Source organism: Lemur catta, chromosome 3 (genome assembly GCF_020740605.2).
Source record: "Lemur catta isolate mLemCat1 chromosome 3, mLemCat1.pri, whole genome shotgun sequence".
Lineage (NCBI taxonomy): Eukaryota > Metazoa > Chordata > Mammalia > Primates > Lemuridae > Lemur > Lemur catta.
This window is the reverse complement of record NC_059130.1, coordinates 16,592,096-16,857,410: the sequence shown is the minus strand read 5'-3', so window position 1 is coordinate 16,857,410 and position 265,315 is coordinate 16,592,096. Positions and strand designations below refer to the sequence as shown.

The 265,315-nt window shown below is 42.3% G+C and overlaps 7 protein-coding genes, 1 long non-coding RNA gene and 2 other non-coding genes across 26 annotated transcripts; 4 read left to right on the top strand and 6 right to left on the bottom strand.

The window, feature by feature from the left end:
• Positions 1-7,628: 7,628 nt before the first annotated feature.
• LOC123635050 lies at positions 7,629-44,741 on the bottom strand. Of its 2 annotated transcripts, none has more exons than XR_006734037.1 (3): positions 44,697-44,741; positions 21,922-21,987; positions 7,629-7,961 (listed from the first exon to the last, which is right to left on the bottom strand). It is a non-coding gene; the product is annotated as an uncharacterized LOC123635050 (long non-coding RNA). The 2 variants fall into 2 exon arrangements; XR_006734036.1 differs by lacking the exon at positions 44,697-44,741 and adding an exon at positions 24,798-24,884.
• Positions 44,742-49,930: 5,189 nt separating this feature from the next.
• Positions 49,931-65,401, bottom strand: TAFA3 (TAFA chemokine like family member 3). Of its 4 annotated transcripts, none has more exons than XM_045546829.1 (6): positions 65,077-65,401; positions 63,855-63,911; positions 62,405-62,520; positions 61,629-61,778; positions 60,639-60,763; positions 49,931-50,006 (listed from the first exon to the last, which is right to left on the bottom strand). In XM_045546829.1, the coding sequence occupies exons 3-6, from the start codon at positions 62,517-62,519 to the stop codon at positions 50,004-50,006; spliced, it is 393 nt and encodes a 130-aa protein (XP_045402785.1). In that variant the 5' UTR covers position 62,520; positions 63,855-63,911; positions 65,077-65,401; the 3' UTR covers positions 49,931-50,003. The 4 variants fall into 4 exon arrangements, with proteins under 4 accessions (XP_045402785.1, XP_045402784.1, XP_045402782.1 ...); XM_045546828.1 differs by lacking the exon at positions 49,931-50,006 and adding an exon at positions 58,878-59,430; XM_045546826.1 differs by lacking the exon at positions 49,931-50,006 and having other exon boundaries at positions 60,071-60,763.
• A 4,407-nt stretch (positions 65,402-69,808) lies between these two features.
• PPM1J (protein phosphatase, Mg2+/Mn2+ dependent 1J) lies at positions 69,809-75,134 on the top strand. Of its 3 annotated transcripts, XM_045546823.1 has the most exons (11): positions 69,827-70,159; positions 71,492-71,606; positions 72,117-72,227; positions 72,345-72,404; positions 72,701-72,813; positions 73,092-73,176; positions 73,735-73,853; positions 74,061-74,124; positions 74,280-74,387; positions 74,513-74,664; positions 74,814-75,134. In XM_045546823.1, exons 1-11 carry the CDS (start codon positions 69,840-69,842, stop codon positions 74,959-74,961), a joined length of 1,395 nt encoding a protein of 464 aa, XP_045402779.1. In that variant the 5' UTR covers positions 69,827-69,839; the 3' UTR covers positions 74,962-75,134. The 3 variants fall into 3 exon arrangements, with proteins under 3 accessions (XP_045402778.1, XP_045402779.1, XP_045402781.1); XM_045546822.1 differs by having other exon boundaries at positions 69,809-70,159; positions 72,117-72,404; XM_045546825.1 differs by lacking the exon at positions 72,117-72,227 and having other exon boundaries at positions 69,837-70,159.
• A 2,273-nt stretch (positions 75,135-77,407) lies between these two features.
• On the top strand, positions 77,408-83,350 carry RHOC (ras homolog family member C). Of its 2 annotated transcripts, none has more exons than XM_045546820.1 (5): positions 77,408-77,515; positions 80,670-80,833; positions 81,353-81,473; positions 81,748-81,878; positions 82,787-83,350. In XM_045546820.1, the coding sequence occupies exons 2-5, from the start codon at positions 80,678-80,680 to the stop codon at positions 82,958-82,960; spliced, it is 582 nt and encodes a 193-aa protein (XP_045402776.1). In that variant the 5' UTR covers positions 77,408-77,515; positions 80,670-80,677; the 3' UTR covers positions 82,961-83,350. The 2 variants fall into 2 exon arrangements, with proteins under 2 accessions (XP_045402776.1, XP_045402777.1); XM_045546821.1 differs by lacking the exon at positions 77,408-77,515 and adding an exon at positions 79,322-79,438.
• A 396-nt stretch (positions 83,351-83,746) lies between these two features.
• On the bottom strand, positions 83,747-106,928 carry MOV10 (Mov10 RISC complex RNA helicase). Of its 3 annotated transcripts, none has more exons than XM_045546817.1 (21): positions 106,509-106,928; positions 106,195-106,412; positions 94,156-94,359; positions 93,651-93,886; positions 93,208-93,466; positions 91,715-91,849; positions 90,896-91,064; positions 89,747-89,901; positions 89,270-89,446; positions 89,003-89,150; positions 88,431-88,589; positions 88,095-88,198; positions 87,832-87,929; positions 87,519-87,735; positions 86,463-86,580; positions 86,053-86,244; positions 85,745-85,819; positions 84,689-84,814; positions 84,524-84,612; positions 84,176-84,297; positions 83,747-84,091 (listed from the first exon to the last, which is right to left on the bottom strand). In XM_045546817.1, exons 2-21 carry the CDS (start codon positions 106,329-106,331, stop codon positions 83,997-83,999), a joined length of 3,015 nt encoding a protein of 1,004 aa, XP_045402773.1. In that variant the 5' UTR covers positions 106,332-106,412; positions 106,509-106,928; the 3' UTR covers positions 83,747-83,996. The 3 variants fall into 3 exon arrangements, with proteins under 3 accessions (XP_045402773.1, XP_045402775.1, XP_045402774.1); XM_045546819.1 differs by having other exon boundaries at positions 84,206-84,297; positions 106,509-106,802; XM_045546818.1 differs by having other exon boundaries at positions 106,608-106,694.
• A 3,156-nt stretch (positions 106,929-110,084) lies between these two features.
• On the bottom strand, positions 110,085-157,648 carry CAPZA1 (capping actin protein of muscle Z-line subunit alpha 1). The gene is made up of 10 exons (XM_045546816.1): positions 157,235-157,648; positions 132,584-132,647; positions 130,372-130,423; positions 124,854-124,917; positions 123,864-124,070; positions 119,723-119,802; positions 118,991-119,069; positions 113,948-114,019; positions 112,097-112,159; positions 110,085-111,728 (listed from the first exon to the last, which is right to left on the bottom strand). Exons 1-10 carry the CDS (start codon positions 157,382-157,384, stop codon positions 111,588-111,590), a joined length of 972 nt encoding a protein of 323 aa, XP_045402772.1. The 5' UTR covers positions 157,385-157,648; the 3' UTR covers positions 110,085-111,587.
• A 54-nt stretch (positions 157,649-157,702) lies between these two features.
• Positions 157,703-232,087, top strand: ST7L (suppression of tumorigenicity 7 like). Of its 5 annotated transcripts, XM_045546807.1 has the most exons (15): positions 157,703-158,177; positions 159,913-159,995; positions 164,070-164,232; positions 170,727-170,781; positions 173,649-173,764; positions 180,959-181,037; positions 188,236-188,390; positions 190,193-190,290; positions 190,559-190,673; positions 192,984-193,056; positions 194,329-194,431; positions 211,104-211,254; positions 214,650-214,742; positions 220,563-220,702; positions 231,822-232,087. In XM_045546807.1, the coding sequence occupies exons 1-15, from the start codon at positions 157,973-157,975 to the stop codon at positions 231,843-231,845; spliced, it is 1,653 nt and encodes a 550-aa protein (XP_045402763.1). In that variant the 5' UTR covers positions 157,703-157,972; the 3' UTR covers positions 231,846-232,087. The 5 variants fall into 5 exon arrangements, with proteins under 5 accessions (XP_045402763.1, XP_045402762.1, XP_045402764.1 ...); XM_045546806.1 differs by lacking the exon at positions 231,822-232,087 and having other exon boundaries at positions 220,563-221,469; XM_045546810.1 differs by lacking the exons at positions 157,703-158,177; positions 159,913-159,995; positions 231,822-232,087 and adding an exon at positions 171,228-171,288 and having other exon boundaries at positions 164,201-164,232; positions 220,563-221,469.
• On the top strand, positions 178,106-178,212 carry LOC123636149. The gene has a single exon (XR_006734359.1). It is a non-coding gene; the product is annotated as a U6 spliceosomal RNA (small nuclear RNA).
• On the bottom strand, positions 185,315-185,421 carry LOC123636141. The gene has a single exon (XR_006734351.1). It is a non-coding gene; the product is annotated as a U6 spliceosomal RNA (small nuclear RNA).
• A 5,551-nt stretch (positions 232,088-237,638) lies between the features above and the next one.
• WNT2B (Wnt family member 2B) lies at positions 237,639-252,068 on the bottom strand. Of its 4 annotated transcripts, none has more exons than XM_045546812.1 (5): positions 251,210-252,068; positions 244,884-245,104; positions 243,582-243,859; positions 242,268-242,532; positions 237,639-239,268 (listed from the first exon to the last, which is right to left on the bottom strand). In XM_045546812.1, the coding sequence occupies exons 1-5, from the start codon at positions 251,395-251,397 to the stop codon at positions 239,039-239,041; spliced, it is 1,182 nt and encodes a 393-aa protein (XP_045402768.1). In that variant the 5' UTR covers positions 251,398-252,068; the 3' UTR covers positions 237,639-239,038. The 4 variants fall into 4 exon arrangements, with proteins under 4 accessions (XP_045402768.1, XP_045402771.1, XP_045402770.1 ...); XM_045546815.1 differs by lacking the exon at positions 251,210-252,068 and adding an exon at positions 248,694-249,217; XM_045546814.1 differs by lacking the exon at positions 251,210-252,068 and adding an exon at positions 246,119-246,503.
• Positions 252,069-265,315: the final 13,247 nt, after the last annotated feature.

The following is a 265,315-nucleotide window of genomic DNA, read 5'->3' as shown; positions in this document are numbered from 1 at the left end:
CTTTACCTGCAGTTTGTACAAATGCTGTTGATCCCAACCCCCTCCCTGAGGCATGTGTGGGGAGGAGGGAGGCTGAGTTGTGTGGGGGCTGGGCAGCGGGAGGGCCCACGGGCCCAGCATCCCAGCACAGCTCAGCCAGAGGCGCTTTTGTGCCCTGGGGAAGTATTTGGCTGGCCCCTTCTCACTTAGGAGAGGACACTTCTGCACCCAGCTGCTTCTGTTGGTCAGGGAAAACCACTTATGCCCTCCCCAAGGGAAGGGTTTCATGTCGGAAGGCCCTCGCCAGCGCCCTAGCACAGATCCTGCTGCACCCACACCTGCCCACCGCGGCATCTTTCCGGTCCTTCCCTCCCCTGCCCCACTGAAGCCGGTGCTTCTGGAAAATGGAAGTAAACGAAAGAAACGAACTCCCAAGCAACTCACAGTGCTCTGATCTCCAGCGTCAGGAACAAAGCATTAATTAATTGCTTACCCGCAGAAAGGAAAAGTTAATTACCTACCATGGAAATTTTAAAAGAAAAAAGGAAACATTTACATGTTAATTAGGGCCTCTGCATGGTGGGAATAGGAATGAGCTGGTTTTTCTAGGCTCTAATCGTGGGCAATTAAAGTGAGGGCCTCTGGTCCCTGGGCACCTCCTGCTCCCACCACCCCCTCCTCAGACTTCCAGCCTGCGCCCCCTCTCAGAGGAGGCAGAGCACCCCCTCTCCGGACACTGGCCATCGTCCCTTAGAGCTACTCAAGTGCCTCAGAAACACAGGACAGGGTCCACTGCCCCAAACAACCTCCCTCTTCACTGCTGCCTACAGTGTCACCACCAGAAGAGTGACGGATGCTGCGATGAGCAGACCTGCTCCAGGAATTCGGGACACATTCCGCAGCCAGGGGGAGTACTGCCAGCCCCTTCCAGGACTGCCCTAGGTCACGCCGCCTTCCCAGGCCAGCTGGCACCCCGTGACAGATCAGTACGGAGCATGAAGGCCCAGCCTGCTCACCCCACTTTGGGACAACTCTGAAGGTCATTTGAGCCGCTGAGCTCCCTGCAGGGTCAGCGTGGCTGTTCAGACTGCAGTGCAAGTGGCTTCTCCCTCTGCCCAATCTTGCTGCCATGGTCCCTTCTCTTCCACAGGTGTCACCCCAAGAGGAGTCCCTAACAAATGTCTTGAATGCTTATCTCCACCTCAGAGTTTGCCTCCTGAGGATTCCAGGTTGTTTTGCAGAGTTAAAGAGACCAGTGTCAGAATGCTGCAGGATGACACCCATTCAGCAGCTTAGTCCAGCCTCCCTCCCAATACAGCAACCCCAGCTCAGCGTCTGACCTGGCTAACGGGGCCTCACCTCACAGGGCAGCCCTTTTGGTGCCTGGACAGCTCCCACTGCCAGAAGGCTCTTCTCACACTGGTCAGCTTCTGCCAGACAGGGCCACAGAGCAAGGGTCTGTGTGGGTGCCAGTGCTGTGCCAGGCTGAGGAATACAGGATGGTGCAGAGCCTGTCCCTGCCCTCTGGACGGACCAGGTTCAGAGTGGGGATGAGAGCAGGGTCCTGGCTCCCGGCACCCTCAGCAGTCCTGGGGACATGCACTTGTCCCACATGCAAAGTTCTGCACCACCCCCTGGATGGTGGAGCCGTCATGTGCACAGTAGGACAGTCACCCAGTGGCCTGGTCACAGGCAGGCTTATTTCTAGGTGTTTTTGATAAGTGCAGTACCCACCTGGGGCTTGTCCGAGGGCATTGCCAGCTGACCCGGGGTCCCTGAGCTGGGGACCAATGAAGCTGAGGTTGTGTCCCTCCCTGTATGGCAGAAAAGGCTGCTGGTTTGCTAAGGAGTTAGCCAGTGGCCAGGGACTCTCTGGATGACATCCCTTTGACCTAGCTGGCTCTGGACACCTGTTGTTGCTCTGGCCCCAGCTGCAGCTAGATGGCACTGTCCCCTCGTGCCAGGCACCTGCCTTGCAGCCAGCCTGGCTCACCAGCCCCCAACCTTGTGACTGCATGAATGCAGAGGGGTCCACACCAAGGTTCCTGGACCCCAGCCCTAGACTTTGGCTGAGGCCATGGTCACAGTCCTTTGAAGACACTGCCCACCCTTCCTCTGGGGCTCAGAGGAATATTTGTTCATTCAACAAATATTTACTGAGTTCCTCCACTTGCTACTCCTACTAGACTCCATGCCAGGTGCAGGAGATACAACTGTGAACACTGAAGATCCTACCCTGCCCTGCCTGGAGTTGACAGACTAACAGGGGACACAGAAATAAACGTAAATTCCCGCACCTGGGGAGTGCCCCAAAGGACTAGAATAGGATGCAGGGTGGGGAGAGGGGGTGTTGGACAGGCCGTCCTGCTCTACTCTGAGAGGCCAGGGGAGGCTCAGAGAAAGTGGCCTTTGCACGGAGGTTTGAATGAAGGTCAGAGGTCACCAGGCACAGGAGCTGCCATGGGAAGGGCTCCTGCGAAGGCTGGGAAGTGGGAAGGAGCCGTCCCATCCCTTACCTCCCGGGCTGCAGGTCCCACTTCCTCCACAGCTGGCAGAGTCTGGGGAGGTGAGTGAGGACTGAGCCCTGGGTGAGAAATCAAGTCCTGGGGTCCAGTCCCAGCTGGATCATAACCTGTGTGTCTCGGCTTTCTAATGGGCCAGGTGGAGTTTCAGACTCAAGGATGCCAACTTCTGTGGCCCCGAGAGATGATGCCACCCTGTCAACTTGCAGGTCACACATGGAGGCCGGCGGGGAACCCCCCAGGGAGAGCAGAGCCCAGGACCCTCTCCTCTGTCGGCGGCATCGGGCTCCTGGATCCCCAGAGGTCTAAGGGATTCCACAGGGTGCCAGGAGGACTGAGAGATAAATAAGGGACACAGCAGTCACGGGAAGCTGACCAGCCTTACCGCGGGGTGGGCGTTGTCTCCTCCTGCCATGCAGTGGTTGGGCCGTGCTGGGAGTGAGACGGTCTGGGTCCCAGTCACCAGTGTGACACAAGCCCTGTGAGCCTGAGCAAATCATTTATTTAATCTCTGAACCTCAGAGAAAGGAAGGAAGTTGCATTTCCATGTGGGAAACTCCAACTCCACTGTGGAGGAAATGAGAAGGGTGCGGATTTAAAGTGCGTCAGGAGAGATTTGAGTCAGATGCGTGGAGGGACAGCCAGGCTGAGAGTGGTGAGCCTGAAAGGGTTGGGGGGCGTCTACCAACTCCGCAGTCACCTCCAGCTCTGAGGATGGAAAGCAGGGAGGGCACAGGGTGGGCTCTGGTGACATCCCGAGTGACACTGACTGAGGTTGGCCGTGCCATTTAGGGAGAGAGCATGAGTGAGCTTTGGGCAGGAAACTGAGGCTGGGAGACACCCAGAAGAGCAAAATCAGGGGTGGTGGGGGAGGGGAGAGAGTGCTCCCCTCCAGGGGCTCCACAGAGCCGGATTGTGGTTTTCCACTGGCTGGGCCCAGAGGCCAGCCAGGGAGTGGAGAGGTGGCGGGACTGTGGCCTGTCCGGGCTGCAGCCCCACAAACCAGCACAGGGTGTGAGTGAGACGCAGAGCAGCAGGTGGACCCCCCCAGCCCCACACAGCAGAACACTTGATCCTCCGGGTCCCTGAGCACCCAAGGACTTTTCCTCCCCTGACACCCCCACCCCACAATGGTCCCTCCACTCTCCCTGGGCGGTTCCCCTGCGGCATCTGCAACAGCCAGCAGCCTCCAGACAGTTCACACCAAGTCTGCCCGGGTCTGCCTTGGGACTGGGCAAGCCCTCACCCCTACCACAGGGAGAGGCTGCCATCTGTCATCTCTGGAAGGGCTGGGTACCAGCCTGGGAGTAGGGGAAGGGACAGAATGACCTCCTGGGGAGCCTTCTAGTCCTGGCACTGCCATCAGCTAGCTGGGTAAAGGCTATCAAATATTCAGCAAGTGCTCAGCAGGGACAGATGGAAGACCCACAGCCAGGACCCGAGTCTAGGGATGGGCTGAGGAGAGGGCCTCTGCCTCACCCTGGCCGGGCCTGATCCCTAACTAGGACCCAGGCAGAGGCCATTACCACGAGGCACAGCCCAGGGGAGAATCAATCTGCGTGGAGATCGCCTTCTCCAAGACGTTCTGGCAGGGGTGGCAAGGAAATGTGGTTCTCAAGCCAAGGCCTGGCCTATTTAAAGTTTGAATGTTGTCGAAGTTCTGGGGATTGGGTGGCTAAATAATTCAGAAAGCAAATGGAGAAGCGGTTGCCCGAGGTTCATGCCTGGCTGCGCTCAGAGCAGCATCCCCAGTGTCCTGGACAAAGAGGCGAGTGGTGATGTTGGGAGACAGAGGTGGGAGTGAGCACAAAGCCGCCCTGTAGGACAGCTTCCTGGCTTTGTGTCTCCAGGCAGTGTCAGGAGCCTCCTCTCTCACCTCACCCCGCCTCCCCAGGGCCCTGTGAGGTCAGCAGGGCGGGTAAGGAGACCCGGGAGGCTGACCCACCTGGCCAAGCTCACATGCCTGACACATGAGGCCTGGAGCCCAGGACCTCAGGAACCGCCACAGCCCAGGCAGGAAGCCCTCACATTTGCATGGCGTCATTCACTTTCCTACCACTTTCTCTTCCTTCTTCCACCTCCTGCTCCCTGGGATAATCCTGGGAGATACATCAAGGATCACTGAGCGTGGAGTAACCAAGAAAGACCTGGGTTTTGAGTGTGGCTTTGGCACAGCTCAGCTGTGGGATCTTGGGCAAGTAATATCCCCTCCCTGAGTTTCCATAGCCTTTTTTCCTCTGCTTTAGGATAAAAATGTGAACGTTGATATCTGAGATCCCTTCTACCTCTGATATTCTCTGGTTCTAAGCCCCAATTAACAGATAAGAAAATCAAGGCTTGGCTTGCAGGTGGCATGAATGAGAAAAGGCTTCTTCCAGTTGAGGCACCTGCCTTCTGCCTCCCCCCTTCACCCAGCTCAGCCCAGGAGCATGAGAGTTACGTGCCTCCTTGCCCTTGCTGCATCCTGGAGGCCCATTTTGAGGAGAACCCTGTTTTCTGGCTCCTTCTCTTTTCTGGACCCAGAAACAGAAAGCTGATCAGTGTTTAATGAAGCTAGGACCAAACTAATTATCAGAGGCACTTGTGTTAATAGGCACCTTTCAATCCACACAGGGAGCTAACACACCCAGAATAAGAAGGGAAGAAAAGCCATTATCTTGAAATGTCTGGGCTCCTACCTGGGCTGAGGCCGTGAAGTCATTATGGGTAATTATGGGCCATCACCCCAGCACAGCACACAGTCCCAATCAGGTAATGACGAGGGAGCGTGTGGCACCTCCAAGGCGGAGATGTCATCAAAAAGGCAACTTTCTGTTTTCAGTTCTCTTCCATCCTGCTGCCTGTGAGTGCCCCTCAAGCCCCTCCACTTCTCAGTTCTGGCTCTGCCCCTACCAGATTTGTGACCCCCTTTTTTCCTTTCGGGAGAAGAGTCACTGAGCTCTGACATTCTGTAACTGAGTACTCTAGAAGCCTTACTTAAAGAGCTTTCCTAATTCTCCACCCGACTCACTCTGACCTGGTGGCTGCCTGACTAGGGTAGAGCAGTGAAGAAGGTGGAAAGTCAGCTTAGACTTGCTGACGGGCCGGATGGGGCTGGGGGGAGTTGTGAGGGCAAAAGAAGACTCTAGTATGATCCTGGGATTTGGGACTCGAGCAGCGGGTTGGATGGTGGTAGCATTTATTACGATAAAGAAAACAAAAGGAGAAGCCTGTTTGGAAGAGGAGAAGTTAAAAATTATGTTTGGGCCTGTTAAATTGGAGAGGTCAATGAGGGACCCAAATGTTTAACACTTCACATATGGAGTATAGGGAAGGATCAGAGCCAGAGATACAGAACTGAGAGTCATGGCAATATATGGCACATAGTTTATAAATTCATAAAGTAGCGAAATCATTTAGGGAGAATGCGTACATAGAGACGTGCTGAGCATGCTGTACTGGCCCTGGCCCTGGTGCACCCAACATTTAGAAGTTGAACAGAGAAGGAGTAATTGCAGATTGAAACCAGCTGCTGCTACTGGAATGCAGTGTCTCTGCCCTGCTGGAAGCAAGGCTGGACGATGTTGTTAGGAACAGGAGGCAAAGAGGGTCCTCCTCCACCTTTCAGCCTCCCTCTGGTGGTCCCTACTGGCAGAAGCTAACAGGGTGCCAAACAGCAAAGCAGAAATGTGATTTTTCAAAGTTCTTGGCCCAGCATCGCAAGGCCGAGTGTAGAAGGATGGGTTTGAAGCTGAGAGACAAGAGCTGAATAAGTGGCACCTATGTTAATGTATTTGCAGACTGCCAAAAGCTAGTCAGAGTAGCTTTCTCCCCCACCCACCTCCTGGCCTCTGAGAGCTGAGACGTGGCTGGCCCAGGGCAGCGAACAGTAGGGGGAGCGGGTGTCAGCAGAGATGGAGCTGCCATACTGGGGAAAGTAGATCGTTGCATTAACACTAGCTCTGAGATTAGAACAAAGCTTCTGGGAACCAGCAGTGAAAAAGCCCACGGTGAAAGCTCTTGAGTGATCAGAGCTGACAGAAGGACGGGAGGAGGGGCAAGAGTGAGGAGAGGTCAGCATTCCCTAAGAAGAGGGAAGAGAACATATTTAAGCTTTCAGCAGGATTCAGAGAGTAGAGCTCAGAGCGCCACTTCCATCTCTGAAGCCTTCTGTCCGCACACCCGTGTCTCGTCGGGAAGTGGAAGACAGGGAGGCCTTAGTGGTTGGTACTCAATCACCCAGCCCTTCCTTTCAAATCCCCCCGGGTTAGGTCCTAATGGATTCCATGTGGGCAGGACAGGGTGGGAGGCTTCAGAGGTCTGGGCAGGGCGTGTGGATTCAGGGGATGGGGAGGCTAGGCAAATCACTTGTCTCTCCGGAGAGCTCCCCACATCCACAGTTCTCTTCCTCTGACTTAATGTCCTAAAAATTAACAAAATGGAGGGAAAGGAGCTGGGAAGTACTCCTGACCAACTGGGCCCGGGTTTGCTCGTCCGCTCACCTTTCAGATGTTTCCCACACTCACCTTCTGCCAGTCAGGATCTCAGCTCCTCAGGCATGATTTATAGACATGTCAACCATCTCTCTATTGACAGGATAGCTGAGCTCAGCCTTCTCAGATCTCCAGCTGTCCAAAGCTTCCTGTGGAGGCCCTTCCTGCTTGGTAATTTGAGCCCTACTCCCAATCTATATGGTCACCTTCCCACGTTCTCTTACATGGCCCCCAAAGACTGGAAGCATTTTCAATGCTATGATCAAGGACTGGGGAAGACACGCTATAATGCCCTGATCTGGCTTCCCATGACCAAATGAGCCCTGAGTCCTTCAGTATAGCTAGTGCCAGGCTTGGGACAGGACCCAGGAATCCTAGACCCCAAGTGAGGGCTCTGGCCCCTACCCTGATCACATATTCCTGCCCCACATAGCTCCCTACCTTCTGTATAGGATCAGCTGTCTGGTGCCTCTTCCTGGAACTTTCAGCCTGCACTCCACATCTGATATGTGCAAAAAAAAGATAATAGAACCTAAGCTCACCACTGATTTGGGCAAAAGCCCTCGTGACTATTTAAACCGAAATGCATTAATAGCTCTGAATATTTCATGCCAGGTACATTAGAACAACCAGCATTATTTATTGAAGGCTGATCACCCATCGTGGGTATTAATACACTTTGCTGCACAGTGTCAGCCAAAGGGAAATTAGCTTTAAGGGACAAGGTGGGAGGCATTTGGTCTCCTAGGTATACTTTCATCCCAGGAAACAGATCTTGCATGCATGGATGTTGTGGCCCAGTGGTGTTATCCAACCTCACTCTGGCATCTGACAAAACTTTTGGAAGGCTCATCGGGAGGGCCTTTCACCCACCGTCCAGTTTGTGAGCAGGAGTCCCACTGTTGTATCCCAGCCACGGTCAGGCCAAGCAGAGGCACAGATTTCTCTAGCAGATATTAATTCCCCAATGTCTTGCTCTTCTGGTTTTCTGCAGAGGATGGTAAAGGAGTCGTTGGTTAGGGAAGGATTTGGTTGAAGTGAGAGAGAAACCCACAGCCACGAGCAGCTCTGGTCCCTCTTACTGGCATGGTGTGTTCATCTGTTCAGTCTCCGACACTGCTCCCATCGGCCTGTTCTCTAAAACTCATTTATCAGTCAGGGTCTGTGCAGGAAACAAACCACTCTAGATATTTTAAGCTTTGAAAAATGTAAAACAGAGAATTAGGTGCTTATAAAATTGTCAGAAGGGTTGGAAGAATGGGCTCTAGTCTAAGCCTCCATGGCTCACTTGTGGAGCTTCACAGAATTGACCCACCAGAACTCTCAGTCTAATCTTATTCTTTTTTTTATTTTTTTGGCCATGTTGATGTTAATTTACTGTTAAGAAAATTAAGAAACTATAAAGAAACTATATTTTGGTACTAAAACAATGTAAAACATTTCAGTGGTATTCTTAATTTTTGTCATGAATAAATGGCTCTTCAATCCTATGGGGAGAGGTTCAATTAGAAAAAATTTCCTGGAAGCATTTTATGGGCTGTTTTCCTCCCAGGACAATTTCTCACGGGCGCTGCATCTTGCCTTTGGTCACTTCCCCTGTGCTTCTCCCCTCAGCATCCATTCAGCCCCTCCACCAGGGGGCTGTTGACATCATCCGGATTACACCATTGGTCCTGTGCTGATTTTATTCTTCTCTGAAAAATGTCTAACATCTTGCCTCTGCTCCTAGAATGTGAAGTCCTGGAGGGCAGGCTATTTACATATCCTTTTATTTTATAGAACAAGTTATATTTAGCCACAGACAGGAAAAGGCACTAAGAAATAAGGACATTTTTTAGGTGGCATCAAATGGTGAAAGGGCAAAACACACAGAGACAAAGACCAAAGTGGTTCATGACTCTTGACACTTACTGCCATGTTGGTTTTCAAAAGGGTTGCCCCCGATTCGTGCTGCTACAGCCTTATTTGAGTGTGCCTGTTTTAGCCTAATTTCACCAGAATTGGGTGTTATCATTAACATTGCTTCCTAAGTAAGTTTTATCCTACCAGGCTTAAAATGCTATTTCCTTTGCATATTTAAACATTTTTCTCAAAGATTAACATTTTCTCTAATCTCTTCCATGAGTTTAATTTTTATTCTAATTTTTTCCTTCTGAGTTATCCCTTTTTATTCTTGGAGAGCCAGTTGTTTTTAAAAATAACTTTAAATTAGGTGTTTATGTAGTGTAGATTTTCACTCTTTGAGTCCTCTTCACTTTAGGAGTATTACTGCATATGTATTTTCCCCAAACAGATTGCAAGCTCCTTTCTTTGTATGTAGTTCCCTAATTCAGGGCTCTACACCTGTCAATTATGTAAGTATTATACAATTAAAATAATATTAGCAACTACTGTTTTTCACTTTGTACTCTGAGCCAGGCTCTTTGCATTTGTTATGGTTCCCCATTTAATCTCACAGAAGAGGAAACTCTGTCTCTGAAAAGTTAAGCAAGAGACAGACGCTATATTTTGCATGCAGTTCTTTCTCAGTCTAAATTTCATGTTTGGTTCACACATTCTAGGCTATCTCTCTAGTTAAACCCGTTTGTTTAACTTTTGAGCCTTGGGCAATGCTGTGCCCACAACTTTGCACCTTCCCACCCTGCCCTTTTGCTCTTGCTGTGTTTACCAGGGCTACAGCCCCAGAGCTGAGTGGCCCATCTAGGCAACCTCCCTGCACTGCCGCACCTGAGGAAGAGGGAGAGGGAAGGAGGAGGGGAGAAAGCAGGGAGAGGAGCTGAGGTCAAATGAGGAAAAGGAGAGGTGAAGGGGCAAGAGTGAGAGAAAAGACAAGAGGACCATGCTTTTACACCCGGGTTAGCTCCTAATTCAGTTGTTAACAAGTTCACTTAAAATTCACAAATCAGCCTGAGAAAGATTTGAAAGAGAATGCTAGAAGAGGAGAGGCCTGCTGGGTATTAAAGGGATGAGGCACATCTGTGGAGAGGAGGAGAGGAGGCAGATTACAGGGGCTCAGACACCATTTCAGGTTACTGACTGCTGACTCCAGCTCTGGTCCTGGGCTTGGCCTGGTCGGGTAGCAGCTCTGGGTTGGCTCTGGGCAGCAGAACTGGCCAGAGGCTCTGAGGACTTGGCTGTCTGACTTCCGCTGGGCACATCGCATCTGCCCTGGGGATTCCCACACAGCTGCTACTGCCCCTTCCCACACCAGGCCCTGCGACCCTGACCCACCCCAGCTCTGCTCTCCCATGTCCCAGTCCCCACTCTTGCTTGGCTGGGGAGAGGCTCACTTCCGGAGTCTACCCCTCCCAGCTCCTTGCCTTCCCCCCTATCCTGCCTCCATGTAGAGGCTCCCTGCCTGACATTGGTGTTGTCCTTCATTCTGTCCACAAATGTTTATTGAACGACTGCTCTGTTCCAGCGATGTTCTACCTGCTGAGGGCACAGCAGTGACCAGGACAGACAAGGTCCCTGCTCTGCTAAGAACATTCTAGTGTAGTTCATTCTCCCCTTTGTGTGAGCCTAACCCTCCCCATCCCACGAGGCCCAATCTCATCTCCTCTTTGAAGCCTTCTTTGCTTACTCCAGCCTTTAAATAAGTAAACAAATAATATATACAAAAAGCTTTGATATATTTTCAATTTCATCTTCACATTAGCCCTGTGAGGTGGATGCCATCATTTCTATCTTATAGAGAGGCAAGTGATTCAATTAAGAGTCCACAGCTAGAATATGGTAGCCGTGGGACTCAAACACAGTCATCTGGGCCAGGCGCGGTGGTTCACGCCTGTAATCCTAGCTCTCTGGGAAGCTGAGGCAGGCGGATCATTTGAGCTCAGGAATTCGGGACCAGCCTGAGCAAGAGTGAGACCCTGTCTCTACTAAAAAAATAGAAAGAAATTAGCTGGACAACTAAAAATATATATATAGAAAAAATTAGCCGGGCATGGTGGCATATGCCTGTAGTCCCAGCAACTTGGGAAGCTGAGGCAGGAGAATTGCTTGAGCCCAGGAGTTAGAGGTTGCTGTGAGCTAGGCTGATGCCATGGCACTCTAGCCTGGGCAACAGAGTGAGACTCTGGCTCAAAGAAACAAAACAAACAAAAAAAAAAACACAGTCATCTGACTTCAAGATTCGTGGCCTGTTCATCACTTCACTACCAAGCTCTCCTTTGGTGGGAATCTCTACAGTGTCTACAGTCTCTGACACACATCAACAGAGCTGGGCCCTCGATTTGTAGCAACCAGTCCAAAATGAAAATTTAGGGCCCGTTGTTCAAAAAGCAGGCAAAAAGTATCATTAAAGGTACTAAAAGATAGAACCCTTTCCTTTCTTCCACAGCTTCTCTCTTGACTTGTTGTGGTGTTTATTTGCTATTTAATGTCATTCTAAGTAAAAAAAATTAGTTTTGAATTATTAGCATGAATTTTACAGTTCATCTTTATATTGCACAATTTCAGTTTTATGTGTAAATACAGGAGCATTTACTTCATGTACAGAATCAACAAAGTTATGCAATTCATGTTGCATAGCTTGTACATCCAAGTGTGTTTTGCTCTTATCAGAATACTGAAAATGGTGCACAAAACTAACTGCTTTACCTCCTGGTATGTGCACATCCTACCAACAGTTACTGATGCCTAAAGAATGGCTGAAAGCAAAAGGAACTATGGGTTGTCCTGTCATTCCCTGTCCTTCTACATCATCCTGTTCAGTGTAAGTGGTTGGCTAATATAAGGAAACAACCAGAGTAAGAAAAGAAATAAGAGGGTTCCTTGGTCACTAGTGTTTCTTAGAACTCTATGCCTGCCTTCTGGTTTGACGCAAGTTCTGGTTTGAACAGAAAGTATGGCCTCCACAAGCTGTCAGTGCCTTGCCATCCCTTGTTCAGTCTTAGGCGTAACACATGCAAGGTGTGCAGGAAATGGTACTACAAAATATGGCACCTTGGCATTTGAGAAAATAGCAAAAGCAGGAAGGTTTCTCTGACCTTCTCCCGCTGTTTTCCCCTGAAGCAGGCCATAAAGCCTAGGAAGGTTACTCTCTGACCTTCTCCCTCCCTTCTCCCCTGAAGACCCTCACATGACAGGTGTCCTAGTCTATACCTGAGGGGGAAAATGTCACACAGAGACACCAAGAAGAATCTGAATGAGCAGGCCTTGCTATATTCCCCCAAGTTTATTACCATTAGATCACACCCTTTTGTCTTCCAATCATACTTCTACATGACCATCCATAAAAATACACAATTTTCCCTGGGTCTTCATTTCTGAAGGCTCCCGTGTCACGTACAGCTTATATTAAATAAATGTGTATGCTTTCCTCTTATTAATCTGCCTTTTGTTATAGGGGTCTTGAAGCTTGCAGTGGGTGAGGAAAAAATATTACTTTTCTCCCCTACAGTTGGGACTCATACTCCATAAAGTTAGATGTTAACTTTCAAACAATTGCTAAGTTGTAAATAATTTTTTGTCCAGGCCAGTCACGGTGGCTCACGCCTGTAATCCTAGCACTCTGGGAGGCCGAGGTGGGAGGATTGCTCCAGGTCAGGAGTTCGAAACCAGCCTAAGCAAGAGCAACACCCCGTCTCTACTAAAAAAATAGAAAGAAATTATCTGGACAACTAAAAATATATAGAAAAAATTAGCCGGGCATGGTGGTGCATGCCTGTAGTCCCAGCTACTTGGGAGGCTGAGGCAGAAGGATTGCTTAAACCCAGGAGTTTGATGTTGCTGTGAGCTAGGCTGACGCCACGGCACTCTAGCCTGGGCAACAGAGCTAGACTCTGTTTCCAAAAAAAAAGGAGGTGGGGGGAGTTTTCCTTTAGGCCAGATTACCCCAGTGTGAATCTCTCTGTACTCAACTCTCTCTCTCTCTCTCTCTCTCTCATACACACACACATACACACACACACACACACACACACACACACACACACAGAGTTAGCTCTACAGGTCCCTGCTCCACTATTCTCTCGTCCTTAACTTCCTCCAAATGCTCTTCCTCCTTTTTTCCTAAATGCACTAGGGGACTTACAGTTAGCATGAGAATGATATAAATGGCAAGGACCCAAAGCCAATTCATTTTAATGTGCTAATGGAGTACGTGCTGAAATGTGTTATTTTTGCATACATTACTTTGTAATGCAAATTACAAGAACTGTCAGTAACCATCTCTCTAATCTCATGGGGTTAAAAAACAAAGGGGAGAAAATTATTTGAAATGAAAACTTATTTGCCAACTATTTTGCAGCAGAGAAACCTCATCCGTTCCCCAGGGCTGTGTTCTGCTCCCACTAAACAGTGTGAAGGCCTAGAGTCCTCTTCACTCTGACATGAACGTGTTATTGTCACAGCCAGTGGGCCTTGCAAATTACTGAGGCATTTGCAGAATGAAAATAAAAATACAGTTGCCTTGTTTCAGTTTTACTTTCCTCTCTATAACACCAATTAGGATCCCAAAAGACAAGAGACCAAGGAGGGTCGTTGAAGAAAAAGTCTTGATGAAACTGTCCTCATCTACAAAGTTAATTAGAACTTGTAACTTCAGAGCACAGGCTAATTCATTCATGTCTCAGTGCTTCTGTCCCTAACCTTATATTCACTAGCCTGGTTTTGCCTTGTAGGAAACATTATTGGCCTGACATTCCAACATTCCTTTATCATGGACCTTCTGAGGAGTTAAAAACCTACATGTGATTTTTCACACTTGACCATAGGCATTTGCAGGACAGTTCTTGCTTGTAGTTTATAGAATGTGCTGGCAATGCAATCTCCTGAAATAAAGGGGAAGTTGGCCAGAACAGCCTGGGCTCTGTTCCAGTATCGCCTAGAACAAGATGTCCTTCAACACTTTAGTCCAGTGTGTTATGTGACTCCAAGGTATATGAAGGCTGTCCAGAAAGTATCCAGCCATTGTTAATAATATTAGTGTAACAAGAACGGTTTGCACAACATTGATGTAACTCGGTAGCCAAGGAGAGTGGACTGGAATGCGCATGCGTGAACAATGATGCCTTCACGGTGCTAGTCAGTGGGGCGCTGGACGCCATTGAGTGAGCATGTGCGCTGTGTGTGGCTGTCACATTCAAAATGACTGAGCAAGCAGAGCAACGAATCTGTATCAGATGTTGCGTTAAGCTTGAACATTCTTCCTCAGAAACTGTTCGGATGATTCAGAAGGCTTTCAGGGACGATGCAACGAGTGCAGCCCAAATAAAAGTGTGGCACAAATGCTTCAAAGCTGGTCGAGAATCTGTTGAAAGTGATCCTCATTCTGCAAGGCCTGCAACAAGCAGAACACCTGAGAATGCTGGACGTGTATGGGTTAGGTTAAGAGACACTAGAACTGTGTGAGGTCCCAAGGTGCCTGCTTTGAAGGGGACTGAGGCGTCATTGTCCTATGTGCAATGTTTCTTGTATCTTGTATTTTCTTCAATAAATGTCTGTATTGTTCATATTACATGGCTGGATAATTTCCGGACAGCCCTCATATAACCTGGGCTGGGCTGGGCTGGGCTGGGCTGGGCTGCCTTTCAGAGTCCCTCGTCTGCAGTGTAAGTGAGACCCGTGCGGTGGAGACTCCATCCACCCCAGGCATCTTTCTTAGCCTTGGGGGACTGGGTCACAAGGAATCCCAGGCTTCTGTTGTCCCTTGCTGCCTATCTGTAAGTAATAAACCTGCTTCACATAATTTGTATATGAGTGTGCACAGTGAACCTGCTTCACAGCACTAGCTATGCTCTGAGTCTGGTGTGGGGAGGGCCGCCTTGCCTTTGAGAATTGCTGGGTAAAGCCTTTGTAATTGCTCTGAAGCTCCTTGGTTTCCCACATAAGCAAACTGAAACCCAAGTTGATGTAAACTATGAAATGAAACTTAAACTTAACCAATCAGAAACCTCTAACTAACCTCTAATAGAGACTTCAACAATCAGAAACCACCAACGAACCACTAACTGGGGACTTTCCACTTTAGCCAATCAAATATTTTTTTTGTCTTGCTCCCCAAATGCCTAATAAAAGTTTTTCCCTCACACCCCCTGGGTGGAACCCAAACTGCTTGTGGTTTGGCACTGTTGGATTCATGAGTCACTGTCTATTCAAATAAATGCCTTACATTTTTAATGTGCCTAAGTTTTTCTTTTAACAACTTTATGTGCATTATCTTGACTAATAATCACAAAAATTGCCTTTATTACTGACAGTTATCTACCAGACACACTCCTGATTGGATCAGCATTATTGGACAACTAGATTTGGTAGAGTGGACAGTGACTACCCTGTCATCCTTAAGATATCCCTACTTGCCAATTATAAGCTACAGATAAAATCTTAAGCCCCCAACCAACTGAAAGAACTCCTTCTAGGCCAAGGGAACTCCAGAGAAACCTGAAAAACTGAGTTCCTGGCCATGACAGGCTGCGTGGTCAGACACACCTAGTTATACCCCGCTCCCTTTTAGACACACACACACAGCTGACCACCATTAATGTCGGAATAGAAATCTTAAGACTGACGGGACAGACTCTTTGTGGCAATAAGATACCAAATTATAAACAGGACCTAAGGCCATGCCAGGCAAGGGTCAAGTCACACACCCCTATGCTTAAAGAATAAACTGTGTTCCAACAACCACAAGGGTTTTCTTTTTCTCTAGTAGCTAAAGAAGCACTGGCCTTGAGATAAGCAATATTAAATCAATTTGCAGCTCCACCGACAGACACTGATCCCCACCTCCCCACACCCCCCCACCCCCGTTCCTCAAGCCATAACTACAGCCTTGATTGGACAAGAGACTGATTTCAGTAACTTTCACCTGATAAGAAGACCACCGACTGTGGACTGGTTCTGGCCAGGTATATAGAGGCTGTGCACTTGAGTGCCTTTGTGTTCTGGAAAGACCTTCTGAGGTATGGGGCCTAATTGTAATAAAGTCTCTACCCCAAGGTGAACATGGGTCATATGTAACATGCATGTTTATTCAATATGCATGTGTCAGGACTATCTTCATGAATATTCATAACTCCTACTGTAACCTGTTGAATATGTATGCTTGGCCAACCCATTCAGCTTACATTCCTGTCTTAACCCTCTATCCTTTGAAGTGCCTCTCTGGCCTTTGCTGGAGGCTACATGTCCCAGCCTGTCAGAATGGCCACCTTGCAGGCTGTAACCCTTCAAAAAAAAATAAAGGTTTCCTTCCCAAATTTATAGATCCTGTGATTTTTAAGTTAACACAAACCAGGCCACTCTTAGTCCCACCCATCAGTGGGACCCCCATCAGCTTTGAAGCCAGATCACGACGAAGGGGTGGAGTGAAGGCCTGAGAGTGGAGGTTCAGGAAAGACAGCGGGTTTGTGCAACTCCTGGGGCTCTGAAACCACTCCCCCGCACCAGCCCGCAGTGTCTCCTCCCCCATCCTCACATCAGGGCACAGGCATTTTAAAGATCGTATCCATCAAGATACATGAAGCCTTTGCAGACTATTGTGTAAGTTTACACAAATCTGATTATCCCCCCAGGGAACCGAATTATAGCAAATTCTTCCAACAAGATTAGTGCCAAGTAGATTTGCTGAATTTACTGCCAGCAGCCTTGGCTGGGAATGAGGAAAGGGCAGAATAAACAGAGATCTCTGTCCCTTTCTTAGCCCTTTCATTCTGCTTTCCTTTCCCTACTTTGAAACTTCTAGATCTTCAAGGGAGAGAGCTTATAAATCCGTTCAATGATCTGCACCCAATGGGGCAGACTTTCATCTGTTCCGACCACATTCCGCATTCCGCCCTGTCCTTCCCTCCCGCAGGACGGTAAACAACCCTCATTACCTTAGCAGCTTCTTCTCTTTTCTCTGGAAGTTCCTGCCCACGAGGGAATAATTGAACCAAAGGTTGGAGCTGACAAGAAAGTGATTTTTCCTCCCTGAGGTCTGGGCGTGGGTTGGGCGTGAATTGACCGGTAATTGGGTACAGCCTGGGGAGTCCCTGCCTCCACCATTACTCAACTCAGAAATTTCATCAAGATCTAAATCTAAAGCCGTTTCCCCTTAGAGTCAACCTGCCTGGCTCTCTCTTTGGCATTTGATTTTAAACCTCTTTCTTTAATGTGCCAGGAGAGGGGGAGTTGTCATTAGTCCTAATTGTCAGTCGTCATCATCCTCCTTCACCTTACCAAGTGGTGTCACACACCTTCATATCCTCTGGCCTCACCACAGCCCAGCTGGGAGGTGGACGGTTACCTCCCTCTTACAGAAGATGAGGATGAAGCTCAAATAAATGACCCTGAGCCAGCCTGGAACCCTGAGGAAACCTCAGTGGGCCCTGCCTGGGTCCTGCCCATGTGCCCTTGGCATTCACCTCTGCATATCCAAGGCTGCCGACTTAGAACATCTGCACGCCTGGCAAACCAGAAGTGTCAGAAAGTTGAAGGCCCCAGAAACAGCCCTCAGCAGTGGCAGCAGGCTAGGCTCACCTCATTGACTCCTTAGTCTGTCCCCCTCCTCAAGTTCCCAGCAGGGTGGGGTCCAGCAGCCCACAGTGGCAACTGGCTTGAGAACATCCCTTTAGTGGCTTTTCCTTCCCTTCCTTCTCTTACTTTCCTACCCCTGATGGGTGTTTCCTGGGATCACTTCCCAAAAAACTCTTTGCACTCACATCCTATCTCAGGATCTATTTCAGGGAACCCAAACCAACATAAGACATTTCAATTTTTGTATCCTAACTTCTGGCCCTGTGGTGGCAGCAGTAACCCCAGTACTTGATGGGCTTTTCTGGAGCTCCCACTGGGGCACAGCTGGGGTCTACACGGTGAGTGCAGGGCAGATGGCCCGCCCTCACCAGGAGGTGCAAATCCCAGTGCTGGGCAGTGTGCAAGGCCTTGGGCCACGAGCACCCTTTCCTTTGCCCTGCTAGAGGGATTTGAGAAGTTCAGGGACCATGCGGGCTACAGGCCAGTCTGAATGCACATTACTTGCAGTGTGGGGTGTGGGAACCCGAAATGCATTTCACATTCATTATCGTATCTAAGCTTATTCCAATTGTTGAAGAGAGCAGGTCAAGTGGGGAAGCCAAGGTCCAACATGGTGAAGTGACCTGCTCAGGGACACACCATGTGGAAAGCGGTGTGACCGTGGGGAATGAGCCTGGACCTGTTTACTTCAGCAAAGGGGCTAAGGGACACCACACAGTTTCCTGGGAGAGGTTGTCAAGCTCTGGTGCTTCCTTAGCAGGCTGTAAACAACAAGTCCAGGGGCTCACTCCCCTGCACCTGCGTTCTGCAAGCGGCACTCATGGGAGGGCAACGGGAAGCTTGTAGCACTAGAAGCCAGCACACCTGGCAGGAGATACCAAAAATCCTTACAGAAAACCTGAGTTCATAGTGCATTCACTCAACTTCTTCTAAAGGTTTGTCTTTCGGTTTATCATCCTACTTGAGTGACCTTAGGCAAACCACATAACCCTGTGTGCCTTGCTCATTCATCAGACACTGTCAAAGCTGCATCCCAGGTACAGTAAGTGCCTGCCCTCTGGAAGCTCCCTGGTCTCATGGGGCAGACACGGACTAGAACTGTGCTATCGTCAGAGCAGGAGTCAGTCAGGAATGAGCAGGGGAGGCGGGATGGAAAGATTAGTCAACTGGCTCACACAAAGAGCCCTTGAACGAACAGCCCTGAGGAGAAGAAAATTTCCCAGCGCTATATAGGTACAAAAAGTGACCTTTCCCCCATTATATCACAATTGTAATAAGTTAACATTGGGGTTTGGACCCGTCTTGGGGGAAAAACAGGGGAACTATGAGTAAGAACAGAATGAACACTGAACACCCAGCCTTCTTTGACTTCAACAAAAAATACACCAACCGCCCGGATTCAGGGCAGTTGCTCTTTTCGGGCCTGCCCACCCGCTTTGTTGGGGGTGCACTCTGGCTTCTGCACGAGCCGTCCCCAAGCCTGTCCTCTTTCACTCAGTAAACTTGCCACTATCGCTCCATTGTGTGCGTGCGTCCTGAAATTCCTTTCTGCGATGTCAGCAAGAAGCTCTACGCTGGAGACACTATGAGAGGTCAAATCGAGATTCAGTGGGACAGATGGGGACGTGGAGAGGCCTCCAGCCCAGGCTTAGAAAGCCAAGAAAGGGATCCTGGAGAGCGGCCACCCGGCATGAGTCTTGACGCAGTCCTCAGTACAGGGAACAGTGTCTGCAGCAGGGGGAACAGCGCATGAACAGAGAGGGAGGGCAGAGAAGCCAGAGGGAGAGGGGGACCCTGAAGCTGCTTCCACATGGTGTGTCCCTGAGCAGGTCACTTCAGCATGTCGGACCTTGGCTTCCCCACTTGACCTGCTCTCTTCAACAACTGGAATAAGCTTAAATACGATAATGAATGTGAAACATTAAGAAAGTAGAAAGTTCTTCAGAACAGGGAAGATTGAAGAGTGAGCATGAGAGAATTTACCCTACTCTTGTCCCTGGGAAGGGCGATGGTGGTGGGAGAGGGGACGCGTGGGGTCGTATTTCCTTGTTTTCCGTCTTGTCTGGAGTAGCCAGTGTGGTTGGAGGGGCCATAAATCAGACTGCGCAGCAATAAACATAATCCCGCACAAAGGCATTAGACGGCTGATAAGCACTTTTACAGTGATTTATTCAGCATGTTTTTATTCAACTCCAACTACATGCCAGGGACTCTCCCGGATTCTAAGAAGACAACGCTGAACAGGAAAGACAAGTCTGGGAGGGTCTGATGAGTAAACAGGCAATTTCCAGAACTATACTACACCCCCACAACAGCCACGTGAAGTGACCGGCCTGAGATCCCGCTTTCCAATTTATAAACTAGGAAACTGAGACCCAGAGAAGAGCGATGACTTGTCCAAAGTCATAGCTAGATCTTGGTGGTGCCTGGGCCCAAGCGAAGGTCCCATCTGACTCCCAGCCATTGTCTTCCCACAGAGACAACCATTATGCCGGTTCCCAGGCTGACCAGAGTTAGGATAAAGGAAGCCAACCGGGTCTCCGAAGGTGTTAGGTGAAAGGAAGAGGAGGGCCTCTGAGCGCCCCGGCAGGAGCCCCACAGAGCAGAGGGGGAAAGAACAGACCATTGAGTTTGGACATCTCTGGGCCTAAATCCAAGAAGGCCTTCATTGTCCATGTTAAGTCCCTTCCACTGCCTGCAGCCCCTCCAGTAAACCTTGACTCATGTTTCCTCAGACACAAATTAATTTGTTCTGAGAGTAAATAATGCGTCCTTGTGTTCCCACTGTCACCCTGGCTCCCTCCGGCTCCCATCTGCTTCCTCCACACCCAGAAATAAGGAGACTTGGGGGGACAAAACCGAGCCTGCAGAGAGGCTGCTGCTGACCTGACCAGTCCCCATGGAAATCTCCCCTCCAAATGTGGCTTTGGGGGCGGGGTAGAAAGCTTGCAAAGCCTCTGATGAAATTCCAGCAGCTGTGGGAGGTGGCTTTAACCGGTCATGCTGAATGGGAGTCGTTAATAATCCAGTATTTCATTAGGCAGAGTCAGATGTTAGGGCCTGAGGAGGGGATGTGTGGGGAGCAGGAATGAGGAGAGATGAGCAACCTCTTTCAGGAGTGGGAAGAGCAGGTTTCCAGCTACGGTGAGAAGAGTCCAGGCCAGAGTCTGGGATGTGACTGTGGGGACTCCCTGTCCAGACAGCCAAAGTCCTTAGCTAGAGAAGCTCAGTAACCCATTTGTTCATTCAACCCCTGGCCAAACGCTTACTGAGCACCGGCCAGGAACCAGGCACTGTACTCAGTGCTGGGAAACAAGGTCAATGAGACACAGTCTTTGTGATCAAGGGATTTACAGTCTCGGAGGGGAGACAAACAGGTTAATTAATGAGTGAACAGAATGTTGTAAATCTCTGCTGAAAGCCTGTGTAGTGCACAGTGGGGACACGCAGAAGCAAGGGCCAGTTCTACTTGGGGATGTCTAAAAAGATTTCATGGTAAGAGGGTGAGTCTTGGAAAATGACTAGGGTTCGCTAGGCAAGGAGGGAGGAAAGGCCTTCCAACATCAATGACAGTGATATCTGCCACATTTCCTGAATGTGTGAACACACCAGATGTGATGTTAAGAGCTATATATATATTTTCTTTCATTTAGTGCTCACAATGACCCTCTGTGATAGGTTTTGTTGTTTTTTTTTTTTTTTGAGACAGAGTATCGCTCTGTTTCCTGGGCTAGAGTGCCGTGGCGTCAGCCTAGCTCACAGCAACCTCAGACTCCTGGGCTCAAGCAATCCTCCTGCCTCAGCCTCCCGAGTAGCTGGGACTACAGGCATGTGCCACCATGCCTGGCTAATTTTTTCTATATATTTTTAGTTGTCCAGCTAATTTCTTTCTATTTTTAGTAGAGATGGGGTCTCGCTCCTGCTCAGGCTGGTCTTGAACTCCTGAGCTCAAACGATCCTCCTGCCTCGGCCTCCCAGAGTGCTAGGATTACAGGCGTGAGCCACCGCGGCGAGCCTAGTTTTATTGTTAGTGTCATTTTACAAATGAGGAACCTGGGGCCCAGAGTGGTTAAGACCTTACCCAAGGTCAGTTTGGGGAACTGAGGGGATGCAGTGGGACTTGAGTTCTGAGGTGAGGGCGTGCCTTGAATGGTGAGGCCAGAGAGGTGGGCAGGGGTCTGGCCATGAAAGGCCTCAGCAGCTTAGCCAAACAGTATAGACTTCACCCCACTGGGCAGGGAATGGCATGACCTGATTTCCGCTTTTCAAGATCACTTTGGCAGCAATATAGAAGTGGAATTGGAGGCAGCAAAGCAAGGAGGCCAATTAAGAGGAAATTTCAATGGTCCAGTGGAGAGATAAAGAGCTTATGACTAAATCAGTGACATTACCAATGAAGACAACGTCAACACCAGAAGATAAAAAGGGCAGGAATTTCTGGCCACCTAAATGAGAAAAAATATGCTTTGTAGAGTCACACAAACCTGAAGTTGAGTCCTAGTCATGCCACTTACGAGGTTTGGCAAATGGTCTTCTTATAACTTCTCCGTCTGTAAAATGAAGAAAATAAAATAAGAGGTGGTCCCACTGGACTGTGTAACTCTATCATAATTTTCCACTTGACAGCAAGCTCTTTGAGGACAGACACTGTGCCTGAATATTCGTTGTATTGCTAGCACCCGGCACCATGCCTGGAACACAGTGGGTGCTCAATGCTATTCTTTGAATGAGTGTGAAATGGTTCGGGTTGAGCAAAGGGAGGAGTCAGGATAACATCAGGTTTCTGCCTTGGCTGACTGATGGATGGTGGTGTCACTCAGAGAGAGAGAGGGAGAGGGAGAGGGAATGGGAGGAATATGGCACATGGGAGTGGGAAGATCATGGGCTGTGCTTTTAACAGAAATAGGTGGTAGCCTTCACTGTGATGAGAGTGCAGGGAATGGTTGAGAGTGAGTTGGAGGCTGAGGAGGAGTGGGAGCTTTGAAGTGCTGGAGAAGTTGTTCACAAGGATGTTGAATTTTCTTAAGTTAGACACTCATTATCTCGCACTTGGACATAAAATATTTCTTCCTAACGGCTCTCCTTGACTGCTGCTGCCTCTAATTCAGTCTCTCTGCTGCCTAATTGATCTCAGGAAGCAGAAACCAGGTCATGTCAGATTGATCTGGACTCTGCAAAGCACTGAGGAGTATGACTAATATGCTACGATTTTGTGTAAAAAGGTATATGTGGGGGGTGTTGTTGGCTAAATTGTGTCCCTCCAAAATATATGTTCAAGGCCTAACCTGCAGGACCTGTGAATAGGACCTTATCTGAAAATAGGGTCTTTGCAGATATAATCAAGTTAAGATGAGGTCATACTGGATTCGGGTGGGCCCTAATCCAATGACTCGTGACATTATAAGAAGAGGGAAATTTAGACACAAAGACACAGAAGGTGGCCATGTGATGATGGAGGCAGATTAGAGTGATGCAGCTGCAAGCTAAGGAGTGCCAAGGATTGCCAGCAACCACCAGAAGCTAGGAAGAGGCAAGGGAGGATTCTTCTCTAGAGCCTTCAGAGAGAGCACGGCCCTGCCAACACTTAGATTCTAACTTCTCACCTCCAGAATTAGGAAAGAATAAATTTCTGTTATTTTAAGCCACCCAGTTTGTGGCACTTTGTTACTACAGCAACCCTAGGAAAATGATAGAGAGGGGATATGCATACATATATATAATTGCTTATGTTTTCAATATGAGGTAATGGAAGACCAAACTAGCTATTGGCTGATCTAGGATAACCATGCTGGAATGGCTGGGGGCACTCAGCTCTGCTCCGTTTGCCTCCAAACAAGTTTATCCAGCATGTTCTCAGGGTCTTGGTAGAGGTGCAAGTGAGTAAGTAGAAATAGCCCAGGATGCTTAATGTCTGGGCTTGGGCCTGGCACACCATCACTTCTGCTTCATTCTATTGGCCAAAGCTTGGCACAGGCCAGCCCAGATTCAAGGGGGTAGGAAAACAGACTCAACCTCTTTGGTGAGAGACTGCAAAAGACACACAGCAAAGGGTATAAATGCAGAAGCGAGTGAAGAATTAGAGCCATTGACTCAGTCCACCACACTAATATATATGCACATATACACACATGTATATGTATATCTGTAGTGGGATAAAGCAAACAAGTCATTATATTTATTTTTTTAAGACCTAAAATTTACAGAATAAGAGACGAGATACAAAACAGTGAGATGCAAATATTTAATACTAAAACCAAAGAAGTACAAATTCTATCATAAAAATTTTGAGCTGCAAATAACATTATGAATGCAGAATATATATTTTTTTCTTGCTAAGAAATACGTATTTCTCAGCTCTGTTCACCAAAAAGGCCTAGAACCAGTGACAGGCTGGTAGCAATGAACACTGCTACTGTGCATGTCATGTTTTCAAATACCACTTCCCACTAACGGGAACCAGGGCTGTTTGGAGAAATGGTTAATTCCAGGCCAGAGCTAGAAATGTACAAGACAACTCTGGGTATTCTTCTAGTGTCTGAAATTCAGGAAACTCCTAATGACTTTGGTATGATGTCAAAAGGACATCAATGTGATTGGGTTCCACTAGCCAAAGCTGGGAAAATATGAACATCAAAAAGAATAATGACAGCAATGGAGTATAACACATTAAAAATATAAAATCTGGGAGTTCATAATTATGCTTTTTTAAAAACACTGTCATTTGTCACCTTTGGAAGTTGCTGGGATACCAATTCATTTTTCTAAAAATTGATAAATAAAGAAAAAAAAATCAATGAAGTATTTATCTTGTCTTTCTTGTAAAAACTGTGTTCAGATTAACTAAAGAGATATAAAGTTATTTTTAATAGAAGAATCACAGGTAATAATTTCAGGAGGAATTATTGAAATAGAAAACCACCATCATAATTCATGATGAAAATAATGAATCTAGGCAACATTAGCCTTATTGGAAAATTTATAATAAATGGATCAGGCTGACCTTACTTGAACCCTCTGTTCAATCGTGACTTCAATAACAGTGGGAAAAATGAACATAATGTTCCCCCTGATATGAGGCAATAGAAAGAGTACAACACAACTGTCAAAGCAGTCATTCAAAGAATGTTAACCAGAATCTAGTTGTCTTGGTTTATGTAAGCCTGACCCTGAGACTAGGGTTCACATTAAGTAGTTTGTTTGGAAGGTGATCCCAGAAAACTACAATGAAAAAGTAGGAAAGTAAGACAGGTACACCACGGGCAACTGGAGCTCAGCCTCGTGGGGGAACTTTGACAGATAATGCAAAACAATTTCAGAGCTATCCCAACTGAGAGACAAGGAAGCTGCAGTATTTACCCACCAAATCCCTGGCCATTGGTTGAGGGTGGCTTCCGAGGACATTAATTCTCCTGCATTTCTGACTTGCCCAGAGCCCAGGTTAGTATGCTTCACAGTGAGGAAAAAAGTCCTTAGGCAGCAAATATGCCAACATTTGGCATGTAGAACTCAATCCCCAAGGAGACGGAGAAGCATCAACAGTGTGTGTTACATTAATCAGTACTCTAGATCTAACTACTGATACTAGTTTACAGGAGAGTAAACGTTACACAACATCACACGAATACCAGCAGCCAAATCCAGAATGGGAGGAATACTGCAGGACTGATGATCGAGCTTCTTCCACAAATTCATTACTTTAGAAAAAAAGGGAGGCGTGTAATAGACTAAAACTTAATCTCTAACTTAAGATTTAAGAGATGTATCAAAATGCAACGTGTAACCTTTGGACCCTGATTTAAAGAAAAGAACTGTATTTTTGATATTATCAGAAAAAAAATTGAACGTGGACTTAGTATTAGGTAATATGAAGAAATTACTGCTAATTTAGTTGAGTGTGATCATAGTATTGTGGTAATGCTGTTTTTAAAAAATCCTTATCTATTAGAGCCTTTAAGAAATAGTTGAAGCTAATATGGCAAAATGTTAACAGTTGTTAAATTGAAGTGAAGGGTGTATGGGAATTCATTATACTACTCTGCCTACCATTCCGTCTGTTTAAAACTTTATAAAAGAGGAGGAGGGGAGAAGGAGTGAGGGAGGAGAGGGCACACCAGACAACCTGGGTTTGAATCCTGGCTCTGCCACTTTCTGGCTAAGTGAACTTGAGTTCTCTGTGCCTCGGTTTCTTCGTCTGCAACTTAGTCTAATAACAATATCTAATTCATAAGATTGGGGTAAGGATTAAATGAGTTAGTATCAGTTACATGCTTAGAATAGTGGCTCAATAAATATTTGCTGTTATAACTCCATTAGGAGTGAATTCCAACTTATAAAATCCCGGGAATGCTCACTTCTGGATGGATCAAATCTGGCTGGGGGGGTACAATTAGGTAAGAATGGGGCAGCTCTCCCTAAAAGCATGCAGCTGGGAATGGAGCAGTGCTCAAGGTAAGGGTGGTCCCAGGAGGAGGAAAATATAGTACTGGACAGATAAGACACTTGGAAAGAAGGTGTGACTTCCTAGGTGCATTACATGATCAGGAAAGAGGTGGCTTTTAAACTGCAAAGAGCAATTCAGACTCACAATGCAGCATCGGAGGAAGAGTTCAGCGAAGCCCAAAGGCGTACCTTGAGCGTCAGTCTGGGAGACCACTGGGGAGAGGAGTGGTATTTTATATGATGATATACGTTTTATAAGTTAAGATTTATAATACAACAGTCCCCCTTATCCACGATCTTTCTTTCTGTGGTTTCAGCTACCTGTGGTCAACTGTGATCCAAACATATGAAATGGAAAATTCCAGAAATAAACAATTCATAAGTTTTAAATCAAGTGCTGTTCTGAGTAGTGGGATGAAATCTTGCACCCTCCTGCTCCGTCCCGCCTGGGACATGAATCCCCGCTTTGTCCAGCATCTCCTCACTGTCTACACTGCCTGCCCATTAGTCACTTAACAGTCATCTTGGTTAATCTGATAAGATTGACTGTCATGGTACTGTAGTATTTGTGTCCAGGTAACCCTGATTTTACTCCGTAATAGCTCCAAAGTGAAACAGTAGCGATGCTGCAATTAAGATATGCCAAAGAGAAGCCATGAAGTGCTTCTTTTAAACGAAAAGGTGAAAGTTTTCAGCCTTAGGAAAGGAAAAAAAATGAAATGCTGAGGCTGCTAATATCTATGGTAAGAATGAATCTTCTATCCATGAAATTGCCAAGAAGCAAAAAGAAATTTGTGCTAGTTTTGCTATTGTAGTGCAAAATGCAAAAGTCACGGCCACATTGAGTAATAAGTGCTTAGTTAAGATGAATATATAGTGTTTGGTACTATCTGTAGTTTCGGGCACCCGCTGGGGTCCCCTCAGGATAAGGAGTGAGGGACTACTTACTGTATTAATGTATTAAAGTCAATGACCATAATAATCAAGAGGTTGCTCTGATGAATATAAAATTGTAAAACTGAGATGTTGGATGACATTTGCAATCTCACATATCCTGTTTATTTCTGAACTTTATTTTGGTTACTCCGAACAAAAATCCTGATTCCACAAATAAGTAGTTGTAAATCATAGCAGTGTTTAAAACCTTGCAATCTTAGGATCCTCTTTACTTAATTCCAAAAGCTTCAAAGAAGAATAGTGGAAATTTTCCCCTCAAACAGAATCAGTAACAATTTTCAACAGCAGCCCAAATTCTTTATTTTAATACAAGGTAAACCGCACAGCTAACAATTATGTCATGAGAAAAATGTGCTCCAACTAGATGTGCTCCAAACCTCATAGGGTTGTGGTGAGAATTTTCCAAACCACCTGTGTGGGGCACCTAATGTTGGACCTCAAAAATTATTGCTTACCTCTGAACACACTATACCTCAATAGAATACAAGTCCTTCAAAATATGTTAGCAGATGCCAGGAGTAGAGGGAGGAAGAACATGTGAAGAACTATGTAGGCAGACTAATGTCACCACTGAATAAATAGTAGGTACTCAGTCAACAGTAGCTATTATTATTTCACTTTCAGGAGTTGAAGGGGACCTGAGAATTCATGTAATCAGGCTCAGAATAGAAGAAACTTTGCTCAAGTGATCCACATAATTGGGAGAAATCATAAATGTTTGTTGTAAGTCACTAAGTTTGGGGGTGATTTGTTACATGGTAAAATGTAACACAAAGTGTCACAGACACTTTTCATTCTTGCCTCTCTAGCATCCATTTTCCTTTTATGCTTACAGCAGCCAATTTTCCTCCCCCATTTTCAGTCCATGTGATTGTGGGAAAGCAGAGTCCACTCCAGTTCCAGAGATGGGCTCGTGAACCAGGCCTGGCCAATCAGAGCATTCCATCTGTGACAGACACCATTGATGAGCTAACTCAATTCCCATTGCCAACGCCCTTCTCCCTAACCTACTTCAGTGAAAGACTCTGGAGGAGCAAAGCGTTTTCCCAGCCTATCTTAAAGGCAGGAGTAGCTTTGTGACCCAGTATGGCCAGTAGGTTGTAAACAAAAGTCTGCCAAGAACCTCTGGGAAAACTTTAACTTTTCTCGTAAAGGAACAGGTGGTGCTAGTGCCTTCCCTTCTCTTACTGCTTTGAACCTGGTTGTGATTTTTGGAGCTGTAGCAGCTATTTTGTTACCATGAGGCAAAGGCCAAGAGCATTTTCAAAATGTTGACCCATTCCTGAACCACTAAATCAGCAGCCGCAACTGCCTACCTTCAGGCTTCCTGTTATACAAGAAAAATAAATATTTTTGAAACACCTCTTATCTTTATGTTGGCAGTCAAGTTGTCTGTTTCTTACAGTTGAAAGCACTCCTAACAGAGCATCTCACTAGCTATAATAATTATCAAAGCCATAAAGAAAATGGAAATCACTACAAATTACAAATGATTTTTATATTCTTTGTAACTTTCAGTGTTTTTTAAATGCCCTTTAGTAAGCATGCATTTACTTGGTAATCAGGGGGGGAAAAATGAAGATTGAAATAATCTGAGAGCCACAAACCAAACTTTCAAGACCCAAAGGATAGAAGCAGGCCGATCCACTATCAGGAGACAGACCCAGGTGTGACCTTGTGACGTTCAATTTCCTTGTCTGTAAAGTGGAGATAGTATTTCCTAGGTATCTACTTCCTATGGCTAATGTTAGAATAATAAGATAGTATTTATAAATGTATCTATTGCTAAAGATTCATTTTTTTGTGCTTCCTATCAAAGTAGGAATTTAGGTATGAGTGGCAGGGGGTTAGTGGGTGCAGGGAAAAAAGATTGGGGTGGGAGCCTGGGCGGCTACCCTCAGGCCCGACCCCACATTCCCAGTGCCCACTGCACTCCATCTGTGTGGTCTCTGTCCTCCTTCTGCGGGGACAGCCCAGCCCAGACAACTTTATTTGCCTCTTTTAAAACAGAAATCCCCACGCCAGCTGCACCTCTCATCCTACTTACTGTCCTCTGGGATCCGATCCTTTTGCTGTTGATCCTTAGTCTTTTTCACCCTCATTAGGGATGTGTATCCTTGAGGTGTTTTACAGAATTGAAGCAGTAACTCCCTACCCCCCCCCCACCCCCGCCCCCTGTCCCTGCCGCTCTTTGCCTCTGCTCTGTTCTCGCCACTCTTTCTCTCTAGAGGCTAATTAGCATTCACAGACACGCTCTTCAGGGCCGTGTCTTCAATGTTAGAAACTGTGAATGGCAAGTGAGGTTTCTAATTCTGAAGTTTCCCCTTTGAAGTCTTTTAACAAGTCATCAGGGACTGATGGAGGCCTAGCGAGGGCCCGAGGACCGTCGCTGCTGCAAGGGAAGGGATGCAGCGCCCCCACGGTCCCCAGACAGCCCCGAGGAATGCTCGCCCAGACTTGTCTTGAGACCTCTGCAAGAAGGCGGGAGAATGCAGACTTCTTACCCCATGGAGGGACCCCGGCCCCACGGACTCTCAGCGCTGCATTTACACACAGCCATGCTGCCACGCTCACCTCCCACGCCGGGCACTGACCACCCCAGACACACGCACACGTATGTATTCTGCTCCACACACTCACAGACAGGTCTGTGCTCACAGTCAGCCCACACGCCAGAGACATGGCAACAATAGCTATCTACTTCATGCCTACTACCTATGAAGATGTACATACATTGTTCTCATATCACAGTACTAATTCTGCGTAGTAGGAGTTAGTAACTACATTTTTGTGGATGAAACTGGCTCAAAGATGTGAAATCACTTGTCTAAAGTCACAGAGCTGGTAAGTGGCAGAGCCAGATTCTAACCCCGAGTGAGTCTGCTCCTTCTGCTGCGCCGTGCCAACCCCTGGTGAAGCCGGTGGCAGGGCCCTGACATGGCCAGTCCGTGTGAAGGACACCCGACCCGATGGACCTCTAGGGAAGACGCTGCTTTCCTCTGTCAGGCAAGGTGATTTCTTGCAGGAAGGAAGCTTGGCACTCAAATGAACTTGATCCATGTTTTACACCCTCTCTTCCTTCCCTTTCCTACTTGCAGGAATTGAGTTTTGGTTGAAAAATAAGCTTTCACCATTCACTTCAGTAGTCACTGGAAATCATTTTCAGGCAAATGGCAGAGAGAACATCCAAGGAGAAGGTCAGAGCGGAGCCACTTCCTTCAGCTCCTCGCTCGGCCGGGGGACAGCTCGGGGACCAACCACGGAGCAAGAACCACCCACAGATGAGGCACGACTTGCCCCAGCTGGCAGCAGTGACATGACATTTGTCTCAGTAAAGGGAGTTTCACCCAACTCGAGACTCAGGGAAAGCCACGTTTCAGAGGAACAGGCATGTCCTTTGATTCACTTTCTAATAAAATGAAGTTTATTACAGGAAGATAGAGAAAAGAACAGCACATCCAACATGGTACCCCACCCAGCCTTCCACAGCTGCCTCCCCGGAAGTCCTAGGATGGAAGAAATGGAAGGCATCTATCCAAGTGGCTGGTATTAGTCTCCCGTGGCTTGGACATCTTTGTCACACGCAGACCTGGCTGCAGGTGCACACATTCACACACACACTCACACACATACACACACACACACACACACGTATAGTCTTCAAAAAAACACACAGAGCCCTGGGCATACTCCTCAAAATATGATAGTGATTCAACAAGCATTTTTGGGGTTAGACTCTGTCTATAAGGAAGAAAGCAGAGTGAAAGCAAGAATCCATTTTATTTGTTGACTAAACAAATAAATGATCAAATAAATACATGTTTCTGTAATAAATTTGTATTGAGCAACTACTGTATGTGCGGCTCAGTGTTCAGGGCTGGGGATACAACAGTGAGCGATAAATGGTAACTAAAGCATAGCCTCTTGCCTCGATGTGTTTACAACCTTTTGAGGAAGAAAAACAAGTAAACAGACAATTTCAAACCCCTATGAAGAATTCTGTAATATCAACTTCATTTAAGCTTTCATCCCTACGTTCCCTCCAGCTGTCCCCAAATTGATCTGCAGATCAGGCACAGTCCCAAACAAAATCCCTGTAGAATTTTTTGTAGAATTAACAAGCTGAATTCATATGAAAATGCAAAGGGCCTGGAATAGCTAGAACAACTTTGAAGAAGAACTCAGTTGGAGAACCAACTCTACCTGAATTCAATACTTATTAGAAAGCTAAGGCAATCCAGACAGTGTGCTACTGGCATGAAGTACACCTGGGGACAGAATATGAGTGGTCACAGAGAAAGAAGAGGTGTGACAGGCAAGCCAATGCCACTGTCTGGGACTGGGGCTTGTTTCTGTCTCCAACTAGCTGCGGTCTCTGGCTGCAGAGCAGGGTAAGCTAAATGGCGTCTAGGTGTTCCCAGGGCTCCGAGAGGCACTCTCTGAAGGGGGCCAGGCACACAGCCTATGCTTGAGCGGAGAACTCACGGCATCCACAGACAGAGCTGCTTCAGCACAACTCTGGGTGCACACAGCCAGGGGAAGGAGCCTAGGTCCCCACCTGGCAGACAGGTGAGAGAAGGGAAAAGGAAGCAGAATAGATTCAGTGTTTACTTCACATCACACATCTCTCTCCCTGTCTCTCTCACACGCACACACACTCACACACACACACGCAGACACACACACGCTCAGAGCCTGAGGACCAAGGAGGACATAGACCAGCGCTTGCTCAGCTCAACAAGGATTGGCCAACACCTTCTTCCTCGGCAGCCCGAACGTCCGGCTGACCTCCCAGGGGCCTCCCAGGGCCTCCCACTTGGGCTTTCCCTCCCCCATCCCTTCCTCGAAAGCCCCAACCCTCCGTCCCAGAAGCTCTGAGGGCTGCTGTGTGGGAGAGGTGGAGTCAGCCTGGTCCCAAACTTTCTCTTCATGTGACTTGGGTAAGTCCCTTAATTTCTCTGTGTCGCAATGTCCTGCCCTGGGCAGTGGGGATAATCATCGTTGAATTCCCAGCATTAGGGGTGCTGTGGGGATTAAATAGTTCCTCCAAGTAAAGGTCACTAAACAGCGCCTGGCACGCGGTAGGCACTCTGCAAGTGTTGCCATTATTGTCATTGTGTTTGTTTTATTCTCCAGACCGGGCGTGGTGGAGACCGCTGTTTCTGAGAGCCAAGGAGTCCACTGGGAGGGATCAACGCAAGAGACAGGAGGAGGTTGTGGGGCCACGGTGCTCAGCAACCCTCTCATCCCACCCCACCTGCCAAATCTGTCTTTCCTCTCCTCCGCCGCCTGGTCCTTCGCCTGCCACGGAGTTAGGGAACCGAGGTCTGAGGTCTGGGAAACGGAAGGGGATGGGGAGGAGGAGGTGGTGACAGATGGAGAAAGAAAGGAGGAGGAATGGAAATTTCTTTTTCTTTCCTTCTTTCTTTTTGGTCAGACTTTCAGAAACGGGCCTAGATCCATTCTAGGCCTGCATGATGGTGGGAAGAAGTGCCATTGTGTTGTAGTCATTCCATATGGGCAGGGTCCTTGTCCCCAGGGTCACACAGCCAGATGCTAGCTGAGGTCCTGGCCCATCCCCTCCCTCCCAGTGGGCTCCAGGGCCTGCCTCACTTTCCCCCACCCACTGCCCCGCCCCCGACAGCCTGGCAGACCCTCCTCTCCCCTAAAACAGCCTGCCTTGCTCCACGCCTCTCCCCAGCCCCCACTTCTGCCAACTTCTCTGTACCCAGTTTTTTGACCTTAAGATGAGGATTACATTTTTAACCAGCAAAACTACAACGTTCACTGAGTTCACATCTTTGGTAAATGTCACCCATGGAGTCCATACCTGCTCCCATCTCTCCCCCACACAAATGAGCCTGTGTCGGTGGGGAGACAAAGGTCTGGGGTGGGGTGGGGCTTCCCAGTAGCTTAAGAGATTGTGTCTGTTGAGTGCCCTCCAAGCACAGGGCAGGGCACGGCTGGGGTGCGCAGGGGCTCTGTGGGTTCTCACACACAGCTCTGCTTCCTGTAATTGCAGGCGCTGAGCCTCCAGACGCTGAGCCTGCCTGCCTGCCTGCGGCAGTACTAATGGCTCCTACTCCCTCTGACTGGGGCTCATTTTCTCCTCTGCTCTCTTTTTCCTGGGTCAGAATGCTGTGATCTCTCTCTCTCTCTCTCTCTCTCTCTCTCTCTCTCTCTCTCTCTCTCTCACACACACACACACACACACACACACACACACACACATGCACACTCCCCACCTCCAGGCAGGACTAGCACACAGAAGCCCAGGGCAGGGAGTGGAATGGGAGAGCTAGGAAATAATGGAGATGGTTCCTGCCCTCCCTGGAGCACGCCCTCCCATGCCCACACCTTGGGGAGGGAACAAAGGAGGCAGCTCTTTCTCCCAGGGTTCCCATGATCTGAGCAGGAGACAAATCCCCACCTCCAAGCCCAGGTCTGATGACCTGGAGGCCACACAGGAACAAGCAACAACTATCAGGCCAGTGTGTGCCAGAGGGCAGCATCAACCCAAGACAGCAGCCAGGGGGAGGGGTGCGTGGGGTAGGAGAGAGGGGTGGGGCTGCTTTGGAGCAGCAGCCACAGGAGGCAGGAGGAGGCTTAGGCAGGATCAGCCCTGCTGCATCTGCATCTCCCCTAATGAAATATTTGCCAGAGACTAATTTCTCCTCAAAGGAAACTCAATTCTCAGGCCCTCCATCTGTGCATTAATTTCAGAGCAATTTAGTTTTCTCCGTTCTAGGGACAGGAGGAAATACTGCAGAACAGCAACCCAAATGTGGTGTTTACTCTTTGGTGGGATAGCACGCTGCCTCCAGCTCACATCCCCAGCCCTACCTTCTCCCATCCCAGGAGATAAGAAGAGCAAATGCTTAGTTCATGCTGAGTGCCCTGCACAGACTCAAGTATTTCTGGGAACATCACTGCAAACATACTATAATTAGCCCGACTTTACCTGTTCTAGGGACAGGAGGAAATGCTACAGAACAGCAACCCAGATGCAGTGGAGGAAACTGAGACACAGGGAGGTTAAACAACTTGCCTAAAGACACTCAGCAAATAAGTGGTGGGACCTGGTTCTCTAGATAAACCTCAGGTCTACTTTCTCTACATAGAAAAGTCACAGCAAAGCTCTCTCTGGAAGCCCAGGGCATTGACCCTTCCAGGAGCACTTGGCAAGGGCTGGGGGAGGCCAGGACTCAGGTTTGAGGCACAGTGTGACAGGTACAAGAGTAGAGGGGCACCTGGAGCAAATGGACTCAGAACCACCAACTGCAGTGAGATACCAGCCACGGGGCATCAGCCTGGAGGAGCCACAGGAATGGTTCTCTCTGGCCATTCACTTCTCAGACAAAGACTTCCAGTCCAGAGCAGAAGTGACCTGCCCAAAGCTGCCACAGCATAGGCATAAGGCATGACTCCAGGCAACATGGCTCTCAAGAGAGTTTTCTAGGGTCCTCTCTGACCCTTAATCTCTTCACTGCTGCTCTCTGCTCCCTTCATGGTGCTTCCTCTGCCTAGAGAGTAGCTCTGCCAACATGGGACAGCTGTCCTTTCCACCCTCAAGTCTCCACTGAGGGCCACTTTGATTGCCCAGAGGGAGGAGCCAGCTCTGATCTGAGATACCAGCAGGCAACAATGTTGAAGGGGAGATAAGCTATTTCCCAGACCAGCCTGCTGAGAGATTTGGTAGGAGCTCAGCCCAGAAGACCCTGGACACTGGGGATCAGAAAGAGTCACACATTAAGTGGGATGCCTTGGGTTCCTTGGTCTGTGGAAATGCAAAGTCCAGGTCTGTGATTTTTACAGGGCTCAAGTCTGCAGCTACGCCCAAGGCCCTATTGGCTGAGCACCTGGGTCTGGATCAAACTACTTAATAGCTGTGTGATTTGTAAGCAAGCTCTGTGTCGTTATCTTAGGAATAGAATTGGGAGGAGGGAGGAGGGGATGGGTGAAATCATACCTAACGGGTACAGTGTACACTGTCTAGGTGACAGGCACACTGAAAACTTTGACTCAAGCAGTGCAAAATCAATCCGTGTAACCAAAACATTTGTACCCCTGTAACATTCTGAAATATTAAAAAAGTCACATGCAAAAAAAAAAAAAGAATAGGATCATGATAATACCTTCCCCAAAGAAAATTATATGCTGATACTCACGCTTTGGCAAGTCACAAGTTTTGCTAATCTTCTCCATCTCTTCTCCCATGTCAGACCCTCTCTCCCCTTCCTCATTTTTACTGGCCTTTCAACTCAGAGTCAGTCAGGTTGTAATTCATAAATTACTCCAGTCCGAAGCAGTTCCTCTGCTCTGCCCATTCTCCCTCTCACTTGTTGCAGAGACTAAAGGAGACAAAGTACTATATAGAAATGCCCTGGTGATGGGCAAATGTTTTGCAAATGTTAAACACATATCCAGACCTGTGCAAAGCCTTTTCTACAGAGAGTGTCAGGAAATTCATGAGTTCTCAACTCTTTGCCTCATCCACCAGAGGTGGATTGGAGACCTCCCCAGAGAGGGCCTGCATGACATGGGCTGCCGGTCTGTACAGGATTAACTCTAGGCTCTACAAGTCAAACATCCAAAAAATAAGATACTCCCCAGTTCGCCTGGCCTGGATGAGTACATCCCTGCAAACCTAGTTTTTAAGTGGAGCACAGAGACTTCTGTTTCTTCCACGAAGGATTAAATGCCATGGCAATTGCCCTTATGCCAAAAATAACTAAAAAAACAGACAACATATACGAAATGGCTATTTTCAGACACTGGGTAAAAGTCAGTACAGGACATTTGCAAAAAGAGTTTGACCCCATTTTTTGATGTTTGACTACTGACGACTTTCAAGTCTCATCTCTTCCCTCTTTTTTTTTTTAACAGATCTTGACAAGCCCATAAGAAAGCCACCTGCTTCCTCCCTTAGCCCCAGCAGGAAAAGTTCAACAGCTGGCCTGTGTGAAAACCCTCACTCTAGCTCCAACCACATTAAAAACATTAAAAGCCACTCACACCTCCCTTTGTTCAAGTCATTCCAGATAGCTTCGATAGCTGCTGTGCTCTCCCGAGAAAGTCCCATTATGTGAGCAGTAAATGTTTCCATACCCTTTTGGTGCATGTATGGTATCATCAGTTTCGATATCCAAACCAATTTTGGGTGGGGAATTGATCTATGGAGAGACCATAGAAAGACTACATTTTAGATGGGAGACTAAATAAGTCCTAGAATAAAAGCTACTCTGAAACCGTAATAAAATAAGCCTCCAAAGGAGAAAACTAACGGCAAGTAACTCAATTATCTGCCAGTAAAAGCCTAACAATTTTCAAAGAAGTACAACAAAATGCTAACACTCAATAACATAAAATTCACAATGTCCAGCATCTACTTAAAATTTACTAGGCATTCCAAGAAACAGGAAAATGTGATTCATGTTTGGAAGATAAAATCAGTCCATACAAGCAGACCCAAAAATGACAGAAATGATAAACGTAGCATATATGAATGTTAAAATAGTTATTATAAACATGTTCCTTATGCTCAATTAGGCCAGGAAGAACATGAAAAGGAGAGAAATGGAAAATATTTTAAAAAGAAAAATGAGGGCCGGACACGGTGGCTCATGCCTGTAATCCCAGCACTCTGGGAGGCTGAGGCGGGTGGATGGCTCGAGGTCAGGAGTTCGAGACCAGCCTGAGCAAGAGCAAGACCCCGTCTCTACTAAAAATAGAAAGAAATTATCTGTCCAACTAAAATATCTATAGAAAAAATTAGCTGGGCATGGTGGCACATGCCTGTAGTCCCAGCTACTCAGGAAGCTGAGGCAGTAGGATCGCTTAAGCCCAGGAGCTTGAGGTTGCTGTGAGCTAGGCTGACGCCACAGCACTCACTCTAGACAGGGCAACAAAGTGACACTCTGTCTCAAAAAAAAAAAGAAAAAAGAAAAATGAAACTTCTTGAGATGAAAAATATAACAACTGAGTTGAAAAATACATTGGATGGGATTAAGAGAATACTGGACATGAAAAAAGAAAAAACTATACTGAATGATGCAAAGACAGAAAAAAGATGGAAGAATGATATTGTCCCTCAATGACCTGTTGAACTATATCAAGTGGTCTTGTTTTACATGTTATCGAACATATACAACATGTACAGGATGTACATATAATTGGAGTTCCAGAAGTAAAGGAAAGAAAGGAGAAAGAAGAAAAAAATTATGGCTGATAATTTTCCAAATTTGACTAAAACTATACTCACAATGATCTAAGAAGCTCAACAAACCCTAAGCAGGATAAATATAACAACAAACAAATAAACAAACAAAATCCCCACACTAAGACAAATAATAATCAAATGTTGAAAACCAATGATAAAGAAAAAAATCTGAAAAGGAGCCAGAGACAAAAAGGCACTTTACTTTCAGAGAAACTAAGAAAATAAAGAATGACAGTAGATTTCTCATCAAAAACTATGCAGGGCCAGGCACAGTGGCTCATGCCTGTAATCTGAGCACCTTTGGAGGCCAAAGCAGGAGGATCACTTGAGGCCAGGAGTTTGAGACCAGCTTGGGCAACATAGTGAGAACTGTCTCTAAAAAAAATTTTAAAAATTAGCTGGGGATGGTGGTGCATGTCTGTATCCCAGCCACTTGGGAGGCTGAGGCAGGAGGATGGCTTGAACCCAGGAGTTCCAGGCTGCAGTGAGCTATGATTGCTCCACTGCACTCCAGCCTGGGTGACAGAGCAAGAGCCTGTCAAAACAAACAAACCAAAGAAAAAGAACCCCCAAACTATGCAAACCAGAAGGCAATATTACAACATCTTTAAAGTACTGAAAGAAATAAAACAAACAAAAAGCCTATCAAGAATTCTCTACTCAATGAAAATATGTTTCAAAAATGAAGGTAAAATAAAGACTTTTTCAGACAAACAAAAGTTGAGAGAATTTATTTTGAGTAGCACTATACTAAAAAAAAAATATCAAAGGAAACACTTCAGGCAGAAGAAAAATGATCCCAAAGCAAACCTGGATCTGCAAAAAGGACTACATGACACCAGACATGGTAAACATGTGGGAAACTATAAAAGAAATCTTTCTCATTTTTAATCTATTTAAAAGAACTATTTAAGGCAAAAATAATAACAACGTTTTGTGGAGTTTATAGTATAGGTACAAATAAAATATATCACAACAATAACACAAAGAACAAGAGGGAAGAAATTGACCTATACTACTGTAAAGATATTACACTATACATATAGTGGTACACTATTATGTAAAGGTAAACTATAAGTTAAAGATGTATATGGTAAATCTTAGATCAACTATTTAAAAATTAAATTTAAAGTTATACCTAATAAGCTACTTGTGGAGGCAAAAGTTATCCAAATATTTATTTCATCAGAAAGAAAGGCAGAAAAAAGGGGGAAGGAAAAATAAACAAATAAGGCAAATAGGAAAAAAAAGTAAGATGTTGAACTTAAACTTAACCATATTAATAATTGCCTTAAATGTACATGCCCCAAACAGTCCAATTAAAGACAGAAATTTTCATATTGAATTTTTTTAAAAAGCAAGATCTAACTATATGTTCTCTACAAGAAATCTGCTTCCAATATGAACACTGGATGAAGTTAAAAGTAAGACAAAAGATATACTGTGTAGTAGCTGTGTTAACATTAGACAAAGTAGATTTTACAACACAAACATGACAAGCGACAAAGAAGAACATTTTATATTGATAAAGGGTCAAGTCATCATGAAGATAAAATAGTCTTAAAACTATAATTAACTAATAACAGGGCTTCAAAATATAGGAAACATAACTCAATGGAATGAAAAGGAGAAATAGACAAGCCTAAAAGTGTAGTTGGAGATGTCAATACCCCTTTCTCAGTAACTATAAAAGTAGACCAAAAAACAAGCTAGCAAGACACAAAAGAGGCCAGGCATGGTGGCTCACGCCTGTAATCCTAGCACTCTCGGAGGCTGAGGGGGGTGGATTGCTTGAGGTCAGGAGTTCGAGACCAGCTTGAGCAAGAGCAAGACCCCGTCTCTACTAAAAAAATAGAAAGAAATTAGCTGGACAACTAAATATATATAGAAAAAATTAGCCGGACATGGTGGTGCATGCCTGTAGTCCCAGCTACTCGGGAGGCTGAGGCAGTAGGATCGCTTAAGCCCAGGAGTTTGAGGTTGCTGTGAGCTAGGCTGACGCCACGGCACTCACTCTAGCCAGGGCAACAAAGTGACACTCTGTCTCAAAAAAAAAAAAAAGAAAAATGAAACTTCTTGAGATGAAAAATATAACAACTGAGTTGAAAAATACATTGGATGGATTAACAGAATATTGGACACGAAAAAAGAAAAAATCAAAATAAAAACTATACTGGATGATGCAAAGACAGAAAAAAGATGGAAGAATGATATTGTCCCTCAATGACCTGTTGAACTATATCTAGTGGTCTTGTTTTACATGTTATCGAACATGTACAACATGTACAGGATGTACATATAATTGGAGTTTCAGAAGTAAAGGAAAGAAAGGAGAAAGAAGAAAAAAATTATGGCAGACAATTTTCCAAATTTGACTAAAACTATACTCACAATGATCTAAGAAGCTCAACAAACCCTAAGCAGGATAAATATAACAACAAACAAATAAACAAACAAAATCCCCACACTAAGACAAATAATAATCAAATGTTGAACACCAGTGATAAAGAAAAAAATCTGAAAAGGAGCCAGAGACAAAAAGGCACTTTACTTTCAGAGAAACTAAGATATAAAGAATGACAGTAGATTTCTCATCAAAAACTATGCAAGGCCAGGCACAGTGGCTCACGCCTGTAATCTGAGCACTTTTGGAGGCCAAAGCAGGAGGATCACTTGAGGCCAGGAGTTTGAGACCAGCTTGGGCAACATAGTGAGAACTGTCTCTAAAAAAAAATTTGAAAATTATCTGGGCATGGTGGTGCATGTCTGTATCCCAGCTACTTGGGAGGCTGAAGCAGGAGGAAGGCTTGAACCCAGGAGTTCCAGGCTGCAGTGAGCTATGATTGCTCCACTGCACTCCAGCCTGGGTGACAGAGCAAGAGCCTGTCAAAACAAACAAACCAAAGAAAAAGAACCCCCAAACTATGCAAACCAGAAGGCAATATTACAACATCTTTAAAGTACTGAAAGAAATAAAACAAACAAAAAGCCTATCAAGAATTCTCTACTCAATGAAAATATGTTTCAAAAATGAAGGTAAAATAAAGACTTTTTCAGACAAACAAAAGTTGAGAGAATTTATTTTGAGTAGCACTATACTAAAAAAAAAAATATTAAAGGAAACACTTCAGGCAGAAGAAAAATGATGCCAAAGCAAACCTGGATATGCAAAAAGGACTAAATGACACCAGACACGGTAAACATGTGGGAAACTATAAAAGAAATCTTTCTCATTTTTAATCTATTTAAAAGAACTATTTAAGGCAAAAATAATAACAACGTTTTGTGGAGTTTATAGTATAGGTACAAATAAAATATATCACAACAATAACACAAAGAACAAGAGGGAAGAAATTGACCTATACTACTGTAAAGATATTACACTATACATATAGTGGTACACTATTATGTAAAGGTAAACTATAAGTTAAAGATGTATATGGTAAATCTTAGATCAACTATTTAAAAATTAAATTTAAAGTTATACCTAATAAGCTACTTGTGGAGGCAAAAGTTATCCAAATATTTATTTCATCAGAAAGAAAGGCAGAAAAAAGGGGGAAGGAAAAATAAACAAATAAGGCAAATAGGAAAAAAAAGTAAGATGTTGAACTTAAACTTAACCATATTAATAATTGCCTTAAATGTACATGCCCCAAACAGTCCAATTAAAGACAGAAATTTTCATATTGAATTTTTTTAAAAAGCAAGATCTAACTATATGTTCTCTACAAGAAATCTGCTTCCAATATGAACACTGGATGAAGTTAAAAGTAAGACAAAAGATATACTGTGTAGTAGCTGTGTTAACATTAGACAAAGTAGATTTTACAACACAAACATGACAAGCGACAAAGAAGAACATTTTATATTGATAAAGGGTCAAGTCATCATGAAGATAAAATAGTCTTAAAACTATGATTAACTAATAACAGGGCTTCAAAATATAGGAAACATAACTCAATAGAATGAAAAGGAGAAATAGACAAGCCTAAAAGTGTAGTTGGAGATGTCAATACCCCTTTCTCAGTAACTATAAAAGTAGACCAAAAAACAAGCTATCAAGACACAAAAGAGGCCAGGCATGGTGGCTCACGCCTGTAATCCTAGCACTCTCGGAGGCTGAGGGGGGTGGATTGCTTGAGGTCAGGAGTTCGAGACCAGCTTGAGCAAGAGCAAGACCCCGTCTCTACTAAAAAAATAGAAAGAAATTAGCTGGACAACTAAATATATATAGAAAAAATTAGCCAGGCATGGTGGTGCATGCCTGTAGTCCCAGCTACTCGGGAGGCTGAGGCAGTAGGATCGCTTAAGCCCAGGAGTTTGAGGTTGCTGTGAGCTAGGCTGATGCCACGGCACTCACTCTAGCCTGGGCAACAAAGCGAGACTCTGTCTCAAAAAAAAAAAAAAAAAAAGACACAAAAGACCTGAACAATCCTATCCACCAACTTGGTCTAATTGAATTTATGAATAAACACTCTACCCCAAACAAGGGAATATGCATTTTTTCAAGTGAATACTAAGTATTTACTGATAGACCATATTCTGAGCCAAAAAAAAAGTAACAATACATTTAAAAGGATTAAATCCATACAGAGTATATTCTCTGGCTACAATGTAATTAAATCCAACAACAGAAAGATATGTGGAAAATCCCCAAGTACTTGCAAATTAAACAATACACTTCTAACGACCTATGGGTAAAAGAAGAAATCACAAGGGAAATTAGAAAATATTTTGAACTGGATGACAATAAAACGCATATCAGTTGGGTGCGGTGGCTCACACCTGTAATCCTAGCACTTCCTACCAAAAAATAGAAAAAATTAGCCGGGCATGGTGGCGTGCGCCTGTAGTCCCAGCTACTCGGGAGGCTGAGGCAGGAGGATCACTTGAGCCCAGGAGTTTGAGGCTGCACTGAACTATGATGATGCCCCTGCACTCTAGTCAGAGTGACAGAGCAAGACTCTGTCTCAAAAACAAAAAAGCACAGCACATCAAAATTTGTCAGAAGCAGTTAAGCTTTCAAGGATATTAAGAGCCTCGAATGCTTATAAGTAGAAAAGAATTAAGACTCAAATCAATGATCTCGGCTTCTACCTTAAGAAACTAGAAAAAGAACAGCAAATTAAACTTTGCTGGGTTTTTTTCCAGTTCTTTTCTTTATTTTCCTTTTTACCCAAAGTATGCAAAGGGAAGCAAAAATAAAGGTGAGCAAAATAAATTAATTAGAAAAGACAGAAAATAAAGAAAGCAATTACTCAAATCTGATACTTTGAGAAGATAATATTGAAAAATTTCCAGTTAGACCAAATAGAAAAAAAAGGGAAAAGGTACACTTACTAGGAATGATAAAGGAAACATCACTACAGATTGTACAGATAACAAAAAGATAATAAAGGAATATTCTAACAAATTTATGCCAATAAATTTAATAACTTAGATGAAATAGAAAAAATATTTTGAAAGACTGATGCTTACTTAAGAAGAAATAAACTGAATATTCATTATAATATTCTTATTAAAGAATTTGAGGTTACAAACCTTCCAACAAAGTAAACTCCAAGCCAGATGCCTTCACTAGTGAATTCTACCAATCACTGAAGAAAGAAATAGTACAAACTCTACATAAACTCTTCCAGAAAATAAAAGAGGAGTAAATACCTTCCTACTCATTATGTGAGCCAGAATCACTTGGTTCCAAAGTAAAGAAAAAGATATCATAAGAAAAGATAACTTCAGACCAATAACCCTGTCTTCAGACCAATATATCCTAATATATTAACAGAATATTAGCAAATCAAATCAGAAATATAATAAGAAAATAATAAAGAAAATACATCATGCTCAAATGAGGTTTATCCCAAGAATGATGCAAGATTTGTTTAACATTCAAAAATCAATATTATTAATTTATCATATTATTCAACTGAAAAAAGAAAACCACAGGATCATCTCGATAAATGTAGAAAAGCATTTGACAAAACTCAACACCCATTTATGATAAAATTTCTCAGCAAACTAGGAATAGAAGGGAACTTCCTCAATCTAATAAAGAATACTTACGAAAAACCTACAATTAATATAATATCTAATGGTAAAGACTGAATGTTTCCCCCTAAGATCAGGAACAAGAGCAACATTACTCTCACTGCTTCTATTTAATATTGTACTAGAGGTCTTAATTGATGAAATAAGCCAAGAAAAATAAATAAAATGTTTCTGAATTAAACAGAAGCAGCAAAATTATCATTACTCCAAGACAACATGATCCTCTATGTGAAAAATCCAAAGAAATCTTTTAAAAAGTTACTAGAATTGAGAAGATATTTAGAAAGCTCACAAGATAAAAGGCCAATATACATATATCAACTATATGTTCATATACTAGCAACAACCAGCTAGAAATAGAAATTTAAAACATAGTATCATTCATTGTATCATCAAAAATAAGAAATACTTAGGGGTAAGTTTTACAAAATATTTGCAGGATCTAAACTTGAATACTCAAAACTATAAAATAATGCTTAGAAATTTTTAAGAAAACCTACATACATGCAGAGATATTCCATATTCATAGATCATAAGACTTAATATTATTAAGGTATCAGTTTTCCCCAAATAAAACTATAGATTCAATGCAAGCCCAATCAAAACTTCAGCAAGATTTTCATAGAAATTTACAAGCTAATTCTAAAACTGATATAAAAAGACAAAGAACAATTTTCAAACGAAATAACATTAGAGGGCTTTAAGACTTGCTATAAAGCTACAGTAATCAAGACAGCATGTTATTGGTATAAGAATAGACATATAAATCTATGGAACAGAATTAAGAGTCCAGAAAAATAGTTTCTGTAGATCAAGAATTCAGAGGCAGTTTAAATGTGTGGTCTTAGTTCAGGCTTTCTCATGAGGTTGCAATGAAGACGTTGGCTGAGTCTAGTTATCTTAAAGTTTAACTGGGTCTGGAGGATCTATTCCCAAAATGGCTCACTTACCTGTTTGGCAGGTAGATACTGGCGGTTGGTAGGAGGCTGCAGTTCCTCACCACATAAAACTCTCCATAGGGTGGCTTGAGTATCCAGCTGACTTCCCCAAGTGAGTGATCCAAGAGAACAAGATGGAAGCCAGTGTTTTCATGACCTAGCTTTGTAAATTTTACTGCCTTATTTCTGTAAAATTGTATTGGTAACACAGGTCAACCAAGGCAAACACTGCCGTGGGAGGGACTACATGGGGGCCTGAATACAGAAGATATTCATTAAGTGCCATCTTAAATTCCAGTTACCACAGGTCCCAGTGTAATTTAAAAGAAAAAGAGTAGACTGTTCGATAAATGGTGCTGGAACAATGGGATATCCATATAGAGAAAAGTGAACCTCAACCTTTACTTCACACAGTATATAAAATTTAACTTTAAATAGATCATAGACCTAAACATATGAGCTAAAACTATAAAACTTGTAAGAAGAAAACAAGAGAAAATTTGGCCAGGTATGGTGGCTCACGTCTATAATCCCAGCACTCCAGGAGGCTGAGGTGGAAGGATGGCTCGAGGTCGGGAGTTCAAGATCACCTGAGCAAGAGAGAGACTCTGTCTCTACAAAAAAAAGAAAATTAGCCAGACATAATGGCGTGTACCTGTAGTCCCAGCTATTCAGTAGGCTGAGGCAGGAGGATCACTTGAGTCCAGGAGTTTGAGGTTATGGTGAGCTGTGATGACACCACTGCACTGTAGCCAGGTGACAGAGTGAGACTCTCTCTAAAAAGAAAAAAGAAAAACAGAAACTATGCAACCTGTGTAAGACAAAAGATTTCTTAGATAGGACCCCAAATTCATGAACCATAAAAGAAAATAATGATTGTTGGACTTTACCACAACAAAAACTTTAGTCTTTGAAACAAAGTTAAGAAAAAGAAAAGGCAAGCCAGAGACTGTGAGAAAATACATGCAAAACATGTATTAGGAAAGGGACTTATATCCTAAATATATAAAAAATTTTATAGCTCAGTAATATAAAACAAATAAAAATATACAAAATATTTGAATAGACAATGTACTAACGAAGGTAAATGAGTTTTTTAAATGCTCCCTGAAAAGATGCTCAACATAATTATTAAAGAAAAATGAAGTTTAAAAATACAAGATACCTCTGGGCACCTACTAGAATAACTACAATTAAAAAGATTAACAATACCAAATGTTGGTGAATATATATGGAGATGACTGGAGCTTTCATATATTACTGGGGGGGGGTGCAAAATGCTTTAAACACTTTAGAAAACAGTTTGGTTGTTTCTTATAAAATTAAAAATACATTTTCTGTTATGATCTAGCAATTCCATTTATAGGTATGTATCCAAGAGAAATGAAATTATATGTCCACACAGACTTGGACAAATATTCAAACAGCTTAATGCATCTTTGGGTGTTGAGTCAAATAAAAAAAAAAAAAAAAGCTAAATTCAAAATAGCCTAAACTGGGGAGAAGTCTAAATATCTATGGATAAGAGAAAGGATCAATGAATTGGGCACAACCAGACAATGCAATATCTCTCTGTAATACTAATAAAAAGGAGTAAACTACTGATCCAACCGTACGAATGATTCTCAAGAACATTATGCAAAGCGAAAGCCAGACACAGAGGTCAGAGTGCATGATTTTATTTATATGAAATTCCAGAAAGTACAAATATATAATCGATAGAAGCACAACGCAGTCCAGTGCTCACCTGGAGCAGACGGTGTGTGTTGGAGGGGACTGAGGGTAATCCGGGACGCGGCAATTTTGGAGCAGACGGAAATGTTCTGTGTCTTGATCATGGTAGTGATAGATCAATGTGTCAAAACTCACCTAAAAATCTACTGCAAATGGATGTCACACCCGCAGACCTTCACGGTCGCCCCTGGCGGGGTTTGGGGCTAGGGCTGCGAGGGATTGCCGAGCGCTCAGAGGCCGGAGGCCCAGACCGCTGAACCGAAACGCGTCCCCCACGCCTGCTGCGGCTTCGGCGGGCAGAGACGCGGTGGACACCGAGGACCCGAATCCCGCCCACTAGGCGGGGACCCGGCCCGTGGATCCCCGAGGCCTTGGCCTTGCACCCGCGCCTGCAGGGGGCGCAGGAACCGCCTCATCCCTGTCCCGGATTAACCTGACTCCGCGGGACGCGCGCGGTGACTCGGGCCACCGCGAGCCACCGGCACCGGGAGCCGGCGGGAGCCGGGGGGCGAGAGCAGCCTAAGGGGAGCCCTGGGAGCGCTCGCCCTGGCCCGGGGTTGGAAAGGAGAGGGGACTTATGCGGAGGAGCCCCCCACCCACCACACACACCGGGAGGCTGGTGACCTGCTCAGACCCGTGGAGTCGGCTCAGCCCTCGGCCGTCCGCGACGCAGTGGCCCAACGGAGCGGCGAGCAGGAGGCCCAGCCTCTCCCTCCAGGGCCCTTTCGGGACCCAACCCGCTGCTCGGAGTCGCCCATGAGCCTCCCCGGCGCCACCGGGCCCCACTGTCGCCCTCTGGGTAGCATTTTGTGGACACTGGCCGCGACTGGGAGCTCGCGCTCTCCGAGACGCTGCCCACCCGCAAATCTGCTGCGGGCGCCGCAGCTCCACGAGGGGCACCGCCAGGCCCTCCCCACCCTGCCGCCCAGTGCCCAAGGTCCTCGGCCGACGCCGTTCGGCTGATCAGAACGAAGAGCGAACGCTCGCAGCTGCCCACTTCTCTGAGCAAAGCAGGGAGAGGAGTCCCTGGGAGTAACTGTCTGGCTGAGTGACAGGGAGTGAGCGTGCAGGGCGGTCTCAGACAGAACCTGGCCCGGACAGCTGCCGCCTGCGCTGCTCACCCTAGAGACAAAACTCCCTCCTCAAATCTTGCACACACACCCTCTTCTCCCCCGACCCAAGGCGCGCACACAGCACACTTCTGCAACCCACCCCTACCTGGGCTCCACTCCACCTCCCTCTCTCATATCTTGTAATTGATGAATTCTATGATGTTTCTATGTTCTATGAATTGATGTTTCTATGTAAACTCAGCTAAAAGATTTTTCTGGAAGGATTATTGATGTTCAAGCGGCTTACTAACAGCTTAATCTTTAGCAATCAGCAACTAAATGCAAACAACGTTTGCACGTCTCATTGACTGGTCCCTAGCTACCGAGCTAGCGAACCCTGGGAGTGACAGAATGAACCTTCACACTCCAGCCCTGGACACTGTCCCAGGTATCACTGCCAAGGGGGAAAAAAATTCAATGTTCTGGCACTCTCCGCTATCTCTGCCTCTTGGGGCTCAATCCTCAGTGAGTTCAGTCCTTGCCAGAGTGTGGGATGGGGCTTGGAAGATGCTCACGCTGCTCCTGCTTTTTGGCCAAATTCCGGAGCTCTGAGGGTCCCAGAGTTGCCCCAAAGGGCCCCGCGAGTCTGAGCGAACCATCCTTTTGAGCATCCACCTCTCCGTCCTAGCTGAAAAACCCATCAGAGGAGATGCTCCATCCCTTGCTGTCTACAGGTCGGCCTGGGCTCTGGCTGGAGCACCAGGCCGGGTCTGGAAATCCATGTGCATACAGCGAAGTTAAAGAGAAACTTGATCCTGCACCGGAGTGAAAGAAAAGACCAAAGGCCCCAAAATTCCTGATAGCCAAAGGGTAGGAGTTATTTAGAACCGGGTACTCCCTGCCCACCCCAGCAGCCCATCCCCTCTAAGTAGTGTGGCCTCTTTTTCTCCAGAATTCCTAGACATCTGCTCCTCCAAAATTGCTTTAGTCCATCTCCGAACTCCGCTGCCAGCTTTTCCTTACAGTTGGCTAATATTTGAATGGTGGCCCCTAAAAACAGCATTAATGAAAGCATCCAGTAAGTGCTCAGTGTTTGCTTTTGTGTGAATATAGCCATAAAAGGGGCTCCAGTGGAGGGGTCACAGGCTCTGGAGAAGGCAGCATGTTGGGATGCTGTGCCTTCACTGTCCTTCAAACAACACATAAGCAGTCACCTGCCTAGGGCTTGGGGTCAGCGCTGCCACTCATGCCTCTTTGATTGTGGGAGAGGAAAAAGCAAGCATCAGTTAAGGAATGAAAGACAGAGCCCAGAGCTGGAAAGTATCCTCATCTTGCTCCCTCCCTTCTCTGCACTCCCAGGTAACCACTGCTTTTGGCTCAAGGGCTTATTAATTCTTACCCGGACTATTGTCAAAACTCCGGATTGCTGAGTCTGCAGTTTCACTCCCTCTTCTGGCCTTACAGTCCTGTCTCTAAAGTGGCAATGTACCTCTGCCCTTGCCTTTGAGCCCTTGCAAGGTTCTCCACTGTCTTCAAAATAAAACCCAAACTTCACAGCATCCCACTTCTTTCTGAGTTTACCCTTGACCAACTTTCAACCTCATCTCTCATCATCTCTCTTTACCCCTTATACTCCAGCCATAGCTAACTGCTTACTTGAACTTGCCTCAAGCCTTTGTTGCAAATGCTTTTCCTTCAGCCTTTGCTCTCTTTTCCCCCCAACACACATGCACGCGAGTGCATACACACACTCTTTGCCTGGCTGATTTCCACTCAACTTTATTTTTTTGATTTTTTTTAGTTCACACAATATTATTTTATTTTATTATTTTTTTCTTTTTTTTGAGACAGTCTCACTCTGTTGCCCAGGCTAGAGTGCCGTGGCGTCAAGCTCACAGCAACCTTAAACTCCTGGGCTCAAGCAATCCTTCTGCCTCAGCCTCCCGAATAGCTGGGACTACAGGCATGTGCCACCATGCCCGGCTAATTTTTTCTATATATATAATTTTAGCTGTCTAGATCATTTCTTTCTATTTTTTTAGTAGAGATGGGGTCTCGCTCTTGCTCAGGCTGGTCTCAAACTCCTGACCTCGAGCTATCCTCCTGCCTCGGCCTCCCAGAGTGCTAGGATTACAGGCGTGAGCCACCATGCCTGGCCACAATATTATTTTATTTTAAAAAATCCTTTAAGACAGAGTCTCGCTTTTGTCCAGGGTGGTCTCCTGAGCTCAAGTGACCCTCCTTTCTCAGCCTCCCCAGTGGCTGGGGCTACAGGCACGGCTGACTGCCTGGAAGGTTTTGTAGGGCAGCCAGCAGGGTAGAAACCAAGGAAACCCAGGTCAGAGCTGACGTGAGAGCAGCAGGTGGGGCCAGCAGGCTGTCTGGAGGAAGGACAGTCCATGAATCCTAAATGGAAACAAGTTGCTCTTAAGACACCTTCCTCAAACAGTGTCCACCCAACTTTAAGGACCTCCTCAGCATGACTTCCTCTTGCTGGGGTTACTTTCCCTTCCACCGTCCCCCCCCCACCCATAGCACAGAGGACATACCTCTATCATGGCACTTAGCACCCAGTCTAGCCCCTGGCCCCTCTCACCTCCCCTGAGCACTAACTGTGAAGTGCTTGGACTCTGGGCAGTTCAGAACACAGCCCACGTGTGATGAAACGATGTGAGCTTTAGAGCTGAACAGACCTGGGTTCAAACCCGGGTTCTTCTGCTTGTTGGCTGCGTGGTCTTCGGCCAATTACTTAATCTCAGAGTCATAGACTCCTTGCCTGTAAAATGAGAATAGTAATGTCTACCTTATGGAATTAATGTGAGGATTAAATGAGACCATGCACCAAGGAATGTCTGCCCCTCAATTCTCACCACCTGTTTTTTTCCCGGTCCTGGACTCCCAGCCAGAGAGAATGCTATTGAAGGCCCTCAGACTTTTCCTCTCTGAGCACCTGTAACTGCAAACTGGTGTTAATAACACTTAGCTCACAGGTTCTTGTGGGGATTAAATGATTTGAGATCTGTGTAACCAGTTTATTGAATTACAGTGACTTGGTAGGGCTCAAGCAATCACACCTTCACCTTTAACCCCAACATGTAGACTCATTTTGTGGTTCTGGCTGAAATCTCAGACAGCTTCTGTACATTTTTCTGGTTGCTTTCAGGTAATAGTCCTGGTCACTTTCATGAATGGGAAGAAGGAAGAAAATAATTTGTTAGTATTTACATTATAGTAGTTCCCCCTTATCCACGGGGGACATATTTCAACACCCCCAGTGGGTGCCTGAAACTGCAGACAGTATTGAACATTATGAATATATACTGTTTTTTCCTATACATGCATACTGATGATAAAGTTTAATTTATAAATTAGGCACAGTAAGCGATTAACAACAACAATAATAAAATAGAACAATTATAACAATATCCTGGAATAAAAGTTATGTAAATGTGTTCTTTCTCTCTGTGTCAAAATATCTTATTACACTATACTCACGTATTTTCATACCTTGGTTGACCCTGGGTAACTGAAGCCTCAGAAAGAAAAACCACAGATAAGGGGGGACAATTGTAATATATTTAGATTAATGTAAGGAAAAATACTTTTTAACTACTACAGTCTTCACTTCTACAACTGCTCATGTGGTCATAGCTGGTAATTTTAAATTCATTCTCTACTATTCAGTCCATATGCTCTTTGCTTTCAGCAAATACCTCACCTAATACAGTCACCAAAAGATATTTCTGTCACATATTTTATGTATAATTAACCTAGGCAGATAAATTCCCTTCTAAACCCGCAGAGCCCAAAGTTGTGGGGCTAGAAAACAAAAATTTCTGTAGTGGATCACTAGGAGTAACCACGAGAGGAGCCGTCCCCCTTCAGCCCCTTGATTTCCAGACTCAGGAATTCTGACTATGGGAACAACAGCACTATGTATTGGTTACTGATTCAGGCCGTATACAGCATTGTGGAGGACATGGCCCTGCCCAGTGTTAGCACTCAGCTGGCCTTGTAACTGAGTCTCCAAAAGGTCATTCCACCATGCTATTAGGTCATTTACTGCAAGGTAATCAGGTACATTGTAAGACCTGTGAATTCTACGATCATGAGCCCATTGCCATATTTGACTTGCTATAAAATGAGTTCCCTTGGGCTGGACGTGGTGGCTCACGCCTGTAATCCTAGCACTCTGGGAGGCCGAGACGGGAGGATTGCTCGAGGTCAGGAGTTCAAGACCAGCCTGAGCAAGAGCGAGACCCCGTCTCTACTAAAAAAAAATAGAAAGAAATGATCTGGAGAGCTAAAAATATACATAGAAAAAAAAAATTAGCCAAGCATGGTGGCACATGCCTGTAGTCCCAGCTACTCAGGAGGCTGAGGCAGAAGGATTGCTTAAGCCCAGGAGTTTGAGGTTGCTGTGAGCTTGATGCCACGGCACTCTAGCCTGGGCAACGGAGCGACATTCTGTCTCTAAAAAATTAATAAATAAATAAAATAAAATAAAATGCGTTCCTTGGTCAGGAGCTATACTTAGTAGAATACTGTAACAATGAATAAGATATTCTGCAAGTGGTCATTTTGGCAGCAGCCTGTGCACAGGGGAAAATCCATATCCAGAATAAGTGTCTACTAGTGAGAAGCAGCACTGTGCCTTCTGTGACAAAAGTGTTCCAGTGCAATCAACCTGCCACCAAATGGCTGGCTGTTCACTCTGGGGAATGGTGCCATATTGAGGGTCCAGTGTTGGTCTCTGCTGTTTGCAGGTGGGACGCTCAGCAGTGGCTGCAGCCAGATCAGACTTGATGAATGGAAGCCCAGGTTGTTGAGCCATGTGTACCTTCTATCCTTGCCACCATGCACACTTTGATCAAGAGCCACTGGACAAAGATGGGGATGGCTGCAGAAAATGACTGGGAAAACAATGTGGCATCTTGGTGTCCTGATTAAGGTCCTCCTCTAATGAAGTTGCACTTTGGTGAGTATTCAGGTAATACATGAATATTTCCACACTTTGTGTCAGTTCATAATGGTTCATTCACATACCTATTCCCCAGACTTCCTTATCACCAATTTTCCAAGTGCATTCCCTCTGATTCCCTAAATATCAAGTCAAACCTTTAGCCACAGCACACATTTTTTTTTTTGTTTTTTTTTTTTTGAGTCAGAGTCTCGCTGTGTTGTCTGGGCTAGAATGAGTGCCACGGCGTCAGCCTAGCTCACAGCAACCTCAAACTCCTGGGCTCAAGCGATCCTCCTGCCTCAGCCTCCCAGGTAGCTGGGACTACAGGCATGCACAACCATGCCCGGCTAATTTTTTTCTGTATATATATTTTAGTTGTCCATATAATTTCTTTCTCTTTTTAGTAGAGACAGGGTCTCGCTCTTACTCAGGCTGGTCTCAAACTCCTGACCTCAAGCAATCCACCCGCCTCGGCCTCCCAGAGTGCTAGGATTACAGGCGTGAGCCACCACGCCCAGCCTACACCTTTTTTTTTTTAAATGTATATCTGTACCTCTTGCTATCTCTCCTTCCAGGCAAAATGAGCAACCATGTGTACTGCTCAAAATTCTGTACATTGATGGAATTTTCCTTTACCACTAACCTTGAGGGTCCTCTCTGAAAGGGGCAGTAGTGCAGCAACTATCTCCCATGTGGTGGACAAAGCCCTGAGGAAGGAGACTAAAGGTGTAGTGCTGGCCCTGCCAGTTGAAAGCAAACTGCTCAGCTGATCTTTCCTAACAGGTATAAAGAATAAACATTTGCCAGGTTAATAGCTGCATACCAGGTACCAGAGGATGTCTTTGCTCCATAAAAAAAAATCACATCTGTAACAGAAGCTGAAATTGGAGTCATCCTGATTAAGTTTGTGATAATTCATTGTCATTGTCCAAGATCCATCTGTATTCTGCAAGTTGAAATAGGCAAGGTGAAAGAGGATATAGCAGGAATCACCACTACTACATCCTTCGAGTTCTTATGAGGGCACTAATCTCTGCAATCCCTCTAGGAACAAAATCTGTTTGGGCTTTCTGTTTTGGTAGGTACCGGCCATTCTAGAGGCCTCCACTTGGCATTTCCCACCATTATGGTCCTTATTGGTTGGGTCAGTGAACCAATATGAGGTAGAAATGGGAGTGCCTCTTCTCACTGTTATCCCTAGTAATTCACTAGCAAAATAGTACTTCCTGTTGCCAAAACTTGGGCCTTGCTGGTTTAGAGGTATTGGGTTCTAGGGGGAGAATGTCTCCACCATGGGACACAACAATGACTCTATTAAACTGACATAGAGACTGGCCACTTTGGGTTTGGTTTTCAGAAATCTTGTCCCTGAAGCTACAAGAAATAAGGGTTTCCTTTAAAGCAACTAGAAGCATCCTGCTCCTGTACTCAGACCTTGAGCTAGGAATTAAAGTCCAGAGCTCATCATTTTCTTTCTCCAAGTTCTTGAGTACACCTAGAAGCAACTAACTAATGCCCCATACTCTATTTCCATTTAAATGTTCAGTAGGAGCAACTACTTGGTCACCCAAAACCTTGCCTTTATAGGATTTCTTTTTTATTATAGGTGACTACTAGTGATTTAATATACCTGTCTTACCACTGCATGCCATGATTTACCAATGTCACCTTTACCATTGGCAACAGGGTCGTTAATGTCTTTAAATCTAATCAGATAAGTTCAAGATTACTATCACTAATGTTCCATTTCTTTGGAACCATTTCCATTACCTATTTGATGTTTGATATTCATACTAATGGCATTGGTTAGGGTTCCATCAGGGCAGGAGAGACACTAAGAGTATTGTATAATAAGAGACTTATTATAGGAATATGGCTCTGTAGAATTTTTTGAGAAACTGGGGGAATAAGTTTCTGAATGAAGAAGTTGCAGCATCAGAGAAAAGCCGCTAATTAAACTTTCAGAACTCAGGTATGCTAGTTACAGAGCAGGATCCTAGAGAGGAGAAGTTTATAGAAGTCTGTTGCCTCTGCATCTGGGTTTGACCTGGGGCTTCTGTTGGTCGAAAGGGCTGGGAGTTGCCCAGTAAAGCTGGATGCGGAGTCAGGGAGGTAAGTGCAGCCGGCAACCTGCTGACACTCTAACTATGACAACTTTCAGAAAGTAGTTGCTGCTGCTGCACTTCTCTGCCTTTCGAATCATTCACAAATTAATCTTTGGCCAGCTCTAAACCAAAACCATGCAGAAAGAGGATTCTGGAAAATGTAGTTCTGGTTTACCCAAAAAACCCCTACATGCCATTTATTAGCTACTTCATATAGCATGAATTTATTTAATGTCTGAGTCTAAGTCTCCTTCCATCTCAGCGTTTAGGCACTGTTTTGTGGGAGGACATTTCCTGGATTTCTCCTACTTATAGGTCCCTCAGTGTGAATGATGCTTCCTTCACTGGCCTCTTATGACTCCGTCTCAGACTCATGGCTTCTGGTAATCTTTCCCTAGCTTGGGTCACCTCTCTCTTGCAGGCAGGCCTCTTGGGCAGTCTACATCTGGCCCATGGAAAACATGCAAACATCCATGCTCTGCTAAGCTCTGAGGGGCAGCTCACTCTCAAGGTGGTCCTCTGGACTCAACCGTACCGGGCAAGCCAGCCACAGCCACTTGCCTTCAGATTATTTTTAGGCCTGAGTCCCTTGGTCCCTTGGTCCCTCACGCTCCAATCAATTCAAGTCAAACTCTTGGAGTTCTTCTCTGGAATCCTCCTCTTAAGTGGGTTACAGTAAGAAAGAATCAGCCCTTTGACTGGGGGTGGAAGAAAGTGACCACTCTTTCCAGAAAATCTTCATTACCGCCTGCTCTTTAACCTTAACTCTTAGCCCTCTCTGCCAGTCTGGAAATGGGTAATGAGCTACTGACCACCCCTTCTGCAAGTGTGTAGAAGTAGCCTAGCATCTTGATTTAGAACATGGGGGTAGTTTAGAATAGTTGATACCTATTTTTCTTTTCCTGACCTTTAGGGCCTCTGTCCAAATTTTGAGATGAGGAGAGTCCCATCTAACATTTTGTTACCTATATGAAGAGCCTAGCATGGTACTTGCCATGTGGTAGATACCCACTAATGGAAGCAATGGTGTGTTGCCAATCATCCAGCCTGTAGGTCAATCCAGCCTTCGAAAATGGTTGGAATTCTCTTCCTCTAAGCCAGACTCAAGGAGAGTTTGTACCCTCATGCATGGTTTGAAAGGCAGTTGCCTGGTGCTTCTTATGCCCAGTCCACATATCTTTTCCAAACACAACATTTACAGCCATCTGAGTCCAGTAGCTGCTGTGCCCATGCCCACCCAGACTCACACTCAGTGACAAATCACAAGCCCGAGGAAATCAAGAACCAGCTTAGCTGCTCACACTGGGGGAAGGGGGAAATGAACTCTCCCCTGTTCTGGAGACTCATCTCAGCCACAGCAGGCCGAGTGGGAATCTACAGTCGTGGGCTGAGCTGTGTGCAGCCAGTGTGTCCTGGCCTGGCACCTATCTCGATCAGTCAGTCTCTGTGCTGAACTGGTTTTTATGTATTTTGAATATCGTCCTTGCTTGTGGCCATGGAGATACTCAAATCCTCAGACACACAGAAACACCAGCAGCAAACATGCATGCACAATTACATTTTTACATATGGGCACACATGCAGTTATTTTCCTGAAGTTTTCAAGTAGAAGTTACATAAATTTGGAAAACATGAGCTGATCTGAGGTGTGTCAACATATTAGGGAAGCAGCCGTCTGCTCCAAGTCTTTCTCTTGGCCTCTGTTTTAGTCTTTATGTCTTCATTTCTTTGGTTGTTAGATATCACAAGTGGCATTAGAAGGGACTAAAGGGGACAGAGGCACAGCCACAAAAAATATATATATCCCCAAATGCAGGAATATAATGCAGAGTCATTATTTTCCAGATTGCAAGTGTGTATTGAGAAAGATTCAATTAAAACACTAGGCAGCAGTTGACAAAATTTTTCTATTAATATAAAGGGTCAGATAAATATTTTAGACTTTGTGGGCCATATTTTCTCTTCACAATGACTCAGCTCTGCCGTTGTAGCACAAAAGTAGCCGTAGACAATAATAAACAAATAAACACAGTCATATTCCGATAAAATTTTATTTACAAAAAAAAAGCAGCAGGCCAGATTTGGCCCATGGGCCTTAGTTTACGGACCCCTGCAGTAGGGTCTAAAGAACCCAGAAGCCATCAAAGCTAGCTTCACAGATTTTTCAAAGGTTGATATGGGCTCCATTATATCTCCCCCAGAAAGGATAAAACTCCATTGTTTGGATGTGGCATCAGTTTTGTTCTAATTATTTTGTGCGTGCTTTGGTGTTTTGATGTTCTCTTTCTGTGCATTTATCTCTAAATGCTTCCCATTCTTCATTCTGTCCCCTTGTACTCACAGGGTTGGGTGATTTTAGAATAAGCCTCTTTCACATTCATCCTTTCTAAAATCCCGCTCCTTTTCAGATTCCTCATCTGTACTGGGGTAAGATGTGATGTACAATAGTGAAAAGAACACTTGTATGGATCACTGGACAGGACACGACACCAGCTTGCTGTGCCATCTTGCTGTGTGTCTTTGGGAAAATCACCTAACATCTCTGAGCCTCCCTTCCCTCATCTGTCAAATGAGGGAGTTGGCTAACTGGTCTCTAAAATCCCTTCTAGCTATAAGCTTGTGATTTTAGGAAGTTGTAACCTCAATCCGGGCAACTGTCTGGGGCCATTAATTAGGATGTCACTCACAGACCATGAAATTACTAGGAGGCCAGCAGAAATTAGCCGCATGATCTCCTATAGTTGGCAACCTTCCTGAGGCTTTCACGGCTAAGGATGGTGGGGGTACCAGCTAACTTCAGAGAATCTGAGATTCTATCCCACTAAGCGGATAAAAGGAAGACAAATGACTTCAGAAACCCTATGCTCCAGGAAAATTAATTTACATTTCTAAACTGCCATTGTAAGAGCTACAAAATGCACACAAATATTGTTTGGAATATCAGTTGGAAACAGGACCCTAGGATGCTACTGTGGGAAGATGGGACACTTTCCCTTCTCCATCAGACCCTCCTATATAGGCTCTTCTGGCCATATAAAAGGTACTCCTCAAAGCCCACCCAATAAATATACGTATAGGTCAGGAGGAAATGGAGGCTTTAAGGAGTTGAAAAAAATGAATTAGCAATTCCCAGCATGTGTCAAAGAAAAGAAGTCTTCTCTGTAAGCAAGGATGAGGGAGGTCAGGGAAGGTCGGGGAACCCAGACTTTGGCTGAGGCAGGGGCTGGCGGTGGTTGGCGGCTCAGAGGAGAGTTCGTGTATCATCATTCCCACTCTTGGGCTTTCCCCAGCTCACAGCCCAGTGGCTTGTGGACACAGCAGATGAGCAGGGGCTGGAGCCCTCTCCCTCCAGCCTGGACACAGGCTCCAGGGCAGGGAGGGAGTGGAGAAGCCCACATTCTGGCCTCCAGGAGAACAGGCGCTTATTGTCTGACTCTGCTAAACCGGTCTCATTTGTAGCCTAAATAATTCACTCACTAGTCTCTCAAGGAGCATTAACAGAAAAACAAAACCCGACCCAGCCCTCGAGCTCAGGTTCCCCCTCCACGGAAGGCAGGCAGGAGGCTGGGAGGCAGTCCTGAGCTGCAGAGCTGGCCTGCCTTCAAAGGTTCGCTGGGCTTGGCAACTTGCCGAAAACGACCCAGAGTCGGTTTTTTCCCAGCCCTCTAGCTAAGGATGGTTTTTACATTCTTAAAAGGCTTTCAAAACAAAGTGAAACAAAACAAACAAACATCAACAACAAAAACAAAGAATATGTAACAGAGACTATACATGGTATGCAAAGCCTAAAATATTTCCTACCTAGCTCTTTCCAGAAAAAGTTTGCCAACCCCTTCATCTATCCTCCAGCCTCGAAGGAGGCAGTGACATCCTTTGACCACCTCTTGGCCACCCAACCCCATGACCCTACTATCTGCAGAGATTCAAAGTTGTCAGAATTCTGATATTTACAGTCTAGTGAGAAGCTGGCATCACTGTTCACTCAAATACCAAAAACAAAACAAAACAGAAACAAGAAAATAAACTGGACTGGACTGAGGAAGGGGGAATTTCAAATAGTCTTGATTCCATTACATGGCGAGGGAGGGAGAAACTGAAACCTGGCCCCAAACTGTCATCTGATTCACCTTCTCTGAGGGTCAGAATTCAGCATCGTCCAGCTTGGTCTCTACTGATACCCTTCTCCCTAAGCCCCTGTCACAGAGACTGCAAATTGTCTTACTGATAAGATAGCTAAGTAGCTCATGGCTCTGAGTCTCTGAAGCCTGTGTGTCATTCCCAAGTCATCTTGGGTGCCATCCTAACTGTGCTGACCCCTAAACATAGGCTCCAGCCTGCCGCCTCTCCTGCCTTGCAGGAGCCTTTGAAGGGAGGGGACTCTGACCAGCCCTAAACCCTACCAGACTCTCTCCTAGAGCCAGAGCTTCTGAGAGTTACAGCCTAAAGACCTCAAAAGAGAGGGGTCAGAGTGGGCAATGAAAATGCCAGCTCAGAGTGCTGCAGATGTAACTGGGCTGAATGACCTCTGGGCTGTCATGGGACCTGTTTGGGGTTTTGGGGGTTGAAGGCAGAGTGGAGACCAAATGGCCCCACATCCTAGTGTGTGGATATTCTGGATGATTTCAGACAAGGGAACAGTGACTTTGGTAAAAGTTACTGCTCTAGCATCTCCCAAGAAAAATGTTCCTGCTGTCCAGCCAGTATTTTGCAGTTTCTAATAACTTGAGACAAAATTAACATGGAAGGCCCAGGTTGGAATCCCAACATTCAGGCTGGCAGGTCAGCAGTCTTAAAGGTTTGCCCAGGCTGTGAGATCTTGGGCAAGTCACACCTCACCTCTCTGGGACTCAGTTTCCTCATCTGTTATTACAAAACAAGCAAACAAAAATCTGAGGTGCTTGGATGGGGGTGATTTTAAGGTAATGTTCAACCCATACCCAATGAATAGCCTAAACCAGGCCATGCCTCTGCAGAAGGTCAGCTGGGAAGTTGTTTGGCTTCATTTTTGCTTTCCTTCCCCAGGTCAATCCAATCCCATCCAAATGAGATACCACAGTTCCGGCATACGAAAAGAGTGCTTTCCTTCAACATGTGAGCAGCTTGCTGGGGATTCACGACTGATGTGAAAGAGGGAGGTGGTGGGTGGTGAAAGTGACCTCTTGTCTTTGTGCCCTGTGGCCCAGAAGCCAGAGTCTGGTACCATACACTTGAATCTAAATTTTCTAAATTGTCTGTCATCAACACCCCAACTCGATTGCACATTCCTTAAGGGCAGGAATTGTGTCTTGACCTTGCTCTGTGTCCTCAGAAGAGCCCACTTCAACACTAGGTATGTGGCTGGAGATCCATCCATATCTGCTGAACTGCTTAATTGAAAGGCTCCTGGAAAGACTGACAGTGCATTTGGCATGGGACATGTGTCCAGGTAAGTGAATCCCCAAATTTGCCGGCTAATGACAGGATACCATTCTTCAGTCCATGGCTCAATCAAGCCTGTTCTGTCCAGGCCATAACCCCCAAGAGCTATCGTGTGACCTAGAGAGCAAAGCATGGTGGAAAGGGGAGGGAAGGTTAGAGAAGGGAATGCCTATCCCCGCCCCAGCATGCCAGAGATGCCCCAGTATATGCAGTCACTGAGAGGTCATTGCTGTTGATCCCCTCCCCCAAAGCAGTCCAGACCGGGAAAGCATGGCCTGGTGGTCCATGCAAACATAAATCAGGCAACCCTCACCACGGGTTGCTCAGAGTAGCCACCCAAATTGCAAGCACAGTGATCAGCCTTACGGTCTACAAACCCAAACCTATAACATGATGACAAATGTCACAAGCTTTGTGGGAGGTCTCATTCTCTTCTAGTCTTAAATATACTCAGAATGACTGTCTCCCTTCCCTGCCTACACACAGGAAGCTCTATTTCACATCCAGCCAAACTTTTTCTTGCTGTAATTCCTTTTGTTCTGTGCTCTGTGAAAATGGTTGCTGTCTTTAGCACGCTGAAGGCTGCCTTTCCTTCTCTATTTTTTAGTTTGTTTGCTTGTTTGCTGTGTGTGGTGGCAGGGCAGAAAAGCAGAAGGCAGAGCTCTGGCCTGCCCCACAGTGTCATTCTTCTATACAAATAGTGGTGACAGAGTGATGCAACTGATTAACCGTGACACACATGGAATTGCTAATGAGTTTGATAAAGTTTTAATTAACGCTTGTTCTGTGGGGCAGGCAGCAAACCATGAAAATAATAATCCTCTTGGGTGCTGTCAAAGCTGACAGAGAAACTGGACTCCAGGAAGGTGGGTATGAACTCTAGGGAGTTAATAACAGTAGGAGTGGGATGGGGGTGGAGGGACGGTCCATGGTAGAGGTGGGTGGGCAGAGTGGCTTCCGTACCTGGAATTCAGGTGGAAGTAGAGACTCCTCCCTGAATTATCTAGATAATTTTCTCAATTCTCTACTTTGTTTTTTAGAGACCTGACATATTCTGGAGGCAAACTCACTCCAGGCAAAGAGGAGGAAACTAAGGCATATGGAACATCAAGAATTTGCCCAGAAGGACACAGTAGCTTTCAAATGCAGAGCCCGTACTCCTGTCTCCAGTCAGGACAGAGGCAGAACTGTCTGGGACGTATTCTCGTGGTTCACAATCTCACCTTGGGGCACTGACATCCCAGACTCCCAGGGCTTCGGTGCCCCTTTGCTACCCCAGGTGAAGGGGGAAGAGAGGGGTGGGATGAAGTGTCCACCCCGGATACCTTGGTGGTTTTGACTTTCTGTCCACTGCTGCAGCTCCATCCTGAGAGGTCTGGAAGCACCTTACAGTCCTCCCCCGGCAGGCAGGGCTCCATCTGACACCACCACCTCTGCAGGACGATGGAGGCTGTGGGAGCAGGAGGCAGGGGTGCAGCTCTAAACTCTCTGCGAGCACAGCAGGCAGTTAAAAAGGGGGTCTGCGAATGAAGTGGATGTTTCCACACACCCTCGGGTTTGAGCCCTGCGTTTCCTTCGTCTTTCCCCTACTCCAGGCTGCCCAGAGAGGCAGCACTCAGGCTGAGGCTTGGGGACATAACTCTATCAGCTTTAATCCCACCGATCCCTGCATCTCCCCAAAGACAGCAAGGAGTGAAGGCGGGCGAAGTTGTCTCTAAGGCAACCATGTCGCTGGCACAGAGGCACAATCGTCAACATACCCCCTTGCTGTGTGTGAGCAAGTGTGTGAGCAAGTGTGTGAGCAGTTTGGAGGGGCCCACAGCCGGTGTGTGTGAGAGCCAGTGGGCAGGTCTACGGGGAGCCAAATGGATGTGAGAGCACCAGCGTGGGGGGGGCAGTGGGGAAGCAGGTGGGTGTGGACATGTGTGGGACACACGTGAGGAGAGAGGAAGAGTGTGGCTGAGAAGGAGAGGAGCGCATGTGGAAGAGGCCCGGGAAGGAGCAATAGGTGATGAAGCCCGTGTCGGCCGAGTGACAGGCGAGAGGAGTCTGTGGCGCGGAGGCCGGCGGCTGTGTATGCACCCGGCAGTGGTGCGCGTGGCTGGGTGCATGCACAACAACAGCTTTCCTTATCTGACATGGGGATGGTCACATCTGCCCTCCTCCCCCCAGAGCGTGCCCTGTCACTGGAGACTCTGATCATGAAAACGCTGAGATGGGTATGAAATTTATCCCCAGCAGATGGCGAGGCCTGAACAGAGCTCCTTATTGCTCTGCTCAGGGCCTCCCTGCCCAGGTCCCGGCCTCTCACTCACCGTCTACACAGGAGGGCTTTGCCCGTGTGGTGCCGGCCACCTGGCCAGAAAAGCAGGAGCATTTGACAGTCTGAGAGCGTTCCTCGATGCGGTTCCGGTTGCAGCAGCGATGAGCGGCAATCACCTCGCAGGTGCCCTGCTGCACGAGCACTGAGGGGCCAGCAGCACGGGATCAGGCACCCAGCCCAGGCCCCCAACCCTGCTCCCCCCACCCACCCTGCTTGGGGCAGGGCTACGGAAGAGCTTTCCAATGGAGGGGAGGAGCAAGCCGGTGGAATCTCCCTGCTGCTTCCCAGAGCTCCTGTTCTTCCTTCCTCCCCTGTGAGGCCACACTCATCCCCCTTTGGCAGAGCCTGGCCCTTGTGCAGGAGAAAGATGGAGTCCCACACCAGCCCCCACCCCTCTAGCTTCCTCAGGGTGAGGGCGAGGGCCCAGAGCTTACAATGCGTGGGGAGGATCATCCGCTTACACAGGCTTTAGTCATCCCAGAAGGAAAACCACAGAATAGGCCAGGAGGCTAGACTCAAGCCCCCACCGAGGGCCTCTCCCTCTGCAGAACACCTTCCAGCCTGGAAGGGAAGGTGAGCAATGGGTCTGCCCAGGCCTCCTCTGGGCTGGGACAGAACAGGGGGACAGAGTTTCCTGGGTGAAGAACAAAGGAGGAGCCAGAACCCCTGTCTCGGAGATCTACCTGCTGTGGCCCGGGGTGGAGTGGTGTCCAGCTCCCCAGGTGTCCTGGGAAACCCCCTCCCCAGGCCCCGTCACCTCCCCCAAACCTGTGGCAGTTGGAGGCTGTGAGGTAGCCGTGGCCAGGCGGGTCCACAGCCAGGCCAGGCACAGTGCCAGCAGCCAGCTGCCCGTGCTCCAGTTCCGCGTGGCCCTCTCACTCATCCTGTGGAGAGAAGTGCACACCCTGCTCAGCTGCAGACAGGAGCTCCTCCGTGCCCAGCTTGAGCACCTTCTCTGGGCCATGAGCTTTAGGAAGCACGAGGGTGGGTGGGACGCACACCTTGTTCCCGGGCAGCTTTCAGTCCGGCACAGAGTCACTGTAGGCAGTGAAGAATGCAACAGGAGGAAAGGGGAGCAGGAAGGGTGAGTCTGGGAAGAGGTGGCACTTAAGAGGGGTCTTGGAGGACAAACTAGATATGGCCCCATGGAGGTCTATGACATGAGAGGAACCATAATGTTGACTCCCAATTTTTGAGCATTTTTTGACCTAGGCACTGGACATACATATTCTTGAATCCTTCATGACTGTCCTACATGGTAGGATTATTGTTACCTACTTTACAGATGAGCAAACCAAAGCTCAAAAAACTTGGACACAGCCTAAACACCCATCAGTAAAATGCTGGCTAACTGCATTGTAGAGGGTCTAGACAAATGCAGTCCCATCCAGACAGCTGTAAAAAAAAAACAATGGGAAAACGCTTTATGTACTGATGCATGCCTTGATATTCAATGATAATCCACTGTTAAGGAAAAAAGAAAAGTATAGAATGGTTTGTATAAAATGTATGAAAGGGAGGGATTATCTATGTTGCTCAAATATATATATAAACTAGCTCTATAAAATGTATAGAAAAACTAATATTATTTGCCACCAAGAAGAGAAACTGGTTGGCTGGGAGATGGAAGTAGAAGGGAGACTTATTTTTCTCCCGATTCCTTTATTACTTTTTGAGTTTCCAACTATGGGAATGTAATAGCAATTCAATTTAAACAAAATTTAAATTTAAAAAGGAAAAAATAAAACTGAGGCTAATAGAAGTCAAGTGATTTGCCCAAGTCCAGGCAGCATGTGGATGGAAGAGTCCGGAGCCCAGAAGCCTGCCCTACACCCACTGCACTGCTCCTGCTCTCTTCCCCTTTCCGTTTCCTCCTCCATCCTTGATAGTTTGGGCCTCCCAAATCTAACTCAGAGGGTAGGCTAGAAATGGAAGGAATCCCAGGGAAGAAGAAGCACAGAGTACCTGGGAGTTTCCCAGCCACAGAAGGGCGGGAGCAGCCCAAGGAGGCAGCAGGGCTGCAGGCTCGGGGCTAGGCCTGGACCACTGCCTCTGTGCTCAGCTAGCCCCTGGGGGCACTCCGGGTCTCTCACAAGTGCCAGCACAGTTCTGAAAATACCAGAGGCCAAACCAATGCCAGGACTCAGCTGTTCCCTCAAATAGGGTGCGTGATCTCTATCCACCCCTCTACCCCATCTTCAACTGTCTCCTCACTCACCTTTTGGGGGATCTTTCAGTTCTGTCTGCTCATCTACTGGCCTCAGACTCACGCCACCTGTACAAGTAGGAAAGATTCTTGGGGAGTTGCAAAGGACAGATGGAGTCCATGGCCTTGCAGGAGGTGAAGGAGGACCTGGGAGAGGGCAAGGGGCTGGTACCTGGGCAGGGGGCAGTCTCTCCTCTGCCCTGGGAATTTAGAATTTAGAGGTGCCCTTGCAGACTGTGGCAGCACGTAGGGTGGTGAGCCTGAGGAGAGTGGCCTGCGTGGGTGATGGTCGGGAGGTGCCTAAGAATCAGTGCTGTCCCGTCTCTGCTCTTGGGAGGGAGCTGAGGATCAGGGAAGGAGCAGAACCTGACAGATTCCTGTGGAAAGAGGCCCCTGGGAAAGATTCCGAGGCCCTGAATCCTCTTCACCTCCACCTCCTACCCCCATGGCACTTGCTTCCTGGACTTGTGTGGAGCTGGCTCAGCTCTGCCACCCTCGCTCCCAGTCCTGCCCCAGAGGGCTAGCAGGCGGGCGTTCCAGGTCTCTGTGCCTCAGAGGCCACATCCCCAAGTAGCTTTCCATTTCTCCCTGGGGACCTCTCCTCCCTCACACTCCAGAGAGAGGCAGAACTGAAACACAGGATGGTGGGGCCCAGGAAGGACAGAGAACCCTGAGTCCCAGCTCCCAGGAGTGGGAGAGACAAGAGGGGCCTGTGGGGGAGGGTGGAGGAAGCGGTGCCAATACCCCCAGGTGGGTGTGCTGCCATGGAGGACAGCTCCCCACTCTTCTAGATGTATCTCTTTTCTGAGTAGGTCCTCTCCCTGCCCCAATCAGGAACCCTCATTTGGACCATTATAAACGCAGCTTTGTCTTCTCTCCGGTGATCCTATTTCTCTCTGAGCTGCCACACCCTCCAATCCAACTCAGTCATCTCTCCTGTGAACCCCAAGAAGTTGACAGGGGAACTCATGTGGGCCTGGACCTCTGGCATTCTGTTCCCTCCCTCAGAAAGAGCTAGAGAAAGAAGCTTCTGGGATTTGTTCTTCGGCTTCCATACTCCCGCCTCAGTTTCCCAGCCTGTTTTCCCAAACTCCAATCTTGGCTATGGTGAGTCTGAGTTAGCAGCTCGCATACCAGCCAGGGTGTGGGGATGTGAACCACGAGAACCATCAACCTTTCTCCACCTTCTCCCGCGCCCACTCCTCCACATCCGGAGACCGCACTCGAGACCTACCTGCCCCACAGCGGTGCCAATGGTTCGACTTGCTGGCCGGAAGTCCTCCTTGCCTCTGAGCCGGGGACCAAGACTCCGACAGGCAGACTGCAGGAGGGAGCGGCCAGCTCGGGTGCTGTCTAGCCCGGAGCCCTGTCCCCCTCACCAAGTTGCTGCGCCCCCGGGACGGCGGGGCTCTGGCCAAGCTGGCATCACCGGCAAGGCGGGCCCGGCTCGGGGCACCGGGGATCTCCGAGCCCGGCCCCGCCAGCTCTGCAGAGCTCAGCCGGGGGCCCTCCGAGGATCCTGCCGGCAAGCCGGGGAGCGCGCAGCCGCCGCCGCCTGCTCCCGGCCCGGGGCCTCCCCCGCCCCTCCGGCCCCGCTCCTCCTTCGGGACGGCGCCGGGCGCTCGGCGGGGCGGGGCGGCACAGCCGGGACGCAGCGGCCCCTGGCGGCCACGGGCAAGAAGAGGCTCGAAAGGACATCGGTCCCGCAGGTTCCGTTCGCCTGGACATCTCACTGGGCCAGGCCCTGGCAACTCCGAGGAGGTCCCTCAAAACCCTCGAGGTCTTCTGGCCCCTGGGCCTGTGGCTCCGGCCAAGCAGGAGGTGTTGGGGGAAGGGCGCTGGGAGTGAGGAGTGATTGCGCAGACCCGCAGGGTTTTTGAGCTTTGAAGATTCTGGAACTGCACTGTCCAATGCAGTAGCCAAGCGCAGTATGTTGTTATTTAAATCTAAATTAAATAAAACTTAAAATTCAGTTCCTCATTAGCACTCACCGTATTTCAAGTGCTCAATAGGCACACGAAGCTAGGGACTACTGTATCGGACAGAGCAGATACAGAACATTCCCACCATTGCACTAATGTCTGTTTTGACAACACTCTTCTAGATATTTGGGAGGGAATAATAAATATCTCTACCCCTGGAGAGGTGCCCTGAGGGTGGGAGGACTAGGGCAGTTAGGAGGGTGCGGGCCCTGGGCAGGAGGGCTGCAATAGGCTGGTGAATGGTCCCTATGGATAATAGGTGTGAATCCCAACTAGGGAACAAAACTCTTGAGATGTAGTTTCTTCATCAGAAAAATTGTAATGTGATAAATTACAATTGTATAATTCTTTACAGGGCTCTATTTTGGATGTGAAAATATTAGACAAATGGGATGGAAGGTTGTTCTGTGAATTTGTCTCTTAACAGAAGGGACACTCCTCTTAGAGGTTGGGGTAACATGGAGGGGAGGGGCGAGGGCGAAGAAGCCCAGTTCTGGGCCCTGAGCCACTGGAGCTCCTCTGGCAGGGCCAGCCACTGAGCAGAGTCTCAGCTCTCAGCGGAGAAAAACATCCCACAAATCTCTCTTCTCACCCCACCCCCTTTCCCTCTCACTTTCTGCTGCCTCAGGGATGAGTAGAGGTGATGACTTTCTCACCAGGTTCTGGGGCAGTGTGAGGATGGAGGAGGTGTGATAGTGCCAGGAATCGGAGGTGAGAGGTTCAGGGAGAGGACAGCCTTAGGGTTTGGATATGGCTGGGAGGCTGTTCTGGAGCCCAAGGAAGCCATTGACTTCTCTGCTGACCTTCTGGTGCTAGAGCTGGGGGTGTCTCTGGGCCCTGGCTCTGCGGCCCGCTTGCAGCCACACTTGGTGGGTGCTGTGAAGAGCAGAGCATAGGGAGCTGGGTAACATGGAGAAGTGGTAAGTAAACTGTCCCAGAAACACTGAATAATAAAAATAATCAGGAGTTCTATTTTTTCCTTCAGTCTTTGGCTTGTCACTGTGGTTCTGCCATTTATCTGAGAGCTGGGTCCAGTTTTTCTCAAACAGGGGGGAAAACCCATAGCAGCAGCCTGTTCTTTGTTCCCATCTGCCTTTGCTGCTCTATGTGCCTTTGGGTCTGATTTTTTTTTTCTCTTTTGTGTCTTTTTCTCTGGAAGTCTCAGCCCAAAGTTCAGACATAACATAGCAGGCATAGCAAGTCTAAAAACCTGAATGACCATTGTGGGATTTTTATTTGGAAGCTACCAGGAAAGCCACCCCTTTTAGGGGAACAGGTTAGCCCCAGAAGCAGAAGGAGGAAGGTCAGGAAGCACCTGGCAGACAGAGCCTAGAGGTGGAGTCCCAATAATGAACTGGGTGCCAGTGGTCCCTGATGGTTACGCTCAACTTGCATTAGGCCCACAAGGGCCTTGTCCCCATTTGAACTGTGTGTGTGTGGTATCTCTGGAGACATAGTGATCAACTGCCTGATAGGAGGTTTAGGGACAGAGCTCTTCTGGCATCAGGTCAGTACCACCCTCCCCCAGAGGGGAGAAGACAGAAAGAATAGGCAGCCCACCAGGTACCAGGCTCAGTCCTCATCTTCCAGCAGGTGGGCTTTTCTACCTCTCAGGCAAGCGCTTAGCCTGGCCTCTGTTTCCCCCTGGTGGCAGCCACAGAACTTGCTCGGCATTTCTGGACTGCTCTCAGCCTGGCCCTAAGAGGAGAAGGATGGGAGGGAGGAACCCCCACCCATCCCTCAGCCATTCATCTTCTTCCTAACCCTTCCTCCCTGATCTGGAGAAATCAGCTTGGTTATTAAGACAGACCGGGTTCGGGCATCAGGGGGCTGACATGAATGCGAATCTCTCACTGGCTGTGTGACCTTTTGGGTCAAGTCACGTAAAATGACAAGAGCATCCAGTTCTGCCTCATCAGTAAAACTGATAGAATAAAACCCACCTGGAAAGGTTGGTGTGCAGTATGAGAGACCTAATGTATGAAATGTGCTTTGTAGAGGGCCTAGTATGCAGTGAGTCCGCAATAAGTGATAGTTACTTACGATGTTACTTAGGTCATTAAATATGAAATGTCTGATTTTGAATAAAAAATGTAGTTTATTATATCTCAAACAAGAAGCAGTACAATTAATCAAAGTATGTGCCTAAGCTATTGACACAGTTTTGCCATCTTAATGGTAGCTTGTTTATGCCAGAAGTGAAGAAGCCTGGAGAGTGAGTGGCAATGAAATCGTGAAAGGCGTTTTCCACAGCTTATTGAAAATTGAATATATTTCCTTGTAAGAAGTGGTAGCCAGTTGGTGCAAGCTCCGGTGAATATGGTGGATGACAGAGAGTTTGTAAGTCCAGCTTCTGTAGTTTGAGCAGTGGTGTTTGTGCGACATGTGGTCAAACATTGTCTTGCAAGATTGGCCTGTCTCTATGGACCAATCTCAGCTGTTTAATCACAAGCATCCTCATCACTTCATCCAACTGGTTACAGTAGACATCCCCTGTAATCGACTGACCAGGTTTCATGAAGCTGTAGTGGATAATGCCAGCGCTGGACTATCAGACACCATTAGATTTTTTTGATGAATATTCAGTTTTAGACTGTGTTTCCGAACTTCACCTTTATCCAACCATTGTGCCAAACGCTTGTGATTGCCAAAAAGAATCCATTTTTGTCACACGTACCCAAACAGTATAGAAATGGTTCACCTTTATGTCATGACAGCAAGGAAAGGCAAGCTTCCAGACGATTTCTTTGCTGGTGCTCATTTAATTCACGCAGAACCCATCTATCCCAGCTTCTTTACCTTGCCCATTTGTCTTAAATGGTCCAATATTATTGGAATAGTAATGTCAAACCTTGCTGCTAATTCACTCGTAAGTAGAGATGGATTCGCTTCCACTACAGCTTTCAGCTCATCATTATCCACCTTGGTCTCAGTAACCCACATGGCTCATTTTCAAGATTAAAATCATGGGAACAGAACTTCTTAAACCATCCATGTACTGTGCATTCATTAACCACATCCTTCCCAAACACTTTGTTGATATTTCGAGCTGTCTGCGCTGCATTGGTTCCACGACAGAACTCATATTCGCAAATAACACTTATTTTTGACTTACCCATGGTTTCACAAAAACTGCTCTAAAAATTTTTTGAAAGATAATCACAAGCCAAAACGTGGGTTTGCAAGACTGAGGATGTACCTTCACCATAAAAATCAGACAAGAAGTGTCAGAAATATCAACTGTCAAACTTTAGTGCTTAAGGTCATCGGACATTTCATACTTAATAACCTAATAGGTTATTATGGTTACTAACTAGTCCTGCCGTGGGCAGGGGACCTCTAAATGTGGGGCGAAACTGGGTTCTGAGAAAGAAAGTAAGGTGGGAGTGGCAACCCCTCTCCTGCACCTAGAAGTGGTTTCCGCGGGGGACCAGCGGCGTCAAGGGGCCTAGGAAGTCCCCAGCTCCCTGATTCAGGGAGGTCGGCTGCAGCCTGCGCCGTCGCCGCCCCACCGCGCCAGGCGCCAGCCCGGCTCCTCTCTCTCCAGCAGCCGAAGCCGGAGACGGAGTCACACCAGGTGCTTCACACCCAGCAGCTCTGAAGCGGCCGTTTTCACTCTGAGGTCATCGGCTCCGTGGCCCTCCGGGCAGGCTGGCCGCACTGAACCGCGAGCGCGGACACCGCCCCCCCCCCCCGCGGCTCCCCGTCACAATGAGGAAGTTCTGGCTGATGTCTACTCGAAACCTGAAATAAGGTTTTCTTCTCTCCGCCCGCTTCCGACAACAGACCCTTCCTAAGAAACTGAGGCGGGGCCGCGCCGGAGTGGGACCGGGCAGAGGCCGGGCGGTTCCAGCGGCGGCCCCCGGCAAGGGGACGTCCTTCCCGGACCGGCCCCGCGGGCCCGGAGCCAATGGCCTGGAGGGGCCTGCTGGAGCGAGCCCCGCCCACCCCGAGATCCGGGGGCGGGGCCTGATCGGGGGCGGGGCCACGGCCGAGGGCGGGGCAGGGAGGCAGCATGCTCAACCGGGTGCGCTCGGCGGTCGCGCACCTGGTGAGCTCCGGGGGTGCTCCGCCCCCACGCCCCAAATCCCCGGACCTGCCCAACGCGGCCTCGGCGCCGCCCGCCGCTGCTCCAGAAGAGCCCAGGAGCCCTCCGGCGAGGCCCGGGAGCGGGGCACCTGCGAAGGCTGTAGAGGCTCGAGCGAGCTTCTCCAGACCGACCTTTCTGCAGCTGAGCCCCGGGGGGCTGCGACGCGCCGACGACCACGCGGGACGGGCTGTGCAAAGCCCCCCGGACACGGGCCGCCGCCTGCCCTGGAGCACGGGCTACGCCGAGTGAGCGCCCTTTGGAGCACCCAAACCAGAATGGGACTCCCACCCCCCTCCCCAGCTTGGCATCCGGGGCGCTAGGATGCGTACCCCACGCCGCGCTCGGTGCCAGGAGCTCCCTTTTCCCAGGACCTTGGCTATCCTCTGGGCTTCGGGCCGCACCCCCTCCCAGCCCTCGCCAGTCGAGCGCAGCCCGAATCGCCTTCTTCAGGACCTTCCAGCTCATTGACTACCCTCACCGCGCCGCCCCAGGACCCCGTTCCTTCCTAGAGCCGGGAGGGCGCAGGGCCCCGCTAAGGATGAGTTGGCCAGTTCTCAGTCGCGGCCCGGCGCGTTAAAGGCTAAGGGAGGAGGGATCTCAAGAAGGAGCGGGGTTCCTTTTAAAAGGCGAGATAGAGGTTGGGAAGACGCGCTCACCGGCTTCCCAACCCCAGCGCCCCAGTTCCCTGTCCCTCTTACTGTAGTTCCCTTCCCCCTCCACACCCAGAAATAGCCCGTGACACCGGGAGGCCGCCAGCTTCCTCAGGGGTGGGGGAGGCGCCGCCTAGGGTAGAAGGAGGGTCCCTTTTAGACGCACCTAGTCCGGCCAACTCGCGCGGGCCGACAGCGAAGCGGACCCCCTGTCGGAGCGGCCGGCTTGCTACCCTAGGCTGTGTGTTCTTTTTCTTGCATCTGCCAGCAAAGTGGAGCACGGAGAGTGGTAGGGGCGCTGAGAGCGCTGAGGGAGGTGGCTGGTGGCCCTGTCCCCCACCCGACCACCTCCTTTAGCTTCCTACGTGAGAGGAGTTTGTGGTTACAGTGGCTCCTACCCAGTCCAGGTGGGCTTCCACTCCTACTCTATTTCAATTCCTCTTTCCGAGTCTGGGCTGGAGTACTTCCTCATTGGCAACGCAGCAGAAACTTTCACTGGATGGTTTTGGGATAAGGGTGGGTGTGCCCATGAAGGTGAGGTGCTGGGGACAAGGCACTAGGAGAGTTGACTGGGGCTAAGGGTGGGATGTAGGGTCTTGGATAGCAGGAAAGTAAAACGTCCTGCCCCCATTTAGCTCTGACCCCAGCAGCACCACCAGGGATGCCTCCTTTTCCAGGGATGGGGGAACTGAGGCAGGCAGGTGCTGCTGCTGGTCTTTCTGTGAGGTGATAGGGCCTGCCACCCAGACAGTACTCCTTGTGCCTTGCCCGCCCTCCCTTCTCCTCCTTCCTCTGGCCTGGATCCCAGGTGGCTGTGACCTTTCTCAGCTTGGCCAGCCAATTGGAGAGGATGTGTGTGTCTAAGGTGGGGGTTATTCCAGGACCTGGTCTGGTATCCAACCTGATGCGGTCATTCTGGCCCAGCAGGGTCATCAACGCGGGCAAGAGTCGGCACAATGAGGACCAGGCTTGCTGTGAAGTGGTGTATGTGGAAGGTCGGAGGAGTGTTATGGGAGTACCTAGGGACCCTAGCCGAGGCCAGGTAAGCCCCTACCCTCTTCCCTAGCCTCTAGAGACACAGTGACACCTCTCCCCGAGACTTCAGGCATTTGGTTTTAAATCTGAGACATGTGGAAGACCTGTCTCCTAAGTCACTAGCTTTCTACCTTCTGGCACAGAACCCTTACCTGGCATTGATCAGTTAGAGTCTACCATTTCAGTATGAATGTTTATTTTTCCTCTTAAAAGGTAGAGGCTCTCATATTTATGGATGACTTAATTAATTACCAATGCTGATTTTTTTTTTGCCTCTTTTATCCCCTGAGAGTGGCTTTCCTGAGGCTTTCCCTTTCTTGACACAGAGTAGGTCCTATGTGAATAAGTAAATAAACCTAATTTGCCTTTAATACCAAGCACTAACCTCCTCTCTGATGTTTTATATGGATGCTCAGAGTCCTGTTCTCCCTGCATATCACACACACACACATACTCTCTCTCTTTCTCTCTCTCTCTCTGTCTCTCTCACACACACCTCTAACTCTTCCTCCATCAGGGACTCTGCTTCTACTACTGGGGCCTGTTTGATGGGCATGCAGGGGGTGGAGCTGCCGAAATGGCCTCAAGGCTCCTGCATCGCCATATCCGGGAGCAGCTAAAGGACCTGGTAGAGATACTTCAGGACCCTTCGCCACCACCCCTCTGCCTCCCATCCACTCCAGGGACCCCAGGTTCTTCCGATCCCTCTCACTTGGTTGGTCCTCAGTCCTGCTGGTCTTCACAGAAGGAAGTGACCCATGAGAGCCTGGTAGTGGGGGCCATTGAGAATGCCTTCCAGCTCATGGTGAGTGGGTGACCTGGGCCAAGGGGCCCATTAGGCAAACACTCTAGTCAACTCTGTGTGGGAGCCAGGTGGCCTGAGGGGAGCAACCCCAAGAACCCACAACACCTTTGAGAGCCTGAGCAGAGCTTGGTTCAAAGGGGAGGAGAAGGGGCAGTTATACCCACGTCTTCCCTCCTCTCCTCCAGCATGGCAGGGCTGGGCCAGTCGAATTTTGCAGATGGGGTGGGGGAGAAAAGCGGGTGGCTGTGTGCCTGGAACCTCTTCTTCTTCCACTCCCTCTGACCCTTGTGTGGCAGGATGAGCAGATGGCCCGGGAGCGGCGTGGCCACCAAGTGGAGGGGGGCTGCTGTGCACTGGTTGTGGTTTACCTGCTAGGCAAGGTGTACGTGGCCAATGCGGGCGACAGCAGGTATGGGGAAGGGGGGCTCTGAAATTGGCTGCAGGGTCCACATTCTCTGGGATGGGGTTGAATGAAGAGAGTGAGTTGGTAGGGGTTAAAAATCAAAGATTGGAGGGCGTCAGGAGGGATCACAGACATAAGGAAAAGCCTGAAATATCCAGGAAGGGAGGAAAAATGGGGTCTGGGTAAAGAATCCTAAGGGTCATTATGGGGAGGGCCTGGTCTTTCTGGAATTTTCCATGAGGGGTCTGAGGAGATCCAGGCCCAAACCTTTTTTCTCTGGGCAGGGCCATCATTGTCCGGAATGGTGAAATCATTCCAATGTCCCGGGAGTTTACCCCGGAGACTGAGCGCCAGCGTCTTCAGCTGCTTGTAAGTAGGAAGCAAAGTCTCCACCCCCATTCTTTGTTGGGTCTTTCGCCTCTCTGCACCCTGTGTCCCTGAGAACTCTCACACCTCCACCACATGCACAGAAAGCTCCTCCTGGGAGCTTAGAGGGAAGGCTGCTGTGCAGGCTGAGCTGGTGGGAGGACCCAGAAGGCAGGCTGGTCCAGTGCTCCCACTGCGGCCCCAGCTGAGGCAGGAAGTAGAGTCAGAGGTGGGGGAGGGGAACAGCAAAGGCCCTTGAAAGGCAGTATGGCTTCCTGTTGAGACGCATGGGCTCTGGAGCTGGACCGCCTTGGGATGTATTCTGGTTTGAGTACTTTGCTAAACATCCGACCTCAACAATTCCCTTAACCTCTCTGTGCATCAATAGTTTCTGCCTTAAGGGCTGTTTGAGGAGCAAATGAGTTAATATTGGAACAGAGTGTGGCACATGGTAAATTATATTTAAGGGTCTGCTGTAAACAACATGGTCTGTATACCAGGGTGTGCTGTGGGCATAATGCCCCCTGGCCCTTCGCTCTATCCAGCCATTCCCAACCCTAGGGCTTCCTGAAACCAGAGCTGCTGGGTGGTGAATTCACACACCTTGAGTTCCCCCGCAGACTTCAGCCCAAGGAGCTGGGGCAGAGGATGCTGTACCGGGACCAGAACATGACTGGCTGGTAACACTTCCCTCAGAGCTGGGGCCCGTTCCCATGGCAACGCAACCAGTCCCTCACCAGCTGTGAAGTGGAAGCTGGAGGCTGGGCCAGGCTGGGAGTTGGGGGGATGTGGCCCTGCTAATGGGTTTGTGTGAGGGTGTGCAGCTCCTAGGGGAGGAGGCTTTGATACCTGGGTGATGCCTCCTCTACTCCCCCCCCCCCCACCAGGGCCTACAAAAAGATCGAGCTGGAGGATCTCAGGTTTCCTCTGGTCTGTGGGGAGGGCAAAAAGGTAAACTCCATGGTAGAGGTGGGAGAGGGCAGGAGGACGCACTACAACTTGTCTAGGGAGGTGGAGGTTCTACCTGAGGGTAGGGGTGGGAGGGGTCTATGGTTTTAGAGAGTCTGGGAGGGACTATAGCAGCAGCCCCTCCTCATTTCCTTTAGGCTCGGATGATGGCCACCATTGGGGTGACCCGGGGCTTGGGAGACCACAATCTTAAGGTCTGCAGTTCCAACCTGCCCATCAAGCCCTTCCTCTCCTGCTTCCCTGAGGTGAGCTGTATGGGAGCCCCCTTAACCACACTTTCCCTCTTCTGGGGGTCTCAGTGGCTCTTATCCCTCAGCTCCCTGTCCATCAAACCTACACAGCAGTCCTCTGTACTCTCTTTCCCCACCAGGTACGAGTATATGACCTGACGCAGTATGAGCACTGTCCAGACGATGTGCTAGTTCTGGGAACAGATGGCCTGTGGGATGTCACCAGCGATTGTGAGGTAGCTGCCACTGTGGACAGGGTGCTGTCGGCCTACGAGCCCAATGACCCGAGCAGGTAGGAGTTGCATGGCATGGTGGGGAGGGGATGGCACTGGTGAAGGAAGGGGCAAAGGGAAGCAATGCCTGGGGACCCACATGTGGGTCTGTGTATCTATCTTCCCATATACACGATGGTACATGAATGTACACATGTGTTCCTGGCAGGTATACAGCCCTGGCCCAAGCTCTGGTCCTGGGGGCCCGGGGCACTCCCCGGGACCGTGGTTGGCGTCTCCCCAACAACAAGCTGGGTTCTGGGGATGACATCTCAGTCTTCGTCATCCCCCTGGGAGGGCCAGGCAGTTACTCCTGAGGTGCTCATCTGCATTCCTTCCACCACCATCCCAGCCTCTCCATACTTATCCCTCTCCCAGCCCAAATTCTGAAGTTGTCTCTCTGGCTCTTCTTTAGTGGCAATTTAACTGAAGAAGGGATGTCCACCAGATCCAAAATTTTAGCTATTGGCAAATAAAACAGATGGATAAAGATGTGTGTCTTTATTTGCTTTGGGTAGAAACCAAAAGGTAAGGAAAAACTCTGTGGGGTGGTGGAAAGAACACCAGAACAGTCCTAAAAATGTAGCATTCGCAGGTTTTTTCTTCTGCCTTCCGCTTTTCTCACTCCACACACTTGCCATGACTGTTCTCATTGATTACTGTGACATCATCTATCTACTCATGTCTTTGAAGTCAGTGTTTTCAGCCCAGACCGTTCCTGAGCTTTGGACCCATACATCCCAGTCATCTCCCCACCATCTCCTAGACAGCCCTTCAGCACTTCAACTCAACATACCTCAAACTGAATTCACCGTTTCCCCCCGTAACATGTTCCTTCTGGTTCATCCTCTTGATGGGCACGAGCTCCACTGCTCGAGTTAGAAATCTTAGAATCAGTCACCCTTGGCTTTCATTTCTTCCTGGTCAAGCTAATGGATCACTAAGTATAGCTGATTATACATCTTAAAAAACATTTCATGTTTGTCTCCTCTCCACCTCCACTGTCACCACCTTAGTTCTTTACTATGTCATCCTAACTTCAGTGGCTCCTTATTGTACCTAGAGAAAAACTGACATTCAACTCCTGAGCATGACATATGAGGACCTTCATGATCTGGCCACTGCTGCCTCCTCCAGCCTCTTCTTTTACCACCACCACCACCCTCCTGGATTCCCACTAACTCTGTGGGCCTTTAGTAGCTCCAACTTATTATTTAAAATCTACATATCACCTTATCTTGAACCCTTCACCTGTCCCTCAGCCCATGCATCCCCCACTACAGCGATGACCTCCTATGTTAGAACTGTCCGTATTAGGAGTCAGTAGCCAGTGGCAGTTAAGAGCAGGGGCTCTAGAGTCCAGCTGTTCAGGTTCTGGTGCCAGATCTAACCCTAGCTCTGTAACCTCTCTGAGCCTCAATTTGCTTATCAGGAAAGTGGAGATATAACAGTACTACTTCCTAGAGTTGTAGATAATGCATGTAGAGCCAGGTCCCTGTGATAAGGGTTCAATAAATGTTAGCTCTCTTGAAATTGTATTCTTCATTTAGACTGTAAGTTGTTTGAAGGCAGAAATTGATCTTCAGCACACAGCCCTCAGTTCACACTCAATAAATGTTTACTGATTGAGTTAAGAGGCCTGGGGACAAAACTGCTGTGGACCTCAGTTTCCTCATTTATCAAATGTCTGGCTTGCACTTCAGGTCTTTAAAAGTTATATGATTTCTAACATTTATTTGTTGAAAACCTAGTATGTGCTACACACTGTGCTGGACAGTGGGGGAAGGGACAGGTTGGAGGAGCCTGGGAGGCAGCAGGGAGAGACCACCAATTTTGGAGTCAGACAGGCCTGACCCTCTGAGTTCTTGCTCTGTCCCTTACAAATCTCAAAACATTTGTGCAAGCCACTTAAGTTCTCTGAGCTCAGTTTCCTTACAAGCAAAAGGGGATATACTTACCCCAAACATCTGTGATGAGTCTTAAAAGGGTTGAGCTATGCAATGTACCAAGCATAAGCCAATGAAACGTTGGTAGATTTCCTCCTTCTACGTCTACTTCCTTAGCCGGAGAAGTAGACATACATGTAGGTAAATATCTTATGTGCCAGGTCAGACCGGGCTAAGTGTCCCTAACCACACAGAAAGGATACAATAGGAGTGGGAATTGAATTCCTAGCTGAGGATCCAGAAACATTTCTAGGAGAGCCCCTTGAGGGGTAGGTAGGAATTTAACTCGTGGAAATTCCAGGCCAGGGAAGAAAGGGCATTGTGAGGTGGAACGGTGGTCCGGGTCTGAACGGGTCTGAAAAGTCTTCAAGGCTGGGGGATGATGCTGGGCTGTACTTGCTCCGCAATGCTTCTAGGAGCAGAGAGTGGACATCTTCTGCACCCTCCGCCCCCTGCGGCGCCCGGACCGGTCCCGCCTCCCGCCAGGTCCCGAGTGGGGCAGGCGCGCGTGGCTGGTTGGCCACAGGAGGGCAGCAGCGGCCCTTCCTGACCCCACCCCGAGCGCCTCTCAACTTTCCCGACGCCGGTCCTCCCCAGGGGCTGGAAGGCGGGGCAGAGCCTGAGTCCTTGGGGGGCCAGCCCGTCCGCCCGCTCGCCCCGCTCCTCCGCAGTCCCGGACTCTCCCGCCGGCTTCCCCCGGCCCAGCGGGCCGGCGCCCCAGACCTCTGGCCTGCGGCTGGGGCGAGCCGCGGCTGCTCTGGGCGGGGGCCGGGGCGGGCCGAGCCAAGGGCCGCCCCCGGGCCGACCCTCCCCCGGTCCCGCCCGCCCCTCCCCGCCGGCGCGCAGGGGGAGGGCGGGGCGGGGCCCCGGGGGTCAGTCTCAGCCTCCGGCACCGGCCGCGCAGCTGGAGGCGGCGGAGCGGAAGGTACCCGGGGCCGGGAATGTGGGCGGCGGGGCGTCCTGGGAACTCGTCCCCGGGAGGGCACTTTCCCCCTCCCCGCTGTCCTGGAGCTCGGGGCGCGGCTCGGGAGGGCATCTGGCCCGAGCATGGGCCGCGTTCCCTTCCCTTGCAAACGGCGTCCGGGCTGAGCAGGGGTCCGGCCGGGTCGGCCCCTTCCCGGGCTGCCGCGAGCGGCCCTCGGAACTGCCGGGCGGGACTCTTGCCTCCCGGGCTCCGGACCCGAGCCTCTTCCCTTCCCTCCCGGCCTCTCAGAACCCGCCCCGCCGGGCGAGGGCCGCCGCTCCCAGGCCGGGCGGCCCGAAGTGGACCCGGAGAGGGGTGGGCGCGGGAGTTCCCCCAGGCCGGGATGGTGGAATGGCGGGAACAGGGGCGGGGTGTGACTGCGAGAGCTGCCGCTGCCCGGCGGGGCCGCCTTAGACGGTTCCTGGAACCTGCCTGGGTTGTGGGGTAGGGAAGATCCGCGAAAGATCCAGCTCCTGTGTGTGAGCGAGAGAGGGAGAAAGATCCTCCCCCCTCCTTCCCACTCTGGAAAGCAGCATGATAAGGTTATTTTGGGGGGTTGGGCTGGGAGATCCTAGGCTGAATCCTGCCCTCAATTCTGGTTTGAAAGTTGAGGATGAAGTATTTCCTGAAGACTGATTCCTTCCCTAGATCTCGGGGGGCAGGGGGCGAAAGGGCCAGCAGCATCAGCCGGCCCCTCTGGCTCATCTGGGAAATCAAGAGAACGACTGAAGAGAGGTCTGGTGTATCCACAGTGTCTTGTGTCTCTCGGAAGGCCCCAGAAGTTCCAGGCTCCATTCCAGGCCCTGTGTGGGGTTTGCTCCTCTCAGGGTCAGTGGGACAGTTCCTCTGGGGCCACCTCTTACAGGGAGTTGTTGTCCATGCCATCTTGCCCTTGGTTGGGCCTAGTGGCCTGGCCTGGCCTGGCCTGCTTGCTCTTCTGGCGCAACCAGAGCCTGGAGGGAAAGTCTTCTAATTGAGCTGGAGGCTCCAGGTCCCTTAATGCATGCCCCTAACCTGAAATTCTGGCCTCTGCCTCCCACCATCTGTTGCCACCCAAACTGCCCTGCCGGGGTATAGCAGTGGCATACGCACGCCTAAGTGGCTGGTATTCATCCCGATAGTGACTCCCTCCATCAGCACTGCCCACCCGGGTTGGGGCTACTCCAGCCTGTCTTTATACAGTGGCACCAGTTGAACTAATGGGAGTGGGTGGGGGAGTTGGAAGAAATCCTAGTGGCAGTCACCTGGGTAGAAATTCCCAAAGAACCTCCTTTTTGGAGGATGGTTCCCATTTTTGGAGGGGATCTGCTGGCAGGGCGAACGCCTTCTTGCCTGTCTTTTAGGGTAACAGGGAGAGCCCCTTTTGTGGTAGGGAGAGTGTGGCTGTGAACTCCCATAAATTCTCTCTGACTCATGTCCACTTCCCCCACATCCCAGTGTTGTGCGTGTGTGGTGTGTGTGTGTGGAGGGGAGGGAGGGGCCGCCGGGATCCCACTGTTGAGGAGAGATAGCCCTGGGCTAGAGTGTTTGTTTGCCTCCTGAAAGGCAGAGCTGTGAGGAGGTGGTATGTGGGGAGTAGAAGAGTTCAGCTCAGTTTGACAGGATGTGGCTCTGAGAGAAAAAGCCAGGTTTGGGGCAGAGATCGGGTTACCGTCCCCTTCTTAACTGCTCCCTGCCTGGTTGGTGCTGCGCCTGGCCCTCTTTTCTCTCCCTTTGGGGCTCCTCCCAGCCCAGGCTCTAGCCCCCTCCCCCTTCCCAACAGCCTTGACTTCTCAGCCCTGGAGCCCGCCCTCTCTTCCTCCCAGGCTGTAGGCCTGGGAACTTCAGCCGGCTGGAGGTCTGCTTCCCTCCCCAGGGAAGAAGGAAGTGAGGGAAGATCTGAAGGTGTGATGAACTGGGCAGATGCTCGTTCATGTGTGTTGGGGGAGGAGGACACACAGAAAGCCAGGGAAGCTGACTCCTTGCCCTGAGTCACAGGGAGGGGTGGGCAGGGCCTTTGGGTGAGCTGGACAGAGGGAGGAAGGGGTTGTTCCGGAGAATGGGTGGAGGTGATTCCCTAGTGGATTATTCTGTTGCTCTGCTGTGGTGGATGTGTGGCTCTATACAGTGTGGTCATTGTCCCCTGCCAGGAGCTGAGTGACCCAGTGTTGCTGCCAGGCCCAGGAGGAAGGGGGGAGGAGGGCAGGCTGCCCGAATGGGAGCTGTGGGCACTTCAGGGACTGAGCCTCCTTTGTGTGACTCGGGGCTTTGGGGACCAGGTGGGGTGGGCCAGGGAAGCCAGCCGGCTACTGCCACTGTCGTCTGTCTGGGTTTCCCTGCTTCTCTCCTTCCCACCTCTGGGGTGATATGTAGAAAAGGCACAGACTTAAGTCACACAGGCCTGCTTTGAGCGATGTCCCTGCCGCTTATGTGCCATGACTCTGAATACACCTTAACTTCACTGAGCCTTAGTTTCCTTGTTTGTCAAAATGGGAAGTGCACCATCTACCTTCCAGGTGTCTAGGGAGATAATTTCTGTCATAATGCCAAAAATAGTGCCTGGGCTCTATAAATATTCTTTCCCTTACCCATCCACCACCTGGTAGGTGGTGCCACTAGTCTGTGGTCTTGCAGAGAGGACTCCTTATTTGTGACTGGGCAGGTGTGACTCGTGCGGAGGGACAGTCTGTTCTAGATTGGACCTTTGATATTATTAAACTTTAAATGCATCAAAATCCTGGTAACAAATGAAGTCTGACTTGAAATCCTGATATGTAAAGTAGATAAAAGCTGGGCATGTCCCTGATCTCTGAGCATGTCTCTGGGTATCTGGGGTCCCCCAGTTGGTGAGTGGATTAGATTGAAACTCATGTTTTCTGGCTCCCAAGTGGGTTCTTCTTCCATCTCCCACTGCTGTACTTTAACCCATCTGGGGAGACCTGTCCCTGACCCAGAGATTAGGAATTTCGAGCTCTGTTGCCTGCACAATTGGTTCTTGACAGGAACATGCCTGAGCAAGCTCCCTTTCCTCCCTTTGCTGGATGCCTTGGTTTCCAGGAAGGTTTGGGGGGCTCTAGAGAAGTGATTTTGACCTTACTGGCTTTTCCCCAAATCTCCACTGCCTTTTGCCTGCTAGCCCCAGCCATGGCTGCAATCCGAAAGAAGCTGGTGATCGTGGGGGATGGTGCCTGTGGGAAGACGTGCCTCCTCATCGTCTTCAGCAAGGACCAGTTTCCAGAGGTCTACGTCCCTACCGTCTTTGAGAACTATATCGCAGACATCGAGGTGGATGGCAAGCAGGTGAAGGCGAAGAGCCCCTTCCCTTCCCAGCTCACCTTGGGGCCCTGCCCCCAGTCACTTAGAGACCTAGTGCGGCCTTCCCCACCCCACCCACGTCATTCTCCCTGCTAGGACCGGCAAAAGTTAGGAAGTGCAATTGTGATGGTAGGAAACCTGGCTCTACCCTCTGATGGAAGGGCTACCACTTACTAGCTCTGTAATCCGTGCTGAAACTCCCCCAGCTGCAAAACGGGGATGACAGTAAGACCTCCCTCAGAGGGCTGTGAGAATTAACCAAAATTATGGTGTTCACAGTGGCAATTCATACACTACGCCAAGGTCAAATACGTCTTAGATTTTTAAAAAAAAACAACCCTAATTTGACCTAATTTGTGTGACAGTGATAAATACAATGCCTGGCACGTAACAAGTGCTCAGGAGAGATGTTCAGTGAGCCTAAAGGACTGGTGGTTTCAGAGTGGGCCTCCGGGTGGCAGGGTTGGGGCCCTCAGGCCTGCTACTCACTGTCCTGTTTATCAGGTGGAGCTGGCTCTGTGGGACACAGCAGGGCAGGAAGACTACGATCGGCTGCGGCCTCTCTCCTACCCGGACACCGATGTCATCCTCATGTGCTTCTCCATCGACAGCCCCGACAGCCTGGGTGAGGGCACGAGGGAGGGTGGGATCAGCAGAGGCCTCTTCCGTGGCCTGTCTGCAGCATCTCCAGATGCGGGGGGGGGGGGCCGCAGGCAGCGCTCACCCCGTTGGTCTCCTCTACTGTGGTAACCCCAGCACCAGACAGGAGGGGTTTTGAGCTGTGAAAAGAACTGTCAGCCGAGTGGCCTCTAAGACTGCTGTGGGAAGATGAGGGGCCCCCAAGGGAGCTTTCTAGCCTAAGCGGAGGCCTTGACACCTGTTGGGACATGTCTGTGCAGAAAACATTCCTGAGAAGTGGACCCCGGAGGTGAAGCACTTCTGCCCCAACGTGCCCATCATCCTCGTGGGAAATAAGAAGGACCTGAGGCAAGACGAGCATACCAGGAGGGAGCTGGCCAAGATGAAGCAGGTGGGTGCAGCTGCCAGGCTGGAGCCCTGGGGGAGGAGGGTACACTCTGAGGGGTTGCAGACTGGGCAAGGGAGCGTCCCTTCCGCAGTGGCCCCGTTAGAGGAGACGGTGACGCCCACCTCCTAGCGTCTGCACCCTGGTGAGGGAGAACCGGAAGGGTGCTCAGTGTCTGATAAAATTTCTGATGAAATTATTAGAGAAATATGAAGTGACTTGTCTAAGTTCGCTTGGCATTTTTATTCCAGTTTATTGCCCATCCTGTGTTTGGAATTAAGATGAATAGGAAAGTCTCTGCCCTCAGGGAGACAGCTTCTGACATTTCACTTGAGGGACGCGCGCCTCTGGGGAGGAGTGGGCGGACATGGGTGCAGGAGGGAGGGCGCTGTAAGTGGCTGGAAGAAAGGCCAGGAGGGCGAGAGAGCTGGCTTATTCAGGGACCTGGCAAGTGTCTCTCTAGCCAGAGGGCTAGAGTTTATTAGAGAAAGCGGCCAGGATAAGGAATACAGGCTATCTTGCAAGGATAATTGTAGCAAGGTTTTAAAATGCGGATAGATGTCAGGTCTGCATGTTAGAAAAATAATTCTGGTGGCTACAGAGGATGTAACGGAGGAAAGTGAGAGTGCAGGCAGGGAGGTCAGGAGGTGGGGGACACTCCTTCAGGTAAGAGAACGTGTGCTGTGGGGTGCAGGGCTGCATGGGAGTGGACGGAATAGACTGGAGAGAATTTTGAATGTAAACATAAGAGTGCTGGATCCCTGACCATGAAGCTGCCCAGGGTGGCCTGGGGTCTGGGTGCTCTGTGGGGTCAGGGCGGGAGGTATTTGTTCTAGTACTACGCTTCTGGGTGAGGTGGGAAGAGGTACACGAGCCACTAGCTTCCTCTGACCCCTCATCTTCTGTCTTCTCAGGAGCCTGTTCGGTCTGAGGAAGGCCGGGACATGGCGAACCGGATCAGTGCCTTCGGCTACCTTGAGTGCTCAGCCAAGACCAAGGAGGGGGTTCGGGAGGTATTCGAGATGGCCACTCGCGCCGGCCTCCAGGTCCGCAAGAATAAGCGCCGGAAGGGCTGTCCCATCCTCTGAGATCCCCAAGGCTTCCCTTCCATGCCCCACTCTCTTCACAGGGGTGCAGAAATTCCCCACCCGCCACCCCCAGCCTCTTAGGACTCCATGCTGAAGGCTCCCTTTTCAGTTCCCTCCTGCCCAGGACTGCACCGAATTTCCCCAGCCCCAAGGTGGTGGTGGTCGTAGGCCCTGGCCCAGTCCCCTGGGAACCCAGGCCTATGCCCTGCCCTTCCTGAGCAGAGCCCCTGGGGCTCTTGCTCCCTTTGACCTTCCCCCAGAGGATGGTCACACACCAGCACTTTATATACTTCTGGCTCACAGGAGAGTGCCTGGGGTTTCTGCTTTGGGCAGGGGCCTTGTCAGTGACTGCACTTGGTGGGGGGCATGAATAAAGACCACAGGTTCCAACATGTGTGTGGCAATTTCCTGTCTTTCTCTCCCTGTCTGGGCTGCAAGCCTGGAGTCCCATCGCTCCTCATTTCCAAGTTGCTTGCCAGGCTGGCCCCCTGTCTGTAAAGGCAGGACTCCGGCCAGCAGGGTGGAGTCTTAGAGCCGAGGATGAGGTCATGCCTGGCTCTGGGCCTAGGAGGCGGGTGAGGGGAGTGGTCTGTAGCTGGGACTAAACTTAGAAACCTGTGGGTGGCTTCCCTGCCACCTCCCACTGGGTTTCCTCCCTGGATGTGGGGGCTGGGTTTCTCTCTAGCTGGGAGTGGGTATGACCCTAAGCTGGGTCCCACCCTCCCATGCAGGGTCAGCTTGGGGGCTCAGGAACCTGGGGCCAGTCTGAGGAGACATTATCAAGGCTTTTGCATAGAACAAGATTTTGTTTTCAGAGCTTTTCTTCCTCCCCCTTCCCCCAATTGTTAGCAGCTTGATGTGTCATTCTCCCCAGTAGGGGAGGGGGTGGAATGGCTTGGGTTGTACACTCCCGCCCCCAGCATTCCTGTCCCTTGGAGGGGCAGCTCTGCTGGGTCCGGGTTCAAGCAGGGTTCTGGTTCAGGGTCAGGCAGGCAGTTAAGGCTTGGCTGGTGTGAGAAGGCCGGCTGCTGTGTCTTCAGAGCTCATTCCTCCACTCTGGCTCCACTTGCAGGGACAGGCCCCCTTCACCCTCCTGCTCCTGGAGGAGGAGGTAGTCGTGACTGTGGGGCCCTAGAAAGAAAAGAGGTGCGCTTTGTCTTCCTTTCTTCCTCCTCCAGCACTGGGCCTGACCTGGCCCGGGCGGCCCCGCCATACCTGAGGTAGAGGGGCTGAGCTTGCTCAGACCTTGGAGTAAATTCTGTCCCTGCTGCAGGTCCAGTTTGGCAGGGAAGGGGCACCCGGTGTACCCTCCGTTTTCTTTACAGAACTCCAAGAATCTGTGGGGTACAGAGGAGCATCAGCAGAGGCTAAGCCTGGGTCCTGTAACATCTGTGCTATACTTAACCTCTGAATATCAGTTAACTTACAGATACAGTGGGGGTGTTGTAAAGATGCACAGATCTGAGGATTAATGAAAGTATAAGTAGGTGCTTAATAAAGACACATCTGCCCTAGGCCGGGGGTTTTGTGGCCACCAAGAGGGATCACGGTGGGAATGCTCACACTTTCCAGTCGGGGTCATGGCCCAGGAGAAGGGGGTTGCCCACTATGATGAGTAAAGCCTTGGCCCGGGTCACAGCTACGTTGAACCTCTGGAAGGAAGAAGTGGCGGGGTCAAGGGAGGGAAGGGCCTAAGGAAGAAGTCCTGCCACCCAACAGCCCTCAAACCTTGGGGTTCTTCAGGAAACCCAGGTTAAAGTCCAGATCCAGCTGCACAAAGCTCTGGCTGCTTCGCACGGTGGAGATAAGGATGACACTTCGTTCCTGGCCTTGGAATTCTTCCACAGAGCCCACCTGGGGGGAGAGAGGCAGGTCTGAGACCAGGGGTGTCAAAGGGGCACCACAGGGACATGTCCTGCCCAGGGAGCGTGAGTTCCAAGAACGGTACAGAAAAGTCACCGGGCAATTGTAGATCAGTGGAGCGAGTGAGTGAACGCTGTGACAATGACCAGGAAAAGAGGACAAGAAGTATGCTGTGGAAGCTGAAACCTGAAGGATGAATCCAGTGAAGGGGGTGGGGCCTGGAAAGTGTTCTGAGCAAAGAAAACAGCACGGCAAAAACAGGGTAACTCACAGCAGTGTTTTTCAAACTTTCCTGAAAATAATCACTAAGTACTTGTTGAGAATATACAGCCCTGGGCCCTAACCCAGACCTCCCGATCAGAATTACCAAGGGAAGGCCTCTAAATCTTAGAGCAGTGGTTTTCAACCCTGGCTGCACATTATCACAGAATCACCCGAGGAGCTGTAAAAAATGCCTAAGCCCCGGCCCGAGATAGCAGTGCTAATTGGCTGGGTGGGGTCCTGGCACCAGCAGGTTTAAAAGCTCTCCAGGTGATTTTTATCTGCAGCCAGCGTTGAGAACCACAACCTCAGAGAAAGAGTTAAACTACTAAGGGTGGGGCTGGAGATGACAGTATCACATGACATGTCCCATAAACCATGGAAATTGAACTTTACCCTTAGGGCAGAGGCCTCAAACCTGCCTAACTGTAAGAATGACATGAGGCGCTTATTAAACATGCAGGCTTCCTGACTGCATCCCAGACCTTTAAGTTGGAATCCCCAGGAGCGAGGCTTGGGGAGAGTCCCTGTTCCATCTCAAGGCAGCAGGGGTAGGACGGGGACATGGGCTGGACAGGAGCAGAAGCCCCAGGAGGTCTCTGAAAGTGGGTAAGTGGGGGTAAACAGAAGGCAGGGAGCGAATGTGGAACAGTGTGTCACCTTCAAGTCCTTGATGTCATCCAGGCCCCGAAGCTCCTTGTCAAGTTTGGTGATGCAATAACGGATTTTTTCCACCTGGAAGGAGGAGACACATGCCTTTCTTTCATGCCATTACCCCAGTGCAAGAGGGAGCCAGAGGAGGCCAGGGAGCTGGGGAACCAGGAGAGGGCAGCTGACCTCTGTGCTCTTCTGAGCTACGGGGCCAGCAGAGGCCTGAGCTCCTGGAGCCTCTGCCTAGTTGTCTGGGTATTAAAGCAGTACCATCTTGGGGGAAGGGTCCCATCCTTTCTGGGAACTGGGGACCTGACCTGCTTCCGGTATGGGGAGATGACGCCCACACTTCGGGGACTCAGGCGGACTTTGCCCTTCTTGGAGGAGGGGACCAGGAGCAGCTTCAGGTAGTTAGTCACTGTGGCAGCCTCTTCAGGGTTGAAGAAAGATGGGCTATTGCCCTCACGCTCATCCTTGCCCATTACGCCGTGAAAGATGATGGGAAAGCCCTGGATGTGGGGTCAGGGGAAATGCTCAGCTGACCTCCCTGCTTCCCTTCCCCCCACTCCCCACTCTTCCTTCCAGAGAATAAGGGATCCCAGGCCAAGGTGATCAAGGGAGGGGCCCATGCTTCTCCTCGAAGCATTCCTCCTGCCCTGCACCTTCAGGAGGACAGAGGTTGGGGTACAGGGGTGGGAGCCTGAGCCCCTGCCATGCTCAGCCTCACCTTTCGAGGCAGACCCTCCCAGCGGCAGAAGCGTTCTCGATCGATGATGTCAGCACAGGCCTGTAGCTCCGCTTCGTAATATAGCTGGTTAGGAATGTCCAGGATGGTGGGGTGAGACCTGGGAGGCAGGGGGAGGAAGGAAGAGCAAGACCAAGGGTCGGATTACTTCTGCCCCACCCTCGGGGACCCCTACTCTACCCGCTCTGGGCCCACACACATTATCCTCCTGCCCTCCTTCCCGGATAGCAGGACACATTCATCCACAACGTCTGCTGCCAGGCACTGTAAACCACAGAAAGCAGAACCAAACGTAGTTCCAAAGAGAATCTAGTTCAAGGATTTAATAGGCCAGTCAAATTTTTTAAACGAAAACTAAAAAGTTAGGGTAGTTGGGCACAGTGGCTCACGCCTGTACTCCCCACACTTTGGGAGGGTGAGGCAGGAGGATCACTTGAGACCAGGAGTTCGATTCTAGCCCGGGGCAACATTGCAAGACCCTGATCTCTACCAAAAAAAAAAAAAAAAAAAATTAGGGACCCATTCTCAGCTTTCAAATTTGCTGAGGAAGGACAGTACAAAAACAAATTATCCTCTACTTCTTTGATGAGAGACAATGCATTAAATCCGAACATATTAAGAAGCAATGACACAACAGCTAATATTTATTGACTTCTTAGGACAGCCTGAAACTCATCTAAGCATTTTAGAATAACAATAGGTTTATGAAAAACTGTATTCTCCCTGTTTTCCCCACTTATCCTCGGATTGCCTGGAGACTTCACCTGGGACCCACACCAGCCACATCTTAGTCTCTGGCAACCGCTGACCACCCCCAATCCAGGTAAGCCGGCTGATCCAGAGTGAAACCACCTGCTAAGTCACACAGACAGCAAGCAGCAGTGATGGGGCTAGAAAGGAGACTTCCTACCTTCCCGTTTTGAGTCTTTCTGTGTCCTACAGCCTCTGAGCAACAGGACTGCAGGCAGATCCGCCAGCCGGGGCTGCACGGAGGGTGTGAGGGCATGGGCTAGCAGGAGAGGCAAGGGTGCGGGATACCTGTAGTTGCGTAGCAGCTTGGTTATAAACTGGGGGTTATAACCATCGGCGCCCTTCTTGTACAGGGCATTGAAGGTGAGCAGCCGCTCCAGCAGTGAGTACCCCAGCCCGTGCTTCTGGGTCAGTGGGGAACGCAGCACAGGCCCCAGTTGCCGAGGGTCTCCTGCCAGCACCAGCTGCCCTCCTGGATTGCCTGTTTCCTTTACTTCCATCAGCCCTGGGGAGCAGGGGTGGTGTGGGGAGAGAGGTGAGGGGCAGATCCTCCCCGACCCCACGCAGGGTGGCACACCTACAGCCCACCTGAGTCCCTCACCTGCTATGGCCACCAGACTTTCGGGCTCCATGCAGTGGCCAGCCTCATCGATGAAGATGTGTGTGAAGTGATCAATGGGAAACTGGGCTGAGACCAACCTGGGAGGTGTCAGGCCAGGCAGGGTCATATCCAGGCACCCAACTACCAAACGTGAATGCTCACCCAAGCTGGCCCCTCACCTCACCCTCCAGGAGCCATTCTTCCCCATCTCCCAGCCCACTACCCCTTTACTTACACTTACGATTAAGAGACACATGCCCCACCTGCTGGCAGTGATGAGGGTGGTAATTAAGACTGGATATTCCTGCAGCTTCTTCTTGGCGGGAAATACATACTCCCCCTTCTTTGCATCCCAGTTGCAGCAGGGCTACGGATTGTGCAAGGACCAACGGAATTAGCTTGGCTCCACCCATTCTCACCCTGACTCTCGGTCTGGGCCCCTCGAACAATTTTATCCACCTCCCTCACTTTACAGATCAAAAAACTGAGGCCCAGAGAGAGGTCCTGACCAACCCAAGGTCACAAAGCAAGTATCAGAATCCAGTAGAGAGCCTCCCCAGCACCCGCCATCCCATGGCCCTCTGCACTTCCCTAGGTACCTTGATGTCCTCGGGCACCATGCGGATGTCCCTGCTGGGGGCCAGGAGGCGGTAGATGGAGCTGGGCAGGTGGACCCGGAGCCGCTGACAGAGGAGGTCAGCCCCCGAGTTGGATGGAGCGCAGGCCAGGATGTGCGCTTTGGGCAAGTGCTTCACCACCTGAGATGCGGATAAGCAAAATGTGGGAAACAGCTTCCTGAGACTCAGTCATAACTCAGCCTGGGGCAGTACAGCAACTGGCCTCCAATAGCTGAGGGAGGTAGTGACACAAAAAGCAAGTTCTGATCCCCAGGCTCCTGCTAGTCCTAATAACACTTCAATGCTGAATAACTGTTGCAGTGAATATATAAGTCTATGATGACTGAAATGTGAACGGTACTCTTAGAGTTGTGCAGTGCCCAACCTGCACAACAGTACTCAACAGCCACATTGACCCTAACCCCCTACCTCCCTTTTGGTGGCTGCTCAGACGCAGGAGCATTCAGGCAGCTGGAGGGAACTGGAGCCTGGGAACAACTGCTTGGTGCTGGGGAGTCAGCATGCAGGGCCCCAGGTCTATGCTCAGGCCCCACCTGCTTAATGGCCTCCACTAATGTGACAGTCTTGCCGGTGCCCGGAGGCCCAAAGATGATGTAGGGGGCTGGACGGGTGGTCCCCATAACAATGTGCTTCATGGCCTGCAGCTGCTCTGGGTTTGACTCCAGACTCCGGTCGTACAGCCTGGCAGAGGGGCCGGGGGTGTGAATATGAAGTCATCCAGTGACCCAGAGGCCTCCCCGACTCCATCCCCCACGCCCACACTCCAAGTAGCCCCAGAGCCCCCCTGCCCACAGTCTCACTTGAGCTTCACATCTGAGGGCAGCAGCGGGACCCCATGGGAGGCCACAGGGAAGAGCATGGGCCACAGCAGCCAGCGCCCTGTCAGCTCCAGGGCACGGTGCTGGACCCGCAGGGGCTGGCGGTTGAAGGTAAAGTTCACCTTGAAGGTCAGCCCATCCACAAAGCGGCTCAGGAGGCTTTGGGCAGGGAGAGAGAGGACGAAAGAGTTTGTTGAGTGGGGAGGCGACAAAAGGCCAGGACCCTCTCCACCCACCTCTCTGCTCCACCCCCTCTTCCCAAGATCTCTACGCAAAGCTCTCCAGGAGAGGAAGCTGCAGCGGCATCTCAGGGTAGGCATCTCAGGGTACGCCTGAAGAAAAGCCTCCCGCCCTGTCCCTCAGGTCCCACTCGTCTCAGGGAGGAGCACTCTTCCTCCCCTGGCCTCAGCGAGAAGCCCGCAGACCCTTCTGGCAGCTCAGAGTTCCCCCAATGCCCACCTTGTGGAAAAGCTCAGCTTGACACGGTCCAATTCCACCTTGTGCACAAAGCCCTTGTAGGTGATAGAGTCCTCCTGATGTGTCTCAGAGGACAAAAGGGCGAACAGGTGGTCACCCCGTAGCACTGAGGGGCGGCTCTCGGTCACCCCTGGAACCTATGGGGTATGAACACAAGCAAGCTTTTATCCCAGGGATGGACCTCTAGGCTCTCCAGACCTCTGAGGGACAGGAAGGCTCTAGCCTTCTAACCCAGGACTCAGGGAGCTATGATATCCCTGCATCCCTCCTTCCTCTCCCACCCCCCAGGGCAGGAGCTAGGGGAAGGGGATGGAGAAGAATCCTGCCAAGTCCGGGAGCCCAGAACCTCCAGTGCAGCTGTGCTCTTGGCCTACTCTACGTTCGTTTGTTCATTCATTCATTCATTCATTCATTCATTCATTCATTCGAGACAGGGTCTTGCTCTGTCACCCAGGCTGGAGTGCAATGGTGCAGTTATAGCTCACTACAACCTTGAACTCCTGCACTCAAGCAATCCTCTCACCTCAGCCTCCCAAGTAGCTAGAGCGACAGGCACATGCCACCACGCCCAGCTAACTTAAACAAATTTTTTAGAGATCAGGTCTTGTTACATTGCCTAAGCTGTTCTCAAACTCCTGGCCTCAAGCGCTGGGATAACAGGCATGAGCCATTGCACCCAGCCTTCTGCCTTTAAAATCTTGTTTGAAACTCACTTCCTGCAGTAATCTTTCCTTGATCAGCTTCACCCTCTCCCTTCCCACCTGCACTTGTGTGCAGAATCCAGGTGTAATTCTGGGCTTTAATGTACACATTCAAAATCTGAGAGCTAGAAAGGCTCTAAGGGTTACCTAGTCTAGCTCTGTGCTTTTTCAGCTAAGGGTACTAAGGCTCAGAGAAAGCAAGGGACTTGCTCAAGGTCACACAGCTGGTGGGAGCAAACATCGTCCCCGTTGCCCTGCTCCAACACCTCTCTGGGCACAGGATGCCCACCCTGCTTCTTGCTAAGCCCTTTGGGGCAGGAACCATTTCATCCTAACTCGTGTCTTGCCCTGCTGTCAGGAATAGCTCTGCTCACAGCCTGTGTGTTGGCTGGCTTGGGCCCACCTTCCCCACACCCGATCGAGCCCCGACCTCCAGTGTGAGCAGCCTGGGGTTCTGGTCCACCGGGTCCCAGGTCATGGGCACTGACTCCAGGTCATAGTGCCGGATGTCATGCTCCATCTGCAGCTCCTCCAGGTGCAGCAGCAGCCGGAACTTCACCTCGTAGTTCCTCCACTTCAGAGCTGTCTCCAGCTGGGCCCTGGAGTGATGGTTGGGAGGGGTGGGTGGGGGCAGGAACAGGACAGGTCAGACAACCCCCGTGTCCAGGAACATCCAACCTCTCCCATCCGAAGGTCTGGAACTAAGAAAGCTTTGAAAAGTGGGGAAGACCAGAAGGGCAGAGAAATAGATGGGGGTCATAGTCCTCGAAGAAAGGAGCCCTGGCTCTTGCTTCCTCGGATGCCCCTGCCCCCACCTCAGGCCTGACTCAGCCTTTGCACTGTGGATCTTATGGCCAGAACACTCTCCCCCCAGATCCTCCCTTGACTCCCATCCTCACCTCATTGAAATGTCCTTCTCTGTTCAGATGTTACCTTCTCAAAGAAGCCAGCACTGATCCCATCCCCTTACTTTGCTTTGGTTTTAATTTAGTATCAGTTTAGTTATTTACAGCATTCATCACTCCATGAAATGTAAGATAAATGCTCATTGTGCCCCACTAGAACGGGCAAGGCTCCTGTTTGACTGGTTCACCTTGACCGATGCTTGGCGCACAGCACGTGCTCAGTAAGGGAATGAATGCATGGAGCCGGGGAGGCTGAGGACAGAGGTGTCAGGGCAATGGGAAGAAGCCAGTAGGGAGGAGACAGCAGGCTGGGGAGAGTGTGGGTGCAGGGAAGTGGCACTTACTTGATCTCAGCGACCTCCTTTGGGGCCGTGAAGATACTTGTTCCCTGAAGAAGCACGGGGAGCAGCTGCCTGAGGCGGGGGGGTGGGTAGTATGTCCCCAGCGCCATGCTTAATTCCAGATCATAGCCTTTAGCACTGCAGGAGTGAGGGAAGACAAGCTGTCACAAACACAGAGACACCTCACCTCCAAAGACTCTGGGAGTGCCCCTCTGAGCAGGATGTACAAAGCCCTCGTGCAGTACTGGTGCTGAAACCTGGGCAGCAGTTTTGCCCATGGATGTGGAGCTTACTGGCTCCTGTGGCTGCCTGCTCCGAGGTGGGACAGTTCTCATTTTTGGAAAGCATGATACTTGGAAACATTTAAAAAGTATTATAGGCCGGGCGCGGTGGCTCACGCCTGTAATCCTAGCACTCTGGGAGGCTGAGGAGGGTGGATCGCTCGAAGGCAGGAGTTCGAGACCAGCCTGAGCAAGAGCGAGACCCCGTCTCTACTAAAAATAGGAGGAAATTATATGGACAGTTAAAAATATATAGAGAAAAAATTAGCCGGGCATGGTGGCGCAGGCCTGTAGTCCCAGCTACCCGGGAGGCTGAGGCAGGAGGATGGCTCGAGCCCAGGAGTTTGAGGTTGCTGTGAGCTAGGCTGACGCCACGGCACTCTAGCCCAGGTAACAGAGTGAGATCGTGTCTCAAAAAATAAATAAATAAATAAATAAATAAATAAATAAATAAAGTATTATATAAGCAATACATGTTCACTAGAGAACAAAAATCAGGTAATAGGTAACAAATAAATAAATTTCTTGCCATCCAGGGATAACCAATGTTAACTTTTTGGTATCCAGACTTTTTTCTCTGTAAATTTGTATTCTACACATACATAGTCAACAAAAGGAGCACTGTGGTCTGTGAAGGTCCTATTACATAGTTTGTTTTTGTAGCTTCACATCTTGTGAACATGTATTAACATAGAGAGCTGCCTACACATACTACACTAGGATTCCATTCACACGACATGTCCCGCATGGAGAAATCTACAGAGATAGAAAGTAGATGAGTACTTGCTCAGGGCTGAATGGGGTTGGGTGACATCTAAAGGGTACAGGGTCTCTTTTTGGGGTAATGAAATGTAAAACTGTGGTGACAGCTGCACATATCTATGAATATCCTTAAAAATCACTGAACTGTATACTTTAAACGTGTGAATTGTATGTTCTGTGAATTATTTCAATAAAGCTGTTTAAAAAAAAGATGTCTACAATGGGTTGCCTAATAATGCATCACACAGTGCAAATACCTAAATTTTTTTCATACTGTCCTCATACCTGAGGCTCATCTGCAACTTTCTTCCCGGACAGAAAAGGTCTCTGAGACACAGAGGGGGAGGAGCCCGCAGTCAGGAAAGGGGGCTCTGGCCCTGTGCTCTTCCCAGGAGCCCACACTGAGGTGGTCGGGGTTCTCCCAGCCCGCCCTGGGCTGCAGGGAGGAGTTACCGGTCAGGTCTCTCTCCTTCCTCTATCCGGCTGGTCACCACAGGGTTTCCAGGGATCTGGGTCCTCTTGAAGGGAGTCGTGGGCTTGAGTTGTGCAGCCAGCGGGCTGTGGGCGACGGCGGCCAGGAAGCGGGCAATGTAGAAGGTGCCAGCTCCCTCTGAACCTGACTCCCCAGGTCCTAGCAGCTCCCAGAGCACCGTGGCTGGGAAGTAGCCCACGAAGCTGGTCTTACAGTGGACATGGAGCTCATAGCATTCCCCTGGAGGAGGACAGCTGAGTGAATGGGGTTGCGGGGGGAGCCCTTCCGTGAGCATCCTCACCCTGGACGCTCCCCGAGACAGCCCCAACCGAGGCAGGAGCAACAGTGTGCGTCCCAAGGTGCCCTCACTGCCCAGGACAAGGCCCTGTCCACCAGAGGCTCTTTCCGTTGGACACCCACTCACCGGGGCCCAGCGGGCAGGGCAGCTCCTGGTCTCCATTGTAGAAGGCAAACTGGGGTGTCCGGCAGAGGGGGAAGAGATGAGTGAGGGTGACAGGCTGGGTTCCCCCATTCCGAAGCCTCAGGGTCAGCACCTCCTTGCAGTTCAAATCCAGGCGGATAAGGAGCTGCCCATCTCGGGCCTCATGGGGCCCCTCGACTTCCACGTCCACCCCATGTTTCCCGTGAAGATACTCAGCCCTGGGGAGAGCGGGAGTCAAGGGGGGGCTGGGGCGGGAGAGGCCTGGACTGGGGCTTACCCTGGGGAAAGTCTTAGGCTTAGGAGGCTGGCAAAGTGCCCACTGTGCTCAGGAAACTCACCCCCTCCCTCCGGACCAATGCCCTGCCCTTCCCCATTCCCTGAAAGAGGGGGCCTTACCCCCCGCCCCCTGTAACCCACTCTTTCCTTAGCCAGACAGCCTCCTTCCCCCATGCCCTGCGGGCCCCCCTTCACACACACACACACACACCTGTCATAAAAGATCTTGGCTAGCAGTGACTTGTGGTGTTTGCTGATATCTGACCCCAACTTCATTCTCCTCTTTTCTGGGAACCGCACGTCGGCCCAGCGGTCGAGTCTGAAGAACCTGACCCGAGTCTTGTTGACGTAGGCCAGATTTGCAATCTTCATCCCATACAGCATGGAGGAGAAGCCAGGGGCGGGGGTCCCAAAGCTGCCGGAAGCAGAGGAGACTGGGAAGTGAGGAAAGGCAGGGCCTTGGGACGCAGGCGGCTCGTGGGGGAGGGTGTCTGAGGGTCCCTCTGTCGTGGACACACCAGCCCTGCTGCAGAGCAGGACAGGATCCAGCGACAGAGACTCAGGCCGGGCTTGGGGGAACTTTTAATGTTTTAAGGGAAGGCAACGAGACTTCCCAAAACATAGTTGTTTTAGACAGTGGGTTGTGGATTGTGCATTTCTGAGGAGAAAAGCCCAATCATAGGCTTTCACTGGGAGGACTAAGGGAAGGAAGAGAGAGAAAGAAATGAAAAAAAAAAAAAAATTTTTTTTTTTTTTGGAAAACTATTTGGGACCGAAAATAAAACAACCCAGCAGAAAGAGCACAGGCTAAGGGGAAGCGGAATAAGTTGATTCAGAGGGGTAGCTGTGGGGTCCAGCCCGGTGGTGAGGAGAGAGGGGGTCAGAGACAGTACAGATGTCCAGGGTGTGTGGGCAAGGTGGCTGATCAGACAGCAGTTTCCACCCGAAGTCAAAGGGTGCAGGTGGAACCAAGCAGGAAGGGAAAGGATCCTTCTCCAGAGATCAAATAGCCTGGCTTTGTGCCTAGAGAAGGTGAAGACAGGGAAAACTGGTCAGAAGGACAATAATCTCAAGGTTCAGTGCCTGGAGTTCAGTTTAGTCAACTCAACAAACACTTACAGAGGCCTGTTATGTGCCAGACATTGTACGAGATGCTGGAGGTTCAAAGATGCAAGAGACCCAGACCCTGCCTCGAGGAGCACACAGCCTGAGCACACAGATTCCAGCCTGTTGCCCAGAGCACCGCCACTGAGGCCCCTCAGGCCAAGAAGGGGCACTGAGTCCAGCCTGGGGGCGGGGTGGGCGTCTGCAAGGGCTTCCCCAGGAGACAGCGTCACAATCAAGTCCTGAGGACGAATGGGCATCACCCAGCAAAGGTGAGGGATATGCAAGAACATGTGCCGGAAGGGGTGGAGGGGGGTGCCCGCTCAACTGTCTAGCCAGGTCAGCTCAGGCTACTTCACCTCTTGGAGCCTCACTGTCTTCCTCTACAACATGGGAAAGCAAGACTTGCCTTGCAGGGTAGCTGAGGGGTTTACACGAGATATCAACACTGCAGTGAGCCACGAAGCCCAGTGCTTGGCACATAGGAGACCTCAGTAAGGGTGAGCGATGATTAGTTTCACACAGTTTGGTTGTACTAGAGTGAAAAGCGCAAGGGAGTGGCAGGAGGAGCAGAGGTGGGCAGGGACCAGAATCATGCATGGTTTTGCATGTCAGGCCAGGAAGCCCGGACTTGACCCTGACCGCCAGCAGTCCTCCTCCCTCCTTTACTGGCACCCAGGAGCCTGAGGCCATTCCCATGTGTGACATACTTCACAGACATTTTCAAGATCTGGATGACTGACACACGCCCTCAATGTTTTGTAGAGAATGAAAGCAAATCTTTGTTCATAAGAACTATGGTAATTCCTATTTAACTCTTTTTTTTTTTTTTTTTTTGAGACAGAGTCTTACTCTGTTGCCTTGGTTAGAGTGCTGTGGCGTCAGCCTAGCTCACAGCAACCTCAAACTCCTGGGCAAGGGACCCTCCTGCCTCAGCCTCCCAAGTAGCTGGGACTACTGGTGTGTGCCACAACACCCAGCTAATTTTTTCTATTTTTAGTAAAGACGGGGTCTCGCTCTAGCTTAGGTTGGTCTCAAACTCCTGACCTCAACTGATTCTCTTGCCTTGGCCTCCCAGAGTGTTACGATTACAGGCGTGCGCCACTGTGCCTGGCCCCTATTTAACTCTTAAGGCTAAGTCAGCATGGTCACTCACTAGGGTATATGATAATATCATTTATGGTTATGAATGGTTACGAACACTTCCCTGGTACCCCCTGCCTGTAGCTCTGCCCCTCTCCTTCACCCCAAGCAAATGAGAGCGGGACTATTCGGAAAACATTGAATTGGCTACGATTTGTTTTAAAAAGATAATAAATCATTTGAAAGTATAAGAGAAAATGCTCAGTAAATGTTAGCTACTATCATTAGTATTTATATTAGTAGTAACAGTAGTGCTAATAGTAGCAGTAGTAGTAGGAGTAGTAACGACTTACTTTCAGCCCACGTCAGAGGCTACACTGTGGTTACAGAACCACTGTAGTTGGTGGGTTTTAGGCAGGGGAGTGGCAAGATCATATTTGCATTTCAGATCACTCTGGCATCAGGACTGGAGGATGGATTTGCTGGAGGCAAGACTGTAGGCAGGGAGATCAGTTAGAAGAGGGCCCCTGCAATTGTCCAGTTAAATGACAGCAAAGGCTTGAACAAGGCAGCGGCAGAGATAGAAGAGGGGCCAGATCCATTAATATTTAGAATGTAGAAGTTGCAGAATTTGGTGACTGACCGGAGGGGGAACAGAGGCTGGGGAGAGGAAGGAGTCTAGGATACTCAGATCAATGGCTTGGCTTCAGGGACTATTCCTGAGATAGGATGTAAAGACAAGAGGAGGAGGAGGGGGTTGGAGGGGCTGACCATGACATCTGGATTTGGCAACGCCTGGTTCGAGATTACTGTGAGCCAGAGGCAGCCGGCTCCATGAGTCCGAAGCAGAGAATTCTGGCCAAAGTCAAGGTTAGAGCCAAATATTAGAGAGTCCTCAGGTAGTAGTTACAATTAAGGAAGTGTTGGGATCTCCCCAGGGAGTGTGAGTAGCCCTAGAACAGCAGCCAGGACAACCCAGGGAGGAAGGGAAAGCAGAAGAAACCCTCAAGAGAGGAAGGAAAATCAGGAGAATTCTCAAAATCAGTTATCAGGATCAAAAGTTGCTGAGGGGTCCAGAAATAAAGGGAGTGAAATCAGGAGGTCATCAGTAACTTTCACCAGGGCCCCTTATAGTCAGTCCATAGTCACTAAGTCCCATGGATGGGGCATAACTCAAGTGCCTACAGAAGCCAGGTTCCACAGGTATCTAGATACCTGCAGCCCTCCCAGATACCCATTCAGTCCCATTTTTGAGAATCATCAGTTTAAGAATACTACACATGCCTCATAACTCTACTGTAAGAGAACAATAGTGCAGGCTTCATGAAAAGTGGTTCTGGGCTCACAGCACAGCGCTGGGGAGAAAAGAGGGCTTTGTGGGGACTGACCAAACTGGGCAGTGCATGCCCTATATAAAGGGGGTAACTGCTCATCTCCAGACAAATGCTGCCAGCAGGGAATGTAGACCCAAGACAACCAGATCTTCTGTCTTTGAAGAGAGAAGACAACATCAAAAATTTATGTGAAATCTCCTATCTTTGGAAACTTCTGCATGGGCACACAGGCATGCAAAACTCATCTTTGCAAGTTTTGCAACTTGTACTGTGGATGCTACCCCCTAAATATTTCTCAAATTATTCTCTATGTCTGTTACCGCTACCCAAATTCACCTAACCCTGGTCTAAGGTGACAGTCATAAAAAAATTTTTTTTTTAAAAATCACAAATATTATTATAGATTTTTGTTGGAAAAAAGCCCCAACCCTTGTATTATATGTCTAGTCACCTACATTTCTTGGTAAAACTTTCTAAACAAGATTGGAAACCTGCAGCTATAAAAGAAAGTAAACATTTTTGATTATTAAAAATTATTTTGTATGGCAAAAGGTAATATAAACAAATTCAACTGATAAACACCAGAGAAATGTTTGTAATGCAGATGACAGGCAAAGGGTTAATTTTTATAATATACAATTATATAATATTAATTATATTAATAATATATATTTTATAATTTATATACTTTTATAATATACAAATTTTATTACAAATTGACAAGAAAAGAGAAATGATTCAATATAAAAATTGAATATTTAATTTAAAGAACAAATCCAGATAACCAAAAGAGTATGAAAAACTCCTCTAAACACAGAGAAATGCAAAGTAAAGTAAAAATGAGATATTTTATGCTCATTAGACTAACAAAAACGAACAATAGTTCTAACATGTATTGCTGTTACGGATATGTGGAAAAGTGAACTCATAAATTGCTGGTAGAAGAGTGAAGTATTATAATGTTTTTGGAAAACAATCTGGCAACATCTATAAACATTTACAATATCCTTTAAAATCCATAAGCCCCATTCCTGGATTGTATTCCATGGAAAGAGAAGTACCAATGTACAAGGACACACGTGTAAGGATATTACAGAGTCATTCGCAGTGGCCAAGAATTGGAAATAAAGCAAATGTCCCTCAACAGAGTGATGGCTGAGTAAACTGTAAATACTCATATCATGGAATATTATGCAGCCACTAAAAACAATGCATCACATTCACTCAAATGGCTAAAATTTAAAAGACTGACAATACCAAACATTGATAAGGATTTAGAACAACCAGAACTCTCACGCATTGTTGGTTGGTGTGCAAAATGGTATAATCACTTTGGAGAAAGGTCTGATAGTTTCTTGTAAAACTAAACATATGTACTCTATGACCCAGTAATTCTACTCCTAGCTATATCCCCAAGAGAAATGAAATTTTATGTCCACCAAATGATCTGCACAAAATGTGCATAGCAGCTTTTTTCAAAGTAGACCCAAACTGAAAACAATGTCCATAAACAGGTGAATGGTTATATAAACTGTGATTTGTATTCATACAATGGACTACTACTACTCAGTGATAAAAAGAATCTATTGGTACAAGAAAGTGGATGAATCTCAAAAACATTATGCTGAGTGAAAGGTACCTTACACAAGAGTATGATTTCATTAAATATATGATTCCATTCAATGAAGTCTTAAAGCAGATACTCTTGTGAAAAAAATCAGGGCGGTGGTTGCCTATGGGTGAGGACTGACTAGGAAAGGGCATGAGGGACCTTTCTGGGGTGATGTAATGTTCTGGATCTCAATAGGGGTTTGCACACAGGTATATGCATTTGTTAAAACTCATAGAACAGTACTCTTAAAATTGGTACATTTCAGGCCGGGAGCAGTGGCTCACGCCTGTAATCCTAGCACTCTGGGAGGCCGAGGCGGGAGGATCGCTCGAGGTCAGGAGTTCGAGACCAGCCTGAGCAAGAGTGAGACCCCATCTCTACTAAAAAATAGAAAGAAATGATTTGGACAGCTAAAAATATATATAGAAAAAATTAGCTGGGCATGGTTGCACATGCCTGTAGTCCCAGCTACTCAGGAGGCTGAGGCAGGAGGATTGCTTAAACCCAGGAGTTTGAGGTTGCTGTGAGCTGGGCTGACACCACGGCATTCTAGCCTGGGCAACAGAGCGAGACTCTGTCTCAAAAAAAAAAAAAAAAAAAAAAAAAACTTTGTACATTTCAGCTGGGCATGGTGGGTTGCACTTGTAATATCAGCACTTTGGAAGGCTGAGGTGGGAGGATCAATTGAGGCCAGGAGTTCCAGACTAGCCAAGACCCTACAAAGTATAAAAAAATTAGCCGGGTGTGGTGGGATGTTCTTGTAGTCTTAGCTACTCAAGAGGTCAAGACAGGAGGATTGCCTGAGCCTAGGAGTTTGAGATTGTAGTGAGCTATGATTGTGCCACTGTACTTCAGCCTGGGTAACAGAGTGAGACCCTATTTCTAAAAAACAGAAACAGTACAACCTCTATGGTTGTATGGAGATTTCTCAGAGAAATAAATATAGACTTCCCATTCAACCCAGCAATCCCTCTACTGGATATCTACCCAAAGGAAAAGAAACCATTTTATCAAACAAGACACCTGCACTTGAATGTTTACTGCAGCACAATTCACAATCATAAAGATGTGGAATCAGGCTGGGAGCAGTGGCTCATGCCTGTAATCCTAGCACTCTGGGAGGCCGAGGCGGGAGGATCGCTCGAGGTCAGGAGTTCGAGACCAGCCTGAGGAAGAGCGAGACCCCGTCTCTACTAAAAATAGAAAGAAATTAGCTGGACAACTAAAAACATATATAGAAAAAATTAGCCGGGCATGGTGGCGCATGCCTGTAGTCCCAGCTACTCGGGAGGCTGAGGCAGAAGGATTGCTTGAGCCCAGGAGTTTGAGGTTGCTGTGAGCCAGGCTGACACCACGGCACTCTAGCCCAGGCAACAGAGTAAGACTCTGTCTCAAAACAAACAAACAATAAAAAAAAACCACACAAGAATAAGATTACGTATGCAAGACATACTACTCTGCAATAGGCTTTTTCACCACCATGAATGCCCTTCCATGACAATGCTTTACAGAGCCACCTTTTTCTTTTGAATGGCTGCAAAATATAGCACCATATGAACGCATCGTGGTTTGTTTATTTCTCCACTGATAGACGGCTGGGCTGCTTACAATTTTCGGCTATTTCAAATGTTACAGTAAACATCCTTGCACAAAAACCCTTGTACTTGTAGGCAAGTCTAATGGCATAAACTCTTTAAAGTAGAATTTCTGGGCCAAAGAGTATGAACCTATACAACTTTGGTAAGTTCTGCCAAATTGCCCTTTAAACAAGTTGTACAAATGTTATGTTCTCACTAACAAGAGTTTGAGAATGCTCTTTTCCCAAGACCTTAACATCAGAAATTGTTAATCCTTTAAATTTTTGACTATCTTACAAAAAAATGTTATCTTGTTTAAATTTGCATTTCCCTGATCACTAATATAGTCCAGAATCTTTCCTTCTGTTCATTAGTCATTTGTATTTCTTCTGTGAACTGCCTGGTCATAACCTTTGCTCATTTTTCTAGGCCCCATTAACTATTCTCCCTGCCTCTGGCTGAACACCCCTTCCCCCATCCATCCCCTATATTGGCAAGATTACCATCAAACACAAATCCAATCATGTCCCCCTAATTCACAACTCTGCAGTCTACAAGATTAAGTCTAACTCTTTAATATGGCACACTCAGATCCTCCATAGTAACAATGACAATGCAAATACAACATCATCATCATCATCAACAACAAAAAGAAAACATTTATTGATCATTTACCGCTGTGGTCCCCAACCTCCGGGCACGGACCAGTACAGTGGCCTATTAGGAACTAGGCCACACAGCAGGAGGTGAGTGGTGGGTGAGTCAGGGAAGCTTCATCTGTATTTGCAGCCACTCCCTTTCGCTCACATCACCACCTGAGCTCTGCCTCCTGTCAGGTCAGCGGCTGCATTAGATTCTCATAAGGAGGTGAATCCCACTGTAAACTGAGCACGTGAAGGATCTAGGCTGTGCGCTCCTTATGAGAATCTAATGCCTGATGATCTGAGGTGGAGCTGAGGCAGTGATGCTAGTGCTGGGGAGCTGCTGCAAATACAGATTATCATTAGCAGAGAGGTTTGACTGCACAATAAATGTAACACACTTGAATCATCTCAAACCGTCCCCCCTCCACCCAGTCCGTGGAAAAACTGTCTTCCAATGAAACCAGTCCTTGGTGCCTTTTAAAAAGGTTGGGGACCACTGATTTACTGTATACTGTTCTAAGTACCTACATGCATTATCTCATTTAATCCTCACAACAACGCTTTGAGGTAGCAACTATTATCACCCCATTTTAAAGAAGAAACTGAGGTGCAGATCCTCACCTCACGTTGGTCCTCTAGTCAAGCCATCCTTATTTTAGCCATTCCCAGCTACTTGTACCACTGTGGTCCTCTGCAGACTTTTCTGCTGCTGTGGACATCCTTAGTCTGCCTTGCCCTGCTTTTGGCCCTTGTTGTTTGTTGAGTGAATAATGACTAACCTTTTTAGACCCAATTCAGAAAAGGCCAAAAGCTAGGGGAATGGTATTTCAGAACACATTATCAGATTTGGAAATGGTTTTACAGGGACATCTAGTTCCATGTTTTGGAACTATGGATTGCAACCCTCATCAATGGGTCAAGGCCAGGATTTTTATAAAACTGAAGTAAAATAGAATAAAAATATCAGAGGGCAGGGAGTGAGGCCGTGTATCGTTTCAAGGGCATGTATTATTTTGTGAAAGTTATATATACTAGGCCACAAAGTAAAATGTATTTTTTCCAGTGGGTAGGGGTCCAATCACCACGCCACTCCCACTCTACACGCCAGAAGCCAGAATGATACTTTCTAAATCCCTGATTTTATCAGTCTCTTACTTTGGAACTTTCTGTGCTTTCCTATTTCTGTTAAGATTAAAAACAAAACAGAACATCTCACAATGCCTCCCCATGGCTCTGTTGATCCAGCATCCCTCCGGCCTCATGTTACCAGCTTCTCCTGAGGTTACCCCAAGCCTCTGGAGGTGCTGCCTGCTCTGCCTGGAGCACTCTCCCTTTGCCCCCTACATCTGCTAACTTTGGTCAATCCTTCAAGATTCAACTCAAATGTCACTTTCTCTCAGAAACTTCTAATTCCTAGGCTAGGTCAGGTCTCTAAATTATATACTTTCAATGCATACTGGACTTTTCCTTACAAGCACTCATCTCAACTGTAATTAAATAATGATCTGTTTAATCGCTGTCTCTTTCCTTAGTCAGTTAGGTTCCTTCTGTGTAACTCTAGCAACTCACACTTTTGCGTTTGCTATTCACAGGAGGCACTCGGCCAATATTTGTTAAATAAAAGAATGAATCTCCTGTCCAAAGTGAGAATCCTCTCTCAGAAACCTCTCATGACACCAGTCATTATTCCATACAATGGACTCCTAATCATTATACTAATGAGAGCTACGACTTACAAAGCCTGTGCAACGTGCTAGACACATAGTGCCAACTCTTTGCTGACGACAGCTCATTTTGGCCTCACACAACCCCAAAAGAAAGGCATTACTTTACATCCTCTTATAACTGGGGAAATGAAAGATTTAGACAGTTGTTCCAAGTTAAACACAACCACTAAGTGACAGAGCCAGGATTTGAACTCCAGCTATCTTATCTTTATCACCATACTAGCACCTGTATTGCATGTGTTTGTTTACACATCTGCTGTACTAGATTATACTCTTTGGAGGCAGGAACCAAGGCACAGACACATAGTAGAGCCTCATTAAATACACTTGCTAAATGAATAAAGAGAGATGGGAAAAGGCAAGACTTGAGAGCAGAGCATTTCATAACATAAACAAAATAACCTAGCTGGAAGGGACCTATCCCCTCCCAGTGTAAGAATCGCCCTAAAATTCCTGAAGAGGGTGACTTGCTATACCTCCTACTGTAGCCCATTCTGTTGTCAGTCAACTCTAGGTACTAATTCAATTAGATTCTTCAAGCATTTATTCAGCATCTGCTATATACAAAGCTCTATGCTAGGGACTGAGGGCAGATGCAAAAATGACTAAAGGTAGAGGATTTGAGCGCCTGGTATCCAGGGAGACAACCATGTACTAAAAGGACAGAGTGTAATGTGGCTAAAATCAGGCTATACCCACAGTATGAAGAATGAGCTATGAGAGCCCAGAGGAAGAAGCAATCGATTCCTACTGGGAGGATGAGGGTTGATTTCACAGCATTCCAGCCTGGATTTAAAGGATGCATAGAAAAGTTCTCTCTAATCCAAACAGAAATCTCCCCTACTTGGTGAGGGTGTGTGTGTGTGCAACATGTTGACGAAACCTACTTCTGCATTCTAGAATGAAATGGGAGTATAATCCTCTCTACCATAATAGTCTAAAATATTCTAGGATAACTACCTTGTTCTCTCTGATTTTTCTCTCTTCAAGGCAAACATTTCTCAGTTTCTTTGACTGGGTCTCATGATAGAATATGAACCCACAGAGTCCTTTTGTCCTCCTCAATGTACTAAAATTTTATCTATCCTTCAAGGCCAAGGTCAATGCCACCTTCTCCATCACATTCTCTAATAATTACAGGGGAGTGGTATTTTATTTGCATAAAAAACAAGTGCATACAGTAAATTCACCCATAATGTACAGTATACATGGTATTCTGTATGCAATCCAACATAGCCAGTTTTTCCCCAGTATCGAAACCTACCATTACCTTTGGTTTACAGTAGACAGACTCTCTCCTTGAACAAATTTTGTTTAGGCTCCCCTGAGCCCTCTTCTTGACTAGGCCTTAACATTGGCTTCCCCTACCCTCCAACTGCAGGCCTGCCTAGGTTGGTTTTAGCAAGAATACTGCTGAATCAGTTTAGTGAGATTCTCCCCACCCTTGATACATGATCACTCTTGATGTCTGATCAAGTTCCTCATCCCCCATCTTGGATATATAAATCCTTAGTCTGCCTAGCCTGCCTTTAACAAGAATCCTGCTGGGTCAGTTTACCAAAAATCTCTCCACTCTTGATGTCTCCTCTTAGTATTTTCTATACATTGACCCCCTTACTCTGCTCATTGGCTATGAATCTCCAGCGTCTTTGCTGTAATCAGAGTTGAGCTCCATCTCTCTCCCCTAGTACAACAGCCCTATTACAGCAGTCTTTAGTAAAGTCTTCCTTACTGTTTTAACAAGTATCAGAATTACTTTTTCTTTAACAGCCAAAAGAAGTAGGTAACATGTTTAGAGCCACGCTGTACTTTGTGGAGATAGGTGAATTCCTGTCCATGAAGTGCTGGTATGATGTGATGCAATGGCAATTGCTCTTTCTTTGCTTTCCTCCAGTGTTTTCCTACTATCTCTAGCATAATCCTCCTTTTATTTTACCATGTATTATCATGTATTATATACATGTATACTGTATGCATAGCACAGCCTCTACTGCTTCCCTGGCATTGTGTAGTCTTCATCTTTATGGCCCCAGAGTGCCCAGCATGATGGCACAAAACAGGTCCTTTTCATCTTTGTCCTTTCTTTAGATATTGCTCAAGTCTGTTAATGCCCCTCTAAAAATGTGATATCCATGACTAACAACAGTATTCCAGACATGATCTGGTCAATACCCAGTCATTACCTTCTCCCCACGCCCCATACCACGCTTCTATCAGCTCAGTCGAAGACTCCTTTAGCTGTTTTATCAGCCGTATCTCACTCATACTGGCCTTCTGCTCTGCTAAAATCCATGGTCTTTTTCAGGAGGTCTGTTATTAAGCCCAAATTCCCACCACCCCATGTTTATTTGTACAAGTCTTTACATTTATCCCTGTTAAACAGTTTCTTGGTTTTCCGACTAAGGCAGCAGCCTGTTGATAAAGGTGTTTTTGAAGCGAATTCTGTGGTTTGACAGAAGTCTGTCTGATTTTTACTTGGGTGGTTGGTAACAGGAAAAGGAGACCAACCAGCTTTCAACCACACGGTGAAAGGGGCCTCCAGGAAGCTGCGCCTGGCCCTGGGTCTCCATGGAGAAGCCACAGGTGCTAATGGAGGTTTGGTACATACGCAGTTTGCGTCCTTTTCTTCTTTCCAGAGCTCCCTGAGATTCTCCCTCCTACCCTGGGCCTCTTCAGCTCTCCCAGCTAGTGGACCCCCCAAGGCAGCAGCCTCTCAGGAGGGTGAAGGGGGTCCCCGTAAAGCCTGCGCCAGGGCTTGCAGCCCGCAGCAGGCAGCTCCTGCCCCGGGCCCCCGCGACGCCCGGGCCCCCTCTGGAGCCTCCCCTCCCCCACCGCGAGCGCTGTCCTAGCCTGTGCGAGCGGCGCGTGGGCACAGGACCCCGCTTCTCGCCCTGGGCCTGGCCACCGGGGGAGCGGGCAGCCCGAGAGGCTGTCCGCTGGGACTTGGCGCAGGGGCCCGGCCCGGGCAGAACGGGCGGGCCCCGGGCAGCGCTGGCGGGGCGTGGGCAGGGCGCAGGAGGCGAGATCTGCACCGCCCCAGAACGGGCCCGAGCCGCTGGAGGAGCTGCGTCCCTCTGCGCCCCGGGGCGGGAAAGGTGGCCCCGGCGCGCGAGTCGTGGCGGCGAGCTGGGCCCGCGCGATTCAGGGCCGGGAGTGGGCCGGCCCGTACCTGATCTTGAAGTCGCGGTTATAAATGGTCCGCAGCCGCTCGCGATCTGTCTCCATGTCCAGTCCCCGAACGACCAGGAAACTCTCGAAGCACTGGCCCGTCTCCCGGAGCTGCCGGCAGCTGAACTTACTGGGCATCGCGGCGGCGGCTGCGGCCCAGACAGGAGGGTCCGTGGAAATGAAACTGAAAGTCGCCGCCGCAGCTAGAAGTTGGCGGCCCTGGGATAAGGGTACAACAGGGGGAAGCCCCCTAACTCTTACCCCTGATCCCTCGGGCTCCCTTCTCCCCACCAGGCTTCTCTCCTCTTTTCCTACCTGAGCCTTCCCTTTGGTTTCTTCGTCCTGTCCCCTCCCCCTCTTTGCATTAACTCTTTCCTAAGGCTTCTGACCCCTCCCTCAGGGCCCTCCCCTTACCCCAAGCTCCCTCCCCTGGCTTCTATCCAGTATCAGAACGTGGCTACCGCTTGGGGCCCCCTGAGCAGCCTGGGAGGACCTGGGAGCCTCAGCTAGGGCTACTCCCACGCCCACCCTCCTCGGGACTTACAGAAAAGCAGGGGAGCAAAGGGCAGGGCCTGGGACCTAGGTTGGCTGTAACTGGACTGGGGCAGCTCATCCAGCACCTCCCCCGGCCTTTCAGGGACCTGTATCAGTACCTAACCGGGAGGCACCCCCGCTCCCGCCCTATTTTCCCTTCTCGGGCTTTCAGACACAGGGAGATAAGACTCAAAGAAGTTTGGGAGAAAGAACTAAGCGTCTCTGAGATAAAGGTGTGTACGTGTGGGAGGGAGGGACAAGGGGCTCTGCCAGGACAAAGTTATTACTTTTCTCCACCAAACAGGCCTCATTATGTGGAAAGGCTGGTGATTCTTACCCTTGAGCCACATATTTGGGCACTTAATTGCACTCCAGTCTGTATTGCTCTTTAATGCTTACTAGTACGTAAGGGTGGCCACCATCGTCAAAATATTAGCTTCTTGAGAGGGAAGTACTGTTATGTTAGGCAATAAATGGTTAACAGCTACAGCATCAGTACCGGGAAGAAAGTCAAACACCAGTGTGCTTCAGAGGAAACTGTTTAGACAAACTAAAGGGGGTGGGGTTACCACAAAAACAAACATACAATAACAAGCCTTTGCATCTATTTGTCTTCCAGAATGAAATAACAAAAACACAAACTAGAATGGGACAAAGATAATAAGTTGTATTAAAAAAAGTTTTAAATCAAATATACCAGAGATCCAAATATATCAAAGCTAGTGTTGTTCTCCAAAGTAGTTACCAGTAGGAGGCCACACATTCAATCTAAGGAATTGAAGACTGTCCAGAACCAAGTTATGCTCCAGCTGCGCTACCCTTGTACCTTCTCCCAGGCCAACAACCAACTAAAGCCAGGAATAACACTTTAGCAACAGGAAATGCAATGTCAGTGGGAACCAGAGCTACAGGGATGGGGGAAAATAGAGCAGGGGAAAACTTTATGTCTTAGTGATGATGCCAAGTAGAGGAAAAAAGTAGGAAAGTAGCCACAGATTTTACCTTTTTTTCCTCCAATTACCTAATGAGGCCCCAGAGGGAGTAAAGATGGTGAACTCCTCAAAACTGCTGTTACTTACCATCTCAAAAACCTACCTAGTCTACCATACCCAAACTTAATGTCTGGATCCATTCTGACCAGCAAATCTGTCTCCATTATTCCTGGGCACATGACCTCCCTCCTAATCTGGTCAGGCTTCTCTCCTGGGTGTTCTCAAAACATGCACAAACAGCTGTAGTATATAGTAAAAACCTGGGTAAAAATGTGATGCTGTGTGGCTTTGGTTACAGTGGAACTTCTTGTAACCACTTTTATCTCGAAAAATTTACTTCACAAGGGATTATAATTGTCATTTCACATATGCTGTTCTGGATGTCCAGAATGGTATTCTTTCCCATCTTTCACATCCAGCTCAGGTCTCACTTCCTTGAAGCCTTCCTTTAATCCATCTGCACTTGTAAGAATCTCACTTCAAAGTAATAAAGTTGATTTTAGTATGAGTCCAAACAGTACTGAATGAAGAGTCTGAAATTTAACTTTGGCCTGTAGTATCACTGGAATAAACCCATATCCTCCCAAGATCCCTGAAATACTTAGTTTACCACAAAGGAGAGGCTGTGACAGGTACAGTTGATCCTCCTTATTTTCAGATTCTGTATTTGCAAATTCACTTATTCAACTAAAATTTGTAGCCCCCAAATCAATAGTTGCAGTACTTATGTGGTCATTCATGGACATGCACAGAGTGGGGAAAAATTAGACTTGCCCAATGTTCATGTTTCCAGCTAAAGTAGAATACAGCGATGCTCTGCCTCCTTGTTTTATATTATAAACAAGTGCCCCTTTCGGGGTCTATTTAGTGTTGAGATTTTTGTACTTTTTGCTGGTGATTTCACTGCTTAAAATGGCCCTCCAAGTGTAGTGTTTAAGTGCAGTCTAGTGTTCGTAACCATGAGGCTTTACAGAGAAAATTCCTATTAGATAAGCTTCAAGAGTATTCGCTAACTCAGTGTTCCAAGTGACTAACCTCAATAATGAGAATCAACTGTATATCTTTACACATAACAGAATGCTTTTTGATACCTTGGATTTGAAGAGGTGTGAGATTGGTTTCTGCCCTCAAAGGGCTTATACTGACTCTGTATACTTATATATACCCTAACTATTCAAAGGAGAATTTTAAGTTAGCTCAACTTAAACTATAGAACCAACCAGTTTTGTCCTATATTTACCAACTTTCCTTTCTTTGATTTTCCACATAGTAGGTAGCTGAAAAACATGAGAATCTGGTTCACTTGATAGTTCCATATAAAATTGTAAATTTGTAAATTGGCATTCAGATATTTATCAATCTTTTTTGAGTGTGGAGAGACTGTACCAAGGTTTGCCAAATAACTCATGAACCTAGATGGGTCCAGCATCAAAGTTCTAGATTATAAAATAGAGAACAGGCACTGGAACTAGGCAACCAACAGAAGGCCAACCATTGAGGCTCAGATGAGTCAACTCCTATCCCATCTGGCTGGGAAACCTTGGATACCACAGGCTGATTTCAGCAGCATGTGATACAATAGACACAATTCAAGCAAATATTCTGCTGAGGGAGGTTAAGAAGTTAGGGTCTCTGCAGGACTTGGCAAGGAGGGTTGACTTCTACCCAACTATACAAGTAACCAAGGGATTTAGATAGTCATGAGATTAAGAGTTTTAAAAAAAAGTGTGTCTGAACTAAGGAAATAAAGGGATAGTCTGGGGTCAGGATGACAGAGTTAATAAGTTAAAGGCAAGAATGTTTGAATCTATTTGTATCACAAGTAGAATGAGGACAGCTAAATGTCCTTGAACAGGAGTTTGAACTGGCCTTGGATGGTGAAGCACACAAACTCCCTCTGGTTCTCCGTGGTGAACCAGGATAAAAGCCTTTCCCACAAGTCTGTAGCTAAGCCAGCTAAAGAGAGGAAAGCAGCATTTAGAGTTAAGCCAATATGAAATATTACCAAGTTCAAGGTGCAGGGATTCTTTCATTTCTACTTTCTGCCTAGTGACCTTGCTTTCTGAATGATAGGTAGAGAAGATGACTAGATTTTTCTTTTTGACATTAAGAAAACAAAACCTTTGAAACACTGGTAGCCTGTGAGTAAAGAGCAATATGATCCACAGAGACATTGCTTTCCCCTTAAAAAAAAAAAAGCTGTTCTTTGCAAATCTCTGGATGTTCACTGAGTCTATATTAGGTGAAGATAGGAACCAATTTCAGAAACCGTAAACATTCTCAACAAATAAGATCAAATACAGTTGAATATCTTACCTTGGGAACAAAGGCTGAAGAGATGAACCAAAAGGAGAGACTCAGACAATTTTAGAACAAAACAGGTATATTTCTATTAGACTACCTGATACAGAAGATAGTGTGGTATGGATGGATAGTATGAATGACAAATAATACAAATATATTTTATTTGAAATAAACAAAAATGCTTATACAGCTCAATGGATCACTTGGAAACAAACTCTTGCTTGACTGTATTACTGAGCAAAAACAAAGTTTAAGCAGAAACACCCTTCTTTTTTGACATGTATTTGGAGATAGGTAAGAAGACACTACTTGGTTTTTTAAAAAACTGACCTTCCCTTAAGGTCTGGTCATAGAGTGTAAACAATGTAAATGAATCCACCATTACCAGCTGTCATATCATATCTATGTCACCTGTGTATTCTGAGATCACACACATACCTGCCAATATACCTGGGAAGGTTGCTATATCACAGTTACACTTGAGTTCTTGGCAGGCAGGACTGAGGAAGAGTAATTTGGAACAAGTTTTACATCTATTTAGAAGAAATCACTAGTATTCCCTTAAATAACAGGTTACAATAGAAAGATACTGCCTGGAAGTTATCCTTTTCACTTTGGTTCATTTTTAGTTTTTGTTTGTGATTTACATAGTTGTTTGATTCATTTGCTTATAGCACAATCCTGCCACAAAGTATTAAAGCACAAGATACTTATTCCTTCAACATCTGCATTTTTCAAGTTTTATACTCTACTATATCCACAGTATGTTAGTAGTTCTTAAATGTTTAAAAAAAATAAATGGGTAAAACTCTTCTAAAAATGCAGATGTCTATAACTACAATGGTACTAAATGGGAAGAAGACAATGAGGGAAGGGAAGAAAGCAAACATGTTCATGTGCAGGGAATGTGGTTCAAGTCTTTGGATTTAAAAACAAGTTCCCCAGAGAAGCCGGCTATAATGGAATTTCCAGAAAACTTCCTCCCCGCCCCCCAACCCGACATCCAACAAAGGGACCTGAAAAGTCCCAATCCAAACTTTGGAAAACTACAGTTATAAGACGCTAATAAATGATGATCAAAGCAGTTGGAGGGAGAAGGATGAATGTGTCTTCCATTTAGGTATAGTTAATATAGCATAGCCTCTTTAACTGCTGTTGGTGGGTAAGTAAAAACCACTGAAGTACCAGAAGTTCTTTGAAGGATAGGGGTAGAAAAGTACTGAACATATTGCTTTATCTAAATCAATAACAGGGCTTCATGGCTAGGAAAATTTTCTAAACAGTAAAATGACTCCAGGATAGATCTCTGTCTCCAACATTAAATGTAGCAAAATTAACAAAAAAAAATTTACAAGTAGATATAGTGATAACAGAAAATTACAAGGCAGGGAACACAAAAGAATCAAGACAATGCTATAGGTTCAACAGTATTCCATGAGGCTAGAAAACCTATTAACTTTGAAAGCCCTAGCAAAATATCACTCTTGTTTATAAATCACTTATTTATATGACCACACGTTGAATCCTTTTCTTTCCACATACTGAAGAATCCTACATTCAGCCTTTAAGCATTCTGCATTTCTTTGCCAATCTTGTAGCTGAGTATCTTGTTCCAGTCGATTTTGGTGCGGGTAACTGGAAGCTGCCGGCGCAAAGCCTTGAATGTGGTATCTGACATTGTTTGATAGTTTTCACTAATTGCTGTCTGCAATAGATAATTGAAAATGAGTTGCTCGAACAGAAATGGGATTGGTTGTGAATAGCTAAGTAATGCTATAGTCAATGGATATGCCTGAGTCCCCTATGAAGGAGAGATGGGATATATTTCTAGCGAGCTCCTCTCCAATCTCTGAAGTGGGTCAAGAAGCTCACCTTTATTATTTCTAAAATTTGAGCTATGGTCCTTTGCAATCCCGAAACCTGACTGTAAGCAGAATGCCAAGTTGCTGCAAAGTCTCCACACTTAGTAGCACTGAACAGTATATAGATTTACATTAAAGGACACAGGTCTAACAAACTATGTTAATAGCAAAATAAGATGGTAGAACTAGAAAAATTAGTTCCAAATCTTACCTGATATTCATTTTCTGCATTCTCTATAATTTTAATAAACTCCTTGGCAGTTTGGACTTCATTCTAATGGAGGAAGGAAAAGGGGAAAATAAGAATTTTTTAAAATGTATAACCAGTCAATAAAAAGACACTGAAAAGTAAATCCATCTTTAACATTTGTATAACAATTTCTGGTTTACCAAGTGTTCCCATGCACGTTACCTGCTTTGATTCCCACAACAACCCTGTGAAATAGCTATATTGTAATCATCACCTCCATTTTGCAGAAGAGAAAACAGAACTCTCTTAAGTGACTTGACCAAAATTATATAGCTTTTGAATGATAAATATGGGATCTGAATCTAGATCTTCACCAAAAAAACCCATGCTCTTTCCACTTTACCACAATATGCTGAAAAGACATCATCAAGTCTTCAAATCTTGATTCCTTGAAAATATTTCTCATTTAAAATGATATGAACCAATGCCCTCAGATATATCAGTCATATACGTAAGCTCGTATCCTTCTTTATTTGCCACTTACGATGTTAAAGCAGACAATCACATTTTGTATTATTTAATACATGATTCAGGTACAAAATGAATCCCTCTCTTCCTCTCACCATTAAGTATAACAGAATTAAACAGAAGAAGGTAAGATTTAATGACTAGAGCAGCAGTCACAAGACAGACTGTGAAGAAGTCAAAACTATTGTCCATTTTTATAATAGTACTAAGACAAAGTTATTTGCCCATTTCACTCTCACTCTGTAATGCTTGTACAATGCAGTTTCCTGGAGGCTACACGACATGTCATGACTTTATCACTTTGAGGGCTAACGCAATGTATGAGGCAGATATGAGAATCCTGCTGTCTTGTATTAAGCCAGGCATTACGCAATTTGAGAAGACATAAATTAATGCCATTCCTCTAAATTTTTGCTGTTCTTTGGAAAATATAGTTACTCATAAAAATGTTACCTACGTTAACAAGTAATGAGTTTATTTTCATTATTTTGAATTAATATTTTTAACACTTCTCAGTTTTATTTATTTACTTTTTGAGACAAGGTCTCACTGTTGGCCTGGGCTAGAGTACAGTGGCATCATTATAGCTCACTGCAATCTCAACCTACTGGGCTCAAGTGATCTTCCCCCCTTAGCCTCCCAAGTAGTTGGGACTATAGGCATGTGCCACCACACCCAGCTAATTTTCTATTTTTTTGGTAGAAATCGGGTCTCCTATGTTGCCCAGGCTGGTCATGAACTCCTCAAAGGATCCTGCCGCCTAAGTCTCCCAAAGTGCTAAGATTACAGGCATGAGCCACTGTGCCTAGCCTCATTTTTAATTTTTAAGAAAGTGAATTTTGATAGATATAACACACATAACCAAAAGCTCTTTAGGAGTACTCAATAACTTCTAAGACTGTAAAGAAATAATGATACTATGAAAGAAAGAATAAAAAGAAATTTTGTCTCTTCTTTCAAGGTATAGAACATAAAACTTTCTAATTGAATACTCCTAAAGATGTTGTTTCTTTAATGATATAAATGCAATCCTATTAGGATTTAGTTTGGCAAACTTTCCTTGCTTCTGGAATTTATTGATTCTAGTATTTACTGCTGTCCTTGAGCAAATTTTATAATTGGGAGAAAGCGAGAAGTTTCACTAAAGCCATAATCTCTATTTTGAGTCAGACTGTGAACTAATACAGCTGGTTGGGTAGTAAGAGGGACTAATAGAGGCTGCCAAAATCAAAGCATTGAAAGCAAACTGAATTTCTACTGGCAGAATCAGTGCTCAGGCTCAAAATGGATTTTTTTTAAGAAAAACAAGACACAAGTCAGACAGACATTAAATTCCATACTCACCGAAACAGTTAGTGAATCCTGTACATCTTTATGACTAACCAACTGAACATTGCCATCTTCATAATAGTGAACCTGTATGAGACAATGTTTTAGCAAGTTCATGTGAATTTCATATATACACCTATTGCTTAGGATACAAATTTGTGCTAACAGCCACCTTTAAGTTCATAAGCCATCTTTATGAACTCTGAACAAATAATTAATATAACCAATGGTAATTCACAATGGTGGTTACTTTTATTTATTTATTTTTTTGTTAATTCAAATCCACAGAACACTTAATTCCTTCTTTCCTTAGCAAGGAAAACTGATTATTGTAAGTTCAACAAACATACTATGTGCTTATTACATTCCAGGCACGGTACTAAGCATTGTGAACACAAAGATGAGTAAGATCCCACTCCTAACAGTATTAAAATAATTAAAATCATTGAACAGTTTTTCTCTGTGAAAACCAATAAGTTTTAATTGATCCTAATACCTAATACCTGACACATCTCTCCATATATGCTATCATCAATATTGAAAAGTAGATCCAACCAGGTGCAGGAAAAGCTTGATTGAGGGTTAAAGACAAGATTGAAAAATGAATATTTAATTGGTAAATTAGACTACCAAAGTAAGATAAAAGCAGTTCTGAAGATGTAAGGTAAAATGAGATGCTACAATTATGAAAACAATTAGTAAAAAGGAGGAGTACACAAGAGACAGACTAACAAATCAATGACATATAAGGTTTATAGGAAGTTTTGGCAATTTACAAGATAAGTTCAGTCACCCTAACTAACATGGCTACCAACTGGCCATATACAATAAGATGAGGGTATCCTTTTGTTAAGTGCATTTGAACAGGATCTTGAAAATAGGAGTTGTCACCCAAGGGGACCCAGGAGAGAAGGGTATCTAGCAAGGAAATAAAAAAGCATTAAGAGAATGGAGTACAACTGGTTTAGTTTAGAGAAGAGCAAAGAACTCTCTGCATATGAATATGTGTAAGAGACAATGAGGCAGGGGACATTGCTAAGAAGTAGGAGATAGACTGTGAAGAATAAAGTACCTTATAAGCCATGTTAAAAATTTAGACTTTATCCTATTATAGGTGATGGGAACTCAGGAAAAGGGCATGTTTTAGAAAGATTACACTTGCGTTATGAAGGAAATAAAATAAAAAGATCTGAAATTGGGGGCTAGAACAGTAGTTCAGGTAATGCTGTTTCCTTCATCTAGTGCCATGGTCTTAATGTTGGTGTCTTCCCAAAATTCTTATATTGGAACTTAATACCCAATGTGATAGTATTAAGAGGTGGAGACTTTGGGAAGTGATTAGTCATAAAAGGCTCCACCCTCATGAATTGGATCAGCATCCTTCTAAGGGGCTCAAGTGAGCTTCCTTGCTCGTCTTCCACCATCTGAGAACACAGTGCTCACCCATTCCCATCATGAGAGGAAACAGCAAGAAGTCATCATCTATAGGAAACAAGCCTCACCACACACCCAATCTGCTGGTGCCTTGATGTTGGACTTCTTAGCTTCCAGAAGTGTGAGCAATAAATTTCTGTTGTTTATAAATTGCCCAGCCTAAGGTATTTTGTTATAGCAGCCCAATGAACTAAGACATCTTAGTTTTTTGAAAAAAGGGAATGTTGTTAGAGATAAAGAAGAAAGGGGGAAGAAAGGAATAGTAATCTTCACTACTACAGCTATTATTTATTGAGCCTTTACTATGTGTTAAGCACTATGCAAAACACTTCACTTATTATCTCATTTAGTCTTTATCCATGTTCACATATCTACGAGAAGAATTAGGATTTGAATTAGGTCAAATTCTAGATCTAAAACCTTATCCAACATGCACAATACCTTCTAATGCTATGCTTTGTTAAAAAATCAGAAATTCCTCAATCTACGTAGAAATAGTGTGCCACTAGGGGCTTACTCTTTTGGGGTATCATTAGAAGGAGATAATTAACAGCCTAACTTCATTTAGGCAGAAACCACGGTCATATTCACAATAAAAGGACTTCCCTGTGGGCAACATGAACCTACTACATATCCATGTTTAAGGGACAAAAACCGGTATCTTCCCCTTAATGGGGACAAACAGGCGGCTCCATCTAGATGGGCATGAGATTTTAGGTTTTTCATACTCTCTCCAAACCCTGGAATTTCATCTCTTGGCTTTCCAAAACAGGTTAAAGAAGAAAAGAAGGGAAATAATAAATGGCTCGAATACTTACATGCAAAAATCAGAATAGCAAAGATGTGGGTGAAAAAGATTAGGCTAAATGACGATGACATATAAAGGCTAAAATCCCAACAGACAAGGACAAGGATATTCAAAATACAGGTAGGTCACACCTAAACACTAGTTTTGTTTGTTTTTCAACTAAGAAACTAGAAGCCAAGGGGCTCACAAGAACCCTGGGAAGGGGAATGAGTATAAACAGGATGGGGTATATTAAAAAAGAGAGAGAGAAAGAGAGAGAGAGATGGCCAGAGAAGAAACAAGGACTTAATATATTTCTCAGAACCCATCTAAAGAAAGGAGGCATCCAGGGCACATTCATTTTTGTCCAAGAACAAAGACTGTGCAATTGGTATGAACTTCCATTATGTTTCTTAAGAACTAGGACATGAATAGGAATATAGGATAAGGCCAATAAGCCTGTTTATGAACTCCACTGAAACTTCTAAAAATATTAATTTCATTATCTAATACACTAATGATATAATAATTGTTAGAAATTAAGCTTAAACTCTGCCTGTTCCAAAACAAAACCTTTTCTAGGTCTCATCTGCTAATATGAAAATGGTTCATTTAATACACACAGAGTTCAATGTGACCGTCATCACCACAAATCCTCAGCCATTGTTGCCTTCCCAGAACTACCCTTTTGCCTATAGACTAGCCTAAATATCTTAATAACTCTTCCAAATAATTCTCACTCCGATTTTTAAAAGATATATAAATGAAGTAAGCCTTTCCTGAAAGTCTGATCAGACAGTATGTGCTTAGAAAGGTATAAATGAGGTTCTGCACACTGGGCTCTCTCATAAAAGTCCTACCAGAAATTATCACCCTTTGTGATGATAGGTTTGCACTGACAAAGCTAAAATACAAATAACTATTTCTGCCTGTAAATGAAGGAAATTTACTTACATAAATTTATAGTAAGCTGCCAGGTTAACGCTGATGCCCTACAAAAGGATTATAGCTGTGGCACCCAATTCCTGAGCTGCGAACTGGTAGGAGTCCATGGCCTGTTAAGGACCAGGCCACAGAGCTTCCCTCTCCACCTCCCTCATGGAAAAATCGGAACTCGGGGGAGCACACAGCAGGAAGTGAGCGGCAGGAAGCCAATGCCCCATCGCTTGCATCACCGCCTGAGCTTTGGCCCCACCCCCCATGGAAAAATTGTCTTTCATGAAACCGGTCCCTGGTGCCAAAAAGGTTGGGACCACTGGTCTACAGCATTAGGCTTCTAATAGATTCAGTTAACAGAAACAGAATAATATACTGTTTTAGCACACCCCAAGCTAAAGATTTAAGGGAAAGTAGCTTATTTGGGAGCTAATCTCAGAAAGCTCGATCAGGGGACTAAGAAAGTGAGACATGGAAGAGAAGGTGGCCTTACAGGTGCATTAATGAATAGGTTACAGCTGTGGGCATTGGGCCCTGGAAGACTGCTAAGTAGAACATGCTTCAGAGTTGTCTCACTTAAGGAGTGAGGAAGCTGGGATATTTATTTACTAGGTCTTACATAACACTGAGGGCTGCTCTCAGAGCCGTGAACACTGGGGGATGTCTCACCCAGGCTGTCTCACCTGGGGGATGCTACTTGTAGCAGGAAGCTAGAGGTATGTATGAAAAGAGAGGATGCAGACAGCATTTACTATGTAAGCATCTAATTAAGTTGTACCATTACAAAAGATAACTCTTGCTAATTGTTATTAAAGCAAGATTTAACACAATATAACATGGGTACAATTAGATTCTCACTTATCTGTAACTGTTTAATCTGACCTTAAGAGTTAGTCAGGCTTAAAAATTAAATCACCCTGAATTTAGAAAGTCAAACCTCTGCTAAGATAATAGAAGACTTCAATCCAGATAGGCAACGAATGAGTTAAGAGCTACCTTATTCAGCTGCCTGTCTGTCCTGCCACCAGCCTTAGAAATCTACTCTGCTTGGCTATTTATACTCTAACGAGATGACACCTGGCCATTCTCTCTAGATCCTCTGTTTTATTCAGTTTAGTTTAATTTAGTTTTGTTTATTTTAAAACCTTCTGTCAAAAAAACAAAACCCACCAACAAAACCATTCACATAGCTTTTCTTCAGAAGTTTTATACACAAAAACACACACACACACACACACACATATACACATAAATGAGATAATATACATAAAAGACCCTAAATTACAGTAGCTGCTATATAGTAATTTCTTACTACTTATTTTATTCTTTCTTAAAACTGCTGTTTGGTAATTTCTGGAAAGATCTTACATTATTTTTGAAAGAAAAAATAACTATAGTCATGTTGCAGAACACTCTACATGACCATCCTTTTTCAACCCAGAATAGCTCTGTTTAACTATCTTTCCAGGAAAGGGGCTTCTGTTTCTATTCATTGCCTTCGATCCTCCTTTGCATCTACATACAGTTGGTCCTTACTTCTACTACTAGAACAAATATCAACTTGCATGTTTGTTTTAAAGATGTGAATTTTAGCACACTGCCACACTAGAAAAAAAGTTTTCCTCCTTGGAGCCATGGTGTTTTATTACAAAAATAAAATAAAAACTTCGAAAACAAAATGATCCTTTCTAATTTAATGAAAACTTTGTTATTTTTTATTGAATTCTGTACATGAGTTATATGCAACTTGATAAATAATTCTCATGGCTCCCAAGGTGAAGAGACTTATGAGTTACAAATGCTTCATGAGGACCCGGGCCTCAAAACTAGCATGATTTAAATACAACTCATATGGGAGTTAATGTGTTAAACAGCCGTCTATAAACATGTTGGAATCTCACCTGAATCTTAAGCACTCCAACCACCTGGGCTGTAGGTGGTGTAATGGTGAACTTCCACTCTGATCTCCAGCGACCATTCCTATTAAAACACACACACAATCCTGCAGAATTAGCAATAATCACAAGAAAGAGGTGGTTTGTCACTGACACACACACACAATCCTGCAGAATTAGCAATAATCACAAGAAAGAGGTGGTTTGTCACTGAGTCAGAGAAGCTGGTCAGAGGGAAAAGAAAAAGAGTCTTTTCCAGTTTGACAAACTCAAGGCTACGTCTACTTAACTATAAATCTGGATCCCAGTGTCCGTCCATAAGAGTTTTCTAAGTTATTTTGACTTCCATTTTTCCTTTTCTTCTCTTGAAGCAGAAAACTATGCCTATTCTGTTCACAGGAGGCTCTTCCAAAAATGGATGGATAGGCTGCTGAGTTATGCAATTAACTAAATTATTATTAACCCTAACCCAAGTATAACTCGGATTTTCACCTCAGCACTTTACTAATTACTTGTTCTCACTCAATATAAGAGTATTTTTTTTAAAAAAACATGATTATAAAATCTTAGAATTTGAAGGAGTCTAAATGTCTAAACCTCTCATTTTATAGTTGGGGAACTGAATTCTATAAATTAGGTAATTGATTCCAAGCTAGTTAGATTTAAAACCATGTCTCAACTGCTAGTTTCTTTCTAATATAAATTAGATACAAATAGAAGGGAACATCTGTTTCTTACCAGAAGTTTTTAGGTTGAAACTGGTGACTTTCAATACATGCAATAATAGTCTGTTGCCCATCTATAGTTTTAGCATAAACCTATTATTGGAAAAAAACATAGTTAGACTCCAAAAACACATTTAATCTAAATAAACACTGTACAAAAGCAGTGTGCTAAGTCCTGGAGGGAGACAAAGAATTAGAAAGAGATTACGACACAATAGAGTTCATGGGATATGAACATATAGCAGAGCATGTTAGGTTCTAGCAGATATATTAGTACAATGAATACAGAGGGAATTACTGCTCTTGGTTTAGAGTACAAGGGAGGTGCCATTTAAGCTGGGCTTTACAAGACAGATGAGATTCTGATAAGCAGAGGCTGAGAATAAAGATGAGTAAATAGCGCAAGCAGGATGAGGGCTTGTTCAGTGAATGGCAGTTAGTTCTCTCAGGTTAGAGGGTGTGTGATCTAGACCAGTGGGAGACAAAACAGGATGGTAGATTTAGGTCACATAATAGTAGATGTAAGGTAAGAAGTTTAGACTTTAGACTGCAGGCAATGGAGAGATAGTAAAACATGGCCAGAACTAATATTTTGGGAGAATAATCAATATTGGTGCACAGAATAAAATGGAAGAAAAGCTGAAGGTTGGTTAGGAGGCCACAGAATTAATCTAGGCAATAAGCTAGGGTGGTGTCCACAGGAATAGGAAGGAGGGGTTGCATACAGAATGCAGAAGTATGATCAAAAGTTTAGCAATATATTGCAAATGAAGGGGAAAGGAAAGAAGGAACCAAAAGATGACTGGAAAGATGGTGGTATCATTAACAAATTGGAAATCCAGATGGAGATGTCTAGTTAGTAGTTAGAAATACCAACTCTTCCTTGGTATGGGAGAGGTGAATGGAAATGCAATCACCAAGGGAAAGCAAAGCAAAGAAATAGTGATTTATAGCTGTGGTCCACAACCTTCAGGCCAGTACCGGTCAGTGGCCTTTTAGGAAACAGGCCGGGTATCACCGCCTAAGCTTGGCACTACCTTCCCCTTCACCCACAACACCCCACCACCCCCCACCCTTGGTCCATAGAAAAATTGTCTTCCATTAACCAGTCCCTGGTGCCAAAAAGGTTGGGGACCACTGCTATAGTCACAAATATGTTTTTACATGTATTTTCCACATATTCTAATAAATCTAGTGAAACACACTGTTATCTATAGACGATAGAGTTGAAGTTCACAGAGCTTCTTGCCTGAAGTCACTCAGAAAGCAAGTGGTAAAGGCAGAATCCAAACCCACTGTTTTTTTGACACAAACGTCTCTGTTACTTTCCCTACATTAAATGGACTATGAGCTTTCAAGAGAGAGAAATATATCTTTGGGGAATGCCTACATTTACAAAGGCAGGGAAGGAAAAAAATGAGTACAAACAATAATTAGAGGGTGCTGACATAGAAGCCTAAGCAAATCATAATTTCTAGAAGCAGCTGGTTGGCCTTAGTGTGAAATGCCATACAGAAGTCAAGGACTAAGAAAAGGACACTGCCATCAGGTAATTCAGGAACCATTAGTAACCTCAGAGAGCAGTTTCTATCGAATGGCAACCAAAGTGAAAAACCAAAGGGTTCAGAAGTGGATAAAGGAAACGGCACTAACAGGGGAAGAACGCTTGTTGGTTTGGTGGTGGTGTAGAGAGAGAGATGAGGGAAGGGAGAAAGTAGAGAAGGAGAAAGGGCAAGGTAGAAAGAGAAGATAAAGAGAAATGACTTACAGGAATTATGACTGAGGAAAGTTTTTTTCCCCTTAATGACAAGAGAAATAAGACTATTTGTAGGTAAAGAGAAATATATCAGAAGAGAAAATAAAGTCACAAGAAGATGTCTTGAAGTACATGGGATAGTATGAAATCAAGAATAAGAACCCTTTTTCCTCAGATTTAAGTACAATTGAAGAAAGGGAAGATTTCTGACTGAACAAAAGAGATATAAAAGACTTCATGTCAGTCTCAATCCTAACAAAATGTGGGGGATTAGATGTGTGTCTGGGGACAATGAGAAATGTTTGGAACACACTACATAGAAAACATGATAGGAAATAAGAAAATGAAATTATAGACTACTAAGCAGGACAGCTAACGACACAGAACACTTATGTACAGTAGACACCGTCAGAACAATTCCACGACTTTCTGTAGCTCCTTTGATAGCTAAAAGAAATGACAATAACTGACAATAATTGTATATGTTTATGGTGTGTACAACATGATGTTTTGAAATATGTATACATACATTGTAGAATGGCTAAGTAGAGCTTATAACATGCATTACCTCACGTACCTTTTTTGTGGTGAGAATACTTAAAATCTATCACAGTGGTTTTCAATTATACATTGTTAATTAACTAGAATATCAAGGACACAGTAGGGTTACTTGGTGCTGGGGTTTATCGAATTAGGAATGGATAGTAATAAACTTTGAATAGGTAACAAATGGTAAGTTGAAAGTATATTTAGGATTTAATAGTTAATTTCTTTTTTGTTTTGTTTTTGTTTGAGACAGGATCTTGCTCTCTCATTCAGGCTGGAGTGTAGTGGTGCAATCATAGCTCACCGTACCCCAAACTCCTGGGCTCAAATGATCCTCCTACCTCAGCCTCCTGAGTAGCTGGGACTACAGGTGTGTGCCACCATGCCTGGCTAATTTCTAAAAATTTTTTGTTGAGATGAAGTCTTGCTATGTCACCCAGGCTGGTCTCAAACTCCTGGCCTCAAGCACTCCTCCTGCCTTGGCTTACCAAAGGGCTGGGATTACAGGCATGAACCACTATGGCTGGCCTGAACAGTCAATTTCTAAAAGGGAGTGTTGTCATGTCTCCCTTTGCAATACTGGCTTCCAGAAAGGAATTCTGTACTTATCCCCCATAATGGGTTTTCTCCATTATTTTTTTTAAAAAATCAAACATATAATAATGATGACATCTAACATTTATGCAGACCTTACTTTGTGTCAGGCACTATTCCAAACACTTTATATTTTATATACATTATTAATTCACTTAATCCTCACGACAACCCTATGAAGTTAAAAACTATTATGTCTACTCACGACAACCCTATGAAGTTAAAAACTATTATGTCTAGTTTACAGATGAAGAAGTTGAAGCACAGAGATGTTAAGTAATTTACCTAAGCTCACACAACTAGTTAGTGGCAGTGCTGGAGTCAAACTACTTAGTAAGGCTTCAAACTAAGTAAGTGCGCATAATTAATATTCTACATTGCCATGTAACTCATCATCATTACATATTTAAAATATTCTAGTTAATAACAAGGTATTTTATTACTTGAAAACCACTGTGATAGATTTTAAGTGTTCTCACCACAAAAAAGGTACATGAGGTAATGCATGTTAATAAGCTCTATTTAGCCATTCCACAATGTATACATATTTCAAAACATCATGTACACACCATAAACATATACGTTGTTGTCAGTTAAAAATAAATTTTAAAATGGAAAAATAAAATGTTCTAATTAACATTTTTCTTAATGTCATAATTTTTTATTTATTTTTATTTTTTCTCTTCCTCCTGTGAAGATAAATGTCATAATTTTTATAAGGAGAAATCAAGTAGAGCCAAGTTCATCATTTTTAGAGTCAAGAGGTAGTAAAAGATAATCAAACTACTCTTGATTTTTTAAAAATCGTTTCATTCAAATAATTTTGATTATCCAATGAAAACACCTAAACTGTGCAGAAGCAGCTTTTTGTAAAAATGCCTACATCAAAAAGAAAGTCATAAATGTGACCAACAGCTCTCCTGACAATCTTCATTTATCATTTTTTCCACGTTGAAGCTTAAGACCTTTAAAAATTTTTTTGGTGGTTATAAGAGGCAATTTCTCATTAGTATATAAAACAAGTGTGAAATAGAATACACTGAGATTTAAATGTTTTATGCACTGGGATTTTAAAAAGGAATTTCCCATATAAAATTTTCCATTTATTTATACCCCTTTCAAAAATGATTGAGGGAATAAAATGCAGAGACCACAACAAAGAAGAAAGAAGTGATATTTGGCAGGACAAAGCCCCCAAAAGATAAGGTAAAATATAAGAAATAAAATCTTCTAATTATGAAGCAAGTAGATACTTAACAGTACAGAAGCCGTTGGAATAATGATCTTTCACATAGGCTCTTAAAGCACTATCACAGGATTCTCTCCAAGACTTCAGACCTCCATCTACTTCCTCTGGCTGGGGGTCACTTGCTTCTTTCCGTAAGTGATCAAACTTAAAGGAAATTTTGTTTCTTGGATCTAAAAATCTGCTATTACCCAGGTCACCGTGCTCTGTAATTAAGACCTTCCAAAGAATAATTACAAATATTAGTAACTCGGTAAAAAAGACAGTTCTTATCACATTTTCCAAAATAAACACATAAATAAAAATTCTGAAGAAGACAGTTAACTCTTCATTTAGTCAGATTTCTCTTTCATATTGATTTTCAACCAAGTCCCATTTTTATTATTATAAAGAATATTATATTTATGGGTAAGTCAACTTTAAACTGCAAAACTTCCCCCATCCTAATAATACATATCATTTCTTGCTTACTATCTAATATATAAGATCTATGTTGCAACATAGTTGCAACTTTTATATTCTTTTTTTCTACCTATTTTTCCAGAGTCATTATACTTAGCATTTAAAATAGGTAATACATTCACTTGGTTCAAAACTGAAAAAATACACAAAGTGGAGTATTTATCACATCAAACCATCAAAAAAGTAATAAGTAGTGCAAATTTAAAGTAGTCTAAATTTCAGTAGGAATGACTGATTTTCCATTAAATATGATGTCTGCTGTTATTCTTATTAAGGAGAATTAGAGACAGCTGAAAAACCTGTAAAAACTCAAATCCTTTTATTTTCACTATTCTTGTTAGAGACCATTCTCCTTTCTTATCAAAGAAACCAGCAGTGTTATCATACAAAGGAAGAATTCCCTAATAATATGTATTGATATTTACAAAAACTATGAAAACTAAGACATGAATATATTCAGCACCTGGTTCAGACATCTGCTTTGGATTCTAGGATCTCTACGACCTGCCAAGCATAGCCTATCTAACAGGCAATTATTACCTGATCTTCATATCCTTCTATCTTCACAGGCGTGAACTGATCCATGTTATACTGGGCAAATGCACTGTTTTTTTTAAAAATTAAAAAAAAAAAAAGGAGGAAGAGAGAAAAGAATTATGTATAAACACGAAAGGTAGTTCACATCACAGTGAAAGGGAGTACACTACATGGTGCTTTTTCCCTTTCTCCCCAGACATCCAGTGTTAACATAACACATTTCAGCTTTCTGAAGGGACCACTCTGCAGAGAGCTCAGAAGCTCCTCAAGCTCTGAAATTACCTTTTCCTGTTCACTCCTAAGCTCCAAAAGACCTTAGATAATTCCAAAGTTCTTTTTTGTTGTTTGTTTGTTTTAGAGATGGGGGTCTATGTTGGCCGTGTTACCCAGGGCTCAAGCAATTCTCCTGCCTCAGCCTCCTGAGTAGCAGGGACTACAGGCACACACCACCATGCCGGGTTAATTCTAAAGTTTTAAAGCAATTTGATTATTGTGAATTGTCAATACCTTTAATCATTTAGGCACAAACTTTCAGTAATTCAAAGAATCATCAATACATACATTATTTTGGAAATGACTTTTTAATTCTCAGCTCTCTGAGGGAGGACAGGGTAGGAAAAACCATCATTAAATAACAGAGGCATTTGACATAGGAAGAAAGTGAAAGTTGAGCACAAGTGTCAACGTAGAGCCTAAAGCACAGAGCACAGGTCATTTAAAAAAGGGGTATGCGTTCCTGTGCTGAGGTTGTTAAGATCTATAGCAAGAATGAATATTCTATTCTGTTCTATCCATGAAATTGTAAAGAAGGAAAAGGAAATTTGTCCTAGTTTTCCTATTGCACCTCAAACTGGGAAAGTTACAGCCACAGTGCACATTACATGTGTAGCTAAGATGGAAAAGGCTTTAAATTTCTGGGTGGAACACATGAACAGAAACATGTCCCGTTTGTCTGCATTTGGGTTTGGTACTACCTGTGGTTTCAGGTATCCACTGGGGGTCTTGGAATATATCCCCTGTGGATAAGGGGAGTCTACTGTAGTATAATCTAGGTCTCAAGGCTATCAAAAACATTAGATAATACAATTACCAGTTTAGAGACTTGTGTCTAAATCTGGTTTCTGCTTCTTAATATGTTGTATAAAAAACAATGGATCTCGAGTTGGTGTCAGACTCATTTTTTAAAATTTATCCTAGGTTTTTATTGATACATAATATTTGCACATATTTATGGGGTACATGTGATGTTTTGTTACACACATAGAATGTGTAATGATCAACTCAGGGTATCTAACGTATTCATCACCTTGAGTACTTATTGTTTCTATGTGTTGGGAACATTTCAAGTCCTTTCTTCTATTTTGAAATATACAATTCACTGTTGTTAACTACAGTCACCCTACTCAAGTATCCAATGTTAGAAATTATTCTCATTAACCTACCTCTCTTCATGCCCCCACCTTCAGTGGTTTTGTTTGTTTGTTGTTTTGTAAAAAAATACTAACAGCTTTCAAAAAGAACCAAAGTGAAACTGATTTGTTAGAAATCCAAAGGAATATATACTACTTTTCCTTTTCCTCAGGAATAGCAAAGAGCACATTGGCTGTCTGCTTCTTGGACATCTTCATAAATAGCTTTAGAAATTCTATTCTAATACATTTCCATGCAGATATATAAATTAAGGCACAGTATAAATGAGACAAATTGAGGGGGATTCTACAGAAGAATAAGCTTATATGCTTAAAAAATGTCAAGATCATGAAAGACTAAAAACATATTTAAAAGGTTGACACTCTTCTCCAAAAATTGGGAATGGCAGGGTTGGAGAGATAGCTATAAAAGGATATTTTTAGGACAACTGTCAAAATTTGAGTATGGACAGTGGGTTGGATAAGAGCATTATATTAATATTTAAATTTCCTGATTTTGATCATTTAACTGTGGTTAAATAAAAAAAGCCCTTTTTCTTAGAAAATACACACTGAATTATTTAGGATGAAAATTTGGTATCTCCAATTTATTGTCAGATTATTGAGATAATTTACTTTCAAGTACTTCAGAGAGAAAGTATGCCTGAGGAAGTGCATCAAGTGAGCACAAAATGATTAAACAAATTAGAATCACCAAATGTTAACAACTGATAAATCTAAGTAAAGGGTATGCATTTCTGTATGATTCCTGCAATCCTCTTATAAACTGAAAATACCTTTAAAAATTATTTAAAAAGGCAAATTTGTATAATAGTAGAATTAAAAATAACATTTTAAGGATAATCATAATAATTAAAGTAATTTGTATTTGTATATGAAGTGCTAATAAAGCTTCCAAATATGCTAAAAAAAGGGGGAGGGTATGCGTAAAGTATATGCCTCATCTTATTAGTTCTTTATTTGTCCAATGCTTGATTTATAAAATCTGTATTTTTTTTTTAAGAGACAGGGTCTTCCTATGTTGCCCAGGCTGGAGTGCAGTGGTGTGATCATAGCTAACTGCAGTCTTGGAACTCTTAGGCTCAAGTGATCTTCCTGCCTCAGCCTCCCAAGGAGCTGGGACTATAGGAGCACACCACCACACTTGACTAATTTTTAAATTTTTTTTGTAGAGACAGGGTCTTGCTATGTTGCCTAGGCTGGTCTCCAACTCCTGGCCTCAAGCAATTCTCCCCCCTCAGCCTCCCAAAGTGCTCCAATTAAAGGCATGAGCCACCACACTCCACAGAAAATTCCACATTTTCAATGGCTCTCTAATACATTTTACAAAGTAAGCTAAAGTAAAAGGTAAAAGATGTAAATAAGCTGCACTGAGAGAGCCTAATACACTTACATTATTGAGAAGTATCAGTCTTCTCACAGCATTTCCAATTTTAACCTGCTGAAATACCTGCTAGACCACCAGCTTTAAGCACGTTAAAATTTTCCTAGGCTTTTCAAGAGAAAGCAAAATAACTAATACTCAAACTTCTTCAAATATTTAAGGCTAATTTTCAATCTTCACATTTTGCTAAAAGTTTTATTGTGTTTTTAAATGAATCGTTTCCTTAAAATACCATATTCCCACATAGCAGAATGAGTCCCAAACACACTAGCTCTTCAGAAGGGAACATAAATTAATTGTTCATGGAAAGAAAATTAATTTTTTAAAAAAGCTTAAGGAGGACCAGGCGCGGTGGCTCACGCCTGTAATCCTAGCACCCTGGGAGGCCGAGGCGGGTGGATCGTTTGAGTTCAGGGGTCCGAGACCAGCCTGAGCAAGAGCGAGACCTTGTCTCTACTAAAAAATAGAAAGAAAGTATATGGACAACTAAAAATATACATGTAAAAGAAATTAGCTGGGCATGGTGGCACACGCCTGTAGTCCCAGCTACTTGGGAGGCTGAGGCAGGAGGATTGCTTGAGCCCAGGAGTCTGAGGTTGCTGTGAGCTAGGCTGACGCCATGGCACTCTAGCCTAGGCAACAGAGTGAGATTCTGTCTCCAAAAAAAAAAAAAAAAAGATTAAGGAGTAGGAATTAAATATTCCATTCCAGCGTATGTCCTAAGACTGTGGTTTACAAATACCAACACCAAAATTTGCTTACATTTCATTCCATCTTAAGTAAATAGCTACTCAAGCTAAAAACTGGAGGACATCCTTGGCTTTTATTTCTCTCACACTTCACATCCAAACCATCAGTAAATCTTGCAGGCTCTACTTACAAGCCTATTCAGAATCTGACTCCTCCCCACTAGCCCCACCTGTTATCACTCTAGTCTAAATCTCTACCATCCATCCCTTAACTATTCTAATAGCCTTTGCCTCCTCTACACAGGAGCCAGTGATTATTTTAAAATATGTCTTATCATGTCATTCTCTGCTCAAAACACTAAATAACTTTCTCTCTCTCTCAGAATAAAATTCACTCTTTAATATGACCTATCACAGCCTACTTATTCCAGAAGTGCTGGAATCATCAGGGAATGGTTATGGTAGTCAGAAACATAGGTGGAAATCCAGGAAAGAGGGTAAATCCTAGGTCTTTCAGGCTTCCTTCATTTTATATAGACAGAAGGCAACAACAATGTTGATTACTGAAATAACATTTACTGAGTGCTTACTATGAGGATTATGACCAAGGGACCGAAGTACTTCAATACAGATATAAAACTGAACTCTTCATCCCTATGAAAACTCAAATATTCAGGCCCAGGAAAATTCTCCTTTAACAAGAGGGTTCTCTGAGAACCTAGAGTTTAGAGCAACTAAAGCATATGAACTACATACCAATTTCTATTTAGTCTTAATTGAAAATGGGACAATAGGCTTAGATTGCAATCATGCTTGAATGACATTTAACCCCTACCCCCTTCAGCAGTACCTTATCAAGTGAAGTACACAGCAGATTTATTTTGGGTACCTTTCAAGGATAAAACTAGGACCAACATGGCAGGCAAACTGACGAACTTGTGAGATAGTGAATTCCTTATTACTAGAAGCTTTCAAATTGGATAACCATCTGCTCACAGATGTAGATAAGATTCAATGAAAAAGAGAGGGTAGAGAGGGGTTGAACTAGCAAATCATGCATGTCCTTTTCTATGCCAAAGTCTATGAATCTAAGAGAAACCAGCATTATAGTGTATCTTTAATGTGTGCCTAGCTTTCCTAAATCAATGTATTATAATTTGGGTACCATTCAAGATAACAATTACAGTGACAAGGTGCAAATTCCAAGTTTCACAGAATCCAGTCCCAAAATGGCTTCCAAAAAAGCAGGATGGATGTGTTCTTCCCCACCCCCACCCCTTCCACCAATCCCTACAGTATCCCAGCCAGTATCCAATTCTGGTTTCCTCTTCACATAGGAGCTCTGGGCCAGCTGCGTAGACAGTAACTGAAATAGAACTTTGTGTTGAAGAGTAGAGGAGAGTAGTGGTAAAGCCAGATAGTTATCAGGGGGCCTTGAAAGTAGACAGAGTTTAGATTTGATTGTAGAAGATAAAAAATAAAGCACCACTAAAATGTTTTGAGGCAAGGACAAAATGAAAATGTTATTTTAGAAAGATTAATTAGCTTGACAGTGATAAGGAGTCAATGACGAGGTGGACTAATCATGCCTTTATTCTATGGTTGGTTAATTCTCACTATTAAGGCATTTTATGAATATCTGCTATCCTTTGGCAATTTGAGAAACAATATCATTCCTCAATAGCAGCTTCATGTTTTTATAACTAGCAGTTAAAAAAATTCAATATGAACTAGAAGAACTATAAAAGAAAACCTAACTACTAACGTTAAACTGTTTTAATGGGGCAAATCTGGGCAAAAACAAAAGTAAGTAATTTCATATACTATAATAAGCTTTGGGGAAGTAAACAACATTTTGGGGGAACATATTTTCTCCAAGAAAAAAAAACTATAACTGCAAACGTTAAGTGCTCTATTATGATGTACTTTAAACTTAGTTTTCAGGATACTAGTTTACTGTCATCACAGTTTATCCAATGTTAGAATAATATCATAAGTGGATTTAGAAAGATACTTACTGTGCTGCCCCTTCCCTGAGGAGATTGTCATTATTAAGTAGTAGCCGAACATCTGAGGAGGAAAGAATGTTAAAATGTTCAGTAGAAGACAAATTTGAGAAATTTTAGCAGATTTCTAGATTATATTTTTAAAATTCAGGCTTTGCAAGATTAGTCTTTGGGTGTACTATATGTGTAGAAATTTTAAAAATGCAAATGAACAGATGCTAATGTTCACAGATTTGCCACTAATATGTACTATAATAACTCCAAAATACATTCTCAAGGAAATTTCAAAACAAATGAAAAAAATGGTTGATAGAAGGCTCCAGTTAGGACTGTTAATTTTGTATCTAAATGAATCCTTTAAAATGAGCTTAGATTAAGAATCGCAGGCTCTCCTACAACATCAGATCAAGAAACCTGGGCACAATTCAGTCAGTGGCAATGAAATTCTTGAACACATTTTTCTTTGGAAAATCTAATGTGAGGGTCTACAACATTTGTAAAAAGCTGTGTGTCAAAGAGTCTAGTCACTTTTCTTTTGGAAGAAGACAATCTTTGTTACTAAGAAACTACCAAGCATTAACTCCAAGAGGGAAGGCTAATTACAAGTCACAGGCCATTATAATAAAGCTTTGAGGCTTTCAGAGATTCTGAAAGAGGGGTGTGGCCGAGGCCAATGTGTGCCAATAAAAACCAGCTCTCATGCCACTAGTATCTTGCAAATTCCTAATCCAATGCTTTCCTGTCAGTTATTCTCACGATACTCCTGTAAAGTATATTCAGTTGTTAGAAATAAAAAAAGGGACTTCTAACTACATTAATTTTGTTAAGTCAAGAATTTACCTGAGCTATAAAGTTTAAGAGGAATTTTCTAAAAGTTCAATTATTGAAAATTTACATTTGGTCAATATGGAAGAAAGACCAGAGAAAGGCTGCATTTATTTCCCTTGCTGTTAGTGCTCAAAATCCACAAACAATTTTATAAAGAATATCTTGGCCAGGTGCAGTGGTCATGCCTGTAATCTTAGTACTTTGGGAGGTAGAGGTGGGAAGATTGCTTAAGCCTAGGAGTTTGAAAGCAGTCTGAGCAATATAGTGGGATCCTATCTCTACAAAATATAAAAAAAATTACCCAGCATGGTGGCACGTGCCTGTAGTCCTAGCTACTTGGGAAGCTGAGGCAGGAAGAGCGCTTGAGCCCTGGAGTTTGAGGTTGCAGTGAGCTATGATGATGCCACTGCTCTATAGTCTAGCCCAGGAAACAGAGCAAGACCCTGTCTCAAAAAAAAAAAAATCCTTCTTGAAGTAAATGTTTATGTTTCTTCTAGTTACTTTTCTCTGCATCATTGATTTTACTAATGAAGATTACTGATTGTTCCACCTGTAGGACTCTGGGCCAGGTACAGAGGAATATCACACAGTTCCTCTCAAGTAGTTAACCTTTTAATATAAAACCAGAATTTCAAAATAAACGTTTGCTAAACTGAACCAAGATGCAACAAAGATCATGATTTTACTTAAGGGATCTTTAAAATGAATTAATTTAATAACTAAAAAGAGGACTATGATGATTGATTTCATCATGAAGTTCAGGATGCCCCATCTATATTTTTTATCTTGTAAGTTGTGCTAAGACAGCAAAATAGTATGGAAGGTTGTAAATGAATTAGAATACTGGTTTCCAAACTGGCTGTGATTCAGAATCACCTGGTAAAGAACTTAATAAAACACAGACTGCCTGATTCTACCTTAGATGTAATGAATGAGAATCTTGAGGAGATGATAAAGCTGAATCTGTATATTTAATAAGCTTCCCAGATACAGTCAGTTCAGCAACACTGGTCCTAGAAAGTGTCCTATTCCACTTCCTGAATGAAAGCACTGAAGAAATTTAAGCTATGATTTATAATGATAAAAATAAAACTATGAAAATAATTTAATATTGTTTCTACATTTATTGATATTAAACTACCTTAAATCTTTTCTCACATTAAGATAGGCATCTTAATTTATGGGTTAAGAACTTGCTTTTGATTCAGACCTGGGTTTAAATCCTTGTTCTGATACTTAGTAGGTGGATAACCTTGGACAAGTTCTTTTAATCTCCTTGAATCTTGATTTCTTTAGCTATAGCTATAACATGTCATAAGAATTAAAAGAGACACCAAACAATCAACAGCAGTAATTAAGAAGGGATTAAAATAACTAAATACTTATCTTTACTCACCATTGAATACTTCATTAAATTCCCCTGGGGGTGCATGAGTGATGAATTTAGCAGCTATGCGTACCTAAAAAGAAATAAAATTGACAGTAAGAGAATTCTGAAAAATCATATATAAAAGGAGAAGGAATTAACAAATTATAAAATTTTCATCATATCCCTTGAGGAAAAAAAGTTCTGTTTAAACCTTTACTATATAAGGAGTCTTCATATTTTCTTTTCATGAAACACCCCAAATCTATTATTATCAACATAGGTGTATTCTAATTTTGGAATATACAAGATGTTTTGATCATTTTGAATTTTTCTTTAAAAAGTTGAATAATCAGTTTTTGGTCAAAATGTACAACATTCACAAAAAGAGAAAGCAATTATCTTGATTATGAACATTTAAGTGAAACACAATATTAGCAAGTTAGGTAGTATATTAATATCAAATAGTGTTTATCCCAATGTTTCAATATTAATAAATTAATGTAACTTACAAATTCAAAGTGCAAAACCATGGATCTCACTAATTAAAAAAAAAAGGCAGGCTGGGTACAGTGGCTCATGCCTGTAATCCTAGCACTTTGAGAGGCTGAGGTGGTACGATCGCTTGCGGCTGTAAGTTCACAACATAGTAAGACCCTGTCTCTAAATAAAATAGAAAAACTAGCCAGGTGTGGTGGTGCACACCTGTAATCGCAGCTACTCAGGAGGCTGAGCCAGGAGGATCACTTGAGTCCAAGAGTTTGAGGTTGCTGTGAGCTATAATGATGCCACTACACTCTAGCCCTGGCAGCAGAACAAGACTCTGTCTCAAAAAAGAAATAATAAAATCAAATAAAAACAAGACAAAGATGACTCCTATAACCTCTACTATTCAACACTGTACTAGAGGTCCTAAAGAATGCTGTGGAAAATATTTCTTCTGTTATTCATCCTTATACCCTCTACTGCCACTCTCCCTTTCTGGATATCCTATTATAAATGGATGCCAAACTGTTAGGTTCTAACCTGCATATCTTGTTTTTTTCTCCTATATTTTTTTGTCACTTTATGCTTTGGGGAGAATCCCTCAGCTCCATTTTCCAGTTCACTAATATGCTCTTCATCTGTGCCCATATTGCTGTTCACAAAATTATTTTGGCTGTCCTATTTTTAATTTCCAAGATTTTTGGTAATTTGTATGTGTATGTACATGCACAATCATGTCTAAGAGAATATTAACTACTTATTTTAAAGTCTTATTCTATTGACTGTTTCCTAAAAATTTAGATCTCATGTCTGTTGTGTTTGTTTCTTCTCTTTCATGGTATTGGTTTTCCATAAATGTTTGGTTCTCCTCTTTGAATTTAATTTAGCTTGCCTGTTCTGTTACCTGTAGCTTGTCTCTAGCAATTGTAGGGAAGGGGAGGAGTAGACTTGCTGCTCCTGATCAGGGTATGTGAGCAGTTTATCCTCTGAGTGAGTGCCTAAGGGCCATAAACTACTTAGGGTACTGCTCTGCCTTTCTGGTCCCCAATGCTCATTCTCAGTGCTATATTATGAGGACAAATGCTGTTTTTGTCTGCAGTTTAGCCCAAATGGGAGAAAAGGGAGAAGCCAAGTGGTCCAGCTAGCTAGAGAACAATTCCCCAATTAATCTACTCCAAGACCGCTCTGGGTCCCATCCTTCATGTTCCTTAAATTGATGTGAACTCTCCAGAATAGCACCAACCTATCTGGCAATACTTACATATAAATATTTGGAAATATCTACACATAATAATAATGTTAGTAATGATAACAAATAGGACTGACCTCAAATGGGCTCTCAGTATAGTTCTAACTTACTAAGAGAAAAAGAATGTTGAAAATTCCCTAATATTTGATGTGATAATGAGCATGAAGATGATTCAACTCCCTCATGTGGGGCAAAGAGGAACACAGTGCACCTAACAATAAACTGAGCCTTACTTCCAGATAGGTACCCTCTATTGATTTCTTCATTTCCTTCAAACAATTTTAAGTTCTTGATGACCCCATCAGATTCAAGCCATTCTTAAGCGGGGAAAAAAGACTTTCAAGAGTCTTTTGAAAATAAAGGTGGGACTGAGAAAAGAATTAAAAAAACCAGAAACACTTTCAACTTTAGTACCCCTAGGTTTATATAAATGATCTTATTGTGACTTGGCTCTTACTCTAAAAAGGACCACTCTTATTCTAAAAAGGAACAAAAAAAAAAAAAAAAGAAAGAAAGAAAAAAAGCTGTTCCATAGCGAAACTGTTCAGTCAAGAAAGGCCTGCTGATTGTTGGAACAAGGTAGAATGGAAAACCTGGGTTCTAATAATTGTCTCTGTTGGTTCATTAGATAACTAGATTTGTGATTCTGGAAACATTACTTTTTTTTGGTCCTGAATTTTCTCATTATAACTGAACTAACCCCTCAAAGAGTTAGATTAGAAGACCTACAAAATTTCTTTCAGCTGTAAAAATCCTACATGATTTTTTGAAGACTTGGAAGACAAAATGTGGTATGTGGACTACCTGGAAATGGGCATCACCAATCCACACTACAAACATACACCTTAGAATATTCTTATGTACATAAAATTTGAGGCCAGGTACAGTGGCTCACGCCTGTAATCCTAGCACTTTGGGAGGCTGAGGTGGGTGGATCACTTGAGCCTACCAGTTAAAGACCAGCCTGGGCAACACAGCACCCCATCACTACAAAAACATTGAAAAATTAGCTGGGTGTTGTGGCATGTGCTTGTAGTCCTAGCTACTTGGGAGGCTGAGCCAGGAGGACCCCTTGAGCCCAGGAATTTGAGGTTATACTGAGCTATGATTGTGCCACTGCACTCTAGCCTGGGTGACAGAATGAGACCCTGTCTCAAAAAAAAAAAAAAAAAATTTGAGAACCCTGCCACAACATGGTAATTACAGATAGCGTATTATTTTTCTGGGATGTAAACTGATAGAGATTTAGAGGAAATAACTCCATAAGCCTCTATTAACTGAGCAAAAACAATAAAAAGAGAGATTCAGAAATGCTACTCAACTCACGAAAATTATACTGTACAGGACTAACAGTTACAATATGGATTTCCAACTATGTATATTTTCCTTGACACGTACACTTAAACATATTTCTGTACTTGTCAACTGTTGGTATCAATTGCACTTATGTAAGAAATTAGTAAATCTATCTTAAAAAATAAGCTTTTTTGATCTATTTGTGGCAAATCTGCCAAGTGGGCTACAGTTGCCCATAATCCTCACATAATTGGGAAACTCCCCTCAATAAAGTGTGTGTACTCCAAAATAAATATATACATAATCATACACTAAGAAAAAAGCACCTTTCCTAAAAGGAATAAAGCCACAGCCATACTTTACATACTACTTATATAACAATGTTTGAATGTATAAATAGTAAAAGTTATCAAACTTAAAATTCAAGATTCTAATATTCCCAAAGTTTCCCTTAAATTTTCAAAAGTTACAAAATCTGATGGAATTGGTACAACTAAAAGAATAGCAGTTTGGATAAAAGATGAACTGACACTACATATAAAAAAGTAATAGTTCACTCATTCAGCAAACTAGGAAGAGAAGTATCAGTAAATAATGACTGAAGACTGAACAAGACATTGTCACTGACCTCAAGGACCTGACACCTAGATAGCTATGTAGCAAGCAGGTATTAAATGCAGAGTGGGGCACAAAAGAAGGCACAATCAACTCTCCATATGTACACAGAAAAGGAGGGGGGGTGGCCTTCAAAGGCAGTGATATTTGACCTGGTTTGGAGGATGAGTAGGTAAAACCAGGAAGGGAAAGAAGAAACAATATATATAAACTAAGACAACTTCATAACAGACTGAATGCAGACATTAAAAAGATCTGCAATGCTACTCTTCACACTAATTTCTTTTCTGTTTTGTAAAATAAGGTTTAAAAAAAAAAAAATTTCCCTGGTGGTCTAGTGATTAGGAGTTGGTGCTCTATTTGCCACAGCCCAGGTTCAATTCCCAGTCAGCAAACCAAATTTTTTAAAACAATAAAGAAGAGTTACTATTTTATTAAAAAATAAAAAATACTAATCATGTATATTAACATGTAATAGATTTGTTATCATTGTTTTAAAATTAGTTGCTTTAAAAATTTCTCAGTTTTAATATCTAATATAATAGATAGAAACTACACAAATAAAAATTCAATTTTAAAAGTATAAAGGGGTCCTCAGAGCAAAAAACTTTGAGAAGGGCTCTATTTGTTGACATGGATAAGTGTTTGGTATGCTGAGTGAAAAGGATTTTCACTCCTTTCCTGGTATATTGAAATTATATATATTTACACATATGTATAGCTACTAAATTTTAACTAGGTCTACACCTCTAGTGGTGGCATTACAAAAAAATTTTTCTTCCTTTTTCTTTTTTGCCTTGCCTCTATGTTCAAAAAGTTATACAAAGAAAATAAATTACTAATATGAGGAAAATTTTTAAAAATAAAAAAGGAACATGCCAACATCCCTCATCCTTTAAATTAATTTTTCTTTAAAGATGAAAGGGGACATAAACAAAGATAAAGGCTACTGAGTGACATCAAAATTAAAAGAACCAGGTCAAGGAAGCTAAAGGACTGAATGAGGTGAGTTTGCAAAATGTTAACGGCAATAAGGAAGGCTTTATAAAGTTACACTTGGCTATTTAAAGTTACTCCTTGACCAGAACCTTTGCCTTATTCACTTCGTATCTCCATAGTGCCTTATGCTCAAAAATATAGGTTAACTGGTTAAATGAGGGGTTTATATTGAAAGAAGAAAGTAAATGAAAAGTTCACTCCCATTTTCTAAAGAAAAAAGAGGGTACAAAAGTCAGTGATGGAAGAACATCAAGTATTATTATGCGAATTCAGGTTCAAGTACTGAAAAATTATAGTTCAGGTGCCGAAAAAACATATTAAGTAATCCCAGTGCACCCAATAATATCAAGAACAGAAGAAATATCCATTTAGAGAAACCAAAATGTCTCCCAGTTTTTAAATGAAAGTGTGGAGATTTGACGATATATGCAATGGCAAGGGTGAAATGAAATACTTAATGAGTGGTTAAAAACAATGTAGTCAAATTAGATACCAACATGGGATCCTAAAACATATCGTGATGGCAAGGGATCTCACGTTATTTCCTGAGACAGCTACTAAAATGGTAGATTACTTGGTATTAGATAAACATTTGACAGTCTTTGAAGTGTTACGTTATTTATCACTATTTGAACACAACACTATAAAAATATTTTATAGTAGTAGGCATAATAATGACACATTTATATACTCACTATAAAATCTAAAGTCTGCTCCACGGTCTACAAGGCCCTCCACAATTTGGCTTCCCCTTCTGTAAGTGAATCTCCTGCCAGTTAGCTCCTAGACCCAGGGCTATATTCCTGCCTCAGGACTACCACATTTCTTGTTCCCATTGCCAGAAATACTCTATCAGATGGTTCACTCCCATCTTCATTTAGGTCTCTGTTCAAATGTCACCTACTAAAACTACCCTTCCTTGAATTCCACATATAGATTAACTGCTGTACCCTCCGTACACTTCACAATTCTAGCCCCTTTACTCTTTTATTTTTCTTCAAGGAATCTGCTACACTGAACATATACTTACATGTTTACTGTCCAACACCCCCCAAAGAAGTCCCAGAGCAGAGCAGGAACTAGTAAACTGCTAATGTAAAGGGCAGATAGTAAATATTTTAGGGTTTTGTGGGTCACATAGTTTCTGTCTCAACTGTAACCAAATGAGCATGGTTGTGCTCCAATAAAATTTTATTTTAGACACTGAAATTTGCATTTCATGTAATTTTCACATGCCATGAAACATTATTCTCCGTTTGATTTTGTTTTCAACCATTCAAAAAAACATTGGCAGGCCGGGTGTGGTGGCTCATGCCTGTAATCCTAGCACTCTGGGAGGCCAAGGTGGGAGGATCGCTTGAGCTCAGGAGTTTGAGACCAGCCTGAGCAAGAGCGAGACCGTCTCTACTAAAAATAGAAAAAACTATTATACAAATAGACAACAGATGTATGAAAAAGTACTTAACATCTCTAATCAGGGAAATGCAAATTAAAACTACAATGAGGCCAGGCACAGTGGCTCACGCTTGTAATCCTAGCACTCTGGGAGGCCAAGGCGGGCGGATCGTTTGAGCTCAGGAGCTCGAGACCAGCCTGAGCAAGAGCGAGACCCCATCTCTACTAAAAATAGAAGGAAATTAGCCAAACAACTAAAATATATACAAAAAAAAAAAAATTAGCTGGACATGGTGGTGCATGCCTGTAGTCCCAGCTACTCGGGAGGCTGAGGCAGAAGGATCCCCTGAGCCCAGGAGTTTGAGGTTGCTGTTAGCTAGGCTGACACCATGGCACTCTAGCCCGGGGAACAGAGTGAGACTCTGTCTCAAAAAAAAAAAAAAAAAACTACAATGAGATATCACCTCACGCCTGTTGGAATGGCTATTATCAAAAAGACAATGATAACAAATGCTGGTGAGGATGTGGAGAAAAAGGGATCCTTGTACAATGCTGGAATGTAAATTAACACAGCCATTTGGAAAATAATATGGAAGTTCCACAAAAAAACTAAAAATAGAATTACCATATGACCTAGCAATTCCACTTCTGGGTATATATCCAAAGGAATTGAAATCAGTATGTCACACATTCCCATGTTCATTTCAGCACTATTCACAATAGACAAGATATGGAAGCAACCTAAGTGCCTATCAGTGGATGAATGTATAGAGAAAACATGGTATACAAACAATGAAATACAGTACAGCCTTAAGAAGGAAATTCTGTCATTTGAGACAACATGGATATAACTGGAGGATAATACACTAAGTGAAATTAGCCAGGCAAAGACAAATACTACATGATCTCTTATCTGGAATCTAAAAAAGTCAGTCTCATAGAAACAGAGGGTAGAAAGGTGGTTACAAGAGGCTGGGGAGGGGGGAAGGAATGAAAAAGGGAAGATGTTAATCAAAGGGTACAAAATTACAGACCAGAAGAATAAGTTTCAGTGCTCTACTGCACTGTGTATAAACCACAGTTAATAATGATATATTGTATACAGCACTGGTTTCACTGAATAAAACTTTCTACCTTTAGGAATGTTTTTTAAAATTCCAAATAAGCTAAATATTATTTTCTCAGTTTAGAACTAGAGACACTAAAAAGATTCAGAATGATCTTAGAAATAAAATTTTAAATGTATACAGTTTATTTTGATTTATCATTATCAGTCAAAGCTAAGGTATGAAAACCATAAAGATATGCCTTAAATTAGGATCAACATTATAAAAAATAAATAGTGGCATTTCCAAGTAATATGTTTTACATTCACTCTTTCAAAACCCAATGTAAGTAGTTTTTAGAACTTGTTTTCTCTAATAGTAACTGTAAGTTTTGTCAGATATAGACAAGTAAGTAGGGAAAGCAGGCAAGTTTAAGTAGACTGACTTCACTTTTAAAAATTCTATCAACTCTAGGGAATAAATGCTTTTCTGGCATGTCTTAAACACTTGAATATTTACTGAAGTAATTACATATATAACACACACAGAGTGGCAAAGACTCTCTCCTTGACAAAACTTTTTTTTTTTTTCCAAAATATTAAGGGGGTACAAATGTTTAAAGTTACATGGATCATTTCTGAAATGCTGAGTCCTGGCTATAGGTGTGCCTGTTACCCAAATAGTGTTCATAGTACGTATTAGGTTGTTTTTTCCCCCCTCTCGTTTCACCTGGTTGATTTCCACTGAGTTTTACTTCCCTCTGTGTATATGTGCGCTCATCAGGTAGTTCCAATTTAATAGTGAGTACATGTGGTATTTCTTTTTCCATTCTTGAGATACTTCACTTAGGAGAATGGTCTCCAGTACCATCCAGATTGTTGCAAAAGGTACTAGTTCACCTTTATTTTTATGACTGAGTAGTACTCTGTGGTATACATATATCGCATTTTATTAATCCACTTATGAACAGATGAGTACTTGGGTTGATTCAACAACTTTGCAATTGTGAATTGTGCTGCAATAAACATTTGAGTGCAGTTGTCTTTCTAATGAAGAGTCTTCTTTATCTTTGGGTAAATACCCAATAGTGGGACTGCTGGGTTGAACGGTAGGTCTACTTTTAGGAGGAATCTCCGTATTGTTTTCCATGGAGGTTGTACTAATTTGCAGTATGACCAGCAGTGTATAAGCATCCTTTCTCTCTGCAACAATGCCAACATCTTTTGTTTTTGGACTTTTAATAAAAGCCATTCTAACTGGGGTAAGGTGATATATATCATTGTGGTTTTAATTTGCATTTCCCTGATGATTAGTGACATTGAGCATTTTTTCATGTTTATTCATTGTTCATCTTTCTTCTTTTGAGAAACTTCTGTTCATGTCTTTTGTCCACTTTTTAATAGAGTTGCTTTTTTCATGCTGATTTGCTTGAGTTATTTGTAAACTCAGGTTATTAGCCTTTTATCGGATGTGTAGCTTGCGAATATTTTCTCCCATTCTGTAGATTGTCTATTTGCTCTGATTGTTTCCTTAGCTGTGCAGAAGCTTTCTAGTTTAATCAAATGTCATTTATTAATTTTTGTTGTTGCCATGATTGCCATTGGTGTCTTAGTCATAAATTCTTTGTCTAGGCCATTATCTAGAAGAATTTTTCATACAGTTTCCTCTAGAATTCTTATGGTTCCGTGTCTTAGATCTTTTATCCATCTTGAATTAATTTTTGTGACTGGTGAGATATAGGGGTCCTGTTTCATTCTCCATGTGGCTATCCAATTTTCCCAGCACCATTTATTAAATAGGACTTCTTTTCCTCAGTGTACACTGTTGTCTGCTTTGTCAAAGATCAGTTGGCTGTAGGTAGATGGTTTTATATTTGGGTTCTCTACTCTGTTCCATTGGTCTATGCCTCTATTTTTGTACCAATACCATGCTGTTTTGGTTACTGTAGCTTTGTAGTATATTTGAAGTCTGATAATGTGATGCACCAGATTTGCTTTTTGCTTAAGACTGCTTCGGCTATTTGGGTTCTTTTCTGGTTCCAAATGAAGCATAGCATTATTTTTTCTAGATCTGTGAAGTATGACTTTGGTAATATGATGGGGATTGCATTGATTTTATAAATCACTTTGGGTAGTATGGACATTTTAACAATGTTGATTCTACCTACCCATGAGCATAGTACGTTTTTCCGTGTATCCTCTGCAATTTCTTTTCTTAGAGTTTTATAGTTCTCCTTGTAGAGATCTTTCACCTCCTTGGTTAAGTATATTCCTAGGTATTTTATTTTCTTTGTGGCTTTTGTGAATGGTATTGAGTCTTTGATTTGATTCTCAGCTTATTAGTAGTATATAGAAATGCTGATTTATGTACATCGATTTTGTATCCTGACACTTTGCTGAATTTATTCATCAATCCCAGGAGAGTCTTGGTGGAATCTTTGGGGTTTTCTAGATTTACAAGATCGTATCATTAGTGAAGACTGATAGTTTGACCTCCTGTCTCCTAATCTGGAAACGCTTAATATTCTTCTCTTGCTTGATTGCTCTGGCAAGAACTTCCAGCACTATGTTGCATAGAAGTGGTGACAGTTGGCATCCTTGTATTGTTCCAGTTCTTAGGGGGAATGCTTTCAACTTTTCCCCATTCAGTATGATGTTGGCTGGGGGTTTGTCATATATGGCTTTTATAATTCTGAGATATGTTCTTTCTTAGTATTTTACTGAATATTTTTGCATCTATATTCATAAGGGACATTGGTCTGTAGTTGTCTTTTTTTGTTGTGTCCTTTCCTGGCTCTGGTATCAAGGTGACACTGGCTTTGTACAATAAGTGGGGGAGGATTCCCTCCTTCTCAATATTATGGGATAATTTCTGTATTATGGGTATCAGGTCTTCCTGGTAGGTCTGATAGAATTTGGTTGTGAATCCATCTGGTCCAGGTCTTTTCTTTGTTGGGAGGTTTTTTATTACTGTTTTGATTTCACTGTTATTTGTCTATTCAGCAGTTCTATTTCTTCCTGGTTGAGTCTTGGGAGGTTGTGTGTTTCCAGGAACTTGTCCATTTCCTTTACATTCTCTAGTTTATGCACATAGAGATTTACATGGTATTCATGGATGACGTTTTGTACTTCTAAGGTATCAGTTATAATGTCACCTTTTCCATTTCTGATTGAGCTTATTTGGGTCCTTTCTTTTCTGTTCTTGGTTAATACATTAACTGCCATGTGAGTTGTATTTAACTCACACTAGTTTTGAGCCCAGGGCCTTGTGAAGCAAAGGCTCTATAAAAAAAGGCTATATAAAAATAGACGGTGGACTGGATGTGACCCATGGGTCATAGTTTGCCAACTTCTGCCACAGAACACAGAAAACAATAAAAAATAATAAATTTTTCATTACATCAGAAAGGACCATTATGTTTTCAAAGTTTTATTCTATTTTTGTTATAAAACACTGTAGCCCCAAGGAAAAAATTTTTTTTCTAGTGTGGCAATGTGTTACTCTAGGAATAGGTCTGTCAATTTTATTTTTTCAAAGAACCAACTTTTTGTTTTGTTAATCTTTTGTATTTTTTTTTCCAATTCCTTTAGTTCTACTCTGACCTTCATTATTTCTTTTCTTCTGCTGGCTTTGGATTTGGTTTTTTCTTCTTTTTCTAGTTCCTTGAGATGTGACATTAGGTTGTTAATTTGTGATCTTTTTGATATAGGCATTTAAGGCTACGAATTTTCCCCTGAGTAATGCTTTTGCTGTGTCCCATAGATTTTGATAGCTTGTGTTCCCTTTGTCATTCAGTTCAAAGAATTTTTTGATTTCTATCTTAATTTTATTCTTGACCCAATAATCGGTCAGCAGCAAGTTGTTTAATTTCCATGACTTTGTGTATGTAGTAGTGTTTCTCTTGTGACTGATTTGTAGTTTTATTCTGCTGTGGTCTAAGAAGATATATGGTATAATTTCGATTTTTTTTGGACTTGTTGAGACCTATTTTGTGGCTCAAGATATATGATCCATCTTGGAGAATTTACCATGTGCTGCTGAAAAGAATGTGTATTCTGTAGTTTTCAGGAAGAATGTTCTATACACATTTGTTAGGTCAATTTGATTTAGAGGTTAGTTCAAGTCCACTGTTTATTTATTTTCTGCTTTGATGATTTGTTAAGCTCCGACAATGGGATGTTGAGGTCCCTGGTAATTATGATGGTGGTATTTATTTCTTTGCTTAGCTCTAGTAAAATTTGCTTTGTGTATCTGGGTGCTCCTGTGTTGGGCACATACATATTTAGGATTGTTATATCTTCTTGTTGAACTGCTCCCCTTACCATTACATAATTATTCTCTTTCTTTACATTTGTTGGCTTAAAGTCAATTTTATCTGATATGAGAGTGGCTATACCTGCTCTCTTTTGATTTCCATTTGTGTGGGTTATTTTTTCCATCTTTTCATGTTGAGTCTGTGTGTATCCTTGTGGTTTAGATGTGTTTCCTGGAGACAGCATTTACTTGGGCTGTGTTTTTTCATTTAGGCAGCCTATGTCTTTGAGAGGAATGTTCAGTCCATGTAGGTGGAGCAGAGCTGCTTGTCAGCCAAGGTTCTCTCCCTACACTTAGGACCTACTGAGGCAGTAGCCCCAGGCTTCCCAAGTGGTGCGTGTGGTGTCTGAAGCTCATCCTCTTCTCGGTTCCCATGCCAGGGAGGAGGTGTGCTCGGCTCCCAGTCACAAGGCATGACAAAGCAGAACATCTGTTCCCTCCTTGGCCAGGCAAGGATGACACAAAGCCAGAGTGATCAAGATGTCATCAGTTGCAGAAATCTGCTATTCGCAGGCACCGGATCTCTGCTGCACCTGCTCTCCGGTGGAATGTCTCTGTACAGACTTTGAGCAGTTACCCAATCAGCCCAGCGGTCTGCAGTGAAAGAGGGAGACTCCTCACAGATCAAGCTGCCTGTAACTTTTGTTTCCCTCCTATAAAGCAGTGTCCCTGTGGGCTGCCACTATCCTGCTGTCTTTGCCTCTTCCCAGCATGTGACTAGTACTGGGACCTCCAGCTTAATCTTTGAGATGATGGGTGATACTTGCGTGTATGAATCAGCCCTGTCCTGTTTGATTGAGTTGATAGATGCTGTAAAGAGCTATAGAGTTGTTCTGTCAGTGGCTGATGCTTGCAGGAATGAGCCAACTGCTGAGATGTTCTTTTGTGCCTGTGATAAGCTCTAGTCCCTCAGGTGGAACACTTGAGTGCCCCAGGGTTTGGGAGGGGCCCTGTAGCTCTCCCGGGGTTGCTTGATCTTCACAGTAGAGGTGGGTAGAGGAGCAAGGCAGGGCATGGTTAGGTTGTGTGAGCCTGGAAGGCTCTGAAACGCCTTGGCAGGACTCAGGGGTTATTTTCCCGGCCACTAGGGAAAGCCACTGGAAGAGGGGTCAAGGCAGGCTCTCCAGACCAGGAAGGCTGCTTGTGAGGCTGGCTTGGTTGCTATGGTGCCACGGGCTGGGATTTTCCCTGCCAGAGGACCTGCCCTGCCCAACAGTGTAGTTTTTCTGTGGTGGGGGAGATGGGTGCTCTCCCAGTTCATTGCATTTCAGACCCCAACAGTATTCTTCTGTCAGTCCTTCAGACTTGGGCTCCCTTACCTCCAAAGTCCAGCTCCCAAACCTCCCCTTTGTGTCCCCCAGCAACCCACTGAAGTCCTGGGGCACAAGATCTGGCCTGCATATCTGACCTGCTGGTGTGTTTCTCCAAGAAATGCCAGCGGCTAGGGAGCTCCCAGTTTGGGCACCCCAGGTCCATTGCAATTTCTCACAGGGAAATGTGTAGACCCCACTGTCTGTGGAAACCTCAGACTGGAGGACCTGCCAGCAGGGTAGAGGCAGCCACTTGGCCACTTACCAAATTCTCAACCACTTACCAAATTCTCGGCTCAAACTGCTCTTCCAGTTGCAGTGGGGGAGGAGCAGGGAAGGATAAGAGTCTGAAAGGAAGAAAGCTGGCTCTCCGACCTCTTGGGTCACTCTCCTTGGAGGGGAACCCCACACAGAATGACCAAGCTCTGGGATGATGCAAGTTCTCCCCACAATTTCACGGTTGCTGTAGTGTTTGGGCTCATGGGAGTGGAAAAGCTTCTAAGTACCTTGGTAGCCCACTGATCACCAAAGTAGTGTGGGAGAAAGGGACTCCCCCTTACTCCTTCATTGGGCTCCGAGCCTCTCTGGGTTTGATTCTCACTGATATCCTTTTTTCCCTTTATCCTCTTCCTTTTCTGCTTCACAGTTTTCCTCTGTAAGTTCCCCAGCAGGCTCTGACACTTCTATGACCTACACAAAAGCTGCATCCTCTCTCTTTTATCTGAAACCATTCCTTCCCTCTGGGAGGGCCTGGAAAGTGATGTCTCTAGTCAACCATCCTGCCCCTCCCCTTCTTGACCAAACTTTAGTCAAGCTACTCAGAGCCCTCTTTTGAACTAGGCTTTGATCTCCCCCCATACTCCTGTCTTTGGCCTGCCTAGCCCAGTTTTAGCAAGAATTCATCCACCCTCAATAACTGATCAAGTTCTTCATCCTCTGCCTTAGATATATAAGCACTTAGCCTACCTTCAGCAATAATCCCCCTACCCTTGATGTCTCCTTTTAATAAATTTCCCACCCACTGACCCCCTCCCCTATTCTGCTCATTGGCTATACACAAATACCCAGCTGTCTTTATTATATTAGATAAGGCATTGAACCTGATTTCTCTTCCCTATTGCAATACCCCTATTGCAATAGTCTTGAATTGTCTTCCTTGCCATTTTAACAAGCGTGAGAATAATTATTTCTTTAGCAGGAGTCATCATTGTATTTTATACCACTTAGTATAGTAGTATACAAAAATGACAAACCAAAGCAAAAAATTTACAACATACAAGAATGAACCAAATAACAGCTCCTGTTAACTCTATTTTCTAGTTATCCCTCCCAAACATTCCCTTTTAATTTACAATGTCTTTACATACCAAGTTAGAAGAAAATAATTCCTTAGTTTTCATTCTGTTCTCTCCTAACATAAGACATCCACATGTTGGTAAAAAGATCTCCAAGTATTCATCTAATGTGTTCATTTATAAGTTCAAAGTAAGTGGTAAGCCTTAGTCATCAACTATTAAAAAAAAAAAAAACCAAAAAATTTTAAAGGACTGCACAACCTCAGTGAAGATTTAAAAAAAAAAAACTTAAGTCTTATCCTAAATACAAAATAGCATTGATATATATACAGGAGGGAAAGGGCCCTACTTAGTTTAATTAGCAGAGCTGCCTAAATTTCTAGATCAAGAACTAGAGAAATAGAAAAGTCTGAGATAAAACACTCAAATGAGTCAGAGATTAAAATGAGTGAAAAGATCTCATAAACAACTTGTTGTTTAGGACCTTAAATGTGTTAAAATACCTGCCACCAGATACAACGACTACTGTTTTGGAAATAGTCAGAACTAGGTTAAGAAGTTAGGAAAAAGTCCACACCAAACACCTTGAGAGTCATGTTTTAGCAGGCAATGATGCAGATGCCAAGTTCAAAAGGGTAGAGTTTGGCAGTAAGAACCCATGCTGGATGGAAACAGAAGCAGTGGGAAATAAGGATTTTGCCTTTAAGATCTGGTACATCTGGCATGTTATGGCATTCTAACTTAAAGGTATATCTTTTTATCAATTTTATTTTTTCTTCAGAATCACTGGGAGTCAAACCTAGTTTCACATGCCAGCTTTACTACTTAATTTTTGGGTCTCAGTTTCTTCATTTGTAAGAATAATACCTGCTCAGATCTAAGACTGTTTTAAGAATCCAATGAGGTAACATGAAATAGACTTAGACATAACAAATAACTTAATTTTTTTCCCTAAGCAAATGCCTAGATGTTACTGAATTTGGAGTAACGAGTTGTCTTTAAAAATTTAGATCTTTGGCCGGGCGCGGTGGCTCACGCCTGTAATCCTAGCACTCTGGGAGGCCGAGGCGGATGGATCGCTCGGGGTCAGGAGTTTGAGACCAGCCTCAGCAAGAGTGAGACCCCGTCTCTACTAAAAAATAGAAAGAAATGATCTGGCCAACTAAAACTATATATAGAAAAAAAAAAAATTAGCCGGGCATGGTGGCGCATGCCTGTAGTCTCAGCTACTGGGGAGGCTGAGGCAGTAGGATCGCTTAAGCCCAGGAGTTTGAGGTTGCTGTGAGCTAGGCTGACACCACGGCACTCACTCCAACCCGGGCAACAGAGCGAGACTGTCTCAAAAAAAAAAAAAAAATTTAGATCTTTGTGTTTAGTAATTCGTTCATTTACTCAAAACAAAACAAAAAACAATTCCTTTGGTCCTAGGCAGTGGGGTGGATACTAAAGATGAAGGCAAAAAGGAGAACAGTGAAAGAAGCCAGCCAAGAAATTCTCTTTGGCCTTAAACCAGTGATTCTGAACAATGCCTACACATTAGAATCACCTGGGGAGATTTAAATATATTGATGCCTGGGCTCCAACTGCAGAGATCCTGATGTAATAGATCTGGCGTAGGGCTTGGGCATCAGGACTTTAAGAGCTTTCTTAGGTGATTCTAACACACCGCCAAGGTTAAGAGTCACTACCTTAAGCTAATATAAAGTGCAAATCGTAATGGTGAATACAAATAACCTAAGACAAACATACAGTAAGCACCTTAGCTTTCCAATCTTAGCATACTTTACCACTGTTAGCAAAACATTTTATACAAATGATAGCCCTCAGTAAGGATATGTCAACGTTTAAAAATAACTACAACACAAAGCAGCAAAACTGCCAAATCAGTAGTACCAATAATATATGGCACAGAACTCAACAGGAAGTAGATGGATATGAGCTGGGTTGCTGAAAGACAACTAAGGAAAAGGAGAAGCTGGGCTCTGCAAAGAGCTTTAGATATTTGGAGGGTGGGGAGGAAAGCAAGGGCACTACAAGTGAGGTAATAAGAACCCAAAGGCGGGGAGGAGGCTTTTGTAAGTAGATCAGTTTGGCAGAATAGAGGAATTGGAGATAATAAAAGAAAGGGTGGAGTAAGATAAAATTAGTCTAATTTTGGTATGCCTTGATACGCTAATATCAAGTCTAATTTTATTCTGTAGGTCATGGGTAATGGACACCTGCTGAATCTTTCTGAGTAGGAAGCTCCATTAATAAAAATTAATCTGTCAGCATTGCAGAAGTACGGGTGTCCTCAATATGGCTTCACAAAACCTGGAAATCAGACTGGCCTATGAAAGTTAACTATGAAATCAAGACAGATGGTATTACAGCTAGATTCATTCGCAAATTCATTCATTCAACAAATATCTGAAGACCCAGTATGTTTTAGGCATTGGTTTTACTACCATACTGGCCTCATGGAGCTTATATTCTAGTGGGTGGAGACAATATATGAGATTCAATAACTAAAATATATGTTATAATAGTGACAAATGCTAATGAAAAAACATAAGGAAAGGAAGGGGGTATGAAATGTTAGGATTTGGAATTGGATAGGGTAACCAGGTAACAGGGTTCACTGAGGAGGTGACTTCTGGTTAAATGAGGGATAGAGAAGAGAACTTCAGAGAAAAGAGCAAATGCAAGACGCTGAGGTGAGAATGTGTGGATGGAATAGAGAAGACCAGGGGAATAGAAGGTAAGAGATAAAGTCACAGAGGTAAATTGCAAGGAGGTAAAATCTTAGAACATGTAGGCACTTGACAGCAAAAGAACTTTTATTAGGAGATGGGCAAAAACCTACTGAACGGGTACAATGAACACTATCTGGGTGATGGGGACACTTATAACCCTGAGTCAAGTATAACATAATCGATACATGTAAGCAAAAGCATTTGTTCCCCACTTCCTGTAATATTTTGAAATTAAAAAAAAAAAAACTTTTATTCTGAAGAAGATGGGAAGCCACTGGAGGGTTTTGAACAGGAGTGACATGTTCTGACCTACTTTTTAACTAGATCATTCTGAGTGTTTCATTGAGAACAGACTGCTAAGGGGGAGGGCTGGGAAAGTGGGAGCAACAGTAGAAGCAGGGAGACCAGATAGAAGGCTATTGTAATAATCTAGAAATCATAGTGGCTACTTCCAGGGTGATTGGAACAGGGTGTGGTGAGAAATAGTCAAATTCTAGGTTTTATTGTAAAGACAGCCTACAGGATTTGCTAATGACCTATACGAGGATTGTAAGAGAAACAGGAGTCAAAGATAACAGTCAAGTTTTGGGCCTGAGCAACTGAAGAATGGAGATGTCATTAAAGGGGAAGGACTGCAGAAGCTGCAATATGCAAATGTTTGATACTTAAAAGCTTCCTTCTAGCCCTAGCCCTGCAAAACTCTCCTACTAGTAATATGACAGCATGTTAACCTATCTAGAGAAAAAGTGTTCACTGCTGTTACACAAAGACCTGACTTGGTCTTGGTGTTGGGTATATATACCTATTATGGAGGAAAATGCCATTAAAATTTTATACCATATGGTTAATTTCCCTGGTCCTAATTTCATGCTCAGACTGTTAAAAAAAATCTGTAATTTGAAGGCGGGGCACAGGGGTTCAGGCCTGTAATCCCAGTTTTTTGAGAGGCAGGGGAATTGCCTGAGCCTGGGAGTTCCAGGTTGCAGTGAGCTGTGCTTGTGCCACTGCAGCCTGGATGACAGAATAAGACCCTGTCTCTAAAAAAAAAAAATTTATATATATATATATATAAAATTTTTTCACCATGTGCCTGACCTATCTGAAAAAAAGAATCTAGTTCCTTCTGTATTTAGTAAATTAGTTGTTAGTCTACTTTTATACATTAGTTTCATCAGCCCAGCTAAAATGAATTTGTCCCTGAGAGAGAGAGATTTGGGTTTAGTATGCTGAGGCTCAAGCTTCTGAGTTTAACAGGCAGAGGACTAAGATTTGGACCACTGCAAGTTCACTAAGATAAGGATTCTTGAGATGCCCAAGAATTATTGGGAAGCTTATCAAAAATGGATTCCTGACCACCAGTTCGAAAAAATTCTGATTCAGTAGGTCTAGGATAGAACTCAGAAATCTGCTTTTGAAAGAAACAATATTGAGATTCTGCTGCAGGCAAGAATGTTCTAAGATACCGTCATACCATAAAGTTCTTAAGAGAGGCAGCCAGTCCCCTTGGCCTTGTCATGGGTACTTTCATGATCTTTAAACTTCTAAAGCCATGTTTCTCAACATATTAGAATTTCTGGTGGCATACTTAAGCTCAAAAGAGCACTAAGCTAATTCAGCAACAATTATAATGCAGTCATGACCAGAGAACATCAATCTTATAGTGCCTATAAAAGCATCCATGTTACTACACCATTAACTTGGTTGCTGTTTAGGACTGTCATATTTCAGCAGAATTACTCACTGTCTACTGTCTACTCAAAGGAATCAAAATGGGTAAGAGGAAAGGCTCTGGAAGCAGACTGTCAGCATTTTATCTGCTCTACTGTTTATTAGTTCTGGATGCTTGGTCATATTTTTTAACCTCATACGTGCCTCAGTTTTGCTCTATTGTAAAATGGGGTTAATATAAGTATCTACCATGAAGGGATATTTTAAGATGAATACATGTTAATACATAAAGTACTAGCTCATAATCAGCACTTAAATGTTATCTAGATGCAAAACAAAAAGAATTCACAAGGCAAAGTTCTCTCATGTTTCAATAATCCCACTACCTTTCTTTGGTGCAACCTGGCATTATGCTGTTTTCTTGCTTATATAGTATGTTATACTATGGCCTACCTATACTGTGTCATTTCAGCCACTCAACCAAACGTTCCACCTCATAGACACTGCCCTAACAATCCATATGTGCAGATACAGCAAAGATAAATTTTACACATTGCTTAAGGTTTTGTAATACATTATATTTGTTAGGAATTTGTGGTGAACCAGCGAGAATGTAGGAAGGAGAGGCTGGAGGCAAAGAGAACAATTGAGAATGTTGTTAAAAATAATTTAAGCATAAGAAAACGCCCTGAATGAAGATAATGATAGAAGGAACGTAAACAGATTAGAGATATTGTTAAGTGAAAAGTATATTTGTTTGCTGGTATATGCACAGAATATAAAAGATACAAAAGGAATTGGTAATATTGGCTGCTTCTCGGGGAAACTGGGTGGCTGGAGAACAGGGGTGAGAGGGGACTTTTTACTCATGCCCTTTCCTACCATTTTAAGCCCGTGATTATAGTTCCTATACTACTAAAATAAAAAATGTTTTAAAGTTAATGGAAATGGAATAACAGAATCTAACAACAGGAACAAAGAATTTACAGGACTTGAATGCCTAATGAACATGAGAGGAGCAGCTAAGGGGGAAAAAGATGATGCCAGTGTTCTTACTGTGCAACTAAGAGAATAATGGTTGAACAGAAATGCAGTGGTTGGCTGGAGGTTCTGATGACAAGAGAAAATAATAGTAAATGGATATTGAAATTATCATCTAGTTAAAAACCCCCCAAGTAGTCATTCGTCCTCGGTGTCATGTCTAATTTCCCCTATCCAGGGTTTTTATATTCATAAACATATAAGGACTTTATTTAATTTTCTGGCAAGAAGATGACAGAAGTCTGTGCACAAGAGAGAGAAAAAGGCAAATAATATCTGGTCCCATAGTGTGTGTTTTTCTGAGCAGTCCTTTTTCTAAAAGGGAGGACTTACAGCAGATGAAGAAACACTTTCATTAGGGACTTTGCAAGGCTTGAAGGGTATGTACATGGTCATTTTGATATCCATAAGGCTTTGCAGTTTTATGGGACCTGTAGGAAAATGCACCCCGGGGGTTCAAATGTTCCCAGCAGTGGCATGGCAAAGCACCAGCGATGGCAGCATATGCTCAGACACACTGCACAAAGAGGCATCCAAAGTGTAGATACATTCATAAACACAAGAAATACCTACAGATTGCCAGAAATAATTGGGGGGAGGCAGTGTTTTATAGGGGATGAAAGAGGGTGAGCTGGGGAAATATGAGAATTAATGAGGCTGTGATCTCTTTCATACATACCAATACACAGTGCCTACACTGTGTACTTGGTACTAGGCTAGGCACTAGATAAAAAGACATGGTTTCAGTTACCAAAGAACTCAGTCTTGTTATCAGGGCAAATGTAGGAAGCAGACAATGACAGAACCTCCCAGAACATTTCAATGTTTCAATTTCTAAAATAGAAATTTTTTTATTGGCGTTCAAAAAAGTTCACTAAACTTTCTTGGGTCGGTTTGACCCAATTCCCCCCTACTCCCCTATTTTAGAAGAAAACTGAGGCCTACCCATACAGACTAAATGATTTTTCCAAAATCACACAAGTGGCTAGAAGTACAGCAGGGAAAGGCCAAATCTCCTAACATTCAGAATCATTCTTTTCTACTACATCACAATACCTCATTTATACTTCATTAAGTGGATGCCTCTATTCTGGTTTTTCATTTATGGTTATGTGGAAAAAAACTGTAGTGACAGAAGCATGGCTCCAGAATCAGGCAAATCTGGGATCTGAATTTTCTGACAAATTACACTACTTTGTTTAATATTAAGTTGTTCCTAATAAAATAGCTAAATGTTCTGGAAGAAATTATGATAAACCTTTTTTTTTTTTTTTTTTTTTTGGTAGAGACAGGGTCTCACTATGTTGCCCAGACTGGTCTCAAACTCTTGGCCTAAAATGATCCTCCTGCCTCAGCCTTCCAAAGTGGTGGGATTAGAGGCGTGAGCCACGGCACCCAGCCAATAAACCTATACTCGTAACAAAAGATTGGGCATCTGAGTTTGCACCTGCTTATTAGTCTTTATGCTCCTGTTCCAGGATTTTGTAACAGATTATATGAATACTACTCAGCAAAGCTAACTGAAAAGAAGTGAAAAGAATGACAATATTAATACTAATCAATGACTTGTTAAAAAACAGCCACACCAAATAAACTTTAGGGCTTACTTCATCTTACAAGGATAACTAGTAAATTAAGGAGGTAATACATAATCAAGGAAATGGTAGTTTAAAAGCATAAATATTTTTCATGTGTTTTAACAGAGCCCTCAAATTTCTCCATCTATTTACACCATTTTCTGTATCTCTGCTAAATATTTTTGATAAACCTGTTTCTCAAAAAATGCCTTAAAACTGAAACCATTGTCTAAACCCCAAGCATGTACTTTTTTTAATACAAAAAATTATTTATTACTGAAAACACTGCCTAAACTGAAAGCATAACTTCTCAATTCTGGTATTCTAGAAATTGTACACAAATATTCTACTAGTTAGGTTGAAAGGAAAAAATATGCTAACCATATTTTTCAGCCCTAAAATTCTCTTTGCATTCATGTCTTAAAAATGCTGAATCAGGCAGGGCACAGTGGCTCAGGTCTATAATCCTAGCACCTTGGGAGGCCGAGGCAGGAGGACTGCTTGAGGTCAGGAGTTTGAGACCAGGAGCGAGACTCTCTTGTCTCTACAAAAAATAGAAAAATTAGCAGGGCATGGTGGTGGGTACCTATAGTCTCAGCTACTCTGGAGGCTGAGGCAGGAGAATCGCTTGAGCCCAGGAGTTTGAAGTTACAGTGAGCTAAGATGATGCCACTGTACTCTAGCCCAAGACCCTGTCTTCAAAAAAACAAACAAAACAAAAAACAAAAATGTTCCATCAGGCCAGGTGTGGTAGCTCACACATGAAATCCCAGCACTTTGGGAGGCCAAGGAGGGAGGATCACTCAAGGCCAGGGGTTTAAGACCAGCCTGGGCAACACAGAAAGAACCCCTCTCTACAAAAAATTTAAAAATTAGTTGGGTGTGGTTGTGCACGCCTATAGTCTCAGCTACTTGGGAGGTTGAGGCAGAAGGAAAGCTTGGGCCCAGGCATGTGAGGTTTCAGTGATCTATGATCATGCCACTGCACTCCAGCCTGGGCAACCCTGTCTTTAAAAAAAAAAAAAAAAAACACAAAATTGCTGAATCATGAAATAAAGAAAACAGACAATTCAAGTAGTTCATCTCAAATTTCAAGCTTCCTAAGTATGGTATCTCAGTCTTGCTAAGCAATTAGAAGTAACTGAAGAGTCAAGCTCATTCTCAGAAACTGTAAACTCAAGGGTACAACTAAAAGCACTTATTTCTGCAAGTTATTACACTTTCAACTTCCTGTTTTATTTAGACAGCTCATCATGACCATTTCAGGTAATGATGCAGAAGTTAAAAAAACCCAACTTCCTCTTTACAAAGTGATAAAAACTTCAGCAGTTAGTTATGAGAACGGATGATTTTACTAGCTTGTACAGAAATACTTGCAAGGAAATCATAGACCATCATCACCAAATTCACCTCATGGTTTATTGCTTTAAAAAATAACTAAGATAAAAAGCAATATTAAAATATATTTGGCAACAAAAATAATATGCTAGGAGATAAGAGGAAACTGGTCACAGATCTTGTTATAAAACCAAGACTATTAATGTTATTAATTAAAACACTATAATATCTAAAGATATCTTAATTGGCACTTTGAAATACATACATATTTCCCCAAGTTTAACTAAAAAGGCATTCTAACCTAATATCAAAGACAAAAATCCAGCAACACTGGCAAATGTGTATGACTTGGAAACAATAAACTTCAAAGTTTATTATCTAAATTCTTTGTGAAATTTGGTTAAAATAGAAGAAATTTTTTTTTTTTTTTTTTTTTTTTTGCTTAATGGCCGGGCACGGTGGCTCACGCCTGTAATCCCAGCACTCTGGGAAGCCGAGGCGGGTGGATAGTTTGAGCTCAGGAGTTCGAGACCAGCCTGAGCAACAGCGAGACCCCGTCTCTACTAAAAATAGAAAAAAAGGATTTGCACAGCTAAAAATATACATATAGAAAAAATTAGCCAGGCATGGTGGCGCATGCCTGTAGTCCCAGCTACTTGGGAGGCTGAGGCAGGAGGATTGCTTGAGCTCAGGAGTTTGAGGTTGCTGTGAGCTAGGCTGACGCCACAGCACTCTAGCCCAGGCAACAGAGTTAAGACTCTGTCTCAAAAAAAAAAAAAAAAAGATAGAAGAATTATCAGTTGGGCTAACAAATATTAGCCCAGTATTTTCACTGTAATTTAATCTTATTTGAATCATAACTATTTACCTCAGAATAAACATTTTATTATAGTTTTCTTTCCAGCATAAGCTCACAAGTCTTTTTTTCCTAACTCTTAAACATTTACGACAATCAGTTTCTTAAATAAGAGAAAAACCAATGCTGAGAGTGTTGTTCAATGACTGGTAAGTGTAGAGCACATTCTTCACCATTTCAAAATGGCATGCCATATGTAGGTATATCAAATTATTCTGTACATCAGATTCCTGGATTATACAGTCCCCTCCCCCATCCCAATCTCTTATTTAAAAAAGAGCCAAGACAGGTTTACAGAACACTCAAGGGTGCACATTTTGTAACAGCCAGAGTGGGAAACAAAAGACATAATTCTTGTCCTGTAACAAGTTACCTAGTGAGGTCATTCTAATTTCTACTGGCCCTAAAATCACATATTTACTGAAAAGCCTGTTATGAAAGGTGTGCAACTGTCAAGAAAAAAAAGTTATTCCACCTGCGATTATGCTTTTGTATTTAAGACACTTTTCAAGAAATAAATACACAAACTGCACACTGATAAATCCAGCTATAATCAAAGACTCCCCAGCAGAGTATCAAAGCAGGCAAGATGCTTTGTTCAGACTTGAATGTGTTAACATGAAATTTATGTGTTATATAAAACCTTCTGGAGATTAACAAAATCCATTGGCTATTACTGATTTGTTAACAAGAAACCAAAAACTAGTTTTCAAAAATTATAGTTAAGAGGATGTAGGGGCGGGGTCGGGGGTCCGGGCGGGGTGTGGGGTGGGGGGCGCGGTATATGTACACAAAATCAACCATCGGAGTGTCTACGGGGAAAAGGCTGGTGTCCAAACTGAAGCAAATGCCCTGAGGCTTACACGTTTATTACAGAGCACAGGCAATAAATAGTACGTGAGAAAAGAAGTGGAGAAAAGAGGTGGACAGCACTTAGGGACCTTTCTCCCTGTCGAAGAGTCGTGACAGCACAATCACTTCCTGAGAAAGGAGGAGCAAAAGGGAAGTTAAGAGGCCACCCTGACCAGGAAGTGACTCGCCCTAAACTAACCCCAATCACACCTAAAAATGGGGGGATGGGTGAGCCCCAACAGCTAAAGGCGGCAAAATAACCGCTTTTAGATATGCCGCGACATAATCAACGCCCTCTCTCATCATTACAAAAAGGAGTTCACAGTCACGATTCAATAAGGGAAAAGTCTCTTCTCTTGCAGGAAGGCCACCGGGCTGTGCCTCAGGCCCAGGAGGAAAAGAAGAGAGTTGAGGAATGGGAAACTGGGGCCACCGTGAGGCAGAGGAAAGCCCCTTAGGAGCGAAGCGTCCCGACTGCAGAGAGCGTATGTCAGCACAGGCCAAGAAGCTTCTTTTTCCTGGGGACACTGCCAGGCTTCCTACCGCAGCCGGCTCGGGCCCCCGTTCCCTGTCGGGGGAGGAGGTGAGAGAGAGAGGCGGACCCCTTACCTTCTCCTCATCCGACACCCGATCCTCGAAGTCGGCCATCTTGGGCTGCTCTGGCCCAGCCCGGCCGCAGGCGCGAGGCAGGCCGGGAAGGAAGCAGAGCGATGGAATCGCCGCGGGGGCAGTCGGAAGGCCCCGCCCGGAAACGCACATCCAGAGGGCGCCATGTCAGTTACGCGTGGGGTGACAACTCCCAGCGCCAGTGCCCTGGGTCGCTGGCACTTCCTTAAGTGACTTGAAGTCTAATCTCCTTCTCACTGAGTTACAATCATTTCCCCATTCATCTACTGGACGCTGGCAGCGCGTTTCGACTGTTATTGGCGCCTGGGCTCCATCCGACCTGATAGTAGTTGCTCCTCCTATGAGTTTTCCTGGTACCAGTGATCTCCATGGCAGCCGAGTCCAAAGCATTAAGAGCTGCTCGGCCTCGGGAACGATCGGTGGCTTTTCCAACCCCGGGAATGGGGTGAATGGAAACAATAACGCTTCACTCCGGGGTCACATCTCCGTTCAGTGCCTTCAGAACAGACGCCGTAATCCGTCCCTTCCCCGCCCCCCCGAAGGAATAGGTGGCCCCAGTCTCGGGACTCGCTCCTCCACCTTCCAATCTTCCCGGTCCCGGTTTCCCAGGACTCTCAGCCTTCACACAGGCCAACTTCAGATCCGCCACTATCCCAGGATTCCCGAGTCCGGGCTTCCTGCCCTTCCCTCCCAGCTCCCGGCGGCTGCGAGAGCGGCAAGATGGCGGAGCGTGGCGGCTCTGGTGAAGCCGCAGCTGCTGAATCTCTTTCTGCACCTGCTCCCGGCAGGAGCCCGCCGCTGGGCTGGAAGGAGCGGCTGCGGGCCGGGCTGGCGGGGGCTGGGGCCTCGTTGTGGTTCGTGGCTGGGCTGGGGCTGCTTTACGCTCTGAGGGTCCCGCTGAGGCTGTGTGAGAACTTGGCAGCGGGTGAGAGGACCAGACCTCCCGGGGACGGGCCAGGGGCCAGGACAAGTGCCGGGGGCAAGGGCCAAAGGGCAGAGATTCTCGGTAGTCATCGAGGGCCTCGGAGAAGTCGGTGATGCGCGACCAAGTGAGTTATTTTTCTCTTGGGCCGCTACCCCGCAGCTGATTTTCAAACCTGAGCTGCAGCTCCCGGCTCCTCCCTAGAGCTCTTAAAGATCCGCCCTCTCTCTTACTTAGATCCTCGCTTACCCGAGGAAAAGCCACCTGACAAGCTGTAAGCTTCAGGTGGGTAGGACAGAAGAGACCATTCTCAGATTTAGATACAGAATTTGTATACACCCCCACCATTGGTAAAGTGCTTGAAAATCATTCTTTTGAGTCTCCCGCCGCCCACCTTAGAGAACCCACACTACGAAGATAAGCACATCTGTCAAGGATTTCAAAGAAAGAAAATGCCGTGATCTTAGTAGACTATTGTTTTAAAATAGTTCTATTAAGAAACAGTTTTCGTGGTATTTGTATGTGTTCCTTTAGACTTTATCTTGAGTAATAAAATAGAACAGTACAGCAAGTAAAGAGAGACACCTCCCTCCCCCGCCCCTAAACAGCAGTGGGTTTGTTCATGAGTTCTTTCGACATCTATGGAGCGCTTGCTATGTAGTCTGGACTGAAGGTACAGAGATGCATAAGCAGTGATGACCGCGTAGATTCTGAAAATACTGTGCTATTATTTACTTGTAGACAGGACAAAGTGGATGGAACCAGGGCCTCTTACCATGTCATTATATTTCACTCAAGCCCTGAGAAGCAACTTCTGAACAAGATGGAAGTATTTATTTCTGTTTCTTGATGACTTTGGCTATCAGTACAGTGGTTTATTTTTCTGTAGCAAAAGAAGGCAATGTCCCCTTTCCTATAACATGAGATAACAGGGAAAGACTGCAAGACAATGTTCTGAGATATTTTGGATTTTTTAGAAAATAGGTACAATGTAAATTCATATATAACTAGTACACTAAAACAGGCTAGACTGAAGAGCTAATTTGGTGGCTCTGTAACAGGTGAATGAAGCATTTAATCATGGTTTGTATGCGCAATGGCATGTTATTCATTGATATATTATTTATTTTTCTACATGTTAACCAGATACACCATTTAGATGAGAATAGTTGACTATTATAGATTTTTATTTCTTTCTAAAACCCAAAGTACTTATGAGACATTTTTTTGAAGTGGAAAATCTGATCCAGGATTTCAGTAAGTCAGGTGCAAAGAGCTCTCAGTTTGTTGCTTTTCTCTTTGAGCTATTTTGCCTCTCTAGCTGACATACCAAATACTACACTGTTTGTATCTCACCGAAATAATTAGGGAGTTTTCAACCTCCTTTGTTTAGCTTCTTATCCTTATGGAGTTGCAAAAATTCTTGTCTAAATTATGATTTATAAGTGCTTTTATTCTCAAAAGCAAGCTGATTTGCTGCTTTGATTTGCTGCTTATTTAACCAACAGTGTAAAATCCTACCTTTACATGTGTGAATGCATTTTTAAGATTGATAAAATGGTCATTTAAAGTAGCTTTTTAAAAATTACAATTTTCTCAAATGAATTTCACACTAAATATTAATACTACTTATGTCCCTCCACTCATAAAGACACCTGCATATTTGTAACTTAAGTACTTTAAATTTGTATTTTTTTATTTGCATTTTCTAAACTTTGATTTTTTTTTCTTTTGACAGTGACAGTATTTTTAAATTCGTTGACACCCAGATTCTATGTGGCACTTACAGGGACATCTTCTTTGATATCAGGACTAATATTTGTAAGTAGTTTCCATTTCCTTCATTCATGTTTTGTTATTTATCTGAAGATCCACCCCGTTATATGGTTACAATAATTATAAATTGTAGTTACTTATAGATTAGCATTTCCAAAATGTGTTCAGCATTTGAAAAGAGAATTACCTATTCAGCAAGTTTGGGGAACACTACTTCTCCCTAACCACTTGTAGAGATTGGCAGTATTTATTTGCATATTAAAGACTTATTATATACTGTAGTGGGGGAAGGGATGGTGATGAGGTAGACGTTAAATACCTGCAGGGCCCAAGTTGGTGACAAAGATGAGTGAAATGGACAGAATTTAAGAATTAAATTCCATATGGGTAATCTGGACAGCACATACTCCTTCTAAAAGGGGCTAAAGCTAATTGTTGCCATGTAGACTGTGACTAGTATTACCAGATCTTCCTATTTTTCAAATGATTTCAAGAAAACTTAGATATACAGATTTTATATAAATTTTTCAGTATTTTAATATTGGCAACATTGAGCAGACTAAAATTTATGTGTCTTGTATTCAGCCTATAGTTTTTCCAAGCCCTAGTTTCCTCATCTGTGAACTAGGGACAATAATAGTATCCACTTTATAGTATTATGAGGACTAAATGAGATCATGTGTGTAAAAGTCTGTATTAATAACATGGTAGCGGGCTCAAAATGAGCACTTAATGAATTTTGGCCATTACTGTTCTGAGAAGTCCCACAATAAAGAAATATGCTTAACTTTAATTCAACTTTTTCTTGAACAACATATCATTTTTTATTAAAAAATGTGTTTTTAAAAATTTTGTAATCCCCATTAACATCCCTGGATTCTAGTGCTTCCTGCTGTACTCTTTGGAAAAATACTGCTATAGATAAAAATCTTAAGTTATACGCCATGCACGGCCAATGGATTTTTCTGTTCTTTTTTCTTATCTCTAGGTGGTGCTCTCCAGCTATAGTAGAAAGAGTAGTATTTGTATTGGACCTTTTTAAAAATAGGGCCTAACACTGCCCATTTTGTTAAAGTGAAATGCCAGATAAGAAAGAGATTTTTCTCTGGGGGAAAAAAATAAGCTATTGAGGAATTCAGGTTAAAAGCTATATGTTAGTATAAGCCTCACAATTTATTGATTTATAAACCCTACTCATAGTTAAGCATATTGTACCATATTTAGTCAATAGCATAAAAAGTCTAAATAAAGGAAATAAACTATCTTTAAACAGCTGATGTATTGGAGAAAGCATTGGTTTTGGAATGAGAATTTTGAATCTCGACTCTGCCACTTACTAGCTGACTTCAGGCAAGTCACATAAACTGTCTAAATCATAATTTCTTCATTTATAACAAAGGGATAACTTATATATACATATATATGGTTTCTAAAATCTTTTAAAATATTTTTGTAACTCTTTTTAAAACAGGGTTTTAAATATATAAAAATTAGGAAATTCCAGTAGTACTTTAAAAGTTAAATTTTGTCATCACCCTTGCAATACTGATGGATTTTTGTTAGCAAGGTTGTTGTATTTATAATTTCTTTTACTGCCTAGACTTATCCAACTTGTATACACGTACACTCAGATATACATATACAATGAGGTATATGTGTGAAGCAGTCTAGTGTAATGGTTAGAAGCTGTGAAGTCAGGCAAACCTGAATAAGAATCCCAGCTCTGCTACTTACCAGTAATATGAGCTAGAGCTCATTATTTAAATTTTGAATGTGTGTCCTCATCTCTAAAGTCAGTTATTGTGAGGATTAAATGCCATAATGCATGTAAAGGGCTTGGCACAATGTTTGGCTCTTAGAAAGCTTTTGGTAAGTATTAACAATTATTATTATCATTGTTCATTTATGTTAAAAAGTTGACTTAAAAGTTGAAAAAGCCTCTAGCTTCATATTAATTCATAAAAAACCCACCTGTACTTTATATGGTGAAGGGCAGTATTTATTATTGCCCTTGTGATTACTGTCCTTGACAGTATTTATCCAATGTTTTTATCCAAGATTTATCCAATATAAATCTTATCTTTTCTGTCACATAAATAATTTTTGCTTGTGTAATTTCTTCTGGTTGTTTTAAAGAAGTTTCATCACACTTCTTAGTAAAACATATGGTAGAAGCCAAATCATGGACACATTTGGTGATTAATTTCTTGCTAACTCAATAAGAGTGAGCAGAAAGAGGAGCCATTTTAGACTGAGCATAAAACAATAGTGGCATGATAGAAAAGATTGCTGCACCTTGATTTTCTAGCACTTTCCTATAAATGTTATAGCACTTAGTCAGTGGGCTACAATGTAGTGAAAAATGACCGCATAGTTATGACACCTGTGTAGCATATTTGTTCTATTATTTACTGAGACAAAAAATAACATTCCTAGAGGTTTGAAAACTCCAATTGTTTTTGTGATGTGCTCTGTTTGTGGTCATAGTAAAACAGTTTAAAAAAAGATTAAAATCTCTTAGGCAGTTGTGGATGTGTTTGTTTATTTTTTAAACAAATAAAGTAATACATTTGTCCAATACATTTGGCAGGAAACTAGTCTCTCAGTTGGCTTTTTGAGGGATATGTTCCATAAATAAGAGGAGGAAGATATTAATTTTATAGTCAAGACATATTAATAGAAAACTAATTACATAAAATTGTTCAAATGAACATAATGAACAATTTCAAATTTCATTCAACAAATATTTATAGAGGGTGTCAAACACTGCTGTAGGTGTTGGGCATACCACGGTAAGCATATTCTGGCCTCATGGAATTGGTCTAGAAGGTGATTAGACACAATGATTCATTCACTTGATAATTGTTTATTATGTGGCCTACTGGTTGCCACACACTTTCTAAGCACTGGGCTTACAGCAGTAAACAAAACAGAAAAAAATCCCTGTGCTCATGGAGTTTATATTTTGTTAGAGGAATAGATCATAAAAGATAAATAAGTCACACAAATAGCATGTTCTTACTAATAGTGATAAGTGCTAAGGGAAAAAAATGAAATAGAGAAGGGCTCCCTCAGGGGAGAAGGTTGAAATTGTATCTAGAGTAGCAAGGTAAGGTCTCACTGAAATGGTGACTTTTTTAGTAAAGACCTAAAGGAAATGAGTAAGCTAGCTATGCTGCATATGTTACTTCTACCTCAGTGGGAGTGTGTTTGGGGGCTTAAGGAACAGCAGCAGTTATTACAGGTGAAAAGATTACTCTGAAAGGAAAACACAGGATCCAATGGAATTGCACAACACAGTTGTCTGTTCTGTGGAATCAAGAGAAGTTCCCTAAGGAAGTGTCATTTAAACTGAAACCCGCATGAGCCAGGCAAAGGAAGTTTGGGAGGTTGGAATGTCCGCCTATGAAAATTTCTGCTAATTTGGCACAGACAGCTTCTTTTGGTTCCTTTTTTTATAATAGGGATAAGCTATGGAAACACAAGTGAATATCCTGATTTTTAAATGGGTCAATATGGGAATGATCTTGAATCTTAATCTGTATGTTAATAATATTGCCAAATATTGGAGTAATACTTTTGGGTTCAAAAAGCACTTTGTTATAATTCTTGTTAACCACATTTAATAGACAAGGACACTAACGTTCTGAGATTTTAGCGATTCAGTGACTTGCCCAAAGCACACAGCTAATAATTGGCTGATTTGGGAGTCAAACATGAACATTCAGATCCTGGTCTAGTGGTTATCCACTATGTTAATTGTTTTAAAACTGTTTTTAATTGTGCTACAGATAGAATAAAATGACAGTGCAACATAACAGAGTGAAATTATTTATAGATTAAACACTTCTTAATGTTTTTTAATGCTTTATTATATATGCATAGTTTTGCCTAAGCTTGTCTGAATTTTATGACAAAACTATAAAAAAGGTATTTCACTTTTACACAGCATGTGTTATTGGTGAATCTTGTGTTTGTGTTGTTTTGCTTTGTTTTGTTTTGAAGGAGAGTGCATTTAAAATGCTGAATTGAACAGGAACATCTTGAGAGAATGTTTTAATTTGCGCTCATTTATCTGCTGATCAATTCTAAGTGAAGGATGTTTTCTACTTGTCGTAGATATTTGAATGGTGGTACTTTCATAAGCATGGCACATCTTTTATTGAGCAAGTATCTGTAAGCCATTTGCGACCACTGATGGGAAGAACAGAGAACTGCATTTCAGAACCAGGTTCTTCTTCCAGCAACAGAGAAAGTGAAACCAGCAGGCACAATTTGTCAGGTGACTACTTTTCTAACATCATTTTCAGAGCTGTATAGTTAAGATTGAGTTTGGCTGTGAAAAATAAAAAACTCAAAACAGAGAGCTATGGTTTGAATGTTTGTATTACCCCCAAATTCAAATGTTGCAACTTAATCACCAATGTGATGGTGTTAGAGGTGGGGCCTTTGGAAAGTGATTAGGTCATGAGGGCAGGGCACTCATGAATGTGATTAGTGCCCTTATAAAAGACACCCCAGAGAGCTGCTTGCCCTTTGCACCATTTGAGGACCCAGTAAGAAGGTACCACTATGAACCAGAAAGCAGGCCCTTACCTGACACCAAATCTGCCAGTATGGACTTCCCAGCCTCCAGAATTGTAAAAATAAGTTTACATTGTTTATAAGCTGCCCAGTTTATGGTATTTTGTTATAGCAGTCCAAATGGACCAAGACACAGAGAGAAGTTTGTCTTTTGTGTAGATATAGGTAATCCATGGCTGGTATGGAGAACAATGATCATCAGAGACTCAGACCCTTTATATTTTTTTAGCCTGCCATCTCCACATATATTTTTTACCTTGTAATCCAAGACAGTTACTCTGGCTTCCACCATCATATCCACATTCCAATCACCAAGAAGGGAAAAAGGCCAGAAGAAGGACGCTCCTTTCCTCTACCCTACTCCACAGCAGCTGAGGACACTTCTCAGAACTGTTACATACTTACTTCCTACTGGTCAGAACATTGTCATATGCCTACTACTTGCCATAGGGAGGCTAGAAATTTTAATCATTTTCTCAGTGCATAAGTGCCCAGCAAATAAGCAGGGGAACTTATTCCTGATAAAGGAGAGAAGAGAGACAATTAGCTATCCTTGCCAAAAAAGCAAAGTAGGAAAAATAGCTTCTCTTTTCAGTATACTTACAAAGTATCAAAGTCTCAGTTCTTCATGTATGGATATTCCATTGTCATATTTTAATTGTAAACTGTTCCTCTATATGTGTCTGGTAATAGTGAATATTATTAGTGATATGTAATTAGGAAAGTAAAATTTTGATAATAAGAGTGAAGATAACCTTAAAAACATCCCAGCTTGGTAGAGAATACAGACATATAAATAAGTTGACAGCAAAAGAGTATGGTTAGCTGCTTGTATAGAGTATGCATAAGATACTGTAGTGACTGAAAAGAGGGAGTGGTCAAGTTATTCTTGGAGGGAGGACCACAAAATGTTTCACAGAGGAGATGCTTACATTGGACCTCAAAAGTGAGTCAAAGTCTCCTTTTGTTCAACTTTCTCTCCCTGAATAATTTTATCTCATTCTATAATATTACCTACCAAAGGCATGTATGCTGGGAGAACCAAGTTTAAATTTCTATCCCCAAGGTCATTTTTAAATTCTAGACCCACATTTCTAACTCTTTGCTAGAAATTTCCACCTTTGATAGCCCTAAGCACCTTGAACTCACTCTGTGCAAAATGAAACTAATTACCTTCCTCCAATAGTTTTCCCTTCATAACCCTAAAATCTGTTACTGGCACCCAATTTTCATACTAGAAATCTTTGAGTAGTTTCAATTTATATCTCTTTTATTTCCCCTTACTTCTCGAAACAGTCAACCTCCAAATTGTGTTGATTTCCCCTTAAAAATTATCTCTATCCTAACTACTTTTATTTCAACATTCATTGCCCCATATCTAGGCCCTTGACATCTCTTTCTTAGACTATTCCTCTAATATTTCTCCTTCTAGAATATCCTCTCCCCTTACTATGTAAAATAAAGTAATTCTCAAACTTTCTGGACCCAGGAATCCTTTATATTCTTAAAAATTATTGAGGACCTCAAAGAGCTTTGTTTATATCTAGATTATATCTATCAATACTTATCATATTAGAAATTAAAGCCGAAAATTTTTAAATATTTTAAAAATAACAATAAACCCATTGTACATTAACATATTGCTATAGACTGAAATGTATCTTCCAAAATTCATATGCTGAAACGCTAGCCTCCAGTGTAACTGTATTTGGAGACAGGACTTTTAAGGAGGTGATTAAGGTTAAATGAGGACATAAGGATGGGGATTGATCTGATAGGATTGATGGCTTTGTAAGAAGAGGAAGAGAGCTCTCTCCCTCTCTCCCTGTCTCACCTCTCCACCCCCTCCAGCCATGCAAGGACACAGAAAAAAGGCTGCTGTCTGCAAGCCAGGAAGAGAACTTTCACCAGAGCCCAATCATTCTGCTATTCTGATCTTGGACTTCCAACCTCCAGATTGTGAAAAAATAAATTTCTGTTGTTTAAGCCACTCAGTATATGATATTTTGTTATGGCAGCCTAAGCTTACTAATAATACAGATTTTGGTACTGAGAAGTGGGGTGCTGCTGTAACAAATACCTGAATATGTGGAAGTGGCTTTGGAACTGGGTAATGGGTTGAGGCTAGAAGAGTTCTGAGTTGCATGTTAGAAACCTGGTGAGGTCTCAGATGGAAATGAGGAACATGTTATTGGAAACTAGAGGAAAGGTTATCCTTGTATGAAGTGGAGAAGAACTTGGCTGAACTGTGTTCTAGCATTTTATGGAAGGTAGAACTTGAGAGCAATGAAATTGGATATTTAGCTGAGGAGATTTTTTTTTTTTTTTTTTTTTTTTTTGAGACAGAGTCTCACTTTGTTACCCGGGCTAGAGTGAGTGCCGTGGCATCAGCCTAGCTCACAGCAACCTCAAACTCCTGGGCTTAAGCGATCCTACTGCCTCAGCCTCCCGAGTAGCTGGGACTACAGGCATGAGCCACCATGCCCGGCTAATTTTTTTTTTTTTTTTTGTATATATATTTTTAGTTGGCCAGATAATTTCTTTCTATTTTTAGTAGAGACGGGGTCTCACTCTTGCTCAGGCTGGTCTCGAACTCCTGACCTCGAGCGATCCACCCGCCTCGGCCTCCCAGAGCTAGGATTACAGGCGTGAGCCACCGCGCCCGGCCAGCTGAGGAGATTTTTAAGCAAAGTGTTGAAGGAGCAACTTGGTTTATCCTGACTGATCATAGGGAAATGTAAAAGGAAAAAGATGAATTGAAGAAGGAATCGTTAAGCAAAAAAGAACCAGAACTTGGAGATTTGTAAAATTCTCAACCTATCCATACTGTAAAAACAAGAAAACTTATTCTGACAAGAACACTAAGGGTGTGGCTAAGCAACCAATTAATGTGTACACCTCATGGACATAATTAGTTATCTCATCAGAAGCCAGGAATAAAGTTGGGTTTATATCAGCAAACACACTGCCCATGTTAACTAAAAGGGACAGAGAAAGCAGGACAGAATGAAGGAAGGCTCTTTGACTTCTTGGATTCTATAGGACCCGACCATAGAGCTATCTGTTCAGCTGTGAATGTGTATTGACTTCAAAAAAAAGAAGGGAAGAATGACCAAACCCAGGGTTGCCAATCCTGCCACAGGCCCAGGGGGCAAGGCTGTTTCCTCCTTGGTTTCAATGGGGAACCAGTTTCTAGGGCCACATGACTCTACCCAGTGCCACAAGGGCCAGGACACTCTCATATGGGTGGAGCTATGCCATAGAGCCATGAGGGTTACAGTGCCACTCCAATGGGCCTAGAGGGCAGAGTATCAAACCAAAGAGAATTATTGTCAAGCTTTAAGATCTAATGGAATTTGGCTTGCTAGGTTTTGGACTTGCTTTGGGACCCATCATCCCTTCTGTCCTTTTGGTTTCTCCTTTTTGGAATGGAAATATCTATCTTATGCCTGTCCACCATTGTACAGTATATTGGAAACACATAACTTTCTGGTTCCATAGGTTCACATCTGGAGAGGAATTTAGTCTAAGGATAAATTGTACCTTGAGTTGTACCTATATTTGATTCAGATAGTATTTAGATAAGACTTCGGATTTTAGAGTTGATGTTGGAATGAGTTAAGACCTTGGGGGCTATTGGGATGGAATTAATGTATTTTGTATGAAGGATATGAATTTTGGGGGGCCAATGGAAGAATGCTATAGACTGAATGGTATACCCCTAAATCCATATTTTGAATCTCTAATTCCCCATATGACTCTATTGGAGATAGGGCCTTTAAGGAGGTGATTAAGGTTAAATAAGTATGGAAACCTAATCTGATAGAATGGATTTCCTTATAAGAAGAGGAAGATAAAATCAAGTTGTTGGCAAGATTTAAAAAAGAAGAAGAAGAGAAAGACACCAGAGCTTTCTCTCTGTGCCATGTGAGAACACAGCATGATGGCAGCCATCTGCCAGGCAGGAAGAGAGTCTTCACTAGAACTCAACCTTGCTAGTACCCTGATCACAGACTTCCAGCCTCCAGAACTGTGAGAAAATAAATTTCTGTTGTTTAAGCCACTGAGTCTATGGTATTTTGTTATGGCAGCCTGAGCTGATACACATATTATGAAAAATAATTATAAAAAGTTTAGTCAGAAGACTGGCATTGTTTCACATTTGTTTAACTCTCTTTAATGTCTAGCTTAATAGAAGACTGCTTATTCTCGGATCTGTTTCCTCATTGTTTGCTGTGATATGTTGTTTTGATTGAAGTATATAAAGGTCCAGATTTGTAGTTGGAAAAGGGAGGAGCATTTTAATAACCTTCTTAGAAAATTGTGCTAATTGTTTTTTGATACTATACCCAAACTTGCTAAGAGGTACTTTCTGAAAGTTTAGTTGTAGTGTGGAATCTGAACTTTTTATGCTGTTATGTTAAAATCCACTGGTGTATCTTGCATTTTGAATGGATCTGTTACTTATGCATAATTTTATAGCATCATGCGTTGGTTATTTGGAAAATACTTGTTCACTGAGTTATATGTATTTTAAATATTGATACATTTTAACATGTAATACAAAGAATCATATTTATTAATATCACCACCAATCTCACAGAAAACTCTTTAAGTATTGTAAATTACCAGGTTCGTGATAGCAGGCACAAGTTTTTCAAAATTCTCATATTTATGTTTTCAGCTTTTAAGCTCAAATTTTACCATTGGCAGCAAATATTGTTCGTTTTTTCCCTTGAAGTTGACAGACTCACTTTGTTCATTTTTAAGAAAATGTCTGCCAGGTACTCATCTAAATAACCATAGTTTGTCTGTGACTCTTTGAAATGTAAGTGGTGTTCCATGACAAAAGTGGCCAGTTTAGCTCACAAAACACTAGCTTTTACTGAAGATAACCATCATACCTGATATAATGTTTAAAAGAAATTTGCCTTGTTTTTACTGCAAGGATGTGGGAGTGAGGAAATTGATGACTCCTAATACAATTTGACATTACTGCCTTGACTCTTGCTAAAGCAGCAGTCCCCAACCTATTTGGTACCAGAAACTGGTTTCATGGAAGACAGTTTTTCCACAGGAGGGGAGGGGAGGAGGCGGAGCTCAGGTGGTAAAGCCTGGCCCTGTTCCTAACAGGCCATGGACCAGTACTGGGCTGCAGCATGGGGGTTGGGAACTGAAGTGCTAAAGAACTAGCAGTTTTAGCCACCATTGATTTTGCACAACCTGTTCAACTTTGTAGGACAAGTAAAACAAGTGTGCCAGGGGCACAAAATTTAAGGAAGCCCTGATTCTCAGGGTCATACAACTGAGTTCATGTCAACATAGTTAAAAAGGCAAGTAATGTCTTAGAATTTATTATGAGGAGTTGTTACTTTGCAAGTCCATGAATTATACCTTTCAAAAGTGATCTAAACAAAGATCTATTATTTATTTTTCTCCTTATAAACCTTTGATGACTAAGGATAATAGCTAAACTCCTTAATATGGCATATAAGCTCCTTCATCAGTTTCCCCCAGTCTATTTTCTGACCTCATTTACAGGTCAGAAAATAACTCTCCCTCTCACCCCTTACCCTGTACTCTAGCCTAGCCATGGTACATGGTTTTATGGTACTTCCTCTGCTTGGAATGTTCTTCATTTGGCAACCTTCTACTTATCTTTTACAGTGATTCAATGTCAGTTCAAATGTCACCTCTTTTCTAAAGCCTCTCCTGATTTCCCCAGAGCAAAATGAATTACTCTCTTTTTTCTCTTGGAATAAAACATATCTCCACTATAGCACTTACCATAGTTTAGCCCATTGTTTACATGACTAACTCTCATGCTATATTTAATTCAATTAAACAAGTCCAGTTCCAGATGCTGTGCTAGGCTCCAGGAATATAAAAATGAACAAAGTTTTAACAGATTGTATTTTAAAGGGGAAACTAAAAGCCAAACAGATAATCACATTATAATATGGTAAGTACTATAATTGAATTATGAACCAAATGCTATGGAGACAGAAATAAGAGAATGACTAGGTTTAATTCTGTTTCTTAAGAGCATGCTTTATTTGTCTTTATAACATCTGTGGCTAGCACTGTGCTTAGTATACAGTGGGTAAATAATAAATGTTGGTTAAATGAAGATTTAAATGCATTTTATTAAACTATCTCATTTTTTTTTCTTTTTTTCCCCTTGTTTTTCAGAATGCAAGGTATGGAGAAACCCTCTAAATCTTTTCAGAGGAGCAGAATATAGCAGGTAGCACATTTTGCTTTCAGTATAAGTATGACATTGGTCAGAGTAAATGTGTTATGGAAACATTTATTTTTATAAATATATCACAGCTTTTCTAGTTGGAAATACTGACAGATAATAAGGTAAAATGATTAGCCCAAGGTTTTGTTGGTAGCATCTTCACTGTGTTTACTTTTACAATCATAAGAAGCATTGCTTCAAACTATGTTTGTGATACATAAGTATATATTAGGCCCCTGGTTTATGGCAGAAAGGCTTTTATTAATACAAAGAATTTGTGACATTAATTGTGCATATGTGCTCAATTTCAAAATTTATTTGAGGATTCATTAAAAAAAAGAAACAGTCCAAATGTGAATGTAAACTTTATTTCTACAGCATAAAGTATTTTTATATTGACTTTATATTGCCATTTCCTGTCCATACTACTATGTCTATTTCTCATCCAGTTTTTACTCCAAATGAGAAAGCATCTTTTGAAATTTATGACCAAAGATACTTCAGATTTATGTATGTATGTATGTATTCATTTATTTATCTATCTTCCTTCCCTTTTTAACACCTTGCAGTGAGAATCACTTTTATTTTGAGGAGGGCTGTGTTTTACCTGGAAGTAGACTGGGGCATGTTATTTAATTCATTGAACAAGAAACACTATATATCACTATGTATATGCTATTTAGGGGCAATATGCAAAATGATGGAGATATAAAAATGATTAAGCAATAACTCCTGTGCTTAAGGACTTAAAAGTATAAGATAGTGATATCCTGGGAATTGAAAGCTAGACTTTTATGAAAGATGCCATATAGCCTATACTAAGAGATTCTGCAAGAAACAGGTCCTTGAACCTCTTGGTGTGTTTAATCAAAGTTATTGAGGCTATTCCTTGTTATATTATAGAGGGTACATTTCATGAAGATCTTTAAGAGTAATTTCTTAGTATTAGGAATACTTATATTTCCTTTGACTGATTAGCTTGTCTTAATGTAAAAGTCTAAGTTGTATTGATAAACCATTGTGTGGCTCTAGAAAGCTTAAAGTCATATGCAACCAACCCTTAGCAAGTGCACAGAACTCTTTGGTATATATTTCATATGTTAGCTTCATTCATATGTTAGCCATTTTTGTGTCCCGATACTTATTTTTCTTTTACTGAATCTTTTTTATTTACTTGTAATTTAGGTTATTGATATTATACATATATTTTTTAACTGCTTTAAAACATTTTGAGAATAATGTGGATTGTTAATTTTTCTAATTCTTAGAATACATAGCAAAACTTTGATAAATGAACTATTTGCTTTTTCTTTTTTCTTCATGATAATTTCTTACAAAATAGCTAAAAACTTTAGCAAGGCAATTTATACTATTAAATAATTTAAAATCTTTGATCATATATGTAAAAACACTTATAATGTGCTTTTAAAATGCTTATTTTTTTCTGATTATAAAACGTGCATATTCATTGTAGAAAATTGAAAAGTACAGAAATGTATAAAAAAGAAAATAAGTATCACCTTTTCCCATCAACAGGTGATAACTGCTGTTAGTGTTTTAGAGTATTTCCATCCGGTCTTTCTCTTCTATATGCATATATAGAAACAAAACTCAAACATCATGATGTATGTATAGTTTTACATTCTACTTTTTTCTAACATAATATTATGTGAATTTCCCACAAAATTTCTTGAAAACATGAATTTCTTCAAAAATGTGATTTTTTTAACAGTTATATATTTTCTATTATATGGAGATATCATACTTTACCTACAGCACCTTTATCTGGGTTACTCAAGATTATTATTTCACTATTAACATTTACACTAGAGGGATATCTCTCTGTATAAATATTTAGCCACATCTATGATTATTTCCTTAAGGTTGATTTGTATCACTGAGATTACTTAATCAAAGGGTATGAGCAGGTTTTTTCTTTCCTTTAATATTTTTAAAAAATTCTTACTATGGAAATTTTCAAAAATAATCAAAAGTAGAGAGAATGGTATAATGGAATTCATGTACTCATCCCTTAAAGACTCTTCATAGGTTGGTCCGAGTGCAGTGGTGTTTACAACTAATTGATCACAACCAGTTACAGATTCCTTTGTTCCTTCTCCACTCCCACTGCTCCACTTGACCAGCCTTAAAAAAAAAAAGAAGACTCTTCATAGATGCTATCTAATTGATTTCTGAAAGGGAAGTGTAAATACCAATTTACATTTACACCAGCAGTGTGTGTGGGCATGTCCAACTTCACCCCTGACAACATTATCTTTGCCAATTTGATAGGCAAAAAGTAAAACTTATTTTAATTTGCTATTTGTTAATTACTAATGAGATTTGACATTGTAAAATGTATTTTTTAGCCAGTTTGTTAACTTGCTGTTAATTTATTGTGGGGTTGGGGAGGTATGAAAGTTTAAATTTTTACTTTAGTAAAATCTGGAAAAAGGTTCTCTTTGTTTTTATGCTTTGAAAGTCTTTTCTCATCTTGATTTCTAATAAAAATTCACCTATGTTTTCTTCTAGTTTCTTTGTAGGTTGACTTTTAATACTTGATTCTAACTCACTGAGAATTTATTTAAGTATAGTTAATAAGCTATGTCTAACTCAAATTGTTTTATCCCTTCAAATCCAATTTTCAAAGCACTGTTTATTGAATATTCTTTTCCTATTTGGTTTTTGATGTTTTATTATCATATTCTAAGTAGTTTGTGTAGGTTATCTCCTTTGTTTTACTGATTATAAGATTTTAAAATATCCCAAAATAGAATTTGTAGCAATATATTTTTGAAATTTAAATAGTGTCTATTGTAGCAGAAATGCCCTCTCATGTCCAATTTAAATATTTTTTTGTTTTGGTAAAGGTACACTTGGATGACTGGTAAAGAACCACTTACATACTATGACATGAACTTGTCAGCTCAGGACCATCAGACCTTTTTCACCTGTGACACAGACTTTTTACGTCCTTCAGATATAGGTATGTGTTATATCTGTTCATGGTTTAAACAGTGATCAGGAAAATTTTTATATAGAGGTATTTATTATAGTACACAGAGTTATTTGGCTTGGAGTTCTTTGCAGTATTGATAAGAAGCTCAGATTAAATTAAAATGAATTATGATTGTAAACTAGGTTTATATACTACCTTTCCTTCTTATAAAGAATTTAAAATATTTCATACTTCTTTTATTACTTGAAAAACCTTTCAGATCAAATACCACAACTGCTTTTGCAGAAAATAATGTACCTTGTTTTGGTCTGGGAAATGAACACTTGCAGTTATATATAAATGAAAATAGGACAATGTTTAAACATTGGAGAATGACACATAGAGAAAAATGCGGTTATTTTAATCATAAGTTAGAGATGCATATAAAGTGGTAGAAGATCATAGAAATCCCTATCATCTAGCATATCGTCCAGCATACTGTAAATATTACTATTTATTCTTATGTTTAGTTCTCTCTAAGTTCTTTTTTCTTTTTTCTTTTTTTGAGACAGAGTCTCACTCTGTTGCCCAGGCTAGAGCACCGTGGCGTCATCCTAGCTCATAGCAACCTCAAACTCCTAGGCTCAAGCAATCCTTTTGCCTCAGCGTCCCGAGTAGCTGGGACTACAGGCATGCGCCACTATGCCCAGCTAATTTTTTTCTATATATTTTTAGTTGTCCAGCTAATTTCTTTCTATTTTTTTAGTAGAGACAGGGTCTCGCTGTTGCTCAGGCTGGTCTCGAACTCCTGAGCTCAAAAGATCCGCCTGCCTCAGCCTCCAAGAGTGCTAGGATTACAGGCGTCAGCCACCATGCTCCACCTCTCTAAGTTCTTATCAATAGAATTGAGACTCTGAAGTGTATGCCTTAAAGATAGGGATCTTTATCACAGCTTTTCTTCTACTTTGAATGCCCTCACCCACCTTATCTGATGAGTTACTTTTTATCCTTTAATATCCAAATTAAGTCCTTGGTATGATGGCTCACCCTATGATCCCAGCACTTTGGGAGGCCTGAGTTTGAGACCAGCCTAGGCAACAGAGTGAGACCCCATGTCTCTACAAAAAATAAAAAAATTAGCCAGGTGTGGTGGTTCCTATCTGTAGTCCCAGCTACTCAGGAGGCTGAGGCAGAAGGATCGCTTAAGCCCAGGAGTTCAAGGCAACAGTGAGCTATGATTGCACCACTGCACTTCAGCCTGGGCACTAGACTGAGACCCTATCTCTTAAAAAAAAAAATTCAAATTAAAAGTCACCCCATTTAGGAAGCCTTCCCTGGGATCTCCTGTCAGAATTAAACACATTCCTTTCTACAGTTCTACAGTACTTAGCCCAAACCTCTATTAAATTATTTTAGTTAATTTATTCAACCATAAACATTTATTAATGTTATCACACTGCTTTCATGTTTGTCTTCCCTAATTGGATATGAAACTTTCCAGAGCAGGAACTATTTTCTCTTCATCTTTGAATCCCTATCATATAGCACATTGCCTGGCGTACTGTAAATATTAATATTTATTCTTTGGCCAGGTGAAGTGTTTCATGCCTGTAATCCTAGCACTCTGGGAGGCTGAGGCAGGAGGATCGCTTGAGGCCAGGAGTTTGAGACCGGTCTGCACAACATAGCAAGACCCTATCTTTACAAAAAGTAAAAACTTTAGCTGGGTGTGGTGGTGTGCGCCTGTAGTCCCAGCTCCTGGGGACCCTGGGGGAGGATTATTTGAGCCCAGGAGTTTGAGGTTGCAGTGAGCTATGATGATGCCACTGTACTCTAGCCCAGGCAACAAAGTGAGACCCTGTCTCAAAAAAAAAAAAAAATGAATTCTTTGATGAAAGTATGAATGAATGAAAGGCCTAGGTGGCACAGATACCTAAGCAATTTCACTGATAATAGCTAAAACTTCTATGGCACTTAATTATGTGCCAGGCATTGTTCTAAGCAATTTATAGAAATGTACTAATTTAATCTTCCAATCACTTTAGGAGATGGTACTATTATCAGCCCCATTTTAAAAATAAAGGAACTGAGGCAAAGGGGAATCAAGGGACATCCCTTGAGACACACAGCTAATAAATGATAAAGTTGGGTTTCAAATTCAAGTTTGGCTGTTAAACACTATACTGTCACTGCTTCTACCCACCACACTGATAGGCAGAAGAAAATCACCAATAAAGGTCTGAAAAATAAACAGGTTCCCACCATTGAAATTAGTTCATTGTGATATATCTTTGCTGGATTAATTATGTTAAGGGTGGGTGGTAGCAGGAAACCCAAGAATCTTTGGTATGGTTACATAAAGTAGTTTAATTGCAAATAGAGGAGAAAAAAGAATTGCTTTATGTTTATATGCTTAATATTTATATTAATGGTAAAAATGTAGATGTTGGGGAAATAAGAGCAGTATAAAATCAGTACTATATGTCAACTTTAAGGATTGAAGTGACTCTGAAATTAGGCCTCACCTCCCTCTCTCTCACAGACAGAATTGCAAACATTGGCAGGCTTTTCAAATAGCAGCCATAGCTATCCACTAAAGCTATGATCTTAAAACATTTTTGTTTGAATATCTACTAACAGAATTTTGGAAAGGGATGTGTCCCTTCACACATTTTTAAGTTGACATCATAAGGTTAAGTAATAACAAAGAATGTAATTTTTGACATATTGCAAAATGTAGACGTTTAAAAATAAAACTAGTATACTTTATATTTCAGTTTATGTCATGGGATCAAATGATTTATATCCACCACTATCCATTGAAAAATTCGTGAACAAATGTTAACATTAGTAATTTTATATGTCCTTTTCCTGCTTGAACACATATCTATTTTACATCGCTGTGTAATTTTATTATAATTATTTTATGCTATAGAAAAGTATGCTATCACACTTGCATACTTTTCCACACTAAAAATTTTTGTGTAATTGTTTTAAAATTTAAATTCCATTTGACCATAAGGTTCTAAATGTTTTGCTATACTTTAATTGTATTTTTGTCAAATCCTTAGAGCTACGTATTTAGTTCTTTAAATTTTGGAAAATGCCTTCCATATAACCTAACTGACTGGGTGAGTCCTCATTGTCAATCAACCAAATCAGATTTACTTTCTGACAGAGAAGTCTGACTTCATTTTTCAAAGCAAATAAACATGTTAACATGCGTCCCCTTGACAACCATCTGTCTTCTGAATTCAGATTGTACGATAGAAAGATAGAAAAATCTTGGAACTTTGCCTAGGGCTTGTCACTTGGCCAAAATAATAGCCTGTTATTCCTTACTAATGCCCCCTTGGCCTTGCCACGAAGGGATCTTCCCTTAAGAGGAATTCATTCTTTGATAGTAAGTGGGGAGGGGTGCTAATGGAACTGATAAAAATTGTTATCACTGCCTCCCCACTCTATAATATACTTGAATTCAGAGCATTCAGGAGCAAGAATATTCTATTTCTAATGCCAACCCCCATTGTTAAAGAAAGTAAGTAAAAATTAGGAAGCCCTAATACAGTATGAATTTGAATTTTCCCTTTGGCACCTGGGATTTTTACACCATAGGGCATTGCACCCTGGAAAGATTCAGAATGGGTAAGAAGTAAGTCTTTGTTTTGTGTTATAAGAGAAGGGAACATATCTTTGGAGGTTGGGGTTGTTAGAACTGGTTTCCCTCGGCCCCAGGAACAGAGAGGCAGAGTCACCGAGGCTGCAAAAGGCAAAGGAGTTTATTGGCTAGCTCGAGCTAGGGTCCAAGTCCAGAGCACCAACGCAGTGGCCTCTCCACAAACCAGGACCCCGCCCTGGGGTAAAAATTAAGCTTTTATACTTTTCAGTAGGTTACATACACTGGACACACCATCCTCCTCCCTCCCTTAGTTCATTTGCTCCTTCAAGAGTGGCTGATCGTGTTGGCTCCTGATTGGTTGGTTCCAAGTCTCAGGACCTTTTAGTTGTTATCAGCGTCATTTTAGGGAAGGGGAGGACCTGCGTCAGGGAAACCGAAACTTAGGCCTATTCCAGGAGATCCAGCCTGTCATGGAGTCACTCCTGCTCTTTTTCCTGTTTTACAGGGTATGGGGATTGTGGTTAAGTAGGAAGGGAAACCAGCATAATGTATAGACCAATTGGAGAAACAGCCTTTAGGTAGGTCAGTTGTATTGATAGGAAACAGTCATATAAAGTTGAGGGTTTAGAAATGGATTTTCTTAAAACCGTGCACTCCATTTTGCTCCTTGCAAAGTTTCATGTACTTCTAGAATGTATGTATAACCCCAGCTAAAGACTGAACTCAAGGACAGAGTTTACCTGTGAGTGATGATCCAGAAAGGGACTGTTGTGTTTGCTTTGGCAGCACATATACTAAAATTGGAACAATACAGAGAAGATTAGCATGGTTCCTGTGCAAGGATGACATGCAAATTCATGAACCATTCCATATTTTAGCTCTTTTAGAATTTGTCTATCAGGTTTTCCGGTCTTCACTGGAAGAAAAAAAATAAAAATAGTAAAAAAATAAAAAAGAAAGGGACTGTTGGTTCTATATTGATCTTTTCAGACACTCACATAGAAGTAATGATTTATATTAGTAGTTTTATATTCAGAAAAGACAAATATGTATATATGTATGATGTGGCAAATTTCTCTTGACTTATTGTCATTAGTAATCACTAAATTAGTAGATTTTGTTCTCATCCTATTGATTTATCTAGGGTAGAAAACAAACATATCCACAAGGGCCAGCCAGAGGTATATTTTGAATTATTTGTTTTCATTTTCAACAATTAAAAATCAGGCCGGGCTTGGTGGCTCACGCCTGTAATCCTAGCACTCTGGGAGGCTGAGGTGGGAGGATCGCTTGAGGTCAGGAGTTGGAGACCAGCCTGAGCAAGAGCGAGACCCTGTCTCTACTAAAAATGGAAAGAAATAAATGATCTGGACAGCTAAAAGTATACACAGAAAAAAAAATTAGCTGGGCATGGTGGCACATGCCTGTAGTCCCAGCTACTCAGGAGGCTGAGGCAGGAGGATTGTATGAGTCCAGGAGTTTGAGGTTACTGTGAGCAAGGCTGACATCACAGCACTCTAGCCTGGGCAACAGAGTTGAGACTGTGTCTCAAAAAAAAAAAAAAATTTAAAAATCAGGAGATTTCCCATTAAAATCCAAATTTACACTTTTTGAAAGTTAGAAAATATGGCAAAACTGGTCCTGCAATTCCACTTGGTAGTAATCATCTAGATATGAGTTGTGGCTCTCCCTTTTAAACAGTGAATGTGTTTATAGCTCACTCATTTATGTTTAATGCCTGGCATCTGTAGGCATTTACATTTGTAACCCTTGACCTTGGAATAACTGCTGGTCTCTTTCATGCTTGTTAGCATATTAGAATATTATTTAGCTTGAAAAAATAAATAAATTTGAATTGATAATTGCTTTTGTTAATTACATTTTGAACATATCAAGGGCTCTTAAAGAGGACAATTGAATACCAAATCAGCATTTTGCTTTTAATTATTCCTAAGCCTTATTTTAGAAAAAAGGAAAAAATTTCACTCCACTTTATTTCCACTTTCCTCTTAGACATAAGGCTGCTTTGATTGTGAAGAATACTCTTGAAAGGCTGGTAGAGCATATGAAAACATAAGAAAAAATGCTTAAAGGTGAATTAAATGACCTCACTAGAAATAAAAAAAAATCAAATGAAAATGAAATTGTTTTCATGTATTAAAAGAGAATGAATGTCAATTCACTCTTTTAAATTAGCAAAGATTGGTGATACTGTGTTGGTAAGGAAGCAAGGAAACAGTCACTCTCCTATACTACCTGCAAGAGTGTAAGTTAATACAATCTTCTTGAAAAGAGTTTGCTGCGTATATATCCAAAATCTTATAAAAGATGCATACATTTTATCCAACAGTTCTACTTCTAGAAAGGAAATATTTGGTCAGATGTGCAAAGGTAAATACTGAAAGATTATTACCAGTGTTTTTTATGTTAGCAAAAAATTGGGTATAACTTAATTATCCATCAAAAGGTAATTGGTTGCATAAATTATATATACTTAATATACTAGAGTACTAAATAACCATTTAAAATGTTGATAAGGATTCAGTGTCAAAATTGGACTTGTAATTATCTATGAGTCATAAAAGAGAGCCCTGTCATCAAAAATCATAGGTCTAATGTTATACTTTATTTTGATGTAATATTTTAGTATTTCAGCAAGAAGATATTCTTTACCTGGCCAGTATCAGATGGGTACTGACTTACATCAATTTGTCAAGTTCAGGAAGCATTAGCTGTCAGCTACCTGGTGACATGTTTGATAGGAGAAATGTATTTTTGTTACACAAGTGGAATATATTGTCTCCTTTTCTAAGCCAAGACTAATATTTTGTTTCCAAAGGAAAACTCAAACATTTTCCACATTATTCTTTCTGGACAGTTGTGAGTTTTGTTCCAAAAGCAACACTCAAATAGATTCTCTATTTATCTTATCAAAGTTGAAATTCGGCAGATAGTTTCATGAATCTACTTTATTTGTTTGTTTAGTTTTTAAGAAACTTTACTTAGTATGAAATCTTCGTTTTGGTACAGTAAATAGTAGCAAAACAAATATTATTTTTCCAGAGAAATTCTAACTTAAGCTTTTGTTGAATCCTGGTAGAGGCTGACATTTTTCAGAGATGTACTATATTCTAAATTAATCCCTTTTTTTTGCCCTTTTTATACAAAATGCAAATCCAAACATAATTCCTAGAGCAAATCATTGATTAGACAAAGACTTTGTTTTTAAGTTTTTGTATATTTTTATTTTTAGCAGTTCCATAGAACCTTTTTAGAATGATAAAAGTAGAACAGGAATATTTCATATTGGTTATAATCTGATGCATTTAGACACATAAATGTTCATGTATAATGGTGATATAATTAACTTGGTTAAGTACCTTATATGTTGTTATTCAAATAAATCAGAAAAAGAATATATTTATTTTTATTGTATGTGAAGGTTCCAAATTTGATGTAAATTTCTCATAAGGTTAATGTGAAATGGTAACCCAATTTCTTTTTTCATATGTTTAAGAACATGTCATTTAAAGCTTTCTTTACTCCCCTAGCTCATTCTTCATGTTTTGTGTAAGATTATTTGTTTACCATCTCATCTACTTTTTGAAATATTTTTCCTACAGTTATGCAGAAGGCATGGAGGGAAAGAAATCCTCCAGCTCGAATCAAAGCAGCCTATCAAGCTTTAGAGTTAAACAATGAGTAAGTTTGAAATACATGGAAAATATGTTTGTTTTTAAGAAAACCCAGGGAAATGATTTTCCTTTTGTCTGTTCCTAAGACATTTGGAATCATTAACAGTTCCCTTTTCCTTTTTGCATATTAGAGATAAAATTTGCAGTATTATCAACATCTGCACTTTGCTTCTGAAATTGTAAACTTATATATGATTTTGAATAGAAATTATTTATACTAGAAATACTTTTAAAAATGAGAATGCCAATAGAGAATGGTGATAATAGTTGAAAGGCTACTTAATACATATGCCACCTGTTTTAATTTTGTTTTTCATTTTTTTTTTTTTTTTTACAATCCAGAGATCTTTTATTTTTTACACCTAATTATGCCATGAATTCATAGGGAATAGGTTCCAGCAGCTCAGGCTCCTTTCCATTGGTTCTCACAAAGTGCTTCTCTGGGTGGGGTAGGTTGGCGCTTCACTTGAACCCAGGTACCTTTCTCTTTGGCTTCCTTCTTTTTCTGTGCTGAGTTTCAGGAAGCTATCTTGGCTCTTAGAGTGCTTAATATGCTCAATACCCACATTAGCACATTAATCCTCTTGGCAAGAATCTTGCCCTTAACTTGTTTGTTTATAACGATGCCAACAGCATGCTGGGTAACATTGTAGACTCTTCCAGTATTGCCACGGTAACATTGGTGAGGCATGCCTTTTTGAGCAGTACCCATTCCCTTGATATCCACAATATCATCTTTCTTTTTTTTAAGGCTAGTCAAGTGAAGCAGTAGAGTGGAGAAGGAACAAAGGAATCTGTAACTGGTGATCAATTAGTTTGTAAACACCACTGCATTTGGAATAGCCATATCACCTTTCTTGTAGATTCGCATGTATGTGGCCAAAGGAACAACTCTATGTTTTCTAAAAGGCCTAGAGAACATATATCAAATGCCACGTCTCTATCTTTTTGTGTTCGTCATTTTGGTGAATTACTGGAAGATGGCGGCTCTGGCCAAAAGGTCGTTTTTCATTTAAACCATTAATTTAAAGCATTCGTTCAGTCTTGAGAACTTTAGTTCTTAGCTAAAGTTCTTCTCAGAGGTATAAGAAGGGTATTCAAAATAAGTAAAACGTAGTTCCGTCAACTTTATTTTTTTGCATGTTAACGGCATTTTTTTATGGTTCTTTGTGTGAACTTTATATATATATATATGTATATGTGTGTGTATGTGTGTGTGTGTATGTGTGTGTGTATGTGTATACATATATATATATTTTTTTTTTGAGACAGGGTCTTGCTCTGTCGGCCCAGGCTGGAGTACAGTGGTGTAATCATAGCTCACTACAGCCTCGAACTCCTGGGCTCAAGCAATCCTCCTACCTCAGCCTCCTGAGTAGCTGGGATTGCAGTTGTGAGCCACATCACCTGTCTGAACTTTATAGTTTGAAAAGATAAAATGTAAAATCATGAGTCAACTTAATATTTAAATGGGACAGATCAATAAATATTAATCTAATACAGACTAAATAAATGCCAAGAGTAAAAATAACCCAGGTGGGGTTAATCAAGGAATGTGTACTAGATAATGTGAATTTAGAGTTGTCCCCTAAAGTCCCCTTCCAATATATACATTATTCTTATTAAGAAGACCTTCCCAAGGTGGAACAAAAATGGCAGAGTAGGTAACTCCCAAAGCAGCGAATAAACTGGCAAAAACTGTCAGAATCAACTTTATTAAAACTCTGGAAGCTAATCAAAAGTTTACAGTAATGTGAATGTTTAATCCAGGGAAAAAATCACCTGAATTTCTATAAGAGAGCTTTGTGATGTTTTATTTACTCTGGCCCCATCCCCTACTCCCTAGCTCAGTGGCAGCCTTGGAAATATAATAGTACGCATTGCAGGTATGGGTTTCTAGGACCAGAAGAAGCAGAATGGGCCTATTCTCAAAGAACTGTCGTTTTTATTTTGACCTGTCTGATGATTCCCTGAAGGACCAGCTCAAGACTTTATTTCAGCTTACTCAGAACTCTCCCAGGACTGACATAACTACGCTGGGGGACATTTGTTGAAAATATTTAATGGCAAATGCATTAGTTGCTGCTGCCTGGGGCAAGGAGTAAAAGCTAGGGCAAACAATAGACAAACCGTAAAGCTCATGAGCAAACACTTTGGGGAACAAAGGCTTTGAAAAGTTCCCTCATTTTTCTGGGAATCTCAAAGGCCCCACACATGGCCGGAGCTGGGCACATGCTCAGAAAAGACTGGAGGAAGCCTTAAGCTCTCACATCTGGCTAACCTTCGGGTTCTGAACAAGCAGGAGGTGAAGGCTAAAGCAGGGTTGTAAACTGCCTGGCTAAATGTTGAAGGTGTGCCCCAGCTCACACACAGTGCATCTGCAAAGACTTGCTTTTTGTGTTTTGTTTGTTTTTGGTTCCAGGTGTTTAGGAAAATCTCTCTCAAATCACTAACTGACCACTAGGCTAAAAGAGCACAGACTTTACTGGTTATCCATGACAAAGAATATAGATTTTATAAAATTTGTTCAGAAAAGTCACTAAACTAACAAATTACAGTAAGTAGCAAACACAAATCCTAGGGAATATAGATAATCTGATTTCTAGAATTGCCAGAATATGATATTAAGGATTTCCAGTTTACAACAGAAAACTGGAAGTCATGCAAAGAAACAAAATATAGCTCATACACAGGAGAAAAAAAAAGAAATTAATAGAAACTGCTGCTGAGGAAGCTTAGTGTTTGGACTTAATAGGCAAAGATTTTTAAATCAACTATTTTAAATATGCTCAAAGAGGTATAGGAAACCATGAGAATGATGTCTCACCATTAGAAAATATCAATATAGAGGAAGAAATAATAAAAAGGAACTAAATAGAAACTCTAGAATTGAAAAGTGTAACTTAAATGAAACATTTACTATAGGGATTCAGCAACAGACTTGAGCAGACAGAAGAAAGAACCAGTGAACTTGATTTAGGTCATTTGAGGTTACCTAATCTGAGGAGCAGGAAAAAAATTAAGGAATGAAAAAAAATGAACAGAGTCTAAGAAACCTACAAGACACTATCAAGCATACCAACCTCTGCATAATGGGAGTACCAGAGAAAAGACAGAGAAAGAATATTTGAAGAAATAATAGCTGAACACAAATACTAACACACCAAATCCAACAGCATATTGAAAGTGTTAACACCCTGACCAAGTGGGATTTATTCCAGGATATAAGAATGGTTCAACATATGAAAATTGATCAGTATAATACTTCACATTAACAGAATGAAGGAAATAAACCACATGATCATCTCAATTGATGCAGAAAAAGCATTTGACAAAATTCAGCACTGTTTCATGATAAAAATATATGAAAATCTATTAATGTAATATAACATATTAATAGAACAAGGGACAAGAACCACATGAACATCTCAGTTGATGTAGAAAAAATTTTTGACAAAATCTAACACCATTGTATGATGAAAACATTTTTAAAAACTAGAAATGGACGGAAATTTCCTCAAGAGCATCTATGAGAAACCCACAGCTAACTACGTGCTTAATGATGAGAGACTGAAAGCTTTCATCTTAGATTTCTTTCTAAGAGCAGGAATAAGGCAAGGATGTCTGCGCTCGCCTTACACCTATTTAACATGATACTGGAGGTTGTAGCCTGTGTAGTTAGGCAAGAAAAAGAAAAAAATGGAATCCAAATTGGAAACTAAGAAATAAAACTCTATTTACAGATGGCATGATCTTAGAAAATCTTAATCCACAAAAAACTATTAGAGCTAATAAAAGAGTTCAGAGAACTCTCTCAAAGTTGTGAGAAACAAGATTGACATATAAAAATTAGTTGTGTCTCTATACCTTAGCAAAGAATAATCTGAAAAGGAAATTAAGAAAACAATTCCATTTACTATAGCATGAGAAAGCTTAAATTACATAGGAATAAATATAATCAAGGAAGTGCAAGACTTGTACACTGAAAACTACAAAGCATTATTGAAATAAGTTAAGGAACTAAGAAAATGGAAAGTCATCCCATGTTCATGGATTAGAAGATTTAACATTGTTAGGTTGTCAATATTCTCTAAGTTGATCTACAGAGTCAGTATAATTCCTGTCACAATTCCAGTTACCATTTTTGTAGGAATGGACTAAGTGATCTTAAAATGTATATGGAATCACAAGAGACCATGAATCTTGAAATAGAAGAAAAAAGTTGGAAGACTCACACTGCCCAATTTTATTTTTAATTTGTTTTTATTTATTTTTTAATTTTTAAAAAATATGGAACGCGTCACGAATTTGTGTGTCATCCTTGCACAGGGGCCATGCTAATCTTCTCTGTATCATCCCAATTTTAGTATATGTACTGCCAAAGCAAGTGCCCAATTTTGAAACTTAGTACAAAGCTACAGTAATTAAATCAGAAGGATAGACGCCTAGATCAATAGATTCAAATTGAGAATCCAGAAATAGACCCCTACATCTATGGTCAGTTGATTTTTGAAAAGGGTGCCAAGACCATTCAATGGAAGAAAGAATAGTCTTTTCAGCAGATGATACTGGAACAACTGGATAGCCACGTATATAAAAGCATGAAGTTAGACCCTTACCTCACACCATAAATACTAATTAATTTAAAATTAATCAAGGATTTAAATGGAAGAGCTAAAACTATGAAGCTCTTAGAAGAAAACGTAGGGGCAAATATTCCTGACCTTGGATTTTGTAGTGGTTTCTTAGATAAGACACCAAAATCACAAGCAACAAAATAGAAATTAGATAAATTAGACTGCATCAAAATTAAAATTTTTTGTGCATGAAAGTATACTATCAAGGGACAGAAAATAGATTTGTGATTGCCATGGATTGGGATGTCAGGGAAGATGGGGAGTGACTGCGTAATAGATGTGGGGTCTTGGCAGGGGGTGATGAAAATGTCCTGGAATTACATAGAGGTGATGCTTGCACAACTTTGTGAATATATTAAAAATATATTAACATACACTTTAAAGTGTTTTATTTTATTTTATTTTTTGAGACAGAATCTCGCTTTGTTGCCCAGGCTAGAGTGAGTACCGTGGCGTCAGCTTAGCTCAAAGCAACCTCAGACTCCTGGGCTTAAGCGATACTACTGCCTCAGCCTCCCGAGTAGCTGGGACTACAGGCATGCGCCACCATGCCCAGCTAATTTTTTCTATATATATGTTTTGTTGGGCAGTTAGCAGAGATGGGGTTCGCTCTTGCTCAGGCTGGTCTCGAACTCCTGACCTTGAGCGATCCACCCGCCTCGGCCTCCCAGAGTGCTAGGATTACAGGCGTGATCCACCATGCCTGGCCTTTAAAGTGTTTTAAACTGTGAAATTTGTTTTGTGAATTTTACCTCAATTTAAAAAAACAACACTCTCCAAGTTAAGATTCATTAGGTATTCATATAATTCATTTCCTATATCTTAACATTTTAAAACAAATGCAAGAAAGCTTTAAGGAGAAAAAAAAAACCTTTCACCATATAGCTGTACTGTAATTTAAAATTATGTTTATATTTTATTCTACTGCATCAATTTATACCCATCAAGATCTTTTAAAAAGTGTTTTTATTATGGTTATTTAAAAACATTTGAATTGGGTTTTGAAATGGCAATCAGGAAGCCTAGTGTTTAAAGCCACAGTATATCTAATGTTTCAGAAGAATTCAGTGTACTTAGTGGAAAAATCTTTATTAATTAGTGAAATTATCATATACTTTAGGATATTATTTGAAGGATGCTGAAATGGTATGATTCAAACCTTCCATATCTGAAGGACCCTCTTGTCCTCAATTGTGTCTTGCCATCACTTTGGTTTCATGCTTGGCCTTTTAATCAATAATCTCTTTCCTCTTGCTTAGATGAGCACTATTCAATAGAAATACAATGCAAACCATATATATAACTTTAAATTTTCTAGTAGCCACATTTATTTAATATTAGGAAGAAATGGGTAAAATTAATTTGAATAAGATTTTATTTAGCTATAATCAAAATATTAATATATTTTAACATACAATCAATATTTTTAAAAAACTATTAATGAGTATTTGACATTCTTCTAAGTTTTCACAATCCAGTGTGCATTTTACACTTAGCATCACATCTCAATTTGGACTAGCCACATTTCAAGTGCTCAGTAGTCACATATGGCTAATGATTAGACTATTGGACAATGCAGGCTTAGATAATCAGAAATAGGACATTGTCCCCAGAAGAGATGGACTTGAGAGAAACTTTTTTTCTTTTTTGTCCCCTCTCCAAAAATGAATTAGTTTATCTTATTAGCCAGTTGTTGGCGTAAAAGATACAAAGAAAACTGTGTTTTAGTGGGGTAAAGAAAAGAAAACTTGGAGTAAGCATGGGTGTGAGGAGTGAGAGTAGGAGTATAGGAAGAAGGACTGGAATTCAGAACAAGGGAAATTATGCTGCATACATTATGGATAAGTCCAAGAGAGTATGGGGCAGCATGCAGAGGGAATACTCAGTATGATGGAAGAATTTCCTCCTCTTACCATGTTGAACATCCATGAAAATCTCTTAGAATCACTTTTAGAATTACAGGCCTATGCAGATCTCCAGGCAATCCTAACAAAATATGATGGTGAGTCATATTTGTCTTAGTTCATAGCATGGTTCCCTCTCATACCTTTGAGAAAAACAGGCTAGTCTTGGAATATGTTTCTGAGTCAGTTGTTTAAGGTGCCTAGTTGGCCAATGGACTGTCTCTACTCTCTCCCTTACCTGCTCCCACGAAATGGATATTACCAAGTGCATAGAGACTAAGCGCAGGTACGACCAGAAGACTATATGGTCTCCTGAACTACTATTCAGACAATTCTTTATGTATCTTCTTTTCTCCCCCCTTTCAAAAAAATAAGACACAGGACAAAGTTCAGAGAATAGAAATAGAAATAAAAAAATATAGAAAATAAAGAGCAAAAGGGAAAGATGAAGAGAGTGAAAAAAATCATGGAATCAGACATAAAGAATATACCAACATGCGCCTAATAAATTAAAATATTTAATGAAGTTTCCTTTTTTTTTCTTTAAGAGATGGAAAGTATAGGTAAGGCTAGGGAAACATAATGTAGAGCAAAGGGTCGTACCCAAGAGAAAATAGTTGTTTTACCATTTTACTTAAAATTGCCTTGCTTGCTTTCTTCATAGGTGTGCCACTGCATATGTTTTACTGGCTGAGGAAGAAGCAACAACTATTGTAGATGCTGAAAGGTTATTTAAACAGGCACTGAAGGCAGGAGAAACAGTTTATAAGCAGTCACAGCAGTGCCAGCACCAAAGTCCTCAGCATGAAGCTCAACTGAGTAAGCAAATTTGAACTGATTATTACCGTCTTTTAGCTCTGTAATCTCTGTAATTTGCTTGTGTGTGTGTGTTTTGTTGTTGTTGTTTTTAAGACAGGGTCTCACTCTGTTGCCTAGGTTGGAGTGCAGTGGCATGATCAAAAGCTCACTACAGCCTTGAACTCCTGGGCTAAATCAGTCCTCCCCCCTTAGCCTCCTGAGTAGCTAGGACTACAAGCACATACCACTACACCCAGCTAATTTATTTTTTATTCTTTTTTTAGAGCAAGGTCTCACTATGTTGCCCAGGCTGTTCACGAATTCCTGGCCTCAAGCAATCCTCCTGCTTTGGCTTCCCATAGTGCTGCAATTAAAGGCGTGAGCCACTGCTCCTAGCCTCTTTTATGTTTAAAAACACTAAACAACAATAATAAAACAACTTAATACTTAGAGATTAATTTTCTTAAAACTAATCTATTCATGATTACCTATAAACTGGTAAGACAGAAATATATTTTAGCCAGAGAATGCTGGAAGCGAAGAGAATCTGCTGTGGTTATTGAAAGAGATGTTCCTCTGAGACTTAACAGTAATTTGTTTCATATAAGAATTGGGCTGGTCATTGGAGAAACATAATTTGAAAATATTTAGCATTCAGGAGAGCCTTCTAGCCCTCTAGTGATGATAAGTACCTATTACTTTTATCCTCATCTTTAGTCTGAGCAACAGTAGAGGCATATCATTTGGTTATTCTTCATACTATCTGCATATAGTGCCAGAGAGTGGCCCCATTCATACCATCTGATTCTTAGCACAAAATTCAACCTCATACTTGGCACAGATTCTTTCTTTGATAGATTTTTCTCCATGATATGTTTGAGACCAGTTGGGCCATAGCAACGGAAGTCCTTTTTTACCATTCTTAGGTATACTCTCCCAGTTATGATTGAGACACTTTTACTAAAGATGTTAGAGTGAGCAATGCTGCTGCTTCATGCTATTTTTGTGGCCAGAGCGTTTTAGTTATTTTGGCAGATACTGGGTAGTAAATTGAAATGTTTATATAATGCATTATCTGCTAGCAGTTAAGTTCTAAATCTTTTGTTTGTGGAAATTAAAATTCAGATAATGTTTTCTCTGTAAGCTAAATACTGATATATACAGTATGTTTCATTAATGTATATTTTTATAACATACAACTGTGGAAATATATAATTTTATAGCCTGGAACTAATGAAACTACATCTGTAAAAAAGTCATGCCATTTGTCCTTGTATAATCTCAAATATGGTTATGAGATAGTTACAGAAATATTTGTTAGCTCTTTCTAGAAGTAGGTTTATAGTGCATTATAATTACTAGCTGTTAAGAAAAGTTTATATTAACCATGGAAATTTTGTTTTGGACATTTTTTGTTTTTCAGGTAAAAAAATAGAGAATTCTAAAATAATTGTTTATACACAAACTTAAAATATTAATAATAGGTTAATATTATGTTTTCCTATTAATGTGTTTCTTTTCTGTTAATATTAAAGTGAACTTGTTAATTACACATGAATTGTATATACTAAGATTAGAGGCAAAAGTAATTCAATCTATATTTTAAGCTTGTAACACAGAAAACTCAAAACATACACAAAAATAGAACTCCCATTCAATTTTCATCATTCAGATTCAACAATCAATATTCTTCCACTCTGACACAATTTAATTTTAATTGACTCTTCCAGGGTAAGTAATTAAAATCAATGAGTAATATGTTAATGAGATAGCAAGCCATAATACAAAGTAATAGTTGTATCATTTTTTGTGTTTCTAAATAGGGAGAGATACTAATGTGCTAGTATACATTAAAAGAAGATTGGCAATGTGTGCAAGAAAATTAGGAAGAATAAGAGAAGCAGTAAAAATAATGAGAGATGTAAGTAAATTTGATGGCTAGACTATTATATTTATTCCTCCAAAAAACTAAAAATGTAGTTCAACTTGCCAGTTATTTTAAAGCAGAATACCTGCTTTTTAATTGATAGTTTTTATAACAAGATAGTTATTCAATATACATACTTTTCTTAAGGGTTAGGTCTTCACAGTTTTGTTAAGAAATGAGAATTTCTACTTTAATGAATTTGGCTGTGCTCTATTGAGTTCCTTTGTTATGATTTTAATCTTTTTTTTCTTTTAATATACAGTTGATGAAAGAATTTCCTCCTCTTACCATGTTGAACATCCATGAAAATCTCTTAGAATCACTTTTAGAATTACAGGCCTATGCAGATGTTCAGGCAGTCCTAGCAAAATATGATGGTGAGTCATATTTGTCTTAGTTGATAGCATGGTTAAAATATTCTTTTTCTAATTATGTAATTGTAAATATGATCATATCCTAATATTTCTCTAATTTTCTGTTTTCATTCTTACCAGTCAGTATTTAGTATGCATAGGTATAGGTTGCTATTCAGTATCTTTCTTTTTCTTTTTTTTGAGACAGAGTCTCTGTTGCCCGGACTAGAGTGCCCTGTCGTCAGCCTAGCTCACAGCAACCTCAAACTCCTGGGCTCAAGCAATCCTTCTGCCTCAGCCTCCTGAGTAGCTGGGACTACAGGCATGCGCCACCATGCCCAGCTAACTTTTTCTATATATTTTTAGTTGTCCAGCTAATTTCTTTCTATTTTTTTTTAGTAGAGACAGGGTCTCGCTCTTGCTCAGGCTGGTCTCAAACTCCTGACCTTGAGCGATCCTCCCACCTTGGCCTCCCAGAGTGCTAGGATTACAGGCGTGAGGCCTCCGGCCTCAGTATCTTTCTTCTGTCAAGATTTATGTTTGTTTATTGAGTGTCTAACATGAGCGAAGTGTTCAGAATACAACAGTGAACAAGAAGACATGAACTTAGCCCTCATAAGATTTATAGTTTAGTGAAACATACAAATGGGCAGCAGTTACATTGAAGACAGCGTATTAGGTGAGATAAATGGAAAAGTATGAGTGCTGTGCACATAGGAGGGTACCTCATTTGTTTTGGAGTGTCAAGGAAGTTGTTTAGCAGTATGTACTGGTAAGAGGAATTCAGAGTAACATTTTTACAATGCTTTTTAGTTACAAAGCATAATTTATTATCTCATCTGATCCTTATAGTAATCCTGTGATGTGGTAGGATGAGTATTTTTACTGCTTTCAGTTACTAAGTGAGGAAACTGGAGTTCAATAAGGTTAAAGTATTGGGTAAGGTCTCCTAGCCAGTAAGTGGTAAATATGAACTTAAAATCCAAGTATTCCATTTCTTTGTTCATTAGTCTTCCCATAGTAACAATTCAATATATATTGGTTATTTTTATTATTAACTATTAATATAACAATCCCAGTCTACTACAAATGGAGTTGGGAGTATTTTAAAGCCACATAACCTTTCTCCTTATTCTGGGTGAGGCATCAGCTTTTAACCCCAAGCTGAAAACTTTGGGTTAATGTTTCTGGTCATATCTTTCACTGCAACAGCACACATATAAGTCACTTATTCACACTTGTCCTGTTGTAGATTCCTACCCATTAGCTTGGGAATCCCCATGACTTGGAAAGTTTGAAATATGTTATACTTGGAAAGAGAAGTTTATTTCTTTTAAACATCTGGGATCTTAGGAAGTGCTTGAGATTAGTGTAGGCTTATGGAGAAATTTGTGAGAAATTCTTTCCATATGTAATTTACTGGATTGATGGCTTGGTTATGATACTTGTGATAAACAAGCTTAGGGACTGAATATAAAAAAATCAGAATAGGACCTGATTCATGAAAAATAAAACTAATTATATTCTATGCCAATAGGGGTAGAAGGAAAAAAAACTAAAACTAATAAAGCATAGTTAAGTTAATATGCTTCTGTTTTCATTATTTTCACGAGTCCTGATTTTTGCCATTCTAGAGTCCTAAAGAAGTTGAAAGCAAATTTACTTCTCCATTTGCTACTATAACTCTGGAATAAAAAACATCAAGAGAGTTCTTTGGTCTTACTCTTCTGATAGCATTATTTTGGGCATTCTTTTAAAAAGGCTTTATATAATTAATTTATTTCTAGTTTCCGATTAATTGTTTTTATTTTATAAAAAGTAATCATTTAAGAAAATGTAAAAAATATAAAAATCTAGGAAGAAGAAAAAATAAAAATCATCCTTGGTTGAATCAACCTGGATTTAACTACTGTTAAATATTTTTTTTCCAATCTTAGCTTTTCTCTATGGATAAGTGGAGGTTTTATAAAGTTCTAATTATACTATGCCTTTTTCCTTGAATAGTGTTATTATAAGTAGATTATTATAAACATTTGTTGAGCACTTTCCACCATTGTGCAGAGGGCTTTCATAGACATAATTTAATCTCTGCCAGAAAAGTACCATTCTCTATTGTAAGAAAAGAAAACTGAGATCAAAGAAGTTGCTACTAGCTTAAGGATACATGGCTAGTAAAAATAGTAGAATCAAGGTTCAAATTCAGGTTTTTTAACTACATGTCCAGGTGCTTCTTCCACTGTATTACATCTGTTGAATTTGTACTATGATTTATTCTTATTAAAAATTATCTTAAGATATTTTTTGTAATTCTTACCTTGAAAATTATTACTACAGATATAAGCCTTCCAAAGTCAGCAGCTATCTGTTATACAGCAGCACTATTGAAGACAAGGACTGTTTCAGATAAGTAAGTGTTGTAAAACTACAATAATTTGGAAAGCCTGCTAAACTCAGTATTATGTTTTTCCTCCACTGACATTAAACCATGTTCTTTTTCCTCCCTACTTCCTTCTGAATAACCCTTGATCTTCTGGTCTCTGAGGCTTCTAACTGTGTGTAGTGGAAACAGCAAGGTTTTTAGAGCTAAGTAAATCTGGGCTCCAATTCAAACTCTATAACATTCCAATTATAGCACTTTGGGCAAGTTAATCATTTTGAGTCTCTTCCTCATCTCTAAAATGAGAATAATAATACTATAGGGTGGTTGTGTGAGGATTATGTGTGTTAAATACCTAAAGCAATATCTAGAAAGAAAGTATGCACGGTAAATAGTAACTATGATGATAATGATAAGGTGTATGGTAGGGAAATAGGTTTATGTTATGTTCTTAGATGATAATTCTGAGTTATTTTGCTTTCCTTGTATTTTTGGTTGCCCTTAATGAATTCTCTTTATTCTGCAGATAAAATATTCACAAACCAACCAAATGGTGACCATTTTCTTTTACCCTAGATTACTATACCTTGATAGGAATTAGAATGGAATATTTAGTCTGTTTCCTCTCAGATGAGAATTTGATAAGAATGTACTTATTTATTTATTTTTTTTGAGACAGAGTCTCACTCTTTTGCCCTGGCTAGAGTGCCATGGCATCAGCCTAGCTCACAGCAACCTCAAACTCCTGGGCTCAAGCAATCCTCCTGCCTTAGCCTCCTGAGTAGCTGAGGCTACAGGCATGTGCCACCATCCCTGGCTAATTTTTCTCTATATATTTTTAGCTGTCCATATAATTTCTTTCTATTTTTAGTAGAGACAGGGTCTCACTCTTGCTCAGGCTGGTCTCAAACTCCTGAGCTCAAACAATCCTCCCGCCTTGGCCTCCAGGATGCTAGGATTACAGGCGTGAGCCACCGTGCCTGGCCAAGAATGTACTTCTATTTCATTAAATTCTCTTGATATCCCTGTGTAGCATTTATTACTTTATTACCTTTCCCAAAGTGTGCCTTCAATGGACTTTTGAAGGCTTTCTTTACCTAAGTTTGAAGATTTTCATTCCTTATGCTGCCTTTTCTTATATGTTGAACAAGAAGGCTTTACTTTCATTTTTATAGTCATCTGGCTTTGTCTTTGGCCATTGCCAGAAACTTCTTTGATTCAAGGGACTATATTATGATCTAAATCCATAAATTCTTTGCTTTTTTGGTATATTCATTTCCTTGTTTTGTGGTTTTCTTACAGATTCTCTCCAGAAACAGCCTCTAGAAGAGGGCTAAGCACAGCAGAGATTAATGCTATGGAAGCAATTCATAGAGCTGTGGAATTTAATCCTCATGTTCCAAAAGTGAGAAATTTTATGATGAAAATACATACTACTTTTATTTAAATTCATCAAATTGATGCCAGTGTGTAGACCATAGTTTGGGTGGCCATAATTTGGCTCAGAATTGTTTTAGTCTGCTATACTTTGGTGCTTATTATTATCGTTAAAGGCATTTAGAAAGGTGGGTAGCAGCAGTGGATAACTACATGCTTTGTAATTGCTATCAAATATAATTTGAACTGTGTTCACTTAGCTGTCCTTTTACTATAGTTATAGAGAAGAAATAATCAAATGGCTTGGTCTTAATAAAAGATCATTCATATTTCAGATCACTAAATCAAGTTTCCTGTTACTGTAAAAACTTTTTCTAGACAAATGCCTGGATTTTGAACTAGGGCTGGGTAGACAAAAACTGAAGACAAGTAGATTAAAGTAATCAATAATAGGAAACAAATGTGGAAGTTTCCAGAAAAACTGGTGCTGAGTTGATTTTTACTTAGTCCCAGATGAATCTGTATACTTACTTCTTTTGTCTTTATATTGTACATTTTGTAGTCATACAAATTATTGTTTAATCTTTGTGTATTATCATGCAAGATTAAATTTTGGGTTTTAAAAACAATGTCCCATGTTAGGAAGCATAGACTATCCAAGAATAGATGCCCTTACTACAAATGTAATTATAGCTTTGATGGAGGGGATATAGTGTGCATTAATAGAATTTAGAAACTAGAGTAAAGAGCTGCAGTAAGGAGATTAATCTCTCAAAGATAATCTCCAAGAAGAAAAAGTTGTAAGCCTGTTAGAGTAAGTAAAGATGGGATTAAGAAAATTACTAAAGTCCAAGAATGAGAGTCAACATACCATTCTCTCATTAAGTGACACTAGTCCTATAAATTTAAATACCGAAATCCTCCCACCCCTTATCTATGGTTTCACTTTCTGCAGTTTCAGTTACCCATGGTCAACCTTGGTCTGAAAATAAATAGAAAATTCCAGAAATAGACAATTCATAAATTTTAAATTGTGTGCTATTCTGAGTAGCATGATGCTATCTTGTGCTGTCCCCCTCTGTCCGGCATATCCATGATGTCTAGCTGCCCACCTGTTAGTTACTTAGTAGCTACTTGGTTATCAGATTGACTGTTGTAGTATTGTAGTGATTGTGATTAAGTAACACTTATTTTACTTAATGATGGCCCCAAAATGCAAGAGTAGTGATGCTGGTGGCATATTGGTGGTTTTTTGGTTCGGTTTTTTTGTTTTTTTAAAGACATGATCTCCCTCTGTCACCCAGGCTGGGTACAGTGGCATCATCCTAGCTCACTGCAGCCTCGAATTCCTGGGCTCAAGTAATCCTCCTGCCTCAGCTTCCCAAGTAGCTAGGACTATAGGCATGCGTCACCACGCCTGGCTAATTTTTCTTATTTTTTTGTAGATATGGGATCTTGCTATGTTGCCCAGGCTGGTGTTGAACTCCTGGCCTTAAGCAATCCTTCCTCCTTGTCCTCCCAAAATGCTGGGATTACAGGCGTGAGCCACCATACCCGACCTGTTCTATTATTAGTTATTGTTGTTAATCTCTTATGGTGCCTAATTTATAAATTAAACTTTATCATAAGCATGTATAGAGGAAAAAACATACTGTATATAGAATTCAGTAGTATCTGCAGTTTCACTGAGGGTCTTGGAATATATGCCCCATGGATAAGAGGGAACTACTGTAAATTTTTTATTATGAATTATAATACACATGCAGCAAAGTGTACAAAACAGAAATGTGCTTCTTAATGATTTATTATAAAGCAAATTCTTGAAAACTACCACTGAGGTCAAGAAATGAGATTGTCAATCCACGGAAGCTCACCTGACTACACTTTCCCAATTACAACCTCTTCCTTTCTACCTAAAGGTATCCGCTATTCTGACAGTATTATTCACTTCCTCCTTTTCTTTATATTTTTGGTCTATACTTTTCCTTTATTGCTGGCTTTATAAACAAGTGGTTCCTCTTTTTTCATTCTCTGGAATAATTGGTATGAAATTAGAATGAACTCTGCATTTAATGATTAGTAGAATTTAATGGTAAAGCCATCTGATTCTGGAGTTTTCTTTGAGAGAAGACATTGAGTTACAAATTTCATTTCTTTAGTTTAATAGTTTAATTACAAATTCAGTTTTTTGAAGTGTGTCCTAACTATTGAAGTTTTTATTTCTTCTTGTTTTGGTTTTTGGTAAGGTGTATTTTTATAAAAATTAATTTCATCAAAATTTTCAAATTTATTGGCATAAAGTTTTCATAAAATCAGGGGGATTTTTATTAATATTTGACAGATCAGTAACAATATCCACTGTTAAGTTCCTAACATTGGCTACCTTGTTATTCCTTGATCAGATTCCTGAGGGATCTATCAGTCTTATTAGCTTTTGCAAAGAACCTAGCTCTGCCTTTGTTGATCATTTCTATTTGTTTTCTGGTTCATTTATTTCTGTTCTTTATTGCCTTCCTTCAACATTCTTTGGCTTTATTTTATTATGTTTTATTTCCTATATCTTCTTACATAGGTATTTAACTCCATAATTTTCAGCCTTCCTTCTTTCTAATATAGTCAGTTAAGTCTAGAAACGTCTCTCTAAGCGTAATTTTAACTGCATACTATAGTAATATTTTAATGTAATTCAGTTCAGAACATTTTCCACTTTCCATTATGATTTCCTCTTTGATTTAGAGTTATATTTATTCCATTTAGAGGTAGATTTCTTAATTTCTAAATATATGAAGATCTTTTATTAATGATTTCTAGCATAATTGCATTATGGTTGGAGAATATACGCTATACAATTTACTCCTTTAAAACATTTTTCAGTTCTTGAATTTCTGTTTATTTTTCACATCTATGTCATTTACAGTTTCTAATTCTCTGCCAGAGTTGTAAATATAGTCTTATCTCTTTGAAAATAGTTTATGGTTAGTTATCTCTGACAATTTCAATATCTAGAACTTGTGTGTGTGTCTGTTTCTATCATCTATTTTTTCTCTTGCATCATGTTCTTGTTGTCTTGTTTTCTCTTATGCCTGGTTTTCTTTGACTATGTGCCAGATATTTTATTTGAGAAGTTTTAAAAATAGTTTGCAACCTTAGATAATATTATCTTCTTCTAGATAGAATTTTCTTTGCCCTTAGATGCCTAGAAGAAGCTCTAGCAGGATGGGATCACCTTAATCCTTTTTCAGGGATTGATACTTTCTAAGGCACCCAGATGACGTGAAACTGGGCTGCAGTTCATGAAAGTTTTATTTTATTTCTAGTTCACCCTTATTTCTAGGATGTAGCCTTTCATGGTCCCAATCCAACTGGGGAGGTTTTACTAGTGCTCTCACTGTTGACAGGCCTTGGTCTCCAACTTTTGTTCTCTTATCTTTATGAAACTGTCAAAAAGGCTGAAAAGCTTCTTAGCCATCTCATCCAGAATTGGCAAATCCCAGTACAGTAAAAGAAGCTCCATATGTGGCTTGCTTCTCTGGATTTCTGTCTTTTTTAGACTGTACCCTGGACTATACCCTGGTAATTCTTTACCCTTTGTTAATTCTCTGATGTATTCAATTAGATATTTTGCTCAGTTTTTCTAGTTGTCTGGGAGGGTTGATCTGAATTTCCTGTCTCCCATTGCTGGAAGCAGAAGTCTGTAAATACTTTTAAAAGAAATCCTTTGCTCTCTCATGCTGCTCAGTAGATTCTACAACCAAACTGCCAGAGTCTGAATTCTGGCTCTACCATTTCCTAGCTGTATGACTTTGGACAACTTATTTAACCACTCTGGACTTGAGTTTCTCCATCTGTAAAATTAAGGTAATATTTCTTTTCTCATAGATTTGTTAAAAGGATTAAAGGAATTCATATCTTTAAAAGGGTTAACAGAGTGGCTGACACATAGTAAACATTACAGAAGTGATTATTATTACTGTTCTTATCAGGGTGAGATGGTAATCCGTTCCTTGTGGGAGAAAATAAGCAATAGTTATTGAGCAGAACTATTAAAATTAAATGCACCATTAAATGTCTAAAATTTTTATTTAATTCCATTCAAAATAACAAAATTTGGACTATCTTCTCACTATGGTTGTAGACTTGTTTTCTGCCTGGAAAACCATTTTATGCAAAATGTATTCTCAGCAGTAACAATTCTGATGATGTGCATTGGTTTTCAAAACTACTGTTTGGGGTACAGGGTGGAGGCAATGCCAACCATTTCCCTAATAAGGAAATGAAATTGTTGTATAGGTAATATATATTAATGTCCAGATTGAATCTGCTTTAGAAAATCTGTGATGCTGTTAGGGATACTCCTTATTGCTGATATGGAGAAAGTTTTAGTGGTCTGGATAGAAGGTCAAACCATTATAATATTCCCTTAAGTCAAAGCCTAACTCTCTTCAATTGTATAAAGGCTGAGAGAGATGAGAAAGCTATGGAAGAAAAGTTTGAAGCTAGCAGAGGTTGGTGTATGAGGTTTAAGGAAAGAAGCATCTCCATAACATAAAAGTGCAAGGTGAAGCAACAAGTGCTGAGGTAGAAGGAGATGAATGTTGTTTTCATACCTACTGACACACATCCATTCTGAAGCCCATGGATTAAGGAATAATTTCAACTTTCAAGTCTTAACATTTAAGAAATACATTTCATAAGACTATAGCTGCTATAGATAGTGATTCCTCTGATGGATCTGGGCAAAGTAACTTATATATGCACTGGCAAGCCAAAAAATTTCTGTTACTTGCTTTATTATGATATTCCTTTATTGCAGTGGTCTGGAACTAACCTTGCCATATCTCCGAGGTATGCCTGTACTTACAATGGGGAATTTCATGATATATAAAATATGCCTCAATAAAACTGTTTTTATATATGTATATATACCTACCTATGTATGCAAATATACACTTTAACATCTTAAAATCATTTTTATTTATAGGTAGGAATTTACTATTTTCCTCTCAACTAAATATCAAAGCAGATGACAATTCAGCTGTATCAAAATATCCAGCTAAGCAGAGTGGTGCTATAAACTTAGATTGTTGTTTGTGGACAAATACTTTAAACTGAGTGTTATCAAGCACTATAAATAATTATTAAGGAAGGTTTTTTGGAGAAATTTTAAGCTCTACCAAGCTGAATAATATCACGTTAAATAACATTAATGTTATATGAACTGGGAGATCTCTGGAATTCGTGGCTGTCTGTTTTTACTAGGGTTTTATAAGTGACAAAGTATATACAGACCTTTTTCTCTTTCTTTCTCTTTCTTCTGTTTTGGTCTCTATTTCTGACTCTCAGCTGGAGGCAAGCAAACATAAAGGGCGTTAGGAGTTTTCTTCTTCAGACTTCAACTGTGGGTCATGATAACTTATTTAACTTAATGAACAGTGACATTTCAATATATATTTCTTTAAAATTTTCTTTTGTTCTCACGAATTTATTATGCAAATTTGTCAGATGGTTGTATGAATCTTAGCAGTAAAATGGCAAAGGATAAAGCTGCTTTAGCAAGAAATATTTTTTGGCAGCTTTCCACATAACTGCAGCAGAAATCGCTGTAGGTTTAGAGCTGTGCAATTTGTTAAAGCTGGAAACTATTAGAAAGTGCAGTAGAGAAAGATCATATAAATCTCTTCAGGCTATGAATTTGCATTTAGGTATTTCATTAATATTGATTACATGTACAAGTTTTTTTATTCTACTGGATGAATTTTAGTAGATAGTACTGAATTTTAGTATTATAGTACTGATAGTATCACAGTAAAAAATTAGCATATTTTCATGGTTTTTGACTTGTTTTTCATTACCTAGCTATATGGCTTTGGTTCAACAAACTTTTTTTTAGTTGCCAAACAAGAAAGATATAGTGTATCTTTCAGCTACTACAGGAATTGTCAGTCTTTGGATTTTCAGTAGAAAATGTTTCATATATTCTAAGTATTCCGCAGCATCCTGTTTCATTCATTCTAGTCTCTCCTATCTTTATTATCCAACCATCCCGTAGTTTTAAAGAAGATATTCTTTTTTTAATTGAGATAATTCACATACCATAAAATTCACTTTTAAAGTACACAATTCAGTGGTTTTTAGTGTATTGATAAGGTGGTAAAATCATTACCACTATGTTATTCCAGAACATTGTCATTACTCCAGAAAGAGACTGTGTACCTATTAGCAGTCACTCACCATTTCTCTTTCCTCCAGTCCCTGGCAACCACTAATCTACTTTCTGTCATTATAGATTTGTTTATTCTAGATTTTTCATATAAATGGAATCCTTTTGTGTCTGACTTCTTTCACTTAGCGTAATATAACATGTATTGATACTTTATTCCTTTTTATAGCTGAATACCTTTTTATTGTATGGATAATACCACATTTTGTTTATTCATTCATCAATTGATGGACAATTTGGGTTGGCTTCACCTTTTGACTAGCATGAATAATGCTGTTACAAACATTAATGTACAAGTATTGTGTGAACATGTTTTACTTCTCTGGGGTATATACCTAGAAGTGGAATTGATAGATCATAAGGTAATTCTGTGTTTAATTTTTTGAGAGACTGCCAAACTATTTTCTAAATTGGCTGCACTATTTTACATTCCCTCAGCAATATGTGAGAGTTCTAATTTCTCTACCTTTGTGCCAATGCTTGTTATCATCTGTCTTTTTGAATATAGCTATCCTAATGGGTGTGAAGTGGTATCTTATTGTGGTTTTGATTTGCATTTCTCTAATGACTAATGGTGTTGAGCATCAGTTTAATGTGCTTATTGGCTGTTTGTATTTATTCTTTGGAGAAATGTCTATTCGAGTCCTTTGCACATTTTAAAATTATTTTTTGTAGAAGGTATTCTTTAATGTTATTACAGTAGACCATTGACATTCTTGATTAATGTGATCCAAAATCATTGTGAATCTCCATATTTGAAAATGCCACTATCACATGTAATTTTACCCATGAAATGTAAACATGAGAATGGATCATGAACCTTGCTGAGATAAGGGTACTGAAGGATCTGCTAGGCTTATTTATTAAGTCAGTTACTCACATGTGTACACAAGCCTCAGAGCACATGATTCAAATTTGTGCCTTAGCAAAATGATGGCTGTTGTAAATCATGGATGTTTAGTGCTATCACAGATAATTGAAATTATATAATTGAAATCCATGAATGTCAATGATCTACTGTAAATGTACAACACTTGACCTATCAGTTGGAATAGTATTCTCCAACTTTAATTAAGGATCTAGCAATAGCCTGGTGTAACATTTCATTGAAGATTTTTTTCTTGAGACAGAGTCTCACTCCATCACCCTGGGTAGAGTGCAATGTCATCATCATAGCTCTCTGCAACCTCAAACTCCTGGGCTCATGTGATCCTACTGCCTTAGTCTCCTGAGTAGCTGGGACTACAGGCATGTGCCACCACGCTCAGCTAATTTTTTCTGTTTTTGGTAGAAATGGGGTCTTGCTCTTGCTCAGGCTGCTCCTGAACACCTGACCTTAAATGATCCTCCTGCCTCAGCTTCCCAGAGCGCTAGGATTACAGCTGTGAGCCACCACGCTCAGCCTGAAGATTTTTTAATAAGCATACTGCCACCAAATTCTTATAAATTTTATTATTTTATATTTAAATTTGAAATAATTACCTTAAAAGACAAAAATCACAAAATAAAAAGTTCAGAAACATATCCATATATAATCACTTGTCAATTGAGTTTTGGCAAAAGCACCAGTGTAATTCAATGGGGGAAAGGAACCTCCTCAACGAATTGTACTGGAACACCTGGATATCTAAATGGGGAGAAAATCATGAATTTTTCTCATAGCATACACAAAAATTAATTTGAGATGGATCATTGGTCAGAATATAAAGACTAAAACTAACATATAGAAGAAAACATCTAAGAATATCTTTGAAACTTTGGGGTAAACAAAGATTACCTAGGGCACAAAAGGCACTTAATTATAAGAGAATAAAATTATAAATTGGACTTTGTCAAAATTTTAAAACTGTTCATCTTAGTGTTAAGAAAGCAAAAAGGCAAGCCACAGATAGGAAAAAATATGTGTAATATGTTTGGCTAAAGACTCATATCCAGAATATATAAATATAAAAAGACAATCTAAAAAGTGGGCAAAGGCTTTGAACAGATACTTCTCAAAAGAACATATTGGGTTGTCCAATAAGCACATAGAGATGTTCAACATCATTAGTTATCAGAGAAATGCAATACAAAATCACAGTGAGGTACTGCTTTACACCTACCAGAATGGCTAAAATTAAAAAGATTGATAACATTAGTAAGAATGTGGAAGTTAGAACTTGTATACATTGCTGCTAAGACTACAAAATGGTGCAACTGCTTTGGAAAACTGTTTGGCAATTTCTGATAACAGTTATATATATGCCTCAGTCAATGACCCAGCAATTCTACTCCAAGGTACATACCCAAGAGAAATGAAAGCATATGTCTACAAAAAGACTTGAACATGAATATGCATAGCAGTTTTGTTCATAATACCCCAAAACTGGAAACAACCCAAATGTCTATCAATAGGTAAATAGTTAAATTGCAATACATTTACTCAGTGGTATTCAGCAACAAAAAGAAAGACCTACTAATAAAAGCAAAATAGGGATGAAATTCAAAAATATAATGTACAGATGAGTACATACTGAATGATTCCATTTATGTGAAGTTCAAGAAAAGGCAAAAAGTGATCTATGATGATAGAAATTACAGTGGTCACCTCAGGTGATTGAATGGGGAATTAACTGGAAAGCAGAACTTTTTGGGGCGATGGAAAATACTCTATGTCTTAATTTGGGCATTACTTGTCTGTATTTGTCAAAACTTATTAAGCTGCATATTTAAAGTCTATGCATTTAAACTTATACCTCAGTGAATAAAAAAGAATTTGATTTAGCATGAAAAGCACTATAAAAGTATCATGCCTTCTGATTAAATGAGATAATATATATAAAGTGCTTAACATAGTGTCTGAGTATCAGGCAACAATATTGATCATCATGGTGGTCATTACTTTATAATATTTGTTACCATTTTCTTTTCTTGTTTGAACTTTTCCAATATGTATTCTTTCCTTGTGAATATTATTTTAGTGCTTAAAGCTTTAGAATGTGTAAGGCTTGGAGGTTTCTTTGTTGAGATAAGGTAAAGGTGAAGATATTGAAACAGTTAGAAATTAACTAGTTTGAATTAATTAATACCCTGAGGACAATTTATTTGTATCTTACAGAAGAAGCTCTTAGGACAAGAGTAAAGTAGAACATTAAGAAAAAAAACAATAACAAAAACATGTTTAGTAAATCTCTGTAACTTGAGTACTTATTTAGGAATATGTTATCTGTAGCATTTAAAGGTTATTATTTCTTATTTTACAGTAAAACTGTTTTTAGTGTTGTGCTGCCAAGGAAGCAGACTGTACCTGGAAACTTTTAAGTGCAAGGGAAGTTTTAATAATAAATTAATACATAGAAAGTAAAATCTGTTCTAGTTGATCAGAAATTGAAGCCTGTAGAATATTATGAGTCTTATCCAGCATAGAAGACAGTAGCTCTTTAGCAGCAGGCTTGCATTTCATTGGCCAAACTACCTATATTATAGCAGCATACATAAAAGATAAAAGGGAAACTCAGTTGAGTTTCTGAGTGGCATAGCAGGAGTAAAGGGGAAGTAGTGTTGAAGTCTATGACCCAAACTTAGAGCACAGTAAGACTTTTGCCTTCCATTAAGTTGTACTGTGACCTAAATAAAAAAGTTGAGATACAAAATGCTTATCTCTCTCTGTTTTTTTAGCTACAAAGTACTTTAATCATGTTTTTAGAAAAAAAAATATCCAGACACTAACAATTCACAACATTTCAACAACAAAGTACTCGTTGAGGGGTTTTTAGGAGTTGGGGATTCTAAAGTATTAGGAAGAAATGTTGGTATCCTGCTTCATTATAGAGGGATGGCATAAGCCATAAATTTGAGACTTCTGGCTGCTAAGCCAGTATCAAAACCCAGCAGAATGACACTTCCTTCTAGAGTTTATTTTCCTTCCTGCTGTCTTCCCTATCCCATGGAAGTGGTACCATGTTAGTAGCCCCTAGCTTAGGCTCCAGTCTCCACTTTGAGTAGGACAGGGAGTGAAGCGAAGGTCATTCCTGGGTTTCCATGCAGGAAACCTCTTCCTCTCCTTCAGGTGGTTCTTCTCTGTTCTCCTCTTACTCTCCTTCCTTCTCTGGCGGCTTCTCATAAGGCTTTTCTGAAGGTGTCACTATCACTTCAGAAATGCTTATCTCTTGAGGTGCAGCTCTGCAGGATAATGTGGATAGGAGTTTTCTTATAGCAAATGTCCTTTCTAGCTTCCTTTCCTTCTCCCTTCTGTATAAACTCTTTCCCTTTGCTCTTGAGGCTGTTAGGTAGTATTATATTTTCTTTTAGTTTATTCACATAGCAGTTCTGTTTGTTTTCTATCTGGGAACTGTTTTTAGTCTCCCCCAATACATATCCATGTGGACTCTTTGCATTCAGCTTGCCTGTCCAATCTCATAGAATGTGCACTGAGAAAACTAATTGCAGAGATAAATTGGTTCTTTGTGTGCATGACTGATCAAGAGCAAAGTTCCTTAATTTCAGATGCCTTCAGAGAGATTTTTCTTTAACCCCTGCTTTTAAGAGGAAGATTATAAAGCATTATCATTACTTCAGGTCAGAATTATATTGCTTTTGGTCAAAAGCTGTTGTAAGATTTACAAAGTAATAGAAAAAAGTAATCTAAAGATAAATTATAAAGATCAAAGCAGTTCAAAATTAAAGTAAATTTGAGTGTAAGCATAGGTGTATGGCTTTAGACTCATAAAAGAAACCATCAGACCATACATCATTATGTCTTTTTAACCATAGCTTCCAAACTAGCTTTAATTTTTATATTTTCAGTGAAAAGCAGGAGACTGAAATAGTTATTTGACTATATTGTCTATAGTTGAAAACTAGTTAAAATTGTCCTGAGCAATTACTGACTTATTACACACACAGCAATAGGATAATTTAGAGGTAGTATGGAAGGTCTTACAGCACATACTAGGTACTAGCTTTGGTTTATGTCTTCAGCTATATTTTACTTGCTGATAATTTCCAAAACTGTACCTTTTAACTCTGGCTTCCTTCTTCATCTATAGACCTGCATTTCCGTCTAGTTGTGGAAATCTTTACCTATGATAAGTACCTCGGATACTTTAATGTGTCTCCAACTGAATTTTTAAAATTTAAATCTTTTCTCCAAACTGCCTCTCCTTTCTTATTTTCTATATTTTGATTTATGGCTTCATTATCCTCTTCTCATCATTAACCTTTATCTCTGCTCTTTCCAAATTACCAACTCATATTATAAGCTTTGAAATGTTTTTCAGATCTAGCCATCAACTCCATCCGCACTGTCACTGACTATTGTATGCCTTCATCACCTATCCTTTAAAAATATAATATTATTGTTATTATTATAATAAAAGTAATGGGTACTTTAAAAAAAATTCAGACCCTTCAGAAGTTTATAAAGCAAAAAATTTCTTGTTCTCTCCCTCTCACATCTACTTCTCTGAAGTACCCACTATTTCTGTTTGGTGTACATATTGCTAGACATTTTCTATATATTTCTAAACATACAGAAATAATCTCAAATACCATCTCTGGCATGGACTATTAAAACAGATTCCTCACTGGTCTCCTTGCTATCAGCCGTTGTCCATGCTGGCTGTTGCCAGAATTATCTACCTAAATAACAAATCTTACCCTGCTTAAAGGCCTCCGCTTGTTGCTTATTGCCTGTAGGATAAGGACAAACCCCTTAGTCTTAGTATTACACATATAAAAGCCCTTCACAGTCCAGACCCAGTATCTACTCCAACCTTACTCCTTGCCACTTCTTCCCTGCCCCTTATCTCCGGTGTCACTGTTCCCTGGATTGGTCATGTCTCATCTTATCTCACTACCATTGTACGTATGCTCAATCTCTTCTCCACCTGGAAAGTTTCTACTCATTCTTCAATACCCTGCTCATCTGTTGTCTCCTTGTAAGGAGTCTTTCCTAGTTTTCCTAAGAAGAGATAATGGCTTTCTCTGTTCCTTCATTACCTCAAACATATCTTTTTGTTTGTTTGATTGGGTTTTTTCTTTTTTTCTTTTTTTTTTTTTGGTCTATTTATATGTCTCTCCCTCAGTTCCCCGTAACAAAAGCAGGGCTCTTGTCTTAGTCATCATCATTCTATGTTCAATTCTCTGACTAGCCCATAACAAACACTTAATAAATACTGGTAAATAGACATGTCTGTAGTTTAGAACAGCTGGTTTAAAAGCTTATCTAAGTTAAGGAAAGTAAAATTTTATACTCATCATTGCTTGAAATTTTTAAGCCATGTTACATAACTATTTTTCAAGTTTTTCTTAAAGATACTATTTTTTACCTTTTAAGGATGGTAGCACAATTCCAGCATGAACTTATTTCTTAACTTATAATTATAACTCAGCTTTTAATGGAATACCATACAATAATTAAAAACATTAGATCTGAATAGAGACAGGAAGAAATGTACAACATGTATTATGAAGTAAAAAGTGAGTTGCATAACAGTTTGATCCTATTTTTGAGAAAAATGGAGTCAGTATATTATGCATAAAAATGAAATCCAGACAAACATAAATAGATTATTATCTTCATTTTCTTTATTATTTTATTATCGAAACATATATATTATTTTCTACTGCATAACTGTTAACATTTGCATTTTTGTTCACTGAGGTTGTACTTTTCTAATCAGAAAAAAAGAAAATAAAAGACCAAAATAAAACAAATTACCTCTCAGTTTTTAATCTTTTATATTCTTCTTAAGAAGAGTAAAGTCTGGGTAGCAGAATTTGTATTGTTTTATGTGTTTGGTTTTAGTTTATCCAGAGAATTAGAAAATTTCTTTAAGTTAAAACTAAAATATAAGTGTGAGTTTGAAAACACTTTATATATCACATCAGCTCAATTAACAAGTATTTTAGTGCCTGCTTTGGGTTGTACAATGTTGTAGTAGAATATGAAAGATAATGGTTTCTATTGGGTAGTAAGTTACAGGCTTTGCTAAGTAACAGAAATTCCCGAGTAGTAGTCTGTGAAGGAGATAAGTAATAATCTTATAACTTATTTTACATACATTTTCCTTAAACTGAAAATCTTCCCGTATATTTTGGGGTTCAAAATTAGGAAATGAAAAATTAGTTTGCTTAAAAGTTAAATTGGAAAGGATATTTGCTAGTAGGTAGGACATGATAAAAAAGAAGGTAGCATAAGGAAGATTTTAAAAATGATTAAATAGCAGAGATTTTTAATATAAAGTCCTGAAGTATCATTTTCTAATAAGTGTGCCATATGTTTGCCTCCTAAATTGTCACCTAGATTATTAAATAGTGAAAATTTAGTCACATAGTTGCTATTCAAAAAATGCTTTTCTTGACTTATCAAATTGATATTTTCTGTTAAGTTTTACTGAATAATTGTTAACTGAATATCTTTGATTATATTTACTAAATGGTTACCAATATACTAAATACCATGTTAGGGTTTAAAGCTTCTGGGTTCTAAAGCTCATTGAAAATGCTTAGGGATATTTTGTCTCCTTTATCTGTAAAATGAAACAGAATTTTAATATGAAGGGCCTGGTGTAAGTATTAAACAGTTTTCTTGTGAAAACTAGATAGTCTTTTTATGATGATGATTCCACTGTGATTGCCACATTTTCTTTGCTTCCTACTGAAGAAGCTCTTAGTGCACTTGCAAAGAGCATAAGGAGTCATGTCAGAGGTCATCTATTTGAGTCCATTTTCCCACAGCTGCCTGATGCGAGTGATCTTTTACTGTGTTTTAAAAAAATGGGCAAGGATTAGAGAGGATTAGAAAGAATATTACCCTCAGGAATATAGGCCCAAGGCACTAAGGGGAGAGAACCCAACCAGGCAGCAAATGGGCTTTGCTTGACCAGGACACAACCTCTGTTGCATTCCTTTAAGAAACTGAATGGGAAATGTTAAGTCCCCAAACTGGATTAGTAAATAATCTCATAGTTTGTGACATCTGCTAAAATAAATCGATGCACAAACTGCATTCTTACGCTTTGAGGACAGAGCCAAAGACATCAAGAGTAAGAATAATTAATTAAAGATGGGTGTTAAGCTCAGTAATTGTTGAAAACCATTTTAGATGTATTAATATGAAGAGTATATACATATTGATTAATAACCTATGGCTTAAATTTTGAAACCACTATAAATTTTTGTTTTTAAGATTCTTCCTGGAGTCATTGCTTATTATAGCAGTTTTACAAAGTGTTTCACAAATTCAGCTCTTTAATTTATATTATCTCATTTGTTTATATAACAGCCTGGGTAACCAGCATTTGAAATGTGCGAATATATCTTTTGAGATACTCTGAAGGTTTTCTGTTTTTGTATTTTATTGCAGAAGTTAATGTGATTTGGACCTTATGACATAATTTTATATCAAATTATTTAGAATGAAAGAAGTTATTTTAAACCTATTCTAGAACGGGAAGTGCATTCTGAGCCTCAGTCTTTAGAGAAAGTATTTAGCTAATTAAATTTTTTTTAAAGGTTTTGTTTTAAGTTGACTACTTTGTAAAGTAAAGATGATGTACCAATGGTCAGTTTTGTAGTTTTCTTCATGTAATTAGTATTATACATTTGATTAGTACAATAACTATGTTTATACCGCTTTTGTTACAAATTATAATAGGACAAGTATTTTCTTCAAGAGTTTAAGATAGTTTAGTTTCACATGTGAAGAACTGATAGCCTATAACTTCTTTAGCAGGCACATTAAATGCATTTTGCTCTTTGCTCTCTTGGTTCAGTGCCTTTGTTCAAGATGGCCCTGTGCTGTGAATATGTCCTCCTGTTCTTCTCCTCACCCTATCCCCAAGTTTGCTCATCCACATTCTACTCATTTTTTTTTTTTTTTTTTTTTGAGACAGAGTCTCGCTCTGTTGCCCGGGCTAGAGTGAGTGCCATGGCATCAGCCTAGCTCACAGCAACCTCAAACTCCTGGGCTTAAGCGATCCTACTGCCTCAGCCTCCCGAGTAGCTGGGACTACAGGCATGTGCCACCATGCCCGGCTAATTTTTTCTATATATATTTTTAGTTGGGCAGATAATTTCTTTCTATTTTTAGTAGAGACAGAGTCTCGCTCTTGCTCAGGCTGGTCTCGAACTCCTGAGCTCCAGCGATCCGCCCACCTCAGCCTCCCAGAGTGCTAGGATTACAGGCGTGAGCCACCGCACCTGGCCACATTCTACTCACTTTTAAATATCAGCTCAAATCCCATTAAGTGGTTTATTTTTAGCCCCTAAATCATAATACCTCCTAAACTTAGAGTTATCATATGACCCAATGATTCTACACTAAAGTATTTATCCAAGAGAAATGAACACATATGTTCACATCAAAACTTGTACATAAATGTTTATAACAGCATTATTCATAATAGCCAGAAGGTGAAAACAACCAAATTGTGTGTCAACTGATGAATGGATAAACAAAATATATATTCCATACAATAGAATATTATTTGGGCATAAAAAGGAGTGAGGTACAAAGACCAATACATGCTACAGCTTGGGCGAACCTTGAAAACATCATGCTAAGTGAAAGAAACCAGTCACAAAAAACCACATATTATATAATTCTATTTGTATAAAATGCCCATAATAGACAAATCTGTAAAGACAGGTTAGTGGTTGCTTAAGGGGAATGAAGAAGAAGATGATAACTAAAGGGTACTGGATTTCCTTTTGAGGTGTTGAAAATGTTCTGAAATTGTGGTGATAATTGCACATATCTGTGAATACACTAAAAATCATTGAACTGAATTCTTTAAATGGATGAATTCTAAAGTATGTGAATTATTAATATATCAATAAAGCTATTATTTAAAAGCTAAATTAAAAAATTAATACCCCTCCTATCCATATTCCTACATACTATATACATTGTTTATACCTCTAATAAAGCACTCACCACAGTCTAATTATAATTATTTACTTAAGAAATCTGTCTTTCCCATTATGAAACTCCAGAGAACAGACAGGGTATTCTTTGGTAGTCCCTAAAAAGCATAGTGCTTTGAACCCTGTAAATATTAATTAATTGAACTTTTCTACAATTAAGTTCTTGCACCTATAAAATCAGAGAAAAAAAGAATTGAGTATTTTTGCAAGTATTGTTCCAAAATTGTATTTTATAATTTTTACATTTAACTCTTTTTTGGAAAAATAAATGTTTGCTCTCACATTATTTCTTCATCTTGAGTTTTGATTTTGTATTTAGCAAGGTCACACATAAGCCATTTATCACCTTATTTTTACCTATAGAAATATTCTGATTTTTTGAATTTGTATATATAAGCATTTTATACACATGTTATGAGTAGAATCCTCATGTCATTTCAAGTAGTTTAAATTTTTTTATCAATTTAACTTTATAACATTTTGAATCTATGTTTTGTGGGTATTTGAATTTAACACAATTTAATTTTTCTTTTTTCTATTGTGTGTGTATGTGTATGTGTTATTCTTGCAGTATTTACTAGAGATGAAAAGTTTAATTTTGCCTCCAGAACACATTCTGAAACGAGGTGATAGTGAAGCAATTGCTTATGCTTTCTTTCATCTTCAGCACTGGAAACGAATAGAAGGTGCTCTTAATCTGTTACAGTGTACATGGGAAGGCAGTAAGTATTCTTTTCCAAATATAGCACTAATTTCTCTATTCATTGCATTCATAGGCAGTCTTTTTTAATGAGATTGTCGGAGTTACCATAAGGATTTGTTGTTCAGATTGATTTCAAAGTGAACTCAGTGGCATTATATTTGCTTTATTGGTAGAAGAAATACCAATGTATTCATATTGATGCCACATTTACAAAAAGCCAAATGAGAAACTGTTATGGCATTCTACCGTATATTCATTTAAGTTGCATATTTGTAAGAAAAGAAAATGAAAAGTTAGCCCTTTGGCTTATAAACTTTTTAATGTGTGGTTGAGTTATTGTTCTTATATTTTAAAAAGTAGTCTGGTTTTGTTTTGTTTTCGGATGTGCACGACATGAAACGATTTTCCTCTCAACTAAATAACTTTATTCTTTCTTTTATTGTAAAATATTTATAACATAAAATTTAGCATTTTAATCATTTTTAAGTACACAGTTCAGTGGCATTGTGTACGTTCACAGTGTTGTGCAACCATCACTACCATCCATGTCCAGAACTTTTTCTTCATCCCAAACAGATTCTGTACCCATTAAATATATAATAATAACTCCCCAGTCCTTCCTGCCTCTAGCCCCTGGCAGCCACTATGCTACTTTCTGTCTCTATGAGTTAGACTACTCTAGGTACGTCACATAAGTGGAATCATGTAATATTTGTTCTTTTGCGTCTGGTTTATTTCACTTAGCATAGTATCTTCAAGGTTCATCTATGTTGTAGGATGTGTCAGAATTTTATTCCATAGCAGCTATATCATTTTACATTCCCATCAGCAATGCACAAAAGTTCCAGTTTTTCCAGATCCTTGACAACGCTTGTCATTTCTTTTTGGTAATACCCATCCTAATGGGTGTGAAGTGGAAACTCATTGTAGTTTTGTTTTGCATTTCCCTAATAATTAGTGATGTTGAACATCTTTTCATGTGTTTATTGGCTATTTTTATATCTTCTATGCAGAATAATTTGGACTGGTTTTAGCTAACTACCACATCTTTTATTTGTTACTTCTTATAACCACCCAAAAAATGAAGAAACTTCAGCTGGGTGCAGTAGCTCACGCCTGTAATGCCAGCACTTTGAGAGGCTGAGGCAGGAGGATCCCATGAGCCCAGAAGTTTGAGGTTGCAATGAGCTATGATGATGCCACTGTCCTCTAGCTCGGTTGACAGAGCAAGACCCAGTCTCAGAAAAAAAAAAAAGAAAGAAAGTGAAGAATCATAATCCAAATATTCTCTCATCTGGATTTGTATAATAATTCTCTAGGAAAGTATATCACAGCTATTGATAAAAATTCAATGCTCATTCACTAAAATTATTTAACCCTCCATTCTCAAACTTTGCACTGTGGCACCTTGGGATGTTGTAGCAATTCACAAGAGTGATGATGGTCATTTAAAAATGAAATAAGATTTTTATTTTCTCTCCAATTTATATGTATTTTTTTCAAATTGTTGCTAAATTATTAGAACATAAACTTTTTAAGTTGTTTGGACTCACTACTTAATAAGTGGAATTATTAGGTATTTCTTAGAGCCTAGGGCATTATAAAAATTTTTGAGACATGAAGGTCTCCATGTGTTCTTGAACCAAGAAAATTTGGGAACCTCTGCATTAACCATTTGCTAAGAGCCAAACACTGACAATATAAAGATTAATAAAACTGGGATTAGGTACTTGAGAAGCTGAATGTCTTTGAGTAATTAGACTTTTGCTTTTTCTCCAGTAGTCTATAAGCTCTTCAAAACCAGGTACTTCATTCACCTTATATGTGTCTTCACTGCCTGGCATTCTGCTTGGCACACAGGAAGTTTTCAAGTATATGATTTATACTGTATTTCATGAATCTTGATAAATTATTTACTAGTGTTGTCACTGATTTGCTTATGACTTTGGACAAATAAATACTTTTTATTGTGGCAAAATAAAATCTATATTTTGACAAAAGCTTATAGAGCCAAACACTAAAGGAAAAACAAAAACCTTATCACAATTTTGATGAGTACAGCAGGTCCTCAAATAATATTTCATTCAATGTCATTTTGTTACAGTGTTGAGGAAAAATATTGATTCCCAGACAGGGCCACTGACGGTGTGGAGTTCACACATTCTCCCCATGTCTTTGGGGCTTTTCTCTGGGTACTCCAATTTCTTCCCACATCCCAAATAGTACACATTAGGTTAACTGGTATGTCCAAATTGTTCCAATATGAGTGATGTGGTGTGGGTGTCAGTGCACCCTGTGATGGAATGACATCCTGTCCAGGGTTGGTTTCTGCATTGAACTGCTGGGATAGGCTTCAGGCACCCTCAACTCTGAACTGGAATAATTGGGTAAATAATTATCTTACTTGTTTTTATAATCTTTCTTAAATGTACATATAGCTCAATTTTATTTCAGTGTTTAATATTAGAAGTGCTTTGGTCTTTATTTACAAGTTTGGTGATTTTTTTTGGCTAGAAATATGCTGTAGGAACTTAACTCTTGTTTAGCCTATGGTAAAATTGGTTTTATTAGATTAATATATTGTTTCGCTTAAAGTCACAGTTTCTAAGAACCTACTGATGATGTTAAGTGAGGACTTACTGTACTTAGCTAGTGGAATAGATCAATAGGATTTCTTCTTTAATAAATCTGCAAGAGTTAGTGATAATCTAGACCAGGGGTGAACAAACTTTTTCTGTAAAGGGTCAGATAGTATTTACTATTATTTAATTTTAGGCTTTGTGGGCCATACAGTCTTCATCACAACTACTCAATTCTTGTAGCACAAAAGCAGCCTTAGATAATATGTAAATGAATGACATGGCAGTGTTCCAATAAAATTTTATTTATAAAAGTAGATAGTGGGCCAGATCTGGCCAAAGGGCCATACTTTGATAACCCCTGATCTAGACTAAGATCTGCTCATTGAAAACTTTGGTGAACCTCGTATGTGAAGTTAGAAGCCATTGAGAACTCTTTTAGGTTGCCAACAGTAGTGGCCACAGCAAGTATACACATGGTAATTTTATGAATATTCCTTTAAGAAGTGGAATTCATACCTCTGGAGTTGTCAGTTATGTTTGTAATGAGGAGACAGAAGCAAAGAAGGACCTAGCCCGTCTTATCATCCACTGCTCCCTTTAGTTTTACTATAGCCAGACTAGACCATTCCTTGTTATCTAAATAAATCTTATTCTTCCCCTTATTCATTCTTTTGGTTACTTTGTTTCTTCCATCTAAAATGTCTCTCTAAAAACAAAAATAAAATACTATGTGAAAATTTTATTAAAATATGTCTCCAAAATAGCTTTGATATGTGTTATAGGATGATAAGTGAGATGGAATTGAATGTCAACATATGTATTTTTTTCTCAGCTTTTAGAATGATTCCATACCCATTAGAGAAAGGACATCTATTTTACCCTTATCCCAGCTGCACAGAGACTGCTGATAGAGAGCTGTTACCTAGTAAGTAAATATTTCAGTTTTCCTAAACTTAAAAGTAATTGTTAAATTATTTTCCATAGTATTCTCCATTTTTAAAGCGCCTTTGGTTGAAATTCAGGACACTGTTTAAATACTATTGTAGCCATTTCTGGGACGTAGTTGCATAATTCAATTCATTTCTAAACATTTATTGAGCAAAACCCAGCGGTAGATGCAATGAAGGACATCAAGATTAAAGGTATTAAAAAGAGCAGTTATTTCGTAAACATTTGGAAAAGAAATAATACCAATCCTTCACAAACTTTTAGAAAATAGAGGAGAGGGAACTCATCCAACTCATTTGATGACACCAGTATTACCCTGATATCAAAATCAGACAAAGATACTATCAGAAAACTATAAAATAATAGCACTCATGAATATAAGCACAAACATCTTCAACAAAATCTTAAGCAAACTGAATCTAGCAACATATAAAAAGGATTATATACCATGACCACAGGGGATTTCCCTCACAAATGCAAGGTTGGTTTAACATCTGAAACTGTAATCACCATATTAATAGAATAAAGGACAATAGATGCAGAAAAAACATTTGACAAAATCCAGCTCCAATTCATGATTTAAAAAACACTCCAAAAACTACAAATAGAAGGGAACTTCCTCAACTTGATAAAACATCTATGAAAAAACCCACAGTTAACATCATACTTAATGATGAAAGACTGAATGCTTTCCACCTAAGATCAGGAATAAGGCAAGGATGTCTGTTCTCACCACTTCTATTTAACATTGTACTAGAGATTCTAACCAGTGTAATCAGGCAAGAAAAATAAATAAAAGGCATTCATATTGGAAAGGAAGAAGTAAAACTGCCTTTATTCACAGATGGCATGATCCTCTATGCAGGAAATTGTAAGAAATCCATAAAAATACTACTAGAACTAATTAACAAGTTCAACAAAGTTGTAGGTTATAAGACCAATATACAAAAATTAATTGTATATCTATGTACTAACAATGAACAATCTGAAAATGAAATTTATAAAACTATTCCAATCACAATAGCATCAAAAAGAACAAACTACTTAGGAATAAATTTTAAAAAAGGAATGTAACACTTAAAACTACAAAGTATTGCTGAGAGAAATTAAAGAAAATCTAAATAAATGGAGAGACACTCCATGTTGATGGATTAGAAGACTCAATATTGTTTAGATGACAGTCCTCCCCAAATTGATCTATAGATTCAGTACAATCCCTATGAAAATCTCAGAATGGACTTTGTAAAAAATGACAAGCTGATCCTAAACTTTATACGGAAAGGTGAAGGACCCAGAATAGCCAAAACAATCTTTACAGAGAAGAATGAAGTTGAAGGGGCTACACCTCCCAATTTGAAAAAGAGCAGTCAAAGAGTTAGGAGGAGAACCAGAAATATATAGGGTTATGATTGCTGAGAATGTTTCAGTCTAGTTCCTGCCTTCAGGAAGCCAGACTTCTCAAAAGAATAGTCTACACTTTGTTTCTCAGCTGCCTTATCATCCACTCCTTTTCTCTGTAAGCTGGTAAATTCCTGTTTTAATTTTTTTTTTAATGGTTTAACTGAGAAGTAAGCCTGCTGCAGGTTGTAAACACTAGTACCATATTTCCTTATATTATGTAAACTTGTGCCAGTTTTTACAGTACTGAGCCATTAGAACTGACATCTAGGAAGGAAAGTTGCAGTTTTACAATCATCAAACTGAATGAGCTAAAAAGTTCAGATAGATGAAAATTTAGGAGGAGAGATTATAACAAATTGAGTATACTGATATTTTTCTCCCAGGGTCTTTTATTTTCCTCCATCTGCTGAGATAAGTGATCGCTGCTTTCTCTGAATTCTCAAAGTGCTTTGTGTGCTTCTTAATCTCCCCTTTTAGACTGTAAACTCTTTGAAGGCCAAGACTCTCTTTGTTGTCCCTGTATCTCTATAATGTTTGCCATAAAAACTGATATTCAATAAACATTCTGTGAGTTAGTAAAATTCATTTGTTTATTCTTATAAACAAGCCTTGTACATTGTAAGTACTCAACAAAAATGTGAAATATTGGTTCCCTTTTCCTCCTTACCCTATTCTGAACTCCTAGGCTGCTCACAGGCTAATAGAAAGACTGATAGACAGACAGTGTGTTAAGTACTGTATGTATGGAATAGATTATAAGGAAGCTTGAGGTGGGAGGGTCTCTCTAGGAGGTCAAGAGTGATTCTCAATTTTCTGAGTTGGGTGCCCTGGGGAATGGTAATCTATCATACGGCAGGATGAGCAGGTTTGGGAATAGGGGTGGGAGAAGTAAATAAGTTCAAGCTTTGACTATGTTGCCTGTGTAACATGTCATCCATTTACATGTATGTACATGTACGTATATATATGTATATGTCTTTGTATGTTTAAATATTTTATTATCTACTTAACACATATACATAAAAGTCTTTATATTTTGGCATCTCTAAATAATATAAAGTGTGGGTGTAAGATATATTTGTAAGTGATATGTACATTGTAAAGTGTATATATAATATATAAATAGTAAATGTAGGCATACTTTGGGTATAAGTAATGGAGAGCCCCTTCAAACTAGCTTAAACATAAATGGGAATTTGTGGGAAGAATTCAAAAACAACAATTACAGTTAGACCTCATAAGGGACTGGAACCAGGAACTAGAAGGTCATTAGGATTTCCAGGAGTCAGTTATCTGTATATCTCTATCTCTGGCTGCCTTTTTCAGTCTCACCTGTGCTCACTTTCTCCCTCCCCAGACTCCTCTTTTGTTTGTAATATCTCTCATTTCTGCTTCTCTTAGTGTATCTGCTTCATTCTTGTATCGTTCTCTTTGCAGGTTGGCTTTCCCTTCACAGATAGCCACGTGGCCAAACTTGATGCCCCTGTGGCTAAGTGTTTACATGTCATCAGTTTAGGCAAACAATACAGAATGAATAATATCTCAATCCTACTTCTAAAACTTCTGGGAGAGAAAATCAGATTTATCCAGGTGTTCCTTTCTTGTCCAATCAGCTGTGGCCTAGAAACAGGATCATATTGTATAAACATATTTGTCAGGAGTTCTAATAACTCTGTACATCTCACAAAATAGACTTTGGAGTCATCATTTTTCACGTAGCAAAAGAAGTCCTAGGCATAAATGAGATCACTAAGGGAAACTGTATAGAATGAGAAGTGAACTGAGGGTGGAACCAGGGGGCACAGAAATGTCAAAGGAATGGATGGCAGGAGAAGAGTTGAAGATTCAGTGAAGGAGTGATCAGAGAGAAAGGACAAGAACTAAAACTAGCTATCCGAGAAACTAAAACGAGGAAGAAATTTTCAAGTGATGAGGAAAATCTGAGATATTAGGTAAAGTAATTACTGAGAAGAATCCATTGACTTTAGCAGTTAGGAGGTCATTAACGAGAGAAATTTCATTTTTCTTTCTAGGGTAGTGATAGTAGTACTTGTTATTTTTCTGTTTTAGCAGGAACAGGGATGTTTAGGGCAAAGGAATTGATCTTAAATTATGGAACATTAATAAGCTTAAAATAATATCCCTCCTTTATAAAGCATTATAAAAGTTGTCTAATATCAGGCCAACTTTTACACAGTAATATGAATAAAATCAGGGTTATTATCATGTTGTCAGAGCCATAAGCTATAAGCCCAGACAGTTTGCTTTTTGGCAAGCCTTTTTAAATTCTAACTCCACATAGGATGTAAACTCCAGGAGGTAGGAGAGGAGGGATATGCTGGGTTGGGGGGTTATTTGATTATATTGTATGTTAGAGTATTTTTTGTCTTTGACTGTGGTAGAATGAACAAATTTTTAATAATGTGGAGTTTTAATACCCAAGAGTACTTGATGTTTTTTGTTTTTAATTTTCCTTCAACCTTGATATGACTTATGGCATTCTGGAATTTGCTTATGGACCTCATAAGTTCAGATTTGAACTATTCCCCTAGTTCACATAGCTATTTAGTTGTCTTTTATGCCTCCTGATAAATTTTTCTCTACAAGCCAGTGATGAAATTTGAACTTTCGTTCCAAGGGAGTGTTTCTGTGCTATTCAGTCATCCATTATATTGATGTATTAGCCAAACATTGACTGACAAATGAATCTACAGAAAACAATCCAAAAAGAAATAATTAGGTCTCTCCTACAGTATAAAAATCTCATATTTTAGGAAATTTTCTTGGAAAACCTATATAGTTTTCTATCTTATAAAGTAGGAATCATACTATCTCTTAAGGTTATTAAAAAAAATTAAATGACCTAATATAAATTAAAGCACTTTAAACCATAAAATGATACATAGTTTAGCTAATATTATTAATTTTACTGCCTTGTATGTGTTTCCTGTCTTGTCAAATACCAGGGTTTAATTCTCTTGGTTTGAAGTTGAGAAGTAGCCTCTCATGGCTGAAGCACAGGGCAGAAAGCACTGCTGACTGGTTCTTTGGGTGCTGAAAGCACATTGTTCTCTACAGTTTCTAATGTTTCTAGCTTTAAAACACTCAGTGCTTTTACTTTAATCATGGCTCAAAGCTCTGAAAATTTTCTGCATTTTGGTTTGGTTTGGTTTTTGGTATATACTTTCTGAATATAGTATAAGACAACAATATCATAGCTATTGAAAGTAGCTTAGGTGTAATCTTCTCTGTGAATCATCATGTTTAAAAAAGTGAAATTTATAGCTGACTTTGGTTCAGCACTGAATTAGTCATCCCTTACTAATGCAGGATATTACATCAGGAATTCCTGGGTTAGTATCCAGCCCTGAGCAGTCAACTTCCTGGCCTAATGAAGTCCCAGAATGGCTCTCAGTTTAACAGACATTTACTGAGCACCTACTGCGTGCCAGGCACTATAATAGGCTCATCTCAGTATTGTTATTTAAGTATTTTCAAATTTCAAATAAAATACAACTACTTAGGTATAACTGACAATGAAATATCCAATCACTACAAAAATAATATCTGAGTAAATGTATAAATGTGGTAAAATAAGACAAGAGACTTCATTTGTAGCCAGAAATAGGGCTTTGGTTTTCTAGTTCAATTTTTACAGTGCTTAATGAAATGCCACATATAGAACACATTAATAACTGAGTAAAATGATTAAATGATGATGGTTCTTGGAAATTTTCAATGACATGTTTGTCTCTTTGAGTTCCCAAAGAATAAGAACTCACATTTATTAAGCTCTTACAGTGTTCATTGTAACAACTCCATAGCGACTTCTAGAGGGTTTAGCAACTTATTCAAGATCATACAGATAATAAGTGACAAAGCTCTTTTTCAAAACCACCTCAACATGACTTTATAATCAATGTTCTTTTCCACAATGCCATCCTGTTCCCAGGCCCCAGCACAGTCGTCTGACCATGTGGATATGCTGTTGATGCTGCAATAAATAATGGATAACTTTCTTCTACCTTGCTTGGCCAGAGACTTCTTGTGCTTTTTTGCTACATTTTTTTTTTTTTTTTAAAGACAGGGTCTCACTCTGTTGCCCAGGCTAGAGTACAGTGGCATCATCATAGCTCACTACAACCTCAGACTCCTGGGCTAAAAGCAATCCTTTTACCTCAGCCTCCCAAGTAGCTGGGACTGCAGGTGTGCACCAGCACACCCAACTAATTTTTCTGTATTTTGTCTCACTATGTTGCTCAGGCCGTCTTGTGCTTTTCTTAAAAAAAACAAAATTTCTTTTTAGTTTTTAAAAATAGATTTCATTTGAAAATATTAAGACTGGTTTACACTGTATTCTGAAACAAAATTTATTCTTACCTTTTCTCCCTTGCAGCCTTTCATCATGTTTCTGTTTACCCAAAGAAGGAGCTTCCTTTTTTCATCCATTTCACAGCAGGACTATGTTCTTCTACAGCAATGATAGCCCTTCTCACACACCAGTTTCCTGAAATCATGGGTATTTTTGCTAAAGCTGTAAGTATGATCTCAAGGACTTGTGTAGAGTATTTGTAAAACACACAAGAAACTATCTCTGATCTACTTGTGCTAACCCAGTTGAGAAGTAGAAGATATTTGTTACAGTAAATTACAGGAATTGATTTGTAAAGTTGCTGCCATAAATATGTCAAACATGTTTTTGTTTGTGATTTGAGCTATACTTCTGTTGCTTGAAAGTTTAAAGAATACAATATAACATTATCACAATATAACTATAACATTATAAAGCTGGTTCTTGTAGATCACTTTGGGTGATAAACATAGCACTTGTTACTAGCTAAAGAATAATCCAACTCTTTTTTTACCATTAATGCATTTTCTTTGGCATTAAAAAAATTCCCTATTTTGTAAACATGCCTTTTGATTTTTCCATTTAAATGAAATCATTAGTTCTAAGGATTTCTGAACTTTAAATTCAAGAACACAACTAGGATGGAGAATAAGTAGGTAAGATGGGACAGATGAGACATTGCCCTGGGTACAGAACGTGCCTATATACACAAAGGTTCTCCTAGTTATTGTGTCTGTGTGTTCTTATTGACCTTCCCCAAACTTGCATATGGAACATGTATAGACTTTATTTTCATTTTTACCCTTTAGTTTTGAATTGCTTCTCAATTTCCTGACCCAGGAAATACTTAAGGACTGATATTAGAGCATGTATCCCATGACTATTTACTCTTCTACATAAACTTATTAAGTAATGTCACTGGCTCAAAATAAAATTACCAAAGATAATTCCCTGTAAGTCTCTAAGCCTTTTTAAAACTACATCTTTCTTGTACATCTTTGAATTTTTACCAAGTGATAAGAGTTAAAACACAGGAAGAAACTGCTGACTGTTTATATTCCCAAATATAAAAGCACTGAGAACCGCAAAAAAAACTAGTCTTAGTAATGATTTTCTGTATTTTTCTCTATATGCCTCCATTCTAAATCCCTGTTTCCTCACAATTTCTTTCCCTGCCTTAAGAATAGTTTATTTTGTGCCTTAAAGATTAGTTTGGCTTTCTTCTGGCACCAGTGGTAAGAGCACTGGTTTTCCTTTTTCCCTGAAGTTCAACCATATAATGTGTTAAGTTGCCACTGGCTGTAGGCCTGAGAGTCTGAGTTTGCACTTGATTCTGGGTCAAGCTTCAAGAAGAATTACTTTCCACTGTTGTTCAGGGAGTACAGATATTTGGGTTGGACATTGACTATTCTGTTTCCTTTCAGTGTATAAAGGAAGCTTAATGATCAGACCCATAACTCTGTTGTTTGCAATGGTGCTGATAGTTGAATGAGTACCTGTCAAACTGAAATGACCTTACTGTGTAATCTGGCATGGAAAAAAAAGTGGAGTGAAAAGGAAATTCCATCCATTTAACAGCTGGAAAAAAAATGTGCAACTGTGTATTTGAGATCACAGGCAAACAATAGGAGAGATGATTCTTGGGTTTCTGTCAGGGCCCTGGGGTGGGAAGGAGGTGTAATAGAGCAAGGAAGGAGATCTAGAATCTGGAATAGATATGTAGCGATTGTTGGTAGCATATTTCCACGGGGTACTGACAAAAATTAATGTGGAGTGTACTCACTGTATGCTCTATCCATCATTGTTAGTATACAGTGTCTGCTTTTACCTAAGAGGTCACTAATGGCACCAGAAGGGCCTTTAGGATTACATAGCATAAGTTCCTTAGCACTCCTTTAGCAGACTCTGAGAATGAATCATTACATATTGCAAGCAGAAGCTTCCTTTTTAGACCAAAAGTATTGATATACTGTGATTTTAGCTGATGAACAATAAACAAGCATTTATTCACTGTCCTTTGGTATTTGTACAGTTGTGGTATATAATGTCAAAAATGTGCCTGACAGTGAGTTTTTATAGCCCCATTTTATCCCTGTAGCCTTTAAAAGTACATTTAAAAGTTTTCTTAAACTAAATATTTACTGAAAGTACTTGCAAATCAATAGTTGTTCAGCAGTTCCAAGAGCAGGTTCCATTTAACAGTTAATGGAAAATGATTACAATATAAGGTACAGCTTATGAATACAACATATAAATACCTTGTCAGACAAACAGTGAGGGAACTAGAGGCTCAAATTCGCCTTCATAAAGTGTGGTCTATGAACTAGGAACACTCACCATCATCTCCAGACCTCCTGAATCAGAATCTGCATTTTAACAAGATCCCCAAATGATCCTATATGCACATTTAAAAGTTGAGAATCCCTGCTCTACTCTACCCCCAATGTGAGGCATTTGGAACACCTGGATAGTGCCACCTTGTCAAGGTGGAGAAGGGGCAGCATTGCAGAGTGTTGAACATAAACTCTGGAGGCAGACTGCTTTGCTTTGAATTCTGGCCCTGAACCTTACTGGCTGTACAACCTCAGGTAAGTTACTTAACCTTTTCTACCATTAATTGTAAAATGAAGCTAGAACTACCTCTCATAGGCTTTGGTGAGGATTAAATAGGTTTGAAATATTATTGTGTTTAGGACCATGTCTGCTCACAGTAAAAAGTAGGTAAGTGCTGGCTGTTGTTGCCTCCTTAATTGTCATCATGATCATCACCAAAGTGCAACAATGGTGGGAAACCATACCCTCTTCATGTTTTGAGGAAACATGTCCTACAGGAAGCTCAAAATGCATTTTTCCATAGAAACTGTAGTATAAATGGTGGCTGAGTATCATTTAAAAAATACTATTATCTTCCAAGAAAGATGGTCAAAAATAAAAGAAAAAAATACTATTAGTATTATACTTCTGGTACATTATGCTTATGTGAAAGTGGAGATAGATAAGTTTTACGCTCCAGGCACTTCAGTCCTTGTAGAACAGAACCTGTTGGTTAGCTGCAAACTGCCTATGTTAGGATTTTCAATAAAATCAGCTGTTTGGTAGCTAAAGTAGAAACTGATGTAGAATCTTTGAAACATACTCATTATTTAGGAAGAAAAAGTAATTTAAGGAAATTTCCTAAATTTCTTTGTTGTTACTATTTTCTCTTCCTTATCTAATCTTTTTGTGTTAGCTCACATGCTAGAGTAAATTCAATTTGGATTTCTTAAAATATATTTGTTATAAAAGTTGCTTTTTTGTGAAGCCAAGCACTGATCTCACCATATATCAGATTTACATAAATAAAAGGGAATGAACTAGAATGGCTAGTTTTTAGTGCCTCTTCTTTTGCATGGTGTAAGGCTATGTGAAATAAGACTTCATTTTCAGAACTTAGGATTTTTTCCTCCTTGATTTTTCTCCTGGCTGAGATGAAAACTGAATCTGACATTAGACATAGAGCAATGAAAAAACGTTGCATAAATCCCTGGAGATGTGGAATGTGCTGATATCAGAGCTGATATTCTCCAAGGCCAGAATTCCTGAAAAAGGAAAAATTGCTTTTAAGTGGTAGGTCATTTTCTCACCTGCTTTGAAGCCTGCTGGGTTAAATATGAGAGTTCAAAGTGAGGGTAGCCAGCAAACCAACTGAACTGGAATCTGATTCTGCTTATCTGAAAGGAGCTTCTTTATTTAAGACCAGCACTGCCCTCTCCTTAGAGAACCAATCTTCATCTACTCTGGCCCCTTTCATTTCTTTCTTGCAAGAAAAGCTTTCTTCTTAGAAAGACTTGGGAGGGTGTTATCACAACAGTGAAAAGACTTAAAGATGGTCTTTGGGGATTTCACTAACTTACTGATGAATTCAGGCTTGTGGCATGTGACTTTAGTGCTTTGAATTCAGAAGTGTGTTTAAATATAAAAGTCCCTGTTTGAGTTTTAACTAAACAGGGAAGCCTTTGCAATGTTGATAGAAAAGAAGTGTTACAGGTAAAGACAGAATCAAAATGATTCCCAAATAAATTGTCTGTTTTACTAGGGCAAAACTTTGTTGAAATCTGTTTCACTGAATGCATATTGTAGCTGTGCTTGGGTGGGAATGGGCCCTGTTTTCACATATTTCTACTAATCTTTATGTGGGAAAATGTGGTTGGCCATGCCAATGATGAATTTCTGAGCAACTCATAATTGGCTGGCTCCACTGTAACTAGGGCCTTACAGTCTGCTTGATTAATTCTTTAAGGACTACATTAGCCAAGTTGCATGATTTCCAAAGATATAGAAGGTCAGATGTTACACTAACAAAGGACCTCTCTACAGAATGTCTCACTGGGGTTTCTTCAGCCCCTTCCCAAAAATAATTAAAATTTTTCTTCCCAAATTGCATTTTTAAAAATAATAAGCAGATATAAATGCCAAGTGTCTTTTACTGAATAGTGAGCAAAACTTTTGGGAAGATTTGTTCACTATTCTCATTTTATCCAGGGCAAAGATCATCTTCAGAACTAGGGGAGTTGATAAATAATTATAACTATTAATATATACTAATAGAAAATACATGATTATTTTTAAAGGTTCTTAGCTTTCCATTGTCTGGTTTAACCAGTGATATGAAAATTGTTCATGGGTGAAAGACCTTTTTTTCTATTCTCCATCTGACTTCATTAATGCCAAAAACCTATAATAATTATATACCTCTTTATTAAATACATAGGCCACATTCAGAAATTAAACTGACAATTTAAATACATTTCTTCACTTTGTTTAAAAATGGATTATTTTTCAAAGCTATGAGACTTCTAATTTAGTTCATAAGAACTGATGTAGTTTTAAAAACTTTTGAATTGTTGCTAAACTTATATTTCTGTAAAATATTCTGTAACCGTGCTGTTTCCATGATAATGCACATCTGAGGCATTTCCCAGAAACAATGCAGGTAAGAAAACGAGCCTATTATGTGACAGGTCAAAATTTTTATATTTACATTTTGGTTCCATTGTTGGTGCCCCTAAAATCTCTTTTATACTCTCTCTCTCTCTCTCTCTCTCTCAATGGTGAGAAACTAACCTAAATTCTTTATTTGGGCAGTCTGGCATGTCCAATTTCGATTTTCTTTATAAACTGGGATATTTATATTAAGAGAAAAGATGTTCTCTACTTCCTATAACATTATTTTTCATGCTTCATCCTCATTGTTCTCCTTCAAAAAGAACCAGACTGAGAAATTTGTGAAATTGCTAATATTCTTCTTTATCTAAGTTCTCTAAGTCCTGAACTCTTATTTTCAAAGGTGGCAGGGAGAATGAAAGTTAGGACAATGTACTTTTTATTGCATGTCTATATCCTTTCCCCAGGTTTAAATTCAGTTTTAAAGTTTGTAGAAAGCACCCTTTTTCCTATTAACATGTGCCTGTCAAGTATTAAATTCACGAAAGCACTCCCTGAATTTGTTTGGCAGTATATTTAATCATCTTTTCCCCCCTCAAAGTGAAAGTCTTAGTGCTAAAGTTTAGGACATCCTGTCACTAACTGCTGCTAATATATTTATTGCTTAAATCATTAGCACTTGAGGCACATGGACTGCTTAGCAGTTTTTAGAGGAGCTGTGGTTAGATATTGATGTAAATCGCTCATTCTAAACCCTTTACACTAGTGATATTAGAATTCACATTAGGAAACATACTGATCTTTGTTGTAGAAAACATCTTTGCCTTTTGCAGACCCAGCATAGCCCTCTAAATGCAGAGAATAATGGGTTACAGAAGACAATTATAATCTTAAGAAATAGTTTTTAGCTTTTTTCTTGAGTTTTGCTCCCTTCCCCTAGCAATCAAATTTCTAATGCTCAAAAGAATTAAATTAGTAAGACTACTTAATATATTAGAATTCTAAACAAGAGTAACTTAGACTTCGGTTAGTTCTTATCTTTTTTTAAGAGTTTATATTTATATTCTCTTTTATTCTTACTGGAGCCATTGGAGGACAGAGTGTAATCTTCTAACATCATAGATGGGAAGTTTGAGTTTTCAAAGTTAAGTGATGTACCTAAAATCACACAATAGATAAGATATACTGTTGCTTTTAGCCATGATATATATTTTTGGTTTCAATAATATATTACATCACAACTTATACCAAGACAAGTACAAAAGAATAAATTTCAAACCAGATACAGTAATGCTGAGGGAATACAGAATGAAGAGTTGTCATAGTCCAGTGGCTTGCTAGAGAAGTCTTCCTATAAGAGTTGGAATTTGGAAAAGAGTTTTAAAGAGGCTGATGTGGTTTGTCAGAAAAAGAGAAAGGGTAATTAGATTGGAGAAATGCTTACTGAAAGGCAAGGATATTAGTAGGCAAATAAGCTGCCTAGGGGAACTCTTCACAGTGTTAGTCTATTTGATGAATTCTGAGGCTTTCCAATAAAGAACGCACATTTGCTTTTCTGTCTTTCAAACTGGTTCCTTCCAATTTCATTCCTCTTCTTGCTAGTTAGCTACTTAAGAAAGAACGCTGTTTAGTCATTTACATCACATACATTACTGTATAAAAGACTTTAGCCTCTCTAACTGCCTAAAATGTACAGTAATACTAAAGAAACATTAGTCCCTGGTTTGTAATAATTCAGGGGGAATTTGATTGATTCTCAGAAATTATACCCCCCCAAAAAAGTTTTAATATAAAGTGTAAATATTGTACATCTTATGTTTCAACATCAGTCTTCTTTCAAAATCAAAAGGCAAGTTTATGAAGGATGATGGGGCATAGTTAAACTGAACATAATAAACTTTTGGTCTAAAATACGACTTGTGGGATTTTTTTTTTCTTTTGCTAAAGTGGGAATTTTAGGTAGCAGATATATTTCTAGTACTTGTATCAATAAGTAAGAAACTTGGGTATGCTCCTTAATGCTAATGAGGCCTCAAAAATTGGATTTTAATGGTATTCTATCTGAATTTGAGGAGAAAATTATCTTTGTTCTGTGATAACATTAAGATTGCCTTAGGTCCATCTTGACAGTAGCCAGCTTCAAGAAAAGAAATTATTTGTGCTTCAGGTGATGCTCAACAAAATTAAAAGGACTGATATTCAGAGAATTCACACCACATAATCACCTTCTGACTTCATCCTGTAATTTCAAGTATTTTGGAAATAAAACATGTATGTACTGTTCAAAGTGTAGAAAAGGGCTATATTTCCAGTAAGTATCCTTGCATATGACCAGTATGATATACAGAAAAAGCAGTTTGGGGGACAACTTAAGAAGGAAGCATATTCTCACACTCTTTGTTAGGAACATGCCAGCTCTTGTCCTCATCTGTTCAGTATGCTGGAGTCTCAGTTTCTTTCTGGAGTCAGAGTTCAAGCTTTTATTCCCAGGTAGCAGCAGCTTTACAATTAAATTTTAATCCCTCAGTGTTATTAGACTCCTATCTACAGTACAGCCACAGCTGTTCTTGGCAGGCAAATACATTGCTGTTTTTTCTTCAGTCAGAGTGAGATAAAAAAATGTTCCCTGGCTGGGGTGTGGATGAAGGCACTTAACTAATCTTGTACATAATTCATCCTTGGTTGCTGAGGCACTCAAAAGTTGAAATTTTGCCCTCTGATAAAATTCAGCTAGATTTTTAATTTACTTGACTTTGATCTTTTTGGGGTTTACCCCATATTGGGAGCCCAGGGATTCTAATTCAGCTAAACCCTGGCTGTGAAGACTGTTATTATTAATTTGCTCTTGGTGAATTTTAGCTAGTGTAATACCACCTTTAAAAAACAAAACAAAACAAAACAAAAACGGCACTAGAACGTGCAGTTCAGAGAGTCCTGGATACCCTGAAAAGAATCTTCTTTCAATACTGGCTTATTGAATGAAAGCACTCCAGTAGGGCTTATCTTAATTTGTTCTCAAACTTTAGGTTTTTTAAGTGCCTCAGCATTTTAAAATATGGTAATAATTGTTCTATAACATGCTATAATATGGTAACGCTTGTATAACGTATACTAAGTCTTTGAGTTTTGAATTCATTGGGTACCTTTATGAAATATAAAATACAGTCTCTGTTCACAAGTAGCTCATAGTCTAGTGGGAGAGAGTTTGAGATAGGCAAGAAGATATACTAGTATACTGTAGAGGCTACTGCCACAATAGGTTAGTTCACCCTCAAATATTTGTTCATTTGACTGGAAGTGACTGACCCAAAAAGTCAGTGTAAGGCCAGGCGCAGTGGCTTATGCCTGTAATCCTAGCACTTTGGGAGGCCGAAGTGGGAGGATCTGTTGAGCCCAGGAGTTCAGGACTAGCCTGGGCAATAGCGAGACCTTGTCTCTACAAAAAACAAGACGAAAAATTAGCCGGGCACAACAGAGTAGTCCCAGCTACTTGGGAGGCTGAGGCAGGAGGATCGCATGAATCCAGGAGTTTGAGGTTGCAGTGAGCTTTGATGATGCCACTGCACTCTAGCCCTGGGCAAAAGAGACTCTGGCTCAAAAAAAAAAATATATATATATATATATATGTATATATATATATATATATATATAGAGAGAGAGAGAGAGAGAGAGAGAGAGAGACACTCACAGAGTACCCTTACTTTCAGAAGAATTTATTGGTTAGGATTCCTTTAAGTCCAACAAGAAGATATAAAAAGAGGTATTTTTATTTTATTCTTTTTCAAGTATGCAACATGAAGTACTTTCATCTTTATACCTAACTGCTGAAGTTCATGTGTTCGTAAATAGTGGTACTTACTATAATGTTTATATGAATAATTTAGAATTTATCAAAAAATGAAGAGCTCCACAGTTCAAAATTTAATAAATGTCTCACCTCAGATTCACATGGTAATTTCCATAAGACAAAATCCTCTATGCTCATATATTGCATCTTCCTCTTTTATTTCCTCTCAATCCCAATAATGACAGATTAATAAGGACTAAGGACCATCCTGGTTTTGAAAATGAAATAGTGCAGTGTTATTGTGAAGCAGACCAGACTAGTAAGAGTTAAGACCAAAATTATTTGGCTCTATGGATATGTGAGAGAGAATAGGAAAGATTCACCCAGAATTTCCCAGACTTCACTTGTTAATGTCAAAGTTGCATCCAGCAGTCACTGATTCTGAAAACAGGTATGTATCATGTTAATTTAAAAACTAAATAAAAGGATATTGGGATAAGGCACTAAAATAAGGTTCCTGCACCCTTTCTTCCAAGCTGAATTTTGCTGATCAAGTCTGCATCCTTGACAATTCTACCTCTTCGCAGGGGTAACCATCAAGATTATTTTCAAGTAACTAAAAAATATTTCCTATTTTTATTGGGCTGTCTTAGTAAAGTAATATGTATTAGCTGGATTGCTGGGGATATAACCTTAAAATTCATATTTTGAGATAGGCACAGAACCTGTCCTTGAGTTTATACAAATTAGGCATGTAATCAATAACTACGGTAAAACGATGAAAGTATATGGAGTAGAAGAGTAGGCCCAAGGTTGTACTAGGGGGTTGAAGGATATACTGATTGAACTATGTTGCAGCAGAAGAAAGGAAGTAAGACTATTTGAACAATGAGTTGGAGGCAGAAGACTAGGGATCAGACTTTGGAATTTACTTTATTGGTGACTATTCTCTAGCAATCTATCTGAGCTTGTCATACCTAGTGGAATAAGAAGAAATTATTATTCTTTGGGTAGGTTAACAAAATATACATCTCTGGATGGTGAGTTAGATTCATGATGGCATCTTCTAATTCAGAGGTCTAATTTGTAGCACATTGGTTAGGAGGCACATTCATATTTCTGGATGGTAGGGAGCCCACTCTGATCCATTTGCCTGCATTCTTATTCATACTAATGACTGTCTGCTAACATGAGGTCCCAAGAGAAAGATGTAAACTCCAGCTCCACTGAGTTCCTGCAAAGTTACCATCTACTCCTATAGGACTTGGATGAATATAATGAACAGTTACTTTACTTTTTTTTTTTTTAACTTTGATCTTTCGGATGGCATTGAGAGTAACCATATCTCTTTTTTGGCCTCAAGTTCTATATTGAATTTTTTAAATTGCTTTTTGAGCAATAACTTTTCCCTTGTTGCTTAACCAGTCATACAAGTTGAGACTTCTGGTCTCTATGCCTATTCTATAATAGCTGCACTGGGAGAACAGATGAAAAATAATAAGTCAGTTAGATATTTTATGAGTATTGAAATCCCTTCCATTCAGAAATGTAAATAAAATAACCAGCATGAGCAATCAGCTTATGTCAGATTCCACGGGTTTATATTACATAGGGAAATTATAGTGCAACCTGAAACATGCTTCTTCATGAATTCATAGTGCTGTCATAGTTGAATGTAAACCCTTGAGCTTTTCTTTTGTGAAGGGTTTCAGAAATCACCTTTTATAAACTGCCTAGGGGAGGGGAGAAAACTAAGATGATACTAACAAATGCTATCACTGTGTAGTGGCTACCTCCTTTCCAGCACCAAATTGTGCCAGTTGAGTAAAGCAGAAACCTAGAACACTGCTCACCTTTTGGCTTATTCAATGTGCATAAAACATATATACTGCACTGGATCAGACCCACAATCCAATATTCTTTTTCAGAAAGTGGCACCAGAGAACTGCTCTGGAAGAACAGGATTGTCCTTGTGGTTTTTATCTTCAGAAGTTAGGGAAGTCTGGTTAAGAAGTATGGCAGAAGCCCAGTAAATAGCTGTTTTTACCTTGAACAAATGCAAGAAGCCAGACACCTGACTGGAGATCATGAAATCAGAATTTGTCTCCTTCTTTGGCTGCTGCTCCCTATAGTATACTAGAATTATCTCCTTGTTTATTAGTGAACTTGTATTGCAGTCTCTTTAAGGTCTATTGCAGCTCTTCTCCTATTCACTGTTGTCTCAGATATATTTATCAGATATGATGAATCTGCTAGCCACAAAAGTCCAATATACCAAATAGAATAGAGGGGACCAGTCGAGTTTTACGGAAGTGAAGGAAAGAAGCCTGTATCTTCTATTTTAAATTACTCCCCTTTCACATTCTAATTTCTTAAGGGTTTGGCTTGATTTATGCCAGATTCTGGGCCTGTAAGCCTACATTAATGCATCACAGTTCTGGAGAGGATATTTGATATCCCTTTCTTAGTCCAGAATCTCAAATGATAAGGAGCTGTAGTTAATGATATGTAGTATTTTGTTGAACTTTACAGTGTAGATCTCTTTTAGTTCCCGTATCTGTAACAATTGGACTCATCCTTGTGCTTTTCCATAGGTGCACTGGTGTTCACTGACATAGATCAAGATACTGTGTGGCTCCATAGGGGACTCTGAACCGTTGGACAGTCTAGGTGCATGCAGTCACCTCACATTATTTAAGTCCTGATCTCAGAATTCTAATTTCTCTCTATTCCCCAGTGTATATAACGTGTACTTGCTTGAACTTCCTTATATATTGCTTGTACATTCTTCTCGTTTCAGCACATACCAGTTCCTTTTATTTAAAATGCCCTCCCCTGACTGCCCTCATGCATTATCTTTTAAAAATCCACCTCAAAAGTCACCTCCTGTAGAAAACCATCTCTGATTAATCTTATTTACCTAATTCCTTTATTCTGAGACTTCTGTTTCCCACTTCATTAAACTGTTTACATTGTAATTGTTGCCTGTGTACACTGTTACCCAACAAGCATAATGATTCTAGGAATAATGATCTTCCTCCATCCCCTTGTCCTTATTTATTATACACAAACATTTTGAAGGCCTACTGATGACCTTTACAGTTTCCCCAGAGTTCTAGTCCACCTTCTGTACCATTTCCCTTTACTTCATAGTTACATTCCTAGAGAAATAGGGCATGTGGTCAGGGCTTGGCCTCTACCTCAGCATGTGTGTGGCAGCCTGCTGAACAGACCCCTACAATTGAGGATTTAACCCTCTGGTTTGACAGTCTCTGCATTCTACTCAGACACCTTCAAGAAGCAGACGTGAGACCAGGAATACACCTGGAGATGAGAGTAGGGAAATTTCCACTGAAAGCCATGTTAGCTTTTTCCTTCCTTTTTACACAAGACCTGTGAAGCTGCTGTCATCAGCAGCTCACTCGACACTCTCCTGCTCTGCCTCTTTTCCAGGAGTCAGGGTTAGTTTAAGAAAAAGCCTCTTGCTAGAAGCCATGACCTCGTACTTTTATCCCCTCCATCTGGTGTGTGGCCTCATGGGGCTGTGCTGCTATGCAGGAGGTGAGCAATGGAATTCTTTAGATGATGACTTCTGAGCCCACATGCGGAGGCAGTGGGGGTGGGAAGCAGGGAGAGCAGTGAGAGCCAAGATCGATGGACCAAAAAGTAAGGTTTGCTCCGAGAGAAGTCCTGACTATAGGTAGACTTTTCATGAGGTATTCTTCCCCTAGCTCCAGCAGGGGCCCAGGTCAGGGAGCTATAGCATCCCAGGTCTATGATTGATGAACATTGTGTTCCTGCAGTTTTCCCTTCTGCCTTCACAGTTGGGGTGCAGGAGTGGGATAGGCAGGGTATGCAAGGGCTTATGCTGTCTCTAATGGAATGCATTCCAGGACTGAACAGGGCAGTGTTCCCCTTGCACACATCATCTCTTGGAGCTGCATTTTCTTAATGTCTTGCACCTAAACAGAGGTCTAGATTTTGAATGAGGGTGGGAAGAGGGGTTGAGAGCTGCAAAAATTTTTGATCAAGTGAAAATCTGTTCCCTGCCTCCTCTCACAGGGGTTTCTCTGCAGGGTAGATACTCCTTGACTTGGTGTAGATGAATTGCTAGTCTCAGCTAGAAGTCCAAGGATTTTGGCTTCTACTGGGCCATGGGTAAACATCTGGATTAGGATAGGATGGTTTCTTAGCATGCTCATTCCCTGTTGTTACTTTCCTAACCCAGGAGTTGACAGCATTTTGACTCAAATTCTAATAAATACTTTTAAAAAGCCTTAATAGTGTCCTCTCGTGGCTTCTCATGACTACTTCTACTCTGTCTACACATGCAACATCATTTTAAAAGAACTAGATAAAATTAAAACAAAAATGTTAATGTTAATCTGAAGAGGGGAAAAAATAGAACTAAGAGCCAGAGTTGTTTATATGTGGAATACTAGGTATAGTGATCACGTGGTGGTGGTGGTGATAGTGGCTGAAATGGTAAAAAGGGGATTTGTTGATGAGGTGCAGAAGGCCTAGGGTAGCTATTCCTTTGTAAACTCTGCTTTGATGTACTCTCCTGGCAGTCCTAGGACTCCTATAGGGCTTGAATATTTTGTATCAATTTTTGTTTTGAAGGTGCTGGGACTCTGGCATCTCCAACCCTGAGCATCCTCAGGCTTTCAGGAAAGTACACAGGATTTGAAGTCAGAAGACCTAGGTTTGAGTTCTGGCTGAGCCACTCACTGTCCATGTGACCTTGGGCATATCATTGAACCACATCTGTAAGGTGATAGTAACCTCTACCTCAAAGGGTTGTTGTGAGGATGACATATATGCTAAAGCATTTTATAAATGAAAAAGCTTTTTATGAATGCTATTGTTATTCTTGGGGAAGCCCCACCTTGTCAAATAGGACAACTGTAGATGAAATTGTCTTCCTTTTTTTCTTCATTCAGCTTAGCCTTTCTGTTTGGTCAGGGATGCTTATGAGGCTGGTGGGATTGAAGTTAAGTCACCAGATTTTGGCTTCTTTGGTCAGAGAGAGAACTCCCATGTCCAGCTGCTCTATCCATGAGAAAGGGTAATTTTAAAACCAGAATATTTCAAAAATATGGGGCCGAAGGGAGAATGCTTACTTTGCATTCTTAATCTAGGATGACTAAAACATCTTAAGTAAATGAAGAATAGCCACAAAGATACTCAGAGATAATTTAAGCCATAAGTGGGAAGTGGGGAAATGAGCTTATAAACTGTCTTTTCTATCCCTATTACCTTTGGGGTCATATTACAGACATACCACTAACTATTGCCTGAAACTTGCCGACCCCAAAAGAATAATAGCTTCTGGGAAAGCTCAGTTCAATGGAGCAAATGTGACAGTTACCCTAATAAAGCCATTGCTTGTTCTCTTCCAATGTCTCTCTTAAGGTGATCGTCCCTGAAATTCAGAGCTATCCTGTTCTCTAACCCAGTAAGGGTCAAAAACAACAACAGGTCATGAGCAGCAAGCTTGGCAATTATACATCATGTAGTCTTAGCAAACTGCCCCAGCATTCGCAGCGTATAGGGTGCACATCTCACTATCTACAGCATGAACCACCTCTGAGAAGTTGTACAGTCTCAGCCACTCTGCTTAGATGATAATTCTCCACCGTGGATCTCTTCTCTCCATGCCCTTTCTGCATCCTTCCCCCACTATCTCCCAAACCAAGCAGTTGCCTGCATATTGATAATGTAACTTTGTAATATTCCTTGGTCATAGCTGGACTCTGTTGGTATGCTTTTTGAAGGATTGGATTGAAATCTGGTTGCTTTTTTCCTAATTGTTGGGGAGAGGGGAATGACTAGAACCCCTGTGCAGCCTGAGGGAAGCTATGTGTGGTCCATATACGTGCACCTCGTGTGTGTGTAACCTCGTGGTTGTGCTCAGGCTGACAAGGCAGGCAGAGTGAAAAGGAAGCAGCTCTTTCTTGTTTTCCAATATTGCTTCAAAGATGCCCAGCCCCCGTAGTAGCAGGCAGTTCCCAAGAGGAGGGTGGGGGCAGAGGCCTTCACCAAGGCCATCAATAACCAGGTGTGAGGTACAGGTCTCTGTGTAATGTGAAGCTCTCCCGTATTTCATTTCTGCACCCAGGGGGCGGCTCTGCAGGATTGCTTACGGAGAGCTCTGTGTCTGGCACCTCTCTCCAGAAGGCCCAGGCGCCCAGGGTCCCACCGACCTGCCCAGGAATGCATCACATTGTTCTCTCGTGCTGTAATTTGGCTGCAGGAGCTAGGCTGAATGCCTCCCAGGGATGAGAAACATACTTTCCCTGGTGTCCTCCCTTCTCCCCAGCTAGCCTGGGCTTCTGCCCTATGACCACTGAGAGCATTTAAATAAAAACCTCAGAAAGGCCGAGGGAAAAAATCCTCAGCCTTTTTGTTATCTCTTTGCTATTAAGAAATGTAAAGACTCCTGTCCTGACTGGGTCTGAGAATTTGGCAGAGACTTCGTGGTTGGTGTTCTTGATAAGGGAAGTGAGAGAAAGGAGAAGAAATTACTCTTTGCAACAGGAGGAATAGAAATGAGGCAGTGAGTTAGATCTGCAAGACATTTTACAAACTGACTCTCAGGGCCAGGCAATGTTTGATTCTCTTAATTAATCTAAAGTCCCTGATTTCATTTTTCCAGCATCACTCTAAGGAAGAGTGTGGATTAGAGCCATTATTCAGGGCTAGTAATAATAAAAGTTGGCTCTTATCTGCAGAGCTAGGTTAAAGCAGGCATTTTTACTTTTACATTAGAAAAACTGGCTACAGGCTGTGCAGCTGAGGTACTTCAGTCATGTGCCGTCTCAAAAGGATTCTATAATAAGATCCTTAAGGGATAATATCTTTTAAGTAAAATTTGTATCTAAATAGCACTTACTGCAATACATTATACCTAAATATTTATTAAAAGTTAGAAGAAATGAGTACCAACAGGAAGGAGTAGAGGAGAGGAGAGGGCCTAAGACACTGCTGATGTGGGGGACAGACCTCTATGAAATAGAGGAGGGATGGGAAAGGGCGATTAGAAGCAGCATGAAGGAACTAAATGGAGCCCTGACTGCACCAAATAAAGTTCTCATTTTGTTGCTTGTTCCAAATAAATTAGTTTCTGTTTGTATAGTGCAGAATGGACGCCAGTTATCCAAAGCCAATCGGAATGCAGAGGCAAGCTAAGGACTAAGAGGAAAAATTAACTGCTTGGCCATGATTCCTTCTTGGGGCCACATAGCCTCTGTAGTGGGGCTCAAATGGACATCCTTTCTCTTGCCTAGCTACCTCAATTTTCAAACTTCTCACTCTCTGGACAGATTGCTCTTCTCTTAACCATTTGTAGGAAGTTGTAAAACTTGCATTTTATGAGCTACAATTTGGAGCCCAGGGAAAAGCATAGAGCAGTATGAGATGCCAGAAGAGGCCCACTTCCTTCCACAGGGTGAGAACCAAAAACCAAAGAATAGATAATAGGGCACAGGTAGATTTAACTTGGGTTGATTTCCCATGGAAGGCTTATGCCATCTCTTATGTGGTAACCTGGATGTTCTTGTGAGAGCAGGGGTTGGCTGGGACCTGAGGCTCTTCCCAACAGCCTGGCATACAAGGCAGCACCCTATTGTAAATTCATTCAACCCAATTCTTGAGCGCAGACTGACCATGACCCCCTTACCTCCCCACTACCCAAAAGCCTTCCTCCTCTTAATCCCAGCTCAAAATGTCAGAAGCTCTTCTTTTCCCCTCCCATTCCCCCTCCCTAATCCTACCTTTGGCTCATCAGTTAACCAGTTGACCCCACTCTGCAAGGAAGACATTCCCTTGGCCTGACTCACTCAGTCCCATTTCTCCACAGGCATCCCCTCACCGCAGACCACAAGGGCCCTGACTAGCTCATGTTTTGTGTTAATGGTTGTGAAACCGGAGCAAATCCCCTCACCAAAAGAAAAACCACCCTAGACTCTCCCACACAGGTCTCAGCAGGTTACACAAATATTAGTCCTATCATCCAAATAAATCTGCCCCCATGGCCCAAGAGCTATGGCTCCCCCAACCTCCTGCTGCCTGTGCAGAGTGAAGCTGCTTCACAAACATAGGAGGACCCAAGGGATATTGGAGAGGAACTTGGGAAATGAAAGGGGGCTTATATCCAGAATTCCCTATGTAGGCCCCTTAATCTACAGCCTGTCAATACTTTATAGTCCCAGATTGAAGATTCCTAGAGACGTCATAATGGGCTAGGATAGTCAAAGGCTTTGGTGAAGAGTATCTGTTGGCTGGACTTTGGGGCATAATTAAAACTCGATATCTGAGATAGGTATGTATCATCATTTTACAGATGAGAAAATAGAGGCTTGAAGAATTTAGATATCTTGCTCCAAAATATCAAAGACAAGCAGCACAGCTATGATTTTAAGCCAGGTCTATCATAACTGCAAATCTCTACACAATTCTGCTACTTTAGAATATTAACAGCCAAGAGATAACCACTATCCAAGTCACATAGAAATAGGACATCAAGGTTTTTGGGACTTCATGTCCTACCCTCCAGCTTACTATGTGCTATCTCTGGAGACTCCACTACTGCATACCTAGTTAGGTAACAGGTACTAGCATAGAAGGAACCCTCCCTATTTAAGCCAAATGTGGAGTGAACAATAATAATCACCAGGACTTGGAGAGTCACTAAAGATTTGTTGAGTAAATGGGGGAAGGCTGCCTTCTAAGCTGTTTACCACTTTGGCCCAAGCCCCAGCTGTCCTTCCATCTGTAGCCACTGGCTTCTACTTCCAGCTTCAAAGGGTAGGATCCTCTTCTAAAGAATTACTAGAGCCAGAGATGCCTACCTGCCTAGTATACACTGATATCTCATGTGGCCCTTGAGAACAGGCCTGCTTACCCTCACCCACCCTCCATGAGTTGCCTATCTTTTACTCGGTGTTTCCTAAACCGGGCTAACCTCCAGAATAACACACAGGGGTAAAATCGCAAGGCCTAGCTAGACTTACTAATTTACTCGATCCTAGGAATGTTCCAGGGTGTTGTTGTAATGATCTGTTAGGCATGGGAGCCACTGCATAACATCTTAGTTTCAATAGGCAGCAAGTGAGCGAAAGAGGCAATACTGTCTGATATAGGTTGAAAAGAGGGTAGGGGGAGAGAATGAATGAATGTGTGTTTGTATAGTTATATGACTTTTTCCCCCTAAAAAACACAGCAGTTTATAAACATAGGAGCATGTGAATGGAACCTCATCTACTTTGGCTAACTCTTGTCTAGCAATCTCAGGCTCTCAATAGTAAAGGAATGTTGTAGCCTACGTTTTTCTTTTGGGGTACCGGGCAATCTGCTCAAACTGACTCCAAGGAAGGGACATGCAGTTTCATCTCTGTCCCATCTAACCTCAGCCAGGTAGGAAGAAAAAAGCAGCTCTCTCCAGGTACCCTTCCTCTTGCACACCCAAGAAGTGTCAGGAAGCCGGTGCAAGGGAAAGGAAAAATGAGCCTCACCTAGGTACTTTAGTGCAACTCATATCACTCTGAAGAACCCCTACCTCTTCTCTCCATTCATACCTCCCTCCAGAGGAGGAAATCAGGGAGCCGTTCAGTTTCTCATATCCCCTGTCAACTCCTTCCCAGGGCTAAGGAACTAGTCAGGACACTATGGTCCCTCTGGATTATTCTCCAAGTCCTTAAGTAGAAGCTGTAGCAGCCCAGGATTGAGGGTGGAGGCAGGTGTGCATGCAAGGATCTTGTGCTTTTGAGTTGGAAGTCTTGAAGTGGAGGGATAAGTGAGGTATCTGTGTTCAGGTCTGGTCCAGCCACTCTGCCTTCTTGGGGGCCTTGCAAGTGTGGACGTCCACAGTGTTTCTGCACTCCTTGCAACGCACAGCACAGCACCAGTGGAATTTGCACTCACACTGAGTGACACGGGTGACTCGAGTTGTGTCGTACCCTCGGCCACAGCACATGATTTCACAACCATCTGTTCCTTTTGATGTCTTGCTGCAGACACGGCCTGCAGTGCCTAGGGAACCTGGGTTGGGGAAGAGAGGGAGTGAGAACCAAGTTTCCTCTTACTTGAGCTGCTCTGGGCACCCTTACCCACATTCTCAGAAGGAAGCCATAAAGTATCTTTTTTTCTGAAAATACACCTGCTAGCCAAAATGATCATCTTCTCAACCCCCTCTGCACCAGGCTTATTTCTTCCCACCATGAAGGCTCCCCAGAGTCCACTGACTTCATCTGCAATTTCCTCCCTGCCAATATACATCTCTATATCCTCTCCAAAATCTAACCTTAAAATGTTCATAATTGTTAAAGCTAGGTTTCTACTTTATGTTTGAAAATTTTCATGAAAAACAGTAAAAAAAAAAAAATAACTTAGCCTGTAATTTGTTGCCTCTTCTAAGAAGTCTTGCTACAATTCTAATCCTGCTACCATTTGTTAGTATTTTGGTCCTTAGTTTATATTAAGTTGTACTATACAGGGAAGTAGTATAGCATGGCCATTAAAAGCATGGGCCCTGATGTCAGATTGTCTGGATTCAAATCCCAGTTCTGCCACTTCTTAACTGTGTGATTTTGCCAAAATGAGATATTAACTAAGTTTCTAATATGAAAATGGGCCTTAGTTTACTTATATGAAAATGGACATCATAATAGCATCTAACTTAGTGGATTATTATATCTATAATCTGCTCAACTGAGGAGGTGAACTGATTAGCATGACTGGCTGGAGGCATATCCCTAAGGAATTGCTAAGGCATATCCCTTAAATTATCCTCTTACAGTGGGAACTCTTGAAGGGTAGGGGTGGTATTTCCCCCTTGCATAGGAAATGCTTAAGACTTCATTCTGACTATTTCAGCAAAAGAGATACTGCTAACAGATCACAAAATCAATAGACTTTTGTGGATAGGTTGGCTCCTAGAGCATATCTACTCCAGCCCTTTCACTTATTAATAAGGATGCAGAGATGGGAAGTGACTAGCATTGGGGTTAAAGAAGGAGAATAGGTTAACTGATTTCTACAGCAGTAGTCTCCACATTTTACTGGGATATGGAATGAAAATGCTAGAACTTCTATAATCTCATCAATTTAAAATATATATTTTATGTATATGTTTTATAATATACATATAATGGAGGTACATGCTCAAAATTTTTTTTAGTGATAGGAGTATACAATCCAAAATTTTAGGAGACCACTGCTCTAGAGTGTGGGCTGACTAGGTCTACTATATATATTATTTTCCTAACTCTAAGGGCTGGGTCTTAAGTCCTTCTCTTGTGCACCAAAACCCCTTTTACATTCTGGAGCTGTACTGTCTAGTGCAGTAGCTACTAGGCAGCCACATGTGATTTTTTTTTTATATCTAAATTAATTAAAATTAAAGGAAACTAAAATTTTAGTTCCTTGGTTACACTATATAGCTATATTTTAAGTACTCAGTAATCACATGTGGCAAGTTGCTACTGTATTGGAGAAGAGAGATATGAGAACATTTCTATATCACAAAAAGTTTAGTTGGACAGACTGCTTTGGAGGGAATTCCTGGCTTCATACTCCCTTCTGGGATGACTTATATTCTTTGAATTCTAGGCCCCACTTTGGGTCTTATGGGACCTAATTTTATGCCTCTGAGAAAAGCCAACACACATATGAGATCCTTTCTCCTAACTCCTAAGATCCTTCCCCAAATGTGCATGGTATGGTAATGTAGGCTTACACTTCAGATGTTATGAAATTATTTCTAGGCATCCAGGGAGTAACCCTCTGAATTAGACTGTGGAGGAAGAAAATATACCTACTGGCAGGAAATCACTAGGAGAATCAGAAGGGCTCTTCAACACTTTTTCTTCTAGTACTTGACAAAGTATACAACTACTTTCTCTGTTACTTGGGTAGAGCCTCACCCTATTTCTGTGCCAGTTTTGCTCTGAGCCACTTGACTCTGCAGGAACAACAGTGAAGGGTGAAAAGAAACAGCACCAAAGACAGCTAAGGTTTTTGGCTCCACCTTAACCAATTCCTGACTGTCGAGTCTACAAAAAAGAGCCTAGGAGCCCCCTGACAGTAACCAGGGGGAGAGCAGTTCTGTTGCATTGCATGTTGTTCCTAGTTTAACCTATCTGAACCAGAAATATAAGCCATGAGATAACTTCCAGTCCCTTGGGGAAATACCATATTACCTTCCAGCATCCCCAAGAATTCCACCACAGATATCTAGAACAGATCAAAAACAACCATTTGCTGCTTTCATGCAACCATTTGCTACCACCTATTTGTTGCTTTAACTGACTTTTGTAGGCATCTCCTCTTTCCTTTCTTTCCCAATTCCATTTTAGAATCTTCAGTAGCAGCACACTGGATAAAGCCTTTCAAAGACATTTCTAGCTTTAATCTCCTTACCAGAAACATTTACTCAATCAGAGTGATAGGTTCTCTTCCCTGGAACAGGTCATGTACTTTCCCACCTCCCACTTTCTGCTCGGAGAGTATCTTCCTGCTCTTCTCTCTAACGAGATACTCCCCACACTTGAAGGAACAGCTTAAATCCTACATTTACAAATAAACTTTTATTGATTTCTCTAGTCATTTCTCTTTATAGTTGCATCTGTCTACCCACTGTATCTCATTTCTTTAGCTAGATTGTAAAGGGCCAAAAGCTTAGGACTGTATCTTATGCTTCAATGTAGCCCACACATTGCTTGGAACTGAAAATAGGTGACTAATTTAAACATTCACTTAGTAGTGCCTACTGTATCCCAAATGCTGGTGATGCAAATGAGCAATACCTGACCTCAGGCCTGAAGGAGACGAATGACCTCCTCTCCATCTGGGCAACATTGGGCTTGGTGGACTGAGGGATAAGTCAGCCATCTCATGACCAGGTTTTCATGTGGGGAGGAAACTGACTCCTCCCATAGCATCCCCTGCCCTAACTCCTGAGACCAAACAGACCTTGATTAACCAGGGGTGCCTGCAGTAAGAATTGGGACTCCATGTGCTTGCCTGCCTTCCTTACTCACCTGCAGCCTTGTCCAAGACACAGTAGTCTGGGGAGTTGTCAAAGTAGACAAGATCAGTCCGGGTGGCCCGGCGATAGCCTTGGCGAGCTGCTGTGAAGTTGGCACCATCTTGGGTGGCTGTCACCTGTACAGCCCCATCATAGCGCCGCCGCAGATAATCACCTGTGCGGCGGAAGTCTGAGAGTGCACGCCAGCAGGTGCGCAGAGTACAGGAGCCACTCACACCATGGCACTTGCACTCCAGCTTTAGAAACCGCCGTACAGCCTGGGGGTGGGGGAAGGCAGGTAAGGAAGAGACAGCTGGTCAGGGCACTTTTTAGTCATTCGTAGGGCCAAAAACATGAGTGCTCTGAGATCTCCTGGCCTTGGCCCTGACTGGCTGGTTGAGCCTTGGTCTCTCCCACATCATATCCCACCCATTCTTCCTGATCAAGTTCAAGAACATCTTCCTGGAAATTTTCCTGGACCAACAGTGCTTTCCTTTCTATATAGCCCATCGGACTTTAAAGCCAAAGGATTCTTTCTGTTCATGATTACAGTATGCTCGCACATCATCTAGTTTTCACATGTTTTAGTGTGCCAGTTGTCATGCCTTCTACTTTAGCGTGCCATTTTCCAGCATAGTAGTAGGCCCAGAGAGGGTGTTCAAATACCAGTAAGCTGACTAGAATAAGTTCTTATTCTCTCAGTCTTAATGAAGGCAGTTCTTTTCTTTCTTAAAAAATTATTTTCCTGGCCGGGCGCGGTGGCTCATGCCTGTAATCTTAGCGCTCTGGGAGGCCAAGGCGGGTGGATCGCTCAAGGTCAGTAGTTCGAGACCAGCCTGAGCAAGAGTGAGACCCCGTCTCTACTAAAAATAGAAAGAAATTATCTGGCCAACTAAAATATATATAGAAAACATAGGCCAGGCATGGTGGCGCATGCCTGTAGTCCCAGCTACTCGGGAGGCTGAGGCAGTAGGATCGCTTAAGCCCAGGAGTTTGAGGTTGCTGTGAGCTAGGCTGACACCACGGCACTCACTGTAGCCAGGGCAACAAAGTGACACTCTGTCTCAAAAAAAAAAAAAAAAAAAAAATTACTTTCCTTCTTTTTTCCACCTTTTCCAACTTTCCACCTGTGTGAAGATTCTTTATGTACCTGGTTGAACCTAGGCATGCTCAAGCTCCCTTGCATGTAGCACTCCTGTCCAGGATGTTGGGGCTTTTGGAATTGATCTAGAAGCCTTCAACTCTTCCGCCTTCACATTTAGTCCATGATCACATACTGGTCACCCCCAGCAAATATGAACATACATACACAGACATGAGTACTGACCGTGCGACCACAGCGGTTGTTATGTAAGTTCATGAGGGCCCGGGCATCCTTAAGCCTCTTCTCCTTGGCATCCACAAAGGCTTTGGCAAAACGGACACCATAGTGGATGTTGTCACTGCAGCCACCCCAGTCAAAGTCCCCACGTTGGTCATGATGTCGGCCACGGGTGTAGGGGTCACAGCTGCACACACTCAGTTCACCCTGGCTGCAGGCACGAGTGATAGCATGTACCACCCCTGCTGATGAGATGGCATATACAAATGCTGCTTCCCGGCTACCTAGAGAAAGAAAGGTACAGATATGTTTGGGAAAGAGGCCCATGTCTGTCCCCTTCTTCAGCCCACACAACTCTGACTCTGAAACTTCCTCTCACCTTTTCTTTCCCAGAGCTGCCCCCTAGACCCCATTTATTCAAGGCACCCTTCCCTTCCAAGAGCATCCCCCAGAGTATCTGACCTCTTCCCCTTAGCCTTCAACTCTCTATCTACTTCTCTGTACATCTGGCCACTTTGGCTGAGCTATACTCTTGTTTCCTTCCAAATTCCCTGTGTCCATCCGTTGAAAAGTTTTATGGTGAAGCATCCCCTCCCACCAAGTGCCAGAACTGGCTGAGCTAAGGCTGTCTTAGTCCACATTCCAGGCCTTTTCAGGCCCACCCTGCTGGACAGTTCCCACACAATGGAGACCCCAGGCCAGGGGTCAGCCTGTTTGGAGAGGCAAGCCACCTTCCCTGCCCGCTCTCCTTTCCTCTCTGCTCTTGGGTACTGATGAATTATCACCCCTGTATGTCTGATACCTCCAGATTCCCATTTCATTGCCTTTTTCCTAGTTTACTTCTAGCTCTGTTTAGTTTCTTTGCTGAGCTGGGGCCAAGCCACTGACTCTCCAAATATTTACATATCACCTTTCTGTTTATCTCTTGTTCCCATTACTGTAGTGTTGGGAGGGCTGAGGTGACAATCGTGATGGTGGTAGTAAGAACAGAGGATCTATTCCTAGACCTCAGCTTTATAGTATATAGAAGACCCCCCAAGCCGGGGGTTGGGGTCGGGCAGGGAAAAGGAGAGATAAAGAGGATGCTTTCCCTTTGTCCTATTGTTTCAGAGCACTGGAATTTAGAGGAGCCCCTGCCTTCAAATCTAAGGTACTGAGGGTCTATTCCCAATTGTATGTTTGGCCCACAGTTGTTTTTCTGATTATGAAGTAGTGTGTGTGTGGCGGGGAGATCTTGCCTACCCATCCTCCTCACCACCCCAAGCATAGAAAGGGAAGGAGCTGGGGCAGGGTGGAAGAAGCCCCTACTTCTGAGCATGACGCGGCCAAAGACAGTGTGGTCCCGGTCCAGCGTGGTGCAGTTCCAGCGGTGGTGGCGGAACTGGTGCTGACACTCTCGGATCCATTCTCGGGCACCCTCGCCCACCGAACGCATGATGTCTGGGTAACGCTGGCACAGCTGCCGCTGCCGGCTCACCAAACCAGGGATATTGTCACAGATCACTCGGGCACCCAGTGCCCCAATGTACCTGCAAGGTGGAGATGGCCCTGTCAGAGCATCCTAGCCCTTTTTCTGCATCGAGAGGTGAATAAAGAAGGGGGAAGTTTGTCATCCAAACCTTGGAGAGATTCCCTCCCCTCTCCCCAACCCACATTCCCTAAAGCTGAGGGGTGGAACCATTCCCCACAAGCTCCCAAGAAATAGTTATGCAGTTCCAAAGAGTAATTGAGTGTTCTCCCCCCATCATCAGTTCCCCAGCCAAAGACCAAAGTGACACATACTCCCAGAACACAGGCTAGGCATGTGTCACATACAGAGAAGCTGTGGGCATGTCACACAAACCCATTGCCTATTTATTTAATAAACATTAAGAGCCTTGTGGAAAGATAAACTAACAAAACGAGGGTCTGAGACAACACTCTTACACCTACGTGTAAGAGGCACATCCTGCATGACTGGCCCGTGAAGACATGGTTTGGTGGTAGAGAGATTGGGAGACAGAGGGGCTGGTGGGAAGGGACATAGTGGGCAATTCTGAGTAATGTTTACAGCTCTAGTCAGACCCATGTAGCTAAAAAATCTTCATTCCCAATTTTGAGATCTGGGGAGAAAGACCCCACTCCCACTTTCCTCCCCATACCCTTTATTTCCAGGCCCCAGGGCTTTTCTTAACTAATGAACCTTTTAAAGTCATCTTCCCCAACCTATAAGGCAAGATGTCCTGGATGGATCTGCATGGGCAGAGGGCTGTTTGCAATGAGAAGCCAAAGTCCAAATTAAAGCAATAGGGAGACTCTCCCCTTTCTCCCATCCCCAGTCTACCCAATATGAACAATTATAAGATCAATTGAGATGGGCTCCTAAAGGATAGGTGTGTTGCTAGAGTCATTCTCAAGCTTCCCGGGGCAGTATTTTCTCTTCAGGTAAATGCTCTTAGCCTGTACTCTACCACAAGCCTCAGAAAGAACATTTCAGAGAGAAAACAGGAGACTATTACCCTTTTCTCCCTAAGAGGCCACCAAATGAGATCTGACCCACTCACCTACTTCCTCCAGCTCCTCAGCCCAGCTTCACTTCTCATTCCCTTTCTCTGTCTAGCCCCTGAGCACCTTCCTTGATTTGCTGGGCATTCTGTTCTCCTGTCCAAAACACATCAAAGGGATGCCCTCTCTCCCCTTCTCTGAACAGGTGGGGGCCCTGGAGGGCAGTTGCTGCTGCAGACAGAAAAGATTTGGTTTGAGCTATGAATGAGCCTGTGGTTTGGGAACGGGAACAGCCCCAAAATGGGCCTAGAAGTGGTTAAGGAGAAGGGAGGGAAGCTGGTGGGGGGTGGGGTAGTTAAACTGCCCTGGGCTCTGTGCCCCCCTCTGCCCCCTACAGACACACACTCACACACTGCATTCCCACAGCCGGCCCTCACCCACAGACTGGATCACCACTGGTGACACCAACTCAAACAAACACAAGGAGGGCTGATGCTTGCCTCTTCGGGAACTCAGCGGGGCTGATGGGGCCCATCTGTCCCGGGGGAGGGTTGAGAGGGCTGGCCCTCTGCTAACAAATCCCATGGAATCGGCGTCCCCAGCACTGTCCATCAGGGCAACAGCTTCCAGGAACAAACAAAATAAACACCCCAGGCTGGGCCAGGCCGGAAAGGGCTGCCTGACGCACAGCCCCGAGTTACACCCACTGCTGTGGTGCTTTGTTTGGAGAATCTAGACGGTTGGAGTTGGAGCTCCTCCCTGTCTCACCACTGCTCTGCTTCCCCAGTTCAGCTCCAGAGTACTGCTCTAGGCAATGGGTGTTTGTTTTTTTACGGGGCCTGGGGGGCGGGGGTTGGATGGGAATGGGAGACCAATAATCCAACCCTCATGAGACAGTCTGGAGTGGGGCAGGCCAAACTCTGGCAAAAAGTCCTTCCTGTGGTCTGACTTAAATCCATTCTGCTACAGCCCACGTAGGTCCTTTTTGTTACATCCTCACTGAGTATGGGAACATATGTTCAGTATCTAAGTTGGGAAGATAATTAATTTTCTCTACTACCATCCTTACCCTACTAAGTAACTGCTTCAAAACTCTACAGAGGGTGGTGCTTGCCTGCTGTGGTCAATGTGGGAGGCCTCCAATACAGCTGAGCCTGAGGCTGACCCCTATCTCCCTCTTAGTTCAATACATGTCTGCAAAATGCCTACCGTGTGCCAAGCACTGAGCTCAGATGTTAGGGGCACAAAGATGTTTAAGGCATCTCCTAACTCATGGTCTGCAGAGGGTGCCAGATGCCCCTGACTCTAGATTTGTTTTCCCTTCCAGAAGCTCCTCACTTCCTTCCCAACCTCCTGCCCCAGAATGCTTCTCTTCACCTGCTTTTGATCAACTCACATCCCTTCCTTTGACAAAGTGACTCATACCCTACTCTAACCTCTTGCTACTCAGTGTGGTCCCCAGAACGACAGTACCTGCATTTCCCAGGGAGTTGTTAGAAATGCAGAACCTCAGGCACCACCCCAGGCCTACTGAGTCAGATCTGCATTTCCCCCTATGATTTGGATGCACTGCTCCATGAAGGGAGGGATTTTGTCTGTTCATGTCAATATCCCAGTCCTGAGAACCGTGTCTGGCACATAGTAGGTATTCAATAAGTATTTGTTGAATAAACACGTAACTTCTCCGATTTATTCCCAACTCCTTTGTCCCCCTAGCCAGCCATAAACTAAATTTCAATTATAGCTTTACTTCTTGTTGACATTGCCAGCCTATTTGCAGATGTTTTATGTTTGGTCAGGGGTCCTCCTCGTTTTATGTACAGCCCCTAGTGTGGTGGGTTTAGCCCACCACATATAGCACTTTGAACACAGAGATAAAACCGTTAGCCTCCCTGAATCTGCTCTTAATACCACAGCATTTGTACAGCACTTTACAGTTCACAAAACATTTTTCTGCACAATCCCATGAGAGAGATATCTCCATTTTATAGGTGAAGAAACTGCGGTTCAGGGAGATTAAGTGACAGTACCGAGCTCTGTCCATCAGGGTTAGTCAGAGGAGAACCAGGATGACCAAGGTCATCTGATTCCAAAGTCCAAGCTCATTTTCATTCCAGAGCCAAGCGAGGCACGAAATGCTTACCTAGGAGTGGACCAATCTGGCTCCAAAATTGGTGTGAACTTAAGCCACTTTCTTACCACTCCTGTCCTATTTCTCACTTTCATTTGTGAAATGAGGATAATAATGAACCTACCTCATGCATTACTTTGGATTGACAGAGATGATGCTCACAAGGTGCTTGGCCACAGTGCCTGGAGCTTAGTAAGGGCTCATTAAATGGCAACTGTTGTCAGTAACAGTATTACTAACATCAAGATACCACCCTCCCATGTTTGTCTCCCTTTGTGAGCCCATGCACGCAGTCCTGCTTTTGTGATTCCCTACAAACAACCCCCTGCAGAATGCAAAATGGAACAGGAAAGCATATGACAGGGGCCCCCTATTTCTTGTTCTGTTTGTCATATAAGAAGAGACCACCTGTTTCCTTCTCCAGCTAAAGGTAGAGAGAAGGGGAGGGAGCAGTTGAGAGTAAGGGGAAGAATCTTGGGCTATCAGAAAGATCCAACTGTTACCTGATAATAACGATGGCCTTCTGCTCCAGAGTGGAACACGGATACACACAGAGTCAACAGGCATCTCTTCCAAGGGTGGCACAGAACATCAATCTTGCTGGTTTTTTTCTTAAAGGATTACACTTTGGGGGCCTGACCTGCCTTTAGAAGGCAGCTTTTCACCTTATCCCCAAAGTGATGACCACTGAGGCAGGCATCCGGGCCTGCAGCTATGACAGGTGTGGGGCAAGGAGACTAAAACAACCTCTGTACCTACTCTCCATCCTGGCCTTGTTGCTGCCTTCCTCCATTTTATAGGGGCTGCTAAGTCCCTCTGTGTGTCACAAGCCTCTCTCCCTAGATCTTTTACTTAGGAGTTTTTCCAAAATCTTTAATATGAACCACATGGGGAGAGGATAACAGAGGGAGAAAGGAAAGGGGAGAAAGAGCAGTCAAGGGTACAAAATGGGGACTAGATGCTGGGCACAGAGGCTCATGCCTATAATCCTAGCACCTTGGGAGGCTGAGGCAGGAGTATTGCTTGAGGCCAGAAGTTTGAGACCAGCCTGAGCAAGAGCAAGACCCTGTCTCTGCAAAAAATAGAAAAATTAGCCCAGCATGGTGGTTCGCGCTTGTCATCCCAGCTACTCAGGAGGCTGAGGCAGGAGGATCGTTTGAGCCCAGGAGTTTGAAGTTGCTGTGAGCTGTGATGATGATGCTGTACTCTAGCCCAGGCAAGAGAGCAAGACCCTGTCGCAAAAAGAAAACAAAACAGGGACTAGGAAGAACTCCACTTGGGTTTTTAGGAGCCACTAACAGGATGCTGAAATTACCAGAGTGACACTTCCTCACCAACACCGGTTGGTCCCTAAGACTACATCTCAAACTAGTAAGAAAGCAGTCAAGAGTCCCTAAAAGCAAATTGCCATCTGGGCCAGATAAAGATGGACAGTGGTCACTTCATGCTTTCTAATCAGGGACCCTGAAGACACATGTCCCCAGCAAAACCAAGCCCATGAAGGTAAAAAGAGTAGCTTTGATCTCACGCTGAACTTTGAAAGGCTTTTCTCCTCATCCCCCTTTTCCCCTTTCCCTTTCTAAAGGAATGTTTCAAGCCAGATGTAAGATATAGGCCTCCCTGCTCCCCCATCCAGAACCCCCCTCCTTGCCTTCCCCAACACTGCAGAGATTTAAAAAAAAAAAAAAAAAAAAAAAAGATCCAAAAGAGATTTTTCTGAAACAGGAAAACAGGGGGTGGGGGTTGGGGATGGAGAGAGACGCATCTTGAAATGATAGGAATCTGCAGCCCAAGCTGGCTGGCCCCTCAGCCAGCTACCCCTCACCCTTCCAGCCAAGATTCCAAGTCAAGAGGAGAAAAGCCACAGGGTGCAAGGGGAGAAAAGACCACACTTGGGGGGAGGAGGGGTTGCACAGGAGGAGGAACAGAGTAAGGAAAGGAAGGGGGCGTTGTATGGTAGAGGGGCAATAGCCCAGTCCAAGAGGCCAGTTTGATTGCGGGGTGAAGAGGAAAGAGAAGACTGAGTCTTTTCTCAGTCCAGCCCTCCCCTTGCCCTCCCCACCAAGGTGGGGGAGGAGGGAGGGCAGCTCCTCCTGAGAGAAGGTGATGAGAGCCGCCATCCAGCACTGATGGAACACTTGGGGGTAGGGCGGGTGGGTTGAGGGGATTCTGAAAAGAACAGACAACAGATGTCCGGTGGATTTTTAATGCCTTTTTTGCCTCATCTGCCCTCGTGTGAACTGTCTGGAGTCTAAGGCCTGCAAGAAATCTGAGGAAAGGGTCTCAGGACCTTAGGACTCCAAAACCCTCTGGCACTTGGAGGGGAGAGATGGGAGATGGGGTTATCTGGGAAAGAAAAAGAAGGAAGAAGGGAGGAAGACATAAGGTTCCAAGTGACATCCTCAACTGTGGAGGCTGAGACAAATACCTCGATTATGCAAACGCAAGTGTTTTGTTTGTTTTAATTGTGGGAGTTGATGGGGTAGTTTGTGCCTCAATTCCATTTCTCAGCCTCACTCTGGATGCTGCTGCCTCACCAAAGCCTTCCTGCATTCCCAGGGAGTGCAGACTAGCGAGAGGCCCTTTGCCAGCTGCCCCTTCTCAGGGGATGACCTTAGGTGAAATCGGGGCCCTGTAGAACGGCTACTGCAGACCCCCAAAGGACTATTGGTTCCTTGAACTCACCCTGAGAAAATCTTGGAAGGCAGTTTCTACCCTAAAGAACTTGAGCTGAAATAGAGGGGGAATAGCATTTGGGGACCTAGGGAGCCTCGACCCCGGGGCGTCCTTGTTCCAAACGCCCAGCGCCCTCCTCACCAGGTGGGTAAAGCGCGACGCCTTACCTTCCTGCCCCACTCACCCGTCACCCCGAGACTTCAGTGACGCTCCTGCCCAGATTGTCTCTGACTCCGTCTAAGTGACAGCCTGGGCTGGGTTACATATTCCCTCCAGGCCGGCCTCTCCTACCCAACGCCTCACCGCCGCCGCCCCCCGCCCCCAATCTGAGAGCCACACTCACCACCAGGACGTGTCTACGCGGGCCGGCAGCGTCAGCAGCAGCAGCAGCAGAAAGCAGGCAAGACCTAGACGGACCGAAGCCCGGGAGCCGTCGGGAGCCGCGGGTCTGGGCTCGGGCTCAGGGACAGGGGCGCGGGTGCGCCGAGGGGGGAGCTGCGCAGCTTCCTTCGCACCACCCGGCCTCAGCATAGCTCCCCGCGACTCTGGCCGTGCAGCCCGCAGGGGCGTGGACGGGGACCCGTCTGGTGGCACTCAGGCTGCTCCCACCTCACCCCCCTGGGCGGCCATGGGGTTTGCCGGCGGCTGGGGACCTACGGTCACCTGGAGTCCAGGAGCCGGGGCGCAGGGTCCCGCAGAGGGGCGCACGTTGAGGTATCCGAAAGCCGACGACGGCGCGCCGAGCCCGGGACCTGGGGCGCGGTGCCAGAGCACCGAGTGCGGTACCAGGGGCGCTGCGGCGCGGCGCGGAGCTGCGGGCCGAGTGTGCGGACAGCCCCCTTGGCCGCGGGCTCTCATTGGACGGGGCGGGGCGGGGCCGAGGCCGGGGACACGCGCGGCCCTCAGGGCGGGTCCGCCCGCGCCGGGCCCGGGCGCTCAGCTGCGCCCTAGGTGTGGCGGCCGCCTCCGCCCCTCGGGAGCCCCCACCTGCCCCGGCGTGTTGCGACGGGGCCCCGCGGCGCCCTTCAGCGCCCCGAGCGCGAGGTCCCTGCCGGCACCGCGCCACCGGGTCCTAGCGCCCTTCATTCGGCAACCCCAAGTTTTGTGGGTGATGACCAAGCGTACGGGGTGAAAAGGGTCTGCAGATGCCTTCCCTCGTCCCCTTAACCTACAGTGACACTGGAGCTCAGCACGGAGGATGCACTCAATTCCTCGGGTCCTCTTTCCATTCTTCCGCTTCTGTGAAATGGGTAGACTCCTTGCCACCGAGAGATGTAGGACAGTCAACCACCTTTTCAACACTGCCCACTGGGGCGCCGTGGGCAGCCGGCTTCAGGTAGGGGATTCTTTCATCCAGGGCCCCCGCTTCGTCCGGTCCGCTGCGCCTCCCCACACCCCTGACGTTTACACCCGACTCCCGCGCGCCTGCCCAGCCGCGGTGCTTTCCCAGGCCCAGGGACCCGGAGTCGAGGGCCGACGCCGAGGGGGCACACCCACGGGGTCCCCGCCACTTATGGCCGGACGCTACAGAGCTGTCCCTCCCCGCTCTCCCCCGTGCCTCGTCCCCCACCCTCTCGGGCGGGGCTGAGACTGTGAAAGAATCAGAAACAGCTGGGCGGGTTTCCAGCACCAGAGGCCAGGGTGGGAGTCCTGCTGAGAGGGTGGAAACCCTGGAGCCTGTCCTTCGCCTCTCCGGCCTCCCCCCGCCCCGCACCCCGCCCGGGAGCGAGGTGGATCTGGGAGGGGCGGGGAGGTGCTGTCTGCTGAGACTGACTCCCCCCTCCTCCCACCCCTTGCACCTCCCGAGCTAGCAGGTGGGGCCCCTGCGGGCAGAGCGGCCCTTACTGAGACGTAGAAGTTCTTTTTACAATCCTGGGCTTCCCACCTGGGGTCTGGCCCCAATCCCTTCTTCAGCCTCAGTTTCTCCCATCTAGCAGGTGTCTTTTGTGCCCCTCACCGTGATTTGTGTAAACAACGCGCTGGTAACGGCCCACCCCCCAACCCCATACTCCCCGCCCGTCCTTGGTTGGGGCCGGGCGGCCGCGGTGGTATTAGAGATACCGCCAGAGCGGGAGTGGGAGGGCACCGGCCGCAGCTGGCTGCCAGGAGGCTGCGGACATCACAGAGGCAGAGATAGCAGGAGAAAGGTTCAGAGGAACCTTCATCCTCTCTCCCCACCTCTCACTCCTTTTATCCCCACTTTCTGGTAAGGGGCTGAGTGTATTCATTAATTCAACAAATATTTATTCCCTACCATAATGCTAGGACTAGCGCTATGCTAGGCCCTGAAGACACATTGCACAAGGCAAAACAAAACAATTTCTGCCCTCATGGAGTTTCCGTTCTATTGCGGGAAGATAGACAATAGACAGTAAACGTGAGAAGTAGAACAGAGTATGTTAGAAAGTGATAAGTGTAGTGGGAAAAAATAGAGCACAGTGAAAGGGATGGGTCACAATTTTAACTAGGATGTTGAGGGTAGGCCTTATTAAGGTGACATTCAGCAAAGACTTGAACGGGGTGAGGAAAGAAGCCAGGCAGCTTCTTGGTGAAGAGCATCCCAGGCAAGGGAAGAGCCAGCAAGGAGACCGAAGGGCAGGTGTGGGCTGGTGTGCAGGGGCCGGCAGGGGCCAACCGGCTGCGGCCGAGTCAGCTAGGGAGGAGGAGAGGAGTTCAGATAAGTAACAGGGGCACTCCCAGTCATGGAGGGGATGAGGTGCTCCCCGTGGGTGAAAAGGGGGGGCTAGGCCGGAGTTGGGTGGGAGTGGGAGAGGGTTGAATAAAGAGAGAGATCTGTATCCCTTCTGGCCAACCAGCTGACTCTTTTCCCTCCCTGTTCTCTCTCTTTCTTTCAGTCTGGTGGGCTCCAGCTAGCCCTGCTATTTTTTAGAAAGGCACAGACTCTATGCTGAGTTTCTCTTAGAGGGGCAGGTGGGAGAGGAGTGAGGCCAGGCTCATTCCTGGCTGGGCCCCTTTCCTTGGATTACTCTTTCACCTCCTCCCAGCCCTGCTCCACCCTACTCGGGCAGCAGTCTTGGAGCTCCAGCAGCCTCTCCCAGACTCCCCTGTGTGTTTAGACCTGGGTGGGACTCTGGCCCTGTGTTTATTTCTACATGTGGGCCTGGGGTTATGGGGTGGGGAGCTGGAGATGATCACATCAGCCCTAACCTTGGGTGGACTCACCCACATGGGCTCCAAATCACTTCTGAGGCCCCTTCTTTGGCTTCAGCTGTCTTCAAAGTCAAGTGGGACTGTGTCTTGGCACAACATAGATGCTCAACTATTAAAGCATGTTTCTGAGCTGAAGGGGGCCCAAGAAGCATCAGCAGCTCCGAGAAGGAGGGAAATAGGTGAGGGGACAAGACTTCTCTCCAAGGTGTACAGGCCACCTCTGTCCCAGAGTGGGCAACCCAAAATGGGGCTTTGCTCCTTCTTCTTCCCCTCCCCTCTAAGTCCCCAGCTCCCCACAAGGAATCTAGGGCTGCAGGAGCCAGCTGACTGTAAGAGCTGCACTCAACCACTTAACTAGAGAACAAATACGGAGCCAGAGAAGAGGTTTTCTGGGATCTGCCACTTTGGAGCTTCACATCGCAAAATAAACTTCCAGTCTCAAGGTCCTAGACACTACTGGAGAGCTCAGCTCCTCACGCAAGGGCCTGTTATGGGGCTTCCAGGCAGAGGGGTCAAGGCCAGAGGCTCAAGCCAGCTTCTGACCTGCTTTTCCATTTTATCCTCCACTCCCATTTCGGGTTATGGGAGCCAGAGGGGGAGGAGTCACTGATTTGAGTGTCAAGTCTGGTCTGGAGGGCCCTGCATAGAGTCAAGTCAGCACGTATTGAGCACCTGCTGTGTGCCCAACATTGGCCAGGGTATCTTAAATGACACAGAAGGAGCAAAAGGGTCTTACTCTCAAGGCTTTTTCATGCAGATACAATAAAGCGTGGCACACTAGGCTCTGCTGGGGTTCAAGGCTGCATGCTATGGATACAGTGAGCAGTCTCAGCAGAGACTCTTCCTGAGACGAAAGAATACCAGGTCCCTTGAAGGTTGCCACATCCCCCGGGGCCTCTAGCAGGACAGCTTCCACCCAACAGAGTCAGGTCTTCCCTCTTCCTCATGGTGGCACCAGAGCCTCCTGTCTTCTCAAAAGTGGGGGCCCAAAGGAGAAGGATCCCTTCTCACTTTTGAAGTCTTGCTTCATGCTCTGTTGTCTGATGGGGCAGAGTTAAGATTCATCTTTCCCTCTATTCTCAGCTATGAGTGGCTGAATGGCTTTAAATTTTTACTAGCCCTTGGATGGGAGAGGAGATGAGCTAAGTAAGGGGAGCTCAGGGTGTGGGTAAACAGCTCTTGCCTTGCGCTGGTCCATCCCCCAGAATGCCCCCCTTCCCTAGGCCCTTTGGCCATGACCTTCTCTTTTTCCCTGCTGATGGGTGGGAGGTGGTGTGGATGGTAATGAGCAGAGAGAAAGGCCAAGAAGGGGCTGGGGGAAGGTTTGGATGGGAGTCAAGGAATTCCTGAGCCTGCTGCTTGCACAAGGGGCCCTGAGACGCCTTTCCTGAGATTTCTTTGCAAACCAAGGCAGGTCTCATTTGAAATGGGGCCAGGTTCACACAGGTCCCTAATGCCCCACCTCCTGCCCTGCTGCCTGTGCAGGTGTCTGGGGAAGTGAAGGGAGCTTGGGAAGAACCCAGGGACTTTTAAGGTGGGGAGAGTGGGGATCCATGCTTTGTACACAGCCTGCCGGCCTCTCCTTGGTATTTATGAGCTCCCAGGCGAGGAGTGGAACGTGTCTCAAAGAGGCCAGACTAAGCAGGCTTTGGAGGGAAACAGCATCTAGCCCCAAATCAGGAAAAGGGGCTTGAGGGGGCAGGACCCCTTTCCTCTCAGCTAGTGGCTGAACAGGGGCACACTGCTCCCCAGGGGACCAGGAAGAAAGGAAGAGAGGGATCTAAGGGAGAAGGGGAGGCAGGACCATGGGGGCTGGGCATGGGGGAGTGGGGGCGGGATCTGGAGCCTTTTAGCACTTTGGCTGTAATCAGACTGGAGCCAGGCGGTGGGCGGGCTGACGGCCATCCTGGGCGGGTGGCCCAGGTTCTGTGAGGCCGTGGGTGTGCTGCTGGGATCCTGGGTGGTCACTGACCAGCCTCTCCCCAAGGGAGGGTTCCTACTTTGCCCTCGGCTCCCCCTTTCCCAATCTGCCTGCAGCAATAGGCTAAGCACTGAGCTCTCTTTCTCGCCTCCCCACAACCTGTCCTGGGCATCACAATGATCTGGAAATGTAATTTGCTTCCAATGGACAAAAATCTACAGAGCCCACTATCTGCCTTCTTCCCGCTCTGCCTTCCTCAGTTCACTCTGCCTCTTGTTCTCTCTCATGCTCTCCCCATGTCTCTTGTCCGGGTCTCCATCTCCCTGGGTCTCTGTCTAGCTCATGTTATTTTTATTCTGTGTCCATTCCTGTCTCTCTCATTGTGTTTATCCCCCATGTTCATTTATCTCTGTGTTTCTAAGTCTTCCTGCCTACCCCTCAGCCTGTCTGAATGTCTGTCTGTCCCTCTCTTTCTGAATCCCTGTCTCTTGTCTATCTCCCTGTCAGTCTGTGTCTCTCTCCATCTCCCTGTGTCAATCTGTATGATTGTTTGTCTTGCTCTTTTACTCTCCCTGTCTACCTCTCCATGTTTTTTCTGACTCTCAGTCTGTGTGGTGTGTACGTGTGCACATGCACCTCTCCACGTTTTCCTCGGTGTGTATATCGTTGTTTCTCTCTGTCTCTCTTTCTCTTGTCCTCTGTCTCACACCTTCCCTTTGCAACTCCTGCAACACAGTGCAAAGTGCACTAGCCAGAAGAAAATCAGAAAACCTAAGTTCTTTTCCCTTCAACTCAGCCATACACTATTTGAACAATTTTGTAAGTCACTTTCCAACTTCAGGCCTCAGTTTCCCCAGTGGCGAAACAAGCAGGGTAGAGATCTAGATCCCTCTGTGAGAGCCTCTTTCTGTCTGTATCTATCTTGTTTCTCGCAGCACAGCCTATCCTGCAGTTCCCCAAGGCCCCTGCTTCTCTGCTTCTTAAATCTGACCCTAATGTCAGGATCCCAGCATCCTAGGGACTTCAGCGGGGAGGGGTCTCTGATACTGTCAGCCAGCAGGCCCCCAAAGGAGGATTCCTCACTCCTTCACCCCCTTAAACATCAGGGTGGACAAGGTCCCTTTCTGGGGCCATGTCTGGGATACAAACCAGATTAGCTCATCTCTCTAATCCTCTTTGTGCTGGGGCCTCTGCCAGGCAGGGACACCCACAGCGAAGAGCAAGGTTGTGTGTGTGTGTGTGTGTGTGTGTGTGTGTGTGTGTGTGCAGATTCTTAGAGAAGGCAGGACACTCAAGGTTCACCTCCCTCTGTTACCCCCTCCTGCCTGGAAAGCCCAATTTAGCAGCCCTTACTGTGCAAGAAACATCATCAGGCTTGAGCCAAGTTTTTCCATAATCATGGTCTGTCCCCCACCCCTGCCATTTTCCTTCTCTACAGCCTCTCTAGGACTGGCCTAATCACACCATAATCATTCCAGCCATCCCCCTGCTCCTGAACAGCCCAGAACCTACCCCTCCTCCGCTAGTAACTCACAGCCTGTGTGTGTGTTCTTCTCCAGCCATCACAGAAGGGTCTTTCCAACCCTTCTTGAAAAGCCTGGAGTGTCAAGCAGGGCACAGGGGACATGGGGTCGGGGGAGACCAGGCTGTCCCTGGGCTTCACACTCCAAGTTGGAGGCCTTCAGCCCTTCTGCGAAGTTTTGTTTGGAGAGGTCTCCCTTGGCTGATAAGATCAAAGCATTCCCGCTGCCAAATCATTACCTTATTTTTGACGCAATTACAGAATTTATTGTATCAATTAGCGTGGTGTCCAGCCGCAGCCGTTTATCGCTGTCAGTCCTGCACGTCCAGAGAAAGGGTCTGCCCGGCCCAGCGAGCCCGGCCAGAGAGGGGAGCTGTCCGGCTGCTTTCAGCAGGGACGGGAGCTGGGGGGCACTGGCTGCGAGTTTGAGGAGGGGGAAAGGGCCGGCTCCCCTCAGCGCCCCTGCGAAATCGCTCTGTCCCACAGGTGCCACACCCCCGCGCCTGCTGTGGCCCAGGAGCCCGGAGTGAGCCTGGAGTGAGGGCGACACTGCTCAGGCCAGGACCCCGGGCTCCGCGGAGGAAAACGCTGAGCCGGAGCCAAGATGCTGGCCCCGTCCCAGCCTGCCGGGGGGTGACTCACCCTGTGGACCGGGCGCCCCGCCGTGGCGTTTGCAGGAAAGGCATGGCAGAGTGAGCTTCACCTCCGGGGAACCCCAGCGTTTCAGACGGAGTGAAAATCTTAGAAGTGGGCGTGGCACGAAGTGGGTGTCCCCAAGAGCGCTGGAGTGTGTGGCTTCGTTTGCTTCTGCCCGGACCACAGGGTCAGGTGGGGGAAGCCCCTAGAGCAGTGCTGCTCAAAATTTTGGTCTTACGACCCCTTTATACTCTTAAAAATGATCGAGAACCCCAAAGAGCTTTTTATTTTTTATTTTTAAATTTTTTTTAAATTTCAGCATATTACGGGGGTATAAATGTTTAGGTTATGTATATGGCCCTTGCCCCACCCGAGTCAGAGCTTCAAGCGTGTCCATCCCCCAGACGGTGCGCACCACACCCATTAGGTGTGTATATACCTCTCCCCTCCTCCCCCCTCCCATCTGCCCAACACCCGATGAATGTTATTATATATGCACTTAAGTGTTGATCAGTTAATACCAATTTGATGGTGAGTACATCTGGTGCTTGTTTTTCCATTCTTGGGATACTTCACCTAGTAGAATGGGCTCCAGCTCTATCCAGGATAATACAGGAGATGCTAGATCAGCATTGTTTTTTTGTGGCTGAGTAGAACTCCATGGTGTACATATACCACATTTTATTAATCCACTCCTGTGTTGATGGGCACTTGGGTTGTTTCCACATCTTGGCAATTGTGAATTGTGTTGCTATAAACATTCTAGTGCAGATGTCTTTCTTATAGAATGCTTTTTTTTTCCTTTGGGTAGATGCCCAGTAATGGGATTGCTGGATCAAACGGTAGTTCTACTTTGAGGTATCTCCATATTACTTTCCACAGAGGTTGTACTAATTTGCACTCCCATCAGCAGTGTATGAGTGTTCCTATCTCTCTGCATCCATGCCAATATTTATTGTTTTGGGACTTTTTGATAAAGGCCATTCTCACTAGAGATAAGTAATATCTCATTGTGTTTTCGATTTGCATTTCCCTGATGATTAGAGGTGTTGAGCATTTTTTCATGTTTGTTAGCCATTAGTTTATCTTCTTTTGAAAAGTTTCTGTTCATGTCCTTTGCCTACTTTTTCATAGGGTTGTTTGATTTTTTTTTCTTGCTGATTTTTCTGTGTTCTATATAAATTCTAGTTATCAGCCCTTTATTGGATATGTAACATGTGAATATTTTCTCCCATTCTGTAGGTTGTCTGTTTGCTTCCATGGTTGTTTCCTTGGCTGTGCAGAAGCTTTTTTATTTGATCAGGTCCCATTTATTTATTTTTGTTGTTGCTGTGAGTGCCTTTGGGGTCTCGTTCATAAATTCTTTGCCTAGGCCAATTCTATAAGAGTTTTTCCAACATTTTCTTCTAGAATTCTTATAGTTTCATGCCTTAGGTTTAAGTCTGTTATCCACTGTGAGTTGATTTTTGTGAGAGGTGAAAGATGAGGATCCTGTTTCAGACTTCTACATGTGGCTATCCAGTTTTCCCAGCACCATTTATTGAATAAGGATTCTTTTCCCCAGTGTACGTTTTTGTCTGCTTTGTCAAAGATTAGATGGCTGTATGAGGATGGTTTTATATCTGGGTTCTCAGTTCTGTTCCATTGGTCTATATCTGTGTTCTTGTGCCAGTACCATGCTGTTTTAGTTACTGTAGCCTTGTAGTATAGCTTGAAGTCTGGTAAATGAATGCCTCCCAATTTGTTCTTTTTGCTTAAGATTGCTTTTGCTATACAGGGTCTTCTCTGGTTCCATATGAAGCATAGAATTATTTTTTCTAGATCTGTGAGAAATGATGTTGGTATTTTAATAGGGATTGCATTGAATCTGGAGATCACTCTGGGTAGTATAGACATTTTTAACAATGTTGATTCTGCCAACCCATGAGCATGGTATGGTTTTCCACCTGTTTATGTCCTCTGCTATTTCCTTCCTCAGTGTTTTGTAGTTCTCCCTGTAGAGTTCTTTTACCTCCTTAGTTAAATATATTCCTAGGTATTTTATTTTCTTTGTTGCTATTGTGAAGGGTACTGAGTCTTTGATTTGGTTCTCAGTTTGACTGTTGCTGGCGTATAGGAATGCTACTGATTTCTGTACTTTGATTTTGTAACCTGAGACTTTGCTAAATTTATTTATCAATTATAGGAGTCTTTTGGTGGAGTCCTTGGGATTCTCTATATAGAAGATCATATTGTCAGTGAAAAGTGATAGTTGATCTCCTTTTTCCTGATTTGGATACACTTTATTTCTTTCTATTGCCTGATTATTCTGGCTAAGACTTCCAGTACTGTGTTAAATAGAAGTGGTGATAGTGTGCATGCTTGTCTTGTTCCAGTTTTAGGAGGAATGCTTTCAACTTTTCTCCATTTGGTATGATGTTGGCTGTGGGTTTGGCATATATGGCTTTCATAATTTTGAGATATGTTCCTTCTACATCTAGTTTATTGAGGGTTTTTGTTATGAAAGGGTGCTGGATTTTGTGAAATGTTTTTTCTGCATCAATTAAGATGATCATACGATCTTTATTTTTGCTTCTGTTTATGTGGTAAAGTGCATTTATTGATTTATGTATACTGAACCATCCTTGCATCCCTGGGATGTAGCCCACTGGTCATCATGGATTATTTTTTTGATGTGCTGTTGAATTTGGTTTGTTAGTATTTTATTGAGGACTTTTGCATCTATATTCATAAGGGATATTGACCTGTGGTTTTGTTGTGTTTCTTCCCGGGTTTGCTATCAAGGTGACATGGCTTCACAGAATGAGTTAGGGAGGATTTCCTCTTTCTCAGTGTTATGGGATAATTTTTGTAGGATGGGTACTAGCTCTTGTTCAGAGGTCTGGTAGAATTTGACTGTGAATCCATCTGGTCTGGAGCTATTTTATGTTGTTAGGAGATTATTTTATTACTGTTTTGATCTTGCTGCTTGTTATTGGTCTGTTCAGGAGTTCTATTTCTTTCTGATTGAGTCTGTGGAGGTTGTGTGCTTTCAGGAATTTGTCCATTTCCTCTACATTTTCTAGCTTATGTGCATAGAGATTTTTGTGCTATTAACTGATATTTTTTATTTCTGTGGTATAAGTTATAATATCTCTTTTTTCATTTCTGATTGATCTTATTTGGATTCTTTCTCTTCTATTCCTGGTTAATCTAGCAAGAGATCTATTCATTTTGTTTATCTTTCTTTTTTTCCCTGCTGCTCTATGGGTGACTAATGATGTTGAGCATTTTTTCATATACCAGTTGGCCATTCATATGTCTTCTTTTGAGAAATGTCCATTCAGATCCTTTGTCCATTTTTTAATTGGATTATTTGATTTTTTCCTATTGAGTTGTTGGAGCTCCTTATATATTTGAGTTATTAATCCCTTGTCAGACAGGTAATTTGCAAATATTTTCTCCCATTCTGTGGGTTGTCTCTTCAATTTGTTGATTGTTTCCTTTGCTGTGCAGAAGCTTTTTAGCTTGATGTGACCCCATTTGTCCAATTTTGCTTTGGTTGCCTGTGCTTTGGGGGTATTAGTCAAGAAGTCCTTGCTCAGACCGATGTCTTAAATCATTTCCTCAATGTTTTCTTTTAGTAGTTTCATGGTTTCAGGTCTTAGGTCTAAGTCTTTAATCCATTTTGATTTGATTTTTGTATATGGCAAGAGATAGAGGTCTATTTTAATTCTTTTGCATATGATATCCAGTTTTCCCAGCACCATTTATTGAAGAGACTGTCCTTTCCCCACTGTATGTTCTTGGCACTTTTATCAAAGATAAGTTCACTATAGATGTGTGAATTTATTTCTGGGTTGTCTATTCTGTTCCATTAGTCTATCTGTCTGTTTTTATGCCAGTACCATGCTATTTTGGTTTCTACAACTCTGTCATATAATTTGAAGTGAAGTAATGCGATTCCCCCAGTTTTGTTCATTTTTCCTCAGGATGGCTCTGCCTATTCTGGGTCTTTTGTGGTTCCATATAAATTTTAGCATATTTTTTTATTTCTATGAAGAATATCATTGGTATTGTGATGGGGATTGCATTGAATCTGTAGATTGCTTTGGGTGGTATGGACATTTTAAAAATATTAATTCTTCCAATCCATGAACATGGAATATCTTTCCATTTGTTTGTGCCCTCTTCAATTTCTTTCATCAATGGTTTTTAGTTTTCATTATAGAGATCGTTTACTTCTTTGGTTAAGTGTATTTCTAGGTATTTTATTTTATTTGTAGCTATTGTAAATGGGATTACTTTCTTGGTTTCTTTTTCAGATTGTTTGCTATTGGCATATAGAAATGCTACTTATTTTTGTATGTTGATTTTTATATCCTGCAACTTTATTAAATTTGTTTATCTGCTCTAATGATTTTTTTGTAGAGTATTTAGGTTTCTCTAGATATAAGATCATATTATCTGCAAACAAGGATAATTTGACTTCTTCCTTTACAATTTGGATGCCCTTTATTTCTTTCTCTTGTCTGATTGCTCTAGCTAGAACTTCAGTACTATGTTGAATAACAGTGGTGAAAGTGGGCATTCACTTTCTTATTGATTCAGTTTTAGAAGGTTGTATATTTCTAGAAATTTATCCATCATCCAGTTTGTTTGCATGTAAGTGTTCATAATAGTCCCTCATAAACCTTTTATTTCTGTAATATCATTTGTAATATCCTCTCTTTCATTTTTGATTTTATTTATGTGAGTCTTCTATCTTTTTTTTCTTAGTCTAGCTAAGGATTTGTCAATTTTGTTTATCTTTTCAAAAAACAAACTCTTAGTTTTGTTATTTTTTTCTATTTTTAATTCTCTATTTGATTTATTTCTCCTCTAATATTTATTATCTCCTTCCTTCTGCTAACTTTGGGCTTAGTTTGTTCTTCTTTTTCTAGTTCCTTAAAGTATAAACTTAGGTTGTTTGTTTGACATCTTTCTTCTTTTTTAAAGTAGGCATTTATCGCTATAAACTTCCCTCTTATTACTGCTTTTGCTGCATCCCATAGGCTTTGATATTGTGTTTTCATTTGTTTTGAGATACTTTTAAATTCTCTTTGAATTTCCTTTTTGACCGAATGGTTGTTCAATGGTGTGTTGTTTAATTTCCACATATTTGCAAATTTTCTGGTTTTCTTCCTATTATTGATTTCTAGTTTCATTCCACTCTTGTTGGAAAAGATACTTGGAATGATTTTGATCTTAAATTTGTTAAGACTTGTTTTGTGATGTAACATGTGATGTATCCTGGAGGATGTTTCATGTGTGCTTGAAAAGAATGGGTGTTTTCCTGCTGGTGGGTGAAAAGTTCTATAAGATTCTCCTATATATGTTAGGTTTATTTAGTCTATAGTATTGTTCAAGTCAGCTGTTTCTTTATTGATTTTCTGTTTGAATGTTTCATTCATTATTATAAGTGAGGTATTGAAGTTTCCTTCTATTATTATATTGCTGTCAATTCCTGTTTTCAGATCTGTCAATATTTGCTTTATATATTTTGGTGCTCTGATGTTGGGTGCAAAATATTAATATATTTATAATTGTTATATCTTCCTGTTGAATCAACCCTTTTATCATTGTACAATGACCTTTGTCTCTAAAGACAGTTTTACACTGAAAATCTATTTGTCTGACTTGAGTATAGGTTAATCCTGCTTCCTTCTGGTTACCATTTACATGGAATATCTTTTTGTATCCCTTTACTTTCAGCCTATGTGTGTTCTTAACCACTAGGCCACAAGTTGAACTGGCCTATTTTTGTCTTTAAATCTAAAGCAAGTCTCTTGTAGACAGCTTATCGCTGGATCTTGTTTATTTTTTCTTTACCCATTAACCCACTGTATGCTTTTTGATTGTTAAGATTAATCAATTTACAAATAAGGTAATTATTCCTAAAGGAAGACTTACTATTGCCATTTTGTTAATTGTTTTCTATTTTGTAGTTGCTTTATCCCTATCTTTCTCTCTTGCTGTCCTCCTTTGTTATTTAATGATTTTTAGTAGCAATTTGCTTTAACTCTGTTCTCTGTATGTTTTGTGTATCTATTATAGGTCTTTTCTTTGTGGTTAGCTTGAGGATTATGTAAAATATCTTATAATTATAACCTTCTACTTTTAGTTGATAACAACTTAACTTCAACTGGATACAAAAAGATTGGAATTTTACTCCCTTGCCCCCCACTTTGTGAGGGCTGAGTTTGCTTGTTTTTTTATATTGGGTGTCCATTAACAAATTTGTATCCTATCTTTTACATTAAGATTAAAATTAATTTATACACCACCACTATAGTGTTGCATTTTAACATTAATGCCTTAAACATTTCTTGTAGGGCAGGTCTATTGGTGATGAACTCCCCTAGTTTTTGTTTGTCTGAGAAAGACTTTACCTCTCCTTCATTTTTAAAAGATAATTTTGCTTGGTATAGTAGTCTTGGATGATTTTTTTTTCTTTTAGTACTTTGAATATATCATCCAACTATCCCCAGTCTACAGAGTTTCCACTGAGAATAGTCATATGGAGTTTCCCTTATATGTGATGAGTTACTCTGTTATTTTCAAAATTCTCTTTGTCCTTAACTTTTGACAATTTGATTATAATATGTCTTGATCTAGTCTTTCTTGGGTTGATTCTGTTTGGGGAATATTTGAACTTCATGAATCTCGATGTCCATTTCTCTTCCAGGATTTGGGAAGTTTTCAGTTATTATTTCTTTAAGTAAGTTTTCTTCTCATTTCTCTCTCTCTTCTACTTTTGGGACTCCAAAATACATATATTGATTCCCTTGATGGTGTCCCATAAATTCTGTAGACTTTCTATATTCTTTTTCATTCTTTTTTCTCCCCTGCTCCCCTCCCGCTCTAGAACTTCTGTTTGGTTATTTTTTATAATTCCTATCACTTTGTTGAACTTTTAGTTCTATTCTTGTATTTTTTTTCTGGTTTCATTGAGTTGCTTGTGTTTTCTGGTAGCCACTGAGCTTCCTTAAAATAATTATTTTGAATTATTTGTCAGGCAATTCATAGATGTCTATTTTGGGGGGCTCAGTTATTGGAAAATTATTGTATTCCTTTGGTGGTATAATGTTTCCTTGATGTTTCATGTTTCTTTAGCTTTCCAATGATGTCTATACTTTGGAATTAATACTCACCTGTTCCAGATATGGACTGGCTTAAGT

What these genes read in the sequence shown, in the direction of transcription:
- TAFA3 (XM_045546826.1), bottom strand. Translation starts at nt 62,519, where the DNA reads ATGAGTGAGAGGGCCACGCGGAACTGGAGCACGGGCAGCTGGCTGCTG. An exon ending in ACAGCCTCCAACTGCCACAG is followed by an intron (nt 61,779 to 62,404) that starts GTTTGGGGGAGG and finishes CTGGCCCCTCAG; the next exon opens with TGCTCGTGCAGCAGGGCACC. An exon ending in AAAGCCCTCCTGTGTAGACG is followed by an intron (nt 60,764 to 61,628) that starts GTGAGTGAGAGG and finishes CTGCTCCCACAG; the next exon opens with CCTCCATCGTCCTGCAGAGG.
- PPM1J (XM_045546822.1), top strand. Translation starts at nt 69,840, where the DNA reads ATGCTCAACCGGGTGCGCTCGGCGGTCGCGCACCTGGTGAGCTCCGGG. An exon ending in GCCAATGCGGGCGACAGCAG is followed by an intron (nt 72,814 to 73,091) that starts GTATGGGGAAGG and finishes TTCTCTGGGCAG; the next exon opens with GGCCATCATTGTCCGGAATG. An exon ending in TCCTCTCCTGCTTCCCTGAG is followed by an intron (nt 74,388 to 74,512) that starts GTGAGCTGTATG and finishes TTTCCCCACCAG; the next exon opens with GTACGAGTATATGACCTGAC.
- RHOC (XM_045546820.1), top strand. Translation starts at nt 80,678, where the DNA reads ATGGCTGCAATCCGAAAGAAGCTGGTGATCGTGGGGGATGGTGCCTGT. An exon ending in TCGAGGTGGATGGCAAGCAG is followed by an intron (nt 80,834 to 81,352) that starts GTGAAGGCGAAG and finishes CCTGTTTATCAG; the next exon opens with GTGGAGCTGGCTCTGTGGGA. An exon ending in AGCTGGCCAAGATGAAGCAG is followed by an intron (nt 81,879 to 82,786) that starts GTGGGTGCAGCT and finishes CTGTCTTCTCAG; the next exon opens with GAGCCTGTTCGGTCTGAGGA.
- MOV10 (XM_045546817.1), bottom strand. Translation starts at nt 106,331, where the DNA reads ATGCCCAGTAAGTTCAGCTGCCGGCAGCTCCGGGAGACGGGCCAGTGC. An exon ending in GCCCTGCCCGCTGGGCCCCG is followed by an intron (nt 93,467 to 93,650) that starts GTGAGTGGGTGT and finishes GTCCTCCTCCAG; the next exon opens with GGGAATGCTATGAGCTCCAT. An exon ending in AAGCTGCTACGCAACTACAG is followed by an intron (nt 86,581 to 87,518) that starts GTATCCCGCACC and finishes CCTGCCTCCCAG; the next exon opens with GTCTCACCCCACCATCCTGG.
- CAPZA1 (XM_045546816.1), bottom strand. Translation starts at nt 157,384, where the DNA reads ATGTGCGTTTCCGGGCGGGGCCTTCCGACTGCCCCCGCGGCGATTCCA. An exon ending in CTCAGGGAAGGGGCAGCACA is followed by an intron (nt 124,918 to 130,371) that starts GTAAGTATCTTT and finishes TAAAAAAAACAG; the next exon opens with TGCATTTGCCCAGTATAACA. An exon ending in AGGATTCACTAACTGTTTCG is followed by an intron (nt 112,160 to 113,947) that starts GTGAGTATGGAA and finishes TTCCTCCATTAG; the next exon opens with AATGAAGTCCAAACTGCCAA.
- ST7L (XM_045546806.1), top strand. Translation starts at nt 157,973, where the DNA reads ATGGCGGAGCGTGGCGGCTCTGGTGAAGCCGCAGCTGCTGAATCTCTT. An exon ending in GCTTTAGAGTTAAACAATGA is followed by an intron (nt 181,038 to 188,235) that starts GTAAGTTTGAAA and finishes CTTTCTTCATAG; the next exon opens with GTGTGCCACTGCATATGTTT. An exon ending in CAGTAAAAATAATGAGAGAT is followed by an intron (nt 190,291 to 190,558) that starts GTAAGTAAATTT and finishes TTTAATATACAG; the next exon opens with TTGATGAAAGAATTTCCTCC.
- WNT2B (XM_045546812.1), bottom strand. Translation starts at nt 251,397, where the DNA reads ATGCTGAGGCCGGGTGGTGCGAAGGAAGCTGCGCAGCTCCCCCCTCGG. An exon ending in CGCGTAGACACGTCCTGGTG is followed by an intron (nt 245,105 to 251,209) that starts GTGAGTGTGGCT and finishes TCCACCTTGCAG; the next exon opens with GTACATTGGGGCACTGGGTG. An exon ending in TGTCTTGGACAAGGCTGCAG is followed by an intron (nt 239,269 to 242,267) that starts GTGAGTAAGGAA and finishes TCCCCAACCCAG; the next exon opens with GTTCCCTAGGCACTGCAGGC.